At 48.6% G+C, this 288,358-nt stretch overlaps 1 protein-coding gene across 8 annotated transcripts; it reads left to right on the top strand.

Moving 5' to 3' along the window:
* The first annotated feature begins 134,529 nt into the window (after positions 1–134,529).
* Positions 134,530–287,615, top strand: LOC142365621 (zinc finger protein 462-like). Of its 8 annotated transcripts, none has more exons than XM_075446583.1 (13): positions 134,530–134,646; positions 207,618–207,869; positions 208,363–213,815; positions 216,457–216,621; positions 217,968–218,071; positions 228,732–228,850; positions 242,961–243,152; positions 255,093–255,354; positions 259,399–259,535; positions 271,380–271,603; positions 279,283–279,409; positions 283,884–283,998; positions 285,163–287,615. In XM_075446583.1, exons 2-13 carry the CDS (start codon positions 207,650–207,652, stop codon positions 285,365–285,367), a joined length of 7,323 nt encoding a protein of 2,440 aa, XP_075302698.1. In that variant the 5' UTR covers positions 134,530–134,646; positions 207,618–207,649; the 3' UTR covers positions 285,368–287,615. The 8 variants fall into 8 exon arrangements, with proteins under 8 accessions (XP_075302698.1, XP_075302696.1, XP_075302697.1 ...); XM_075446581.1 differs by having other exon boundaries at positions 217,803–218,071; XM_075446582.1 differs by having other exon boundaries at positions 217,800–218,071; positions 271,383–271,603.
* The last annotated feature ends 743 nt before the right edge of the window (positions 287,616–288,358 follow it).

Here is a 288,358-nt window from a genome sequence, read left to right as displayed (position 1 = left end):
CTCGCAGGCAGAAAGAGCTAGCCTGGAAAGCTGTTGCTCAGCCTCATCTGCCCATGGCACTGCTCGCACAGAGGCACAGAGACTGGGGCTGCTTGCTTGTCTTGCCCCCTCAAACTTCAAACGTAGCTTAGGTGGTCTGTGCCGGGCGCATCCGGCAGCCCTGCTCCGAAAATGCGAACATATGAAGATAGCTCGCAGGCAGAAAGAGCTAGCCTGGAAAGCTGTTTCTCAGCCTCATCTGCCCACGGCACTGCTCACACAGAGGCACAGAGACTGGGGCTCCTTGCTTGTCTTGTCCCCTCAAACTTCAAACGTAGCTTAGGTGTTCTGTGCCGGGCGCCTCCGGCAGCCCTGCTCCGAAAATGCGAACGTCTGCAGATAGCTCGCAGGCAGAAAGAGCTAGCCTGGAAAGCTGTTGCTCAGCCTCATCTGGCCATGGCACTGCTCGCACAGAGGCACAGAGACTGGGGCTGCTTGCTTGTCTTGCCCCCTCAAACTTCAAACGTAACTTAGGTGGTCCGTGCCGGGCGCCTCCGGCAGCCCTGCTCCGAAAATGCGAACGTCTGCAGATAGCTCGCAGGCAGAAAGAGCTAGCCTGGAAAGCTGTTGCTCAGCCTCATCTGCCCATGGCACTGCTCGCACAGAGGCACAGAGACTGGGGCTGCTTGCTTGTCTTGTCCCTTCAAACTTCAAACGTAGCTTAGGTGGTCCGTGCCGGGCGCCTCCGGCAGCCCTGCTCCGAAAATGCGAACGTCTGCAGATAGCTCGCAGCCAGAAAGAGCTAGCCTGGAAAGCTGTTGCTCAGTCTCATCTGCCCATGGCACTGCTCGCACAGAGGCACAGAGACTGGGGCTGCTTGCTTGTCTTGCCCCCTCAAACTTCAAACGTAGCTTAGGTGGTCCGTGCCGGGCGCCTCCGGCAGCCCTGCTCTGAAAATGCGAACGTCTACAGACAGCTAACAGCCAGAAAGAGCTAGCCTGGAAAGCTGTTGCTCAGCCTCATCTGCCCATGGCACTGCTCGCACAGAGGCACAGAGACTGGGGCTGCTTGCTTGTCTTGCCCCCTCAAACTTCAAACGTAGCTTAGGTGGTCCGTGCCTGGCGCTTCCGACAGCGCTGCTCCAAAAATGCGAACATCTGCAGATAGCTCGTAGCCAGAAAGAGCTAGCCTGGAAAGCTGTTGCTCAGCCTCATCTGCCCATGGCACTGCTTGCACAGAGGCACAGAGACTGGGGTTGCTTGCTTGTCTTGCCCCCTGAAACTTCAAACGTATCTTAGGTGGTCCGTGCCGGGCGCCTCCGGCAGCCCTGCTCCGAAAATGCGAACGTCTGCAGATAGCTCGCAGGCAGAAAGAGCTAGCCTGGAAAGCTGTTGCTCAGCCTCATCTGCCCATGGCACTGCTCGCACAGAGGCACAGAGACTGGGGCTGCTTGCTTATCTTACCCCCTCAAACTTCAAACGTAGCTTAGGTGGTCCGAGCCGGGAGCTTCCGGCAGCCCTGCTCCAAAAATGCGAACGTCTGCAGATAGCTCGCAGGCAGAAAGAGCTAGCCTGGAAAGCTGTTGCTCAGCCTCATCTGGCCATGGCACTGCTCGCACAGAGGCACAGAGACTGGGGCTGCTTGCTTGTCTTGCCCCCTCAAACTTCAAACATAGCTTAGGTGGTCCGTGCCGGGCGCCTCCGGCAGCCCTGCTCCGAAAATGCAAACGTCTGCAGATAGCTCGCAGGCAGAAAGAGCTAGCCTGGAAAGCTGTTGCTCAGCCTCATCTGCCCATGGCACTGCTCGCACAGAGGCACAGAGACTGGGGCTGCTTGCTTGTCTTGTCCCCTCAAACTTCAAACGTACCTTAGGTGGTCTGTGCCGGGCGCCTCCGACAGCCCTGCTCTGAAAATGCGAACGTCTGCAGATAGCTCGTAGCCAGAAAGAGCTAGCCTGGAAAGCTGTTGCTCAGCCTCATCTGCCCATGGCACTGCTTGCACAGAGGCACAGAGACTGGGGTTGCTTGCTTGTCTTGCCCCCTCAAACTTCAAACGTAGCTTAGGTGGTCCGTGCCGGGCGCCTCCGGCAGCCCTGCTCCGAAAATGCGAACGTCTGCAGATAGCTCGCAGGCAGAAAGAGCTAGCCTGGAAAGCTGTTGCTCAGCCTCATCTGCCCATGGCACTGCTCGCACAGAGGCACAGAGACTGGGGCTGCTTGCTTGTCTTCTTCCCTCAAACTTCAAACGTAGCTTAGGTGGTCCGAGCCGGGAGCTTCCGGCAGCCCTGCTCCAAAAATGCGAACGTCTGCAGATAGCTCGCAGGCAGAAAGAGCTAGCCTGGAAAGCTGTTGCTCAGCCTCATCTGCCCATGGCACTGCTCGCACAGAGGCACAGAGACTGGGGCTGCTTGCTTGTCTTGTCCCCTGAAACTTCAAACGTAGCTTAGGTGGTCCGTCTCGGGAGCCTCCGGCAGCCCTGCTCTGAAAATGCGAACGTCTGCAGATAGCTCGCAGGCAGAAAGAGCTAGCCTGGAAAGCTGTTGCTCAGCCTCATCTGCCCATGGCACTGCTCGCACAGAGGCACAGAGACTGGGGCTGCTTGCTTGTCTTGTCCCCTCAAACTTCAAACGTAGCTTAGGTGGTCCGTGCCGTCCGCCTCCGGCAGCCCTGCTCTGAAAATGCGAACGTCTGCAGATAGCTCGCAGGCAGAAAGAGCTAGCCTGGAAAGCTGTTGCTCAGCCTCATCTGGCCATGGCACTGCTCGCACAGAGGCACAGAGACTGGGGCTGCTTGCTTGTCTTGCCCCCTCAAACTTCAAACGTAGCTTAGGTGGTCCGTGCCTGGCGCTTCCGACAGCGCTGCTCCAAAAATGCGAACATCTGCAGATAGCTCGCAGGCAGAAATAGCTAGCCTGAAAAGCTGTTGCTCAGCCTCATCTGCCCATGGCACTGCTCGCACAGAGGCACAGAGACTGGGGCTGCTTGCTTGTCTTGCCCCCTCAAACTTCAAACGTAGCTTAGGTGTTACGTGCCGGGCGCTTCCGGCAGCCCTGCTCCAAAAATGCGAACGTCTGCAGATAGCTCGCAGGCAGAAAGAGCTAGCCTGGAAAGCTGTTGCTCAGCCTCATCTGCCCATGGCACTGCTCGCACAGAGGCACAGAGACTGGGGCTGCTTGCTTGTCTTGTCCCCTCAAACTTCAAACGTAGCTAAGGTGGTCCGTGCCGGGCGCCTCCGGCAGCCCTGCTCCGAAAATGCGAACGTCTGCTGATAGCTTGCAGCCAGAAAGAGCTAGCCTGGAAAGCTGTTGCTCAGCCTCATCTGCCCATGGCACTGCTCGCACAGAGGCACAGAGACTGGGGCTGCTTGCTTGTCTTGCCCCCTCAAACTTCAAACGTAGCTTAGGTGGTCCGTGCCGGGCGCCTCCGGCAGCCCTGCTCTGAAAATGCGAACGTCTGCAGATAGCTCGCAGGCAGAAAGAGCTAGCCTGGAAAGCTGTTGCTCAGCCTCATCTACCCATGGCACTGCTCGCACAGAGGCACAGAGACTGGGGCTGCTTGCTTGTCTTGCCCCCTCAAACTTCAAACGTAGCTTAGGTGGTCCGTGCCGGGCGCCTCCGACAACCCTGCTCCGAAAATGCGAAAGTCTGCAGATAGCTCGCAGGCAGAAAGAGCTAGCCTGGAAAGCTGTTGCTCAGCCTCATCTGCCCATGGCACTGCTCGCACAGAGGCACAGAGACTGGGGCTGCTTGCTTGTCTTGCCCCCTCAAACTTCAAACGTAGCTTAGGTGTTACGTGCCGGGTGCCTCCGGCAGCCCTGCTCCGAAAATGAGAACGTCTGCAGATAGCTCGCAGGCAGAAAGAGCTAGCCTGGAAAGCTGTTGCTCAGCCTCATCTGCCCATGGCACTGCTCGCACAGAGGCACAGAGACTGGGGCTGCTTGCTTGTCTTGTCCCCTCAAACTTCAAACGTAGCTTAGGTGGTCCGTGCCGGGTGCATCCGGCAGCCCTGCTCCGAAAATGCGAACGTCTGCAGATAGCTCGCAGGCAGAAAGAGCTAGCCTGGAAAGCTGTTGCTCAGCCTCATCTGCCCATGGCACTGCTCGCACAGAGGCACAGAGACTGGGGCTGCTTGCTTGTCTTGCCCGCTCAAACTTCAAACGTAGCTTAGGTCGTCTGTGCCGGGCGCCTCTGGCAGCCCTGCTCCGAAAATGCGAACGTCTGCAGATAGCTCGCAGGCAGAAAGAGCTAGCCTGGAAAGCTGTTGCTCAGCCTCATCTGCCCATGGCACTGCTCGCACAGAGGCACAGAGACTGGGGCTGCTTGCTTGTCTTGCCCCCTCAAACTTCAAACGTAGCTTAGGTGGTCCGTGCCGGGCGCCTCCGGCAGCCCTGCTCTGAAAATGCGAACGTCTGCAGACAGCTCACAGCCAGAAAGAGCTAGCCTGGAAAGCTGTTGCTCAGCCTCATCTGCCCATGGCACTGCTCGCACAGAGGCACAGAGACTGGGGCTGCTTGCTTGTCTTGCCCCCTCAAACTTCAAACGTATCTTTTCGCTGTTTGTGCTGGGCGCCTTGGGCAGCCCTGCTCCAAAAATGCAAACATCTGCAGATAGCTCGCAGGCAGAAAGAGCTAGCCTGGAAAGCTGTTGCTCAGCCTCATCTGCCCATGGCACTGCTCGCACAGAGGCACAGAGACTGGGGCTGCTTGCTTGTCTTGCCCCCTGAAACTTCAAACGTAGCTTAGGTGGTCCGTGCCGGGCGCATCCGGCAGCCCTCCTCTGAAAATGCGAACATATGCAGATAGCTCGCAGGCAGAAAGAGCTAGCCTGGAAAGCTGTTGCTCAGCCTCATCTGCCCATGGCACTGCTCGCACAGAGGCACAGAGACTGGGGCTGCTTGCTTGTCTTGCCCCCTCAAACTTCAAACGTAGCTTAGGTGGTCTGTGCCGGGCGCATCCGGCAGCCCTGCTCCGAAAATGCGAACATATGAAGATAGCTCGCAGGCAGAAAGAGCTAGCCTGGAAAGCTGTTTCTCAGCCTCATCTGCCCACGGCACTGCTCACACAGAGGCACAGAGACTGGGGCTCCTTGCTTGTCTTGTCCCCTCAAACTTCAAACGTAGCTTAGGTGTTCTGTGCCGGGCGCCTCCGGCAGCCCTGCTCCGAAAATGCGAACGTCTGCAGATAGCTCGCAGGCAGAAAGAGCTAGCCTGGAAAGCTGTTGCTCAGCCTCATCTGGCCATGGCACTGCTCGCACAGAGGCACAGAGACTGGGGCTGCTTGCTTGTCTTGCCCCCTCAAACTTCAAACGTAACTTAGGTGGTCCGTGCCGGGCGCCTCCGGCAGCCCTGCTCCGAAAATGCGAACGTCTGCAGATAGCTCGCAGGCAGAAAGAGCTAGCCTGGAAAGCTGTTGCTCAGCCTCATCTGCCCATGGCACTGCTCGCACAGAGGCACAGAGACTGGGGCTGCTTGCTTGTCTTGTCCCTTCAAACTTCAAACGTAGCTTAGGTGGTCCGTGCCGGGCGCCTCCGGCAGCCCTGCTCCGAAAATGCGAACGTCTGCAGATAGCTCGCAGCCAGAAAGAGCTAGCCTGGAAAGCTGTTGCTCAGTCTCATCTGCCCATGGCACTGCTCGCACAGAGGCACAGAGACTGGGGCTGCTTGCTTGTCTTGCCCCCTCAAACTTCAAACGTAGCTTAGGTGGTCCGTGCCGGGCGCCTCCGGCAGCCCTGCTCTGAAAATGCGAACGTCTACAGACAGCTAACAGCCAGAAAGAGCTAGCCTGGAAAGCTGTTGCTCAGCCTCATCTGCCCATGGCACTGCTCGCACAGAGGCACAGAGACTGGGGCTGCTTGCTTGTCTTGCCCCCTCAAACTTCAAACGTAGCTTAGGTGGTCCGTGCCTGGCGCTTCCGACAGCGCTGCTCCAAAAATGCGAACATCTGCAGATAGCTCGCAGGCAGAAAGAGCTAGCCTGGAAAGCTGTTGCTCAGCCTCATCTGCCCATGGCACTGCTTGCACAGAGGCACAGAGACTGGGGTTGCTTGCTTGTCTTGCCCTCTGAAACTTCAAACGTATCTTAGGTGGTCCGTGCCGGGCGCCTCCGGCAGCCCTGCTCCGAAAATGCGAACGTCTGCAGATAGCTCGCAGGCAGAAAGAGCTAGCCTGGAAAGCTGTTGCTCAGCCTCATCTGCCCATGGCACTGCTCGCACAGAGGCACAGAGACTGGGGCTGCTTGCTTATCTTACCCCCTCAAACTTCAAACGTAGCTTAGGTGGTCCGAGCCGGGAGCTTCCGGCAGCCCTGCTCCAAAAATGCGAACGTCTGCAGATAGCTCGCAGGCAGAAAGAGCTAGCCTGGAAAGCTGTTGCTCAGCCTCATCTGGCCATGGCACTGCTCGCACAGAGGCACAGAGACTGGGGCTGCTTGCTTGTCTTGCCCCCTCAAACTTCAAACATAGCTTAGGTGGTCCGTGCCGGGCGCCTCCGGCAGCCCTGCTCCGAAAATGCAAACGTCTGCAGATAGCTCGCAGGCAGAAAGAGCTAGCCTGGAAAGCTGTTGCTCAGCCTCATCTGCCCATGGCACTGCTCGCACAGAGGCACAGAGACTGGGGCTGCTTGCTTGTCTTGTCCCCTCAAACTTCAAACGTACCTTAGGTGGTCTGTGCCGGGCGCCTCCGACAGCCCTGCTCTGAAAATGCGAACGTCTGCAGATAGCTCGTAGCCAGAAAGAGCTAGCCTGGAAAGCTGTTGCTCAGCCTCATCTGCCCATGGCACTGCTTGCACAGAGGCACAGAGACTGGGGTTGCTTGCTTGTCTTGCCCCCTCAAACTTCAAACGTAGCTTAGGTGGTCCGTGCCGGGCGCCTCCGGCAGCCCTGCTCCGAAAATGCGAACGTCTGCAGATAGCTCGCAGGCAGAAAGAGCTAGCCTGGAAAGCTGTTGCTCAGCCTCATCTGCCCATGGCACTGCTCGCACAGAGGCACAGAGACTGGGGCTGCTTGCTTGTCTTCTTCCCTCAAACTTCAAACGTAGCTTAGGTGGTCCGAGCCGGGAGCTTCCGGCAGCCCTGCTCCAAAAATGCGAACGTCTGCAGATAGCTCGCAGGCAGAAAGAGCTAGCCTGGAAAGCTGTTGCTCAGCCTCATCTGCCCATGGCACTGCTCGCACAGAGGCACAGAGACTGGGGCTGCTTGCTTGTCTTGTCCCCTGAAACTTCAAACGTAGCTTAGGTGGTCCGTCTCGGGAGCCTCCGGCAGCCCTGCTCTGAAAATGCGAACGTCTGCAGATAGCTCGCAGGCAGAAAGAGCTAGCCTGGAAAGCTGTTGCTCAGCCTCATCTGCCCATGGCACTGCTCGCACAGAGGCACAGAGACTGGGGCTGCTTGCTTGTCTTGTCCCCTCAAACTTCAAACGTAGCTTAGGTGGTCCGTGCCGTCCGCCTCCGGCAGCCCTGCTCTGAAAATGCGAACGTCTGCAGATAGCTCGCAGGCAGAAAGAGCTAGCCTGGAAAGCTGTTGCTCAGCCTCATCTGGCCATGGCACTGCTCGCACAGAGGCACAGAGACTGGGGCTGCTTGCTTGTCTTGCCCCCTCAAACTTCAAACGTAGCTTAGGTGGTCCGTGCCGGGCGCCTCCGGCAGCCCTGCTCCGAAAATGCGAACGTCTGCAGATAGCTCGCAGGCAGAAAGAGCTAGCCTGGAAAGCTGTTGCTCAGCCTCATCTGCCCATGACACTGCTCGCACAGAGGCACAGAGACTGGGGCTGCTTGCTTGTCTTGTCCCCTCAAACTTCAAACGTACCTTAGGTGGTCTGTGCCGGGCGCCTCCGACAGCCCTGCTCTGAAAATGCGAACGTCTGCAGATAGCTCGCAGGCAGAAAGAGCTAGCCTGGAAAGCTGTTGCTCAGCCTCATCTGCCCATGGCACTGCTCGCACAGAGGCACAGAGACTGGGGCTGCTTGCTTGTCTTGTACCTTCAAACTTCAAACGTAGCTTAGGTGGTCCGTGCCGGGCGCATCCGGCAGCCCTGCTTCGAAAATGCGAACGTCTGCAGATAACTCGCAGGCAGAAAGAGCTAGACTGGAAAGCTGTTGCTCAGCCTCATCTGCCCATGGCACTGCTCACACAGAGGCACAGAGACTGGGGCTGCTTGCTTGTCTTCTTCCCTCAATCTTCAAACGTAGCTTAGGAGGTCCGTGTCGGGCGCCTCCGGCAGCCCTGCTCCGAAAATGCGAACGTCTGCAGATAGCTCGCAGGCAGAAAGAGCTAGCCTGGAAAGCTGTTGCTCAGCCTCATCTGCCCATGGCACTGCTCGCACAGAGGCACAGAGACTGGGGCTGCTTGCTTGTCTTGTCCCTCAAATTCAAACCTAGCTTAGGTGGTCTGTGCCGAGCGCCTCCGGCAGCCCTGCTCCGAAAATGCGAACGTCTGCAGATAGCTCGCAGGCAGAAAGAGCTAGCCTGGAAAGCTGTTGCTCAGCCTCATCTGCCCATGGCACTGCTTACACAGAGGCACAGAGACTGGGGCTGCTTGCTTGTCTTGCCCCCTCAAACTTCAAATGTAGCTTAGGTGGTCCGTGCCGGGCGCCTCCGGCAGCCCTGCTCTGAAAATGCGAACGTCTGCAGACAGCTCGCAGGCAGAAAGAGCTAGCCTGGAAAGCTGTTGCTCAGCCTCATCTGCCCATGGCACTGCTCGCACAGAGGCACAGAGACTGGGGCTGCTTGCTTGTCTTGTCCCTTCAAACTTCAAACGTAGCTTAGGTGGTCCGTGCCTGGCGCTTCCGGCAGCGCTGCTCCGAAAATGTGAACATCTGCAGATAGCTCGCAGCCAGAAAGAGCTAGCCTGGAAAGCTATTGCTCAGTCTCATCTGCCCATGGCACTGCTCGCACAGAGGCACAGAGACTGGGGCTGCTTGCTTGTCTTGCCCCCTCAAACTTCAAACGTAGCTTAGGTGGTCCGTGCCGGGCGCCTCCGGCAGCCCTGCTCCGAAAATGCGAACGTCTGCAGATAGCTCGCAGGCAGAAAGAGCTAGCCTGGAAAGCTGTTGCTCAGCCTCATCTGCCCATGGCACTGCTTGCACAGAGGCACAGAGACTGGGGTTGCTTGCTTGTCTTGTCCCCTCAAACTTCAAACGTAGCTTAGGTGGTCCGTGCCGGGCGCCTCCGGCAGCCCTGCTCCGAAAATGCGAACGTCTGCAGATAGCTCGCAGGCAGAAAGAGCTAGCCTGGAAAGCTGTTGCTCAGCCTCATCTGCCCATGGCGCTGCTCACACAGAGGCACAGAGACTGGGGCTGCTTGCTTGTCTTGTCCCTCAAATTCAAACCTAGCTTAGGTGGTCTGTGCCGAGCGCCTCCGTCAGCCCTGCTCCGAAAATGCGAACGTCTGCAGATAGCTCGCAGGCAGAAAGAGCTAGCCTGGAAAGCTGTTGCTCAGCCTCATCTGCCCATGGCACTGCTCGCACAGAGGCACAGAGACTGGGGCTGCTTGCTTGTCTTGTCCCCTCAAACTTCAAACGTAGCTTAGGTGGTCCGTGCCTGGCGCCTCCGGCAGCCCTGCTCCGAAAATGCGAACGTCTGCAGATAGCTCGCAGGCAGAAAGAGCTAGCCTGGAAAGCTGTTGCTCAGCCTCATCTGGCCATGGCACTGCTCGCACAGAGGCACAGAGACTGGGGCTGCTTGCTTGTCTTGTCCCCTCAAACTTCAAACGTAGCTTAGGTGGTCCTTGCCGGGCGCCTCCGGCAGCCCTGCTCCGAAAATGCGAACGTCTGCAGATAGCTCGCAGGCAGAAAGAGCTAGCCTGGAAAGCTGTTGCTCAGCCTCATCTGCCCATGGCACTGCTCGCACAGAGGCACAGAGACTGGGGCTGCTTGCTTGTCTTGTCCCCTCAAACTTCAAACGTAGCTTAGGTGGTCCGTGCCGGGCGCCTCCGGCAGCCCTGCTCCGAAAATGCGAACGTCTGCAGAGAGCTCGCAGGCAGAAAGAGCTAGCCTGGAAAGCTGTTGCTCAGCCTCATCTGCCCATGGCACTGCTCGCACAGAGGCACAGAGACTGGGGCTGCTTGCTTGTCTTGTCCCCTCAAACTTCAAACGTAGCTTAGGTGGTCCGTGCCGGGCGCCTCCGGCAGCCCTGCTCCGAAAATGCGAACTTCGGTTGATAGCTCGCAGCCAGAAAGAGCTAGCCTGGAAAGCTGTTGCTCAGCCTCATCTGGCCATGGCACTGCTCGCACAGAGGCACAGAGACTGGGGCTGCTTGCTTGTCTTGTCCCCTCAAACTTCAAACGTAGCTTAGGTGGTCCGTGCCGGGCGCCTCCGACAGCCCTGCTCCGAAAATGCGAACGTCTGCAGATAGCTCGCAGGCAGAAAGAGCTAGCCTGGAAAGCTGTTGCTCAGCCTCATCTGCCCATGGCACTGCTCGCACAGAGGCACAGAGACTGGGGCTGCTTGCTTGTCTTGTCCCCTCAAACTTCAAACGTAGCTTAGGTGGTCCGTGCCGGGCGCCTCCGGCAGCCCTGCTCTAAAAATGCGAACGTCTGCAGATAGCTCGAAGGCAGAAAGAGCTAGCCTGGAAAGCTGTTGCTCAGCCTCATCTGCCCATGGCACTGCTTGCACAGAGGCACAGAGACTGGGGCTGCTTGCTTGTCTTGTCCCCTCAAAGTTCAAACGTAGCTTAGGTGGTCCGTGCCGTGTGCATCCGGCAGCCCTGCTCCGAAAATGCGAACGTCTGCAGATAGCTCGCAGGCAGAAAGAGCTAGCCTGGAAAGCTGTTGCTCAGCCTCATCTGCCCATGGCACTGCTCGCACAGAGGCACAGAGACTGGGGCTGCTTGCTTGTCTTGTCCCCTCAAACTTCAAACGTAGCTTAGGTGGTCCGTGCCGGGCGCCTCCGGCAGCCCTGCTCCGAAAATGCGAACGTCTGCAGATAGCTCGCAGGCAGAAAGAGCTAGCCTGGAAAGCTGTTGCTCAGCCTCATCTGCCCATGGCACTGCTCGCACAGAGGCACAGAGACTGGGGCTGCTTGCTTGTCTTGCCCCCTCAAACTTCAAACGTAGCTTAGGTGGTCCGTGCCGGGCGCCTCCGGCAGCCCTGCTCTGAAAATGCGAACGTCTGCAGACAGCTCACAGCCAGAAAGAGCTAGCCTGGAAAGCTGTTGCTCAGCCTCATCTGCCCATGGCACTGCTCGCACAGAGGCACAGAGACTGGGGCTGCTTGCTTGTCTTGCCCCCTCAAACTTCAAACGTAGCTTAGGTGGTCCGTGCCGGGCGCTTGCGGCAGCCCTGCTCCGAAAATGCGAACGTCTGCAGATATCTCGCAGGCAGAAAGAGCTAGCCTGGAAAGCTGTTGCTCAGCCTCATCTGCCAATGGCACTGCTCGCACAGAGGCACAGAGACTGGGGCTGCTTGCTTGTCTTGTCCCCTCAAACTTCAAACGTAGCTTAGGTGTTCCGTGTTGTCCGCCTCTGGCAGCCCTGCTCCGAAAATGCGAACGTCTGCAGACAGCTCGCAGGCAGAAAGAGCTAGCCTGGAAAGCTGTTGCTCAGCCTCATCTGCCCATGGCACTGCTCGCACAGAGGCACAGAGACTGGGGCTGCTTGCTTGTCTTGTCCCCTCAAACTTCAAACGTAGCTTAGGTGGTCCGTGCCGGGCTCCTCCGGCAGCCCTGCTCCGAGAATGCGAACGCCTGCAGATAGCTCGCAGGCAGAAAGAGCTAGCCTGGAAAGCTGTTGCTCAGCCTCATCTGCCCATGGCACTGCTCGCACAGAGGCACAGAGACTGGGGCTGCTTGCTTGTCTTGTCCCCTCAAGCTTCAAACGTAGCTTAGGTGGTCCGTGCGGGGCGCCTCCGGCAGCCCTGCTCCGAAAATGCGAACGTCTGCAGATAGCTCGCAGGCAGAAAGAGCTAGCCTGGAAAGCTGTTGCTCAGCCTCATCTGCCCATGGCACTGCTCGCACAGAGGCACAGAGACTGGGGCTGCTTGCTTATCTTGCCCCCTCAAGCTTCAAACGTAGCTTAGGAGGTCCGTGCCGGGCGCTTGCGGCAGCCCTGCTCCGAAAATGCGAACGTCTGCAGATAGCTCGCAGGCAGAAAGAGCTAGCCTGGAAAGCTGTTGCTCAGCCTCATCTGCCCATGGCACTGCTCGCACAGAGGCACAGAGACTGGGGCTGCTTGCTTGTCTTGTCCCCTCAAACTTCATACGTATTTTAGGTGGTCCATGCCAGGCGTTTCCGGCAGCCCTGCTCCGAAAATGCGAACGTCTGCAGATAGCTCGCAGGCAGAAAGAGCTAGCCTGGAAAGCTGTTGCTCAGCCTCATCTGCCCATGGCACTGCTCGCACAGAGGCACAGAGACTGGGGCTGCTTGCTTGTCTTGCCCCCTCAAACTTCAAACGTATCTTTTGTCTGTTTGTGCCTGGCTCCTTTGGCAGCCCTGCTCCGAAAATGCGAACGTCTGCAGATAGCTCGCAGGCAGAAAGAGCTAGCCTGGAAAGCTGTTGCTCAGCCTCATCTGCCCATGGCACTGCTCGCACAGAGGCACAGAGACTGGGGTTGCTTGCTTGTTTTGCCCCCTCAAACTTCAAACGTAGCTTAGGTGGTCCGTGCCGGGCGCCTCCAGCAGCCCTGCTCCAAAAATGCGAACGTCTGCAGATAGCTCGCAGGCAGAAAGAGCTAGCCTGGAAAGCTGTTGCTCAGCCTCATCTCCCGTGGCACTGCTCGCACAGAGGCACAGAGACTGGGGCTGCTTGCTTCTCTTGCCCCCTCAAACTTCAAACGTAGCTTAGGTGGTCTGTGCCGGGCGCCTCCGGCAGCCCTGCTCCGAAAATGCGAACATCTGCAGATAGCTCGCAGGCAGAAAGAGCTAGCCTGGAAAGCTGTTGCTCAGCCTCATCTGCCCATGGCACTGCTTGCACAGAGGCACAGAGACTGGGGTTGCTTGCTTGTCTTGCCCACTTAAACTTCAAACGTAGCTTAGGTGGTCCGTGCCGGGCGCCTTAGGCAGCCCTGCTCCGAAAATGCGAACGTCTGCAGATAGCTCGCAGGCAGAAAGAGCTAGCCTGGAAAGCTGTTGCTCAGCCTCATCTGCCCATGGCACTGCTCGCACAGAGGCACAGAGACTGGGGCTGCTTGCTTGTCTTGTCCCCTCAAACTTCAAACGTAGCTTAGGTGGTCCGTGCCGGGCGCCTCCGGCAGCCCTGCTCTAAAAATGCGAACGTCTGCAGATAGCTCGAAGGCAGAAAGAGCTAGCCTGGAAAGCTGTTGCTCAGCCTCATCTGCCCATGGCACTGCTCACACAGATGCACAGAGACTGGGGCTGCTTGCTTGTCTTGTCCCCTCAAACTTCAAACGTAGCTTAGGTGGTCTGTGCCGGGCGCCTCCAGCAGCCCTGCTCCGAAAATGCGAACGTCTGCAGATAGCTCGCAGGCAGAAAGAGCTAGCCTGGAAAGCTGTTGCTCAGCCTCATCTGCCCATGGCACTGCTCGCACAGAGGCACAGAGACTGGGGCTGCTTGCTTGTCTTCTCCCCTCAAACTTCAAACGTAGCTTAGGTGGTCCGTGTTGTCCGCCTCCGGCAGCCCTGCTCCGAAAATGCGAACGTCTGCAGATAGCTCGCAGGCAGAAAGAGCTAGCCTGGAAAGCTGCTGCTCAGCCTCATCTGCCCATGGCACTGCTCGCACAGAGGCACAGAGACTGGGGCTGCTTGCTTGTCTTGTCCCCTCAAACTTCAAACGTAGTTTAGGTGGTCCGTGCCTGGTGCTTGAGGCAGCGCTGCTCCGAAAATGCGAACGTCTGCAGATAGCTCGCAGGCAGAAAGAGCTAGCCTGGAAAGCTGTTTCTCAGCCTCATCTGCCCATGGCACTGCTCGCACAGAGGCACAGAGACTGGGGCTGCTTGCTTGTCTTGCCCCCTCAAACTTCAAACGTATCTTTTGGCTGTTTGTGCCTGGCTCCTTTGGCAGCCCTGCTCCGAAAATGCGAACGTCTGCAGATAGCTCGCAGGCAGAAAGAGCTAGCCTGGAAAGCTGTTGCTCAGCCTCATCTGCCCATGGCACTGCTCGCACAGAGGCACAGAGACTGGGGCTGCTTGCTTGTCTTGCCCCCTCAAACTTCAAACGTATCTTTTGGCTGATTGTGCCTGGCTCCTTTGGCAGCCCTGCTCCGAAAATGCGAACATCTGCAGATAGCTCGCAGGCAGAAAGAGCTAGCCTGGAAAGCTGTTGCTCAGCCTCATCTGCCCATGGCACTGCTCGCACAGAGGCACAGAGACTGGGGTTGCTTGCTTGTTTTGCCCCCTCGAACTTCAAACGTAGCTTAGGTGGTCCGTTCCGGGCGCCTCCAGCAGCCCTGCTCCGAAAATGCGAACATCTGCAGATAGCTCACAGGCAGAAAGAGCTAGCCTGGAAAGCTGTTGCTCAGCCTCATCTGCCCATGGCACTGCTCGCACAGAGGCACAGAGACTGGGGCTGCTTGCTTGTCTTGTCCCCTCAAACTTCAAACGTAGCTTAGGTGGTCCGTGCCGGGCGCCTCCGGCAGCCCTGCTCTAAAAATGCGAACGTCTGCAGATAGCTCGCAGGCAGAAAGAGCTAGCCTGGAAAGCTGTTGCTCAGCCTCATCTGCCCATGGCACTGCTCGCACAGAGGCACAGAGACTGGGGCTGCTTGCTTGTCTTGCCCCCTCAAACTTCAAACGTAGCTTAGGTGGTCCGTGCCGGGCTCCTCCGGCAGCCCTGCTCCGAGAATGCGAACGTCTGCAGATAGCTCGCAGGCAGAAAGAGCTAGCCTGGAAAGCTGTTGCTCAGCCTCATCTGCCCATGGCACTGCTCGCACAGAGGCACAGAGACTGGGGCTGCTTGCTTGTCTTGTCCCCTCAAGCTTCAAACGTAGCTTAGGTGGTCCGTGCGGGGCGCCTCCGGCAGCCCTGCTCCGAAAATGCGAACGTCTGCAGATAGCTCGCAGGCAGAAAGAGCTAGCCTGGAAAGCTGTTGCTCAGCCTCATCTGCCCATGGCACTGCTCGCACAGAGGCACAGAGACTGGGGCTGCTTGCTTATCTTGCCCCCTCAAACTTCAAACGTAGCTTAGGAGGTCCGTGCCGGGCGCTTGCGGCAGCCCTGCTCCGAAAATGCGAACGTCTGCAGATAGCTCGCAGGCAGAAAGAGCTAGCCTGGAAAGCTGTTGCTCAGCCTCATCTGCCCATGGCACTGCTCGCACAGAGGCACAGAGACTGCGGCTGCTTGCTTGTCTTGTCCCCTCAAACTTCAAACGTAGTTTAGGTGGTCCATGCCAGGCGCCTCCGGCAGCCCTGCTCCGAAAATGCGAACGTCTGCAGATAGCTCGCAGGCAGAAAGAGCTAGCCTGGAAAGCTGTTGCTCAGCCTCATCTGCCCATGGCACTGCTCGCACAGAGGCACAGAGACTGGGGCTGCTTGCTTGTCTTGCCCCCTCAAACTTCAAACGTATCTTTTGTCTGTTTGTGCCTGGCTCCTTTGGCAGCCCTGCTCCGAAAATACGAACGTCTGCAGATAGCTCGCAGGCAGAAAGAGCTAGCCTGGAAAGCTGTTGCTCAGCCTCATCTGCCCATGGCACTGCTCGCACAGAGGCACAGAGACTGGGGCTGCTTGCTTGTCTTGCCCCCTCAAACTTCAAACGTAGCTTAGGTGGTCCGTGTTGTCCGCCTCTGGCAGCCCTGCTCCGAAAATGAGAACGTCTGCAGATAGCTCGCAGGCAGAAAGAGCTAGCCTGGAAAGCTGTTGCTCAGCCTCATCTGCCCATGGCACTGCTCGCACAGAGGCACAGAGACTGGGGCTGCTTGCTTGTCTTGTCCCCTCAAACTTCAAACGTAGCTTAGGTGGTCCGTGTTGTCCGCCTCTGGCAGCCCTGCTCCGAAAATGCGAACGTCTGCAGATAGCTCGCAGGCAGAAAGAGCTAGCCTGGAAAGCTGTTGCTCAGCCTCATCTGCCCATGGCACTGCTCGCACAGAGGCACAGAGACTGGGGTTGCTTGCTTGTCTTGCCCACTTAAACTTCAAACGTAGCTTAGGTGGTCCGTGTTGTCCGCCTCTGGCAGCCCTGCTCCGAGAATGCGAACGTCTGCAGATAGCTCGCAGGCAGAAAGAGCTAGACTGGAAAGCTGTTGCTCAGCCTCATCTGCCCATGGCACTGCTCGCACAGAGGCACAGAGACTGGGGCTGCTTGCTTGTCTTGTCCCCCCAAACTTCAAACGTAGCTTAGGTGGTCCGTGTTGTCCGCCTCTGGCAGCCCTGCTCCGAAAATGCGAACGTCTGCAGATAGCTCGCAGGCAGAAAGAGCTAGCCTGGAAAGCTGTTGCTCAGCCTCATCTGCCCATGGCACTGCTCGCACAGAGGCACAGAGACTGGGGTGCTTGCTTGTCCTGTCCCCTCAAACTTCAAACGTAGCTTAGGAGGTCTGTGCCGGGCGATTCCGGCAACCCTGCTCCGAAAATGCGAACGTCTGCAGATAGCTCGCAGGCAGAAAGAGCTAGCCTGGAAAGCTGTTGCTCAGCCTCATCTGCCCATGGCACTGCTCGCACAGAGGCACAGAGACTGGGGCTGCTTGCTTGTCTTGTCCCCTCAAACTTCAAACGTAGCTTTGGTGGTCCGTGTTGTCCGCCTCCGGCAGCCCTGCTCCGAAAATGCGAACGTCTGCAGAGAGCTCGCAGCCAGAAAGAGCTAGCCTGGAAAGCTGTTGCTCAGCCTCATCTGCCCATGGCACTGCTCGCACAGAGGCACAGAGACTGGGGCTGCTTGCTTGTCTTGTCCCCTCAAACTTCAAACGTAGCTTAGGTGGTCCGTGCCGGGCGCTTCCAGCAGCCCTGCTCCGAAAATGCGAACGTCTGCAGATAGCTCGCAGGCAGAAAGAGCTAGCCTGGAAAGCTGTTGCTCAGCCTCATCTGCCCATGGCACTGCTCGCACAGAGGCACAGAGACTGGGGCTGCTTGCTTGTCTTGTCCCCTCAAACTTCAAACGTAGCTTAGGTGGTCCGTGCCGGGCGCTTCCGGCAGCCCTGCTCCGAAAATGCGAACGTCTGCAGATAACTCGCAGGCAGAAAGAGCTAGCCTGGAAAGCTGTTGCTCAGCCTCATCTGCCCATGGCACTGCTCGCACAGAGGCACAGAGACTGGGGCTGCTTGCTTGTCTTGCCCCCTCAAACTTCAAATGTATCTTTTGGCTGTTTGTGCCGGGCGCCTTTAGCAGCCCTGCTCCGAAAATGCGAACGTCTGCAGATAGCTCGCAGGCAGAAAGAGCTAGCCTGGAAAGCTGTTGCTCAGCCTCATCTGCCCATGGCACTGCTCGCACAGAGGCACAGAGACTGGGGCTGCTTGCTTGTCTTGCCCCCTCAAACTTCAAACGTAGCTTAGGTGGTCCGTGCCGCTCGCCTCCGGCAGCCCTGCTCCGAAAATGCGAACGTCTGCAGATAGCTCGCAGGCAGAAAGAGCTAGCCTGGAAAGCTGTTGCTCAGCCTCATCTGCCCATGGCACTGCTCGCACAGAGGCACAGAGACTGGGGCTGCTTGCTTGTCTTGCCCCCTCAAACTTCAAACGTATCTTTTGGCTGTTTTTGCCGGGCGCCTTTGGCAGCCCTGCACCGAAAATGTGAACGTCTGCATATAGCTCGCAGCCAGAAAGAGCTAGCCTGGAAAGCTGTTGCTCAGCCTCATCTGCCCATGGCACTGCTCACACAGATGCACAGAGACTGGGGCTGCTTGCTTGTCTTGTCCCCTCAAAATTCAAACGTAGCTTAGGTGGTCTGTGCCGGGCGCCTCCACCAGCCCTGCTCCGAAAATGTGAACGTCTGCAGATAGCTCGCAGGCAGAAAGAGCTAGCCTGGAAAGCTGTTGCTCAGCCTCATCTGCCCATGGCACTGCTCGCACAGAGGCACAGAGACTGGGGCTGCTTGCTTGTCTTGTCCCCTCAAACTTCAAACGTAGCTTAGGTTGTCCGTGCCGGGCGCCTCCGGCAGCCCTGCTCTAAAAATGCGAACGTCTGCAGATAGCTCGAAGGCAGAAAGAGCTAGCCTGGAAAGCTGTTGCTCAGCCTCATCTGCCCATGGCACTGCTCACACAGATGCACAGAGACTCGGGCTGCTTGCTTATCTTGTCCCCTCAAACTTCACACGTAGCTTAGGTGGTCCGTGCCGGACGCTTCCGGCAGCCCTGCTCCGAAAATGCGAACGTCTGCAGATAGCTCGCAGGCAGAAAGAGCTAGCCTGGAAAGCTGTTGCTCAGCCTCATCTGCCCATGGCACTGCTCGCACAGAGGCACAGAGACTGGGGCTGCTTGCTTGTCTTGCCCCCTCAAACTTCAAACGTAGCTTAGGTGGTCTGTGCTGGGCGCCTCCGGCAGCCCTGCTCTGAAAATGCTAACATCTGCAGATAGCTCGCAGGCAGAAAGAGCTAGCCTGGAAAGCTGTTGCTCAGCCTCATCTGCCCATGGCACTGCTTGCACAGAGGCACAGAGACTGGGGTTGCTTGCTTGTCTTGCCCACTTAAACTTCAAACGTAGCTTAGGTGGTCCGTGCCGGGCGCCTCCGGCAGCCCTGCTCCGAAAATGCGAACGTCTGCAGATAGCTCGCAGGCAGAAAGAGCTAGCCTGGAAAGCTGTTGCTCAGCCTCATCTGCCCATGGCACTGCTCGCACAGAGGCACAGAGACTGGGGCTGCTTGCTTGTCTTGTCCCCTCAAACTTCAAACGTAGCTTAGGTGGTCCGTGCCGGGCGCCTCCGGCAGCCCTGCTCCGAAAATGCGAACGTCTGCAGATAGCTCGCAGGCAGAAAGAGCTAGCCTGGAAAGCTGTGGCTCAGCCTCATCTGCCCATGGCACTGCTCGCACAGAGGCACAGAGACTGGGGCTGCTTGCTTGTCTTGTCCCCTCAAACTTCAAACGTAGCTTAGGTGGTCCGTGCCGGGCGCCTCCGGCAGCCCTGCTCCGAAAATGCGAACGTCTGCAGATAGCTCGAAGGCAGAAAGAGCTAGCCTGGAAAGCTGATGCTCAGCCTCATCTGCCCACGGCACTGCTCACACAGATGCACAGAGACTGGGGCTGCTTGCTTGTCTTGTCCCCTCAAAATTCAAACGTAGCTTAGGTGGTCTGTGCCGGGCGCCTCCAGCAGCCCTGCTCCGAAAATGCGAACGTCTGCAGATAGCTCGCAGGCAGAAAGAGCTAGCCTGGAAAGCTGTTGCTCAGCCTCATCTGCCCATGGCACTGCTCGCACAGAGGCACAGAGACTGGGGCTGCTTGCTTGTCTTGTCCCCTCAAACTTCAAAAGTAGCTTAGGTGGTCCGTGTTGTCCGCCTCTGGCAGCCCTGCTCCGAAAATGTGAACGTCTGCAGATAGCTCGCAGCCAGAAAGAGCTAGCCTGGAAAGCTGTTGCTCAGCCTCATCTGCCCAGGGCACTGCTCGCACAGAGGCACAGAGACTGGGGCTGCTTGCTTGTCTTGTCCCCTCAAACTTCAAACGTAGTTTAGGTGGTCCGTGCCAGGCGCTTCCGGCAGCCCTGCTCCGAAAATGCGAACGTCTGCAGATAGCTCGCAGGCAGAAAGAGCTAGCCTGGAAAGCTGTTTCTCAGCCTCATCTGCCCATGGCACTGCTCGCACAGAGGCACAGAGACTGGGGCTGCTTGCTTGTCTTGCCCCCTCAAACTTCAAACGTATCTTTTGGCTGTTTGTGCCTGGCTCCTTTGGCAGCCCTGCTCCGAAAATGCGAACGTCTGCAGATAGCTCGCAGGCAGAAAGAGCTAGCCTGGAAAGCTGTTGCTCAGCCTCATCTGCCCATGGCACTGCTCGCACAGAGGCACAGAGACTGGGGCTGCTTGCTTGTCTTGTCCCCTCAAACTTCAAACGTAGCTTAGGTGGTCCGTGCCGGGCGCCTCCGGCAGCCCTGCTCTAAAAATGCGAACGTCTGCAGATAGCTCGCAGGCAGAAAGAGCTAGCCTGGAAAGCTGTTGCTCAGCCTCATCTGCCCATGGCACTGCTCGCACAGAGGCACAGAGACTGGGGCTGCTTGCTTGTCTTGCCCGCTCAAACTTCAAATGTAGTTTAGGTTGTCCGTGCCGGGCGCCTCCGGCAGCCCTGCTCTAAAAATGCGAACGTCTGCAGATAGCTCGAAGGCAGAAAGAGCTAGCCTGGAAAGCTGTTGCTCAGCCTCATCTGCCCATGGCACTGCTCACACAGATGCACAGAGACTCGGGCTGCTTGCTTATCTTGTCCCCTCAAACTTCACACGTAGCTTAGGTGGTCCGTGCCGGACGCTTCCGGCAGCCCTGCTCCGAAAATGCGAACGTCTGCAGATAGCTCGCAGGCAGAAAGAGCTAGCCTGGAAAGCTGTTGCTCAACCTCATCTGCCCATGGCACTGCTCGCACAGAGGCACAGAGACTGGGGCTACTTGCTTGTCTTGCCCCCTCAAACTTCAAACGTAGCTTAGGTGGTCCGTGCCGGGCGCCTCCGGCAGCCCTGCTCCGAAAATGCGAACGTCTGCAGATAGCTCGCAGGCAGAAAGAGCTAGCCTGGAAAGCTGTTGCTCAGCCTCATCTGCCCATGGCACTGCTCGCACAGAGGCACAGAGACTGGGGCTGCTTGCTTGTCTTGCCCCCTCAAACTTCAAACGTACCTTAGGTGGTCCGTGCCGGGCGCTTCCGGCAGCCCTGCTCCGAAAATGCGAACGTCTGGAGATAGCTCGCAGGCAGAAAGAGCTAGCCTGGAAAGCTGTTGCTCAGCCTCATCTGAACATGGCACTGCTCGCACAGAGGCACAGAGACTGGGGCTGCTTGCTTGTCTTGTCCCCTCAAACTTCAAACGTAGCTTAGGTGGTCCGTGCCGGGCGCCTCCGGCAGCCCTGCTCCGAAAATGCGAACGTCTGCAGATAGCTCGCAGGCAGAAAGAGCTAGCCTGGAAAGCTGTTGCTCAGCCTCATCTGCCCATGGCACTGCTCGCACAGAGGCACAGAGACTGGGGCTGCTTGCTTGTCTTGTCCCCTCAAACTTCAAACGTAGCTTAGGTGGTCCGTGCCGGGCGCCTCCGGCAGCCCTGCTCCGAAAATGCGAACGTCTGCAGATAGCTCGCAGGCAGAAAGAGCTAGCCTGGAAAGCTGTTGCTCAGCCTCATCTGCCCATGGCACTGCTTGCACAGAGGCACAGAGACTGGGGCTGCTTGCTTGTCTTGCCCCCTCAAACTTCAAACATAGCTTAGGTGGTCCGTGCCGGGCGCCTCCGGCAGCCCTGCTCCGAAAATGCGAACGTCTGCAGATAGCTCGCAGGCAGAAAGAGCTAGCCTGGAAAGCTGTTGCTCAGCCTCATCTGCCCATGGCACTGCTCGCACAGAGGCACAGAGACTGGGGCTGCTTGCTTGTCTTGCCCCCTCAAACTTCAAACGTACCTTAGGTGGTCCGTGCCGGGCGCCTCCGGCAGCCCTGCTCCGAAAATGCGAACGTCTGGAGATAGCTCGCAGGCAGAAAGAGCTAGCCTGGAAAGCTGTTGCTCAGCCTCATCTGCCCATGGCACTGCTCACACAGAGGCACAGAGACTGGGGCTGCTTGCTTGTCTTGTCCCCTCAAACTTCAAACATAGCTTAGGTGGTCTGTGCCGGGCGCCTCCGGCAGCCCTGCTCCGAAAATGCGAACGTCTGCAGATAGCTCGCAGGCAGAAAGAGCTAGCCTGGAAAGCTGTTTCTCAGCCTCATCTGCCCATGGCACTGCTCGCACAGAGGCACAGAGACTGGGGTGCTTGCTTGTCCTGTCCCCTCAAACTTCAAACGTAGCTTAGGTGGTCTGTGCCGGGCGATTCCGGCAGCCCTGCTCCGAAAATGCGAACGTCTGCAGATAGCTCGCAGGCAGAAAGAGCTAGCCTGGAAAGCTGTTGCTCAGCCTCATCTGCCCATGGCACTGCTCGCACAGAGGCACAGAGACTGGGGCTGCTTGCTTGTCTTGTCCCCTCAAACTTCAAACGTAGCTTAGGTGGTCCGTGCCGGGCGCCTCCGGCAGCCCTGCTCTGAAAATGCGAACGTCTGCAGATAGCTCGCAGGCAGAAAGAGCTAGCCTGGAAAGCTGTTGCTCAGCCTCATCTGCCCATGGCACTGCTTGCACAGAGGCACAGAGACTGGGGCTGCTTGCTTGTCTTGCCCCCTCAAACTTCAAACATACCTTAGGTGGTCCGTGCCGGGCGCTTCCGGCAGCCCTGCTCCGAAAATGCGAACGTCTGCAGATAACTCGCAGCCAGAAAGAGCTAGCCTGGAAAGCTGTTGCTCAGCCTCATCTGCCCATGGCACTGCTCGCACAGAGGCACAGAGACTGGGGCTGCTTGCTTGTCTTGCCCCCTCAAACTTCAAATGTATCTTTTGGCTGTTTGTGCCGGGCGCTTCCGGCAGCCCTGCTCCGAAAATGCGAACGTCTGCAGATAGCTCGCAGGCACAAAGAGCTAGCCTGGAAAGCTGTTGCTCAGCCTCATCTGCCCATGGCACTGCTCGCACAGAGGCACAGAGACTGGGGCTGCTTGCTTGTCTTGCCCCCTCAAACTTCAAACGTAGCTTAGGTGGTCCGTGCCGCTCGCCTCCGGCAGCCCTGCTCCGAAAATGCGAACGTCTGCAGATAGCTCGCAGGCAGAAAGAGCTAGCCTGGAAAGCTGCTGCTCAGCCTCATCTGCCCATGGCACTGCTCACACAGATGCACAGAGACTGGGGATGCTTGCTTGTCTTGTCCCCTCAAAATTCAAACGTAGCTTAGGTGGTCTGTGCCGGGCGCCTCCACCAGCCCTGCTCCGAAAATGCGAACGTCTGCAGATAGCTCGCAGGCAGAAAGAGCTAGCCTGGAAAGCTGTTGCTCAGCCTCATCTGCCCATGGCACTGCTCGCACAGAGGCACAGAGACTGGGGCTGCTTGCTTGTCTTGTCCCCTCAAACTTCAAACGTAGCTTAGGTAGTCCGTGTTGTCCGCCTCTGGCAGCCCTGCTCCGAAAATGCGAACGTCTGCAGATAGCTCGCAGGCAGAAAGAGCTAGCCTGGAAAGCTTTTGCTCAGCCTCATCTGCCCAGGGCACTGCTCGCACAGAGGCACAGAGACTGGGGCTGCTTGCTTGTCTTGTCCCCTCAAACTTCAAACGTAGTTTAGGTGGTCCGTTCCAGGCGCTTCCGGCAGCCCTGCTCCGAAAATGCGAACGTCTGCAGATAGCTCGCAGGCAGAAAGAGCTAGCCTGGAAAGCTGTTTCTCAGCCTCATCTGCCCATGGCACTGCTCGCACAGAGGCACAGAGACTGGGGCTGCTTGCTTGTCTTGCCCCCTCAAACTTCAAACGTATCTTTTGGCTGTTTGTGCCTGGCTCCTTTGGCAGCCCTGCTCCGAAAATGCGAACGTCTGCAGATAGCTCGCAGGCAGAAAGAGCTAGCCTGGAAAGCTGTTGCTCAGCCTCATCTGCCCATGGCACTGCTCACACAGATGCACAGAGACTGGGGATGCTTGCTTGTCTTGTCCCCTCAAAATTCAAACGTAGCTTAGGTGGTCTGTGCCGGGCGCCTCCACCAGCCCTGCTCCGAAAATGCGAACGTCTGCAGATAGCTCGCAGGCAGAAAGAGCTAGCCTGGAAAGCTGTTGCTCAGCCTCATCTGCCCATGGCACTGCTCGCACAGAGGCACAGAGACTGGGGCTGCTTGCTTGTCTTGTCCCCTCAAACTTCAAACGTAGCTTAGGTAGTCCGTGTTGTCCGCCTCTGGCAGCCCTGCTCCGAAAATGCGAACGTCTGCAGATAGCTCGCAGGCAGAAAGAGCTAGCCTGGAAAGCTTTTGCTCAGCCTCATCTGCCCAGGGCACTGCTCGCACAGAGGCACAGAGACTGGGGCTGCTTGCTTGTCTTGTCCCCTCAAACTTCAAACGTAGTTTAGGTGGTCCGTTCCAGGCGCTTCCGGCAGCCCTCCTCCGAAAATGCGAACGTCTGCAGATAGCTCGCAGGCAGAAAGAGCTAGCCTGGAAAGCTGTTTCTCAGCCTCATCTGCCCATGGCACTGCTCGCACAGAGGCACAGAGACTGGGGCTGCTTGCTTGTCTTGCCCCCTCAAACTTCAAACGTATCTTTTGGCTGTTTGTGCCTGGCTCCTTTGGCAGCCCTGCTCCGAAAATGCGAACGTCTGCAGATAGCTCGCAGGCAGAAAGAGCTAGCCTGGAAAGCTGTTGCTCAGCCTCATCTGCCCATGGCACTGCTCGCACAGAGGCACAGAGACTGGGGCTGCTTTCTTGTCTTGTCCCCTCAAACTTCAAACGTAGTTTAGGTGGTCCGTGCCAGGCGCTTACGGCAGCCCTGCTCCGAAAATGCGAACGTCTGCAGATAGCTCGCAGCCAGAAAGAGCTAGCCTGGAAAGCTGTTGCTCAGCCTCATCTGCCCATGGCACTGCTCGCACAGAGGCACAGAGACTGGGGCTGCTTGCTTGTCTTGTCCCCTCAAACTTCAAACGTAGCTTAGGTGGTCCGTGCCGGGCGCTTCCGGCAGCCCTGCTCCGAAAATGCGAACGTCTGCAGATAGCTCGCAGGCAGAAAGAGCTAGCCTGGAAAGCTTTTGCTCAGCCTCATCTGCCCAGGGCACTGCTCGCACAGAGGCACAGAGACTGGGGCTGCTTGCTTGTCTTGTCCCCTCAAACTTCAAACGTAGTTTAGGTGGTCCGTGCCAGGCGCTTCCGGCAGCCCTGCTCCGAAAATGCGAACGGCTGCAGATAGCTCGCAGGCAGAAAGAGCTAGCCTGGAAAGCTGTTGCTCAGCCTCATCTGCCCATGGCACTGCTCGCACAGAGGCACCGAGACTGGGGCTGCTTGCTTGTCTTGCCCCCTCAAACTTCAAACGTATCTTTTGGCTGTTTGTGCCTGGCTCCTTTGGCAGCCCTGCTCCGAAAATGCGAACGTCTGCAGATAGCTCGCAGGCAGAAAGAGCTAGCCTGGAAAGCTGTTGCTCAGCCTCATCTGCCCATGGCACTGCTCGCACAGAGGCACAGAGACTGGGGCTGCTTTCTTGTCTTGTCCCCTCAAACTTCAAACGTAGTTTAGGTGGTCCGTGCCAGGCGCTTCCGGCAGCCCTGCTCCGAAAATGCGAACGTCTGCAGATAGCTCGCAGCCAGAAAGAGCTAGCCTGGAAAGCTGTTGCTCAGCCTCATCTGCCCATGGCACTGCTCGCACAGAGGCACAGAGACTGGGGCTGCTTGCTTGTCTTGCCCCCTCAAACTTCAAACGTATCTTTTGGCTCATTGTGCCTGGCTCCTTTGGCAGCCCTGCTCCGAAAATGCGAACGTCTGCAGATAGCTCGCAGGCAGAAAGAGCTAGCCTGGAAAGCTGTTGCTCAGCCTCATCTGCCCATGGCACTGCTCGCACAGAGGCACAGAGACTGGGGTTGCTTGCTTGTTTTGCCCCCTCAAACTTCAAACGTAGCTTAGGTGGTCCGTGCCGGGCGCCTCCGGCAGCCCTGCTCCGAAAATGCGAACATCTGCAGATAGCTCGCAGGCAGAAAGAGCTAGCCTGGAAAGCTGTTGCTCAGCCTCATCTGCCCATGGCACTGCTCGCACAGAGGCACAGAGACTGGGGCTGCTTGCTTGTCTTGCCCCCTCAAACTTCAAACGTAGCTTAGGTGGTCCGTGCCGGGCGCCTCCAGCAGCCCTGCTCTAAAAATGCGAACGTCTGCAGATAGCTCGCAGGCAGAAAGAGCTAGCCTGGAAAGCTGTTGCTCAGCCTCATCTGCCCATGGCACTGCTCGCACAGAGGCACAGAGACTGGGGCTGCTTGCTTGTCTTGTCCCCTCAAACTTCAAACGTAGCTTAGGTTGTCCGTGCCGGGCGCCTCCGGCAGCCCTGCTCTAAAAATGCGAACGTCTGCAGATAGCTCGAAGGCAGAAAGAGCTAGCCTGGAAAGCTGATGCTCAGCCTCATCTGCCCATGGCACTGCTCACACAGATGCACAGAGACTCGGGCTGCTTGCTTATCTTGTCCCCTCAAACTTCACACGTAGCTTAGGTGGTCCGTGCCGGACGCTTCCGGCAGCCCTGCTCCGAAAATGCGAACGTCTGCAGATAGCTCGCAGGCAGAAAGAGCTAGCCTGGAAAGCTGTTGCTCAACCTCATCTGCCCATGGCACTGCTCGCACAGAGGCACAGAGACTGGGGCTGCTTGCTTGTCTTGCCCCCTCAAACTTCAAACGTAGCTTAGGTGGTCCGTGCCGGGCGCCTCCGGCAGCCCTGCTCCGAAAATGCGAACGTCTGCAGATAGCTCGCAGGCAGAAAGAGCTAGCCTGGAAAGCTGTTGCTCAGCCTCATCTGCCCATGGCACTGCTCGCACAGAGGCACAGAGACTGGGGCTGCTTGCTTGTCTTGCCCCCTCAAACTTCAAACGTAGCTTAGGTGGTCCGTGCCGCTCGCCTCCGGCAGCCCTGCTCCGAAAATGCGAACGTCTGCAGATAGCTCGCAGGCAGAAAGAGCTAGCCTGGAAAGCTGTTGCTCAGCCTCATCTGCCCATGGCACTGCTCGCACAGAGGCACAGAGACTGGGGCTGCTTGCTTGTCTTGTCCCCTCAAACTTCAAACGTAGCTTAGGTGGTCTGTGCCGGGCGCCTCCGGCAGCCCTGCTCCGAAAATGCGAACGTCTGGAGATAGCTCGCAGGCAGAAAGAGCTAGCCTGGAAAGCTGTTGCTCAGCCTCATCTGCCCATGGCACTGCTCGCACAGAGGCACAGAGACTGGGGCTGCTTGCTTGTCTTGTCCCCTCAAACTTCAAACATAGCTTAGGTGGTCTGTGCCGGGCGCCTCCGGCAGCCCTGCTCCGAAAATGTGAACGTCTGTAGATAGCTCGCAGGCAGAAAGAGCTAGCCTGGAAAGCTGTTGCTCAGCCTCATCTGCACATGGCACTGCTCGCACAGAGGCACAGAGACTGGGGTGCTTGCTTGTCCTGTCCCCTCAAACTTCAAACGTAGCTTAGGTGGTCTGTGCCGGGCGATTCCGGCAGCCCTGCTCCGAAAATGCGAACGTCTGCAGATAGCTCGCAGGCAGAAAGAGCTAGCCTGGAAAGCTGTTGCTCAGCCTCATCTGCCCATGGCACTGCTCGCACAGAGGCACAGAGACTGGGGCTGCTTGCTTGTCTTGTCCCCTCAAACTTCAAACGTAGCTTAGGTGGTCCGTGCTGGGCGCCTCCGGCAGCCCTGCTCCGAAAATGCGAACGTCTGCAGAGAGCTCGCAGCCAGAAAGAGCTAGCCTGGAAAGCTGTTGCTCAGCCTCATCTGCCCATGGCACTGCTCGCACAGAGGCACAGAGACTGGGGCTGCTTGCTTGTCTTGTCCCCTCAAACTTCAAAAGTAGCTTAGGTGGTCCGTGCCGGGCGCTTCCGGCAGCCCTGCTCCGAAAATGCGAACGTCTGCAGATAACTCGCAGGCAGAAAGAGCTAGCCTGGAAAGCTGTTGCTCAGCCTCATCTGCCCATGGCACTGCTCGCACAGAGGCACAGAGACTGGGGCTGCTTGCTTGTCTTGTCCCCTCAAACTTCAAACGTATCTTTTGGCTGTTTGTGCCGGGCGCCTTTAGCAGCCCTGGTCTGAAAATGCAAACGTCTGCAGATAGCTCGCAGCCAGAAAGAGCTAGCCTGGAAAGCTGTTGCTCAGCCTCATCTGCCCATGGCACTGCTCGCACAGAGGCACAGAGACTGGGGCTGCTTGCTTGTCTTGCCCCCTCAAACTTCAAACGTAGCTTAGGTGGTCCGTGCCGCTCGCCTCCGGCAGCCCTGCTCCGAAAATGCGAACGTCTGCAGATAGCTCGCAGGCAGAAAGAGCTAGCCTGGAAAGCTGCTGCTCAGCCTCATCTGCCCATGGCACTGCTCGCACAGAGGCACAGAGACTGGGGCTGCTTGCTTGTCTTGCCCCCTCAAACTTCAAACGTAGCTTAGGTGGTCTGTGCCGGGCGCCTCCGGCAGCCCTGCTCCGAAAATGCGAACGTCTGCAGATAGCTCGCAGGCAGAAAGAGCTAGCCTGGAAAGCTGTTGCTCAGCCTCATCTGCCCATGGCACTGCTCGCACAGAGGCACAGAGACTGGGGCTGCTTGCTTGTCTTGCCCCCTCAAACTTCAAACGTATCTTTTGGCTGTTTTTGCCGGGCGCCTTTGGCAGCCCTGCACCGAAAATGTGAACGTCTGCAGATAGCTCGCAGGCAGAAAGAGCTAGCCTGGAAAGCTGTTGCTCAGCCTCATCTGCCCATGGCACTGCTCGCACAGAGGCACAGAGACTGGGGCTGCTTGCTTGTCTTGCCCCCTCAAACTTCAAACGTAGCTTAGGTGGTCCGTGCCGGGCGCCTCCGGCAGCCCTGCTCCGAAAATGCGAACGTCTGCAGATAGCTCGCAGGCAGAAAGAGTTAGCCTGAAAAGCTGTTGCTCAGCCTCATCTGCCCATGGCACTGCTCGCACAGAGGCACAGAGACTGGGGCTGCTTGCTTGTCTTGTCTCCTCAAACTTCAAACGTAGCTTAGGTGGTATGCGCCGGGCGCCTCCGGCAGCCCTGCTCCGAAAATGCGAACGTCTGGAGATAGCTCGCAGGCAGAAAGAGCTAGCCTGGAAAGCTGTTGCTCAGCCTCATCTGCCCATGGCACTGCTCGCACAGAGGCACAGAGACTGGGGCTGCTTGCTTGTCTTGTCCCCTCAAACTTCAAACGTAGCTTAGGTGGTCCGTGCCGGGCGCCTCCGGCAGCCCTGCTCCGAAAATGCGAACGTCTGCAGATAGCTCGCAGGCAGAAAGAGCTAGCCTGGAAAGCTGTTGCTCAGCCTCATCTGCCCATGGCACTGCTCGCACAGAGGCACAGAGACTGGGGCTGCTTGCTTGTCTTGCCCCCTCAAACTTCAAACGTACCTTAGGTGGTCCGTGCCGGGCGCTTCCGGCAGCCCTGCTCCGAAAATGCGAACGTCTGCAGATAGCTCGCAGGCAGAAAGAGCTAGCCTGGAAAGCTGTTGCTCAGCCTCATCTGCCCATGGCACTGCTCGCACAGAGGCACAGAGACTGGGGCTGCTTGCTTGTCTTGTCCCCTCAAACTTCAAACGTAGCTTAGGTGGTCTGTGCCGGGCGCCTCCGGCAGCCCTGCTCCGAAAATGCGAACGTCTGGAGATAGCTCACAGGCAGAAAGAGCTAGCCTGGAAAGCTGTTGCTCAGCCTCATCTGCCCATGGCACTGCTCGCACAGAGGCACAGAGACTGGGGCTGCTTGCTTGTCTTGTCCCCTCAAACTTCAAACATAGCTTAGGTGGTCTGTGCCGGGCGCCTCCGGCAGCCCTGCTCCGAAAATGTGAACGTCTGTAGATAGCTCGCAGGCAGAAAGAGCTAGCCTGGAAAGCTGTTGCTCAGCCTCATCTGCACATGGCACTGCTCGCACAGAGGCACAGAGACTGGGGTGCTTGCTTGTCCTGTCCCCTCAAACTTCAAACGTAGCTTAGGTGGTCTGTGCCGGGCGATTCCGGCAGCCCTGCTCCGAAAATGCGAACGTCTGCAGATAGCTCGCAGGCAGAAAGAGCTAGCCTGGAAAGCTGTTGCTCAGCCTCATCTGCCCATGGCACTGCTCGCACAGAGGCACAGAGACTGGGGCTGCTTGCTTGTCTTGTCCCCTCAAACTTCAAACGTAGCTTAGGTGGTCCGTGCCGGGCGCCTCCGGCAGCCCTGCTCCGAAAATGCGAACGTCTGCAGAGAGCTCGCAGCCAGAAAGAGCTAGCCTGGAAAGCTGTTGCTCAGCCTCATCTGCCCATGGCACTGCTCGCACAGAGGCACAGAGACTGGGGCTGCTTGCTTGTCTTGTCCCCTCAAACTTCAAACATAGCTTAGGTGGTCCGTGCCGGGCGCTTCCGGCAGCCCTGCTCCGAAAATGCGAACGTCTGCAGATAACTCGCAGGCAGAAAGAGCTAGCCTGGAAAGCTGTTGCTCAGCCTCATCTGCCCATGGCACTGCTCGCACAGAGGCACAGAGACTGGGGCTGCTTGCTTGTCTTGCCCCCTCAAACTTCAAACGTATCTTTTGGCTGTTTGTGCCGGGCGCCTTTAGCAGCCCTGGTCTGAAAATGCAAACGTCTGCAGATAGCTCGCAGCCAGAAAGAGCTAGCCTGGAAAGCTGTTGCTCAGCCTCATCTGCCCATGGCACTGCTCGCACAGAGGCACAGAGACTGGGGCTGCTTGCTTGTCTTGCCCCCTCAAACTTCAAACGTAGCTTAGGTGGTCCGTGCCGCTCGCCTCCGGCAGCCCTGCTCCGAAAATGCGAACGTCTGCAGATAGCTCGCAGGCAGAAAGAGCTAGCCTGGAAAGCTGCTGCTCAGCCTCATCTGCCCATGGCACTGCTCGCACAGAGGCACAGAGACTGGGGCTGCTTGCTTGTCTTGCCCCCTCAAACTTCAAACGTAGCTTAGGTGGTCTGTGCCGGGCGCCTCCGGCAGCCCTGCTCCGAAAATGCGAACGTCTGCAGATAGCTCGCAGGCAGAAAGAGCTAGCCTGGAAAGCTGTTGCTCAGCCTCATCTGCCCATGGCACTGCTCGCACAGAGGCACAGAGACTGGGGCTGCTTGCTTGTCTTGCCCCCTCAAACTTCAAACGTATCTTTTGGCTGTTTTTGCCGGGCGCCTTTGGCAGCCCTGCACCGAAAATGTGAACGTCTGCAGATAGCTCGCAGGCAGAAAGAGCTAGCCTGGAAAGCTGTTGCTCAGCCTCATCTGCCCATGGCACTGCTCGCACAGAGGCACAGAGACTGGGGCTGCTTGCTTGTCTTGCCCCCTCAAACTTCAAACGTAGCTTAGGTGGTCCGTGCCGGGCGCCTCCGGCAGCCCTGCTCCGAAAATGCGAACGTCTGCAGAGAGCTCGCAGCCAGAAAGAGCTAGCCTGGAAAGCTGTTGCTCAGCCTCATCTGCCCATGGCACTGCTCGCACAGAGGCACAGAGACTGGGGCTGCTTGCTTGTCTTGCCCCCTCAAACTTCAAACGTATCTTTTGGCTGTTTTTGCCGGGCGCCTTTGGCAGCCCTGCACCGAAAATGTGAACGTCTGCAGATAGCTCGCAAGCAGAAAGAGTTAGCCTGAAAAGCTGTTGCTCAGCCTCATCTGCCCATGGCACTGCTCGCACAGAGGCACAGAGACTGGGGCTGCTTGCTTGTCTTGTCTCCTCAAACTTCAAACGTAGCTTAGGTGGTATGCGCCGGGCGCCTCCGGCAGCCCTGCTCCGAAAATGCGAACGTCTGGAGATAGCTCGCAGGCAGAAAGAGCTAGCCTGGAAAGCTGTTGCTCAGCCTCATCTGCCCATGGCACTGCTCGCACAGAGGCACAGAGACTGGGGCTGCTTGCTTGTCTTGTCCCCTCAAACTTCAAACGTAGCTTAGGTGGTCCGTGCCGGGCGCCTCCGGCAGCCCTGCTCCGAAAATGCGAACGTCTGCAGATAGCTCGCAGCCAGAAAGAGCTAGCCTGGAAAGCTGTTGCTCAGCCTCATCTGCCCATGGCACTGCTCGCACAGAGGCACAGAGACTGGGGCTGCTTGCTTGTCTTGTCCCCTCAAACTTTAAACGTAGCTTAGGTGGTCTGTGCCGGGCGCCTCCGGCAGCCCTGCTCCGAAAATGCGAACGTCTGCAGATAGCTCGCAGGCAGAAAGAGCTAGCCTGGAAAGCTGTTGCTCAGCCTCATCTGCCCATGGCACTGCTCGCACAGAGGCACAGAGACTGGGGCTGCTTGCTTGTCTTGCCCCCTCAAACTTCAAACGTACCTTAGGTGGTCCGTGCCGGGCACTTCCGGCAGCCCTGCTCCGAAAATGCGAACGTCTGCAGATAGCTCGCAGGCAGAAAGAGCTAGCCTGGAAAGCTGTTGCTCAGCCTCATCTGCCCATGGCACTGCTCGCACAGAGGCACAGAGACTGGGGCTGCTTGCTTGTCTTGTCCCCTCAAACTTCAAACGTAGCTTAGGTGGTCTGTGCCGGGCACCTCCGGCAGCCCTGCTCTGAAAATGCGAACGTCTGGAGATAGCTCGCAGGCAGAAAGAGCTAGCCTGGAAAGCTGTTGCTCAGCCTCATCTGCCCATGGCACTGCTCGCACAGAGGCACAGAGACTGGGGCTGCTTGCTTGTCTTGTCCCCTCAAACTTCAAACGTATCTTAGATGGTCCGTGCCGGGCGCCTCCGGCAGCCCTGCTCTGAAAATGCGAACGTCTGTAGATAGCTCGCAGGCAGAAAGAGCTAGCCTGGAAAGCTGTTTCTCAGCCTCATCTGCCCATGGCACTGCTCGCACAGAGGCACAGAGTCTGGGGTGCTTGCTTGTCCTGTTCCCTCAAACTTCAAACGTAGCTTAGGTGGTCTGTGCCGGGCGATTCCGGCAGCCCTGCTCCGAAAATGCGAACGTCTGCAGATAGCTCGCAGGCAGAAAGAGCTAGCCTGGAAAGCTGTTGCTCAGCCTCATCTGCCCATGGCACTGCTCGCACAGAGGCACAGAGACTGGGGCTGCTTGCTTGTCTTGCCCCCTCAAACTTAAAACGTATCTTTTGGCTGTTTTTGCCGGACGCCTTTGGCAGCCCTGCTCCGAAAATGCAAACGTCTGCAGATAGCTCGCAGGCAGAAAGAGCTAGCCTGGAAAGCTGTTGCTCAGCCTCATCTGCCCATGGCACTGCTCGCACAGAGGCACAGAGACTGGGGTTGCTTGCTTGTCTTGTCCCCTCAAACTTCAAACGTAGCTTAGGTGGTCCGTGCCGGGCGCTTCCGGCAGCCCTGCTCCGAAAATGCGAACGGCTGCAGATAGCTCGCAGGCAGAAAGAGCTAGCCTGGAAAGCTGTTGCTCAGCCTCATCTGCCCATGGCACTGCTCGCACAGAGGCACAGAGACTGGGGCTGCTTGCTTGTCTTGCCCCCTCAAACTTCAAACGTAGCTTAGGTGGTCCATGCCGGGCGCTTCCGGCAGCCCTGCTCCGAAAATGCGAACGTCTGCAGATAGCTCGCAGGCAGAAAGAGCTAGCCTGGAAAGCTGTTGCTCAGCCTCATCTGCCCATGGCACTGCTCGCACAGAGGCACAGAGACTGGGGCTGCTTGCTTGTCTTGTCCCCTCAAACTTCAAACGTAGCTTAGGTGGTCCGTGCCGGGCACCTCCGGCAGCCCTGCTCTAAAAATGCGAACGTCTGCAGATAGCTCGCAGGCAGAAAGAGCTAGCCTGGAAAGCTGTTGCTCAGCCTCATCTGCCCATGGCACTGCTCACACAGATGCACAGAGACTGGGGCTGCTAACTTGTCTTGTCCCCTCAAACTTCACACGTAGCTTAGGTGGTCCGTGCCGGGCGCCTCCGGCAGCCCTGCTCCGAAAATGCGAACGTCTGCAGATAGCTCGCAGGCAGAAAGAGCTAGCCTGGAAAGCTGTTGCTCAACCTCATCTGCCCATGGCACTGCTCGCACAGAGGCACAGAGACTGGGGCTGCTTGCTTGTCTTGCCCCCTCAAACTTCAAACGTAGCTTAGGTGGTCCGTGCCGGGCGCCTCCGGCAGCCCTGCTCCAAAAATGCGAACGTCTGCAGGTAGCTCGCAGGCAGAAAGAGCTAGCCTGGAAAGCTGTTGCTCAGCCTCATCTGCCCATGGCACTGCTCGCACAGAGGCACAGAGACTGGGGCTGCTTGCTTGTCTTGCCCCCTCAAACTTCAAACGTACCTTAGGTGGTCCGTGCCGGGCGCTTCCGGCAGCCCTGCTCCGAAAATGCGAACGTCTGCAGATAGCTCGCAGGCAGAAAGAGCTAGCCTGGAAAGCTGTTGCTCAGCCTCATCTGCCCATGGCACTGCTCGCACAGAGGCACAGAGACTGGGGCTGCTTGCTTGTCTTGTCCCCTCAAACTTCAAACGTAGCTTAGGTGGTCTGTGCCGGGCGCCTCCGGCAGCCCTGCTCCGAAAATGCGAACGTCTGCAGATAGCTCGCAGGCAGAAAGAGCTAGCCTGGAAAGCTGTTGCTCAGCCTCATCTGCCCATGGCACTGCTCGCACAGAGGCACAGAGACTGGGGTGCTTGCTTGTCCTGTCCCCTCAAACTCCAAACGTAGCTTAGGTGGTCCGTGCCGGGCGATTCCGGCAGCCCTGCTCCGAAAATGCGAACGTCTGCAGATAGCTCGCAGGCAGAAAGAGCTAGCCTGGAAAGCTGTTGCTCAGCCTGATCGGCCCATGGCACTGCTCGCACAGAGGCACAGAGACTGGGGCTGCTTGCTTGTCTTGTCTCCTCAAACTTCAAACGTAGCTTAGGTGGTCCGTGCCGGGCGCCTCCGGCAGCCCTGCTCTAAAAATGCAAACGTCTGCAGAGAGCTCGCAGCCAGAAAGAGCTAGCCTGGAAAGCTGTTGCTCAGCCTCATCTGCCCATGGCACTGCTCGCACAGAGGCACAGAGACTGGGGCTGCTTGCTTGTCTTGCCCCCTCAAACTTCAAACGTACCTTAGGTGGTCCGTGCCGGGCACTTCCGGCAGCCCTGCTCCGAAAATGCGAACGTCTGCAGATAGCTCGCAGGCAGAAAGAGCTAGCCTGGAAAGCTGTTGCTCAGCCTCATCTGCCCATGGCACTGCTCGCACAGAGGCACAGAGACTGGGGCTGCTTGCTTGTCTTGCCCCCTCAAACTTCAAACGTACCTTAGGTGGTCCGTGCCGGGCACTTCCGGCAGCCCTGCTCCGAAAATGCGAACGTCTGCAGATAGCTCGCAGGCAGAAAGAGCTAGCCTGGAAAGCTGTTGCTCAGCCTCATCTGCCCATGGCACTGCTCGCACAGAGGCACAGAGACTGGGGCTGCTTGCTTGTCTTGTCCCCTCAAACTTCAAACGTAGCTTAGGTGGTCTGTGCCGGGCGCCTCCGGCAGCCCTGCTCCGAAAATGCGAACGTCTGCAGATAGCTCGCAGGCAGAAAGAGCTAGCCTGGAAAGCTGTTGCTCAGCCTCATCTGCCCATGGCACTGCTCGCACAGAGGCACAGAGACTGGGGCTGCTTGCTTGTCTTGCCCCCTCAAACTTAAAACGTATCTTTTGGCTATTTTTGCCGGACGCCTTTGGCAGCCCTGCTCCGAAAATGCAAACGTCTGCAGATAGCTCGCAGGCAGAAAGAGCTAGCCTGGAAAGCTGTTGCTCAGCCTCATCTGCCCATGGCACTGCTCGCACAGAGGCACAGAGACTGGGGTTGCTTGCTTGTCTTGTCCCCTCAAACTTCAAACGTAGCTTAGGTGGTCCGTGCCGGGCGCTTCCGGCAGCCCTGCTCCGAAAATGCGAACGGCTGCAGATAGCTCGCAGCCAGAAAGAGCTAGCCTGGAAAGCTGTTGCTCAGCCTCATCTGCCCATGGCACTGCTCGCACAGAGGCACAGAGACTGAGGCTGCTTGCTTGTCTTGCCCCCTCAAACTTCAAACGTAGCTTAGGTGGTCCATGCCGGGCGCTTCCGGCAGCCCTGCTCCGAAAATGCGAACGTCTGCAGATAGCTCGCAGGCAGAAAGAGCTAGCCTGGAAAGCTGTTGCTCAGCCTCATCTGCCCATGGCACTGCTCGCACAGAGGCACAGAGACTGGGGCTGCTTGCTTGTCTTGTCCCCTCAAACTTCAAACGTAGCTTAGGTTGTCCGTGCCGGGCACCTCCGGCAGCCCTGCTCTAAAAATGCGAACGTCTGCAGATAGCTCGCAGGCAGAAAGAGCTAGCCTGGAAAGCTGTTGCTCAGCCTCATCTGCCCATGGCACTGCTCACACAGATGCACAGAGACTGGGGCTGCTAACTTGTCTTGTCCCCTCAAACTTCACACGTAGCTTAGGTGGTCCGTGCCGGGCGCCTCCGGCAGCCCTGCTCCGAAAATGCGAACGTCTGCAGATAGCTCGCAGGCAGAAAGAGCTAGCCTGGAAAGCTGTTGCTCAACCTCATCTGCCCATGGCACTGCTCGCACAGAGGCACAGAGACTGGGGCTGCTTGCTTGTCTTGCCCCCTCAAACTTCAAACGTAGCTTAGGTGGTCCGTGCCGGGCGCCTCAGGCAGCCCTGCTCCAAAAATGCGAACGTCTGCAGGTAGCTCGCAGGCAGAAAGAGCTAGCCTGGAAAGCTGTTGCTCAGCCTCATCTGCCCATGGCACTGCTCGCACAGAGGCACAGAGACTGGGGCTGCTTGCTTGTCTTGCCCCCTCAAACTTCAAACGTACCTTAGGTGGTCCGTGCCGGGCGCTTCCGGCAGCCCTGCTCCGAAAATGCGAACGTCTGCAGATAGCTCGCAGGCAGAAAGAGCTAGCCTGGAAAGCTGTTGCTCAGCCTCATCTGCCCATGGCACTGCTCGCACAGAGGCACAGAGACTGGGGCTGCTTGCTTGTCTTGTCCCCTCAAACTTCAAACGTAGCTTAGGTGGTCCGTGCCGCTCGCCTCCGGCAGCCCTGCTCCGAAAATGCGAACGTCTGCAGATAGCTCGCAGGCAGAAAGAGCTAGCCTGGAAAGCTGTTGCTCAGCCTCATCTGCCCATGGCACTGCTCGCACAGAGGCACAGAGACTGGGGCTGCTTGCTTGTCTTGCCCCGTCAAACTTAAAACGTATCTTTTGGCTATTTTTGCCGGACGCCTTTGGCAGCCCTGCTCCGAAAATGCAAACGTCTGCAGATAGCTCGCAGGCAGAAAGAGCTAGCCTGGAAAGCTGTTGCTCAGCCTCATCTGCCCATGGCACTGCTCGCACAGAGGCACAGAGACTGGGGTTGCTTGCTTGTCTTGTCCCCTCAAACTTCAAACGTAGCTTAGGTGGTCCGTGACGGGCGCTTCCGGCAGCCCTGCTCCGAAAATGCGAACGGCTGCAGATAGCTCGCAGGCAGAAAGAGCTAGCCTGGAAAGCTGTTGCTCAGCCTCATCTGCCCATGGCACTGCTCGCACAGACGCACAGAGACTGGGGCTGCTTGCTTGTCTTGCCCCCTCAAACTTCAAACGTAGCTTAGGTGGTCCATGCCGGGCGCTTCCGGCAGCCCTGCTCCGAAAATGCGAACGTCTGCAGAGAGCTCGCAGGCAGAAAGAGCTAGCCTGGAAAGCTGTTGCTCAGCCTCATCTGCCCATGGCACTGCTCGCACAGAGGCACAGAGACTGGGGCTGCTTGCTTGTCTTGCCCCCTCAAACTTCAAACGTAGCTTAGGTGGTCCGTGCCGGGCGCCTCCGGCAGCCCTGCTCCGAAAATGCGAACGTCTGCAGATAGCTCACAGCCAGAAAGAGCTAGCCTGGAAAGCTGTTGCTCAGCCTCATCTGCCCATGGCACTGCTCGCACAGAGGCACAGAGACTGGGGCTGCTTGCTTGTCTTGCCCCCTCAAACTTCAAACGTACCTTAGGTCGTCTGTGCCGGGCGCCTCCGGCAGCCCTGCTGCGAAAATGCGAACGTCTGCAGATAGCTCGCAGGCAGAAAGAGCTAGCCTGGAAAGCTGTTGCTCAGCCTCATCTGCCCATGGCACTGCTCGCACAGAGGCACAGAGACTGGGGCTGCTTGCTTGTCTTGTCCCCTCAAACTTCAAACGTAGCTTAGGTGGTCTGTGCCGGGCGCCTCCGGCAGCCCTGCTCCGAAAATGCGAACGTCTGCAGATAGCTCGCAGGCAGAAAGAGCTAGCCTGGAAAGCTGTTGCTCAGCCTCATCTGCCCATGGCACTGCTCGCACAGAGGCACAGAGACTGGGGTGCTTGCTTGTCCTGTCCCCTCAAACTCCAAACGTAGCTTAGGTGGTCCGTGCCGGGCGCCTCCGGCAGCCCTGCTCCGAAAATGCGAACGTCTGCAGATAGCTCGCAGGCAGAAAGAGCTAGCCTGGAAAGCTGTTGCTCAGCCTGATCGGCCCATGGCACTGCTCGCACAGAGGCACAGAGACTGGGGCTGCTTGCTTGTCTTGTCCCCTCAAACTTCAAACGTAGCTTAGGTGGTCCGTGCCGGGCGCCTCCGGCAGCCCTGCTCTAAAAATGCAAACGTCTGCAGAGAGCTCGCAGCCAGAAAGAGCTAGCCTGGAAAGCTGTTGCTCAGCCTCATCTGCCCATGGCACTGCTCGCACAGAGGCACAGAGACTGGGGCTGCTTGCTTGTCTTGTCCCCTCAAACTTCAAACGTAGCTTAGGTGGTCCGTGCCGGGCGCCAACGGCAGCCCTGCTCCGAAAATGCGAACGTCTGCAGATAGCTCGCAGGCAGAAAGAGCTAGCCTGGAAAGCTGTTGCTCAGACTGATCTGCCCATGGCACTGCTCGCACAGAGGCACAGAGACTGGGGCTGCTTGCTTGTCTTGTCCCCTCAAACTTCAAACGTAGCTTAGGTGGTCAGTGCCGGGCGCCTCCGGCAGCCCTGCTCCGAAAATGCGAACGTCTGCAGAGAGCTCGCAGCCAGAAAGAGCTAGCCTGGAAAGCTGTTGCTCAGCCTCATCTGCCCATGGCACTGCTCGCACAGAGGCACAGAGACTGGGGCTGCTTGCTTGTCTTGTCCCCTCAAACTTCAAACGTAGCTTAGGTGGTCCGTGCCGGGCGCTTCCGGCAGCCCTGCTCCGAAAATGCGAACGTCTGCAGATAGCTCGCAGGCAGAAAGAGCTAGCCTGGAAAGCTGTTGCTCAGCCTCATCTGCCCATGGCACTGCTCGCACAGAGGCACAGAGACTGGGGTGCTTGCTTGTCTTGCCCCCTCAAACTTCAAACGTAGCTTAGGTGGTCCGTGCCGGGCGCTTCCGGCAGCCCTGCTCCGAAAATGCGAACGTCTGCCGATAACTCGCAGGCAGAAAGAGCTAGCCTGGAAAGCTGTTGCTCAGCCTCATCTGCCCATGGCACTGCTCGCACAGAGGCACAGAGACTGGGGCTGCTTGCTTGTCTTGCCCCCTCAAACTTCAAAAGTAACTTAGGTGGTCCGTGCCGCTCGCCTCCGGCAGCCCTGCTCCGAAAATGCGAACGTCTGCAGATAGCTCGCAGGCAGAAAGAGCTAGCCTGGAAAGCTGTTGCTCAGCCTCATCTGCCCATGGCACTGCTCGCACAGAGGCACAGAGACTGGGGTTGCTTGCTTGTCTTGCCCCCTCAAACTTCAAACGTATCTTTTGGCTGTTTTTGCCGGGCGCCTTTAGCAGCGCTGCTCCGAAAATGCGAACGTCTGCAGATAGCTCACAGCCAGAAAGAGCTAGCCTGGAAAGCTGTTGCTCAGCCTCATCTGCCCATGGCACTGCTTGCACAGAGGCACAGAGACTGGGGCTGCTTGCTTGTCTTGTCCCCTCAAACTTCAAACGTAGCTTAGGTGGTCCGTGCCGGGCGCCAACGGCAGCCCTGCTCCGAAAATGCGAACGTCTGCAGATAGCTCGCAGGCAGAAAGAGCTAGCCTGGAAAGCTGTTGCTCAGCCTGATCTGCCCATGGCACTGCTCGCACAGAGGCACAGAGACTGGGGCTGCTTGCTTGTCTTGTCCCCTCAAACTTCAAACGTAGCTTAGGTGGTCAGTGCCGGGCGCCTCCGGCAGCCCTGCTCCGAAAATGCGAACGTCTGCAGAGAGCTCGCAGCCAGAAAGAGCTAGCCTGGAAAGCTGTTGCTCAGCCTCATCTGCCCATGGCACTGCTCGCACAGAGGCACAGAGACTGGGGCTGCTTGCTTGTCTTGTCCCCTCAAACTTCAAACGTAGCTTAGGTGGTCCGTGCCGGGCGCTTCCGGCAGCCCTGCTCCGAAAATGCGAACGTCTGCAGATAGCTCGCAGGCAGAAAGAGCTAGCCTGGAAAGCTGTTGCTCAGCCTCATCTGCCCATGGCACTGCTCGCACAGAGGCACAGAGACTGGGGCTGCTTGCTTGTCTTGCCCCCTCAAACTTCAAAAGTAACTTAGGTGGTCCGTGCCGCTCGCCTCCGGCAGCCCTGCTCCGAAAATGCGAACGTTTGCAGATAGCTCGCAGGCAGAAAGAGCTAGCCTGGAAAGCTGTTGCTCAGCCTCATCTGCCCATGGCACTGCTCGCACAGAGGCACAGAGACTGGGGTTGCTTGCTTGTCCTGTCCCCTCAAACTCCAAACGTAGCTTAGGTGGTCCGTGCCGGGCGATTCCGGCAGCCCTGCTCCGAAAATGCGAACGTCTGCAGATAGCTCGCAGGCAGAAAGAGCTAGCCTGGAAAGCTGTTGCTCAGCCTCATCTGCCCATGGCACTGCTCGCACAGAGGCACAGAGACTGGGGCTGCTTGCTTATCTTGCCCCCTCAAACTTCAAACGTAGCTTAGGTGGTCAGTGCTGGGCGCCTCCGGCAGCCCTGCTCCGAAAATGCGAACGTCTGCAGATAGCTCGCAGGCAGGAAGAGCTAGCCTGGAAAGCTGTTGCTCAGCCTCACCTGCCCATGGCACTGCTCGCACAGAGGCACAGAGACTGGGGTGCTTGCTTGTCCTGTCCCCTCAAACTCCAAACGTAGCTTAGGTGGTCCGTGCCAGGCGATTCCGGCAGCCCTGCTCCGAAAATGCGAACGTCTGCAGATAGCTCGCAGGCAGAAAGAGCTAGCCTGGAAAGCTGTTGCTCAGCCTGATCGGCCCATGGCACTGCTCGCACAGAGGCACAGAGACTGGGGCTGCTTGCTTGTCTTGTCCCCTCAAACTTCAAACGTAGCTTAGGTGGTCCGTGCCGGGCGCCTCCGGCAGCCCTGCTCTAAAAATGCAAACGTCTGCAGAGAGCTCGCAGCCAGAAAGAGCTAGCCTGGAAAGCTGTTGCTCAGCCTCATCTGCCCATGGCACTGCTCGCACAGAGGCACAGAGACTGGGGCTGCTTGCTTGTCTTGTCCCCTCAAACTTCAAACGTAGCTTAGGTGGTCCGTGCCGGGCGCCAACGGCAGCCCTGCTCGGAAAATACGAACGTCTGCAGATAGCTCGCAGGCAGAAAGAGCTAGCCTGGAAAGCTGTTGCTCAGACTGATCTGCCCATGGCACTGCTCGCACAGAGGCACAGAGACTGGGGCTGCTTGCTTGTCTTGTCCCCTCAAACTTCAAACGTAGCTTAGGTGGTCAGTGCCGGGCGCCTCCGGCAGCCCTGCTCCGAAAATGCGAACGTCTGCAGAGAGCTCGCAGCCAGAAAGAGCTAGCCTGGAAAGCTGTTGCTCAGCCTCATCTGCCCATGGCACTGCTCGCACAGAGGCACAGAGACTGGGGCTGCTTGCTTGTCTTGTCCCCTCAAACTTCAAACGTAGCTTAGGTTGTCCGTGCCGGGCGCTTCCGGCAGCCCTGCTCCGAAAATGCGAACGTCTGCAGATAGCTCGCAGGCAGAAAGAGCTAGCCTGGAAAGCTGTTGCTCAGCCTCATCTGCCCATGGCACTGCTCGCACAGAGGCACAGAGACTGGGGTGCTTGCTTGTCTTGCCCCCTCAAACTTCAAACGTAGCTTAGGTGGTCCGTGCCGGGCGCTTCCGGCAGCCCTGCTCCGAAAATGCGAACGTCTGCAGATAACTCGCAGGCAGAAAGAGCTAGCCTGGAAAGCTGTTGCTCAGCCTCATCTGCCCATGGCACTGCTCGCACAGAGGCACAGAGACTGGGGCTGCTTGCTTGTCTTGCCCCCTCAAACTTCAAAAGTAACTTAGGTGGTCCGTGCCGCTCGCCTCCGGCAGCCCTGCTCCGAAAATGCGAACGTCTGCAGATAGCTCGCAGGCAGAAAGAGCTAGCCTGGAAAGCTGTTTCTCAGCCTCATCTGCCCATGGCACTGCTCGCACAGAGGCACAGAGACTGGGGTTGCTTGCTTGTCTTGCCCCCTCAAACTTCAAACGTATCTTTTGGCTGTTTTTGCCGGGCGCCTTTAGCAGCGCTGCTCCGAAAATGCGAACGTCTGCAGATAGCTCACAGCCAGAAAGAGCTAGCCTGGAAAGCTGTTGCTCAGCCTCATCTGCCCATGGCACTGCTTGCACAGAGGCACAGAGACTGGGGCTGCTTGCTTGTCTTGTCCCCTCAAACTTCAAACGTAGCTTAGGTGGTCCGTGCCGGGCGCCAACGGCAGCCCTGCTCCGAAAATGCGAACGTCTGCAGATAGCTCGCAGGCAGAAAGAGCTAGCCTGGAAAGCTGTTGCTCAGCCTGATCTGCCCATGGCACTGCTCGCACAGAGGCACAGAGACTGGGGCTGCTTGCTTGTCTTGTCCCCTCAAACTTCAAACGTAGCTTAGGTGGTCAGTGCCGGGCGCCTCCGGCAGCCCTGCTCCGAAAATGCGAACGTCTGCAGAGAGCTCGCAGCCAGAAGGAGCTAGCCTGGAAAGCTGTTGCTCAGCCTCATCTGCCCATGGCACTGCTCGCACAGAGGCACAGAGAGTGGGGCTGCTTGCTTGTCTTTTCCCCTCAAACTTCAAACGTAGCTTAGGTGGTCCGTGCCGGGCGCTTCCGGCAGCCCTGCTCCGAAAATGCGAACGTCTGCAGATAGCTCGCAGGCAGAAAGAGCTAGCCTGGAAAGCTGTTGCTCAGCCTCATCTGCCCATGGCACTGCTCGCACAGAGGCACAGAGACTGGGGCTGCTTGCTTGTCTTGCCCCCTCAAACTTCAAAAGTAACTTAGGTGGTCCGTGCCGCTCGCCTCCGGCAGCCCTGCTCCGAAAATGCGAACGTTTGCAGATAGCTCGCAGGCAGAAAGAGCTAGCCTGGAAAGCTGTTGCTCAGCCTCATCTGCCCATGGCACTGCTCGCACAGAGGCACAGAGACTGGGGTTGCTTGCTTGTCTTGCCCCCTCAAACTTCAAACGTATCTTTTGGCTGTTTTTGCCGGGCGCCTTTAGCAGCGCTGCTCCGAAAATGCGAACGTCTGCAGATAGCTCACAGCCAGAAAGAGCTAGCCTGGAAAGCTGATGCTCAGCCTCATCTGCCCATGGCACTGCTTGCACAGAGGCACAGAGACTGGGGCTGCTTGCTTATCTTGCCCCCTCAAACTTCAAACGTAGCTTAGGTGGTCAGTGCTGGGCGCCTCCGGCAGCCCTGCTCCGAAAATGCGAACGTCTGCAGATAGCTCGCAGGCAGGAAGAGCTAGCCTGGAAAGCTGTTGCTCAGCCTCACCTGCCCATGGCACTGCTCGCACAGAGGCACAGAGACTGGGGCTGCTTGCTTGTCTTGCCCCCTCAAACTTCAAATGTAGCTTAGGTGGTCCGTGCCGGGCGCTTCCGGCAGCCCTGCTCTGAAAATGCGAACGTCTACAGATAGCTCACAGCCAGAAAGAGCTAGCCTGGAAAGCTGTTGCTCAGCCTCATCTGCCCATGGCACTGCTCGCACAGAGGCACAGAGACTGGGGTTGCTTGCTTGTCTTGCCCCCTCAAACTTCAAATGTAGCTTAGGTGGTCCGTGCCGGGCGCTTCCGGCAGCCCTGCTCCGAAAATGCGAACGTCTACAGATAGCTCGCAGCCAGAAAGAGCTAGCCTGGAAAGCTGTTGCTCAGCCTCATCTGCCCATGGCACTGCTCGCACAGAGGCACAGAGACTGGGGCTGCTTGCTTGTCTTGTCCCCTCAAACTTCAAACGTAGCTTAGGTGGTCTGTGCCGGGCGCCTCCGGCAGCCCTGCTCCGAAAATGCGAACGTCTGCAGATAGCTCGCAGGCAGAAAGAGCTAGCCTGGAAAGCTGTTGCTCAGCCTCATCTGCCCATGGCACTGCTCGCACAGAGGCACAGAGACTGGGGCTGCTTGCTTGTCTTGTCCCCTCAAACTTCAAACGTATCTTAGGTGGTCCGTGCCGGGCGCCTCCGGCAGCCCTGCTCCGAAAATGCGAACATCTGCAGATAGCTCGCAGGCAGAAAGAGCTAGCATGGAAAGCTGTTGCTCAGCCTCATCTGCCCATGGCACTGCTCGCACAGAGGCACAGAGACTGGGGCTGCTTGCTTGTCTTGTCCCCTCAAACTTCAAACGTAGCTTAGGTGGTCCGTGCCGGGCGCTTCCGGCAGCCCTGCTCCGAAAATGCGAACGTCTGCAGATAACTCGCAGGCAGAAAGAGCTAGCCTGGAAAGCTGTTGCTCAGCCTCATCTGCCCATGGCACTGCTCGCACAGAGGCACAGAGACTGGGGCTGCTTGCTTGTCTTGCCCCCTCAAACTTCAAACGTATCTTTTGGCTGTTTGTGCCGGGCGCCTTTAGCAGCCCTGCTCCGAAACTGCGAACGTCTGCAGATAGCTCGCAGGCAGAAAGAGCTAGCCTGGAAAGCTGTTGCTCAGCCTCATCTGCCCATGGCACTGCTCGCACAGAGGCACAGAGACTGGGGCTGCTTGCTTGTCTTGCCCCCTCAAACTTCAAACGTAGCTTAGGTGGTCCGTGCCGCTCGCCTCCGGCAGCCCTGCTCCGAAAATGCGAACGTCTGCAGATAGCTCGCAGGCAGAAAGAGCTAGCCTGGAAAGCTGCTGCTCAGCCTCATCTGCCCATGGCACTGCTCGCACAGAGGCACAGAGACTGGGGCTGCTTGCTTGTCTTGCCCCCTCAAACTTCAAACGTATCTTAGGTGGTCTGTGCCGGGCGCCTCCAGCAGCCCTGCTCCGAAAATGCGAACGTCTGCAGATAGCTCGCAGGCAGAAAGAGCTAGCCTGGAAAGCTGTTGCTCAGCCTCATCTGCCCATGGCACTGCTCGCACAGAGGCACAGAGACTGGGGCTGCTTGCTTGTCTTGCCCCCTCAAACTTCAAACGTATCTTTTGGCTTTTTTTTGCCAGGCGCCTTTAGCAGCCCTGCTCCGAAAATGCGAACGTCTGCAGATAGCTCGCAGGCAGAAAGAGCTAGCCTTTAAAGCTGTTGCTCAGCCTCATCTGCCGATGGCACTGCTCGCACAGAGGCACAGAGACTGGGGCTGCTTGCTTATCTTGCCCCCTCAAACTTCAAACGTAGCTTAGGTGGTCCGTGCTGGGCGCCTCCGGCAGCCCTGCTCCGAAAATGCGAACGTCTGCAGATAGCTCGCAGGCAGAAAGAGCTAGCCTGGAAAGCTGTTGCTCAGCCTCATCTGCCCATGGCACTGCTCGCACAGAGGCACAGAGACTGGGGCTGCTTGCTTGTCTTGCCCCCTCAAACTTGAAACGTAGCTTAGGTGGTCCGTGCCGGGCGCTTCCGGCAGCCCTGCTCCAAAAATGCGAACGTCTGCAGATAGCTCGCAGGCAGAAAGAGCTAGCCTGGAAAGCTGTTGCTCAGCCTCATCTGCCCATGGCACTGCTCGCACAGAGGCACAGAGACTGGGGCTGCTTGCTTGTCTTGCCCCCTCAAACTTCAAACGTAGCTTAGGTGGTCTGTGCCGGGCGCCTCCGGCAGCCCTGCTCCGAAAATGCGAACGTCTGGAGATAGCTCGCAGGCAGAAAGAGCTAGCCTGGAAAGCTGTTGCTCAGCCTCATCTGCCCATGGAACTGCTCGCACAGAGGCACCGAGACTGGGGCTGCTTGCTTGTCTTGTCCCCTCAAACTTCAAACGTAGCTTAGGTGGTCTGTGCCGGGCGCCTCCGGCAGCCCTGCTCCGAAAATGCGAACGTCTGCAGATAGCTCGCAGGCAGAAAGAGCTAGCCTGGAAAGCTGTTGCTCAGCCTCATCTGCCCATGGCACTGCTCGCACAGAGGCACAGAGACTGGGGCTGCTTGCTTGTCTTGTCCCCTCAAACTTCAAACGTAGCTTAGGTGGTCCGTGCCGGGCGCCTCCGGCAGCCCTGCTCCGAAAATGCGAACGTCTGCAGATAGCTCGCAGGCAGAAAGAGCTAGCATGGAAAGCTGTTGCTCAGCCTCATCTGCCCATGGCACTGCTCGCACAGAGGCACAGAGACTGGGGCTGCTTGCTTGTCTTGCCCCCTCAAACTTCAAACGTATCTTTTGGCTGTTTTTGCCGGGCGCCTTTGGCAGCCCTGCTCCGAAAATGCAAACGTCTGCAGATAGCTCGCAGGCAGAAAGAGCTAGCCTGGAAAGCTGTTGCTCAGCCTCATCTGCCCATGGCACTGCTCGCACAGACGCACAGAGACTGGGGCTGCTTGCTTGTCTTGTCCCCTCAAACTTCAAACGTAGCTTAGGTGGTCCTTGCCGGGCGCTTCCGGCAGCCCTGCTCCGAAAATGCGAACGGCTGCAGATAGCTCGCAGGCAGAAAGAGCTAGCCTGGAAAGCTGTTGCTCAACCTCATCTGCCCATGGCACTGCTCGCACAGAGGCACAGAGACTGGGGCTGCTTGCTTGTCTTGCCCCCTCAAACTTCAAACGTAGCTTAGGTGGTCCATGCCGGGCGCTTCCGGCAGCCCTGCTCCGAAAATGCGAACGTCTGCAGATAGCTCGCAGGCAGAAAGAGCTAGCCTGGAAAGCTGTTGCTCAGCCTCATCTGCCCATGGCACTGCTCGCACAGAGGCACAGAGAGTGGGGCTGCTTGCTTGTCTTGTCCCCTCAAACTTCAAACGTAGCTTAGGTGGTCCGTGCCGGGCGCCTCCGGCAGCCCTGCTCCGAAAATGCAAACGTCTGCAGATAGCTCGCAGGCAGAAAGAGCTAGCCTGGAAAGCTGTTGCTCAGCCTCATCTGCCCATGGCACTGCTCGCACAGAGGCACAGAGACTGGGGCTGCTTGCTTCTCTTGCCCCCTCAAACTTCAAACGTAGCTTAGGTGGTCCGTGCCGGGCGCCTCCGGGAGCCCTGCTCCGAAAATGCGAACGGCTGCAGATAGCTCGCAGGCAGAAAGAGCTAGTCTGGAAAGCTGTTGCTCAGCCTCATCTGCCCATGGCACTGCTCGCACAGAGGCACAGAGACTGGGGCTGCTTGCTTGTCTTGTCCCCTCAAACTTCAAACGTAGCTTAGGTGTTCCGTGCCGGGCGCCTCCAGCAGCCCTGCTCTAAAAATGCGAACGTCTGCAGATAGCTCGCAGGCAGAAAGAGCTAGCCTGGAAAGCTGTTGCTCAGCCTCATCTGCCCATGGCACTGCTCGCACAGAGGCACAGAGACTGGGGCTGCTTGCTTATCTTGCCCCCTCAAACTTCAAACGTAGCTTAGGTGGTCCGTGCTGGGCGCCTCCGTCAGCCCTGCTCCGAAAATGCGAACGTCTGGAGATAGCTCGCAGGCAGAAAGAGCTAGCCTGGAAAGCTGTTGCTCAGCCTCATCTGCCCATGGCACTGCTCGCACAGAGGCACAGAGACTGGGGCTGCTTGCTTGTCTTGCCCCCTCAAACTTCAAACGTAGCTTAGGTGGTCCGTGCCGGGCGCTTCCGGCAGCCCTGCTCCGAAAATGCGAACGTCTGCAGATAGCTCGCAGGCAGAAAGAGCTAGCCTGGAAAGCTGTTGCTCAGCCTCATCTGCCCATGGCACTGCTCGCACAGAGGCACAGAGACTGGGGCTGCTTGCTTGTCTTGCCCCCTCAAACTTCAAACGTAGCTTAGGTGGTCCGTGCCGGGCGCCTCCGGCAGCCCTGCTCCGAAAATGCGAACATCTGGAGATAGCTCGCAGGCAGAAAGAGCTAGCCTGGAAAGCTGTTGCTCAGCCTCATCTGCCCATGGCACTGCTCGCACAGAGGCACACAGACTGGGGCTGCTTGCTTGTCTTGTCCCCTCAAACTTCAAACGTAGCTTAGGTGGTCGTTGCCGGGCGCCTCCGGCAGCCCTGCTCCGAAAATGCGAACGTCTGCAGATAGCTCGCAGGCAGAAAGAGCTAGCCTGTAAAGCTGTTGCTCAGCCTCATCTGCCCATGGCACTGCTCGCACAGAGGCACAGAGACTGGGGCTGCTTGCTTGTCTTGTCCCCTCAAACTTCAAACGTAGCTTAGGTGGTCCGTGCCGGGCTCCTCCGGCAGCCCTGCTCCGAAAATGCGAACGTCTGCAGATAGCTCGCAGGCAGAAAGAGCTAGCATGGAAAGCTGTTGCTCAGCCTCATCTGCCCATGGCACTGCTCGCACAGACGCACAGAGACTGGGGCTGCTTGCTTGTCTTGCCCCCTCAAACTTCAAACGTATCTTTTGGCTGTTTTTGCCGGGCGCCTTTGGCAGCCCTGCTCCGAAAATGCAAACGGCTGCAGATAGCTCGCAGGCAGAAAGAGCTAGCCTGGAAAGCTGTTGCTCAGCCTCATCTGCCCATGGCACTGCTCGCACAGAGGCACAGAGACTGGGGTTGCTTGCTTGTCTTGTCCCCTCAAACTTCAAACGTAGCTTAGGTGGTCCTTGCCGGGCGCTTCCGGCAGCCCTGCTCCGAAAATGCGAACGGCTGCAGATAGCTCGCAGGCAGAAAGAGCTAGCCTGGAAAGCTGTTGCTCAACCTCATCTGCCCATGGCACTGCTCGCACAGAGGCATAGAGACTGGGGCTGCTTGCTTGTCTTGCCCCCTCAAACTTCAAACGTAGCTTAGGTGGTCCATGCCGGGCGCTTCCGGCAGCCCTGCTCCGAAAATGCGAACGTCTGCAGATAGCTCGCAGGCAGAAAGAGCTAGCCTGGAAAGCTGTTGCTCAGCCTCATCTGCCCATGGCACTGCTCGCACAGAGGCACAGAGACTGGGGCTGCTTGCTTGTCTTGTCCCCTCAAACTTCAAACGTAGCTTAGGTGGTCCGTGCCGGGCGCCTCCGGCAGCCCTGCTCCGAAAATGCGAACGTCTGCAGATAGCTCGCAGGCAGAAAGAGCTAGCCTGGAAAGCTGTTGCTCAGCCTCATCTGCCCATGGCACTGCTCGCACAGAGGCACAGAGACTGGGGCTGCTTGCTTGTCTTGCCCCCTTGTTTTGGTTTCGTCTGCCGCCGGCAACAGAAGCGCCACGCGGCCGCCCCTCCCCCCGCCGGCGTGTGGAGGAGAAATGGAAAGAAAGAGGCAGAAACTGGTGGGTCGGGATAAGGGCAGTTTAACAGAACAGCAAACAGAGGGAAACAGGAACAACAACGATACAAATAAGGAGAAAACACAACCATGAACCGTACAACAGCCGCTCTCCCGAAACCGGACCGGCGCTGCGCCCGCCCAAGCCGCGAGTGCGTTCCCGCCGCGCTCCCCCCCCCCCCCACCGGAACCCAGCGTGACGTCACATGGTATGGAATACCGGGCTCTGTTTGGCCAGGTGGGGTCAGCCCCCACCCCCCGGCTGTGCCCCTTCCTGGAGTCCGGTGAAAATTAACCCTGTCCTGGCCAAACCCAGGACATTATCCACCCCTTATTCCATACCATCTACGTCATGCCCAGGTCCCCCATTGTCCAGTTGATCACCACCACTTCTCCTGTCTCCAGATATCATTCCCTTAGTCTATGGATCATCACTCTAAAGTGTCCGTTGAGTTCATTTAATCCATGACTTCAGGCTCCATCTGTCGTTATGGTCTTCCGTGGCAGGGGAGGTGATGTGTGGTGATGGGCGGTCACTTGCTGCATCCGGAGCTCACGGCTGATGTATCTGGTGCGGCCCGTGCCCACAGTCTGCAGGAGACGTTGATCTTGATGAAGTTGCTGGATGCTAGTTGTTGAAAACCAGGTCCAGTTCCATCATCGCTGTGCTCTGCTAGGTTTTCATCGAAAAAGTCCATCCTTCTTTAATCTGGACGATTCTTACTATGCTACTACTGGTACAAAATATAACAATTATAACAGTGATAACAGACAGTGACAGGGTTATTTAACAACTAACTTTATACAATTTATTTATGGACTATTCTCGCCCAAAATTAAATCCCCATGAGGTACACATCGGACTTCCCCATCCTTCCGCATTACCCACCAGGTACACCCAGGTCCTTGAGCAAAGGCAATCCCGCGGACGGGCTTGCCTTTGCCCGAGGCAGGACTAACCCAAACCGTCTTCCCTAACATGTTCCGCATGTGCACTACAGGGAGTTTATCCCCTTCCACGGGGCGCTGAGGTTTTGACTGGGCAGGACCAGCCCTGTTGGTGGACCCTCTGGTGCTGACCAACCAGGTGGCCTTTGCTAAATGGGTATCCCAATTTTTGAAAGTCCCACCCCCCATTGCCCTCAAAGTGGTTTTTAGCAGCCCATTGTAACGTTCAATCTTTCCCGAGGCTGGTGCATGGTAGGGGATGTGATACACCCACTCAATACCGTGTTCTTTGGCCCAGGTGTCTATGAGGCTGTTGCGAAAGTGAGTCCCGTTGTCTGACTCGATTCTTTCGGGAGTGCCATGTCGCCACAAGACTTGTTTTTCCAGGCCCAGGATGGTATTCCGGGCGGTGGCATGGGGCACAGGGTAGGTTTCCAGCCATCCGGTGGTGGCCTCCACCATTGTGAGCACATAGCGCTTGCCTTGGCGGGTTTGTGGGAGTGTGATGTAGTCAATCTGCCAAGCCTCCCCATATTTATATTTTAGCCATCGTCCTCCATACCACTGAGGCTTTACCCGCTTGGCTTGCTTGATTGCAGCGCATGTCTCACATTCATGGATAACCTGTGCGATAGTGTCCATGGTCAAGTCCACCCCTCGGTCACGAGCCCATCTGTATGTCGCGTCTCTTCCTTGGTGGCCCAAGGTGTCATGGGCCCACCGAGCTATAAAGAGTTCACCCTTATGTTGCCAGTCCAGATCCACCTGAGCCACTTCAATCTTAGCAGCCTGATCTACCTGGTGGTTGTTTTGATGTTCTTCAGTGGCCCGACTCTTAGGGACGTGGGCGTCCACGTGACGCACTTTTACAGCCAACTGCTCTAGCCGGGCAGCAATATCTTGCCACAATGGGGCAGCCCAGATAGGTTTGCCTCTGCGCTGCCAGTTGTTCTTCTTCCATTGCTGCAGCCACCCCCACAAGGCATTGGCCACCATCCAAGAGTCAGTGTAAAGATAGAGCACTGGCCACTTCTCTCGACTGGCAATGTCTAAAGCCAGCTGGATGGCTTTCACCTCTGCAAACTGGCTGGACTCACCTTCTCCCTCGGCAGTTTCCGCGACTTGTCGTGTAGGGCTCCATACAGCAGCCTTCCACCTCCGCTACTTCCCCACAATGCGACAGGACCCATCCATGAACAGGGCATACTGCTTCTCATTTTCTGATAGCTTATTATGCAGTGGGGCCTCTTCAGCATGTGTCACCTCCTCCTCTGGCGATGCTCCAAAATCTTTGCCTTCTGGCCAGTCCATCATTACCTCCAGAATTCCTGGGCGACTGGGGTTTCCCATTCGGGCACGCTGGGTGATCAGCACGACCCACTTACTCCACGTAGCATCGGTGGCATGATGCGTAGAGGAGACTCTCTCTTCGAACATCCAGCCCAGGACCGGCAATCGTGGTGCTAGGAGGAGCTGTGCTTCAGTGCCGACCACTTCTGAAGCAGCTCGAATGCCTTCATATGCTGCCAGAATCTATTTTTCAGTGGGAGTATAGCGGGCCTCGGATCCTTTGTATCCCCGGCTCCAAAACCCCAGGGGTCGACCTGGAGTCTCCCCTGGTGTTTTCTGCCGGAGACTCCAGGTTGGGCCATTCTCCCCGGCTGCAGTGTAGAGCACGTTTTTAACATCTTGCCCTGACTGGACTGGACTAAGGGCTACGGCATGAACTATCTCCCGTTTAATTTGTTCAAATGCCTGTCGTTGCTCAGGGCCCCATTCAAAATCATTCTTCTTCCGGGTCACGTGGTACAGAGGACTCACAATCTGGCTGTAATTTGGGATGTGCATCCTCCAAAAACCCACAATGGCTGAGAAGGCCTGTGCTTCCTTTTTGCTGGTTGGTGGAGACATAGCTGCTATTTTGTTGATGACATCCATTGGGATTTCATGGTGCCCATCCTGCCATTTTATTCCCAAAAACTGGATCTCTTGCGCAGGTCCCTTGACTTTACTTCACTTAATGGCGAAACCGGCTTTCAGAAGGATCTGAACTATTTTCTCCCCTTTCTGAAAAACTTCCTCCGCTGTGTCACCCCATACAGTGATGTCATCGATGTACTGCAGATGTTCTGGAGCTTCACCCTTTTCCAGTGCAGTCTGGATTAGTCCATGGCAAATGGTGGGACTGTGTTTCCACCCCTGGGGCAGTCGATTCCAGGTGTACTGGATGCCCCTCCAGGTGAAAGCAAACTGTGGCCTGCACTCTGCTGCCAAAGAGATGGAGAAGAATGCATTAGCGATGTCAATTGTAGCATACCACTTGGCTGCCTTTGACTCCAGCTGATATTGAAGTTGTAGCATGTCTGGCACGGCAGCACTCAGTGGTGGTGTGACTTCATTCAGACCACGGTAGTCTATTGTCAGTCTCCACTCTCCAGTAGATTTTCTCACTGGCCATATGAGACTATTAAAGGGTGAGTGAGTTTTGCTGATCACTCCTTGACTCTCCAGCTGGCGGATCAGCTGATGCATGGGGAGAAGGGGGTCTCGGTTGGTACGATATTGTCGCCGGTGCACCGTTGTGGTTGCAATTGGCACCTGTTGTTCTTCAACCCTCAGCAACCCCACAACAGAAGGATCCCCCGAGAGACCAGGCAAAATGGACAGCTGTTTAATTTCTTCCGTCTCCACAGCAGCTGTGCCAAAAGCCCACCGATACCCTTTTGGGTCCTTGAAATACCCTCTCCTAAAATAGTCTCCACCTGGCTGGAGGCAGGGCTCCTCTAATCCTGGTCAGAGAATTTGCTACTCATTTTCTGTAAAAATGACTTGGAGGTCCCTTCCAGAGGATCGGAATCAAGATCAAACTGCCTACCTGGTCTGGAGAGCTGGCTGCTGGAAACTGGAGCGGCATTTTTCCTAACAGAATCCTTTTTGGTTATTGTTTTACCTCACAACTCACGGACTCGTGCCTCTGGACTTGAGGTAGGTTTTCCATCCCACTTCCTCATGTTCTCCGTGGTCATGCAGGTAAAACCACAGGGTGTCCCGTGGTGTGCAGCCTCTGTATTCCCTCTCCTGAGCAGAGAAACACTTGCCCCTAATAGCTGATATGCTGGCCCGTACAGGTGGGGAGTAGGATATATTCTGTTTTATTTGCCGCACCTCCCGAGCCAGTTTCTCCACAGCTGAGACAAGGGAGGAAGAGAGACTTTCCTCATATTGCCGGAGTCTGACAGCTACTTCATCCACTGTTGGTGCCTCCTTACCTTTCCAGTTTAACAACTGCCAGTGAGTTGGCATATGAGGAGGGTGCGCTCCGCACAAACTTCCTCCACATAGATGCTGTGCACTGGACTTCATCTGGGTCTGTGGGTAACTGCTCATCGTCTGGTTCATTATAAACCAGCTCCCGCACAGCTAATTCCCTCAAGTACTGAATACCCCTTTCCATATTGGTCCACTTGCCAGGATAGCATACAAAATCGTCACTGAAGGGGTACCTCTCCCTCACGCCTGACAGAAGTCTCCTCCAGAGACTGAGGACTTGTTCCTTCTTCCCAATGGCCTTGTCAATGCCCCCATCCCTGGCCAGGGATCCCAGCTGCTTGGCTTCCTTGCCCTCTAATTCCAAGCTGCTGGCCCCGTTATCCCAGCACCGCAGCAGCCAGGTGACAATGTGCTTGCCAGGGTGGCGGCTGAAATCTTTCCGCATGTCTCGCAGCTCGCTCAGGGACAGGGACCAGGTGATGATCTCTGTCTGTCTCCCGTGATGACCCTGGCTCATTGTCAATCCCTCCCGGAGCGATCTGCTCTCTTTGCGTCTGTCTTTAGTTTTACAGGGGCGACTGCTACCGGCACAGGTTGATCATTGGGCTCAGTCACTGTGCCTGTGGCTGGAGCTGGAGCTGCAGCAAATGCCATGCCTGCCGGTGGAGCCGGGACAACGCCAGTGGCAGCGGCAGCCGTGGTGCCGGCTGGGGGGGCAGTGCCAGTCACAGTGCCTGCCGCTTTGTTTCCCCCCTTTCCCCTTTAAGGCACTGAATCAGGTTGAACAGGGCTAGGTAGGCGTGGGCCAGACCCCAGCACATTGCGGTGATTTGTGTCTCTCTCTCCAGTTCCCATGGTGGCAGCACACTTTTTTCAGATATTTTACTAGACTGTCCGGATTCTGTATTTGTTCAGGGGTGAGTTTAAAACACACCGGGGGTGCCCACTGCCCTAGACACCTGCCCATGCTGTCCCACACACCCAGCCACTCACAGCTATCCAGCCCCAGGGCAGGTCTCTGCACGATGTTCTTAACTACTTGTTTAACCCTAAACAAAACCTGCAACCCATTCAGGAGGCAGAACAATAGGAGAGTGCTGCCCTGAGCATCCCACGGGTACTTGAAATTCTCAAAAGCTGTTAGGACCAGCCTGAAGGAGAGAGGGAGGGCAAAAGAGTGGGGGAAGGTATTCCCTCCAGTTTTCCCCACAGGCTGGGTTCGATTATTAATAAATTCCAAGACATAGGATCCGAGGTATGGAAATGACCGCAGTGCCGCAAGCAAATACAAGCCTAATCTCATGCACAGTGATGTTATCATGTCATAAGTCGACATTGTACAGTACAGTAAAATCATCATCCTGATCCTTTTCCCCACGATGATGAACAGCACCACAGGGAACACGTACAGAAAGTACGGATTCAAAACCCACAACCATCTGATCAAAGTCAGAAACATTTTTACCGGCGACTATTTAACACAGAAAAATGCATATAACAAAATTTAACAAAATCTAAGAAAGCAGTTTTAACACACGCTGCTCAGCCCTGCCGCTATCCACACCCCATGCTTGGGTGCCAAATTGAATGTTCTGGTTTGGCTGCGGCTGACAACAAAAGCGCCACACGGCCACCCCTCCCCCCACCGGGGTGCGGAGGAGAATGGAAAGAAACAGGCAGAAACTGGTGGGTCGGGATAAGGGCAGTTTAACAGAACAGCAAACAAAGGGAACAGTAACAACAATGATACAGATAAGGAGAAAACCCAACACAAACCACACAACCCGGAGAGCCGCCCTCCACGACTGCCACCGCCAACTCCCGAACCGCCAGTGAGTTCCCGCCGCGCCGCCCCCCCCCCACCGGAACCCAGCATGACGGCACATGGTATGGAATACCCTGCTCTGTTTGGCCAGGTGGGGTCAGCCCGCCCGGCTGTGTCCCTTCCTGGATTCCCTTCCTGGATTCCGGTGAAAATTAACCCTGTCCTGGCCGAACCCAGGACATTAGCTGTAAGATTTTTTACAATGCAGCTTTTGTAAGTCATTGACAATGACCATGGAGGTGGTCGATGAGATTCTGTAATGGAAATTCTTTTGTTCTAGAACTGAAGCCCAAATCACCCTCTAACAATCTTAATCAGACTACTGAATCTGGGAGCATACAGTTTCTTTCCTTAAAACTGAAGATAATTCAGGTAGACAGAGAGCATATTTGCAATTTTCAGTAGTTTAGGGGCAGAGGTCTGTTGGGGGCTGGGGCCATCGGACGTGGGGGTTGTTTCTCCCCCATGCCCTTCACCTGGCACTCACAGCTAGGAACGGGTTTTCCTAAATCCTGCTGGAAGGAGCCAGAAGTGGGACCTGTGGCTGAGCTGGGGGACAGGGAGCACCCCTGGATCAGCCTCAGGACCTGCAGCAAACCTGCCTTGATATCAGCTCTCCCAGCAGGATACTTCCCAGGAGTAACTTTGAGTGCTGCTATTCTTCAGCAAACACAGTACGCACCAAGCACACCCAGAGCTGCACCTGTGCCAGGAGAAGACTTCAAGCACAGCCAGGGCTAATGGTGACAGTTCCCACCAGCTTCCCAGATCAGGAAGATACAACTAAGATGCCACAGAGGGGACACCAACTGGTTGTCACTTTGAGGAACAGGATTCACCAGCAGAAGGGAGGCAGGATGAAAGGGCCTTTGAGGTCAAAAAGTGAATCAGACAGCTGGTGCAGTCATGATGACAGCAGAAGGAGAAGAGAAGGAGATGCAGGTGAATCAGCTCAGACAATGCTTCTGAGGTAACATCTGCCACAAAAACAAAGAGACAGTGGCATTAGGAGGTCGTGGAGTGGGTGAGAAAGCTGCCTGGGAGAGAGGTGAGCAAGGGGAAATGGGAGACAGAGATAGAATCATAGAATCATAGAATCATAGAATTATTAAGATTGGAAAAGACCTCTAAGATCATCAAGTCCAACCATCAACCAAACACTACCATACCTGCTAAACCATGTCCCAAAATGCCATATTTACACATTTTATGAACATCTCCAAAGATGGTGACTCCACCACTTCCCTGGGCAGCCTATTCCAATGTCTGACCACTCTTTCAGTAAAGAAATTTTTCCTAATATCCAATCTAAACCTCCCCTGATGCAACTTGAGGCCATTGCCTCTCGTCCTATTGCTAGTTACCTGGGAGAAGAGACCAACCCTGCCTTACTACAACCTCCTTTCAGGCAGTTGTAGAGAGCAATAAGGTTCCCCCTCAGCCTCCTCTTCTCCAGACTAAACAGCCCCAGCTCCCTCAGCCGCTCCTCATCAGACTTGTTCTCTAGACCCCTCACCAGCCTCGTTGCCCTTCTCTGGACACACTCCGGCACCTCAATGTCCTTGTACAGTGGCCCAAAACTGAACACAGTACTCGAGGTGCGGCCTCACCAGTGCCGAGTACAGGGGCACAATCACTTCCCTACTCCTGCTGGCCACACTATTCCTCATACAAGCCAGGATGCCATTGGCCTTCTTGGCCACCTGGGCACACTGCTGGCTCGTGTTCAGCTGGCTGTCGACCAACACCCCAAGGTCCTTTTCTGCCATGCAGCTTTCCAGCCACTCTTCCCCAAACCTGTAGCATTGCATGGGGTTGTTGTGACCCAAGTTCAGGACACGGCATGTGGCCTTGTTGAAACTCATACAATCGGCACTGGCCCATCGATTCAATCTGTCCAGATCCCTCTGCAGGGCCTTCCTACCCTCTAGCAGATCAACACTCCCACCCAGCTTGTTGTCATCTGCAAACTTACTGAGGGAGCACTCAGTCCCCTCAAAGCTGAGCCCTGGGGGACACCACTTGTGACCAGCTGCCAAATGCATTTAACTCCATTCACCACCACTCTCTGGGCTTGCTTATTCAGCCAGTTTTTGTACCCAGTGAAGAGTACACCGATCCAAACCATGAGCAGCTAGTTTCTTGTCACGGTTTAAAGCAGGGCGTCAATAAACTGAGTGACAGATGCTTTCTATTAACCCCCACCCTCCCACCAGAGGAAGGGAAAAGGAGGAGACTTAAAAAAAGAGAGACTTAAAAATTGAATATAAAAAGTTTTACAAGCAGGGTCCTCTTCAGAAGGCGGCCATGGATGAAGAGAACGAGACCCTTGTGATCCCCCAGCTTTAAACTGAGTATGACGTGCATGGCGTGGAATACCTAGTTGGTCAATATCGGGTCACCTGTCCTGTCCGCCCCTCCCCGCAAGTATGACCCTTTACGACTCCTCACTCGCGGGACCTAAGAGATCTGTCGGTGACCTTGGCTGCTATAGTTATAATCATTAACAGGGGCCTTTTTCTGCATTCCTTTCCTACCGTTAGCTCAGTGGATCTATAAACATTAGGTATTATCAGCTTTGGAGCGGACGGTGTCTGTAAAATATTTCGGCGAAGCTACTGAAGGTGAAGGGTTCTGGAGCAGAGGCTCGCGCCGAGGGACCCTTTCTCCGGTGGCAAAACCACAGCGGCGAGGCGGCAAAAAGCGCCGAGAGAGAGAGAGGAGACCCCAGCCCCCCCCCCAGCGGGAAAGCGGGAAGTGCCAACGAGCGGCAGCTCTGACTCAGCGGGGGCGGAGTCGAGTGTGACAGCAGCAGTTTAAAAGCCGGTGTGCCTGCCATTTCGGCCATTTCAGCGAAGCTACTGAAGGTGAAGGGTTCTGGAGCAGAGGCTCGTGCCGAGGGACCCTTTCTCTGGTGGCAAAACCGCAGCGGCGAGGCGGCAAAAAGCGCCGAGAGAGAGAGAGGAGACCCCAGCCCCCCCCCCCCAGCGGGAAAGTGGGAAGTGCCAACGAGCGGCAGCTCTGACTCAGCGGGGGCGGAGTCGAGTGTGACAGCGGCCAAATCCCCTCACGGATAAGAGCAGCTCCCAGGGAGCGCGAGCGACCAGGAGCGCGGGCGAACAGAGCCGGCAAACAGAGGCGGCGCAGCAGCCCGCGCGGCAGTTGGCGCAGGCAGGGCGAGCGGGGAAGGCGACTGACAGGGTACAGCCGCCCCTTCTGGCAACTCAAGTAGTGGGCATCGCTCTTCCAGGAGATATTCTAGCCATGGTTACCACCCGTGGTAAAGCTGTTGCTCGAAGGAGTGTGGGGACCCAGACAAAGGCCCCACGCAAGAACGCGGGTGTCCAGGTCTCTGGCTGCAGGGAGTGCCTGAGCCTGGCGCTCGTACCGGAGGACAGCAGAGACAACTGCTGTGTTCGGTGCGAGCAGGTGAATGACCTGCTCAGCCTGGTGGCAGAGCTGAAGGAAGAAGTGGAGAGGCTGAGGAGCATCCGGGAGTGTGAGAGGGAGATCGACTGGTGGAGCCGTACCCTGCCCTCCCTGAGGCAGAGGCAGCAGGAGGCGACTCCACAGAAAGCAGAGAACCCCCAACCCTCTTGCCACCGAGCAGAAAGAGGGGGCCTAAGAGATGGGGGGGAATGGAAACAGGTCCCTGCTCGGGGGGGCAAGCGAATCTCCCCCCGGCCTCCCTCACCTGCCAGGTTGCCCTTAAGCAACAGCTATGGGGCTCTGGAATGTGAGGGACTGGCCACAGAGGATGTGGGTGAAGGTGAGGCTCCATCCAGGGGGTTGCCTAGGACGAGTCAGACAGCCCCAAGAATTACGACTGCCTCAACTAAGAAAAAAAGGAGGGTCATTGTCATAGGTGATTCCCTTCTGAGGGGAACAGAGGGCCCGATCTGCCGACCGGACCCATCCCACAGGGAAGTCTGCTGCCTCCCTGGGGCCAGGGTTAGGGATGTTGCGAAGAAACTCCCTGGTCTGGTGCGGCCTTCTGATTACTACCCCCTCTTGGTAATGCAGGTTGGCGGGGACGAGATAACAGAAAGAAGTCCCAAGGCCATCAAAAGGGACTTCAGGGCACTGGGGCGATTGGTTGAGGGATCAGGGGTGCAGGTGGTGTTTTCCTCCATCCCATCAGTGGCAGGGAACAGCACTGAAAGGGGCAGGAAAACTCACCTGGTTAACAGGTGGCTCAGGGACTGGTGCCATCGGTCAAATTTTGGCTTCTTTGATCATGGGGAGGTGTACACAGCACCGGGCCTGCTGGCGACAAGTGGAACTCAGCTATCACAAAGGGGAAAAAGAATTCTTGGCCACGAGCTGGCGGGGGTCATTGAGAGGGCTTTAAACTAGGTTCAAAGGGGGAAGGGGATATTGCCCAGCTCACTAGGGATGAGCCTAGGCTTGGAGTGCCAAGGCCAGGGGTGAGATCGACAGCCCAGCTCAAGTGTGTTTACACCAACGCACGTAGCATGGGCAATAAACAGGAGGAGCTGGAAGCCATTATACAGCAGGACGGCTACGACTTGGTCGCCATCACAGAAATGTGGTGGGACAACTCGCATGACTGGCATGCTGTCATGGATGGCTACAGACTCTTTAGGAAAGACAGACCAACAAGGAGAGGTGGGGGAGTTGCTCTATATGTGAGGGAGCAACTGGAATGCATTGAGCTTGGCCCGGGGGCAAATGAGGAACGAGTTGAAAGCTTGTGGGTTAGAATTAAGGGACAGGCACATAAGGGTGACATTACGGTGGGTGTATACTACAGGCCACCCGACCAGGAGGAGGAGGTTGATGAGGCCTTCTACAGGCAGCTGCAAGCAGCCTCACAGTCACAGGCCCTGGTTCTCATGGGGGACTTCAACCACCCTGACATCAGCTGGGAAGACCATACAGCTAGGCAGGCGCAATCCAGGAGGTTCCTACAGAGCATCGATGATAACTTTCTGATGCAAGTGGTGGAGGAACCAACAAGGAAAGGCGCGCTGCTGGACCTTGTGTTAACAAACAAGGAGGGACTGGTGGAGGATGTGAAGGTTGGAGGTAGACTCGGCTGCAGTGACCATGAAATGGTTGAGTTCAGGATCCTGCGTGGAGGAAGCAGGGCGATAAGCAGGATCAAAACCCTGGACCTCAGGAGGGCTGACTTTGGCCTCTTCAAGGAGCTACTAGGAGGAATCCCGTGGGCCAGGGCTCTCGAAGGCAGGGGGGTCCATGAGTGCTGGTCGCTCTTTAAACAACACTTCTTCCATGCACAGGAGCAATGCATCCCCCTGAGAAAGAAATTTAGCAAAGGAGGCAGGAGACCTGCATGGTTAAACAAGGAGCTTCAAGGAGATCAGGCAGAAGAGAAAGGTCCATGGAATGTGGAAAGAGGGACAGGCCACTTGGGAAGAGTACAGAAACGTGGTGAGAGCATGCAGGGATGCGATGAGGAAGGCCAAGGCTCACCTGGAATTGAAGCTGGCAAGGGATGTCAAAAACAACAAGAAGGGCTTCTTCAACTACATCAGCAGCAAAAGGAAGGTTAGGGACAATGTGGGGCCGCTGCTGAATGAGGCAGGTGTCCTGGTGATGGAGGATGCGGAGAAGGCAGAGCTACTGAATGCCTTCTTTGCTTCAGTCTTCAGTGCTAAGACTGGCCCTCAGGAATCCCAGGCCCCGGAGGTAAGAGAAGAAGCCTACAAAGAGGACGACTTTCCCTTGGTCGAGGAGGACTGTGTGAGGGATCGCTTAAGCGATCTGGACGCCCACAAATCCATGGGCCCCGATGGAATGCACCCACGAGTGCTGAGGGAGCTGGCGGATGTCATTGCTGAGCCACTCTCCATCATCTTTGAGAGGTCCTGGAGGACAGGAGAGGTGTCCGAGGACTGGAGAAAGGCCAATGTCACTCCAATCTTCAAAAAGGGCAAGAAGGAGGACCCAGGGAACTACAGGCTGGTCAGCCTCACCTCCATCCCGGGAAAGGTGATGGAGCAGCTTATCCTGGAGGCCATCATCAAGCAAGTGGAAGAAAAGAAGGTTATCAGGAGTAGTCAGCATGGATTCACCAAGGGGAAGTCATGCCTGACCATTCTGATAGCTTTCTACGATGACATGACTGGCTGGGTAGACGAAGGGAGAGCCGTGGATGTTGTCTACCTTGACTTCAGCAAGGCTTTTGACACAGTCTCCCATGATATCCTCCTAGGGAAGCTCAGGAAGTATGGGCTGGATCAGTGGTCGGTGAAGTGGATAGAGAACTGGCTGAATGGCAGAACTCAGAGGGTTGTCATCAGCGGCGCTGAGTCTAGTTGGAGGCTGGTAACAAGTGGTGTCCCCCAGGGGTCAGTACTGGGCCCAGCCTTGTTCAACTTCTTCATCAATGACCTGGATGAAGAGTTAGAATGTACCCTCAGCAAGTTTGCTGATGACACCAAACTGGGAGTTGTGGTAGATACACCAGAAGGCTGTGCTGCCATTCAGTGTGACCTGGATAGGCTGGAAAGCTGGGCAGAGAGGAACCTGATGAGGTTCAACAAGGGCAAGTGCAGGGTCCTACACCTGGGGAGGAACAACTCCATGCACCAGTACAGGCTTGGGGTGGACCTGCTGGAGAGCAGCTCTGCGGAGAGGGACCTGGGTGTCCTGGTGGACGACAGGTTAACCATGAGCCAGCAGTGTGCTCTGGCTGCCAAGAAAGCCAATGGGATCCTGGGGTGCATCAAGAAGAGTGTGGCCAGCAGGACGAGGGAGGTTCTCCTTCCCCTCTACACTGCCCTGGTGAGGCCTCATCTGGAGTACTGTGTCCAGTTCTGGGCTCCCCAGTTCAAGAAAGATGAAGAGCTACTGTAGAGAGCCCAGCGGAGGGTTACGAGGATGGTGAGGGGACTGGAGCATCTCCCCTACGAGGAGAGGTTGAGGGAACTGGGCTTGTTCAGCCTGAAGAAGAGAAGGCTGAGAGGGGACCTTATAAATGCCTACAAATATCTGAAAGGTGGGTGTCAGGAGGATGGGGCCAAGCTCTTTTCAGTGGTGCCCAGTGACAGGACAAGGGGTAATGGGCACAAACTGAGGCACAGGAAGTTCCGTCTGAACATGAGGAAGAACTTCTTCCCTCTGAGGGTGACGGAGCACTGGAACAGGCTGCCCAGGGAGGTTGTGGAGTCTCCTTCTCTGGAGATATTCAAGACCCGCCTGGACAAGGTCCTGTGCAGCCTGCTGTAGGTGACCCTGCTTCGGCAGGGGGGTTGGACTAGATGACCCACAGAGGTCCCTTCCAACCCCTACTATTCTGTGATTCTGTGAAAATATGCAGCCAGCTTCAGAAAAATGCAGTTACTTAGAAGAACTTAGCTGTAAGGAAGATTCACTAGAAGAGAATCGGTTCTGTTTTAACCAAAACCAGGACATTTCTCCAGGAGGACGCTGTGGGGAACAGTGTCAAAGGCCTTACTAAAGTCCAGGTAGACAACATTCACAGCCTTTCCCTCATCCACTAAACAGGTCACCTGATTATAGAAGGAACCCATGCTGGCTGTGCCTGATCCCCTGGTTGTCCTTCACATGCCTGGTGAGTGCACTCAGGATGAATTGCTCCATAATCTTCCCCGGCACCTTTATTAGTAAAGCTGTTCTAATATTATACTTTGTTAGCAAAGCTGGTTTTATATTCAATTTGTAAGTCTCTCTCCCTTTTCCTCCTTTTTGCCTTCCCGTTTTGTAGGGTGAGGGTTAACAGAGAGCATCTGCCACTCTATTGCTGTCCTGCTCTAAACGGTGACAGAAGGGTATATGAACCCCTGTGTAATGGCACATTTGAGTTGCCCCAATTTGGCTGGTACATGCATAAAAAAATATTTGTCCCTGTAATTCTGTACTTTGTGTCTTAGCCTCTCGCCTTGGTTGACACCAGCCAGTTGCAAATTTTTCGTGACACCATCTCAGGGCTCACCTGTGGGAAGGGGGTTTTGCTGGATGAGGTCCAGGCAGTGCTGGACGAGGCCATAGAGGGGGTGGAGCAAGCTGGGCAGTTGGTGCAGCGCCAGCTCCAGGATCTTGACACATGAGCCCCAGCCAGCAATGCCCGCTCACTGTCCCAGTGCAAGCTTAGTTTTCCATGCTCAGTCAGTCCCTGCTTGGCCTTCCGGGGTGGCTGAAGTTCCTTCCCAGGACTGGATTCAGCTTGCCAGCAGTGATGCTGGTACCGGGGCAGTGATCATGATGCCGGTACCAGGGCGGTGATGTCAGTACAGGGACAGTGATGGATGCCTCCATCCTCCTGATGTTGATGCTAATCTACATGATTTCTCCAATGGGTGCCTACCACCTGGAGTGATGCCCATCTACCCATCCTCTCGGTGACCATCCCCTGCCCAGTTCAGCCATCCATGGGGTGGGCAGGGGCTGCGTTAACCCCCTCACGCCCTCCCCCCCGCTGCACAAATGACTACAGGCAGAGAGAGGCTCTGCAAAGCAAACAACCAACTCTTTTAATGAATTGAGCAAGAAAGAGGAATGCGGGAGAGGGCTGGGTCTGGTGCAGGTGGGTGCAGGTCTCTGCCTCCAGATCTCCACCTCCAGATCTCTGCGCGGGGGTGCTACGGGCGATGATACTGGACCTGTGGATTATGGGTAACTGTACTCATTGGCTATCTCCATGTTGATCTCCCTCTGCACAAAAAACTGCAGCTGGCCCAGTGACATCTGCAGGGCTTCCTGCTCCCCATTCTCCTGGGCCAGCTTCTTCATGTGCTCTGGCTTGGGCCGCTACTCAGGTGTGATGAGTGATGACTCCTCCTGCTCCTCCAGCACAGTGGGTGCAGCCACGAGGCCCCTCCAGGACCCGAGGTATAGCACAGAGTCGATGGGAGAGCATGGCAGTCATGATGGCATCCACAGATGCTGTGCAGCCCCTCCGGTGGGGATTGGCCGCCTGTGGGCGAGGCGCAGCCAGCTCAGCTTCTTTGGTTTGACGGCAGCCCCAATGCACGCCTTGCTGCTCGATGCTGCCACTGGTGCCATCTCTGTCTTGCCATCAGCCAGGGGCTTGGAGGCAGCTGGCCCCACACCGGGTCTCGGGGCCACTGACAGGGGATGGGGGACCCTGGGGGGCACATTGCGGCCGGCTTCAGGCTTGGGGTCAGACGTTTGGCGCACTGGCCCTGCCACCTTCTCTCTTTGCCCCAGTGGGTGGAAACTCTGGATGGAGTTCAGCAAGTGCACCTTCATGCCAGTACGGGATGTCCTCAGCCCCCACAGTGTTTTAGACTGGACTTTTCTGCTCAGCAGCCTGTCCTGGGTACGCTTGTCAAGGGGATCTATGCTCCACACGTTCTTGATCAGCAACAGGTGGGGTCGGCACAGTGGCTAGTTCCTCCTAGTGTGCATACCACATATCGAAGCAGGCATTCCTTTATTCAATTTCTTATCAATGTTTCAGCCCATGGGGCAGTCCCATGTTGCTGATTGGTTACATCATTCACATAACACTTGGTCAGCATTTTCACACTGAGTATGTGTCCTGGGTTCGGCCAGGACAGGGTTAATTTTCCCCAGAATCCAGGAAGGGGCACAGCCGGGTGGGCTGGCCCAACCCCAACCTGGCCAAACAGAGCCGGGTATTCCATACCATGTGCCGTCATGCTGGGTTCCGGTGGGGGGGGCGGCACGGCAGGAACTCACTCACGTCTCGGGAGCGCGTGGCGCCGGTCCTGTTCGGGAGAGCGGGTCTGTGGCTTGTGCGGTTCGTGTCGTGTTTTCTCCTTATCTATATCGTTATTGTTCCTGTTCTCTTTTGTTTGCTGTTCTGTTAAACTGCCCTTATCCCGACCCACCAGTTTCTGCCTTTTTCTTTTCATTCTCCTCCGCACGCCAGCGGGGGGAGGGGCGGCCGCGTGGCGCTTTTTGTTGCCGGCAGCAGCCGAAACCAAAACAGTATGTTCAGTGAGTAGGGGTCCAAGGGTCTTTCCCCCAGGGGGTGTGATTTTTAGTATTATAGTCTATTATAATGAAGGATGGGTTACTTTTGGACACTACTTTTTGGCCAGAACCAGCCAAAACTAACCAAGCACTAACAAGCAGTCTTCTCAGGGTGTTCTTATCTTCTTCAAGGACAGTTCCCTTGATATAAAGGCTCTTCTTGGCAGCTTGAAGGCAAAGGTTTTGAACACATTCCTAAATCTTATCCTAAATAAGCATCAAAGTCCTGCTATTCTGACTATACTAAGGCCTTTATGATAACAACAGGACTCTCCTTTGAAGTCTCCATAGAACTCTCCTGAGAAGACTCCCAGGGACTGTAGGCGTGGGTAACGGACCGTTGTAACGATGTGACCCCAATATGAGTATGATCGTACACCTTTATTAGCCAGCAAAACAAGGTTTATATAGCAAAACTATTACAGCATCTGAATGGTTAAAACCCCAACCCATATATAGGCAAAACTACTGCAACTCGTTGTGATTGGTGCAGAGCTGCATCTCGAAGTGAAAACAGTACTGTGGCAGGAAACAGCAACGTGGCAGGAAGGAAGTGACAGTGTGGCAGGAAACGGTGACGTTCCCCCTGCTCCAGTGTCCCGAGCTTGTCGCTCTGCCTTCCCAGCAGGGTTCCGTGTCAGCCGCTCCCAAGGCTCACCTCCGGATCAGAACCTGGGTTGCTCAACGCACCAAACTATGTCCCCTCTCGTCCAGCCAGGACTCCACAAGGGACTATGGCAGCCAGGTGGGGAGGACTGCCACCACTCCGTCCTGATTCCTCTTTGGGTCTAGCAAGGGGAACATCACCGCCCCCTGCCAGGAGGGGTTGGCGTACCCTAGCATCACAGCCACCAACTGGTCCTCTGGGCAATCACCCTCTGCCCTAGGTGGACGGGCTTGCCGCGAACCACATGGTGGATGGTGGGGCGTGGCAGCATGGGGGGGGGAGCCCTCTGTGTGTGTCTGCATGTGTGTGCTTGCACGTCTGTCCGTGCGACTGCAGGTGAGGGGTTCAGGCTGGGGGCCAGCTTGGAGGGGTGTGTGCGTGTGCATGCACGTATACACACGTAGAAAGAGATTAAAAAGGTGATGTTGTCAGCCACACAGAATCACACAATGGTAGGGGTTGGAAGGGACCTCTGTGGGTCATCTAGTCCAACCTCCCTGCCAAAGCACGGTCACCTAGAGCAGGCTGCACAGGACCTTGTCCAGACAGGCCTTGAATATCTCCAGAGAAGGAGAATCCACATGATGCCGTGAAAAGCTGGAACTGAAGACTCAACAGTCGGAAGACTATTAAGTAGGTATTCTTTATTATGGCGCCGGGCACACGGGGGATCTCTCCTCCAAGCGTGTGCAGCGAAGAGACACAGTTACTAGGTATTTATGCTATGTTAACATACATATTAATTACATTTCCAAGAAATGCTTATTATAGTAATGATTTTTCCGAGAACTCATTGGTAGGTGTTAATGTCCTTCCATCGTTGTGGGGGTCTTGAGATCATCTTGCAGCCTACTTATCTCTGTAGTTTGCATGCTTGTTCTCCCAAGGCCTAAAAGGATTATTCAGGAGTCCCTTATCTTGCAACCGTCCCAATTATTCGCAAAGAACCCAGACTTGTTTTGGTTGTGCAATGATTCTGACCACCTGAAGTGATAACATCCCCTACATGTTACATTTGTTAAATTCACAGTAATCACACAACCTCTCTGGACAGCCTGTTCCAGTGCTCCGTCACCCTCAGAGGGAAGAAGTTCTTCCTCATGTTCAGGTGGAACTGCCTATGCTTCAGTTTGTGCCCATTGTCCCTTGTCCTGTCGCTGGGCACCACTGAAAAGAGTCTGGCCCCATCCTCGACACCCACCCTTGAGATATTTATAAGCATTTATTAGGTCCCCTCGCAGCCTTCTCTTCTTCAGGCTAAACAAGCCTAGCTCCCTCAGCCTTTCCTCATAGGAGAGATGCTCCAGTCCCCTCACCATCCTCGTAGCCCTCTGCTGGACTCTCTCCAGTAGTTCCTCATCTTTCTTGAACTGGGGAGCCCAGAACTGGACACAGTACTCCAGATGGGGCCTCACCAGGGCAGAACACCAGGAGAACCTCCCTCGACCTGCTGGCCACACTCCTCCTAATGCACCCCAGAATGTCATTGGCCTTCTTGGCAGCCAGGGCACCCTGCTGGCTCATGGTCAACTTGTCATCCACCAGGACACCCAGGTCCCTCTCCACAGAGCTGCTCTCCAGCAGGTCCGCCCCCAAGGCTGTACTGGTGCATTGGGTTGTTCCTCCCCAGGTGCAGGACCCTGCACTTGCCCTTGTTGAATCTCATCAGGTTCCTCTCTGCCCAACTTTCCAGCCTGTCCAGGTCTCACTGAATGGCAACACAGCCTTCTGGTGTATCTACCACTCCTCCCAGTTTTGTGTCATCAGCAAACTTGCTGAGGGTTCACTCTGTCCTTTCATCCAGGTCATTGATGAAGAAGTTAAACAAGACTGGGCCCAGTATTGACCCCTGGGGACACCACTAGCTACAGGCCTCCAACTAGACTCAGTGCCGCTGATGACAACCCTCTGAGTTCTACCATTCAGCCAATTCTCAATCCACCTCACTGTCCACTCATGTAGCCCACACTTCCTGACATTGCTTATAAGGATGTTGTGGGAGACAGCATCAAAAGCCTTGCTGATGTCTAGGTAGACAACATCCACTGGTCTCCCCTCATCTACCCAGCCGGTCATACTGTCATAGAAAGCTATCAGATTGGTCAAGCATGATTTCCCCTTGGTGAATCCATGCTGACTATTCCTGATAACCTTCTTTTCCTCCACTTGCTTAAGAATGACCTCCAGAATGAGCTGCTCCATCATCTTTCCAGAGATGGAGGTGAGGCTGGCCGGCCTGTAGTTCCCTGGGTCCTCCTTCTTGCCCTTCTAGAAGATTGGAGGGACATTGCCTTTCCTCCAGTCTTCAAGCACCTCTCCTGTCCTCCAGGACCTCTCAAAGGTAATGGAGAGTGGCTCAGCAATGACATCCGCCAGCTCCCTCAGCACTCGTGGGTGCATCCCATCGGTGCCTGTGGATTTGTGGGTGTCCAGATTGCTTAAATGATCTCTCACACAGTCCTCCTTGACCAAGGGAAGGTCTTCCTTTCTCCAGGCTTTTTCTTTTACATCCAGGGACTGGGATGCCTGAGGGCCAGCCTTAGCAGTGAAGACTGAAGCAAAGAAGGCATTCAGTAACTCCGCCTTCTCTGTATGCTCTATCACCAGGGCACCCACCTCATTCAGCAGCGGGCCCACATTTTCCCTTGTCTTCTGTTTGCTACTGATGTACTTGAAGAAGTCCTTGTTGTCTTTGACATCCCTTGCCAGATTTAGTTCCACGCAGGCCTTAGCCTTCCTCGTTGCTTCCCTGCATGCTCTGACAACGCTCCTGTATTCCTCCCAAGTGGTCTGTCCCTCTTTTGACATTCCATAGACCTTTCTCTTCCATCTGAATTTTGATAGAAGCTCCTTGCTCATCCATGCAGGTGTCCTGCCCACTTTGCTAGATTTCTTACTCATGGGGATGCACCAATCCTGAGCGTGGAGGAAGCGATGCTTGAATAGTGACCAGCTCTCTTGGACCCCTCTACCTTCTAGAGCCCTGACCCATGGGATTCCTCCAAGTAGGTCCTTGAACAGGGCAAAGTTAGCTCTCCTGGAGTCCAAGGTTGTGATCCTATTTATTGCCCTGCATCCTCCATGCAGGATCCTGAACTCCACCATCTCACGATCACTGCAGCCGAGGCTGCCCCCAACATTCACATCCTCAACCAGTCCCTCTTTGTTCGTCAGTACAAGGTCCAGCAGCACACCTCTCCTCGTTGGCTCCTCCACCACTTGCATCAAAAAGTTACCATCGATGTTCTGTAGGAACCTCCTGGACTGCGTGTGCCTGGCTGTGTGGTCTTCCCAGCAGATGTCAGGGTGGTTGAAGTCCCCCATGAGAACCAGGGCCTGTGATCATGAGGCTACTTTCAGCTGTCTGTAGAAGGCCTCATTGACTTCCTCTTCCTGGTCAGGTGGTCTGTAGTACACACCCACAATAACATCACCCATATGAGGCTGTGCCTTAATTCTAACCCATAAGCTCTTGACTCGTTCTTCATCTGTCCCCAGGTAGAGCTCGATACATTCCAGTTGCTCCCTGACATACAGAGCAACTCCACCACCTCGCCTTGCAGGCTTGTCTTTCCTATAAAGTACATAGCCATCCATGACATCACTCCAGTCATGCGAGCTGTCCCACCATGTCTCTGTAATTGCAATGAGATGATGGCCCTGCGACTGCACATAGATCTCTAGTTCTTCCTGCTTATTCCCCATGCTGCGTGCTTTTCAGAGAAGTAATTGAGCATGCCAGTTTTCCTGGAGGGGTGCAAGAGGATCTGCTGTGTCCGTACCCACCCTTAAGGTTGTTGGACTTCTGCTTCTTAGCTTGGGAGGCAGCTAAGGAACATTTGTCACTGCTCTGATTGGCCACACATATTCCCCAGTTGGATGGGATGGCTTGAGCATTGTGACTTTGCCCCCCATCCCTCATGCTGCCTGTACTCGTCTCCTTTGTCACCAGTTCCATCAGGATGGAGCCATCGGACATCAAAGGGGTGCCCACTGTGGGAGCTCTGGTTTTACCTCTGAGGCGAGTGCCCACGTGTTATAGTTTGGCTGTGGCCAGCAACAAAAGGGCCATGTGGCCGCTCTGCTGCCCCTCCCCCCACTGAGGTGGGGAAGAGAATGGAAAGAAAACAGGCAGAAACTGGTGGGTCAGGATAAGGGCAGTTTAACAGACCAGCAAACAAAGGGAACAGTAACAACAACAATACCAATAAGGAGAATACACAACACAAACAGCAGAACACAGAGCACCACTCTCACCACCCCCTTCCACACGCCTTCCCGCCGTCCAGCTCCCCCCAACCAGAACCCAGCATGATGGCACATGGTATTGAATACCCTGTTCTGTTTGGCCTGTTTGGGTCAACCCACCCGGCTGTGTTCTCTCCTGGCTTCTGGTGAAAATTAACCCTGTCCTGGCCGAACCCAGGACACCACCATTCTGACAGAGACCTAGAGCTCTTCCCTGGGCTGTGGCCTACAGGCAGATTGCGGGGCCCTCCCTGTGCGCCCTTCTGCGCAAACTGCTGTGCAAACTGCTGTGTCATGCCCTGAATGACATGCCACACCCTGTTTGCCATGCTCCTGGTTGCTCAAGCTCCTTAAGGGCCATTTAAATCTCCCACGGTTGCTCCTGGCAATGCCCACACCATGTCAGCCTCGCTCGCTTGCGAGAGCTGCCAGCTCCTGGTGGGTCTCGCTGCTCTTCCCTCAGGTTTCCCTGGCTCTGGGAACCCCCCTGTCCACCTCAGTCGAGCACCCAGCCACAGATCTTATCGTTGCCGCCACTGCCTTCCTCACCAACTGAGTGCTGCTGCCGGTTTCACCATGTTTAAATCTCCCACATCGATGTCGGGCCTGCGCCCGTGCCTGTCTGCGGGTGACGCACTCAGCTCAGCTCCTGGTCGAAGCTGTCCCTGGGAAGGCAGCAGCCACGTGCCTCATCCAGGACCAGGCTCCAACAGCCAGGCGGCAGGAGCGGTGGACTGTGCTTTTAACATACAGAACATTGGCGGTTCCATCGCCAGCAGGATGTATTTGATCCTTGAGTACCTAGTCTGAGACGACAGGCCCAGCAGCCTCAGGCGAGGGGGGACCACTCCTTTTCCAACGGAGGGAGACAGCCTGACAACCCAAGGTGGGCCGGTCAGCCGGCACGGTGGCCGTGAGAGCTCTTCATCTCCGAGGATGCTCGGCTAAGTCAGCCTCAGCGACTGTTTGTCAGGCAGCTGAGTGACTTTCTTCAGAGGCCTGCGAGACCACTGTCCCTTTGAGAGGCTGTGTCCTGATGTGGGAAATTGACGTTTAGTTCGATTTTGTTATAGCTTTAGTTTAATTTTGTTATATAGCTTTGCAGTTATGTTAAGAGTTAATCACTGACATTTAGCTTAGTTCTGTTCTTTGTAACCTTGCTAACAAGGACTGCTGTGAGCTCAAATGTTACTAACAAGGACTACTTGCGAGACAAACGAAGAGAAACAAGGACTGATAAGGACTGATAACCAGAACTTTATTGTCTGTAAGAAGCAACTCTCTAGCTGAAACTGGTTCTATGGTTTGGGACTCAGACAACACAGACAACTCAGGAAATTTTGAGCCAAAGGTGAAAGCACACAGCGAGGAGGACTACGAGCCTTCATCCAGAAGACCCCCACAGACGACCACCAGAAGACACTGTGCAAGTGCTAAAGAGGGGTGGAGTATGATAATTGCCGAGTTTCAGCATCCGTGCAGGGACAGGAATGACTCTCACACATTGATGCAATGCACAGTCGGTTCACTTTATTGCTCCACTTGTGTGGTTATATACATTTTTCATATCTGTACACGCGATCACGCTTATTCGGATACGCTACAGACATAAATCACGTGCTGTTCACGCGCCCCATATTCCCTTATGATTGGTAACTATGCACTAACGCCAATAGCAACAGACTGCCTCCACGTCCTTGAACACATCTTGTTTTTGCTAACCCACATCATGTGCACTATCAGAACTTTCTCAATTGCTATTCTTAGCTGCCCTTTCCAGCGGCCTGTTCAGTTATGCTGTTTTGCTTAAGCGGCCTAGTCATTCTAACTCTCAATCTACATCAACCCCAACAGATAATGAATTCCTAGAAATAATTGTAATAATCACGCCTATTCCTAGAAATAATTATAATAAACCAGCCTACTTAGATAAACTTTGTAATAAATAGGTGCATGCTTTGTGACTTGGTGTGCAAGTTAGGAGGAGCGATCCCCCTTGCACCTGGTGCCACAATAAACATACCTACTTTATAACTCTCCGTGAGTTGTAAAGTTTCTCTCCGCACGTCAGTCCTTTGAGAGGCCTTCTCAGGATGGAGGCCGGTCCCAGGAAATGCACGGGGGTGAAAGGACTGTCTGGCTGACAACTGACGGCCCGCACTTTGCTCCAGCCAGGTTTTGAGGAGGTGCTTGGGAAGGGGCTTTCCACCCCCAGCCGAAAGCAGCTTTGCCCGGCCCCAGCACTCAGGAGGCCGGACCCCCATGGAGGTAGCCCGGTGATGACCTGCCACCACCACGCTGGGAAGGATCCGATCATGTACCGGTCACGACTGACAGGTTGGGAACACACGAGAGGGCTCTGCAACCCTTCTGCCACCCGTCATGGCAGAGCTACCTTAAAAAAAAAAATAGACAAAGAAAACAAGTACATAAAGAGCTAAATAAATGAGAATAAAAAACAAATGGGGTGCAGGCAGGCTGTGTGCGTGTCTCTTTACACCCCTAGATTTAGAGAACGTGTCTAGACCCCTGAATAGTCACAATACTGATAATCAAGAAAGCAAGCAAGCCTTAATAAATACAAAATAGCAGTTAGTAATGAATATCTTAATTGATAATAAAGAACAAATGATTTATTATTTGTAGAGGACAGGGGCAAAAACAGAAGGGCGAGAGACAAATGCTGAAGTAAACAGGACTTGTGGATGTGCTGAAGGAGCTGAGTACATGATAAGGAGTTTAAAAACAGCAGTTGTGGACTGTTAGCCAGCGCATGGACAGCACATGATCAGCAACCTCATTGGCTGACCTGGCTACGGATTGGACAGAAGCAGAATAGAGAACCTCGTGCAAATAGCTGCCTTATCGGGATAGAAAGTTCCCAGGGAACTAACGTCCCGGTAAAGATGTATAAAGCACTGCTTGCAAAATAAACTTTGTCTCACTTGCACCACAAGTTGAGTCTGTGCCGTCACATGCCACAGCTGGAAACATATCCTGTGCCTCATGTCACTGCTCGGAACACTCCTGGGCCTTGAAAAACAATTTCTGTCGCAACACAGTACTCCAGAAAGAATTGAGTCAGACAATGGAACTCATTTTAAGAACAGCTTCATAAACACCTGGGCCAAAGAACATGGCATTGAGTGGGTATAGCACATCCCCTATTACGCACTAGCCTCTGGGAAGATTGAACGATACAATGGATTGTTAAAAACTACCCTGAAAGCAATGGGAGGTGGAACTTTCGAAAACTGGGATAAACATATGGCACCAGCCACCTAGTTAGTTAACACCAGGGGACTGATCAATCAGTCGAGCTGGCCCTGCTCAATCAGATCTTTTACATACAGTAGAAGGGGATAAAGTCCATGTGGTGCATGAAAGGAACATGTTGGGGAAAACTGTCTGGGTTATTCCTGCCTTGGGCAAAGACAAATCCATTGGTGGGAATGTTTTCGTTCAAGGGCCTGGATGTACTTGGTGGGTGATGCTGAAGGATGGTGAGGTCCGATGTGTACCTCAAGGAGATCTAATTTTTGGTGAGAATACTCAATTTCGAACAGTATGATGTTAATTGCTACATAATACTGATACCTGTGAATGTAACAAATGTAATATGTAAGGGATGTTATCACTTCAGGTGGTCAGAATCATTGCACAACCAAAGCAAGTCTTGGTTCTTTGTGAATAATTGGGATGGTTGTAAGATAAGAGACTCCTGAATAATCCCTTTAGGCCAAACAAACATATGCGAAGGACATTACCATATACTAATGAGTTCTCGGAAAAACTATGATAAGCATTACTTGCACATGTAATGAATGTGTATATTAACATAGCATAAATACCTAGTAAGTGTGTCCTTTCAGCGCACATGTTTGGAGGAGCGATCCTCCATGTGCCTGGTGCCGTAACAAAGAATACCTACTTAATAGTCTTCTGACTATTGAGTCTTCAATTCCGGCTTTTCATGGCATGATTTCTGGCACCCAAGATGGGACCCACTCTGCTCGGCTGCAGGACCCGCTGAGAACAGGACTCCCTAGGGTACCCCCAGGATTTCCCAGAGGGACTCCTCACCTCACCCGGATCACTGCAGGAGCAGATAAGGACCATCTAAAGAGTAGAGGTATTCTTTAAATTTTTTTTCTTCCTTTCTTTCTCTGCTTTGGAATCTGAGACCGGTCATTTGGGGAGTTCTCGTAAGTCGTAGGAGACGTCCTACACTGAGCACTGTATACCAAGCTACTAGTGCCTGAGGGTATACATTTTGGTACGTTGGTGCAAGCACGGGTTGGGCTTTGTACTTCTGGAATAACATACTTTTGGTAGTTGTGCGTTGGTACAAGCACGGGTTAAGCTTTGTACTTCTGGAATAACATACTTTTGGTAGTTGTGCGTTGGTACAAGCACGGGTTAAGCTCTGTACTTCTGGAATAACATACTTTTGGTATTGGTATGCTTAGGAAACCCGCTTAAGTTGTACTTCTGGCAATACGGATTTGTTGTTATTGAACTCGGATATCTCAGATATTGGCTTGTTAACATACCCATCAGGCATCTTAAACTGGCAAATGACTGTGAATGAGTGTGAATGTGAGTTACCTGGTGAATGAATGAGTAACTGAAAGGCAGTATGGTTGTAAAGTGGGGGTGAGGAAAAAAAAGAAAAAAAAAAAACAAAAAAACCCAACCTTGAAAAACTGCGCATTTCACCATGAACCCCTTTTTTCGCGACCAGAATATTAATTGTGACATTTGTGGAACGTGGTCAGAGCGGGACAGAAGGGGACTACAGGTTAAAATTGTTAAGATAATCTGTAGAAAGTGATGCCGTGAAAAATCGAAATTGAAGCCTCAATAGTCGGAAGACTATTAAGTAGGTATTTATTACGGTGCCGGGCACACGGGGGATCTCTCCTCCAAATGTGTGCACCAAAAGGACACACTTACTAGGTATTTATGCTATGTTAATGTACACATTCATTACATGTGCAAGAAATGCTTATCACAGTTTTTCCGAGAACTCATTAGTATATGGTAATGTCCGTCGCGCATGTTTGTTTGGTGTCTCTCGGTGATCGGCGGGGTCTTCAGATTATCCTGCAGCCTCCTTATCTCTGTAGTTTGCGTACCTGTTCTCCCAAGGCCCAGCCGCCTAAAGGGATTATTCAGGAGTCCCTTATCTTGCAACCCTCCCAGTTATTAACAAAGAACCAAGACTTGTTTTGGTTGTGCAATGATTCTGACCACCTGAAGTGATAACATCCCTTACATGTTACATTTGTTACATTCACAGTTATCAATTCCTCCTTTTCTTTTGAGGATTTGTAGCTAGAAAGCTATGAATCCTCACTATTCTATTTTGTAGGTATTATTTTCAAATTTCTTCAGTCTTTCATGCCAAGGGTCCGGGAAAAGTATTTTCCGGTTTCTATTTGGTGCCTAGTCCTGTTCCTTTTCCAATCACTATGTGTCTTAAACTGAATCCAATATCCGGGTGTTGTTATCTAATATCTGTAGGTCAAATCTTGGTCCAGTCATGTAGCTCGAGTTGTCGTGATCGCGGTATCCTCCATCGTGTCTTCTCCAAAACTCAGGCCAAGTATTATTATCACGATTCCAATGAGTAGATCCTACCCCGTATAAAGGGATTCTTATGTCACCTTTTGGTAAGGCAGTACAAATCCAAAAATCCTTAGCTCCCGTGGCATTCGCTGTCATCTGAATTGCGTTCAGAATTGCATTGTAATACCACTTCTCACTCCAAGTGTTCACTAATAAGCCTAACAAAGTTACCGCCGCAATCAGTAGTTTCAAACCACCAGCCTTTTCGACCATCCATCCTGGTTTAGGAGCCTTCTTCACTCGAGAATAATGGATCCAGGCCGGTTGTTCTTGAATCCTGATTGCAGTAAGAGTGGTCAGCAATACCTGGTAAGGTCCATTCCACTCCTCTCTCAGTGGATCACCTGAAAAATTCTCTTAACATAAACCCAATCTCCAGGGCTAAATGGATGGATCGAGTGATCTAACCCTTTAGCCCTGGTACCCAAAACATTTTTACTAATTTTTTTCTAATTGTTTTCCCAAGGATATAACATAATTCTGTAGATACTGATTTCCCAACTGGTTCAAATCTTCACCTTGATATTTAGCCTGATATGGTCTCCCATATAGTATCTCAAAAGGGCTCAAATTTTCTTTGGCCCTAGGCTTTACACGTATCCGAAGTAGTGCAATAGGCAATGCTTGGTACCAATACAGATTCGCTTCTTGGCATATTTTTGCTATCTGTTGTTTTATCATGTGGTTCCTCTTTTCTACTTGCCCACTGGCTTTTGGTCTGTAGGGTGTACGTAACTGCTAATCGATTCCTAATAGTTTGCTGACCTGTTGCACTACTTCTGCACAAAATGTGTCCCCCTATCTGAGGAGATAATTGTTGGTATCCCAAACCGAGGTATTATTTCATTTAATAATACCTTAGTTACTTCCCTTGCTTTATTTGTTCTACAAGGGAATGCTTCTGGCCAACCTGAAAAGGTATCCGTAAATACTGATAAGTACCTGTACCCTCCTTTTCTTGGAAGTTCAGAGAAATCAATTTGCCAATGTTCTCCCGGTACGCTTCCCTTCCCAATACTTCCTAATTGTACCTGGTTACCTGTATTGGGGTTATTTTTTAAACATGTTTCACACTGTTGGGTTCCTTGTCAGACTGTAGTATACAAATTTTCCCCTATTAATTTCTGATTTAATAATTTATACAGGGATTCCACTCCCCAATGTGTCCTATTGTGTTCTTCTTTAACACTCCCCCCTCCCCCCCCGATATCTGTTTAGCAGGGATTATAATTCTGCCATCACTTAAGTAGGCCCAGCCCTGGGATGGAACTTGTCCTCCTAATCCCTCTATTAATTCTTCATCAGCTTTAGAATACTCAACATTTTCTTGGTCACTCAGGTTTCTATTTCTGTTATCTGGAAATAAGGTTAAAATCTCTTGCATTCTCTCTGCTGCCTGATTAGCTTCAGAGTCAGCCAACCTGTTACCTCTTTCCTGGTCAGTGTTACCCTTCAGGTGTCCTCGGCAGTGCACGATGGCAACTCTTGTTGGTAGTTGAATGGCTTCTAACAGGCGAAGGATTTCCTCGGCATATTTAACCTGCTTCCCTTGCGCAGTTAGTAGTCCTCGCTCCTTCTGAATTGTCCCATGAGCATGGACAACTCCAAAGGCATATTTGGAATCTGACCATATTTTTATCTTTTTTCCTTTTGTTAACTCTAGAGCCCTAGTTAGGGCAATAGTTTCAGCCTTTTGAGCTGATGTTCCAGCAGGTAGTGATTGAGACTAAACTACTTCGTCTGCTGTTGTCACTGCGTACCCGGCCTTTCGAATACCTTGTCGGACAATGCTGCTTCCATCCATGAACCAGGAGTCCTGTGCATCTTCCAGGGGTTGCTCTTTCAAATCTGGTCTGCTGGAGTACACAGTCTCTATGGTTTCTAAGCAATCATGTACCGATGGTTCAGAGATTGATCCGCTGAGAAAAGAAGCTGGGTTCGTAATATTAGTTACTACAATATTAATATCGTATGATTCAATTAGAGTGGCCTGGTATTGTGTAAATTGGGATGGGGAAAGCCAGTAGTTCCCTTTTTGTTGCAGTACAGCTGATACTCTGTGTGAGATCAGTACTGTGATCTTTTGGCCCAAGGTGAATTTTCGGGCTTCCTGAATATTCAAGACCACCGCCGCCACAGCTTGCAGACATCCTGGCCATCCTTTGCTTACTCCATCCAGCTGTTTAGAAAAATAGGCCACAGCTCTTTTGCAGGGTCCCAGCCGTTGAGCTAGGATCCCAGAGCTCATAAGAAAACAGCCAGAAGGGTTTAGTAACATCAGGCAGGCCCAGAGCTGGGGCCTTCGTTAGTTCTTTAAGTGTCTTAAATGCATTTTGAGCTTCTTTGGACCAGATCAATCGGGTGGGGTTGTTTTTCAAAAGTTCACATAAGGGTCTCACTATTATTCCGTAAGTATAAATCCATAACCGGCACCAACCTGTCATTCCCCGAAAGGTCCTGAGCCCTTTTACCGTCTGACGGAGGGGAGTCCTGCAGATGGCTTCATTCTGTTCTGTTCCTAGTTCTCTTTGTCCTCCAGACAGCTTGCATCCAAGGTAGGTTACCCGTTGCCGCACCATCTGAGCTTTCTGTTGAGAGACTTGATACCCATTTAGTCTCAAAAAGTTTAACAAACTGATAGTCCACTGTATACAGTCAGGTTTTGTTTCAGTTGCTATTAATAAATCATCTACGTACTGTAAAAGGGTTCCATCTCTGGAGGGAGGGTTCCACACTTCAAGTTCTCATGCGAGTTGATTTCTAAAGATTGTTGGGCTATTCTTAAAACCTTGGGGTAACACTGTCCAGGCAAGCTGGGTTTTTCTACCCGTGGTAGGATTTTCCCACTCAAATGCAAATAAATTCAGACTTTCTTTGGCTAAAGGCAGACAGAAGAATGCATCCTTTAAATCCAATACCGTAAACCATACTTGCTACTGTAACCAAGGTGATGGAATCAGTTAACCATAAACATGAACAATGCTGCTATGTCCCTTATACAGCCCTACCCATCTGGACATTAGGTCTGGGAACAGAGGGTCTAGTCTCTAGGTAACCATTAATGTTAAACAATAGTAGTGAAGGGGATTTTTAGTAGAAATAGCATTACCTAATAGTTGCAGGTGCATTTATAGTACCTATCTATTGTGTAAATTAACTGAAGCAGAGAGTCTTGCATGTCCATACAAAGGGGCTAGTTTTTGATAGGGGCTGGAAGTCACCTAGAACCGGTCAAGACGACCCTACTGTGTGGATGGGAGCCAGAAGAGAACTGAGTTTGCGCAGAAACAAAGGTCAATCAGCGAACACTGTGATGAAGAGGATGAGCCTTCATCTTGGGACCCCCGACGACCACCACCAGGAGGCACTGCGCAAGCGCAGCTAGGAGGAGTCTATCAAAATCAGAGGAGGCACAAAGATCAGAAGGACCTCCCTCTTGTATTACTACCAGCTCCACAAGGAGGAAGAGACGAGTCATAGTTGTAGGAGACTCCCAGCTGAGGGGAACAGAGGGTCCGATATGCCGGGCAGACCCTCCTCTCAGGGAAGTCTGTTGCCTCCCGGGACCACGGGTCAAGGACATTGCTAGGAAACTTCCTAGACTGGTCCGACCCTCAGACTATTATCCTCTGCTGCTCTTCCACGTGGGTGCAGACAAAGTAAGTAGCCTGAGGGTAATTAAAAAAGAATTCAAAGCCCTAGGATGATTATTAAAGGAATCTGGAGCACAGGTTATCTTTTCATCGCTCCTTCCAGTGGTGGGCAGAGACGTTGAACGACATAGACAGACTCAGTCTATTAACACATGGCTCCGTGACTGGTGTCACCGCCACAACTTTGGGTTCTTTGACCATGGGACGACATACACAGCACCAATCTTGCTGGCATCAAATGGGAACCAGCTTTCTCAAAGGGAGAAGACGATCTTTGCCCAGGAGCTCGCGGGGCTCATTGACAGGGCTTTAAACTAGAGGTGAAGGGGGAAGGGGAACCTATCAGGCTTGCCAGCGACAGGCTAGGGGAGGATACACAATGGTTAGAAGGATGGGGGGCTAGTAGGAGCCCTCAACCCATTGCCCAGCAGCATGCGAGGGACACTGCAGCAATGTGGAAGTCTTGTGGAAGGGAGCTGGAGGCGCCTGAGGTATCAGGTGCCAACAAGAAAATACCCATGAAGCACCTCAAGGGAAAAAAGGGGTGCTCTGCTATGAAGGTAATGAGGCTGACAGCTCAGATGAAATGCCTCTATACAAACGCACGCAGCATGGGAAACAAACAGGAGGAGTTGGAAGCAATCGTGCTGCTGGAAAGCTACGACCTGATTGCCATCACAGAATCTTGGTGGGATGAATCCCATGACTGGAATGTAGCTCTTGATGGCTACAGGCTGTTCAGAAGGGACAGGCAAGGAAGGAGGGGTGGGGGCGTTGCCCTTTACATCAAGAAAACATTACAGAGTGAAGAGCTGTCCCTGAAGAATAACCACAAGCAGGTCAAAAGCTTATGGGTAAGAATCGGAGAGAGAGGCAACAAAGGGAACCTAGTGGTTGGTGTCTACTACAGGCCGCCAGATCAAGAGGAGCTGATAGACGAAGCGTTCTTCCTCCAACTCCAGGAGGCTTCGCGCTTGCAGGCTCTCGTCCTACTGGGGGACTTCAACTACCCCAACATCTGCTGGAAAAGCAACACGGCAAGCTGTAGGCAATCCAGCAGGTTCCTAGAATGCATTGAGGACAACTTCTTAAGCCAGGTAATAAGCACCCCTACCCGAGGGGATGTGATACTAGACCTGGTGGTCACCAATGCGAGTGAGCTCGTCGGGGATGTCAAGATCGGAGGTAGCCTGGACTGCAGTGACCACGCGCTGGTGGAACTAACGCTACGGAGGGAAATGGGAATAACGAAGAGCATAGTCAGGACCCTAAATTTTAGGAGGGCAAATTTCCAGCTCTTCAAGGAGATAGTCAGAAGGACCCCCTGGGAAACGGTCCTCAGGGACAGGGGAACAGAACAGAGGTGGCAGGTCTTTAAGGATGTATTCCAGAGAGCACAAGAGCTCTCGATCCCCAAGTGTAAGAAGTCAGGCAGAGAAGGGAAGAGATCGGCATGGCTGAGACAAGAGATGCTGGTCAAACTAAGGAAGAAGAGGGAACTGCACAGGCAGTGGAAGCAGGGACTGGCTTCCTGGGAAGAGTATAGGGAAGCTGCCGGGTTGTGTAGGGATGGGGTCAGGAAGGCCAAGGCACAGCTGGAGCTGAACTTGGCAAGGGATGCGAAAAATAACAAGAAGGGCTTCTACAGGTATGTCAGCCGGAAAAAGATGGTCAAAGAAAGTGTACTCCCGCTCATGAGCGAGACCGGCACACTGGTAACAGCAGATGAGGAGAAAACTGAGGTACTCCACAACTTTTTTGCCTCAGTCTTCACTGGCAACCTCTCTCCTCACCCCTCCCGAGTCGATGAATGGCATGAAGGAGACCAGGAGGGTAAAATCCCTCCAGCTGTAAGTGAAGACCAGGTTCGGGACCTCCTGAGGAACCTAAACGTACATAAGTCCATGGGACCTGATGAGATGCATCCCAGAGTCCTGAGGGAACTGGCTGATGTAGTTGCCAAGCCACTCTCCATGATATTTGAAAAGTCATGGCAGTGAGGGGAAGTCCCCAGTGACTGGAAAAAGGGAAACATTGTGCCCCTTTTCAAAAAGGGTAGAAAGGAAGACCCTGGGAACTACCGACCTGTCAGCCTCACCTCTGTGCCTGGGAAGATCATGGAACAGATCCTCCTAGAAGATATGCTAAGGCACATGGAGGCCAGGGAGGTGATTCGAGACAGCCAGCATGGCTTCACCAAGGGCAAGTCCTGCCTCACCAACCTAGTGGCTTTCTATGATGGTGTAACAACAAGAGTGGACAAGGGAAAACCAATGGACGTCATCTATCTGGATTTTTGTAAGGCCTTTGACACGGTCCCCCACAACATCCTTCTGTCTAAATTGGAGAGCCATGGATTTGATGGGTGGACCATTCGGTGGATAAGGAATCGGTTGGATGGTCGCAGCCAAAGGGTAGTGGTCAACGGCTCAATGTCCAGATGGAGACCAGTGACGAGTGGAGTCCCTCAGGGGTCAGTACTGGGACCGGTGCTGTTCAATATATTTATCAATGACATGGACAGCGACATCGAGTGTACCCTCAGCAAGTTTGCAGATGACACCAAGCTGAGTGGTACGGTCGATACACCAGAAGGATGGGATGCCATCCAGAGGGACCTGGACAAGCTGGAGAGGTGGGCCTGTGTGAACCTCATGAGGTTCAACAAGGCCAAGTGCAAGGTCCTACACCTGGGTCGGGGTAATCCCCGCTATTAATACAGGCTGGGGGATGAAAGGATCGAGAGCAGCTCTGCTGAGAGGGACTTGGGGGTACTGATAGACGAAAGGCTGGACATGAGCCGGCAATGTGCGCTGGCAGCCCAGAGGGCCAACCGTGTCCTGGGCTGCATCAAGAGAAGCGTGGCCAGCAGGTCGAGAGAGGTGATTCTGCCCCTCTACTCCGCTCTGGTGAGGCCTCACCTGGAGTACTGCGTTCAGCTCTGGAGCCCTCAGCACAAGAAGGACATGGAACTGTTGGAGCGGGTCCAAAGGAGGGCTACAAAAATGATCCGAGGGCTGGAGCACCTCTCCTATGAGGACAGGCTGAGAGAGTTGGGCTTGTTCAGCCTGGATAAGAGAAGGCTGAGGGGAGACCTGATTGCAGCCTTTCAGTACTTAAAGGGAGCCTATAGGAAAGATGGGGACAATCTTTTTAGTAGAGACAACAGTGACAGGACAAGGGGTAATGGTTTTAAACTAAAACAGGGTAGGTTTAGGCTGGATATAAGGAAGAAATTCTTTACAATGAGGGTTGTGAAACACTGGAACGGGTTGCCCAGAGAGGTAGTGGAGGCCCCATCCCTGGAAACATTCAAGACCAGGTTGGACAGGGCTCTGAGCTACCTGATCTAGTTAGCGGTGTCCCTGCTTGTTGGACTAGATGACCTCTAGGGGTCCTTTTCGACCCAAAACTTTCTATGATTCTATGATTCCATGATTCTATGAAAATGACTTCTTGGAACTGATTTTAATATAAGAGGAGTAGGTTATGCATATGTATAGGTGGATTGGGAAACCTAATGAATATGTATATTTTTGATCTATATAAACTGCACGGAAAAGGTATAAGGTATGCACGTTCGGTGGAATTATCCCTCATGCATCCAGCGCTGCAATAAAGAATGCCTGCCTTTTAACACTACGTTGGTGTTACGAGGCTTTATTCCCGGATTTTTGGTGACAGTTTCTGGTGACCCAGATGGGGCCCTGCTTGTGAATACCAACGGATCCGTGGGATCACGGGACCTCCAGCCGGCATCGAGGGATTCTCGAGGAGAACCTCTGATCCCCGGACCGAAGGATTCCAAGTAAGTCCCCTGGAATTTAATTAAGGCATTCTTTTAATAAGTAATGTGGGTTAAAGCCTGCTCGTAAGTCGCGGTGAAAGCCACGCAGGGTTGGGCTAAAAGAGGTACCTCTGTTGAAAAGTCTCTGCTCGGTGAAAGCCAGTGGAGTGGAGCCCAAGGGGGTGCCGACTTTCAGCATCCGTGCCAGGACAGGAACGACTCTCACACACAAAATGATATGATGCACAGTCAGTTCCTTTATTATTCTGCTTGTGCAGTTATATACATTTTCCATATCTGTACGCGCGATTACGCTTATTCGGATAGGCTACAGACATAAATCACACACTGTTCACACGCCCCACATTCCCTTATGATTGGTAACTATGCACTAATGCCAATAGCAACAGACTGCCTCCACGTCCTTGAACACATCTTGTTTTTGCTAACCCACACCATGTGCCCTATCAGAACTTTCTCAATGGCTATTCTTAGCTGTCTTTTCCAGCAGCCTGTTCAGTTATGCTGTTTCACTTAAGCGGCCTAGTCGTGCTAATTCTCAAGCTACATCGACCCCAACATCTCCCCCTTTTTCTTTTCAAAAAAAGCTAAGCTATCTTATTGCCTTAAAAACATTTGCTCAATTTGTGTTAGTTGCATCACAAAAATTTTCTTCACAGTTACCTCTAGTGCCTTTTGTGTTCTGCGTATTATACACGGGACCAACATAATCACTGCCATAATCATTACAACAATAAGCAATAACATTTTGATTAGTGACATTAACCAGTCAGAAATTCCCCATCTGTTTCCTGCTGCATCAAATACTTCTGCAGCCCCAATAAATCAGAATGCAGATACAATAGTCTAAAGGCAGAACCCGGAAAACTTACCAAACCAGAAGATGCAAAGGCAGTTACTTAGTCCAGACAAATCCATTAGATCACAAAAACCAAATCAGTCCATCATGTCACATAAATACAAACAGCATAACATAAAATCACACATTTATGGTCGCGACCACACACACGCGCTCACAAGCACACTAAGTTTTTAACATAAATCCAAATTTTACAAAGACTTATGAACAGACAGCAGGCAGGCAACAAAAAGTAATACTGGAAGAATGCCTTTATCTTATTAATAGTCCCTGCTCAGAACCTTTTGGTCCAGTGGTCAGAGGTTCTCCCCGAGAATCCCTCGGTGCCGGCTGGAGGTCCTGCGATGCCTGGGACCATTGATATTCAAGAGCAGGGTCCTACCTGGGTACCCAAACTCTGTGGAGTCCTGGCTGGACGAGAGGGGACATAGCTTGGTGCGTTGAGCAACCCAGGTTCCGATCCGGAGGTGAGCCTTGGGAGCGGCGAACACGGAACCCTGTTGGGAAGGTAGAGCGACGAGCTCGGGATACTGGAGCAGGGGGAACGTCACTGTTTCCTGCCACACTGTCACTTCCTTCCTGCCACGCTGTTGTTTCCTGCCACAGCACTGTTTTCACATCGAGATGCAGCTCTGCACCAATCAAAACGAGTTGCAGTAGTTTTGCCTATATATGGATTGGGGGTTTAACCATTCAGATGCTGTAATAGTTTTGCTATATAAACCTTGTTTTTGCTGACTAATAAAGGTGAACGATCATACTCATACTGGGGTGACATCGTTACAACGTTTCCGTAACCCACGCCAACAAAGCTCTACTACCAGAAAGGAGCAAAATAATTCACTCTCCAAAACTTAACCCCGGAGCCCTAGAAAGCAGGCACTCATATTGACACTCGTCAGATAGTACAGATAACAGCTGTACATCGTTAGGATGTAGCGCCTTCAACCATGTGGTTAGCATCTTTGTTAACGGGGCCCACTGTCTTTTTATCACCTCCCCTTCTTCTTCCGTGTTCATTCAAGATGGGTTTGATCCATTTTGCCGGCACCCACTCCGTCTGTCCATTATCTGTAGAAATACAAGCATATCCCCTCCCCCAAGTGAGTAGTCGTACTGGACCTTCCCAAACCCCTTTATCCGAGCGGAATACCATTACTAACACCACATCATTGTCATAGACATTTTTGTTTGTTCCCCTGTGCCGAACAGCTGGGGGGTCACTATGACCTCCTCTAACATTCAACCAGTTCAGGACAAAAAGGGTTTTGTGTAGACAGTCTATCGGGGATTGCTCTCCCCCCTTTTTTAAAATATTTAAATGATCTTTTAGTAAGCGATGGGAACGCTCAACAATAGCTTGACCGGTGGAGTTGTATGGGATGCCCCGTACATGCTTAACGTCCCACCGCTGAAGGAAACGGGCCACCACCTGAGACCTGTAGGCTGGGCCATTATCAGTTTTCATTTGTTCAGGTACTCCCAACACAGCAAAGGCTTGCGCCCAATGTCGTTGGGTTGCTTTGGCATTGGTGGAAGTAGCTTCTGTTGCCCAGATGGCAGCCGAACCCGTATCGACAGAGACATGGATGTGCTTCAAATGCCCAAACTGGGGGAACTCAGTCACATCGGTTTGCCAAAGTTGTCTGGGCTGTAGACCTCGAGGATTTACACCACTATCCTGTATAGGAGTGAGTCTCGCACAGTCAGGGCAGGCTGCAACAATAGCACGCGCATCTGCTTTAGATAATGAAAACTGTCTTTGCAGCGCTGCTGCAGACTGATGGAAAAAATCATGCGCTGCTCGTGGAGTGTGGGGGGATGGCAAGGCTCGACCGAATTGCTTGTTGTAGAAAATCCATTTTAAGCTTAGCACACGGTGTCCTTGACAGAACAAGGAATTTAACAAATCAACTCTGCGGTTAGCAAGAATGTGAAAAACAGGTTGCAGCTGGAGAAGAATGAGGGAGTATGGGCGGAGTTGACATTTAGCTGGCTAGCCAATAATGAGCTCTAACTTTGCAATATGTAGTAGCTAATTAATCACTCTATAAATTGTGTAACCAAACTGTAATAAACGAAGCTTGCTTATCACTCACATTGAGTCGGCTGCATTCTTCCGCCGCTTCTCCAGGTTCGCGACCCTCGGGGCAGGACTTAGCCGATCGCCCCGACAGTGGAGCATCAAAACTTGTGGACAGTTGTACGGGAGTGGCTGTCACTAGTTGGTCCGCACAGTGGTTACCTTCTGTTAGGCCCCCAGGAATGGAAGTATGACTTCTAATATGAGCTACAAATAGTGGTTCTTGCCACTGTTGAAGCATGTGCCATAACTGAGTTATGGCACTGAACAGCAATGGGTTTTGTATCTTACCGATAAATGCAAAATGTAACCTTTGTACGATACCAACGACATACAGTGAGTCTATCACAATATTAAGAGGTTGTTGAGGCCACCATTTCAATACTTCCACTACTGCTAAAAGTTCTAAAATCTGAGCAGATCCTTCCGCCACAAGGGTGTGCGAGTACCAGTAGCCATGTAGTTGCCACACAAACCCAGCATGCTTCGATTTGCTGCTCGCATCCGTAAACACTGTCAATGCATCTAGCGGGCAATCAGTCACAATATTTCGTGGCAACAACCGTAAACATGTCTTAAACAATGGGTGACGCGGGTAGTGATTATCTATTACAAACGGTTGGTTCAATACGGCCGCCGCAAATTCATCATTGGTTTGACAAAACTGTGCGACCAATTGGGATGTGAGTGGCATTATTACTTGGTGTGGTACAGCTCCAGCAATAATTTTTGCTCGTTGGTATCCTTTATGGATTATAGCCGCAATAGCCTCAATCCTTGTGGTCACAGTTCGTTTGAAATGGCTAGGACCGAAAATCCATTCCAGGATGCATAATGGGTCTGATTGTCGCTCCTGCCATTGAGCCAATATCCCAATGATCTCTTCCCGAGAGTCATAGATATATAACTGGATCGGGGAGCCTTCAAGTATCCGGGAGATAGAACCGTGTGAAATCTTCTACGCAATAATTTGAAATGCTGCCTCTGCTGGTTGTGTTAATCGGCGTAGTTCGTGAGGATCCTTTCCGTCCTGCAATAGTTCATACAAGGGCTGTAAATCCGTATTGGTTATTCCACAAATGTTCCGAATCCATTGAAGGTCTCCCACCAACTTTTGGACATCATTAAGGGTTGTGACGCTGTCAGCACGTATAGTCAACTTTTGTGGCCTAATCACGGTTTCAGTTAAAGTCATGCCCAAATATTTCCACGGGGGTTGTCGTTGAATCTTTTCAGGAGCCACCACTAAACCCCAATCTTCCAACATCCCCTTTAATTCAAGAACAATGTCATCTTGGATTGGACATCGTGAGGCCAATAATAAGTCATCCATGTAATGATACAAAATTAGTTCCTGATGAGATCGTCGGAAAGGTTGCAGTGCCAAATCCACATACCATTGGCACATTGTTGGTGAGTTTTTCATACCTTGTGGCAGCACTACCCATTGGTAACGCTTCGTGGGTGACGCTCTGTTAATGGCGGGTACTGTAAATGCAAACTTTTCACAATCATCCGGATGTAACGGGATGGTAAAAAAACAGTCCTTCAAATCTAGAATCAGGATATCCCATTGTTCAGGTATCATAGCTGGCGACGGTAGTCCGGGTTGTAGCGGCCCCATATCCTGCATTACTGCATTAAGTGCTCTTAGGTCTTGTAAGAGTCTCCATTTTCCGGACTTTTTCTGAATGGTAAACACAGGAGTATTCCAAGGACTAGTGGACGGGACCAAGTGCCCCAACTTCACTTGTTCATCCACCAATTCTTGGAGATGGGCGAGCTTTTCAGTAGACAGCGGCCATTGGTCCACCCAGATTGGCTATTTTGTCAACCATGTGAGCTTCAGTGTAGGCCTGGATGCGCTCGCTTCAATGGCCGCTGTCAAAAAGGCGTTTGAATGACACAACCCCATTGTGATAATATGTCTCTGCCTAATAGCCAAATAGTGGTATTCAAGACATAAGGGCGTGCTTGTGCCAGCAACTTACCACCTTGGTCTACAAAGGTAATGAACTCAGTACTCATTTGTGTCGTTGTTGCACCACCGATTCCTGTTACCATGTCCAACACTACCGTCAATGGCCATGACTCTGGCCATTGGGCCCTCGGGATTATAGTAACATCTGCTCCGGAGTCTAACAACATTTTCTGGTCTTTTAGTACAATGCCGTTCGGTCCTTTAATAGTGATCTTTCTTATGGGCTGTTCTGTGGAAAGAGATTGTATGAATGCCACCAAGGGGGGTTCACTTGAGCCAAAGGCGTCACTTCCCCTATAGTTAGGGTCAGTTAGGGGGACCTGAGCAATAAAAGGAATCAGTTGGGCAACCTTGCTGCCTCGTTTGATGGTTAATGGTGGCGTGAATACCTTTAACATAATCCCTGTTGGGCCTGTGAAATCTGCATCAATTACCCCTGGTAGGACAAAAATTCCCTGACTAGATGCAGAGGATCGCCCCACCAACAATGCACTCAGCCCATGACCTAAAGGTCCTGTGGCTACCAAGGGGACGACATGCACCTTATCATCTTCTATAGTGATGTCTTGTCCCACGGCCAGATCGACTCCTGCGGAGCCGCTTGTGGCGGCTCAGAGCTCATCGAGACAGCCATAGCTGTGGGGAACTTTCTTGTCATCGCGCCCCCCCATCCTGGCGCTGCTCTGCCCGTTTCCCGACAGGGGGGTACCATCCTTTTTAAACTGCGACCTGCATTGAGCTGCTTTATGCCCGAACTTGTCACATCTATGGCATGTCCCTACAAATTCGTCAGCCACCACCTTTTGCTTCTTGATCTGAGGACAGTTTCTTTTGTAATGGTCTTCCTCTCCGCAAATAAGACAACCAGTTTTTGCTTTAACACCTCGATCCCCTTTCCCCGTTTGCATGGCAGGTCGTAAAGTAGTGGCCATAGCAGCCGCATGTATTCTGGCCTTCTCTCTTTCCTCCGCTAAGCGAGGTAATCGGGAACAAGCCTCCATGTACCAACTAAGGGTAGACCCACTAGGTAGGGATGCAATTATCTGTTGACATTGAGTGTTGGCATTTTGAAAAGCTGAATCCTTTCCTACTGTACCTTTTGCTTCACTTGGCAGATTTGGTGCCACATCTAATGCTTCCTTTAATCGGTCTATAAAGTGCATGTACGGCTCATCAGGATCCTGACGAATCTGCGTATAAGGTAATACAGGCTTCCCAATCTGTGGTAACTCAGTTAAAGTGGCCAGGGCTAAGCTCTGTGACTGTTGCAATATTCGAGGGTGTAGCGCTGCTTGAGCCGCCCCGTCGCGGAAAGCGCCAGTACCCATGAGCTGGTCTAGTGTAACTACACGTAAAGGATCATTGGCACCTAGCTGAAGGTTTTGCATCATTGCAACCTCACATTTATCCCGCCACTTATCCTTCCACAACATAAAGGCAGTGGGGGGCAACACCAATTCTAACAAGGCTCGGGCATCAGCTGGCACTAATATCTGATTTTTGAAAAAGGTGGTAACCAGCGTCGTAACTTGCTTGTTATCCAAACCATAGTTCATTACGATTTTTTTGTAACTGACTCACTGTTTTCCAGTGAAAAGGAGCCCATATCCATTGATTCCCCTACGTAAACACCGGGAATGCTGTTAAACTGTTTGGTAGCATTTGTCCTTCAATTACAGCATTTTCTATTACCCCCCTCCATCGTTGTCCCATATTAAAATTAGGGTCGCGTATCGGGGGCATCCCATCTCCACTCCAACCTCCAGCGGCCACACCACCCCCCTCTGTACCACCGGGTCCCTGCAGACCACACCCACCGCGCGCGCAATGAGGCTTGTGAACACCGGATGCCCCCCCTCCTTGCTCTCTCCACTTCACGCCCCTCTTCCACGCCTCACGTTCGTCATCCCCCACCCCCTTACCGTATTTACTGCGTAAATAGTGATCAGCGTCAGCTAAGCTCATTTCCCTGTCTTCCAGCATTAGCCTAACCCAGCGCCATTGTGCATTTTCTGGTGGCTTACTTTCATTAATGCTTCCATTATTTGACCCCCCCTGAAATCACCTCCCCCATCCCGTCTGACTTCCCACATATGTGCTGCTCAACTGCTCGCAAACCGTCCATTATGGCCTCGTGAGCGTTTCGATATGCCTGTTTAATCGTGGCGTTACGGGATCCTTTATCTAGTCGTTGCATCTCGTCCAACAGCTTTGTCATTTGATCCTGTTGCTTTCTCAATGTGTCCGTAAGTTCACTTTTATGAATCTTTGGGTATAATAGCGATGTTGCTCCTTCGGGCGAGTCACTATCCATTTCTTGAAAATCAGAGTCCGGGAGCGGCACATTCTCCGGTAGTGGTGGAGCTGTAGGTGGCGCTGGTGCCCAATCTCCCAATTCAATACTCGGTCCTCCTTAGAACTCCTTTTCACTAGGACGAACGGGATAAGCCCGAAGCACCGTACAGGGATCTTGATACTCTCCTGCGGGTTGACTGATTGCATAAACAGCTCTCGCGGCGGCTGCAGACACAGAATCACAGAATCACAGAATCACAGAATCACAGAATAGTAGGGGTTGGAAGGGACCTCTGTGGGTCATCTAGTCCAACCCCCCTGCCGAAGCAGGGTCACCTACAGCAGGCTGCACAGGACCTTGTCCAGGCGGGTCTTGAATATCTCCAGAGAAGGAGACTCCACAACCTCCCTGGGCAGCCTGTTCCAGTGCTCCGTCACCCTCAGAGGGAAGAAGTTCTTCCTCATGTTCAGACGGAACTTCCTGTGCCTCAGTTTGTGCCCATTGCCCCTTGTCCTGTCACTGGGCACCACTGAAAAGAGCTTGGCCCCATCCTCCTGACACCCACCCTTCAGATATTTATAAGCATTTATTAGGTCCCCTCGCAGCCTTCTCTTCTTCAGGCTGAACAAGCCCAGTTCCCTCAACCTCTCCTCGTAGGGGAGATGCTCCAGTCCCCTCACCATCCTCGTAGCCCTCCGCTGGACTCTCTCCAGTAGCTCTTCATCTTTCTTGAAGTGGGGAGCCCAGAACTGGACACAGTACTCCAGATGAGGCCTCACCAGGGCAGTGTAGAGGGGAAGGAGAACCTCCCTCGTCCTGCTGGCCACACTCTTCTTGATGCACCCCAAATGCCACAGTAGCATCGTCCTTCATATCGGCGATCATATTTTTAACAGTTCGGAAAACAGGGGCTAATTGTCGCGCCTCTTTGTTTCCGACCTGCACAGAGTCCCACAAGTCCATCCCAACTCTGTGCCACGCATCCGGATGAAACAGCTGATCCATTGTTGTTATCAGCTTTCGGCAGCGGCTCCATAATAATAGTCACGATATGTCTCCTTCAGTTAACTTAGCGTCAGCTCGATCTGCCAATTCCAACAGGCTTTTCAGCGCCGTGTTTTCCAACGCTGATACAGTGGAACCCATACTGCCGATGTTCACGCCCCTCCTGGCGTGCCGCTGATCCGCTCCTGCCTTTCTCTGGCAGCCTGGCTTACCTCGCCAAGCGGCAGTCCCCTGCGTTCTTCGGCTGTGATAAATCTTCAGGGTCACCACAATGCCGAATTTCAGCATCCGCGCAAGGACAGGAACGACTCTCACACACACATTGATATGATGCACAGTCGGATTCTTTATTCTCCCGCTTGTGCGGTTATATACATTTTCCATATCTGTACACGCGATTACACTTATTCGGATAGGCTACAGACATAAATCACACACTGTTCACACGCCCCACATTCCCTTATGATTGGTAACTATGCACTAACGCCAATAGCAACAGACTGCCTCCACGTCCTTGAACACATCTTGTTTTTGCTAACCCACACCATGTGCCCTATCAGAACTTTCTCAATGGCTATTCTTAGCTGTCTTTTCCAGCGGCCTGTTCAGTTATGCTGTTTTGCTTAAGCGGCCTAGTTGTGCTGATTCTCAAGGTACATCGACCCCAACAAGGGGGGAGTCTTCAACGAGGGGGTTGAAGTCTCCAACATTCCAGCAGGGAGCTGGGATCCGAGAGGGAGCTCCTACAAGAGTTGGGGTCCCTCTGACTAGTGCCTGTGATATAGTGCAAAATCACAACCACTGGTCGTTCGGGAGACGGGCACATTTCCGAGTAAAAAGCCCATCCCATGGGGTACACCTTTGGGATGTATTCTGAAACAGTGGAAGGATCTGGGGGGTGATCCTTTGACTCGGAAGCAATTGATTGAATACTGCAGTCATTGGTGGCCGATGTATACTCTGGATGGTGGGGAAAAATGGCCAGGGAATGGGACACTGCATTATAACACCATCTTGCAATTAATGTTGTTTTGTAAAAGGGAAGGTAAATGACATAATATATGCAGATCTGTTTTTCACACTGAGAAATGATTTCCTCAAGGATTTTAAACTGCAAGACTTTGTTCTTTCAAAATTCTCTGTAAAATCTTTTAATGGAGCTTTCATTCCTTTCAGCTGATCATGCTTTTGACAGCTCGAAAAACAGGGGCTAACTGTCTGTCCTGGGTTTGGCCAGAACAGGGTTAATTTTCACCGGAATCCAGGAAGGGGCACAGCCGGGGGGTGGGGGCTGACCCCACCTGGCCAAACAGAGCCCGGTATTCCATACCATGTGACGTCACGCTGGGTTCTGGTGGGGGGGGCGGCGCGGCGGGAAGGCACTCGCGGCTTGGGGGGGCGCAGCGCCGGTCCTGTTTCGGGAGAGCGGCTGTCTGGGTCGTTACGGTTCGTGGTTGTGTTTTCTCCTTATTTGTATCGTTGTTGTTCCTGTTTCCCTCTGTTTGCTGTTCTGTTAAACTGCCCTTATCCCGACCCACCAGTTTCTGCCTCTTTCTTTCCATTCTCCTCCGCACGCCGGTGGGGGGGAGGGGCGGCCGCGTGGAGCTTTTGTTGCCGGCGGCAGCCGAAACCAAAACATTAATTGGCGCCCAAGCGTGGGGCAGGGATAACGGCAGGGCTGAGCAGCGGGTGTTAAAACTGTTTTCTTAGATTTGCTTAAATTTTGTTATACGCATTTACTGTGTTAGGTAAAGTCGCCGGTAAAAATGTTTCTGACTTTGATCAAATATCTCTGCTACGTAAATCCTTACTTGCTGTATGTGTTTGCGGCCGTGCTGTTTGTTACCTCGGGAAAAAAGATCAGGATGATGATTTTGCTGTACTGTACGATATCGACTTATGATATGATAACATCACTGTGCATGAAATTAGTCTTGTATTTGCATGCGGCACTGCGGTCATTTCCGTACCTCGGATCCTATGTCTTAGATTTTGTTAATAATCAAACCCAGTCTGTGGGGAAAGCCGAAGGGGATACCTCCCCCCACTCTTTCGCCCCCCCTCTTTCCCTCAGGCTGGTCCTAACGGCTTTTGAGAATTGAGTACCCGTGGGATGCTCAGGCCAGCACTCTCCTTTTGTTCTGCCTCCTGAATGGGTTGCAGGTTTTGTTTAGGGTTAAGCAAGTCGTTAAGAACATCGTGCAGAGACCTGCCCCGGGGCCGGATAGCTGTGAGTGGCTGGGTGTGTGGGACAGCATGGGCAGATGTCTAGAGCAGTGGGCACCACCGGTGTGTTTTAAACTCACCCCTGAACAAATACAGAATCCGGACAATCTGGTAAAATATCTGAAAAAAGTGTGCTGCCACCCTGGGAACTCAAGAGAGACACAGATCACCACAATGTGCTGGGGTCTGGCCCATGCCTACCGAGCCCTGTTCAACACTGTTCAGTGCCTTAAAGGGGAAAGGGGGGGAAGCGAAGCGGCAGGCGCTGCAACTGGCGCTGCCCCCCCAGCCGGCCCTGCAGCCCCTCCAGCCCAGCAGGCAGTCACAGCCCCCCCGACTGGCACCGCCGCTGCCACAGCTGCAGGGTCTGCCTCGGTTTCCCTGGCAGGCACAGCAGCTGCTCCAGCCCCAGCTCCAGCTGCAGGCAGCGTGGCTGAGCCCAATGACCAACCTGTGCCAGTAGCAGTCGCCCCTGTAAAACTAAAGACAGACGCAAAGAGAGCAGATCGCTCTGGGAGGGATGACGATGAGCCAGGGTCATCACGGGAGATAGAGACAGAGATCATCACCCGGTCCCTGTCCCTGGGCGAGCTGTGAGACATGCGGAAAGATTTCAGCCGCCACCCAGGCGAGCACATTGCCACCTGGCTGCTGCGGTGCTGGGATAACGGGGCCAGCAGCTTGGAATGAGAGGGCAAGGAAGCCAAGCAGCTGGGATCCCTGGCCAGGGAAGGGGGCATTGACAAGGCCATTGGGAAAAAAGAACAAATCCTCAGCCTCTGGAGGAGACTTCTGTCAGGCGTGAGGGAGAGGTACCCCTTCAGTGACGATTTTGTATGTTATCCTGGCAAGTGGACCAATATGGAAAGGGGTATTCAGTACTTGAGGGAATTAGCTCTGCGGGAGCTGGTTTACTGTGACACAGACGATGAGCAGTTACCCACAGACCCAGATGAACTTAAGTGCTCACAATCCATGTGGAGGAAGTTTGTGCGGAGCGCACCCTCCTCACATGCTAACTCACTGGCAGTTGTAAACTGGAAAGGTAAAGACGCACCAACAGTGGATGAGGTGGCTGTCAGACTCCGCCAATACGAGGAAAGTCTCTCTTCCTCCCTTGTCTCAGCTGTGAATAAACTGTCCCGACAGTTCCAGCAATTCAAAGAGGATATGTCCTACTCCCCACCTGTGCGGGCCCGCATCTCAGCTATTAGGGGCAAGCGTTTCTCTGCTCAGGAGAGAGAGTACAGAGGCTACATACCACGGGGCACCCTGTGGTTTTACCTGCGTGACCACGGAGAGGACATGAGGAAGTGGGATGGAAAACCCACCTCAAGTCCAGAGGCACAAGTGTGTGAGTTGCGAGGTAAAACAATCACCAAAGGGGATTCTGTTAGGAAAAGTGCCGCTCCAGTTTCCAGCAGCCAGCTCTCCAGACCAGGTAGACAGTTTGACCTTGATTCCGATCCTCTGGAGGGGACCTCCAAGTCATTTTTACAGCAGGTGAGCAGCAAATTCTCTGACCAGGATTAGAGGGGCCCTGCCTCCAGCCAGGTGGAGGAAAGGGACAACCGTGTCTATTGGACGGTGTGGATTCGGTGGCCTGGCACGTCAGATCCACAAGAGTATAAAGCTCTAGTGGACACTGGTGCACAGTGTACTTTAATGCCATCAGATTTCAAAGGGTCAGAGTCCATTTGCATTTCGGGAGTGACAGGGGGGTCCCAAGAGCTGAGTGTACTGGAGGCTGAAGTGAGCCTCACTGGGCAGGACTGGCAGAAGCACCCCATTGTAACTGGCCCCGAGGCTCCGTGCATCCTTGGGATAGACTATCTTAGGAGAGGCTATTTCAAGGACCCAAAGGGGTATCGGTGGGCTTTTGGCATAGCTGCTGTGGAGACGGAAGAAATTAAACAGCTGTCCATTTTGCCTGGTCTCTCAGAGGATCCTTCCATTGTGGGGTTGCTGAGGGTGGAAGAATAACAGGTGCCAATCGCAACCACAACGGTGCACCGGCAACAGTATCGTGCCAACCGAGACTCCCTTCTCCCCATTCATCAGCTGATCCGCCAGCTGGAGAGTCAAGGAGTGATCAGCAAAACTCGCTCACCCTTTAATAGTCCCATATGGCCAGTGAGAAAATCTACTGGAGAGTGGAGACTGACAATAGACTACCGTGGCCTGAATGAAGTCACACCACCGCTGAGTGCTGCTGTGCCAGACATGCTAGAACTTCAATATCAGCTGGAGTCAAAGGCAGCCAAGTGGTATGCTACAATTGACATCGCTAATGCATTCTTCTCCATCCCTTTGGCAGCAGAGTGCAGGCCACAGTTTGCTTTCACCTGGAGGGGCATCCAGTACACCTGGAATCGACTGCCCCAGGGGTGGAAACACAGTCCCACCATTTGCCATGGACTAATCCAGACTGCACTGGAAAAGGGTGAAGCCCCAGAACATCTGCAGTACATCGATGACATCATTATATGGGGCGACACAGCGGAGGAGGTTTTCAAGAAAGGGGAGAAAATAGTTCAGATCCTTCTGAAAGCTGGTTTCGCCATTAAGCGAAGTAAAGTCAAGGGACCTGCGCAAGAGATCCAGTTTTTGGTGATAAAATGGCAGGATGGGCACCATGAAATCCCAATGGATGTCATCAACAAAATAGCAGCTATGTCTCCACCAACCAGCTAAAAGGAAGCACAGACCTTCCTGGGTGTTGTGGGTTTTTGGAGGATGCACATCCCAAATTACAGCCAGATTGTAAGTCCTCTGTACCACGTGACCCGGAAGAAGAATGATTTTGAATGGGGCCCTGAGCAACGACAGGCATTTGAACAGATTAAACAGGAGATAGTTCATGCCGTAGCCCTTGGTCCAGTCCAGTCAGGGCAAGATGTTAAAAACGTGCTCTACACCGCAGCCGGGGAGAATGGCCCAACCTGGAGTCTCTGGCAGAAAGCACCAGGGGAGACTCGAGGTCGACCCCTGGGGTTCTGGAGTTGGGGGATACAAAGGATCCAAGGCCCATTATACTCCAACTGAAAAAAGAGATATTGGCATCATATGAAATGGTTCGAGCTGCTTCAGAAGTGGTTGTCACTGAAGCACAGCTCCTCCTAGCACCACGATTGCCGGTCCTGGGCTGGATGTTCGAAGAGAGGGTCCCCTCTACGCATCATGCCACTGCTGCTACGTGGAGTAAGTGGGTCGCTCTGATCACCCAGCGCGCCCGAATGGGAAACCCCAGTTGCCCAGGAATTCTGGAGGTAATCATGGACTGGCCAGAAGGCAAAGATTTCGGAGCATCACCAGAGGAGGAGGTGACAGGTGCTGAAGAGGCCCCACTGTATAACCAGCTGCCAGAAGATAAGAAACAGTATGCCCTGTTCACGGATGGGTCCTGTCGCATTGTGGGGAAGCAGCGGAGGTGTAAGGCTGCTGTATGGAGCCCTACACGACAAGTCGCAGAAACTGCCGAGGGAGAAGGTGAGTCCAGCCAGTTTGCAGAGGTGAAAGCCATCCAGCTGGCTTTAGACATTGCCAGTCGAGAGAAGTGGCCAGTGCTCTATCTTTACACCGACTCTTGGATGGTGGCCAATGCCTTGTGGGGGTGGCTGCAGCAATGGAAGAAGAACAACTGGCAGCGCAGAGGCAAACCCACCTGGGCTGCCCCATTGTGGCAAGATATTGCTGCCCGGCTAGAGCAGTTGGCTGTAAAAGTCCGTCACGTGGACGCCCACGTCCCTAAGAGTCAGGCCACTGAAGAACATCAAAACAACCACCAGGTAGATCAGGCTGCTAAGATTGAAGTGGCTCAGGTGGATCTGGACTGGCAACATAAGGGTGAACTCTTTATAGCTCGGTGGGCCCATGACACCTTGGGCCACCAAGGAAGAGACGCGACATACAGATGGGCTCGTGACCGAGGGGTGGACTTGACCATGGACACTATTGCACAGGTTATCCATGAATGTGAGACATGCGCTGCAATCAAGCAAGCCAAGCGGGTAAAGCCTCAGTGGTATGGAGGACGATGGCTAAAATATAAATATGGGGAGGCTTGGCAGATTGACTACATCACACTGCCACAAACCCGCCAAGGCAAGCGCTATGTGCTCACAATGGTGGAGGCCACCACCGGATGGCTGGAAACCTACCCTGTGCCCCATGCCACCGCCCGGAATACCATCCTGGGCCTGGGAAAACAAGTCCTGTGGCAACATGGCACTCCCGAAAGAATCGAGTCGGACAACGGGACTCACTTTCGCAACAGCCTCATAGACACCTGGGCCAAAGAACATGGTATTGAGTGGGTGTATCATATCCCCTACCATGCACCAGCCTCGGGAAAGATCGAACGTTACAATGGGCTGCTAAAAACCACTTTGAGGGCAATGGGGGGTGGGACTGTCAAAAATTGGGATACCCATTTAGCAAAGGCCACCTGGTTTGTTAACACCAGAGGGTCCACCAACCGGGATGGTCCTGCCCAGTCAAAACCTCAGCGCCCCGTGGAAGGGGATAAAGTTCCTGTAGTGCACATGCGGAACATGTTAGGGAAGACGGTTTGGGTTAGTCCTGCCTCGGGCAAAGGCAAGCCCGTCCGCGGGATTGCTTTTGCTCAAGGACCTGGGTGTACCTGGTGGGTAATGCGGAAGGATGGGGAAGTCCGATGTGTACCTCATGGGGATTTAATTTTGGGCGAGAATAGTCCATAAATAAATTGTATAAAGTTAATTGTTAAATAACCCTGTCACTGTCTGTTATCACTGTTATAATTGTTATATTTTATACCAGTAGTAGCATAGTAAGAATTGTCCAGATTAAAGAAGGATGGACTTTTTCGATGAAAACCTAGCAGAGCACAGCGATGATAGATGTGGACCTGGTTTTCAACAACTGGCATCCAGCAACTTCATCAAGATCAACATCTCCTGCAGACTGTGGGCACGGGCCGCACCAGATACATCAGCCGTGAGCTCCGGATGCAGCAAGTGACCGCCCACCACCACACATCACCTCTCCTGCCACGGAAGACCATTATGACAGATGGAGCCCAAAGTCATGGATTAAATGAACTCAACGGACACTTTAGAGTGATGATCCATGGACTAAAGGAATGATATCTGGAGACAGGAGAAGTGGTGGTGATCAACTGGACAATGGGGGACCTGGGCATGACGTAGATGATATGGAATAAGGGGTGGATAATGTCCTGGGTTTGGCCAGAACAGGGTTAATTTTCACCGGAATCCAGGAAGGGGCACAGCCGGGGGGTGGGGGCTGACCCCACCTGGCCAAACAGAGCCCGGTATTCCATACCCTGTGACGTCACGCTGGGTTCCGGTGGGGGGGGCGGCGCGGCGGGAAGGCACTCGCGGCTTGGGGGGGCGCAGCGCCGGTCCTGTTTCGGGAGAGCGGCTGTCTGGGTCGTTACGGTTCGTGGTTGTGTTTTCTCCTTATTTGTATCGTTGTTGTTCCTGTTTCCCTCTGTTTGCTGTTCTGTTAAACTGCCCTTATCCCGACCCACCAGTTTCTGCCTCTTTCTTTCCATTCTCCTCCGCACGCCGGCGGGGGGGAGGGGCGGCCGCGTGGAGCTTTTGTTGCCGGCGGCAGCCGAAACCAAAACACTGTCGCTCCTCTTTGTTGCCGACCTGCACAGAGTCCCAAGCAATTGATTGAATACTGCAGTCATTGGTGGCCGATGTATACTCTGGATGGTGGGGAAAAATGGCCAGGGAATGGGACACTGCATTATAACACCATCTTGCAATTAATGTTGTTTTGTAAAAGGGAAGGTAAATGACATAATATATGCAGATCTGTTTGTCACACTGAGAAATCACCCGGAATGGCAAAGGCAGTGTGGGATACATCCACAAAATCCTAGGGTGATGGTTTTAAAGAAAGGGAAACCTAAAGAGGATTTTTTAAAGTGTTGTTCTGCTTGTAGTATTGGTAAAAGGTGTTTAAAATATGGACTTGAGGAAGATGATGTTAAATTAATGGTTGTGTTTCACCGGAGATGGGGAGATGATCAAGAGGATTGAAATTTGGAAGCTGATAGTCCTTCTGCTTCTCCTATGGAAGGGGGGGGGCAGGGGGATTCAGCCCAGTTTCAGGAAGGACACGGGGAAAAACGGGGGGGGGGGTGTTGCTGAACCAGCTCCCCTCCAAGCCCCTCTCCGAGAAGCTAAGGAATGAGGAAGGAGAATTTTTAATAGATACAGGGGCCACTTATTCGGTATTGAACACATGTAAAAGGAAATTTAGTCATAAATCAGTAGATGTTGTTGGTGCGACAGGGCAAAAAGAAAATTAACCTTTCTTAGAGCTGTTGAAATTTAGATTGGGAAAACAGTGGGTAACTCACCAGTTTCTATATATGCCTCAATGTCCATTGTCTTTGTTAAGACGAGATTTATTAAGCAAATTAGAGGCACAAATAACTTTTTAAAATAAGAAAATTGAATTATTAATACCAGAATCAAAAGCCATAGAGGTGAGAGTGTTTATGTTACAGGATTCTTTTAAGGAGGAGCAAATTCCAGAAGAGGTGGAAAACGCAGTAATCCCCTTGGTTTGGGCAAGTGAAGTTCCGGGACGGTCCAAATTGGCAGAACCAGTAAAAGTGACCTTAAAACCTGGATCCAAACCGGTAAGACAAAAACAATATCCTATTAAGTGGGAGGCTCGAAAAGGATTGGAGGAGTTAATCACGAAATTTTTGGAATATGGACTTTTGGTAGAATGCGAGTCAAAATATAACACTCCTATATTACCGGTAAGGAAATCTGGAGGAAAACAATATCGACTAGTCCAAGATTTAAGAGCTATAAATCAGATAGTTCAAGATATACACCCAGTAGTAGCCAATCCCTATACTTTACTGACATCTCTGAAAGAGGAACATAAGTGGTTTACTGTACTAGATTTAAAGGATGCCTTCTTTTGCATACCTCTGGATATACAAAGTCAAAGCATATTTGCTTTTGAATGGGAGAGCCCTGCAACAAGACAAAAGATGCAATTGACATGGACTGTACTTCCAGAAATAGCCTCACAATATTTGGGAATCAGTTGGCAAAAGAATTAGAAATATGGAAGAAACAGAACCAGGAAAAGGGGACATTGTTGCAATATGTGGATGATATTCTGATAGCAACAGAGAGCAAGGAAGAATGTTTTGAAATTACTATCAGTTTATTGAATTTTCTGGGCGAAGGGGGATACAGAGTTTCCTGAAATAAGGCCCAGATAGGAAAATAAGCAGTGATTTATTTGGGATTTGAAATATTTCAAGGGCAAAGACAATTAGGCAATGAGAGAAAAGAAGCCATTTGTCAAATCCTAGAAACCAACAGTCCAAAGGAGCTGAGAGCTTTCTTGGGGATGATTAGATGGTGTCGACTTTGGATTCAAAACTATGGACTATATGTGAAACCACTCTATGAAGCTTTAAGAGAATCCAAAGACTTTTATCTGACATGGACACCTGAATGCCAAAAATCATTTAGGGAACTTAAAAAGGCATTGATGATGGCCCCTGCCTTGGGTTTACCTGATCTAACCAAACCTTTTGAGTTGTTTGTACATGAGAGGCAACACCTGGCCCTTGGAGTGCTGGCACAATGTCTGGGATCCTGGAAGCGACCAGTAGGTAGGATACTTCTCTAAACAACTTGACAACGTGAGTAAAGGATGGCCGGGATGTTTGCGCGCTGTGGCAGCAACGGTATTGCTGATTCAGGAAGCTCAAAAATTGACTATGGGCCAAAAGATGGTGGTGTATGTACCACACATGGTGGTAACTGTTTTAGAACAAAAGGGAGGTAATTGGTTATCCCCCAGAAGGAAGCTAAAATATCAGTTTGTCTTGCTGGAACAAGACGATGTGGAATTAAAAACCACAACTATTGTAAATCCAGCAATGTTTCTGTCGACGGAAAATCCGACAAAGTCCAGAACATGACTGCCTGCTAACTGTTGAACAAGTCTATTCCAGCAGATGGGACCTGAAAGATGAACCTCTGGAAAATCCTGATTTGGAGTTATTTATGGATGGAAGTGTGGAGTCCTGGCTGGACGAGAGGGGACATAGTTTGGTGCACTGAGCAACCCAGGTTCTGATCCGGAGGTGAGCCTTGGGAGCGGCTGACACGGAACCCTGCTGGGAAGGCAGAGCGACGAGCTCGGGACACTGGAGCAGGGGGAATGTCACCGTTTCCTGCCACACTGTCACTTCCTTCCTGCCACGTTGTTGTTTCCTGCCACAGTATTGTTTTCACTTCGAGATGCAGCTCTGCACCAATCACAACGAGTTGCAGTAGTTTTGCCTATATATGGGTTGGGGTTTTAACCATTCAGATGCTGTAATAGTTTTGCTATATAAACCTTGTTTTGCTGACTAATAAAGCTGTACGATCATACTCATATTGGGGTCACATCGTTACAACGGTCCGTTACCCACGCCTACATTTGGTAGCAGAGGATGGACGGTTTCCCTGCAGGAGGCCCTCGGTCTGCGGTGAGCAGCTAGAGAGGGGGGCGTGGGAGTAACGGCTGGGAGGGTCCTGCCTGGGTGCGAACGCGCAGGGCAGGTACGGACGGCCGACTCCCAGGGATTTTTGAGCCACACTGGGGCTGCCTGGCGCAGCTAAATTTTAACGTGGAGGCCGTGGTCGCTGGCATGGAGGTGGATGCCGCGGCAACGTTGTTAGTCGGTATTCTCTCTAAGAGAGGAATAGACACAACGGCAAACCAACTCATGAAGTTGATTAAACTGGGGCAACGATGGGGTCACTTTGCGGATACCCCGGTACTGATTTCCATCTCGGAATGGCAAGAGTTAGGAGAGATGATGTGGGAAAGGACAATAACGGGGGAGGACAAGGAGGAAAAGGAGATAAAAGCCGTCCGCGAGCTCTGGCGAACAGTATTACACACTTTAAAAGCCATGAAAGCTGAACGAGAGGTGGCGTGTGCTGCAGCTCAGATGCTAGCTCCGGAGCCTGGGAAGGATCACGCGCCTAAGCCTGGGACATTAGCACGGGTTTTCGGGCTACCTGCCGTTAGAGGGATGACTGGGATCACTTGTAACACAATTGCCGAGATTCGAGCGAGTGCAGAGTGCGGTTCCGGTCTCGGCGCAGAGGGGGGTGGCCCACTGGAAGTTGCTGCCAGAGACATCAACTCGAAATGCGAGCCGGACGCGGTAGTACGACCACCCCCGGGGAGCGGGGAGGAGTCGGGCGCGGAAGTGCGACTGTCTTTCGGAAGAGGGGAGGAGCGGCTAGTACCACCCCCAGAGGGGGAGGGGGAAGGGGTGCGGCTTACGACATTGGCCCCTCCTCTCTATTCACCCACATTCCAGCGAGGCGTCTCCACTCCCGACGCCCTCTGATGCCGGCCAGAACGAATTACTCAAAAAAAAAAAACCAAAAAAAAAATAACCAAAACCGTGCGATCTGTTGCAGTCAGTTTTGCAGCATCTTCAAGACAAGAGCTCGCAGTTCCAGCATATGTCAATCGTTACCAACCCCCCCACCGGGAAAATGAGGCTTCTTCTCCGAGATGTTTAGCTGGGCCTCTGGCACAGATCACACCTACCCGCTGGAGCGGTGTTACAAGAGATGCCATCCTAGATGGACAGTGGAACGTTGCCACCATTATCTGAGGTACACAAGCCTCAGCCTGTCCTGTGGAACAGGTTAATGGATGACAATCGTAAGTACAGGTGTTTGGCCGGAGGAGTGGCCACTAAGTTACCACCTGAAGAAAGCCGTGAGCAGGGGCTGGGTCTAACAGACCCTGAGCAGGAATCAGGTCTGTTTTCCCCACCCCCCCCCCCGGCTCGCTGGAGAATGGGACAGTCACTGAGAAAAGGAGCGAAGGCTCCATTAAAGAATTTTTTTACAGTGAAGTTTGAAAGAACAAAGTCTTGCAGTTTAAAATACCTGAGGAAATCATTACTTGGAAATCAGTGCATACAGCTTTAAGTGCTCTAAAACTTACAGAGACTATCTCAGAAGCAGCTGCTATACCTCTGTCCTTATCTCAAAAGCAAGGACAGAGCAGCAGTCTGCTGAAATTTAACCCTACATACGACGAAATTCCTACCGAACATGAGAAGTGCGGGAAGTAAATCTGCCAAAACCTGACGATCCTTTGAATCCAGAGAAACAGGAAGTGGGGTGTAAAAATCTGGCATCCCGAAAGTGTACAACAGGGTCTCTCGGCAGCAATTGGCGTACCCGACCTGAGATCAAAACGAGGTGAATTCCAACATAAAACTGCATAGTCCCTCAGACGCTGTACAGCCGCCGCGCCAGCAGTCACCGCATCGAACGGGTCAGCAAACCTTACACCTGGTGGGGCACATGGCTCTCCCCGGGCAACCAGCGGCACGGTTCCCCCCCCTTTCCCCCCCCCCCCCCCCCTTCCCTCGATCCCAGCGCACCGGCCCGTTCCGGCCAGCCCAGAAGCGGCGCGGCGAGAACCATCTTTTCTAACATTCAAGGACTTGGTTACAAAAAATGTATACAATTCAATTACCGCAGTAGAATTCATTGTGAACAAACAGATGGACTTTATTATCTTTCCAAGGTTCAGATAGTCTACCTAGATGATGTTATTCACTCTGCTGAAAAGTGAAAATATTGACTTTACAGCTGAAGATTTGTCCCCTCTATTTACTTTGTCAAAAATGACTCAGATTTATTATTTTCCCGAAGATCAATGCCAAAAGCAAAAACTGTTTTACAAAAGATTTCAGATAGAATTGCAATTGCCTTTACCTTCAGAATTAATGTCGAATTGCCAACAAATTTGTATATCATTTATGAAGGTTTTGTTTTACATCCTTGCCCTCTTTTCGATCGGTGGTGTGTTAACACGCAGAAGTTGAAGACTCTGGAATGAATCTTTTTGTCTCATACGCCCATGAAAACATTGACTTCAAGGGTACACATCATGGTGTCCTTGGTAGCACAGGGTTGGAATCACTGTCGGCAAGTTGATACTATTTGCCTGCTGCTGGCTAAAGATGAGTTTGTGGCTTTAAACAGTGAATCCTTATCACTGCAAGCCGCTCTAGCTGATTATTTAAATAACATACGTTATACCCTTCCACAACATAAGCTGTTACATTCCCTCTCTCAAATTTCATTGCAGCCAAAAAACTGACGTGTTTCTGTTCCTATTAAAGGAGCATGAACAGTGTTTCAGAAACAAACAAATTCATCAGATTAGCAATCATCTATTTTAGTCGTTGAAGGATCTACACAAATTTTTAAGCTATCAGCGGCCTTGCACGTTTTTTGAATTGTTTTCGACTGAACCACTCAATGTTGTCACAGATTCTGCATGTTGTGAATATTGTTCAACGCATTGCAGATGCAATTGCTATTGAAATTAGAAAATCATGTACGTGTATATTTTATAATGCATATATAGTTACATACTACTCTACTAAAACTAATAACTGAAGAAAAAGTTGTAGCAGATCAATTGACAATGGCAGCAGTACTGCCACACCGTTTCAAGCAAGCCCGATTATCTCATGACTTCTTTCATCAAAATGCTTCTTCCTTGCATAAACAATTTGCTTTGCCCCAGGGGCAAGCCACAAAAAATGTTCATGCATGCCCTGATTGTCAATGTATTACACCCATACCATCGTGTGCAGGAGGGAACCCTCGTGGTTTACGAGCTGATGAGTTGTGGCAAAGTGATGTTACACATATATCAACATTTGGTCGACTGCATTGTGTACATGTTAATGTGGATACTTTCTCAGGATTTCTGGTAGCCACGGCACATACGGGAGAAAAGGAACGTTTCACGGACAATTTCTGTTTTCCTACAGGACTGGAGTATACAACATGTTACAGGTATACCACATTCTTCTACTGCACAAGCCATTGTCGAAAGTGTCCACGGGACCCTCAAAGCTATGCTAAATAAACAAAAAAGGGGGAATCCTATGGGCAGTGTTACCCCACAGGAACAGTTAATGTACTTAATTTTTAAAATCGTTCTGATGATCAATTATTTACAACAGCAGCTGACCGTCAATTCGGGATGGTCCCTCCATTTGTGGTTCGACCAAAAGTATGGTATAAAGAATTTGGGGAATCACAATGGACAAGTCCTATAGAACTAATAACGTGGGGAAGAGGGTATGCGTGTGTTCTTCTTTCAACAGGCCCTCGATGGTTACCAGCAAAATATGTGAAGCTATATCATGAGCTGAAAGAATGTAACGCAGAATCCGATGCCAGAGGTGACCACACTCACTCTCAGGGAGCAACCTCTGACATGGAAGCAGAAAAGACCCACTCTGGATGATCCTATTACACAGGGAACACTGAAAAAATTACAGCAAACGCAAGTACTCTGATGACTGCAGTGGGTGCACCACCCACACCAATTAATACATTCCTTGCATATTTGGCCATTATCTCCCACAACAGCTTTTGTATAACGAAGCAATCTTGGAGGACACGGTATACGCGATTTTAGAACTGTGTCTGCACAAGAGCAAAGGTCAACTAGCAGACACCGTGAGGAAAAGTATAAACCTTCACCTGAGGGCTCCTGACAACTGCCCAGAGGTGCCAATATGCATGTACAAAAGACATTAACATATTAAAAAAAAAAAAAAACAAAAAAAAAAAAGGGGGGGGAGAAATGGAGAATGATAAGTACTTTGCAGAAATGTAATGATTATGTATGTTAACATGGCATAAATATCTAGTAAGAGTGTCTTTTCGGTACACACATTTGAGTAGAACTATTCCCTGTGCGTTCAGTACTGCAGTAAAGAATGCCTGCTTTCTAGAACTCCAACATTAAGTTTTAGGAAGTTAATTATTTTGCTGCTTTCTAGTAATAGATTTTGGGTACCCAGGTAGGACGCTGCTCTTGAACTTCAATGGTCCGAGGGATTGCAGGACCTCCAGCCGGCACCGAGGGATTCTCGGGGAGAACCTCTGATCACTGGACCAAAAAGTTCTGAGCGTGAACCATTAATAAGGCAAAGGCAGTCTTCCAGTATTGTTTTTTGTTGCCTATTTGTTAGTCATAGTAAAAGCTTCACAGCATTGAGCTATATCCCTGACGAGAAGGGAAAGTGTCCTTTCTAATCCTGAATTGAAAACAGAGTACTCTTCCTGAAACTGAAGCTTGGGAATTTGTCTGTTAAATGTTGAATATTATTGTAAGTCCTGTCTTTGCAATATTTGGATTTATGCTAAAAACTTGGTGTGCCTGTGTGTGTGTGTGGTCGCGACCATGAACGTGTGGTTTTATGTTACCGTGTTTGTATTTCTGTGTTCTGATGGATTTATTTGGTTTCTGTGATCTAACGGATTTGTCTGGACTAAGTAACAGTTTTGTGTCTTTTGGTTTGGTAAGTTCTGCAGGTATTGACTATTTCTGGTTTTTGACTTCAGATTGTTGTATTTGGATTCTGATTTATCAAAACTTTGGAAGCATTTGATGCAGCAGGGAATAGATGTGGTGATGTTTGCAGCTTTATGCTTTTATGTACATTAATTTTAGCCTATATAGTTAATGAGTCATAGTTCTAGGTACATTGATCTTAACCTAGGTAATTAATATCGATAGCCAATACTAAATGTTATGGATGTTTGTATATATGATAAGTATACCTATGACCCAAGTGCAAATTTACTGAGCTCATATTATTGATACACTGCTATTTCGATGCCTGACGCGGTGAGATGCATTCCCTCCCATTGACAATAATGATATGTTGTGGTCAAGCGGTACTTTAGTCCCACCATCCACACAGGAAGAAAATTGTATACAAGTAAATCCAGCAAGAAAATTGAATACAAGTAAATCAATCTACACCAATATGCTAGGTAACAGATTTACCATCAGTATGTATCATTCTCAAGTTAATTTAATCTTTCTTTATATCCAGCAGGTTGTGGTATGCACTTCACATCTCTATGTCTTCAACTAGCATTTGTGTTCTTATACTGTTAGTATTGTAGTTTGTGTGGGCCTCTGAAAGAGTGGTAGCAAGCTGAAGACCAAAATTAATGTCAGCTCTCATCATCATCAACAACCTCATCAACTATACCTGGCTTGCTCAAAAAATAAAAAGGGGGAATTGTGGAGTCCTGGCTGGACGAGAGGGGACATAGTTTGGTGCTGTTGAGCAACCCAGGCTTGGTAATGGAGATAGACCTTGAAAGTAGCGAACACGGAACCCTGCTACAGAAGTAGATTGGTGAACACGGAACGCTGGGCAGAGAAGCAAGCCAGTGTTACCACAAAAGTCTTGCAATCCCTGCTAGAAGATCAGAGTAGTCTACGACATGCAGTATTGCAAAATAGAGCCGCAATTGATTTTTTACTGCTGGCCCAGGGACATGGTTGTGAGGATTTCGAAGGCATGTGCTGTATGAACTTGTCCGATCATAGTAAGTCCATCCACAAGCAATTATAATGGCTTGAACAGCACGCCAATCAAATACAACAAAGCCAGGGATTTTTTGATGGATTTCTCACCTCACTCTTTGGTAATCTGCCCGCTTGGCTTAACGGTTTAATTATAGAAATTTTGCGCATATGTATCGTGTTACTTGCTGTTGGAGTTATAATATGTATTTGCTTTAGCTGTCTTAAAAAGGCTCTCTCCAAGATGACGAAGCAAACCTGGCTTGCTCAAAAAACAAAAAGGGGGAATTGTGGAGTCCTGGCTGGACGAGAGGGGACATAGTTTGGTGCGCTGAGCAACCCAGGTTCTGATCCGGAAGTGAGCCTTGGGAGCGGCTGACACGGAACCCTGCTGGGAAGGCAGAGCGATGAGCTCGGGACACTGGAGCAGGGGGAACGTCACCGTTTCCTGCCACACTGTCACTTCCTTCCTGCCACGTTGCTGTTTCCTGCCACAGTACTGTTTTCACTTCGAGATGCAGCTCTGCACCAATCACAACGAGTTGCAGTAGTTTTGCCTATATATGGGTTGGGGTTTTAACCATTCAGATGCTGTAATAGTTTTGCTATATAAACCTTGTTTTGCTGACTAATAAAGCTGTACGATCATACTCATATTGGGGTCACATCGTTACAACGGTCCGTTACCCACGCCTACATGGAAGCAGCTTTGTGAAAGAAGGAAGACGAATGGCCGGATATGCTGTTGTCACCACCACCAAGGTACTGGAGTCAGGAATGCTACCTGCAAATACCTCGGCACAGAAAGCAGAACTGGTGGCGTTGAAGCAAGCCTTGCGAATGGCAGAAGGAAAGAGGGTAAATATATGGACTGATTCCATATATGCATTTGGTGTGATTCATGCTCATGGAGCCATCTGGAAAGAAAGAGGACTGCTCTCAGCCCAAGGATCATCGATAAAACATAAAGAAGAAATCCTCCGACTCCTAGAAGAGGTGCAAAAGCCAAAGGAAGTGGCGATAATGCATTGCAAGGCTCATCAATTTGGTCAGACAGCTGTAAACATAGGTAATCGATTGGCAGACAAAATGGCAAAGGAGGCTGCGGAATGAGGTATCTTTGCACTAGTACCAGTAAAACAGATAAAAATCCCAAATCTGAAACCAAAATATAGTAAATTGGATGAGCAATTGGTGGAACAACTAAAAGCATCACAAAATACAGAAGGGTGGTGGGTAACTTCAGAAAAGCAGGTAATAGTAACCCTGCCAGTTACGTTAGAACTTGCGAAAGAAAAGCATGCACAGACACATTGGGGTGTAGATGCTATGGTCTCAAGTTTAAAATATTCTGTAGTGTGTGTAGGAATAACAGAAATAATTAAATCGATAGTGGTCAAGTGTCCAATTTGTCTCAAAAATAATCCCTTAAATCAGAAAAAAGCACACTTAGGAGTTAAGAAACAAGGCAATTTCCCAGGAGACTATCGGCAGGTTGATTTTTCTGAATTGCCCAGGCAAAATGAATTTAAGTATTTATTAGTATTGATTGATACATTTTCTGGATGGCCGGAAGCTTTTCCTTGTCGCACCAACAAAGCTAGAGAAGTGGTTAAAATATTGTTAAAAGAAATAATACCAAGGTTTGGAGTACCAATAGGCATGTCTTCTGATAGGGGACCACATTTTGTAGCAGAAATAGTTCAGCAAGTAAGTAAAATTTTAGGAATAAATTGGGAATTACATACCCCCTGGAGGCCACAATCAAGTGGGAAAATTGAAAGAATGAACCAAACATTAAAAAGACAAATAAGTAAGATTTGTCAAAAAGTATCTTTAAAATGGCCGCAAACTTTACCATTAGCACTCCTGAGAATCAGAATCCAACCAAGATCTAGAGGTGATGTAAGTCCATATGAAATCTTGTATGGCAGACCTTATCAATCTCCTCTAATCCCAGGGGATATAAAAATAACAGGGGAAACAGATTTAAAAATGTATTTGATTTCTTTAGGAAAAACCCTCGAAGCACTCCGAAAATACGTTGTGCTGACCAGATCACTTGCTTTGGATACACCTGTGCATCAGTATCAACCAGGTGATTTCGTGTACATAAAAACTTGGAACTCTGAACCATTGCAGGAGAAGTGGAAGGGACCTTTCCAGGTACTGTTAACAACTTACACTGCAGTCGAAGTGGAAGGAGTAGAACCGTGGATACACTACACTCGAGTGAAGAAGGCCCCTTCATGGAGAATCAATAGAGATCCAGAGACTGCAAAACTAATTTTAAAATATGTCTAAAAGGAAGGGCTATCATTGTAAAATATGGAAAGAATGAATTCTGACCTGGAGACTGATGATGATGGGAGCATTGTTTAAAGTATTAAAAGTGAAAACAAGAAGTAAGGATCCACTGTCAATAAAAGTGGAACAGTTAATATACTTCCCAAGAACTCAGGAAGAAAATTGGCTTGACAAAATTTTCAATGGATTGGGGTGGAATCTGAGTTCCTGGGTAAAATCCTTAATTAGTACTGAGCTACATTTGTTAATTGCATTTTTAGTGATATTACTCATTTATTATTGTTTAAAAAAGGAACTCACCAACAAACCAGCTGTCAATCGAATGATTATTCAGACAGTAGCCAAAAAACAAAATTTAAGTGATTCGGTCACGACGCTCCCACCATCATATATTGGATAGTGGATATCTAAATTGTTATAAAATCATTATTGACAGTAGAGTATTGAATTAGTGTATAACTAAAATATAATTAAATGTAATTTGATTATGGAAGTATTGAAAAGATAATTATTTCAAAACTTGCAAAGGGGGGAAATGTAACCAAGGTGATGGAATCAGTTAACCATAAACATGAACAATGCTGCTATGTCCCTTATACAGCCCTACCCATCTGGACATTAGGTCTGGGAACAGAGGGTCTAGTCTCTAGGTAACCATTAATGTTAAACAATAGTAGTGAAGGGGATTTTTAGTAGAAATAGCATTACCTAATAGTTGCAGGTGCATTTATAGTACCTATCTATTGTGTAAATTAACTGAAGCAGAGAGTCTTGCATGTCCATACAAAGGGGCTAGTTTTTGATAGGGGCTGGAAGTCGCCTAGAACCGGTCAAGACGACCCTACTGTGTGGATGGGAGCCAGAAGAGAACTGAGTTTGCACAGAAACAAAGGTCAATCAGCGAACACTGTGATGAAGAGGATGAGCCTTCATCTTGGGACCCCCGACGACCACCACCAGGAGGCACTGCGCAAGCGCAGCTAGGAGGAGTCTATGAAAATGACTTCTTGGAACTGATTTTAATATAAGAGGGATAGGTTATGCATATGTATAGGTGGATTGGGAAACCTAATGAATATGTATATTTTTGGTCTATATAAACTGCACGGAAAAGGTATAAGGTATGCACGTTCGGTGGAATTATCCCTCATGCATCCAGCGCTGCAGTAAAGAATGCCTGCCTTTTAACACTACATTGGTGTTACGAGGTTTTATTCCCGGATTTTTGGTGACACTACCACAGGGAGTATGTCCCTAACAATCTTATTCGCTTCTCTTAAATCCTGTACTATCCAATAAGTTCCATCTGTTTTTTGCTTTTTTTTTTTTTACTGGTAACAGAGTATTGTATTCTGATTCACACTCCACTAGTAGTCCATGCTGTAAAAAGTTACCTTGTTTCCCCTCTTTTTCATCTCCAGATCTCCGGTGAAGCACAATCGTTAATTTAACATCATCTTCCTCAAGTACATATTTTAAACACCTTTTACCAATACTACAAGCAGAACAACACTTTTAAAAATCCTCTTTAGGTTTCCCTTTCTTTAAAACCATCACCCTAGGATTTTGTGGATGTATCCCACACTGCCTTTGCCATTCCGGGTGATTTCTCAGTGTGACAAACAGATCTGCATATATTATGTCATTTACCTTCCCTTTTACAAAACAACATTAATTGCAAGATGGTGTTATAATGCAGTGTCCCATTCCCTGGCCATTTTTCCCCACCATCCAGAGTATACATCGGCCACCAATGACTGCAGTATTCAATCAATTGCTTGGGACTCTGTGCAGGTCGGCAACAAAGAGGAGCGACAGTGTTTTGGTTTCGGCTGCCGCCGGCAACAAAAGCTCCACGCGGCCGCCCCTCCCCCCCGCCGGCGTGCGGAGGAGAATGGAAAGAAAGAGGCAGAAACTGGTGGGTCGGGATAAGGGCAGTTTAACAGAACAGCAAACAGAGGGAAACAGGAACAACAACGATACAAATAAGGAGAAAACACAACCACGAACCGTAACGACCCAGACAGCCGCTCTCCCGAAACAGGACCGGCGCTGCGCCCCCCCAAGCCGCGAGTGCCTTCCCGCCGCGCCGCCCCCCCCACCGGAACCCAGCGTGACGTCACAGGGTATGGAATACCGGGCTCTGTTTGGCCAGGTGGGGTCAGCCCCCACCCCCCGGCTGTGCCCCTTCCTGGATTCCGGTGAAAATTAACCCTGTTCTGGCCAAACCCAGGACAGACAGTTAGCCCCTGTTTTTCGAGCTGTCAAAAGCATGATCAGCTGAAAGGAATGAAAGCTCCATTAAAAGATTTTACAGAGAATTTTGAAAGAACAAAGTCTTGCAGTTTAAAATCCTTGAGGAAATCATTTCTCAGTGTGAAAAACAGATCTGCATATATTATGTCATTTACCTTCCCTTTTACAAAACAACATTAATTGCAAGATGGTGTTATAATGCAGTGTCCCATTCCCTGGCCATTTTTCCCCACCATCCAGAGTATACATCGGCCACCAATGACTGCAGTATTCAATCAATTGCTTCCGAGTCAAAGGATCACCCCCCAGATCCTTCCACTGTTTCAGAATACATCCCAAAGGTGTACCCCATGGGATGGGCTTTTTACTCGGAAATGTGCCCGTCTCCCGAACGACCAGTGGTTGTGATTTTGCACTATATCACAGGCACTAGTCAGAGGGACCCCAACTCTTGTAGGAGCTCCCTCTCGGATCCCAGCTCCCTGCTGGAATGTTGGAGACTTCAACCCCCTCGTTGAAGACTCCCCCCTTGTTGGGGTCGATGTACCTTGAGAATCAGCACAACTAGGCCGCTTAAGCAAAACAGCATAACTGAACAGGCCGCTGGAAAAGACAGCTAAGAATAGCCATTGAGAAAGTTCTGATAGGGCACATGGTGTGGGTTAGCAAAAACAAGATGTGTTCAAGGACGTGGAGGCAGTCTGTTGCTATTGGCGTTAGTGCATAGTTACCAATCATAAGGGAATGTGGGGCGTGTGAACAGTGTGTGATTTATGTCTGTAGCCTATCCGAATAAGTGTAATCGCGTGTACAGATATGGAAAATGTATATAACCGCACAAGCGGGAGAATAAAGAATCCGACTGTGCATCATATCAATGTGTGTGTGAGAGTCGTTCCTGTCCTTGCGCGGATGCTGAAATTCGGCATTGTGGTGACCCTGAAGATTTATCACAGCCGAAGAACGCAGGGGACTGCCGCTTGGCGAGGTAAGCCAGGCTGCCAGAGAAAGGCAGGAGCGGATCAGCGGCACGCCAGGAGGGGCGTGAACATCGGCAGTATGGGTTCCACTGTATCAGCGTTGGAAAACACGGCGCTGAAAAGCCTGTTGGAATTGGCAGATCGAGCTGACGCTAAGTTAACTGAAGGAGACATATCGTGACTATTATTATGGAGCCGCTGCCGAAAGCTGATAACAACAATGGATCAGCTGTTTCATCCGGATGCGTGGCACAGAGTTGGGATGGACTTGTGGGACTCTGTGCAGGTCGGAAACAAAGAGGCGCGACAATTAGCCCCTGTTTTCCGAACTGTTAAAAATATGATCGCCGATATGAAGGACGATGCTACTGTGGCATTTGGGGTGCATCAAGAAGAGTGTGGCCAGCAGGACGAGGGAGGTTCTCCTTCCCCTCTACACTGCCCTGGTGAGGCCTCATCTGGAGTACTGTGTCCAGTTCTGGGCTCCCCACTTCAAGAAAGATGAAGAGCTACTGGAGAGAGTCCAGCGGAGGGCTACGAGGATGGTGAGGGGACTGGAGCATCTCCCCTACGAGGAGAGGTTGAGGGAACTGGGCTTGTTCAGCCTGAAGAAGAGAAGGCTGCGAGGGGACCTAATAAATGCTTATAAATATCTGAAGGGTGGGTGTCAGGAGGATGGGGCCAAGCTCTTTTCAGTGGTGCCCAGTGACAGGACAAGGGGCAATGGGCACAAACTGAGGCACAGGAAGTTCCGTCTGAACATGAGGAAGAACTTCTTCCCTCTGAGGGTGACGGAGCACTGGAACAGGCTGCCCAGGGAGGTTGTGGAGTCTCCTTCTCTGGAGATATTCAAGACCCGCCTGGACAAGGTCCTGTGCAGCCTGCTGTAGGTGACCCTGCTTCGGCAGGGGGGTTGGACTAGATGACCCACAGAGGTCCCTTCCAACCCCTACTATTCTGTGATTCTGTGATTCTGTGATTCTGTGATTCTGTGTCTGCAGCCGCCGCGAGAGCTGTTTATGCAATCAGTCAACCCGCAGGAGAGTATCAAGATCCCTGTACGGTGCTTCGGGCTTATCCCGTTCGTCCTAGTGAAAAGGAGTTCTAAGGAGGACCGAGTATTGAATTGGGAGATTGGGCACCAGCGCCACCTACAGCTCCACCACTACCGGAGAATGTGCCGCTCCCGGACTCTGATTTTCAAGAAATGGATAGTGACTCGCCCGAAGGAGCAACATCGCTATTATACCCAAAGATTCATAAAAGTGAACTTACGGACACATTGAGAAAGCAACAGGATCAAATGACAAAGCTGTTGGACGAGATGCAACGACTAGATAAAGGATCCCGTAACGCCACGATTAAACAGGCATATCGAAACGCTCACGAGGCCATAATGGACGGTTTGCGAGCAGTTGAGCAGCACATATGTGGGAAGTCAGACGGGATGGGGGAGGTGATTTCAGGGGGGGTCAAATAATGGAAGCATTAATGAAAGTAAGCCACCAGAAAATGCACAATGGCGCTGGGTTAGGCTAATGCTGGAAGACAGGGAAATGAGCTTAGCTGACGCTGATCACTATTTACGCAGTAAATACGGTAAGGGGGTGGGGGATGACGAACGTGAGGCGTGGAAGAGGGGCGTGAAGTGGAGAGAGCAAGGAGGGGGGGCATCCGGTGTTCACAAGCCTCATTGCGCGCGCGGTGGGTGTGGTCTGCAGGGACCCGGTGGTACAGAGGGGGGTGGTGTGGCCGCTGGAGGTTGGAGTGGAGATGGGATGCCCCCGATACGCGACCCTAATTTTAATATGGGACAACGATGGAGGGGGGTAATAGAAAATGCTGTAATTGAAGGACAAATGCTACCAAACAGTTTAACAGCATTCCCGGTGTTTACGTAGGGGAATCAATGGATATGGGCTCCTTTTCACTGGAAAACAGTGAGTCAGTTACAAAAAAATCGTAATGAACTATGGTTTGGATAACAAGCAAGTTACGACGCTGGTTACCACCTTTTTCAAAAATCAGATATTAGTGCCAGCTGATGCCCGAGCCTTGTTAGAATTGGTGTTGCCCCCCACTGCCTTTATGTTGTGGAAGGATAAGTGGCGGGATAAATGTGAGGTTGCAATGATGCAAAACCTTCAGCTAGGTGCCAATGATCCTTTACGTGTAGTTACACTAGACCAGCTCATGGGTACTGGCGCTTTCCGCGACGGGGCGGCTCAAGCAGCGCTACACCCTCGAATATTGCAACAGTCACAGAGCTTAGCCCTGGCCACTTTAACTGAGTTACCACAGATTGGGAAGCCTGTATTACCTTATACGCAGATTCGTCAGGATCCTGATGAGCCGTACATGCACTTTATAGACCGATTAAAGGAAGCATTAGATGTGGCACCAAATCTGCCAAGTGAAGCAAAAGGTACAGTAGGAAAGGATTCAGCTTTTCAAAATGCCAACACTCAATGTCAACAGATAATTGCATCCCTACCTAGTGGGTCTACCCTTAGTTGGTACATGGAGGCTTGTTCCCGATTACCTCGCTTAGCGGAGGAAAGAGAGAAGGCCAGAATACATGCGGCTGCTATGGCCGCTGCTTTACGACCTGCCATGCAAACGGGGAAAGGGGATCGAGGTGTTAAAGCAAAAACTGGTTGTCTTATTTGCGGAGAGGAAGACCATTACAAAAGAAACTGTCCTCAGATCAAGAAGCAAAAGGTGGTGGCTGACGAATTTGTAGGGACATGCCATAGATGTGACAAGTTCGGGCATAAAGCAGCTCAATGCAGGTCGCAGTTTAAAAAGGATGGTACCCCCCTGTCGGGAAACGGGCAGAGCAGCGCCAGGATGGGGGGGCGCGATGACAAGAAAGTTCCCCACAGCTATGGCTGTCTCGATGAGCTCTGAGCCGCCACAAGCGGCTCCGCAGGAGTCGATCTGGCCGTGGGACAAGACATCACTATAGAAGATGATAAGGTGCATGTCGTCCCCTCGGTAGCCACAGGACCTTTAGGTCATGGGCTGAGTGCATTGTTGGTGGGGCGATCCTCTGCATCTAGTCAGGGAATTTTTGTCCTACCAGGGGTAATTGATGCAGATTTCACAGGCCCAACAGGGATTATGTTAAAGGTATTCACGCCACCATTAACCATCAAACGAGGCAGCAAGGTTGCCCAACTGATTCCTTTTATTGCTCAGGTCCCCCTAACTGACCCTAACTATAGGGGAAGTGACGCCTTTGGCTCAAGTGAACCCCCCTTGGTGGCATTCATACAATCTCTTTCCACAGAACAGCCCATAAGAAAGATCACTATTAAAGGACCGAACGGCATTGTACTAAAAGACCAGAAAATGTTGTTAGACTCCGGAGCAGATGTTACTATAATCCCGAGGGCCCAATGGCCAGAGTCATGGCCATTGACGGTAGTGTTGGACATGGTAACAGGAATCGGTGGTGCAACAACGACACAAATGAGTACTGAGTTCATTACCTTTGTAGACCAAGGTGGTAAGTTGCTGGCACAAGCACGTCCTTATGTCTTGAATACCACTATTTGGCTATTAGGCAGAGACATATTATCACAATGGGGTTGTGTCATTCAAACGCCTTTTTGACAGCGGCCATTGAAGCGAGCGCATCCAGGCCTACACTGAAGCTCACATGGTTGACAAAATAGCCAATCTGGGTGGACCAATGGCCGCTGTCTACTGAAAAGCTCGCCCATCTCCAAGAATTGGTGGATGAACAAGTGAAGTTGGGGCACTTGGTCCCGTCCACTAGTCCTTGGAATACTCCTGTGTTTACCATTCAGAAAAAGTCCGGAAAATGGAGACTCTTACAAGACCTAAGAGCACTTAATGCAGTAATGCAGGATATGGGGCCACTACAACCCGGACTACCGTCGCCAGCTATGATACCTGAACAATGGGATATCCTGATTCTAGATTTGAAGGACTGTTTTTTTACCATCCCGTTACATCCGGATGATTGTGAAAAGTTTGCATTTACAGTACCCGCCATTAACAGAGCGTCACCCACGAAGCGTTACCAATGGGTAGTGCTGCCACAAGGTATGAAAAACTCACCAACAATGTGCCAATGGTATGTGGATTTGGCACTGCAACCTTTCCGACGATCTCATCAGGAACTAATTTTGTATCATTACATGGATGACTTATTATTGGCCTCACGATGTCCAATCCAAGATGACATTGTTCTTGAATTAAAGGGGATGTTGGAAGATTGGGGTTTAGTGGTGGCTCCTGAAAAGATTCAACGACAACCCCCATGGAAATATTTGGGCATGACTTTAACTGAAACCGTGATTAGGCCACAAAAGTTGACTATACGTGCTGACAGCGTCACAACCCTTAATGATGTCCAAAAGTTGGTGGGAGACCTTCAATGGATTCGGAACATTTGTGGAATAACCAATACGGATTTACAGCCCTTGTATGAACTATTGCAGGACGGAAAGGATCCTCACGAACTACGCCGATTAACACAACCAGCAGAGGCAGCATTTCAAATTATTGCGTAGAAGATTTCACACGGTTCTATCTCCCGGATACTTGAAGGCTCCCCGATCCAGTTATATATCTATGACTCTCGGGAAGAGATCATTGGGATATTGGCTCAATGGCAGGAGCGACAATCAGACCCATTATGCATCCTGGAATGGATTTTCGGTCCTAGCCATTTCAAACGAACTGTGACCACAAGGATTGAGGCTATTGCGGCTATAATCCATAAAGGATACCAACGAGCAAAAATTATTGCTGGAGCTGTACCACACCAAGTAATAATGCCACTCACATCCCAATTGGTCGCACAGTTTTGTCAAACCAATGATGAATTTGCGGCGGCCGTATTGAACCAACCGTTTGTAATAGATAATCACTACCCGCGTCACCCATTGTTTAAGACATGTTTACGGTTGTTGCCATGAAATATTGTGACTGATTGCCCGCTAGATGCATTGACAGTGTTTACGGATGCGAGCAGCAAATCGAAGCATGCTGGGTTTGTGTGGCAACTACATGGCTACTGGTACTCGCACACCCTTGTGGCGGAAGGATCTGCTCAGATTTTAGAACTTTTAGCAGTAGTGGAAGTATTGAAATGGTGGCCTCAACAACCTCTTAATATTGTGATAGACTCACTGTATGTCGTTGGTATCGTACAAAGGTTACATTTTGCATTTATCGGTAAGATACAAAACCCATTGCTGTTCAGTGCCATAACTCAGTTATGGCACATGCTTCAACAGTGGCAAGAACCACTATTTGTAGCTCATATTAGAAGTCATACTTCCATTCCTGGGGGCCTAACAGAAGGTAACCACTGTGCGGACAAACTAGTGACAGCCACTCCCGTACAACTGTCCACAAGTTTTGATGCTCCACGAGCAGCGCATGATTTTTTCCATCAGTCTGCAGCAGCGCTGCAAAGACAGTTTTCATTATGTAAAGCAGATGCGCGTGCTATTGTTGCAGCCTGCCCTGACTGTGCGAGACTCACTCCTATACAGGATAGTGGTGTAAATCCTCGAGGTCTACAGCCCAGACAACTTTGGCAAACCGATGTGACTGAGTTCCCCCAGTTTGGGCATTTGAAGCACATCCATGTCTCTGTCGATACGGGTTCGGCTGCCATCTGGGCAACAGAAGCTACTTCCACCAATGCCAAAGCAACCCAACGACATTGGGCGCAAGCCTTTGCTGTGTTGGGAGTACCTGAACAAATGAAAACTGATAATGGCCCAGCCTACAGGTCTCAGGTGGTGGCCCGTTTCCTTCAGCGGTGGGACGTTAAGCATGTACGGGGCATCCCATACAACTCCACCGGTCAAGCTATTGTTGAGCGTTCCCATCGCTTACTAAAAGATCATTTAAATATTTTAAAAAAGGGGGGAGAGCAATCCCCGATAGACTGTCTACACAAAACCCTTTTTGTCCTGAACTGGTTGAATGTTAGAGGAGGTCATAGTGACCCCCCAGCTGTTCGGCACAGGGGAACAAACAAAAATGTCTATGACAATGATGTGGTGTTAGTAATGGTATTCCGCTCGGATAAAGGGGTTTGGGAAGGTCCAGTACGACTACTCACTTGGGGGAGGGGATATGCTTGTATTTCTACAGATAATGGACAGACGGAGTGGGTGCCGGCAAAATGGATCAAACCCATCTTGAATGAACACGGAAGAAGAAGGGGAGGTGATAAAAAGACAGTGGGCCCCGTTAACAAAGATGCTAACCACATGGTTGAAGGCGCTACATCCTAACGATGTACAGCTGTTATCTGTACTATCTGACGAGTGTCAATATGAGTGCCTGCTTTCTAGGGCTCCGGGGTTAAGTTTTGGAGAGTGAATTATTTTGCTCCTTTCTGGTAGTAGAGCTTTGTTGGCGTGGGTTACGGAAACGTTGTAACGATGTCACCCCAGTATGAGTATGATCGTTCACCTTTATTAGTCAGCAAAAACAAGGTTTATATAGCAAAACTATTACAGCATCTGAATGGTTAAACCCCCAATCCATATATAGGCAAAACTACTGCAACTCGTTTTGATTGGTGCAGAGCTGCATCTCGATGTGAAAACAGTGCTGTGGCAGGAAACAACAGCGTGGCAGGAAGGAAGTGACAGTGTGGCAGGAAACAGTGACGTTCCCCCTGCTCCAGTATCCCGAGCTCGTCGCTCTACCTTCCCAACAGGGTTCCGTGTTCGCCGCTCCCAAGGCTCACCTCCGGATCGGAACCTGGGTTGCTCAACGCACCAAGCTATGTCCCCTCTCGTCCAGCCAGGACTCCACAGAGTTTGGGTACCCAGGTAGGACCCTGCTCTTGAATATCAATGGTCCCAGGCATCGCAGGACCTCCAGCCGGCACCGAGGGATTCTCGGGGAGAACCTCTGACCACTGGACCAAAAGGTTCTGAGCAGGGACTATTAATAAGATAAAGGCATTCTTCCAGTATTACTTTTTGTTGCCTGCCTGCTGTCTGTTCATAAGTCTTTGTAAAATTTGGATTTATGTTAAAAACTTAGTGTGCTTGTGAGCGCGTGTGTGTGGTCGCGACCATAAATGTGTGATTTTATGTTATGCTGTTTGTATTTATGTGACATGATGGACTGATTTGGTTTTTGTGATCTAATGGATTTGTCTGGACTAAGTAACTGCCTTTGCATCTTCTGGTTTGGTAAGTTTTCCGGGTTCTGCCTTTAGACTATTGTATCTGCATTCTGATTTATTGGGGCTGCAGAAGTATTTGATGCAGCAGGAAACAGATGGGGAATTTCTGACTGGTTAATGTCACTAATCAAAATGTTATTGCTTATTGTTGTAATGATTATGGCAGTGATTATGTTGGTCCCGTGTATAATACGCAGAACACAAAAGGCACTAGAGGTAACTGTGAAGAAAATTTTTGTGATGCAACTAACACAAATTGAGCAAATGTTTTTAAGGCAATAAGATAGCTTAGCTTTTTTTGAAAAGAAAAAGGGGGAGATGTTGGGGTCGATGTAGCTTGAGAATTAGCACGACTAGGCCGCTTAAGTGAAACAGCATAACTGAACAGGCTGCTGGAAAAGACAGCTAAGAATAGCCATTGAGAAAGTTCTGATAGGGCACATGGTGTGGGTTAGCAAAAACAAGATGTGTTCAAGGACGTGGAGGCAGTCTGTTGCTATTGGCATTAGTGCATAGTTACCAATCATAAGGGAATGTGGGGCGTGTGAACAGTGTGTGATTTATGTCTGTAGCCTATCCGAATAAGCGTAATCGCGCGTACAGATATGGAAAATGTATATAACTGCACAAGCAGAATAATAAAGGAACTGACTGTGCATCATATCATTTTGTGTGTGAGAGTCGTTCCTGTCCTTGCGCGGATGCTGAAAGTCGGCACCCCCTTGGGCTCCACTCCACTGGCTTTCACCGAGCAGAGACTTTTCAACAGAGGTACCTCTTTTAGCCCAACCCTGCGTGGCTTTCACCGCGACTTACGAGCAGGCTTTAACCCACATTACTTATTAAAAGAATGCCTTAATTAAATTCCAGGGGACTTACTTGGAATCCTTCGGTCCGGGGATCAGAGGTTCTCCTCGAGAATCCCTCGATGCCGGCTGGAGGTCCCGTGATCCCACGGATCCGTTGGTATTCACAAGCAGGGCCCCATCTGGGTCACCAGAAACTGTCACCAAAAATCCGGGAATAAAGCCTCGTAACACCAACGTAGTGTTAAAAGGCAGGCATTCTTTATTGCAGCGCTGGATGCATGAGGGATAATTCCACCGAACGTGCATACCTTATACCTTTTCCGTGCAGTTTATATAGATCAAAAATATACATATTCATTAGGTTTCCCAATCCACCTATACATATGCATAACCTACTCCTCTTATATTAAAATCAGTTCCAAGAAGTCATTTTCATAGAATCATAGAATCATAGAATCATAGAAAGTTTTGGGTCGAAAGGGACCCCTAGAGGTCATCTAGTCCAACAAGCAGGGACACCGCTAACTAGATCAGGTAGTTCAGAGCCCTGTCCAACCTGGTCTTGAATGTTTCCAGGGATGGGGCCTCCACTACCTCTCTGGGCAACCCGTTCCAGTGTTTCACAACCCTCATTGTAAAGAATTTCTTCCTTATATCCAGCCTAAACCTACCCTGTTTTAGTTTAAAACCATTACCCCTTGTCCTGTCACTGTTGTCTCTACTAAAAAGATTGTCCCCATCTTTCCTATAGGCTCCCTTTAAGTACTGAAAGGCTGCAATCAGGTCTCCCCTCAGCCTTCTCTTATCCAGGCTGAACAAGCCCAACTCTCTCAGCCTGTCCTCATAGGAGAGGTGCTCCAGCCCTCGGATCATTTTTGTAGCCCTCCTTTGGACCCGCTCCAACAGTTCCATGTCCTTCTTGTGCTGAGGGCTCCAGAGCTGAACGCAGTACTCCAGGTGAGGCCTCACCAGAGCGGAGTAGAGGGGCAGAATCACCTCTCTCGACCTGCTGGCCACGCTTCTCTTGGTGCAGCCCAGGACACGGTTGGCCCTCTGGGCTGCCAGCGCACATTGCCGGCTCATGTCCAGCCTTTCGTCTATCAGTACCCCCAAGTCCCTCTCAGCAGAGCTGCTCTCGATCCTTTCATCCCCCAGCCTGTATTAATAGCGGGGATTACCCCGACCCAGGTGTAGGACCTTGCACTTGGCCTTGTTGAACCTCATGAGGTTCACACAGGCCCACCTCTCCAGCTTGTCCAGGTCCCTCTGGATGGCATCCCATCCTTCTGGTGTATCGACCGTACCACTCAGCTTGGTGTCATCTGCAAACTTGCTGAGGGTACACTCGATGTCGCTGTCCATGTCATTGATAAATATATTGAACAGCACCGGTCCCAGTACTGACCCCTGAGGGACTCCACTCGTCACTGGTCTCCATCTGGACATTGAGCCGTTGACCACTACCCTTTGGCTGCGACCATCCAACCGATTCCTTATCCACCGAATGGTCCACCCATCAAATCCATGGCTCTCCAATTTAGACAGAAGGATGTTGTGGGGGACCGTGTCAAAGGCCTTACAAAAATCCAGATAGATGACGTCCATTGGTTTTCCCTTGTCCACTCTTGTTGTTACACCATCATAGAAAGCCACTAGGTTGGTGAGGCAGGACTTGCCCTTGGTGAAGCCATGCTGGCTGTCTCGAATCACCTCCCTGGCCTCCATGTGCCTTAGCATATCTTCTAGGAGGATCTGTTCCATGATCTTCCCAGGCACAGAGGTGAGGCTGACAGGTCGGTAGTTCCCAGGGTCTTCCTTTCTACCCTTTTTGAAAAGGGGCACAATGTTTCCCTTTTTCCAGTCACTGGGGACTTCCCCTCACTGCCATGACTTTTCAAATATCATGGAGAGTGGCTTGGCAACTACATCAGCCAGTTCCCTCAGGACTCTGGGATGCATCTCATCAGGTCCCATGGACTTATGTACGTTTAGGTTCCTCAGGAGGTCCCGAACCTGGTCTTCACTTACAGCTGGAGGGATTTTACCCTCCTGGTCTCCTTCATGCCATTCATCGACTCGGGAGGGGTGAGGAGAGAGGTTGCCAGTGAAGACTGAGGCAAAAAAGTTGTGGAGTACCTCAGTTTTCTCCTCATCTGCTGTTACCAGTGTGCCGGTCTCGCTCATGAGCGGGAGTACACTTTCTTTGACCATCTTTTTCCGGCTGACATACCTGTAGAAGCCCTTCTTGTTATTTTTCGCATCCCTTGCCAAGTTCAGCTCCAGCTGTGCCTTGGCCTTCCTGACCCCATCCCTACACAACCCGGCAGCTTCCCTATACTCTTCCCAGGAAGCCAGTCCCTGCTTCCACTGCCTGTGCAGTTCCCTCTTCTTCCTTAGTTTGACCAGCATCTCTTGTCTCAGCCATGCCGATCTCTTCCCTTCTCTGCCTGACTTCTTACACTTGGGGATCGAGAGCTCTTGTGCTCTCTGGAATACATCCTTAAAGACCTGCCACCTCTGTTCTGTTCCCCTGTCCCTGAGGACCGTTTCCCAGGGGGTCCTTCTGACTATCTCCTTGAAGAGCTGGAAATTTGCCCTCCTAAAATTTAGGGTCCTGACTATGCTCTTCGTTATTCCCATTTCCCTCCGTAGCGTTAGTTCCACCAGCGCGTGGTCACTGCAGTCCAGGCTACCTCCGATCTTGACATCCCCGACGAGCTCACTCGCATTGGTGACCACCAGGTCTAGTATCACATCCCCTCGGGTAGGGGTGCTTATTACCTGGCTTAAGAAGTTGTCCTCAATGCATTCTAGGAACCTGCTGGATTGCCTACAGCTTGCCGTGTTGCTTTTCCAGCAGATGTTGGGGTAGTTGAAGTCCCCCAGTAGGACGAGAGCCTGCAAGCGCGAAGCCTCCTGGAGTTGGAGGAAGAACGCTTCGTCTATCAGCTCCTCTTGATCTGGCGGCCTGTAGTAGACACCAACCACTAGGTTCCCTTTGTTGCCTCTCTCTCCGATTCTTACCCATAAGCTTTTGACCTGCTTGTGGTTATTCTTCAGGGACAGCTCTTCACTCTGTAATGTTTTCTTGATGTAAAGGGCAACGCCCCCACCCCTCCTTCCTTGCCTGTCCCTTCTGAACAGCCTGTAGCCATCAAGAGCTACATTCCAGTCATGGGATTCATCCCACCAAGATTCTGTGATGGCAATCAGGTCGTAGCTTTCCAGCAGCACGATTGCTTCCAACTCCTCCTGTTTGTTTCCCATGCTGCGTGCGTTTGTATAGAGGCATTTCATCTGAGCTGTCAGCCTCATTACCTTCATAGCAGAGCACCCCTTTTTTCCCTTGAGGTGCTTCATGGGTATTTTCTTGTTGGCACCTGATACCTCAGGCGCCTCCAGCTCCCTTCCACAAGACTTCCACATTGCTGCAGTGTCCCTCGCATGCTGCTGGGCAATGGGTTGAGGGCTCCTACTAGCCCCCCATCCTTCTAACCATTGTGTATCCTCCCCTAGCCTGTCGCTGGCAAGCCTGATAGGTTCCCCTTCCCCCTTCACCTCTAGTTTAAAGCCCTGTCAATGAGCCCCGCGAGCTCCTGGGCAAAGATCGTCTTCTCCCTTTGAGAAAGCTGGTTCCCATTTGATGCCAGCAAGATTGGTGCTGTGTATGTCGTCCCATGGTCAAAGAACCCAAAGTTGTGGCGGTGACACCAGTCACGGAGCCATGTGTTAATAGACTGAGTCTGTCTATGTCGTTCAACGTCTCTGCCCACCACTGGAAGGAGCGATGAAAAGATAACCTGTGCTCCAGATTCCTTTAATAATCATCCTAGGGCTTTGAATTCTTTTTTAATTACCCTCAGGCTACTTACTTTGTCTGCACCCACGTGGAAGAGCAGCAGAGGATAATAGTCTGAGGGTCGGACCAGTCTAGGAAGTTTCCTAGCAATGTCCTTGACCCGTGGTCCCGGGAGGCAACAGACTTCCCTGAGAGGAGGGTCTGCCCGGCATATCGGACCCTCTGTTCCCCTCAGCTGGGAGTCTCCTACAACTATGACTCGTCTCTTCCTCCTTGTGGAGCTGGTAGTAATACAAGAGGGAGGTCCTTCTGATCTTTGTGCCTCCTCTGATTTTGATAGACTCCTCCTAGCTGCGCTTGCGCAGTGCCTCCTGGTGGTGGTCGTCGGGGGTCCCAAGATGAAGGCTCATCCTCTTCATCACAGTGTTCGCTGATTGACCTTTGTTTCTGCGCAAACTCAGTTCTCTTCTGGCTCCCATCCACACAGTAGGGTCGTCTTGACCGGTTCTAGGCGACTTCCAGCCCCTATCAAAAACTAGCCCCTTTGTATGGACATGCAAGACTCTCTGCTTCAGTTAATTTACACAATAGATAGGTACTATAAATGCACCTGCAACTATTAGGTAATGCTATTTCTACTAAAAATCCCCTTCACTACTATTGTTTAACATTAATGGTTACCTAGAGACTAGACCCTCTGTTCCCAGACCTAATGTCCAGATGGGTAGGGCTGTATAAGGGACATAGCAGCATTGTTCATGTTTATGGTTAACTGATTCCATCACCTTGGTTACAGTAGCAAGTATGGTTTACGGTATTGGATTTAAAGGATGCATTCTTCTGTCTGCCTTTAGCCAAAGAAAGTCTGAATTTATTTGCATTTGAGTGGGAAAATCCTACCACGGGTAGAAAAACCCAGCTTGCCTGGACAGTGTTACCCCAAGGTTTTAAGAATAGCCCAACAATCTTTAGAAATCAACTCGCATGAGAACTTGAAGTGTGGAACCCTCCCTCCAGAGATGGAACCCTTTTACAGTACGTAGATGATTTATTAATAGCAACTGAAACAAAACCTGACTGTATACAGTGGACTATCAGTTTGTTAAACTTTTTGAGACTAAATGGGTATCAAGTCTCTCAACAGAAAGCTCAGATGGTGCGGCAACGGGTAACCTACCTTGGATGCAAGCTGTCTGGAGGACAAAGAGAACTAGGAACAGAACAGAAAGAAGCCATCTGCAGGACTCCCCTCCGTCAGACGGTAAAAGGGCTCAGGACCTTTCGGGGAATGACAGGTTGGTGCCGGTTATGGATTTATACTTACGGAATAATAGTGAGACCCTTATGTGAACTTTTGAAAAACAACCCCACCCGATTGATCTGGTCCAAAGAAGCTCAAAATGCATTTAAGACACTTAAAGAACTAACGAAGGCCCCAGCTCTGGGCCTGCCTGATGTTACTAAACCCTTCTGGCTGTTTTCTTATGAGCTCTGGGATCCTAGCTCAACGGCTGGGACCCTGCAAAAGAGCTGTGGCCTATTTTTCTAAACAGCTGGATGGAGTAAGCAAAGGATGGCCAGGATGTCTGCAAGCTGTGGCGGCGGTGGTCTTGAATATTCAGGAAGCCCGAAAATTCACCTTGGGCCAAAAGATCACAGTACTGATCTCACACAGAGTATCAGCTGTACTGCAACAAAAAGGGAACTACTGGCTTTCCCCATCCCAATTTCTACGATACCAGGCCACTCTAATTGAATCATACGATATTAATATTGTAGTAACTAATATTACGAACCCAGCTTCTTTTCTCAGCGGATCAATCTCTGAACCATCGGTACATGATTGCTTAGAAACCATAGAGACTGTGTACTCCAGCAGACCAGATTTGAAAGAGGAACCCCTGGAAGATGCACAGGACTCCTGGTTCATGGATGGAAGCAGCATTGTCCGACAAGGTATTCGAAAGGCCGGGTACGCAGTGACAACAGCAGACGAAGTAGTTTAGTCTCAATCACTACCTGCTGGAACATCAGCTCAAAAGGCTGAAACTATTGCCCTAACTAGGGCTCTAGAGTTAACAAAAGGAAAAAAGATAAAAATATGGTCAGATTCCAAATATGCCTTTGGAGTTGTCCATGCTCATGGGACAATTCAGAAGGAGCGAGGACTACTAACTGCGCAAGGGAAGCAGATTAAATATGCCGAGGAAATCCTTCGCCTGTTAGAAGCCATTCAACTACCAACAAGAGTTGCCATCGTGCACTGCCGAGGACACCTGAAGGGTAACACTGACCAGGAAAGAGGTAACAGGTTGGCTGACTCTGAAGCTAATCAGGCAGCAGAGAGAATGCAAGAGATTTTAACCTTATTTCCAGATAACAGAAATAGAAACCTGAGTGACCAAGAAAATGTTGAGTATTCTAAAGCTGATGAAGAATTAATAGAGGGATTAGGAGGACAAGTTCCATCCCAGGGCTGGGCCTACTTAAGTGATGGCAGAATTATAATCCCTGCTAAACAGATATCGGGGGGGGAGGGGGGAGTGTTAAAGAAGAACACAATAGGACACATTGGGGAGTGGAATCCCTGTATAAATTATTAAATCAGAAATTAATAGGGGAAAATTTGTATACTACAGTCTGACAAGGAACCCAACAGTGTGAAACATGTTTAAAAAATAACCCCAATACAGGTAACCAGGTACAATTAGGAAGTATTGGGAAGGGAAGCGTACCGGGAGAACATTGGCAAATTGATTTCTCTGAACTTCCAAGAAATGGAGGGTACAGGTACTTATCAGTATTTACGGATACCTTTTCAGGTTGGCCAGAAGCATTCCCTTGTAGAACAAATAAAGCAAGGGAAGTAACTAAGGTATTATTAAATGAAATAATACCTCGGTTTGGGATACCAACAATTATCTCCTCAGATAGGGGGACACATTTTGTGCAGAAGTAGTGCAACAGGTCAGCAAACTATTAGGAATCGATTAGCAGTTACGTACACCCTACAGACCAAAAGCCAGTGGGCAAGTAGAAAAGAGGAACCACATGATAAAACAACAGATAGCAAAAATATGCCAAGAAGCGAATCTGTATTGGTACCAAGCATTGCCTATTGCACTACTTCGGATACGTGTAAAGCCTAGGGCCAAAGAAAATTTGAGCCCTTTTGAGATACTATATGGGAGACCATATCAGGCTAAATATCAAGGTGAAGATTTGAACCAGTTGGGAAATCAGTATCTACAGAATTATGTTATATCCTTGGGAAAACAATTAGAAAAAAATTAGTAAAAATGTTTTGGGTACCAGGGCTAAAGGGTTAGATCACTCGATCCATCCATTTAGCCCTGGAGATTGGGTTTATGTTAAGAGAATTTTTCAGGTGATCCACTGAGAGAGGAGTGGAATGGACCTTACCAGGTATTGCTGACCACTCTTACTGCAATCAGGATTCAAGAACAACCGGCCTGGATCCATTATTCTCGAGTGAAGAAGGCTCCTAAACCAGGATGGATGGTCGAAAAGGCTGGTGGTTTGAAACTACTGATTGCGGCGGTAACTTTGTTAGGCTTATTAGTGAACACTTGGAGTGAGAAGTGGTATTACAATGCAATTCTGAACGCAATTCAGATGACAGCGAATGCCACGGGAGCTAAGGATTTTTGGATTTGTACTGCCTTACCAAAAGGTGACATAAGAATCCCTTTATACGGGGTAGGATCTACTCATTGGAATCGTGATAATAATACTTGGCCTGAGTTTTGGAGAAGACACGATGGAGGATACCGCGATCACGACAACTCGAGCTACATGACTGGACCAAGATTTGACCTACAGATATTAGATAACAACACCCGGATATTGGATTCAGTTTAAGACACATAGTGATTGGAAAAGGAACAGGACTAGGCACCAAATAGAAACCGGAAAATACTTTTCCCGGACCCTTGGCATGAAAGACTGAAGAAATTTGAAAATAATACCTACAAAATAGAATAGTGAGGATTCATAGCTTTCTAGCTACAAATCCTCAAAAGAAAAGGAGGAATTGATAACTGTGAATGTAACAAATGTAACATGTAAGGGATGTTATCACTTCAGGTGGTCAGAATCATTGCACAACCAAAACAAGTCTTGGTTCTTTGTTAATAACTGGGAGGGTTGCAAGATAAGGGACTCCTGAATAATCCCTTTAGGCGGCTGGGCCTTGGGAGAACAGGTACGCAAACTACAGAGATAAGGAGGCTGCAGGATAATCTGAAGACCCTGCCGATCACCGAGAGACACCAAACAAACATGCGCGACGGACATTACCATATACTAATGAGTTCTTGGAAAAACTGTGATAAGCATTTCCTGCAAATGTAATGAATGTGTACATTAACATAGCAGAAATACCTAGTGTGTCCTTTCATACCTAGTAAGTGTGTCCTTTTGGTGCACACGTTTGGAGGAGCAGTCCCCCGTGTGCCCGGCACCATAATAAAGAATACCTGCTTAATAGTCTTCTGACTATTGAGCCTTCAATTCCGATTTTTCACGGCATCAATACTAACAGTGTTCAGTGTCTTCAAGGTTAACGCAGTGGTGGTGAAACCTGAGCTAGCTTCATCGAATGACATGCAGTAACTTCCACGAGATTGACACCTCTAACTTGCAGTCCTTGGACACGAACCACATCATGACACATACCATCTCTCCTGCCCAGAAAGACTGCTGTAACAGATGAAAACCCACAGTTAGAAACTAATGAACTCAGTGAATTTTTTGTGTAAAAAGATGAATCATAACCTAATGATGTGTATGTATATATGTGTATATATATTTCAAAATGCAACAGTGATTTGAGCATGACGTAAAAGGTATGGAATAAGAGGTGCAATGTCCTGGTTTTGGTTAAAACAGAACCGATTCTCTTTTAGTGAATCTTCCTTACATCTAAGTTCTTCTAAGTAACTGCATTTTTCTGAAGTTGGCTGCACATTTTACAGACACTGTCCACTCCAAAGCTAATAACACCTAATTTTTATAGTTTTAGTGAGCTAGCAGTAGGAAAGAAATGCAGGAAAAGGCCCCTGTTTATAATTATCCCTATAGCAGCCAAGGTCACCAACAGATCTCTTAGGTCCTGCAAGTGAGGAGTTGGAAAGGGTCACACTTGCAGGGAGGGGCGGACAGGACAGGTGACCCGATATTGACCAACTAGGTATTCCATGCCATGCATATCATACTCCATTTAAAGCTGGGAGATCACAAGGGTCTCACTCTCTTCATCTATGGTCATTTTTCTGAAGAGGACCTTGCTCCTAAAACTTTTTATATTCAATTTGTAAGTCTCTCCCTTTTCCTCCTTTTCCCTTCCCCTGGTGGGAGGGTGGGGGGTTAATAGAGAGCATCTGTCACTCAGTTTATTGACGCCCTGCTATCAACCTGTGACAGGCAGTTGGCAGAGGGTGGAGATGGAAAACCCAGGTGAGGCTGGTCAGGGCCATTAAGACCTATTAGTGCCCTCAGTGTCCTGACAATAGCTTCTTCCCCTTCTCATCAAGGTGTGTTCTCACACCTTACAAAGAGCTGGGTTTAAGAGGAGCACCTGCTGTTAAGACATTTACTTGCTGTGGGTTGTTATGAGGCTATTTCAGGGATATAGAGCCAGGGCAGGAACTGGGAAAGGGACATGGTATGGGGGTCTTGGGTGTGAGCAGGAGGGTTGGCTGTGTTCTGGTTGCCACTGAGAGGCCCTGTAGGCTGGGCAGGATGGGGGAGGTTTTCAAGCTGTCTCTGAGACAGAGTGAAATTCTCTCAATAACTACATAACATGATATTCTAGGGAAACTGGTACTCGGTTCTCTGGTGACCTGAACTGATCTAGCATTCATTTGTTGCATAAGGGTAGAGAAGCATTGTGTTGGGTTGGATAACATGACTTCTATTTAGTCTCTTTTTTTTTCATGGTTTCCTTAGACTCATTACAGGAAAAGGAATGATTCTTCCAAATCTGGAGAGGGAACAAGTTATTAATTCTATGAGGGGATGTTAAAAATGGCACTGTCCTTCTGATTACATATAAAAAAAAGTGCATTTTCAACATGTTATTCTCCATATAATTTTCCTAAGATTCTCTGTCTGTTTCTAAGGGTTTTTTTTATCCTGAGGTGCTAATCAGAGCCTTTCAAAAAATAATTTTGGCTGAGAGAAAAAAAAAAAATCAACATTTTGAGCCTTCTGCTGTGTACTGTTCATCCCCCTGCTTTTGGCTTTTCTGCCATGTAATTCACTGAGCAGCTCCTATTGGCTTGAGCAGCTTCTATTGGCTTCAGCGGCTCTAAGAATGGGACTTTGGTGTCAGACAGCATCTCCACAACAGATTTGCCTGGAAGTCAGTGCGTACCAACAAAGAGCTGCCCTGGTAACAAAATGTTTTGGCACAGGTAGACTTTACCACTGAATTTCCAGGGCCAGAGTAGATGTATCCTGTTCATGAGGTTAGAACCTGCTCCTGAAGCGTCTTCCTATTTACTTCCATTCCCTGGACACATGAATGGGACATCATCCATCTACCCCAGGTCAGATAAAGTATGTGTAGTGGGTTGAGTTGGTTTTCACCCAGACCAATACCTCCTAAAGTGTCACAAGGTGGTGAGATGTTGATCTCTGCTGGAAGTATGAACAAAGAAAATGGACCAAGCCTGAAGTCCTCTCCTGTCCCCCAGGGCACAGATGTGACAAGACAAAGTGGCCAGGAGCAAAGCTGAGATCTACCACAGCTGTCCAGACTTCCATACTCCCTGCAAACTAGCAGGGCTGCCTGGCTGAGGAGATAACAGTGCCTTTGTTTACACACTGATGTCCTATTGAGTCACCAGAGATTGAAATGAGAGCACTAAGAAAGGTGCAAACTATCTTCATGCCTATTGGAATTCCTCTAATGGGCTGTTAACTTGCAAGGCTAATTCAGGATCACAGAGTTGACAGCACAGTTAACCTCTTTATTGCTGATCACCACATCTGGAAAGTAGCACTAATATTGCCACGGACCATGAACTTTATCAACTTTTGGCACTTCTGTTGATCAGGCAGGCTCTGTGCTCTGGCACACTAGCATTATTATTGCACTGGCATTACTCTGAGCTGTAGGGCTGTTTCCTCTATTTGCCTATAGACTTATGAGTTCAGCAGCTAAAACCAGTGGGACTTCAAGCTGCAGTCTAGGGAAACCCCTGCATTTCCTCTGCAGTTGCTTAATCTAGGAGCAGTAGCTCTCTTGAAACTGTTAATACCTCTGCAAGAATTTAGGTGAACAGAGCAAGTATTAGAAATACAGGTTTCCATATAAAATCAGTGTCATGGCTCTCGCACGGTCTTGTAGAGTTCTTTTAACTTTTCTTTCATTTTTTTTCCACTGTGACTGCTCTTTGGTGGAGCATGGGCTAACAGTCTTCAGAACTAGCATGAGATGTAAGAAACTCCCCAGAAGGAAGTTATGGATTAATTTACCCATGTTGAAAAAATTTCCTCCCAATATCCATGAGGAAGTGCTTGGTTTCTGTGAGAGAAAACTCCTTGCAAAACTTGACCATGTGTTAAAGGAGAGCTAATGGGCAGATCATGACTGCATTTGATTCCATGGAACTAGTGGGAAGAAGGGGAGAGAGTGTTGAAACATTTCCAGATTACCTCCATGAAGACCTTTTTGTCCTAGGCTTGATGCCAGGTTCTCATAAGAGCCTTCATTTTGAAATAGGATTGTTGCCCTGGAGGGTAGCTTCATAGAAGTTGGATGTTTTGGGTTTGTGGTTGTGAGGTTTTGTTTTGTTTGTTTTTTAATTTAAAATTTAGTATTAAAAGACAAAGAAGCAAATTATCTGCCTTGGTGCTGATGGTACGTCAAAGATTGCAAAGCCCAGGCACTCTCTTACTGCGAAGAGGATGATTTATAGTAAATTGCAGGCAGAACACATGCATGTTCTGGCAGCTGTAAAGTCAGTCCCTTCTTAAATTCACTAAAACCAACAGTGCTCCGTCTGCCTAGAAATTATTCTTCCTCCTATTTCTTACAACCCTTCATTGAAGGGAGAGGGGAGGGAGGGATAAGAATTTGCTCCTTTTTAGTAATCAACTTGTATGGCTCAAAGAAAGATTTAATGGGAAGAGATGCTGATTGTGTGCTTTGTACTTGCTACAATTTGGTCTGTAACTGAGCTAGGATAGTTTTAAGGTACCCGATCTCTTCTGTGGCCAGTAAAATCTGGGCTCCTTTAAGAAGATGATCTCAGCTTCACTACTCGGATAAAACTTCCTCAGACCAGAGGAGGAATCTTCCCCTTCACTGTGACAGAAGCTTTATGGTTCTACTCTCTCTTCCATCCATATAAATTGCAGTGCTTGAGGGCTCGAGAAATCCCAGAAATGTTCCAATACTAGTCACGCCCTTGTGCTCAAATTGGTTTTTGCCTCACTCCCATACATTGTTTTGGTGAGTATGCATATAACCCCTAATCTCCCCCCCCCCATATGCTCTCCAGTGCTAGATGTAAAACTGGAAAGAATTTGATGGTGCTGTGTGTGTGGGAAGATGTGCAAAAGAGGTACCTTGGGACAATGATTATTATTAATGAAAGCAACACTGAATAAAAATTCAGACTAAGGCAGCTTTGTCTTTGCTTTTTTTACCTCCATCACAATGATACCATTTCATTATGAACCTTGATTGTTACTTTCCACAGTTTTAAATGATCAGTCACAAAAGTGCAGAAACTTGGGGTTGGAAAGCCTATTGTTTCAAATAGGATTACTCATTTTATTTTGCAGCCAAAACATTTCACAAATCTAGGAAATATTTTTGGTGCTTGGTAGTATTATTCTACATGCTTATGAGACAAAAAAAATTGAGATTACCCTGTCTTTATTTCTGGGAGAAGACTTCAAAATACATGCCAGAAATGGACAATTTGAGTTTCTTTACATCAAATGTAAATTGGAAGGGGAATTTGAAACTGGCCACATGGTAGATCTGGTTTTGTATTTTGCAACCTCCAGTATCCATTATGCATCCACCCCATTTTATAGGATAAAAAAACTTGCTTAGGGAAGATTAGCTTCCAGATGGATGTGTCTGAGGGATCACCTCAGGGGCAGATCTGCATGCAGAAACCTTTTTTGCCATGGCTGGAAGAAGTCATAGTGCTTCTCCCGAGCAGCTCCCCCAGCACTGCAGGAATTGCTGAGTGCCCCTGTGCAGGAAGCTTTGAGAATGCAAAAGGGGCTCTTCAGATCTTTCCCCCTTCTTCTCCTCCTTCCTGGCCTGGGAGTTACTCAGTGCCCCAAACCTAAACTTTTTGTTACCATCTTCCTCCTTTTAATCCCCTTCATTTTCAACACCTCCCATCTCTATCATATTCTCTTTACATCTGTTCTGCCTCATAGATTTCTTCCTTGTTTTCCTTCTTTTTTCCCTCCTCTCCCATCTCCTTCCTCCTTTTTATTCTTGCTCTTTCCTCTTCTGTTTTCTTTCTTTTTCCTCCTCTTCCCCTACACGTTGTTGTTAGAAAGGATTCTTGCACCCCCCGGCGCTCTTGCATTTTGTGTGGTAGGAGAAGAGATTGTCTTTCTTTCTCTTCCCCTGGTAGATCATTATTCGGAGACACAGAATGTGAGACGGATATCTCAGGTCATCCGCAGCAAACCAGTGAAAGAAGGGGGGGGGGGGGGGGGGGGGAATCAGGGAAAAGATGGCGATCCTCCATTGCCTGCCAAGGAGCACGAGACTCACAAAGCAACTTCCACAGCAATAACAAGAAGAGATAGGCAGAGAGAAGGAGGTGGCAGTGGCGTCGGGACGCTCCTGTAAGTTTTTGCAAGTAAAACCTATTTCTGGTTTGGCATGAGAGAGATTCTCTTATTCGTGTGTGCATGCCGTTTTTTCCACCATGTTTCTGTGAAATCCATTCATTCGGCCAGGGGAGGAAAGAGGAAGAAAGGAAAAAGAAAAAGCAAAAGCGAAAAAAAGCGGCGTGTTTTGTTTGAGAGAGATCTCTTGCATGAAGAAGGAGGTGCTGGTAGTGGGAGGAGAAAAGCGGTTAATTAATTTTTGTTGTTACATTAAAGGGGGATATGGAGAGATAAGTGAGATACGAGCAGGGCTTTTGGGGTGGGGGTGTTTGCGCGCGCTCGTGTGTGTATGTGCGCGCACGCTATAGTCTGGATGGTGCTGTGTGTGTGAACTTGGATCAGAGACGGGAGAGCCACACAGGAAAAGCTCCGTGCTGGCACGACTCATGCAATCGGGTGACCTTCTTTCTGTTTTTATCCCTGTCCCCCCCTTCCCCTCTTGCAAAGCTGGTCCCTCACACAGATATTTATGCTTTCCCCCCCCCCCCCCCCCCCCCCCCGACATTGGAATGTGAGGGCTTCTGGCTCCGTCTTGGTTGGGTGTGCGTGTGTGTGGGGGCAGTGGTTTCTTTGAAGGATATTGTTTGGAGGAGGACGATAACGTTCAGCTGGAGAGCAGAAGCCATTACATACGCTTTTGCTCCCTCTTCGAGAAAGAGAAGGGAACAGAAGAAAGGAAGAAGCCCACTTCTTGTTCGGTCCCCCAATGTCTCTATCTCAGACAAAGAATGAGTTTTCTCCCGCGCCTTTCTTCCATCACCCGGAGCAGCTTTCTCTCTCTCTTCTTTCATTTTTGTTTTTTATCTCGCTGTCCTCCATTTGTAAACTGTTTGCTTTGGTTTCAGTTTAGACTACACAACACAAAGCTTCTCTCCCATACACGCATGCAGTCTACAGTCTTTTTATGTATTTTGGAGTAAACTTCTTTCCCCCCCCAACACTGTGGTTTCTATCCTACACACATATAATCCTGGCGTTTCCTATAGATGTGGCCTGTTAAGATGCCCCGCTCCGCTCCCCCCCCCCGGCCGTCGTCAAGGGGCGGGGGGGCTTTGTATTCGTTTTCTAATGCTTGGAAACAGAAAGACTCAAGTTTGAGTGCTTTCTACTGCTGCTTTTGTGTGACTGACTGCGTGCGTCTCATGAAACTGCTTGCGTGTATAAGAGGAAGTGACTAATTTGGCAGAGAGCTGTGATCTGAGTCAGGTAAGCCATGTCATGTTCTCTAGCTCCACCAGAAAATGGAGGAGAGCAAGCGGGCTTCCAGTAGACAAAGCTGAGATGGGAAGTGCTCCTAATATTACGGATCTCTCCATTTTTACTTCTTTTTTTTAAGCTTTGCTGGCAGTCCCCCCCTCCCCCCGGATTTCTTCAGTTTTTCAATGTACAAGACTGTGATGGGTATTCTTTCTGATTTCATGCTATCAGAAAATGAGAACTGGAGGAAATTGCCTGGATTGTTCTTCACATAGAGGAAAAACTTTTATTTTGTTGGTTTTAACTCTTATGCTTTCATGTTGAGATCACTTTTCTATATATTTTTATTTGGTTACAGTTATTAGGATTTAAGGGTTTGATCAGTTAGCTGAAAAAATAGTGTATATGTGTAATACATATAATATTTGGAGGCAAGTGCTTGTAGCCTGAGGCTGCTCAGGTTCTTCCAGAGAATATAGTGAAATCTCATTTTTTCTATGTGGTGACAATGACCTGAGTTTTGGCATTTTATCTTCTGATGCTCAAAAGCATTCTTTTTTTCTGGATGTACTTTAATACGGAACATTTTCCTTCACTCACTAGGTTGCACATTTATAATACTGGAAAGCTTTCAGGAAGCTTCTCAGTACCATAAAGTGCATAATTCCTTGCAGTGTATGTGTGTGGGAGTGACAGCTTTCATGGTGCTCTTTATTGGTGTCTTACAGTATGTTTTTTTGAAAAACATAACAAGAATGTTGCTGGATGCTTTTATGTCATGGCACTTGAATAGGAAGTTGTTTGTTTTTTTTTTAAACCTACCTTTTCATCTGGAAGAGTTTAGGGTGGTTTCACATGTGGCCTTACTTTTTTTCCCACCAACATCAATTTGCGCATTGGTTGCATAGTAGATGATATGGTTCCTCAAAGTTTCAAATTAAATACTTTAGTGTCTGAGCATCTTAAAGTGCAACTCCATGGGGAAAGTATCAGATGGAATACTCAGAAGAACTCGAGAGGAAATGTGAAATAAAGATGTATTTATGGTAGAAATGATAGGATGAGAGACCAGTGAATGAATACAAGTAACCATGCTTCCATGCATGTACCAAGAATAGAAAGAAGGTAGTGGTTAGTGATGAACTTTGGAATTCCAGCTGTTGCAAGGTTAAAATTAATGCTCGTTTTATTTCATTTAGCAAGAAATTGTTCTGTACATAATATAACATACTTTGAAAATATACTGCATTATCAGTTATGTATTTCTCAAGTTCTTGTTGCAGATCTGTCACCCAAATTACTGAGATACTATAGTTATCTCCATATCTTTGAGATAAAGTCCTTTGTGAGGTGGGTCGTGGAACATACAATTTCATATATATTTAATGTTACACTGTGACTGAGTGAAGAGGGGAAAAATTAACTGTTTTTTCCTGATGTGATGGTGATGGATGTAATTTGCCAATCTTAGTATGGGCCTAAATCAGCACCCGTTGAAGGAAATTAAAAGTTCCTCACTGAACTGTGTTGGTTTGGGTCAGATTCTAAATGCCCATTCTCCCTGTTATGTATAGAGTAATCTTAGATATTTATCTTTATTTTATATTGTGAATTGCCTCATATTTTGAGAGATCAAATCAGTGCTAGTGCTATAATGTGACATACAGATGCATTGCACTTGATCATGAAACGTGCTCTCCAAGAGCAAATGAGATTTAAGATCTTTATCAGGAGGGCCTGTATATTCCTCACACCTGGTGACAGACACCCTAGAAAACCAAAGGTCATCACAACAGATATAATGTTTGAGTTGTGGTGAATGTGGTTTCATTTTCATGAGGTTATTCTTTGTTGTTCTCTAAAGAGATTTCAGTCTCAGTCTCATAATTTCTGCCAATGATGTTGCTTGCTGTAATTATACCCAGACTGAAATTGAAGTTTCCCTTGCTGTCAGAAGACTAGCTAAGAGACTTTTTTTTTTTTCAATTTTACATACTAGTGAGCTAAAGGAACTTTGGAAAGATGATACTGAAAAATGCAAAGATGGTATTGAAAAATGCTAGTCACTGTTAGCTCATGAATTTTGCAATTGGACATTCATTTTTTGTTTCAAACCAATGGTTTGTAATAGCTTTTGATTTGTGGGCATTCAGAAACTTTCCACACTGCTAGCCCTTTTAGAAACTTTAATTTATTCTATAGTATATGAACTTGAATTTCTTGATTACCTTTTTTAGGCCCATTAGAAATAGTCCACAGATTACCACTTAAAAACAGTACTTATAAGAAAACCAATTTTTTAATGTTACCATTAGACTTGTAATTAATTGTTGAGAAATGTCGGATTTAAAAGGTCGCACTTAGCATTTATTTCTTCCATCTATTTGAAATTGTATTTTGATATGTGGGGGAAAGTAAAAAATGTTTATGGGTGATTAGGATATGAAGAATGCGAATACATAATTGGATGATGGATGGAAAGTAGAGCTACTGCAAGCAGAAGTGTTGGGGGTTGGTTGTTTGGCTTTTTTTTTGAATGATTATTATAATTCACTAAAGATAGAACCAAATTTAATAGTGTTGTGGCCTTTGACTTTGTTATGGGTTTGCGTGGCAAGGTTTTGGTAGCAGGGGGGCTATAGGGGTGGCTTCTGTGAGAAGCTGCGAGAAGCTTCTCCTATGTCTGATAAAGCCAGTGCCAGCCGGCTCTAAGATGGACCCACCGCTGCCCAAGGCCAAGACAATCAGTGATGGTGGTAGTGCCTCTGTGATAACATATTTAAGAAAGGGAAGAGAAAAAACTCTGGGTGAGACAGCAGTTAGAGAGAGGAGTGAGACGATGTGAGATAAACAACTCTGCAGACACCAAGGTCAGTGAAGAAGGAGGGGAGAGGAGGTGCTCAAGATGCCAGAGCAGAGTCTTCCCTTGCAACTCGTGCTGAAGACCATGGTGAGGCAGGTTGTCCCCCTGTAGTCCTTGGAGGTCCATGGTGGAGCAGATATCCACCTGCAGCCCATGGAAGGGACCCCACGCCGGAGCAGGTGGATGCCTGAAGGAGGCTGTGACCCCGTGGGGAGTCCGTGCTGGAGCAGGCTTCTGTCAGGACCAGTGGACCCGTGGAGAGAGGAGCCTGCGTCGGAGCAGGTTTGCTGGCAGGGCTTGTGACCCCGTGGGGACCCATGCTGGAGCAGCCTGTTCCTGAAGGACTGCACCCCGTGGGGAGGACCCACGCTGGGGCAGTTCATGAAGAGGTGCAGCCCGTGGGAAGGATTCACGTTGGGGAAGTTTGTGGAGAACTGTCTCCCGTGAGAGGAAGAGTCTGAGGAGTCTTCCCCCTGAGGGACAAGGAGTGGCAGAGACAACGTGTGATGAACTGACCATAACCCCCATTCCCTGTCCCCCTGCGCCACTCAGGGGGGAGGAGGTAGAGAAATTGGGAGTGAAATTGAGCCCGAGAAGAAGGGAGGGGGTGGGGGGGAAGGCATTTCAAAATCTGGTTTTATTTCTCACTATCCTACTCTGATTTGATTGGTGATGAATTAAACTCCCTTTTCTCCCCAAGTTCAGTCTGTTTTGTCTGTGACAGTAATTGGTGAGTGATCTCTCCCTGTCCTTATCTCGACCCATAAGCCTTTCATCATATTTCCTCTCCCCTGTCCAGCTGAGGAGGCAGAATGATAGAGCAGTTTTGGTGGGCACTTGACCAAACCAAAACAGGCTTAAAGGAAGATTGATGGTTGGAAGCCATGAGTAGATTGCAAGAAAGCTGGCTAAGAAACATTGGATGGACATCTGACAGATGTTACAATTTCCAAACATATGTGTAGAGTACATTTGGACATAAGGAATGGACAAATTGAATTTTTAGGCTTACAAAGGAAATTGGAAGCACTACAATTTTATTATGGTATAAGCTGCAGTTTGAGGAAGGTTACTTAAAAAACTCCCAGATATTTCTTAAAGTTTGAAACTCCCAGGAGCAAGTATAAATACTGTATTCCTCTGATGGTTTTTTTGTTTACAAATAAAACCTGTAGGATTACAGTATTATTTGAGATTGTTCTAATTTGCAGTAACACTTTCTCTGCGTATTCTGGCAGATAACTTCTCAAATAAGCAAAACACTGCTTTGTAGTATGAAACTGGGGGGGAAGGACTTAAATCTGTGAAATTGGTGAATAGCTATGTAAAATTCATTAGCTAGCTTTGTGCTATTATGAAACCATTACTCGCCAAATGTACAGGCAAAAAATATGGATGTATAATTTAAAAAAACCCAACCCACTGAAATATTAAGAAGAATCGTTTGAAATATTGTAGAGGAAGGAGATCCTGTTTTGAAAGATCAGGAACAGTCTACAAAGAATGTTAAGTTATAAAATGTTTTAGCTGTTTTGTTGTTCTAGATGTTGTTTTGTACTTGCAGTGCATCATAGTAGGAAGTCATATAAACATTTTAATGGAAGATTCTCTCTATTTGAGTGAAATAGTCCATTTTGTAAATTTGTTCCAGATAAAAATTATTCTGCTAGTGACAGAACTGAATGGTTTGCTTAACATTTTGTTATGAGTTAGCCTTGACTAAGGGCCAAACACCCACCCAGCTACTCACTCAATCCCCCTCAGTGGGACAGGGACGGGGCAGGAATAGGATGAGAAGGCTTGTGGGTCAAGATAAAGACAAGGAGATTGTTTACCAATTACTGTCATGGGCAAAACAGAATCGACTTGGGGAAAATTAAAGTTATTGGCAATTAAAATAGATTTGGGTAGTGAGAAACAAAAAGACGTATGTTAAAACAACACCTTTCCTCCCCCCCTTTCCCTTATTTAGCTTTACTCCTTCATTCCAGACTCCTCTACTCCCCATGAGCAGTGCGAGGGGGAGCATGGTCAGTACATAACATCTCCTCTCTGCTGTTCCTTCCCTTTCTCAATTTTCTCCTGCTCCAGTGTGGGCTGTCCCACAGGCTGCAGTCCTTCAGGAAAAAAGTCTGCTCCAGTGTGGGTTCTTCACGGGCCACAGTTCCTTCATGAATTATCCATATGTTCTGGCATGGATCCTCCACAGGCTGCAGTGAGCATCTGCTCTAGTGCCATGGAGATGATTCCTCCTCCTCACACAGAGGTGCTACAAATTCTTTAATCAAGGAGGTGGTATGATGCTGCTGGCAGATGCAGTTAACATTATAAACAGTTGAATGTCAGCATAGTACTCCTCCAAACTTGTTGACTGTTGACAGTAAAATGTTCCAGAAGACCTAGGGAGAACAGGAAAAGAGATAAAATAGCATGGTTTGTATGCCAGTACTGAAAGAAGAAAAGGGGGACAAAGTGAGATGATTATCATAAGTTGAGATATCTTGTTAGTTGTACTGAAAAGGCTTTAATAGAAGTTTCTGAATGAGGGGATTTGATTTATAAGAACAATTCAGTCTTTGTTTATGTCCTGAGATTTGGAAATATTATTCCACCTGTTAAGCTTGTGTTTGAGAAGCTGAATACATGAGTAAATAAAGAGTCAACTGAGATTATTTTGGGTTTTGTACTGTTTTGTTTTTTTAACTTCAGAAGCAGTAGTAAAGACTTCAAGTCTGCTACTCATGTCTTTAGTTCTATGAAGCTATCCCAGATGTTGCAGTACAAACTCAACTTTGAAGGGGTTTGAAAGAGGGGTTTTGAGATGGAGAAAGGAGAATCTTTGTTTCCAGTTTGTTTGAAACACTCAGATTTATATGGGTTTTTATTTTTTTTCTGCATTATCTTTAGCAAGAATGCTTTATTGTTTATACAGTAGCTTGTACAACTAGAGATGGTAGTGTCTAATTATTGCAGTATCCTTTAAAATATTCTTGCCTAATCAGTTATTGAGGAAACTTTAAGTAATATTTTGGGGAAAAAAAGTTTTCCTCCCACCATGGGAGGTTGTATTTGCTCTGTAGTCATTTTGGAGATGTGATGGTTAACTGAACATCAGTCCCAGATATAGCAATAAAAGCAATGCCTTCTGTTTCCCTTTGATCTAGAAACCTCTTCATTTTTGAGCAGTCTTCATGATCATGGATGGTTGATTTCTGGAAGAAATATATTAAGTGATTGACTGGGGCTAAAAGTTTATTCTGTGAAGAGGAGAGAAAGGTCCTTCAAGGAAGACAAGCTGTTTGGGTCAGCATTAGCAGAAATAGAAAATAGGCCAAACTCTTCAGCAAAAAGAAGACTATGATAAGGCATGCCATAATTACATGTAGTGGAAACTTGCTGTTAATAGTGATTGCATGGGATAGAGAAGAAGGAGAATGATTTTGCAAGAGAAAACAAAGCAGATATTACAAAGAATGATAAAGTAAAAATTCAGTGTGCTCCTGATAATATGAAAGAAAAGATTTTGTATTGAAAGATACTGAAAATGGAATCTGGTGTTACTGTTTCCATGGTCTTGTGGACAATAGGGGCTTCATTGCACCGATTCAATGAGCAAAGTCTTTACTGATGATAATAGTTCTTAGGGTTTGAGTAGTTTTCCTTTGGGATGATGCCAGTAATCATGGGAAGAAAGTATCATAGGGTAGTAGTGCTTGTTGGGAAGTAGATGGGTCATACTGCTGGAACACAATAAATCACAGGGCCTCCTGTGATAAGTAACTACTATGTTTCTTCTGCAAATTCTTCCCTGATTTCTCTTTATTGGCACTAGAAAGAGGAGGATGGGGGAAGGAGATAGTGAAAATGTATATTACAGCAGCAAGTACGTGTTTTTTTTGGAGCTTATTTATTAAATAAATGAAAATGCTAAGGGAAGACTGTATGTGCTTGTAGATTCAGGTCAAGACTGAGTGCTGTTTGACATGCAGGGTGGTGTATTTACCTTTTAATTACTTGAAAGATGGTTGGTATGCTGAAGATTTTAATTTATTGTCAAGCTAGGAAAGAAATTATTAATAACAGGCTCACTGCAGTCTGGGTGCCATTTCAGTTGTCTGATGATGAAGCTAAAGAAAAAGCAAGTATTTTTTCTTTTCTGCCTTCTTCCTCTTGTTAATTTAATTCCATATTTTCGAACTAGGATTAGGCAGAAGTTCTAGAGTGACTGGTAAAGTTGATTAACTTGCTTGATTGCAGCTCATGTTTCACATTCACGGATGACCTATGTGATAGTGTCCATGGTCAAGTCCACCCCTCAGTCACGAGCCCATCTATAGGTTGCATCTCTTCCTTGATGACCTCAGGAGTCATGGGCCCACTGAGCTATGAATAATTCACCCTTATGTTGTCAGTTCAAATCCACCTGAGTTACTTCAATATTGGCAGCCTGATCCACCTGCTGGCTGTTTTGATTACACAATCACAGAATGGTAGGGGTTGGAAGGGACCTCTGTGGATCATCTAGTCCAACCCCCCTGCCAGAGCAGGGTCACCTAGAGCAGGCTGCACAGGACCTTGTCCAGGCGGGTCTTGAATATCTCCAGAGAAGGAGACTCCACAACTCCTCTGGGCAGCCTGTTCCAGTGCTCTGTCACCCTCAAACTAAAAAAAGTTCTTCCTCATGTTCAGGTGGAACTGCCTATGCTTCAGTTTGCACCGGTTGCCCCTTGTCCTGTCACTGGCCACCACTGAAAAGAGTTTGGCCCTGTCCTCTTGACACCCACCCTTCAGATATTTATGGGCATTTATAAGGTCCCCTCTCAGCCTTCTCTTCTTCAGGCTGAACAAGCCCAGCTCCCTCAGCCTTTCCTCGTAGGAGAGATGCTCCAGTCCCCTCATCATCTTTGTAGCCCTCCTCTGGACTCTCTCCAGTAGCTCTTCATCTTTCTTGAACTGGGGAGCCCAGAACTGGACACAGTACTCCAGATGAGGCCTCACCAGGGCAGAGTAGAGGGGGAGGAGAACCTCCCTCGACCTGCTGGCCACAGTCCTCTTAATGCACCCCAGGATACCATTGGCTTTCTTGGCAACAAGGGCACACGGCTGGCTCATGGTCAACTTGTCATCCACCAGGACACCCAGGTCCCTCTCCACAGAGCTGCTCTCCAGCAGGTCCGCCCCAAGCCTGTACTGATGCATGGGGTTGTTCCTCCCCAGGTGCAGGACCCTGCACTTGCCCTTGTTGAATTTCATCAGGTTCCTCTCTGCCCAACTCTCCAGCCTGTCCAGGTTCACTGATGTTCCTCAGTGGCCTGACTCTTGGGTACATAGGCATCCACGTGATGTACTTTTCCAACCGGCTTCTCTAGCTGGGCAGCAATATCTTGCCACAACAGGGCAGCCCAGATGGGTTTGGCTCTGCGCTACAAGTTGGTCTTCTTCCATCGCTGTAGCCACCCCCACAGGGCATTTGTCACCATCTATGAGTCAGTATAGAGGCAGACCACTGGCCACTTTTCTTGATTGACAATGTCTAAAGCCAGCTGGATGGCTTTCACCTCTGCAAACTGGCTCAAATCACCTTCTCCTTCAGCAGTTTCTGCAGTTTATTGTGTAGGACTCCATACAGCAGCCTTCCACCTCCACTGCTTTCCCACAATTCGACAGGAGCCATCCATGAACAGGGCGTACTGCTTCTCATTTGCTGGTAGTTTATTATACAGCAGGGCCTCTTCAGCAGGTGTCACTTCCTCCTCTGGTGATACTCCGAAATCTTTGCCTTCTGGCCAGTCCATGATCTCTTCCAGAATTCCTGGGCGACTGGGGTTTCCCATTCGGGCCCGCTGTGTTATCAGTGAGACCCAGTTACTCCACGTAGCAGCAGTGGCATGATGCGTAGAGGGGACCCTCTCTTCGAACATCCAGCCCAGGACCGGCAATCGTGGTGCTAGGAGGAGCTGTGCTTCAGTGACAACCACTTCTGAAGCAGCTCGAACCATTTCATATGATGCCAATATCTCTTTTTTCAGTTGGAGTATAATGGGCCTTGGATCCTTTGTATCCCCCAACTCCAAAACCCCAGGGGTCGACCTCGAGTCTCCCCTGGTGCTTTCTGCCAGAGACTCAAGGTTGGGCCATTCTCCCCAGCTGTGCTGTAGAGCACATTTTTAACATCTTGTCCTGCCTGGACTGGCCCAAGGGCTACTGTATGAACTATTTCCTGTTTGGTCTGTTCAAAGGCTTGTCATTGCTCAGGACCCCATTCAAAATCATTCTTCTTCCGGGACCCTTAATACAGAGGGTTTACAATCAGACTGTAATTTGGGATGTGCCCATCTTGTCATTTTATTCCTAAAAACTGGATGTCTCGTGCAGGTCCCTTGACCTTACTTCGTTTTATGGCAAAACCGGCTTTCAGAAGGATTTGGATTATGTTCTTCCCTTTCTCAAAAACAACTTCTGATTTATTGCCCCATACAATGATGTATGCGCCGAGCGGTGCAGGGGGACGGGGAATGGGGGCTGTGCTCAATTCATCACACGTTGTCTCTGCCGCTTCTTCCTCCTCAAGGGGAGGACTCCTCACACTCTGTCCCTGCTCCAGCATGGTGTCCACCCACAGGAGTCGGTTCTCCACAAACTTCTCCAACATGAGTCCTTCCCACGGGATGCAGTCCTTCAGGAACAGGCTGCTCCAGCATGCGTCCCCAACAGGGTCACAAGCCCTGCCAGCAAACCTGCTCCAGCGTGGGCTACTCTCTCTATGGGTCCACAGGTCCTGCCAGGAGCCTGCTTCAGTGCAAGCTCCCCATGGGGTCGCAGCATCATTTGGCATCCACCTGCTCCGGCGTGGGGTCCCTTCCACAGGCTGCAGGTGGATATCTGCTCCACCGTGGACCTTCATGGGCTGCTGGGGGACAGCCTGCCTCACCATGGTCTTCATCAGGGCTGCAGGGGAATCTCTGCTCTGGCGCCTGGAGCACCTCCTCCCCCTCCTTCTTCACTGACCTTCGTGTCTGCAGAGTTCTTGCTCTTCTCTCCGGCTGCAAAATGATAGTACACGTTTGTTGTTTTCTTCTTTAATATGTTATCATAGAGGTGCTAGCACTATCGCTGATTGGCTTGGCTTTGTCCAGCGGCAGCTCCATCTTGGAGCTGGCTGGCATTGCTTCTATCGGACATAGGGCAACCTTCTTGCAGAAGCCACCCCTGTAGCCCCCCTGGTACCAAAACCTTGCCACGCAAACTCAGTACAGCTCTGTTCAAAGTTCTGCCATGTGAGTCGTGTGCATTGGACTTCATCTGGGTCTGTTGGTAACTGCGCATTGTCCGCGTCATAATAAACCATCTGCTGCACAGCTTATTCCCTCAGGTACTGGTTACTTCTCTCCATGGTGGCCCACTTGAAGGGATACCTTTCCCTCACGTCTGACAGAAGTCGCCTCCAGAGGGTGAGGGTTTGCGTCTCTTTCCCAATGGCCTTGTCAATGCCCCCTTCCCTGGCCCGGGATCCCAGATGCTTGGCTTCCCTGCCCTCTTATTCCAAGCTACTGGCCCCATTATCTCCCAGCATTGGAGCAGCCAGGTAACTATGTGCGCTCCTGGAAGGTGGCTGAAATCTATCCACATATCTCGCAGCTCACTTAGGGGTAGGGATCGGATGATTATCTCTGGTTCTGACTCTTTCTCCTGCTGGCCCTGGCCCATCGTCATCCCTCACAGGGCGAACTGATCTTTTTGTGTATTTATTCTCCTGTATAGGGGTGACTCATACCGGCACCGGTTGGTTTTGTGGGGCTAGAGTTGCTGCAGTTCCTGACGGTCTTTTCCCTCTCTTCCCTCTGAGGGTGCTGCATAATATCGAGCAGCATTTGGTAGATACTGGCCAGAGCACAGCACAGTGTGCTAAGTTGTGCCTGTTTGGAATAGCCACAGTATTCTCCTATCAAATATTCTGTCACTTTATTAGGGCCCTGCACTTGTTCGGGAGTGAAGTTCCAAGATGCTGGAGGTGAGAAGTTCTCGGGACACCTGCCCATATTCTCCCACATGTCATGCTGTCCATGACTATCCAGCCTCTGGGCAGATCTCTGGGTGGTATTCTTAAAAAGTTTTTCGTAACCCTAAACAAGACCTGAAACACATTCAGGAGACATAGCAATAGGAGCATGGTGGCTTGAACATCCTACGGATATTCAGAATTCTCAAAAGCTGTTAGGACTAACCTGAATGAGAAAGGGGGGGTGAAAGAGTGGGGGGCAGTATTCCCCCTGTCTTCCCCATATATTGGGTGTGATTATTAAGAAATTCCAAGTGACGGTGCCTGAGTTACAGGCATGACAGCAATGCCGCATACAAATACCAGCTTAACCTCATGACCAGTGATGTTATCATATCATAAGTTGATATTACACAGAATCACAGAATGTTAGGGGTTGAAAGGGACCTCTGTGGGTCATCTAGTCCAACCCCCCTGCCAAAGCAGGGTCACCTAGAGCAGGCTGCACAGGACCTTGTCCAGGCGGGTCTTGAATATCTCCAGAGAAGGAGACTCCACAACTCCTCTGGGCAGCCTGTTCCAGTGCTCTGTCACCCTCAAACTAAAAAAAGTTCTTCCTCATGTTCAGGTGGAACTGCCTATGCTTCAGTTTGCACCGGTTGCCCCTTGTCCTGTCACTGGCCACCACTGAAAAGAGTTTGGCCCTGTCCTCTTGGCACCCACCCTTCAGATATTTATGGGCATTTATTAGGTCCCCTCTCAGCCTTCTCTTCTTCAGGCTGAACAAGCCCAGCTCCCTCAGCCTTTCCTCGTAGGAGAGATGCTCCAGTCCCCTCATCATCTTTGTAGCCCTCCTCTGGACTCTCTCCAGAAGCTCCTCATCTTTCTTGAACTGGGGAGCCCAGAACTGGACACAGTACTCCAGATGAGGCCTCACTAGGGCTGAGTAGAGGGGGAGGAGAACCTCCCTTGAACTGCTGGCCACTGAGGAGATTGACGACACGGACTCCGATATGCAAATCGAAGACCCTTTATTTATCAGAAAGCTGCATTTTATACCCTTACAAAGCTGTCCACGCGCTCCAAACCAAATGCTTATTGGTTAACATACATTGTTCATGCACCTATTCTAAACATTCAGCTGGCTAGCTTAGCTGTGCATGATTTCTCCTTCCTTTGCTCTGGGCATTCTGCCGAAGTCCTCTGTTGCAACTGATAAAGTCCGTATTTTTGTCTTGTTCAGAAATTCTCAAGGACATCATGACCGTCATTGATCTAGAATGTTCCCACAGGCCACACTCCTCTTGATGCATCCCAGGATCCCATTGGCCTTCTTGGCAACAAGGGCACACTGCTGGCTCATAGTCAACCTGTCGTCCACCAGGACACCCAGGTCCCTCTCCACAGAGCTGCTCTCCAGCAGGTCCATCCCAAGCCTGTACTGATGCATGGGGTTGTTCCTCCCCAGGTGCAGGACCCTGCACTTGCCCTTGTTGAATTTCATCAGGTTCCTCTCTCTACCCAACTTTCCAGCCTGTCCAGGTCTCGCTGAATGGCAGCACAGCATGCCGGTGTATCCACTACTCCTCCCAGTTTTATATCATCAGCAAACTTGCTGAGAGTATATTCTAACTCTTCATCCAGGTCATTGATGAAGAAGTTAAACAAGGCTGGGCCCAGTACTGACCCCTGGGGGACACCACTAGTTACAGGCCTCCAACTAAACCCAGTGCCGCTGATGACAACCCTCTGAGTTCTGCCATTCAGCCGGTTCTCAATCCACCTCACCGACCACTCATCCAGCCCACACTTCCTGAGCTTCCCTAGGAAGATATTATGGGAGACAGTGTCGAAAGCCTTGCTGAAGTCGAGGTAGACAACATCCACGGCTCTCCCCTCATCTACCCAGCCAGTCATGTCATCATAGAAAGCTATCATATTGGTCAAGCATGATTTCCCCTTGGTGAATCCATGCTGACTACTCCTGATAACCTTCTTTTCCTCCACTTGCTTGATGATGACCTCCAGGATAAGCTGCTCTGTCACCTTTCCTGGGATGGAGGTGAGGCTGACCGGCCTGTAGTTCCCTGGGTCCTCCTTCTTGCCCTTTTTGAAGACTGGAGTGACACTGGCTTTCCTCCAGTCCTCGAGCACCTCTCCTGTCCTCCAGGACCTCTCAAAGATGATGGAGAGTGGCTCAGCAATGACATCCGCCAGCTCCCTCAGCACTCGTGGGTGCATTTCATTGGGACCCATGGATTTGTGGGTGTCCAGATTGCTTAAGTGATCCCTCACGCAATCCTTCTCAACCAAGGGAAAGTCATCCTCTCTGTAGGCTTCATCACTTGCCTCCAGGGACTGGGATGCCTGAGGGCCTGCCTTGGCACTGAAGACTGAAGTAAAGAAGGCATTCAGTAGCTCTGCCTTCTCTGCATCCTCCGTCAGCAGGACACCCGCCTCATTGAGCAGCGGCCCCACATTGTCCCTAGTCTTCCTTTTGCTGCTGATGTAGTTGAAGAAGCCCTTCTTGTTGTTTTTGACATCCCTTGCCAGCTTCAATTCCAGGTGGGCCTTGGCCTTCCTCTTTGCATCTCTGCACGCTCTGACCACATTCCTGTATTCTTCCCAAGTGGCCTGTCCCTCCTTCCACATTCCATGGACCTTTCTCTTGCACCTGAGCTCCGCTAGAAGCTCCTTGTTCAACCATGCAGGTCTCCTGCCTCCTTTGCTCGATTTCTTTCTCAGGGGGATGCACCGCTCCTGAGCATGGAAGAAGTGTTGTTTAAAGAGCGACCAGCACTCTTGGACCCCCCTGCCTTCGAGAGCCCTGGCCCACGGGATTCCTCCAATTAGCTCCTTGAAGACGCCCAAGTTAGCCCTCCTGAAGTCCAAGGTTTTGAGCCTACTTATTGCGCTGCTTCCTCCATGCAGGATCCTGAACTCCACCATTTCATGGTCACTGCAGCCAAGTCTACCTCCGACCTTCACATCCTCCACCAGTCCCTCCTTGTTTGTTAGTACAAGGTCCAGCAGAGCACCTTTCCTTGTTGGTTCCTCCACCACTTTGCATCAGAAAGTTATCATCGATGCTCTGTAGGAGCCTCCTGGATTGCGCCTGCCTAGCTGTATGGTTTTCCCAGCTGATGTCAGGGTGGTTGAAGTCCCCCATGAGAACCAGGGCCTGTGACTGTGAGGCTGCTTGTAGAAGGCCTCATCAACTTCCTCCTCCTGGTCAGGTGGCCTGTAGTACACACCCACAATAACATCACCCATATGAGGCTGTCCCTTAATTCAAACCATGAGATCTCAACTGCTTCTTCATCTGCCCACAGGCCAAGCTCAATGCATTCCAGTTGCTCCCTCACATACAGAGCAACTCCCCCACCTCTCCTTGTTGGCCTGTCTTTCCTAAAGAGTCTGTAGCCATCCACGACAGCATGCCAGTCATGCGAGTTGTCCCACCACGTTTCTGTGATGGCGACCAAGTCGTAGCCGTCCTGCTGTACAATGGCTTCTAGCTCCTCCTGTTTATTGCCCATGCTACGTGCGTTAGTGTAGACGCACTTGAGCTGGGCTGTTGATGTCCCCACTGACCCTGGCATGCCACACCTGAGGTCATGCCTGGTGAGGTGGGCGATGTCCCCTTCCCCCCTCGAACCTAGTTTAAAGCCCTCTCAATGAGCCCCACCAGCTCGTGGCCAAGAATCCTTTTTCCTTTTTGAGATAGCTGGACTCTGTCTGTTGCCAGCAGGCCCGGTGCTGTGTACACCTCCCCATGATCACAGAATCACAGAATGGTAGGGGTTGGAAGGGACCTCTGTGGGTCATCTAGTCCAACCCCCCTGCCAAAGCAGGGTCACCTACAGCAGGCTGCACAGGACCTTGTCCAGGCGGGTCTTGAATATCTCCAGAGAAGGAGACTCCACAACCTCCCTGGGCAGCCTGTTCCAGTGCTCCATCACCCTCAGAGGGAAGAAGTTCTTCCTCATGTTCAGCTGGAACTTTCTATGCTTCAGTTTGTGCCCATTGCCCCTTGTCCTGTCACTGGGCACCACTGAAAAGAGCTTGGCCCCATCCTCTTGACACCCACCCTTCAGATATTTGTAAGCATTTATAAGGTCCCCTCTCAGCGTTCTCTTGTTCAGGCTGAACAAGCCCAGCTCCCTCAGCCTCTCCTCGTAGGGGAGATGTTCCAGTCCCCTCACCATCCTTGTAGCCCTCTGCTGGACTCTCTCCAGTAGCTCTTCATCTTTCTTGAACTGGGGAGCCCAGAACTGGACAGAGTACTCCAGATGAGGCCTCACTAGGGCAGTGTAGAGGGGAAGGAGAACCTCCCTCAACCTGCTGGCCACACTCCTCTTGATGCATCCCAGAATGCCATTGGCCTTCTTGGCAGCCAGAGCACACTGCTGGCTCATGGATAACCTGTCGTCCACTAGGACACCCAGGTCCCTCTCCGCAGAGCTGCTCTCCAGCAGGTCCGCCCCAAGCCTGTACTGATGCATGGGGTTGTTCCTCCCCAGGTGCAGGACCCTGCACTTGCCATTGTTGAATTTCATCAGGTTCCTCTCTGCCCAACTTTCCAGCCTGTCCAGGTCACGCTGAATGGCAGCACAGCCTTCTGGTGTATCCACCACACCTCCCAGTTTGGTGTCATCAGCAAACTTGCTGAGGGTACATTCTAACTCTTCATCCAGGTCGTTGATGAAGAAGTTGAACAAGGCTGGGCCCAGTACTGACCCCTGGGGGACACCACTAGTTACCGGCCTCCAACTAGACTCAGCGCCGCTGATGACAACCCTCTGAGTTCGGCCATTCAGCCAGTTCTCAGTCCACCCCACCGACCACTGATCCAGCCCATACTTCCTGAGCTTCCCTAGGAGGATATTATGGGAGACAGTGTTGAAAGCCTTGTTGAAGTCGAGGTAGACAACATCTACTGCTCTCCCCTCATCTACCCAGCCAGTCATGTCATCGTAGAAAGCTATCAGATTGGTCAGGCATGATTTTCCCTTGGTGAATCCATGCTGACTACTCCTGATAAACTTCTTTTCTTCCACTTGTTTAAGCGATCCCTCACGCAGTCCTCATCGACCAAGGGAAAGTCATCCTCTCTGTGGGCTTCTTCTCTTACCTCCGGGGCCTGGGATTCCTGAGGGCCTGCCTTGGCATGATCAAAGAAGCCAAAATTCCACTGATGGCACCAGTCCCTGAGCTACCTGTTAATCAGGTGAGTTTTCCTGCCCCTTTCAGTGCTCTTCCCTGCCACTGATGGGATTGAGGAAAACACCACCTGTGCCCCGATCCCTCAACCAGTCGTTCCAGTGACCTGAAGTCCCTTTTAATGGCCTTGGGACTTCTCTCTGTGATCTTGTCCCCGCCGACCTGCATTACCAAGAGGGGGTAATAATCAGAAGGCCGCACCAGACCAGGGAGCTTCCTAGCAACATCCCTAACCCGGGCCCCGGGGATGCAGCAGACTTCCCTGTGGGATGGGTCCGGTCGGCATATTGGGCCCTCTGTTCCCCTCAGAAGGGAATCGCCTATGACAATTACTCTCCTTTTTTTCTTAGCCGGGGCAGTCATAATACGTGGGGCTGACTGACTCACCCTAGGCAACCTCCTGGATGGATCTTCACCCACATCCTCTGTGGCCAGTCCCTCACATTCCAGAGCTCTGTATCTGTTTCTTAATGGCAACTGGGCAGGTAAGGGAGGCCGGGAGGGGATTCGCTTGCCGCCCAGAGCAGGGACCTGTTTCTATTCCCCCCCATCTCTTAGGTCCCCTCTTTCTGCTTGGTGGCAAGATGGTGGGGGTCCTCTGCTTCTTGTGGAGCCACCTCCTGCTGCCTTGGCCTCAGGGACGGCAGGGTGCAGCTCCACCAGTTGGATCTCCCTCTCATGCTCCCTGATGCTCCTTAACCTCTCCACTTCCTCCTTCAGCTCTGCCACCAGGCTGAGCAGGTCATTCACCTGGTCACAGGGAACACGGCTGTTGTCTCTGTTGTCCTTCAGTACGAGTGCCAGGCTCAGTCACTCCCTGCAGCCAGAGACCTGGACAGCTGTGTCCTTGCGTGGGACCTCTGTCTGGGTCCCCACACTCCTAGCAACAGCTTTCCCACGGGTAGAAACCATAGCTAGAATGTCTCCTGGAAGGGCAATGTCCGCTACTTGAGTAGCCAGGAGGGGGAACTGCAGCCTGCCCGCACACCTTGCCCGCACGCCCTGCCTGTGCAAACTGCCACGCAAACTACTGCACCGCCTCCGCCGTCTCTGTTCACTTGCGCTCCCTGGGGGCTGGTCTTATACGTTAGGGTGTTTGGCCGCTGTCACCCTCGACCCTGCCCACGCTGAGTCAGAGCTGCTGCTCGTCGGCAACTCCCTGTCTCCTGCTGTGGGAGGGGGGGCCCGGGGTCTCCTCTGTCTCTCGGCGCTTTTGCTGCCTCGCTGCTGCGGTTTTGCAGCTTCAGAAAGGGTCCCCCAGCGCGAGCCTCCGCTCCAGAGCCCTTCGCCTTCAGTGGCTTGAGAACAGAGATTACAGAGAACAGCAAAATCATAATCCTGATCCTTTTCCCAGAGATGATAAGCAGCACTACAGGGAATGCATAGTGCATATAAGAATTTACATACCACAACCATATGACCAAACAAAGCAACATTTTGACCAGCAACTAATTAACTAATACTATAAATGCATATAATAATTTATAAAAAATTGTTTTAACATGTTCTGGTCAGTTCTGTTGTTATACCAACACTTCATGTCTCACGTTAGGTACCAAAATGGACTGTCATGGTTTAGCCCCAGCCAGCAACAGAAGAACCATGTGGTTTTCCCCCAGTGGGATGGGGAGAATAGGAAGAAAAAGGCAAAACTCATTGGTTGGGATAAATACAGTTTAACAGAACAGCAAAGGAAGGAGAAAATAACAACAATAATACTGCTAAAAAGGAATATAGAAAAGCAAGGGATACGCAATGCAATGTTGTCATCACCTGATGCCCAGCTCGCTCCTGAGCAGCAATTTCTCCCCTCTTAAGAACATGGTATGGAATATCTTGTTTGTTTGGCTAGTTTGGGTCAGCCTTCTGGCTGTGTCCCCTCCCAGCTTCCTGTGAAAATTAACCCTATCCCAGCTGAACTCAGAATCACAGAATGGTAGGGGTTGGAAGGGACCTCTGTGGGTCATCTAGTCCAACCCTCCTGCCAAAGCAGGGTCACCTACAGCAGGCTGCACAGGACCTTGTCCAGGCGGGTCTTGAATATCTCCAGAGAAGGAGACTCCACAACCTCCCTGGGCAGCCTGTTCCAGTGCTCCGTCACCCTCAGAGGGAAGAAGTTCTTCCTCATGTTCAGACGGAACTTCCTGTGCTTCAGTTTGTGCCCATTGCCCCTTGTCCTGTCACTGGACACCACTGAAAAGAGCTTGGACCCATCCTCTTGACACCCACCCTTCAGGTATTTGTAAGCATTTATAAGGTCCCCTCTCAGCGTTCTCTTCTTCAGGCTGAACAAGCCCAGCTCCCTCAGCCTCTCCTCGTAGGAGAGATGTTCCAGTCCCCTCACCATCCTTGTAGCCCTCCGCTGGACTCTCTCCAGTAGCTCCTCATCTTTCTTGAAGTGGCGAGCCCAGAACTGGACAGAGTACTCCAGATGAGGCCTCACTAGGGCAGTGTAGAGGGGAAGGAGAACCTCCCTCGGCCTGTGGCCACACTCCTCTTGATGCATCCCAGAATGCCATTGGCCTTCTTGGCAGCCAGAGCACACTGCTGGCTCATGGATAACCTGTCATCCACTAGGACACCCAGGTTCCTCTCCGCAGAGCTGCTCTCCAGCAGGTCCGCCCCAAGCCTGTACTGATGCATGGGGTTGTTCCTCCCCAGGTGCAGGACCCTGCATTTGTCTTTGTTGAACCTCATCAGGTTCTTCTCTGCCCAACTTTCCAGCCTATCCAGGTCACGCTGAATGGCAGCACAGCCTTCTGGTGTATCCACCACACCTCCCAGTTTGGTGTCATCAGCAAACTTGCTGAGGGTACATTCTAACTCTTCATCCAGGTCGTTGATGAAGAAGTTGAACAAGGCTGGGCCCAGTACTGACCCCTGGGGGACACCACTAGTTACCGGCCTCCAACTAGACTCAGCGCCGCTGATGACAACCCTCTGAGTTCGGCCATTCAGCCAGTTCTCAGTCCACCCCACCGACCACTGATCCAGCCCATACTTCCTGAGCTTCCCTAGGAGGATATTATGGGAGACTGTGTCGAAAGCCTTGCTGAAGTCGAGGTAGACAACATCCACGGCTCTCCCCTCATCTACCCAGCCAGTCATGTCATCGTAGAAAGCTATCAGATTGGTCAGGCATGATTTTCCCTTGGTGAATCCATGCTGACTACTCCTGATAAACTTCTTTTCTTCCACTTGCTTAAGCGATCCCTCACGCAGTCCTCATCGACCAAGGGAAAGTCATCCTCTCTGTGGGCTTCTTCTCTTACCTCCGGGGCCTGGGATTCCTGAGGGCCTGCCTTGGCATGATCAAAGAAGCCAAAATTCCACTGATGGCACCAGTCCCTGAGCTACCTGTTAATCAGGTGAGTTTTCCTGCCCCTTTCAGTGCTCTTCCCTGCCACTGATGGGATTGAGGAAAACACCACCTGTGCCCCGATCCCTCAACCAGTCGTTCCAGTGACCTGAAGTCCCTTTTAATGGCCTTGGGACTTCTCTCTGTGATCTTGTCCCCGCCGACCTGCATTACCAAGAGGGGGTAATAATCAGAAGGCCGCACCAGACCAGGGAGCTTCCTAGCAACATCCCTAACCCGGGCCCCGGGGATGCAGCAGACTTCCCTGTGGGATGGGTCCGATCGGCATATTGGGCCCTCTGTTCCCCTCAGAAGGGAATCGCCTATGACAATTACTCTCCTTTTTTTCTTAGCCGGGGCAGTCATAATACGTGGGGCTGACTGACTCACCCTAGGCAACCTCCTGGATGGATCTTCACCCACATCCTCTGTGGCCAGTCCCTCACATTCCAGAGCTCTGTATCTGTTTCTTAATGGCAACTGGGCAGGTAAGGGAGGCCGGGAGGGGATTCGCTTGCCGCCCAGAGCAGGGACCTGTTTCTATTCCCCCCCATCTCTTAGGTCCCCTCTTTCTGCTTGGTGGCAAGATGGTGGGGGTCCTCTGCTTCTTGTGGAGCCACCTCCTGCTGCCTTGGCCTCAGGGACGGCAGGGTGCAGCTCCACCAGTTGGATCTCCCTCTCATGCTCCCTGATGCTCCTTAACCTCTCCACTTCCTCCTTCAGCTCTGCCACCAGGCTGAGCAGGTCATTCACCTGGTCACAGGGAACACGGCTGTTGTCTCTGTTGTCCTTCAGTACGAGTGCCAGGCTCAGTCACTCCCTGCAGCCAGAGACCTGGACAGCTGTGTCCTTGCGTGGGACCTCTGTCTGGGTCCCCACACTCCTAGCAACAGCTTTCCCACGGGTAGAAACCATAGCTAGAATGTCTCCTGGAAGGGCAATGTCCGCTACTTGAGTAGCCAGGAGGGGGAACTGCAGCCTGCCCGCACACCTTGCCCGCACGCCCTGCCTGTGCAAACTGCCACGCAAACTACTGCACCGCCTCCGCCGTCTCTGTTCACTTGCGCTCCCTGGGGGCTGGTCTTATACGTTAGGGTGTTTGGCCGCTGTCACCCTCGACCCTGCCCACGCTGAGTCAGAGCTGCTGCTCGTCGGCAACTCCCTGTCTCCTGCTGTGGGAGGGGGGGCCCGGGGTCTCCTCTGTCTCTCGGCGCTTTTGCTGCCTCGCTGCTGCGGTTTTGCAGCTTCAGAAAGGGTCCCCCAGCGCGAGCCTCCGCTCCAGAGCCCTTCGCCTTCAGTGGCTTGAGAACAGAGATTACAGAGAACAGCAAAATCATAATCCTGATCCTTTTCCCAGAGATGATAAGCAGCACTACAGGGAATGCATAGTGCATATAAGAATTTACATACCACAACCATATGACCAAACAAAGCAACATTTTGACCAGCAACTAATTAACTAATACTATAAATGCATATAATAATTTATAAAAAATTGTTTTAACATGTTCTGGTCAGTTCTGTTGTTATACCAACACTTCATGTCTCACGTTAGGTACCAAAATGGACTGTCATGGTTTAGCCCCAGCCAGCAACAGAAGAACCATGTGGTTTTCCCCCAGTGGGATGGGGAGAATAGGAAGAAAAAGGCAAAACTCATTGGTTGGGATAAATACAGTTTAACAGAACAGCAAAGGAAGGAGAAAATAACAACAATAATACTGCTAAAAAGGAATATAGAAAAGCAAGGGATACGCAATGCAATGTTGTCATCACCTGATGCCCAGCTCGCTCCTGAGCAGCAATTTCTCCCCTCTTAAGAACATGGTATGGAATATCTTGTTTGTTTGGCTAGTTTGGGTCAGCCTTCTGGCTGTGTCCCCTCCCAGCTTCCTGTGAAAATTAACCCTATCCCAGCTGAACTCAGAATCACAGAATGGTAGGGGTTGGAAGGGACCTCTGTGGGTCATCTAGTCCAACCCTCCTGCCAAAGCAGGGTCACCTACAGCAGGCTGCACAGGACCTTGTCCAGGCAGGTCTTGAATATCTCCAGAGAAGGAGACTCCACAACCTCCCTGGGCAGCCTGTTCCAGTGCTCCGTCACCCTCAGAGGGAAGAAGTTCTTCCTCATGTTCAGACGGAACTTCCTGTGCTTCAGTTTGTGCCCATTGCCCCTTGTCCTGTCACTGGACACCACTGAAAAGAGCTTGGACCCATCCTCTTGACACCCACCCTTCAGGTATTTGTAAGCATTTATAAGGTCCCCTCTCAGCGTTCTCTTCTTCAGGCTGAACAAGCCCAGCTCCCTCAGCCTCTCCTCGTAGGAGAGATGTTCCAGTCCCCTCACCATCCTTGTAGCCCTCCGCTGGACTCTCTCCAGTAGCTCCTCATCTTTCTTGAAGTGGCGAGCCCAGAACTGGACAGAGTACTCCAGATGAGGCCTCACTAGGGCAGTGTAGAGGGGAAGGAGAACCTCCCTCGGCCTGTGGCCACACTCCTCTTGATGCATCCCAGAATGCCATTGGCCTTCTTGGCAGCCAGAGCACACTGCTGGCTCATGGATAACCTGTCATCCACTAGGACACCCAGGTTCCTCTCCGCAGAGCTGCTCTCCAGCAGGTCCGCCCCAAGCCTGTACTGATGCATGGGGTTGTTCCTCCCCAGGTGCAGGACCCTGCATTTGTCTTTGTTGAACCTCATCAGGTTCTTCTCTGCCCAACTTTCCAGCCTATCCAGGTCACGCTGAATGGCAGCACAGCCTTCTGGTGTATCCACCACACCTCCCAGTTTGGTGTCATCAGCAAACTTGCTGAGGGTACATTCTAACTCTTCATCCAGGTCGTTGATGAAGAAGTTGAACAAGGCTGGGCCCAGTACTGACCCCTGGGGGACACCACTAGTTACCGGCCTCCAACTAGACTCAGCGCCGCTGATGACAACCCTCTGAGTTCGGCCATTCAGCCAGTTCTCAGTCCACCCCACCGACCACTGATCCAGCCCATACTTCCTGAGCTTCCCTAGGAGGATATTATGGGAGACTGTGTCGAAAGCCTTGCTGAAGTCGAGGTAGACAACATCCACGGCTCTCCCCTCATCTACCCAGCCAGTCATGTCATCGTAGAAAGCTATCAGATTGGTCAGGCATGATTTTCCCTTGGTGAATCCATGCTGACTACTCCTGATAAACTTCTTTTCTTCCACTTGCTTAAGCGATCCCTCACGCAGTCCTCATCGACCAAGGGAAAGTCATCCTCTCTGTGGGCTTCTTCTCTTACCTCCGGGGCCTGGGATTCCTGAGGGCCTGCCTTGGCATGATCAAAGAAGCCAAAATTCCACTGATGGCACCAGTCCCTGAGCTACCTGTTAATCAGGTGAGTTTTCCTGCCCCTTTCAGTGCTCTTCCCTGCCACTGATGGGATTGAGGAAAACACCACCTGTGCCCCGATCCCTCAACCAGTCGTTCCAGTGACCTGAAGTCCCTTTTAATGGCCTTGGGACTTCTCTCTGTGATCTTGTCCCCGCCGACCTGCATTACCAAGAGGGGGTAATAATCAGAAGGCCGCACCAGACCAGGGAGCTTCCTAGCAACATCCCTAACCCGGGCCCCGGGGATGCAGCAGACTTCCCTGTGGGATGGGTCCGGTCGGCATATTGGGCCCTCTGTTCCCCTCAGAAGGGAATCGCCTATGACAATTACTCTCCTTTTTTTCTTAGCCGGGGCAGTCATAATACGTGGGGCTGACTGACTCACCCTAGGCAACCTCCTGGATGGATCTTCACCCACATCCTCTGTGGCCAGTCCCTCACATTCCAGAGCTCTGTATCTGTTTCTTAATGGCAACTGGGCAGGTAAGGGAGGCCGGGAGGGGATTCGCTTGCCGCCCAGAGCAGGGACCTGTTTCTATTCCCCCCCATCTCTTAGGTCCCCTCTTTCTGCTTGGTGGCAAGATGGTGGGGGTCCTCTGCTTCTTGTGGAGCCACCTCCTGCTGCCTTGGCCTCAGGGACGGCAGGGTGCAGCTCCACCAGTTGGATCTCCCTCTCATGCTCCCTGATGCTCCTTAACCTCTCCACTTCCTCCTTCAGCTCTGCCACCAGGCTGAGCAGGTCATTCACCTGGTCACAGGGAACACGGCTGTTGTCTCTGTTGTCCTTCAGTACGAGTGCCAGGCTCAGTCACTCCCTGCAGCCAGAGACCTGGACAGCTGTGTCCTTGCGTGGGACCTCTGTCTGGGTCCCCACACTCCTAGCAACAGCTTTCCCACGGGTAGAAACCATAGCTAGAATGTCTCCTGGAAGGGCAATGTCCGCTACTTGAGTAGCCAGGAGGGGGAACTGCAGCCTGCCCGCACACCTTGCCCGCACGCCCTGCCTGTGCAAACTGCCACGCAAACTACTGCACCGCCTCCGCCGTCTCTGTTCACTTGCGCTCCCTGGGGGCTGGTCTTATACGTTAGGGTGTTTGGCCGCTGTCACCCTCGACCCTGCCCACGCTGAGTCAGAGCTGCTGCTCGTCGGCAACTCCCTGTCTCCTGCTGTGGGAGGGGGGGCCCGGGGTCTCCTCTGTCTCTCGGCGCTTTTGCTGCCTCGCTGCTGCGGTTTTGCAGCTTCAGAAAGGGTCCCCCAGCGCGAGCCTCCGCTCCAGAGCCCTTCGCCTTCAGTGGCTTGAGAACAGAGATTACAGAGAACAGCAAAATCATAATCCTGATCCTTTTCCCAGAGATGATAAGCAGCACTACAGGGAATGCATAGTGCATATAAGAATTTACATACCACAACCATATGACCAAACAAAGCAACATTTTGACCAGCAACTAATTAACTAATACTATAAATGCATATAATAATTTATAAAAAATTGTTTTAACATGTTCTGGTCAGTTCTGTTGTTATACCAACACTTCATGTCTCACGTTAGGTACCAAAATGGACTGTCATGGTTTAGCCCCAGCCAGCAACAGAAGAACCATGTGGTTTTCCCCCAGTGGGATGGGGAGAATAGGAAGAAAAAGGCAAAACTCATTGGTTGGGATAAATACAGTTTAACAGAACAGCAAAGGAAGGAGAAAATAACAACAATAATACTGCTAAAAAGGAATATAGAAAAGCAAGGGATACGCAATGCAATGTTGTCATCACCTGATGCCCAGCTCGCTCCTGAGCAGCAATTTCTCCCCTCTTAAGAACATGGTATGGAATATCTTGTTTGTTTGGCTAGTTTGGGTCAGCCTTCTGGCTGTGTCCCCTCCCAGCTTCCTGTGAAAATTAACCCTATCCCAGCTGAACTCAGAATCACAGAATGGTAGGGGTTGGAAGGGACCTCTGTGGGTCATCTAGTCCAACCCTCCTGCCAAAGCAGGGTCACCTACAGCAGGCTGCACAGGACCTTGTCCAGGCGGGTCTTGAATATCTCCAGAGAAGGAGACTCCACAACCTCCCTGGGCAGCCTGTTCCAGTGCTCCGTCACCCTCAGAGGGAAGAAGTTCTTCCTCATGTTCAGACGGAACTTCCTGTGCTTCAGTTTGTGCCCATTGCCCCTTGTCCTGTCACTGGACACCACTGAAAAGAGCTTGGACCCATCCTCTTGACACCCACCCTTCAGGTATTTGTAAGCATTTATAAGGTCCCCTCTCAGCGTTCTCTTCTTCAGGCTGAACAAGCCCAGCTCCCTCAGCCTCTCCTCGTAGGAGAGATGTTCCAGTCCCCTCACCATCCTTGTAGCCCTCCGCTGGACTCTCTCCAGTAGCTCCTCATCTTTCTTGAAGTGGCGAGCCCAGAACTGGACAGAGTACTCCAGATGAGGCCTCACTAGGGCAGTGTAGAGGGGAAGGAGAACCTCCCTCGGCCTGTGGCCACACTCCTCTTGATGCATCCCAGAATGCCATTGGCCTTCTTGGCAGCCAGAGCACACTGCTGGCTCATGGATAACCTGTCATCCACTAGGACACCCAGGTTCCTCTCCGCAGAGCTGCTCTCCAGCAGGTCCGCCCCAAGCCTGTACTGATGCATGGGGTTGTTCCTCCCCAGGTGCAGGACCCTGCATTTGTCTTTGTTGAACCTCATCAGGTTCTTCTCTGCCCAACTTTCCAGCCTATCCAGGTCACGCTGAATGGCAGCACAGCCTTCTGGTGTATCCACCACACCTCCCAGTTTGGTGTCATCAGCAAACTTGCTGAGGGTACATTCTAACTCTTCATCCAGGTCGTTGATGAAGAAGTTGAACAAGGCTGGGCCCAGTACTGACCCCTGGGGGACACCACTAGTTACCGGCCTCCAACTAGACTCAGCGCCGCTGATGACAACCCTCTGAGTTCGGCCATTCAGCCAGTTCTCAGTCCACCCCACCGACCACTGATCCAGCCCATACTTCCTGAGCTTCCCTAGGAGGATATTATGGGAGACTGTGTCGAAAGCCTTGCTGAAGTCGAGGTAGACAACATCCACGGCTCTCCCCTCATCTACCCAGCCAGTCATGTCATCGTAGAAAGCTATCAGATTGGTCAGGCATGATTTTCCCTTGGTGAATCCATGCTGACTACTCCTGATAAACTTCTTTTCTTCCACTTGCTTAAGCGATCCCTCACGCAGTCCTCATCGACCAAGGGAAAGTCATCCTCTCTGTGGGCTTCTTCTCTTACCTCCGGGGCCTGGGATTCCTGAGGGCCTGCCTTGGCATGATCAAAGAAGCCAAAATTCCACTGATGGCACCAGTCCCTGAGCTACCTGTTAATCAGGTGAGTTTTCCTGCCCCTTTCAGTGCTCTTCCCTGCCACTGATGGGATTGAGGAAAACACCACCTGTGCCCCGATCCCTCAACCAGTCGTTCCAGTGACCTGAAGTCCCTTTTAATGGCCTTGGGACTTCTCTCTGTGATCTTGTCCCCGCCGACCTGCATTACCAAGAGGGGGTAATAATCAGAAGGCCGCACCAGACCAGGGAGCTTCCTAGCAACATCCCTAACCCGGGCCCCGGGGATGCAGCAGACTTCCCTGTGGGATGGGTCCGATCGGCATATTGGGCCCTCTGTTCCCCTCAGAAGGGAATCGCCTATGACAATTACTCTCCTTTTTTTCTTAGCCGGGGCAGTCATAATACGTGGGGCTGACTGACTCACCCTAGGCAACCTCCTGGATGGATCTTCACCCACATCCTCTGTGGCCAGTCCCTCACATTCCAGAGCTCTGTATCTGTTTCTTAATGGCAACTGGGCAGGTAAGGGAGGCCGGGAGGGGATTCGCTTGCCGCCCAGAGCAGGGACCTGTTTCTATTCCCCCCCATCTCTTAGGTCCCCTCTTTCTGCTTGGTGGCAAGATGGTGGGGGTCCTCTGCTTCTTGTGGAGCCACCTCCTGCTGCCTTGGCCTCAGGGACGGCAGGGTGCAGCTCCACCAGTTGGATCTCCCTCTCATGCTCCCTGATGCTCCTTAACCTCTCCACTTCCTCCTTCAGCTCTGCCACCAGGCTGAGCAGGTCATTCACCTGGTCACAGGGAACACGGCTGTTGTCTCTGTTGTCCTTCAGTACGAGTGCCAGGCTCAGTCACTCCCTGCAGCCAGAGACCTGGACAGCTGTGTCCTTGCGTGGGACCTCTGTCTGGGTCCCCACACTCCTAGCAACAGCTTTCCCACGGGTAGAAACCATAGCTAGAATGTCTCCTGGAAGGGCAATGTCCGCTACTTGAGTAGCCAGGAGGGGGAACTGCAGCCTGCCCGCACACCTTGCCCGCACGCCCTGCCTGTGCAAACTGCCACGCAAACTACTGCACCGCCTCCGCCGTCTCTGTTCACTTGCGCTCCCTGGGGGCTGGTCTTATACGTTAGGGTGTTTGGCCGCTGTCACCCTCGACCCTGCCCACGCTGAGTCAGAGCTGCTGCTCGTCGGCAACTCCCTGTCTCCTGCTGTGGGAGGGGGGGCCCGGGGTCTCCTCTGTCTCTCGGCGCTTTTGCTGCCTCGCTGCTGCGGTTTTGCAGCTTCAGAAAGGGTCCCCCAGCGCGAGCCTCCGCTCCAGAGCCCTTCGCCTTCAGTGGCTTGAGAACAGAGATTACAGAGAACAGCAAAATCATAATCCTGATCCTTTTCCCAGAGATGATAAGCAGCACTACAGGGAATGCATAGTGCATATAAGAATTTACATACCACAACCATATGACCAAACAAAGCAACATTTTGACCAGCAACTAATTAACTAATACTATAAATGCATATAATAATTTATAAAAAATTGTTTTAACATGTTCTGGTCAGTTCTGTTGTTATACCAACACTTCATGTCTCACGTTAGGTACCAAAATGGACTGTCATGGTTTAGCCCCAGCCAGCAACAGAAGAACCATGTGGTTTTCCCCCAGTGGGATGGGGAGAATAGGAAGAAAAAGGCAAAACTCATTGGTTGGGATAAATACAGTTTAACAGAACAGCAAAGGAAGGAGAAAATAACAACAATAATACTGCTAAAAAGGAATATAGAAAAGCAAGGGATACGCAATGCAATGTTGTCATCACCTGATGCCCAGCTCGCTCCTGAGCAGCAATTTCTCCCCTCTTAAGAACATGGTATGGAATATCTTGTTTGTTTGGCTAGTTTGGGTCAGCCTTCTGGCTGTGTCCCCTCCCAGCTTCCTGTGAAAATTAACCCTATCCCAGCTGAACTCAGAATCACAGAATGGTAGGGGTTGGAAGGGACCTCTGTGGGTCATCTAGTCCAACCCTCCTGCCAAAGCAGGGTCACCTACAGCAGGCTGCACAGGACCTTGTCCAGGCAGGTCTTGAATATCTCCAGAGAAGGAGACTCCACAACCTCCCTGGGCAGCCTGTTCCAGTGCTCCGTCACCCTCAGAGGGAAGAAGTTCTTCCTCATGTTCAGACGGAACTTCCTGTGCTTCAGTTTGTGCCCATTGCCCCTTGTCCTGTCACTGGACACCACTGAAAAGAGCTTGGACCCATCCTCTTGACACCCACCCTTCAGGTATTTGTAAGCATTTATAAGGTCCCCTCTCAGCGTTCTCTTCTTCAGGCTGAACAAGCCCAGCTCCCTCAGCCTCTCCTCGTAGGAGAGATGTTCCAGTCCCCTCACCATCCTTGTAGCCCTCCGCTGGACTCTCTCCAGTAGCTCCTCATCTTTCTTGAAGTGGCGAGCCCAGAACTGGACAGAGTACTCCAGATGAGGCCTCACTAGGGCAGTGTAGAGGGGAAGGAGAACCTCCCTCGGCCTGTGGCCACACTCCTCTTGATGCATCCCAGAATGCCATTGGCCTTCTTGGCAGCCAGAGCACACTGCTGGCTCATGGATAACCTGTCATCCACTAGGACACCCAGGTTCCTCTCCGCAGAGCTGCTCTCCAGCAGGTCCGCCCCAAGCCTGTACTGATGCATGGGGTTGTTCCTCCCCAGGTGCAGGACCCTGCATTTGTCTTTGTTGAACCTCATCAGGTTCTTCTCTGCCCAACTTTCCAGCCTATCCAGGTCACGCTGAATGGCAGCACAGCCTTCTGGTGTATCCACCACACCTCCCAGTTTGGTGTCATCAGCAAACTTGCTGAGGGTACATTCTAACTCTTCATCCAGGTCGTTGATGAAGAAGTTGAACAAGGCTGGGCCCAGTACTGACCCCTGGGGGACACCACTAGTTACCGGCCTCCAACTAGACTCAGCGCCGCTGATGACAACCCTCTGAGTTCGGCCATTCAGCCAGTTCTCAGTCCACCCCACCGACCACTGATCCAGCCCATACTTCCTGAGCTTCCCTAGGAGGATATTATGGGAGACTGTGTCGAAAGCCTTGCTGAAGTCGAGGTAGACAACATCCACGGCTCTCCCCTCATCTACCCAGCCAGTCATGTCATCGTAGAAAGCTATCAGATTGGTCAGGCATGATTTTCCCTTGGTGAATCCATGCTGACTACTCCTGATAAACTTCTTTTCTTCCACTTGCTTAAGCGATCCCTCACGCAGTCCTCATCGACCAAGGGAAAGTCATCCTCTCTGTGGGCTTCTTCTCTTACCTCCGGGGCCTGGGATTCCTGAGGGCCTGCCTTGGCATGATCAAAGAAGCCAAAATTCCACTGATGGCACCAGTCCCTGAGCTACCTGTTAATCAGGTGAGTTTTCCTGCCCCTTTCAGTGCTCTTCCCTGCCACTGATGGGATTGAGGAAAACACCACCTGTGCCCCGATCCCTCAACCAGTCGTTCCAGTGACCTGAAGTCCCTTTTAATGGCCTTGGGACTTCTCTCTGTGATCTTGTCCCCGCCGACCTGCATTACCAAGAGGGGGTAATAATCAGAAGGCCGCACCAGACCAGGGAGCTTCCTAGCAACATCCCTAACCCGGGCCCCGGGGATGCAGCAGACTTCCCTGTGGGATGGGTCCGGTCGGCATATTGGGCCCTCTGTTCCCCTCAGAAGGGAATCGCCTATGACAATTACTCTCCTTTTTTTCTTAGCCGGGGCAGTCATAATACGTGGGGCTGACTGACTCACCCTAGGCAACCTCCTGGATGGATCTTCACCCACATCCTCTGTGGCCAGTCCCTCACATTCCAGAGCTCTGTATCTGTTTCTTAATGGCAACTGGGCAGGTAAGGGAGGCCGGGAGGGGATTCGCTTGCCGCCCAGAGCAGGGACCTGTTTCTATTCCCCCCCATCTCTTAGGTCCCCTCTTTCTGCTTGGTGGCAAGATGGTGGGGGTCCTCTGCTTCTTGTGGAGCCACCTCCTGCTGCCTTGGCCTCAGGGACGGCAGGGTGCAGCTCCACCAGTTGGATCTCCCTCTCATGCTCCCTGATGCTCCTTAACCTCTCCACTTCCTCCTTCAGCTCTGCCACCAGGCTGAGCAGGTCATTCACCTGGTCACAGGGAACACGGCTGTTGTCTCTGTTGTCCTTCAGTACGAGTGCCAGGCTCAGTCACTCCCTGCAGCCAGAGACCTGGACAGCTGTGTCCTTGCGTGGGACCTCTGTCTGGGTCCCCACACTCCTAGCAACAGCTTTCCCACGGGTAGAAACCATAGCTAGAATGTCTCCTGGAAGGGCAATGTCCGCTACTTGAGTAGCCAGGAGGGGGAACTGCAGCCTGCCCGCACACCTTGCCCGCACGCCCTGCCTGTGCAAACTGCCACGCAAACTACTGCACCGCCTCCGCCGTCTCTGTTCACTTGCGCTCCCTGGGGGCTGGTCTTATACGTTAGGGTGTTTGGCCGCTGTCACCCTCGACCCTGCCCACGCTGAGTCAGAGCTGCTGCTCGTCGGCAACTCCCTGTCTCCTGCTGTGGGAGGGGGGGCCCGGGGTCTCCTCTGTCTCTCGGCGCTTTTGCTGCCTCGCTGCTGCGGTTTTGCAGCTTCAGAAAGGGTCCCCCAGCGCGAGCCTCCGCTCCAGAGCCCTTCGCCTTCAGTGGCTTGAGAACAGAGATTACAGAGAACAGCAAAATCATAATCCTGATCCTTTTCCCAGAGATGATAAGCAGCACTACAGGGAATGCATAGTGCATATAAGAATTTACATACCACAACCATATGACCAAACAAAGCAACATTTTGACCAGCAACTAATTAACTAATACTATAAATGCATATAATAATTTATAAAAAATTGTTTTAACATGTTCTGGTCAGTTCTGTTGTTATACCAACACTTCATGTCTCACGTTAGGTACCAAAATGGACTGTCATGGTTTAGCCCCAGCCAGCAACAGAAGAACCATGTGGTTTTCCCCCAGTGGGATGGGGAGAATAGGAAGAAAAAGGCAAAACTCATTGGTTGGGATAAATACAGTTTAACAGAACAGCAAAGGAAGGAGAAAATAACAACAATAATACTGCTAAAAAGGAATATAGAAAAGCAAGGGATACGCAATGCAATGTTGTCATCACCTGATGCCCAGCTCGCTCCTGAGCAGCAATTTCTCCCCTCTTAAGAACATGGTATGGAATATCTTGTTTGTTTGGCTAGTTTGGGTCAGCCTTCTGGCTGTGTCCCCTCCCAGCTTCCTGTGAAAATTAACCCTATCCCAGCTGAACTCAGAATCACAGAATGGTAGGGGTTGGAAGGGACCTCTGTGGGTCATCTAGTCCAACCCTCCTGCCAAAGCAGGGTCACCTACAGCAGGCTGCACAGGACCTTGTCCAGGCGGGTCTTGAATATCTCCAGAGAAGGAGACTCCACAACCTCCCTGGGCAGCCTGTTCCAGTGCTCCGTCACCCTCAGAGGGAAGAAGTTCTTCCTCATGTTCAGATGGAACTTCCTGTGCTTCAGTTTGTGCCCATTGCCCCTTGTCCTGTCACTGGACACCACTGAAAAGAGCTTGGACCCATCCTCTTGACACCCACCCTTCAGGTATTTGTAAGCATTTATAAGGTCCCCTCTCAGCGTTCTCTTGTTCAGGCTGAACAAGCCCAGCTCCCTCAGCCTCTCCTCGTAGGAGAGATGTTCCAGTCCCCTCACCATCCTTGTAGCCCTCCGCTGGACTCTCTCCAGTAGCTCCTCATCTTTCTTGAAGTGGCGAGCCCAGAACTGGACACAGTACTCCAGATGAGGCCTCACTAGGGCAGTGTAGAGGGGAAGGAGAACCTCCCTCGGCCTGTGGCCACACTCCTCTTGATGCATCCCAGAATGCCATTGGCCTTCTTGGCAGCCAGAGCACACTGCTGGCTCATGGATAACCTGTCATCCACTAGGACACCCAGGTCCCTCTCCGCAGAGCTGCTCTCCAGCAGGTCCGCCCCAAGCCTGTACTGATGCATGGGGTTGTTCCTCCCCAGGTGCAGGACCCTGCATTTGTCTTTGTTGAACCTCATCAGGTTCCTCTCTGCCCAACTTTCCAGCCTATCCAGGTCACGCTGAATGGCAGCACAGCCTTCTGGTGTATCCACCACACCTCCCAGTTTGGTGTCATCAGCAAACTTGCTGAGGGTACATTCTAACTCTTCATCCAGGTCGTTGATGAAGAAGTTGAACAAGGCTGGGCCCAGTACTGACCCCTGGGGGACACCACTAGTTACCGGCCTCCAACTAGACTCAGCGCCGCTGATGACAACCCTCTGAGTTCGGCCATTCAGCCAGTTCTCAGTCCACCCCACCGACCACTGATCCAGCCCATACTTCCTGAGCTTCCCTAGGAGGATATTATGGGAGACTGTGTCGAAAGCCTTGCTGAAGTCGAGGTAGACAACATCCACGGCTCTCCCCTCATCTACCCAGCCAGTCATGTCATTGTAGAAAGCTATCATATTGGTCAGGCATGATTTCCCCTTGGTGAATCCATGCTGACTACTCCTGATAACCTTCTTTTCTTCCACTTGCTTGTTGATGACCTCCAGGATAAGCTGCTCCATCACCTTTCCTTGGATGGAGGTGAGGCTGACCAGCCTGTAGTTCCCTGGGTCCTCCTTCTTGCCTTTTTTGAAGATTGGAGTGACATTGGCCTTTCTCCAGTCCTCAGGCACCTCTCCTGTTCTCCAGGACCTCTCAAAGATGATGGAGAGTGGCTCAGCAACGACATCCGCCAGCTCCCTCAGCACTCGTGGGTGCATTCCATCAGGGCCCATGGATTTGTGGACATCCAGATCGCTTAAGCGATCCCTCACACAGTCCTCCTCGACCAAGGGAAAGTCGTCCTCTCTGTAGGCTTCTTGTCTTACTTCCGGGGCCTGAGATTCTTGAGGGCCAGTCTTAGCACTGAACATAGGACATAGGCCAACACAGCGGAAGAAACTGGGTGGTAGTAGTGCTCTAATGCTTGTTTGAACGTTTGAGATCTCAGCTCTGCAGAGATTGTGGGAGCTTTAGGGTGAGGAATCCTGATTTAACAAATGTGTGCTTGTAACAAACTGAACAGTGAATCCAGCACTGCTTTGGAGACACTGTAGTGTAGTGGTAACCATGAGGAACAGATTTTTATTATGGTTAGATTTTATATGAATTGGCTTCCTGTTTTCTTTAGAAGTCAGTAAAACTGCAACCACTACAGGACTCTTCTTATATTTCTGGGATTTTGTTTTGTGTGCAAGTGTATACGCCTTATTAAATTCCTACTGTCACTGTTAGTGTTATAGAAGCTCGCCTCCCATGACGAATTCAAATTGAGGAGCCAATTGTTAATTAATGAATTGTGAATTTATTAGCAAGCGATAAAAGAGCAAAACAGCGCTGGGCGACTGGGGAAGTCAAGCACTCCGCCAGCGGTCCGCGCCAATAACGGATGCAACCCCTCTTTTTATAGAGTTCCTATTTCCTGCATACGTGGCTTCTGGTGTTCTCTGCGTTGTGTTCGCGCTTGCGCAACTAATTGTCAGGTGGTCGTTGTCTGCCTCTTGGTGGTCGTTGGGATGAAGTCCGAAGTCTTTCTCAGGGGCCCTGCTGTCTGCTCATTCATCCCCCAAGTCATTGCTTTGCTTATCAGCAGATGGGCCATCTCCCTTCAGCAAATGGTTGCTTACTTTGCTTACTCCTCCGGATGTCTGCTGCTCCAGCTTAAGTTACAAAGAAACTCCCAACGCTCACATGCGATTTCATGAACAAAGTTAACCCATTCATCACAGTTAGGGTCATAAACAAAGACTTTACTAGGTCAGCTACCATCTCAGCTACCATTTTATACTCGTGTTCCCATAGTACATTTGACAGATAATAAAGATAGGGGTCTGAAGCCCTTATCCTGCAAAAAGTTATTTCTGTGGATAGTCCCTGTGATTTAATTTTGAGTTTTATTGCAATCAGTCATGTGAGTAAACATCCAGAGGATCAGGTTCTTAGCAACATTGATTGATTATTATGAAGTTTTCAGTGAGGCATTTTGAAATAATCTTATGTATGAGATGTCTTTGTGTTTTAACAACTACCACTTCATGTAAGTGAGGTGCTAGTTTGTAGTTGTGTGAGGGCATGGTTGTATCTCATTTCTAAGAGACAGTGGGTACTAATGCACTAGATAATTCTTTCACTTCCAAATCTGGAGAAATAAGTGCTCACTCATGTGGAAGTCCTGAGCTTCAGATGAAGCCTTTTGGCTTTAGCGTAGAGATAGTTTACTCAAAAGCTGTAATCGTTTAAGAGCATTGCACTGCATTTGTGAAACAAAGAATAGGATGAAATTCTGAAGTGATGCTGCTCAGACTTTTTAATTATGTAACTACTAAGAAACCATATAAATATGTTGCAGTTGCTTCTGCTTTCTTCTTAGCAGGAATGTTCTGTTATTTAGAATTTTTTTTTCCTATTTGATTAAAGCTAAATTAACCGTGGCACCAGTTTTTATTAGGCAAATACTGTTACTGGAGTGTCTAAATCTGCAGAGGAAGAGTTCATAAATAAACTTCTCAGGTGTTCTGTGAACTCTTTAAGTCTTAAAAATCCAGTGATTGGTCTTTTGTCAACTTGGGAGATGGTGGTGGTGTCACCAAAAATCCGGGAATAAAACCTCGTAACACCAATGTAGTGTTAAAAGGCAGGCATTCTTTATTGCGACGTCGGATGCACGGGGGATAATTCCGCCGAACGTGCATACCCCATACCCTTTCCGTGCAGTTTATATAGATCAAAATATACATATTCATTTGATTACATAAGCCCTTTCTTTCATAGTCAAATCAGTCCATTTTCATACACTCCTCCCACCCGCACTTGCGCAGTGCCTCCTAGTGGTGGTCGTCGGGGGTCCTAAGATGAAGGCTTATCCTCTTCATCACAGTTTCTGCGCAAACTCAGTCCTCTTCTGGCTCTTGTCCCTGCGGCACGGGTCGTCTTGACCAGTTCTAGGCACCTGCTAGTTTTAATTAACACTAACTTCTTTGGGGGGAGATGTATGACTTTTTGCTTCAGTTAATTCACACAATAGACAGGTACCACAAATACACCTGCAACTATTTGCTAACGCTATTTCTATTAAAAATCACCCTTCACCATTACTGTTTAACATTAATGATTACTTAGGGACTAAACCCTCTGTTCCCAGACCTAATGTCCAGATGGGCAGGGCTGTACAAGGGACATAGCAGCATTGTTTGTGCTTTATGATTAACTAATTCCATCACCGTGGTTACAGTGGCAGGTGGGGTTGCTTTTCCCCCAAGTTCAGGGACATCTTCCTGTACTTGAAGCTTGGGAAGCTCTAGTATACTAGAACTTACTCTGTGACAGGCATGCCAGAGCTGGACTTCCTAACCAGAACTCTTGCAATTTGTTGCCTATTTCGCAGGATTTTAAAAGAATAATATTATAGTTCCCCTTGAATGAATCCTCATCTTAACTGGTATTCTGTGATAACGCTGCAAAAGTATGACTGTCCTCATATGCTCTTAATGTTGTCTCACAAATGGAGTTCGTTACCCGGTGTGCAACATCCAATACGCACATAGAGCCGAGATATCAGTTTATTTCATGTCTGCGCAGAGATGGGTGCTAGGGGGTGATGCCGTGAAAAGCCGGAGTTGAAGACTCAATAGTCGGCAGACTATTAAGCAGGTATTCTTTATTGCGGCACCGGGCACACGGGGGATCTCTCCTCCAAAGGTGTGCACGGAAGAGACACAGTTACTAGGTACTTATGCTATGTTAACATACATATTAATTACATTTCCAAGAAATGCTTATCATAGTAATGGTTTTTCCGAGAACTCATTATTATATGGTAATGTCCGTCGCACATGTTTGTTTGGCATCTCTCGGTGGGGGTCTTCAGATTATCCTGCAGCCTCCTTATCTCTGTAGTTTGCATACCTGTTCTCCCAAGGCCCAGCCGCCTAAAGGGATTATTCAGGAGTCCCTTGTCTTGCAACTTTCTGACCACCTGAAGTGATAACATCCCCTACATGTTACATTTGTTACATTTACAGTTATCAATCCCTTCTTTTCTTTTGAGGATCTGTAGCTAGAAAGCTATGAATCCTCACTATTCTATTTTGTAGGTATTATTTTCAAATAATTCTATTTGGTGCCTAATCTTGTTCCTTTTTCCAATCACTGTGTGTCTCAACTGAATCCTGACAACACCAAAGGAGACATTTGAGAGACATGCAAACAAGTATTCCTAAAACGACCAGTGTGATCATTCCCATGAATAATTGTTTCAACCACTGTAAATTGGGGAGCCAAGAGGTTAAATTTTGTTCCCCTACTTACAAGTGGGTTGTCTTCCCGTTTGGCTCGTCTCCATGATGTTCTTAATATGCCTTTAGGTATTTGGGACTGGTTATATATTCGGTCCTGGCTGACTAGATGACCTATGGTACACATTCCCTTCCAACCCGCAGGGAGCTGCTTTCTGCTAATGCCATCACCACATAGCCACCAATACCCGTCGGGTAATTTACAGGGCCCGTCAGTGGCTGTGAGATTAGCTCCGTAAAATGTTCCGTGGTTTACCCAGCCAATTGGTACATTCCTAAAATAATCCCAGTTCGAGGGGCTATAGGTTTCTAATTGGGTTCTGTTACAAAAATCTGTATATATCGTACCTGTCCCTTTCAAATCCCAAGTTCCTACTTCTACTTTAGTTTTGTTGATCCAATAATCATTCCACCCATCCCTGCAAGTACAATTTTTGTGTGTATGGAAGGGAGGTCAGCACGAACAAGTGTTGGATCTTGCTTTCCATAGGCAGCTATTATTGCTGACCAATATCTGGGTGTTGTTATCTAATATCTGTAGGTCAAATCTTGGTCCAGTCATATAGTTCGAGTTGTCGTGATCGCAGTATCCTCCGTCGTGTCTTCTCCAAAACTCGGGCCAAGTATTATTATCACAATTCCAATGAGTGGATCCTACCCCATATAAAGGGAGTCTCATGTCACCTTTTGGTAAGGCAGTACAAATCCAACAATCCTTAGCTCCTGTGGCATTCGCTAGCATCTGAATTGCATTGTAATATAAGTTCTCTCTCCAAGCGTTTACTAAAAAGCCTAGGTTTAACAAAGTTACCGCCGCGATCAGTAGTTTCAAACCGCCAGCCTTTTCAACCATCCATCCTGGTTTAGGAGCCTTCTTCACTCGAGAATAATGGATCCAGGCCGGTTGTTCTCCAATCTTGATTGCAGTAAGAGTGGTCAGCAATACCTGGTAAGGTCCATTCCACTTCTCTCTCAGTGGATCACCTGAAAAATTCTCTTAACATAAACCCAATCTCCAGGGCTAAATGGATGGATTGAGTGATCTAACCCTTTAGCCCTGGTACCCAAAACATTTTTACTAATCCTTTCTAATTGTTTTCCTAAGGATATAACATAATTCTGTAGGTACTGATTTCCCAACTGGTTCAAATCTTCCCCCTGATATTTAGCCTGATATGGTCTCCCATATAGTATCTCAAAAGAGCTCAAATTTTCTTTGGCCCTAGGCTTTACACGTATCCGAAGTAGTGCAGTAGGCAATGCTTGGTACCAATATAGATTCACTTGGCATATTTTGCATCTTTTCTACTTGCCCACTGGCTTGTGGTCTGTAGGGCGTATGTAACTGCCAATTGATTCCTAACAGTTTGCTGACCTGTTGCACTACTTCTGCACAAAATGTGTCCCCCTATCTGAGGAGATAATTGTTGGTATCCCAAACCGAGGTATTATTTCATTTAATAATACCTTAGTTACTTCCCTTGCTTTATTCGTTCTACAAGGGGAATGCTTCTGGCCAACCTGAAAAGGTATCCATGAGTATTAATAAGTACCTTCACCCTCCTTTTCTTGGAAGTTCAGAGAAATCAGTTTGCCAGTGTTCTCCCGGTACGCTTCCCTTCCCAATACTTCCTAATTGTACCTGGTTACCTGTATTGGGGTTATTTTTTAAACATGTTTCACACTGTTGGGTTCCTTGTCAGACTGTAGTATACAAATTTTCCCCTATTAATTTCTGATTTAAAAATTTATACAGGGAGTCCACTCCCCATTGTGTCCTATTGTGTTCTTCTTTAACCACCCCCCATATCTGTTTAGCAGGGATTATAATTCTGCCATCACTTAAGTAGGCCCACCCCTGGGATGGAATTTGGCCCCCTAATCCCTCTATTAATTCTGCATCAGCTTTAGAATACTCAACATTTTCTTGGTCACTCAGGTTTCTATTTCTATTATCTGGAATTAAGGCTAAAATCTCTTGCATTCTCTCTGCTGCCTGATTAGCTTCAGAGTCAGCCAACCTGTTACCTCTTTCCTGGTCAGTGTTACCCTTCAGGTGTCCTCGGCAGTGCACGATGGCAACTCTTGTTGGTAGTTGAATGGCTTCTAACAGGCGAAGGATTTCCTCAGCATATTTAATCTGCTTCCCTTGCGCAGTTAGTAGTCCTCGCTCCTTCCAAATTGTCCCATAAGCATGGACAACTCCAAAGGCATATTTGGAATTTGTCTATATTTTTATCTTTTTTTCCTTTTGTTAACTCCAGAGTCCTAGTTAGGGCAATAGTTTCAGCCTTTTGAGCTGATGTTCCAGCAGGTAGTGATTGAGACTAAACTACTTCGTCTGCTGTTGTCACTGCATACTTGGCCTTTCAAATACCTTGTCGGACAATGCTGCTTCCATCCATGAACCAGGAGTCCTGTGCATCTTCCAGGGGTTTCTCTTTCAAATCTGGTCTGCTGGAGTACACAGTCTCTATGGTTTCTAAGCAATCATGTACCGATGGTTCAGAGATTGATCCGCTGAGAAAAGAAGCTGGGTTCGTAATATTAGTTACTACAATATTAATATCATATGATTCAATTAGAGTGGCCTGGTATTGTGTAAATTGGGATGGGGAAAGCCAGTAGTTCCCTTTTTGTTGCAGTACAGCTGATACTCTGTGTGAGATCAGTACTGTGATCTTTTGGCCCAAGGTGAATTTTCGGGCTTCCTGAATATTCAAGACCACCGCCGCCACAGCTTGCAGACATTCTGGCCATCCTTTGCTTACTCCATCCAGCTGTTTATCAAAATAGGCCACAGCTCTTTTGTAGGGTCCCAGCTGTTGAGCTAGAATCCCCAGAGCTATGCCTTGTCTCTCATAAGAAAACAGCCAGAAGGGTTTAGTAACATCAGGCAGGCCCAGAGCTGGGGCCTTCGTTAGTTCTTTAAGTGTCTTAAATGCATTTTGAGCTTCTTTGGACCAGATCAATCGGGTGGGGTTGTTTTTCAAAAGTTCACATAAGGGTCTCACTATTATTCCGTAAGTATAAATCCATAACCGGCACCAACCTGTCATTCCCCGAAAGGTCCTGAGCCCTTTTACCGTCTGACGGAGGGGAGTCCTGCAGATGGCTTCATTCTGTTCTGTTCCTAGTTCTCTTTGTCCTCCAGACAGCTTGCATCCAAGGTAGGTTACCCATTGCCACACCATCTGAGTTTTCTGTTGAGAGACTTGATACCCATTTAGTCTCAAAAAGTTTAACAAACTGATAGTCCACTGTATACAGTCAGGTTTTGTTTCAGTTGCTATTAATAAATCATCTACATACTGTAAAAGGGTTCCATCTATGGAGGAAGGGTTCCATGCTTCAAGTTCTCGTGCTAGTTGATTTCCAAAGATCTTTGGGCTGTTTTTAAAACCTTGGGGTAACACTGTCCAGGCAAGCTGGGTTTTTTCTACCCGTGGTAGGATTTTCCCACTCAAATGCAAATAAATTCAGACTTTCTTTGGCTAAAGGCAGACAGAAGAATGCATCCTTTAAATCCAATACCGTAAAGCAGACTTGCTACCACAGGGTGTATGCTCCTAACAATATTATTCACTTCTCTTAAATCCTGTACTACCCAATAAGTTCCACCTGTTTTTGTTTTGGTGGTTTTTTGTTGTTTTTTTTTTTTTTTTTTTTTTTTTTTTTTTTTTTTACTGGTACCACAGGAGTATTGTATTCTGATTCACACTCCACTAGTAGTCCATACTGTAAAAAGTTACCTTGTTTCCCCTCTGTTTCATTTTGTTTTTCTGTTACTTAACTTCTAAGAACTTTGCTTTTCTTTTTTTTTCTTCATTTAGAGCAGCAGCTAGCAAAGCAGCTTGTAACGATACCTTTCTGTTCTAATCACTTTACACAAGCCTTTGTAAAATCCAGAGGGGGTTTCCTTTTTTTTTTTTCCTTTTCAATACCGCATTAAACTTTTCATCTCCAATACTTTTTAATTGTCCACAAAACCGCATCAATTCTAACAACATATCATAATTCAATTAATTGTTTGTGAGGGCATCACCTCCCTCCGAAGCTCATGTTACAATAAAATAACTTCTCAACTTCTCCACCAATCGGTTAACACAACACACACACACACACGCAACCTAGAAGGGATCTTTTAAAATCCTTCTGTTTACAAACTGTATCACCTAAGTACAACAATATATACAGGCAAACCACTTCAGTTAACATGTTTATATACATAGAGCTCTTTCAAAACAATATATACAGTATATTTAATACATACCCCAAAACCAGAGTCACTAAATGATCAATCAATGCCAAATAACTAGAGAACTTGTAACCCCACAATATGTACCAACTTGTAAGTATTTTAAAACCAATCCCCAAATTCCCAACTCAATTCCTAAATCATGCCGATTTTCTTTAAGCAAACCAAACCCCATACATTATTAAGATGTTGTCGAGTGAGGGGTCTCCCCCTACTTTTCCCAATGTTGCCATATAGATCCTGGGAGAGACTCTCAAAATCCCCCCCACGGGAAGACCCTGCACTGATACTTAAGAAATCATAAACCACGGCCCCGATGAATCAGAGTTCAAATACAACAGTCCCAAGTCAAAAACCGGAAATCAGCAGAACGTGCCAAACGTATGTGGAGGTTTTTTTTTTTCTTTTTTTTCTCTTTTTTCTTTTTTTTTTTTTTTTTGACTTATTTGTCTTTCACACAGAGGCTTCATACACAGTCACACAAGCTTTCCAATGTGCTAGAGTACATCCTAAGGGGCTTTTCTTTAAAATACCACTGCTTTGCTGTCCCCCATTTTACTTTGTTGATTCTGTACTTCTGTTAGTCTTTATCTTAACAATTTTAACCTGTCGTCCCCTTCTGTCCCACTCTGACCACGTTCCAAAAATGTCACAATTAATATTCTGGTAACGAGAAAAGAGGTTCGCCGTGCAAAGTGGTTTTTTTTTTTGGTTTTTTTTTTTTTTTTGTTTTGTTTTTACGATGCCTAATGGGTATGTTAACAAGACAGTATCCGAGATATCCGATATCCGAGTTCAATAGCAACAAATCCGTATCGCCAGAAGTACAACTTAAGCCGGTTTCCTAAGTGTACCAAGACCAAAAGCACATTATTACAGAAGTACAAAGCTTAACCCATGCTTGTACCAACGCACAACTACCAAAAGCACGTTATTACAGAAGTGCAAAGCACAGCCCGTGCCTGCACCAACACACCAAGACGTACACCCTCAGGCACTAGTAGCCTGGTGTACAGCGCTCAGCGTAGGACGTCTCCTACGACTAACGAGAACTCTCCAAATGACCGGTCTCACATACCAAAACAGAGAAAGAAAGGAAAAAAAAAAGAATACTTTTACTCGTTTAGATGATCCTTGTCTGCTCCCGCAGTGATCCGAGTGAGGCGAGGAGTCCCTCCGGGAAATCCCGGGGGTACCCTAGGGAGTCCTGTTCTCAGCGGGTCCTGCAGCCGAGCAGAGCGGGTCCCATCTGGGGTGCCAGAAATGATGCCGTGAAAATTCAGAATTGAAGACTCAATAGTCGGCAGACTATTAAGCAGGTATTCTTTATTGCGGCACCGGGCACACGGGGGATCTCTCCTCCAAAGGTGTGCACGGAAGAGACACAGTTACTAGGTACTTATGCTATGTTAACATACATATTAATTACATTTCCAAGAAATGCTTATCATAGTAATGGTTTTTCCGAGAACTCATTATTATATGGTAATGTCCGTCGCACATGTTTGTTTGGCATCTCTCGGTGGGGGTCTTCAGATTATCCTGCAGCCTCCTTATCTCTGTAGTTTGCATACCTGTTCTCCCAAGGCCCAGCCGCCTAAAGGGATTATTCAGGAGTCCCTTGTCTTGCAACTTTCTGACCACCTGAAGTGATAACATCCCCTACATGTTACATTTGTTACATTTACAGTTATCAGGGATAACTCCATAAAACTAGCACACCTGGTTACAATCACATCACATATTTATACAGTTAGAAATGTTAGGTCTGCCTGTTAGCCATGCCCTCCTAACTATGATTAGTTAGCTCTCTTTTTACTTCAGTTCAAAGATACAGTACTCCTAAAATTCACTACGTATGCTCAGTAAATGAGGGTCTCTTCTTGGGCTGGGGTTTCCAACTCAGGGGGTGTGATTTTTAGTATTATAATGAGGATAGTTCGTTTAAGGGAGACTTCGACTTCAGCAAGGCTTTTGACATGAGGAGATGCTGAGGGAGCTGGGCTTGTTCAGCCTGAAGAAGAGAAGGCTGCGAGGGGACCTAATAAATGTTTACAAATATCTTAAGGGTGGGTGTCAGGAGGATGGGGCCAGACTCTTTTCAGTGGTGCCCAGCGACAGGACAAGGGGCAATGGGCACAGACTGAAGCATAGGAAGTTCCATCTGAAGATGAGGAAGAACTTCTTCCCTCTGAGGGTGACGGAGCACTGGAACAGGCTGCCCAGGGAGGTTGTGGAGTCTCCTTCTCTGGAGATATTCAAGACCCGCCTGGACAAGGTCCTGTGCAGCCTGCTATAGGTGACCCTGCTTTGGCAGGGGGGTTGGACTAGATGACCCACAGAGGTCCCTTCCAATCCTTAGCATTCTGATCCCCAGAGGTCCCTTCCATCCCCAACCATGGGATTTTAACATAAAATTATTACCCAAAAAGAAAAGACAATGATATAAAAAGATGAGTGTCCGTATCCATCTTTGAGGGCATCAGAAGACCAATGTTAATGTTGTTGCACATTCAGCTTCAAGGTTTGATTATAGTTTCATGGCTTGATTATGACTTATTTCAAGTTTGTAAAGTGTGGTACTGGTTTGTACCAGAGCCTTTCTAATGTGTCTGACCTTGTATCTTTAAAGAAAATAATTTGCAACTGTTAGCTTCAACCTTACTGAAGGACGTGTTCTGAAGAGTTAGCTCCTTAAGCAAGCTTTTGAAGGGTGTGCTCTGCAGAACAGCTTCTTCTAACTGGTTAATGGTTGACCTAGTTCTATTGCCGTATGCTTCCTGGAATGCATTCTAATATAAAATATGTGTTAAAACAAGACTGGGATCATAGCAGGAAAGTGAATGCCTTTATGAAACAGAAACCATATAATACTATTACATTTTGGAGGGCACTTTAGCTAAAAATATCAATATCTTCATGGAACTACTTGCTGATTATAGTTCCAAACACAGGAGTATTTTTTAGACCCATATATTTAATTTTTTTTGCATATTTGCCTTGTAAAAAATGTTTGTATCTGTAATTCTGTGTGCTGTGTGTAAAGCTGAAGTTATAGTGAAAGTGGAGTGAAGTTATCGCTGTGGGGAAAGATTAGATGAGATAAGGTTTAGTTAAAGGCAGGAGCCAAAAGCTGGAAGCCAAAATTCTGAATTGTGGATTCAGACTTTTACCTTATATCAGATACAATGGAGCACACACTTTCAAGGTTAAATAAAAATACAGGAAATTTGGAGGTCATAGATACAGCATAACCTCCAACTTGAGTGAGTAACTTTGTGACAGACTGAAATTCTGAAGAACCTGTGGGCTGTGTTTTCTGGTTAATATGATTTTGTTTACTAGGAAAAAGCAGGGCAGGTGAAAACAGTTGTTTCCCCTCTTACGTTAAGAGAAGAAGAAGGGAAAAGTAAAGCTATCCTTTGTAACCTTTTGTGAGCTCATAGCAGTATCAGTAGATGTGTTGATTTAGTACTCTGCTATAAGTGTGGGAAAACAAACTGTTTACTATACTTATTTCTTTAAATAGTCATATAACCTGACAGCGGCTAACCTGTTTCTTCACTTGCGGATGGCTTACAAGGGCTCTCTGTGTGAGTTCTAGGCAAAGGTATGTTATCTGACAGGCAGAGGTGCCAGTGTGGGGGCTGCTGGGCCAACCAAATTCCTAGCTGTGGGAAGATGTGTGAGCTGGCAGTATCTTTAAAGGCTGCTGTTGCTGATCAGTGTGAGGGTAGCATGTCAGAGAAATGGTGAAACCTCTTGTAAGTTATTTGCTCCTGATTGGGGCTGTTATTTGCAAACTGAAGCATAGGAAGTTCCAGCTGAACATGAGGAAGAACTTCTTCACTTTGAGGGTGACAGAGTACTGGAACAGGTTGCCCAGAGGAGTTGTGGATTCTCCTTCTCTGGAGATATTCAAGACCCACCTGGACAAGGTCCTGTGCAGCCTGCTCTAGGTGACCCTGCTTTGGCAGGGGGGGTTGGACTAGATGACCCACAGAGGTCCTTTCCAACCCCTAACATTCTGTGATTCTGTGCAATTCTGTGAGAAGTTGTGGATGCCCCATTATTGGAAGTATTCGAGGTCAGGATGGATGGGGCTTTGAGCAACCTGATCTACTGGAAGATGTCCCTGCCCATGGCAGGGGGGGTTGGAACTAGATGGTCTTTGAAGGTCTCTTCCAACCCAGACCATTTTATAATTCTGTGTTAAAGTTGAGTGAAATAATAAGGCTAACTGCAGCCTTGTGGTATCTCTTTTATGAGTTCTGATTATTTCTCTACCTCTTCATCTAGGCTCAAACCTGTAGAAATTATTTGCATTTTGGTCTCAAAGCAGAATCTATTAACATGGTTAGCGAAAGATGCCTTCCTCACAGATTTATGTGCTTTTCTGTTTTCTCTTTTTATAGTGGAAATAAGAAACAGAACAGGGTATTGTCCTAGAAGCACTACTGCATTGAGACTGTTGTTTGCAAGGACAGTAATCAGCCAAATGGAAGAGACTTCAGATTTCCTCAGGAGTCTGTAATCAAGCACTTTGGTTATCCTGAACTTCAGTTTTGCTTTGACAGCTAAGAACTTGTGGTGGGTTGACCATGGCAACCATGACCAGGTACCCACCAAAGCCGCTCTATCACTCCCCTCCTCAACTGCACAGGGAAGAGAAAATATGATGAAAGGCTCGTGGGTTGAGATAAGGACAGGGAGATCACTCAGCAATTACTGTCACGGGCAAAACAGGCACGACTTGGGGAAAATTAAATTAATTTATTGCAAATCAAATCAGAGTAGGGTAATGAGTAAATAAAAAACAAATCTAAAAACACATTCCCCCCACCTCTCCCTTCTTTCCAAGTAGAACTACTTGGGTAATTCTCTTCTGAACTAGAGATTTTGGTCTTTCAGTTATTACAGGTAAATGTTACATTAAAAACCCGAGTAGAATTCAGCAACATGCCAGTTTCCTGGAGAGACCAAACTATTTTTTAAAAAATATATATGTATATTAAAAAGTCATTTCTATTATCAGAAACTCACACATATCTAAAAGACCTGTCAGTTCTAATATGTTTCATTTTTCTGTCAGATATCTCTCAAAGTCCGAGACTTTTGTCTGTTATGAAAGATATCTAGGAAATGTAGGGACTAACTCTTTTGTCTGCTGTTCCTGCTAATCAAGGGCTTTGAATGTGAGTTGGGTCTTCAAATGCTCTAAGTTTTTTTGTTTTGCTTTGGATTTTTTGTGCGGTATTTTTGGGGGTTTTTTTGGGGGTTTTTTGGTGGTTGTTTTTTTTTTTTTTAGCAGCTGTTGTGCGATCAAGTCTGTTACTGACAAGATTGATACATTTAGCCTGGTTCTGGATGTCATGCTGTAGTAAAAGCTTCACTCAGTGTGTGTGTTTGCATATGTATGTGAGTGTGTATATAGCTATATTTTCCTTTTTATGAAGCAATTACCTCAGCAGGAGGAGAGAGGGCTATGATTCTCAAACTGACAAAATATTTTGGGGTTTTAACTTGTAGTTTAAGTTTTGGGGGATTGTTTTCAGCAGTGGAATATTGTATTGCAGTAGTCTAATTGGAGGAGTTAGAAGGAAGTGGGAGAAAAAGGAATTCAGGAATGAAAAAGGAGGAAGAGGTCTGAGTTGTTTCCTTTGTCTGTCTTTGAATTCTGTTTGAATGAGTGATTATTTTAATCCATGTATAATGCTTGGAACAATGGCTATCTTCTATTGTGAAATGCAGAATAAGGAAGTAAAAACTACTTTTCAACCTATTGTCTCCCTGCTTCTCTCCTATAATTCTTATAAAATCTCTACTTTTAGAGAGAAGTTGTAAAGGAATCTTTTTTGTCTTTAATGTTTCCTTCTAGTATGCAAGTCTACAAACATAGCTCCATGTGCTCAGCTGAAAAGGAAACCCTTTCCTTTTTTTGACGGCAAAGATTTATTGCCAAAATGTTCTTGTGCTGCACATGGCTACAGGTATATGATACAATGTAGTTTGTCAGTTCTGGAACACATTTGAAAGGCAGGTCCTTCAAAGAGGGTGAACTCTTTTCCCCCCATCCCCATTATAAAACTCCCTTTTAGAATTGTCTGTCCCTTTTCCACCTTCCTCCTCCCCCATGGGCTCTAATTCTAGGCTCTGCAGACATTTGGTTGAGTTTGTTGTCCCAAAAATCAGGGTTCTTTTACCTGGTGTGCGAAATGCCAATGCACACACAGAGCAGAGGTATTTTATTGCATATTTGTGCAGATATGGGTATCTGTCTCAAAACAGCATACCAAGCTTTCAAATTAACAGTTATTTATATACAAAGCATGAACATATTCAACTTCCTAATACATATGCATTATTATTCTGTTGATTGATTGGTTAAAATCTCTTTGCCCAGCATGTAAATTAGTACGCATGCTAAGTTGTTCTTCTTCAACTTCATCATTTGAGTCAGTGGTATAACTGGGGTAGGTGGTCCGTGAGTCGGTGGCCACGATCTCCCCCTGCCAGAATTACCTTTCCCCTAGTTACTTGTTTCTTTTGGCAAGTCTAAGCATTTCTTCATGGTTTACTAGCTGGACTAGTAACACATCAATTAAACTTCTGCTTTCAACAGCCACCTCCTGCTTACCAAACAAAGGCACATTGTTTAGATAAGATTAATTTCTTGTCTGGCTTTAAACCAGCAAGGGTAGGGCTATACAATGGACATCTTTAGCAGTAGTGTCTCAGGACAACTTAGTTCGGATCACAATTTGCATTTAATTGTTACAACAATTTCGCCCCTTTGAGACTTATCGAAATCCTATTTTTTGACAAGTCTCATCTTCATTTTGTACAACTAACACATAGGTCCTCTAGATGAGGAACTACTGGAGAGAGTCCAGTGGAGGGCTATGAAGATGATTAGGGGACTGGAGCATCTTTCCTACGAGGAAAGGCTGAGGGAGCTGGGCTTGTTTAGCCTGAAGAAGAGAAGGCTGAGAGTGGATCTTATAAATACTTACAAATATCTTAAGGGTGGGTGTCGGGAGGATGGGGCCAGACTCTTTTCAGTGGTGCCTAGTGACAGGACAAGGGGCAATGGGCACAAACTGAAGCATAGGAAGTTCCGTCTGAACACAATTGTTATAGACGCTCATGCACAAATCAAATTGAGAAGCCAATTTTTCATTAATCAAAGTGAATTTATTAGCAAGTGATAAAAGAGCAAAACAGCGCTGGGCGACTGGGGAGTCAGTGCTCCGCCAACGGTTCGCGCCAATAACGGATGCAACCCCTCTTTTTTATAGAGTTCCTATTTCCTGCATACGTGACGTATTCTCTGTGTTGTGTTTGCACTTGCGCGACTAGTTGCTAGGTGGTCGTTGTATGCCTCTTGGTGGTCGTTGGGATGAAGGCCGAAGTCTTTCTCAGGCATCCTGCTGTCTGCTCATTCATCCCCCAAGCCATTCTTTTGCTTATCAGCAGATGGGCCATTCCCTTACTTATTGTTCACTCCTCCGGATGTCTGCGGCTCCAGCTTAAGTTGCAAAAGAAACTCTAACACCCACATGCGATTTCATGAACAAAGTTAACCCATTCATCACAGGGTTTCTTTTCTTTCTCCATCAGCCAGTTTGAGAACAAATTTTATATGTATACATTTATTACAACTAGGAAGAACTTCTTTACTTTGAGGGTGATGGAGCACTGGAACAGGCTGCCCAGAGGTGTTGTGGATTCTCCTTCTCTGAGAGATATTAAAAATCCGCCTGGACAAGGTCCTGTGCAGCCTGCTGTAGATGACCCTGCTTCGGCAGGGGGGGTGTGACTAGATGATCCCCAGAGGTCCCTTCCAACCCCTACCATTCTGTGATTCTGTGACTCTGGTATAATGGATCCAGGAGTCCACTCTGTCTACTGTGGTGTACATTTTCAACAATACAGTATATTGTAACCAAGGTGATGGAATTAGTTAATCATAAAACACGAACAATGCTGCTAAATGTCCCTTGTACAGCCCTGCCCATCTGGACATTAGGTCTGGGAACAGAGGGTTTAGTCCCTAGGTAATCATTAATGTTAAACAATAATGGTGAAGGGGATTTTTAATAGAAATAGTGTTATTAAATGATTGCAGGTGTATTTGTGGTACCTATCTATTGTGTGAATTAACTGAAGCAAAAAGTCATACATCTCCCCCCAAAGAAGGTAGTTTCAATTGAAATCAGCAGGTGCCTAGAACTGGTCAAGACGACCCGTGCCACAGGGACAAGAGCCAGAAGAGGACTGAGTTTGCGCAGAAACTGTGATGAAGAGGATAAGCCTTCATCTTGGGACCCCCGACGACCACCACTAGGAGGCACTGCGCAAGCGCGGGTGGGAGGAGTGTATGAAAATGGATTGATTTGACTATGAAAGATAGGGCTTAGGTAATCAGATGAATATGTATATTTTGATCTATATAAACTGCACAAAAAGGGTATGGGGTATGCACGCTTGGTGGAATTATCCCCCGTGCATCCAGCGCTGCAATAAAGAATGCCTGCCTTTTAACACTACATTGGTGTTACGAGGTTTTATTCCCGGATTTTCGGTGACAGTTTCTGGCGACCCAGATGGGACTCTGCTTGTGAAAACCGACGGATCCGCGGGATCACGGGACCTCCAGCCGGCATCGAGGGATTCTCGAGGAGAACCTCTGATCCCCGGACCGAAGGATTCCAAGTAAGTCCCCTGGAATTTAATTAAGGTATTCTTTAGGTATAATATACGCCTGCTCGTAAATTGCGGTGAAAACCTCGTAGAGTTGGGCTAAAAGGTACCTTTGTGGAAAGTCTCTGCTCGGTGAAAGCCGGTGGAACGGGGCCCAAGGGGGAGGTCTTCAACAGGGGGTTGAAGTCTCCAGGATCTCAGCAGGGGGCTGAGATCCCAAAAGGGAGCTCCAACAAGGGTTGGGGTCCCTCTGATTAGTGTTTGTGATATAGTGCACAATCACTACCACTGGTCATTTGAAGGATGGGCACCTTTCCGAGTAAAAGACCCATCCCAAGGGGCACGCCTTTGGGATGTATTTTAAAACACTGGAAAGAGCTGGAGGGGGATCCTTTAACTCGGAAACAGTTAATTGAATATTGTAATCATTGGTGGCCGTTATATACTCTGGATGATGGGGAGAAGTGGCCGGAGGACGGGACACTGTGTTATAATACCATTTTGCAATTTATGTTGTTTTGTAAAAGGAAAGGTAAATAGAAAAAAATAACATATGTAAATTTGTTTTTCTCGTTGAGAAATCATTCGGAATGGCAAAGGCAGTGTGGGATACATCCGCATAGTTCTATGGTAATGGCTTTGGGAAAGGGAAAATGTAAAAAAGGTTCAAAAAAATACTGCGCCGCTTGTAGTGTCGGGAAAGAATGCTTGAAGTTTGAGTCTGAGGAGGATGATGTCGAGCTAATGGTGGCACCGCGTCGGAAATGGGGGGATAATCATGAAGAGGGATCCGAGATCGGTAACCCTTCCACCTCCCCTCTGGGGGAGGGTGCGGGAGGATTTAGCCCGGTTTCGGGAAGAACGCGGGGAAGGACAGGGGGGGCAGCGGAGCCAGCTCCCCTCCAGGCCCCTCTCCGAGAAGCAGTAGGAAATACTGGTCTGGTGACAGTAAAGGTTCCGTTTTCAATAACTGATTTAAGGTTGTGGAAGGAAATAGCAGGCACTTATCGAAAAGACCCTGAGAGAGTAGCAAAGGTCTTTGAGACAATAATTAGGACCCAGGATCCTGATTGGAATGATTTGCAGGTAATTTTAGATACTTTGCTTGATGGCACAGAGAAAAGGATGGTACTGAATACTGCTAAGAAACAGGTAGAGGAAGCTCACGCTCATGGAGATTTGCAAGGAACGGTAGATCAGAACTTTCCCTCTTCAGATCCTGACTGGGACCCGAATCAGCCGGGACCCAGAGGAATGTTGACCAGATATCAGAGGTGGATTTTGTTCGGTGTTAAACATGCGATGCCAAAGGCGATAAATTGGTCAAAAATATATGAAATAAGGCAGAAGCTAAATGAGTCTCCTTCAGCTTTTACGGAGAGACTGAAGGAAACTGCCCGAAAGTATACTAATTTGGACCCAGAACAACCAGACGAAGCAATACAATTAGCCTCCATATTCATGGGTCAATCGGCTCCCGATATTAGGAAAAAGCTCCAAAAATTGGAAGGACCTGAATCTAGAGATTTGGGAAAAATACTTGAAGTAGCATGGACTGTGTATAATAATAAAGAAAAAAAGAAGGAAGTAAAACAGGCTCGGAGAGATGGAAAGTTATTGGCGGCTCTAGCTGGGAATAATAGAAAAGGCAGAGGAAGAGGGATGAATATTGGAAAAAGAGAAAGAATAAATCTTCGATTAGCACCAGACCAGTGTGCTATTTGTAAGGAACATGAGCACTGGAAAAGAAAATGTCCTAAGGCCGGGGAGTTAGATCCGACTCTTCGCGCGATTAAATTGATGACTTTAGATGAGGAATCATGAAGAGGACCGGGGGAGTCAACCCTAGCTGAACCCCTGGTTACACTAAAACTAGGGAATGAAAAAATAGAATTTTTAGTAGATACGGGAGCCACTTATTCGGTATTGAACACATGTAGAGGAAAATGTAGTCATCAGTCGGTAGATGTCGTTGGTGCGACAAGACAAAGGGAAAATCGGCCTTTTCTGGAACCATTAAAATTTAAATTGGGAAAACAGTGGGTAACACACCAGTTTTTATATATGCCTAAATGCCCTTTGCCTTTGTTAGGGCGAGACTTGTTAAGTAAATTGGAGGCACAAATAACTTTTAAAAATGGGGAAATTGAATTATTGATACCTGAATCAAAAGCCATAGAGGCGAAAGTATTTATGTTACAAGATTCTTTTAAAGAAGAACGAATTCCAGAAGAGGTGGAAAATGCCGTAACCCCCATGGTTTGGACAAGTAAGATTCCAGGATGTTCTAAACTGGCAGAACCGGTAAAAGTGACCTTAAAACCCGGATCCAAACCGGTAAGACAAAAACAGTATCCTATTAAGTGGGAGGCATGAAAAGGATTAGAGGGGTTAATCATGAAATTTTTGGAATATGGGCTTTTGGTAGAATGCGAGTCAGAATACAACACACCTATATTACCGGTAAAGAAATCTGGGGGACGGGAATATCGACTAGTCCAGGATCTAAGAGCTATAAATCAAATAGTTCAAAATATACACCCAGTAGTAGCCAATCCCTATACTTTATTGACATCCCTGAAAGAGGAGTATAAATGGTTTACTGTACTAGATTTAAAGGATGCCTTCTTTTGCATACCTCTGGATGCACAAAGTCAAAGCATATTTGCTTTTGAATGGGAAAGCCCTGCAACAGGACGAAAGATGCAACTGACATGGACTGTACTTCCACAAGGATTTAAAAATAGCCCCACAATATTTGGGAATCAGTTGGCAAAAGAATTAGAAATATGGAAGAGACAAAACAAGGAAAAGGGGACATTGTTACAATATGTGGATGATATTCTAATAGCAGCAGAAAGCAAAGAAGAATGTTTTGAAATTACTATCAGTTTGTTGAATTTTCTGGGCCAAGGAAGGTATAGAGTCTCCAGAAATAAGGCCCAGATAGGAAGAGAAGCAGTGATTTATCTGGGATTTGAAATATCTCAAGGGCAAAGGCAACTAAGCAACGAAAGAAAGGAAGCCATTTGCCAAATCCCAGAACCTAACAGTCCAAAGGAGCTGAGAACCTTTCTGGGAATGATTGGATGGTGTCGGCTTTGAATTCCAAACTATGGACTATATGTGAAGCCACTCTGCAACGCTTTAAGAGAATCCAAAGACTTGTATCTGACATGGACACCTGAATGCCAAAAATCATTTAAAGAACTTAAAAAAGCATTGATGATGGCCCCTGCTTTGGGTTTACCTAATTTAACCAAACCTTTTGAACTGTTTGTCCATGAGAGGCAACACCTGGCCCTTGGAGCACTGGCACAACGTCTTGGATCCTGGAAACGACCAGTAGGATACTTCTCTAAACAACTTGACAACGTGAGTAAAGAATGGCCGGAATGTTTGCGTGCTGTGGCAGCGACAGTATTGCTGATTCAGGAAGCTCGAAAATTGACTATGGGCCAAAAGATGGTGGTGTATGTACCACACATGGTAGTAACTGTTCTAGAACAAAAGAGGGGTCATTGGCTGTCCCCCAGCAGAATGCTGAAATATCAAGTTGTCTTACTGGAGCAAGATGATGTGGAATTAAAAACCACAACCATTGTAAATCCAGCAATGTTTCTATCAACGGAGAATCCGACAGAAAATCTAGAACATGACTGCCTGCTAACTGTTGAACAAGTCTATTCTAGCAGACCGGACCTGAGGGATGAGCCTCTGGAGAACCCTGATCTGGAGTTGTTCACGGATGGAAGCAGCTTTGTGAAAGAAGGAAGACGAATGGCCGAATATGCTGTTGTCACCACCACTGAGGTACTGGAGTCAGGAACGCTACCTGCAAATACCTTGGCACAGAAAGCAGAACTGGTGGCATTGAGGCAAGCCTTGCGAATGGCAGAAGGAAAAAGGGTAAATATATGGACTGACTCTAAATATGCATTTGGTGTAATTCATGCTCATGGAGCCATCTGGAAAGAAAGAGGACTGCTCTCAGCCCAAGGTTCATCGATAAAACATAAAGAAGAAATCCTTCAACTCCTCGAAGAGGCGCAGAAACCAAAGGAAGTGGCAGTGATGCACTGCAAGGCTCATCAATTTGGTCGGACAGCTGTAAACATAGGTAATCGATTGGCAGACAAAACAGCAAAGGAGGCTGCTGAACAAGGTATCTTTGCACTAGTACCAGTAAAACAAATAAAAATCCCAAATCTGAAACCAAAATATAGTAAATTGGATGAACAATTAGCAAAACAATTGAAAGCATCACAAAATACAGAAAGGTGGTGGGTAACACCAGAAAAACAGGTAATTGTAACCCCGCAAGTTATGTTAGAACTTGCGAAAGAAAAACATACACTGACACATTGGAGTGTAGATGCTATGGTCTCAAGCCTAAAATCATCTGTGGTGTGTGTAAGAATGACAGAAGTAATTAAATCCATAGTAACTAAGTGTCCAATTTGTCTCAAAAATAATCCTTTAAATCGGAAAAGGGCACCCCTAGGGGTAACAAAACAGGGTAACATTCCAGAAAATTACTGGCAAGTTGATTTTTCTGAACTGCCCAGGCAGAATGGATTCAGGTATCTATTAGTATTAATTGATACTTTTTCTGAATGGCCGAAAGCCTTTCCTTGTCACACCAACAAAGCGAGAGAAGTATTTAAAATATTGTTGAAAGAAATAATACCAAGGTTTGGGGTACCAATTGGCATGTCTTCCGATAGGGGACCACATTTTGTAACAGAAATAGTTCAACAAGTAAGTAAAATTTTAGAGATAAATTGGGATTTACATACCCCCTGGAGGCCACAATCAAGTGGAAGAATTGAAAGAATGAACCAAACATTAAAGCGACAAATAAGTAAAATTTGTCAAGAGGTGTCTTTGAAATAGCCACAAGCTTTACCATTAACACTTCTGAGAATCAGAGTTCAACCTAGATCTAAAGATGGTGTAAGTCCATATGAAATTCTGTATGGCAAACCTTATCAAACTCCTTTAATCCCAGGGGATATGAAAATAGCAGGGGAAACAGATTTAAAAATGTATTTGATTTCTTTAGGAAAAACACTTGAAGCACTCCGAAAATACGTTGTGCTGACCAGATCGCTTGCTTTGGATACACCTGTGCATCAGTATCAACCAGGTGATTTCGTGTACATAAAGACTTGGAACTCTGAACCACTGCAGGAGAAGTAGAAAGGACCTTTTCAAGTACTGTCAACAACTTACACTGCGATCAAAGTAGAAGGGGTGGAACCGTGGATACACTACACCCGAGTGAAGAAGGCCCCTTCGTGGAGTCATCAATAGAGATCCAGAGACTGCAAAACTGACTTTGAAATATATCTAAAAGAGTAGCTATTGCTGTAAAATGCGGGGAGACTGTATCTCGATCTGGAAACTGATGATAATAGGAGCACTGTTCAGTGTATTAGAAGTAAGAACAGAAAACGTTGATTCACTGCCAATAAAAGCAGAACAATTAATATACCTCCCAAGGAGGACTCCAGAAGAAAATTTGATGATCGGGCTTATAAAAGAATTTGCAAACTTACAAAACGTGACCCAAATAACTGCATGTCTTCCAATCCCAAGGGCAGTAGGAGAATCAGTCCCGTGGGGGATCTTGACAACAAATCTAAGTAACAAAGAACCCAACAATGATGGTGCTCATTGTGAACAAGTTCCCGTTGTTGAGTGGCAAGAACGAATAAATTATGTTAGAAAACAATGGAAAACCCCTGGAAGTAGAGCAAATTGTGAGAAGTTACTAAATTATGTTTTTGTCCAAATAGTTTTTCCCAATGTAGGTTGGTGTACTTATGATGAACCCGTTAAAAAAAATGTTACTCGAACAATCATGAAATGGGAATACAAAGAGTCTAACCAAACTAAACAAGAGATAACTTTGTGGGATTCAGTATGGTCAATGGCCATCACATCTCAGTTCCAGTATATGTCCAGTGCCCCCTGGTGTTTCACCTGGGATGGAATGATTTTTGCAGCTTTCCCATCGGTCGATGACAAAGGAAGTACTTCCCGGGAAAAAGAAATTATAGTACCCTGGTGGAATTGTACAAAAATATATAATTGCAGTACAGTTAGTAAAGCAATCCAAAGTGTTCCACCTTTGGCAGCTGCCTTGAAATATGGATGCCAGTGTAGGGGACTTAGAAATGATTTACAGTTGACTGATACCTATAAGCCCAAAAGAGGAACATTCTTTAGTTGTAGAAAATCTACAATTCAAAGTCCAGGACACTTAGTTTGGGCAATGAGTGATGGAACCTGGTCCACTCACCTACCGGTTGATGGTAAGGTAAAACAAATTACTTTAGGAATGCCAACATTATGTCCAATTTGGAAAAAGACTCCCTTTAAGGGGAACTCTGAAAATTTAAAATTATTACGAATAAAAAGATCAGAAGTTGAAGAAGATAAAAACTGGAATGAGCCTTCAACAGGAGTAAAAATTGGATGGGCCTTAGAATCTTTATTAACTCCCTTATCGACTTATAAGAATAAGGCCTGGTTATATAAACTAACTGGTCAAGTAGAAAAATTAGCAAATGTAACAAGGAGAGAATTCAGACAGTTAAACCTACAGTTGCAAGCAACCTCAAAAATGACTCTCCAAAATAGAATGGCCTTAGACATGCTTCTGTTAAAAGAACATGGAGTATGTGAGTACCTAAAAGATAAGATAGATCATTACTGTCTACATATCCCCAACATCACTCAGGATGTTGAACATGACTTGAATTATTGATACCTGAATCAAAAGCCATAGAGGCGAAAGTATTTATGTTACAAGATTCTTTTAAAGAAGAACGAATTCCAGAAGAGGTGGAAAATGCCGTAACCCCCTTGGTTTGGACAAGTAAGATTCCAGGATGATCTAAACTGGCAGAACCGGTAAAAGTGACCTTAAATGTGGGAGGAGTGTATGAAAATGGATTGATTTGACTATGAAAGATAGGGCTTAGGTAATCAGATGAATATGTATATTTTGATCTATATAAACTGCACAAAAAGGGTATGGGGTATGCACGCTTGGTGGAATTATCCCCCGTGCATCCAGCGCTGCAATAAAGAATGCCTGCCTTTTAACACTACATTGGTGTTACGAGGTTTTATTCCCGGATTTTCGGTGACAATATGGCCCTTTCCACTTTTCCTTTAGTGGCTTGTCTTTCTAAGTTTGAATGTAGACAAGGTGTCCCAGCTGAAAGGAATGGACAGGGGTATCCAATGGCAGTGGCATTCTCTGATTTAAGTACCTATGTAATGAGGATAAAATCTGCAAAAGAGAGATTAAATACTCTTTAACTATTTCCTGTCCTCATAATATATATTTGATCCTCTTTTATTGTGAGTGGATTAGTAGGATATAGTTTTCCATACATTATCTCAAAGAGACTTTCTCTGATTCTTGAGGTTACCCTAACTCTTAATAGGTCCAAAGGTAGGGTTTCTACCCATTTGATTTGAGCTTCCTGACATAAGTTTGAAATCTGCCTCTTAAGAATCTGATTCATCTGCTCTAATTTTCCACTGGATTGATTTCTCCATGGGGTGTGGAGATCCCATTTTATTTTCAAAAATTTTGATACTCCTTGTACTACTTCTGCTATGAAATGAGGTCCATTATCAGAAGATATTTCTTCTGGAATACCAAATTTAGAAATTATTGCCTTTAACATTACTTTAATTATCTCTTGTTTTATTGGTGCAATAGGGGAAAGCTGGGTTAAACCATGACCACCACCACCTTGTGCATGGTGTATGATTTACCTACCTGCTGCCAAACTATAAACTTCCAGTGTGCTACAGAAGCTTCCATTTGTAACTGTTGCAATAAGTTAATGTTGGGACTTTGGAGATCCAGGCACAGTTAAGTGGTGTAACAGGGAGGGGCTGGAATCTGGAAACCCACATTCAGTTTCTGGATCTGCCATAGACCAGCTGTGTGATCTGGAGCCAGGACAGTTTACCAGTCTGTGCTTCTGTCTGATTAGTTAAAGGAGTAAGACTCTTCATGGTAAAGATGCTCACTTAGCTTGTTTTTCACACAGAGCCTAACACAAGTGTGGACTCAACCTATATCATTCAAATAAGTGGGCATCAACTGCACAGAATATAGATAGAATATTAGATGCGCTACTTAGAATATATAATTCTGCCTTTTTTTTTCTCACATACTACCAACAGGTTATGAGTCTTCAGATTATGTTCAATAATTTGAAGCAATTTGGAAACCAGCTTTTGTCTCTTGTCTCTGTGAGACAGTAAATTCTGTTGTTTTACTGTATTTTAAATGGTTTATTTGTAGTACATGAGTGGAAACCTGAATTGCATCATATTGTCTTGTTTCCCTTTGGTATTCTATAAACAATACCCTCTTCCTGACTCTCTCCTTCCCTCTGTCCCCTGTGGGCTCCCTTTCTCCCTCCCCCTCCCTCCCTCTTGCATGCACACCCTCTCTCACACACACTCTTCCTCTTCTGATCTGTCTGGCTTCCAGTCCCTCCCTCTGTTTCTGTCAATTCAAATAAAGCCATGATTAACATGGCAGTGGAGATTGAGAACTACTGCTTAGTCTGCTTTCCAAATACTGATGAACCTCTGGTGGTGGTGAACACCACTGACAGCAAAGAGTTTATGTCCAGCAACACTGTAACTTCTACTACATGTTTGGAGTTGCAGTAAAATAAGGGACTTTCTCAGGCCAAAGCTTAAGAAGGTTTTTTTCTTAACATTTTATATAGTGCCTCTCTTTAGATTTTGCTGCATTGTTTCTTCGTAAATATACATAAAACCAAAATCCTGCTCAAGTTTAGGGTTTTCCTGCCTTTGGACCCTTTGTCTTTTTTTGAATTTATCTAAATACCTTGATGTATTTTTGGGGCTTCCCCCCCCACCTTTTGAGAAGTTCCCATTGTCAAGTAAGCATATTCATGTGAGCTTTCCAAAAAGTCCGTCTTCCTGGGACTCATTGTTTCAGCCTCTCTTCTTAGGCCTGGAAAACTGAAAATCTCTTCCTGTATTTACCTTGCTTTAAGACTAATCACTCTTTGGGGAACTGTGGTGGATTTTTTACTTTTTCTGCCTTAAAAATATCAAGGTTTTGGGGTTAATCTCCAGATTATGCATTTCCTAAGGTTAAGGAAACTTAATCCAAGGCCTTTCTCTGAAGTTCACTGTCCCATAATTTTCTTTTCCATAATGATGTGCCTTTCTTCTTCAGAGAATTTAAGTAAAACATGAGAGCCAGGTTTGAAGTTGGTGATGGCGTGAGGTGGCTAAGATCATTAATGATCCATTTGTAAATTACAAGAAGCTATTTCTTTAGTTCATAGGGTTAAGGAGTAAGTAAGAACAATATATTCTGAGTTGGAGGGGGGGAGTACTTCTCTCTTGATAAGCTAGTCTTGATCTTAACCCTCCTTGTAACAGGTAATTTTCCTCATATGAAGTTCAATTATTTATACATATTACCAGGAATAAAGTTTTTGGAAAACTGCCATTAATTTTCAATTTCCCAACTTTTACCCATGTTTTGAGAATGAAACCAATGTAGTCCTGCTATTCTCAAAGTGAAAGTAAGCCTAAGACAATAGAAAACCATTTCTTAATTTTTAATTTATTTTTGCTTACTACTTTGGTTCATATGCTTGAAATTCTGAAGTATTTATAATGACAGGAAAAATAAGATGTTATACAATGAATTTGTAAAAAGAGGAAAATAGCCACAATATATTTCTAGTGTCTACATGTAAGGACTGTAGCTTTTTTAAAGTATTTTTTTTTCCTTCTTTGTGATCCATTTCCTGTTTGGAATTTCTCAGGAGGAAGAAAAAGAAATTGTATCTTGGTGATTAACCCTCAAAGAGCTTACTTAAGGCCAGAAGTAATGAGCTGGGATGGAAGAACACCATTGGAAGCCTTAACATCTTGCCACTTTTGATATAACTCAGCGTTAATAATAGATCTCTTTCTAATTTGAATGCTGCAATAGGGGAAAGAGTAGCAGCCACAAGTTTAGTATGCTAACTATTTGAGAGATGAGATGCAAGGTTAACAGAGCGTTGGTTTGTTTCCTACATAAAAAAAAAAAACATGCTTATTTTATACACAGGACTTTTTCTTGAAGTGCACTGTGGATGTTCCATTTAGTTTCTGCTAGATATGTGTATCTGTGTATTGTGTAAATGATGACAGTTGATCCAATATACTTGCCTTATTTTAAATATTTTATATCTAGGCTTGTTAAAAATTATAGAAAAAAGAGTTTCTTGAAAGGAGCAAGTGGGTGAAAACAAGTTGAGGGGGAGGAGAAAGAAGCAAGGTTCTTATTTCTTCCCAATGTATTGTATTTCAGTGTGTGTATATATGAAATTAAAAACTGGGACAAAGTAAAGTGTTTTGGACAACATGTAAATGTTAATGTCAAAGTGGTGTTCCTTCCATTCAGGGATATCAATGTTCAGCAAAGCTGTGACCAGCAGATTGCTATCACTGTCCCAAATGGACCGAGGCCTTGCAATGGCACAGCGGGAGAGGATCTTTTGGGAGTGAGGAGGTTTTTTTGCAGTCTAGTGATAATCACTGGTGTGAGATAAATGTTAAAAGCAATTTGTCAAATGCTGCAGAAGTGTATATTCTCATACTTGGGGCAAAGATGCTGGCTGCTGTTCTACCAGTGAGTCTGTCACTGAAATCAGGAGTAAAACTTCTTGACACCAATGTAGCATTAAAAAGCAGGCATTTTTTATTACAGCACTGGATGCACAGTGAATCGCTCCTCCTAATGTGCATGCCGTATGTTGCCTCACCCCAAGCTTATATCACCCTGTTAAATACATGTGCATGAAGTTTCCCGGAATGTTCATACATATTCTGTTTCCTGGACCTAATTATCATATTTCCATAGACATTACGCATGCAGCCTGGGTCTCTGTGGGGCTTCCATGGGGTCCTCGATGGTCTCTGGTGGTCCCTGGTGGCTGCAGAATTGGTACTTCTTAGTGCCCTTTCAATGAATTCTGAGTCTTTCCTCCCATATATGGTCATGAATTGGCTCACTGAGAAGTTTGTGGATTCCTCCGAATCTTGGTGTCTGCTGGTTTATCTGCACTTCTTTAGGATGTGCTTGTTACATGTCCTTTGGTGCATTCTAGTCCGAGGCTTCTGATAGTCAGTCCTTTGTTTTCTGCTTAATCTTTGTGAACTTCCCTATCATTCTTATGCATCACGTACCCCTCCTGTACATCACATCATGCACACTATTTTGCAACAAGTCAGTGGGCAAATAATAAAATAATCATAGAATCATACAATCATTAAGGTTGGAAAAGACCTCTAAGATCATCAAGTCCAACCATCAACCCAACAGCACCATGCCTACTAAACCATATACTGAAGTGCCACATCTACATGATTTTTGAATGCCTCCAAGGATGGTGACTTCACCACTTCCCTGGGCAGCCTATTCCAATGTCTGACCACTCTTTCAGTAAAGAAATTTTTCCTAATATCTAATCTAAACCTCCCCTGACGCAACTTGAGGCCATTGCCTCTCCTCCGGTTGCTAGTTATCTGGGAGAAGAGACTAACACCTGTCTCACTACAACCTCCTTTCAGGTAGTTGTAGAGAGCGATAAGGTCCCCCCTCAGCCTTCTCTTCACACTAAACAACCCCAGTTCCCTCAGCCGCTCCTCATAAGATTTGTTCTCTAGACCCCTCACCAGCCTCGTTGCTCTTCTCTGGACACAGTCCAGCAACTCAATGTCCTTCTTGTAGTGAGGGGCCCAAAAGTGAACACAGTACTCAAGGTGCGGCCTCATCAGGGCCGAGTACAGGGGCACGATCACCTCCCTACTCCTGCTGGCCACACTATTCCTGATACAAGCCAGGATGCCATTTGCCTTCTTGGCCACCTGGGCACACTGCTGGCTTGTGTTCAGCCAGCTGTTGACCAACACCCCAAGATCCTTTTCCTCCATGCAGCTTTCCAGCCACTCTTCCCCAAGCCTGTAGCATTGCATGGGGTTGTTGTGACCCAAGTGCAGGACCCGGCATTTGGCCTTGTTGAACCTCATACAGCTGGCCTCAGCCCATCAATCCAGCCTGTCCAGATCCCTCTGCAGAGCCTTTCTACTCTCAAGCAGATCGACACTCCCACCCAACTTGGTGTCACCTGCAAACTTACTGAGGGAGCACTCGATCCCCTCATACAGATCATTGATAAAGATGTTAAACAAGACCAGACCCAAAACTGAGTCCTGGGGAACACCACTCGTGAGTGGCCGCCAGCTGGATTTAACTCCATTCACCACCACTCTCTCAGCTCAGCCATTCATGGCGGTCTGGGGAGGTCCCCACTGACTGGAGAAGGGGCAACATCACCCACATCTTTATAAAGGGAAAAAAGGAAGACCCGGGAACTACAGGCCAGTCAGCCTCACCTCTGTGCCTGGCAATATCATGGAGCAGATCCGCCTCGAAACCATGCTAAGGCACATGGATAACAAGGAGGTGATTGGGGACAGCCAACATGGCTTCACCAAGGGCAAATCGTGCCTGACCAACTTGGTGGCCTTCTATGATGGGGTTACAGCGTTGGTGGACAAAGGGCAGACAACTGACATCGTCTACCTGGACTTGTGCAAGGCATTCGACACTGTCCCGCATGATGTCCTTGTCTCTAAATTGGAAGGACATGGATTTGATGGACCACTCATTGGATAAGGAACTGGCTCGATGGACACACTCAAAGAGTTGCAGACAATGGCTTGATGTCCAGGTGGAGAGCAGTGACGAGCGGTGTGCCTCAGGGGTCGGTACTGGGGCTGGTGCTGTTTAATATCTTTGTTGGTGACATGGACAGTGGGACTGAGTGCACCCTCAGCAAGTTTGCCGATGACACCAAGCTGTGTGGTGTGGTTCATATGCTGGAGGGAAGGGATGCCATTCAGAGAGACCTGGACAGGCTGGAGAGGTGGGCCCACGTGAACCGCATGAATTTCAACAAGGCCAAGTGCAAGGTCCTACACCTGGGTCGGGGCAATGCGAAACACAAGTACAGGCTGGGTGGAGAGTGGCTCGAGAGCAGCCCTGAGGAGAAGGACTTGGGGGTACTGGTGGATGAGAAGCTCAACATGAGCCAACAATGTGCGCTTGCAGCCCAGAAGGCCAACCGTATCCTGGGCTGCATCATAAGAATCATGGCCAGCAGGTCGAGGGAGGGCATTCTGCCCCTTTACTCCGCTCTCATGAGACCCCACCTGGAGTCCTGCGTCCAGCTCTTGAGCCCCCAGCATAAGAAGGACATGGATGTGTTGGAGCGGGTCCAGAGGAGAGCCATGAAGATGATCAGCGGGATGGAGTACCTCTCCTACGAGGACAGGCTGAGGGAGTTGGGGCTGTTCAGCCTGGAGAAGAGAAGGCTCTGGGGTGAGCTTATAGCAGCCTTCCAGTACCTGAAGGGGGCCTACAGGAAGGATGGAGAGGGGCTTTTCACAAGGGTGTGTAGTGATAGGACAAGGGGGAATGGCTGTAAACTAAAAGAGGGCAGATTTAGATTAGATATTAGGAAGACATTTTTCACCATGAGGGTGGTGAAACACTGGAACAGATTGCCCAGAGAAGCTGTGGCTGCCCCCTCCCTGGAAGACTTCAAGGCCAGGTTGGATGGAGCTCTGAGCAACTTGGTCTAGTGGAAGATGTCCCTGCTCCTGGCAGGGGGCTTGGAACCAGATGATCTTTAAGGTCCCTTCCAACCCTTACCATTCTATGATTCTATGATTCAGCCAGTTTTTTACTCAGCGAAGAGTACACCCATGCAAACCATGAGCAGGTAGTTTCTCCAGGAGGATGCCGTGGGGAACAGTGTCAAAAGCCTTACTAAAGTCCAGGTAGACAACATCCACAGCCTTTCCCTCATCCACTAGGTGGGTCACCTGGTCATAGAAGGAGATCAGGTTGGTCAAGCAGGACCTGCCTTTCATGAACCCATGCTGGCTGGGCCTGATCCCCTGCTTGTCCTTCACATGCGCGGTGAGTGCACTCAAGATGAATCACTCCATAATCTTCCCCGGTACCAACGTCAGGCTGACAGGCCTGTAGTTCCTGGGATCCTCCTTCCAGCCTTTCTTGTAGATGGCTGTTACATTGGCAATCCTCCAGTCATCTGGGACCTCCCCTGTTAGCCAGGACTGCTGACAGATGATGGAGAGTGTCTTGGCCAGCTCCTCCGCCAGTTTCCTCAGCACTCTTGGGTGGATCCCGTCTGGCCCCATAGACTTGTAAGTGTCCAGGTTGTGTAGCAGGTCGTTAACTGCTTCCCCCTGGATTATGGGAGGTTTGTTCCACTCTCCTTCACTGTCTTCCAGCACTGGGGGCTGACTACCCTGGGAATAACCAGTCTGACTATTAAAGACTGAGGCGAAGAAGGCATTAAGTACCTCAGCCTTTTCCTCATCCTTGTTGGCAGTGTTCCCCCCCTCCACATCCAATAAGGGATGGAGATTCTCCTTGGCCCTCTTTTTGTTGCTAATGTATTTGTAAAAACATTTTTTGTTGTCCCTTACAACAGTGGCCAGCCTGAGTTCTAGCTGGGCTTTTGCCTTTCTAATTTCCTCTCTGCATGACCTAATGAGACCCTTGTACTCCTCCTGAGTCACCTGCCCTTTCTTTCATAGGTGGCAGACCCTCCTTTTTTTCCTGAGTCCCAGCAGGAGCTCCCTGTTCAGCCAGGCCAGTTGTCTTCCCCACCGGTTTGTCTTGCGGCACATGGGGACAGCCTGCTCCTGTGCCTTTAAGACTACCTCCTTGAAGAATGTCCAGCCTTCCTGGACCCCTTTGCCCTTCAGGACTCTCTCCCAGGGGACCCTTTCAACCAGCATCCTGAACAGGCCAAAGTCTGCCCTCAGAAAGTCCATGGTGGCGGTTTTGCTGGCCCCCCTCTTTACTTCACCAAGAATCAAGAACTCTGTCATTTCATGGTCGCTAAGCCCAAGACAGCCTCCGACCACCACATCTCCCACTAGTCTTTCTCTGTTAGTAAACAGCAGGTCTAGTGAGGCACCTCCCCTGGTAGCTCACTTACCAACTGTGTCAGGACACACTCCAGGAACCTCCTAGACTGTTTCCTCTCTGCTGTGTTGTATTTCCAGCAGATGTCCAGTAAGTTGAAGTCCCCCACGAGAACGAGGGCTAGCGATTGTGAGACTTCTGTCAGCCTCTTGTAGAAAACTTCATCTGCCTCTTCATCCTGGTTGGGTGGTCTATAACAGACTCCCAGCAGGATGTCTGCCTTGCTGGCTTTCCCCCTCATCTTTACCCATAAGCATTCGACCTTGTCATCACAATTATTGAACTCTGTACAATTGAAGCAGTCCCTAACATACAGAGCCACCCCACTGCCTCTCTTTCTTCGCCTGTGCCTCCTGAAGAGCTTATAGCCATCCATCTCAGCACTCCAGTCATGAGAGTTGTCCTACCATGTTTCTGTGATGGCGACGAAGTCATAGCTGTCCTGCTGCAATAGAATGATTTCATTTGGAAGGGCCATTTAAACATCATCTAGTCCAACCACCCTAGACCAGGTTGCTCAAAGCCCCATCCAACCTTACTTTGAATACTTCTAAGGATAGGGCATCAACAGCTTCTCTGGACAATGTGTTCCAGTGTCCCACCACCCCATGCCACTTCCAGTCTTCGCCCAAATTTTGCTGTTAGTACTAGTTGGAAATGACATTGATTAGGCAATGCAAGTTTTATTTAAGTAGCTGAAATGCATAGGCAGCATGACCTTAGCACATCTCAGTGCACAAATGTGCAAATCTTGCTCTTTGTCTCCTTTGGTGGGTTCAACTTTGCTGGATGCCAGATGCCCCCCAAGCCACCCTATCACTCCCCTCCCCAGCATGTTGGGGGGGGGGGGGGTGTGTGTGGAGAAAATAAGATGGGAAAGATCATGGATTGAGATAAAGACAGTTTAATAAAGCAAAAGGCCGCATGCAGAAGCAAAGGAAAACAAAAGATTTATTTTCTACCTCCAATCAGCAGGCAATGTCTGTCCACTTCCTAGGAAGCAGGACTTCAGTACACGTAGCAGTTGCTCTGGAAGACAAATGTCCTGAAAACAAATGCCCCCCCGTTCCTCCTTCTTTCTCTTAGCTTTTATTGCTGAACATGATGTCATATGGTATGGAATATCCCCTTGGTCAGTTTTGGGTCAGCTGTCCCGACTATGTCCCTTCACAAAATTCTGTCCACCCCCAGCCTTCTGTTGGGGGAAGGTGGGGGGCGGGAATGTTGGAGCGACAGCCTTGATGCTGTTGGAGCACTGCTCAGCAGTAGCCAAAACACTGGTGTGTTATCAACACCTTTTTAGCTACCAATACAAAGCACGGCACTATGAGGGTTGCTAAGGGGAAAATTAACTCCCATGGAGGTCCAAGGTGGAGCAGATATCCAATCTGCAGACCATGGAGAAGACCACACTGCAGCAGGTGCATACACCCTTAATGAAGCCAACTGAAGTACATCTACATCAATGCACGCAGCACGAGCAACAAACAGGAGGAGCTGGAAGCCATTGTGCAGTGGGAAAACTATGATCTAGTTGCCATCACGGAAACATGGTGGTGTGACTCACACAACTGGAGTGCTGCAATGGATGGCTATAAACTCTTCAGAAGGGATAGGCAAGGACTGAGAGGCGATGGGGTAGTCCTGCATGCTAGTGAGATTTTTGACTGTCTAGAGCTTGACGATGGTGATGAAAGGTCGAGTGTTTATGGGCAAGAATCAGGAGAAAGGCCAACAAGGCAGATATCATGGTGGGAGTCTGTTACAGACCATCCAACCAGGATGAAGAGACAGATTAAATATTCTGTAAGCAGCTGGGAGAAGTCTCACAATCACTAGCCCTTGTTCTCATGGGGAGTTCAACTTTCCCAGATGTCTGATGGAAACACAACACAGCAGAGAGGAAACAGTCTAGGAGGTTCCTGGAGCGTGTGGAAGATAGCTTCCTGACACAGTTGGTGAGGGAGCCAACTAGGGAAGGCGCCCCGCTGGACCTGTTGTTTGAAAACAGAATAGGACTTGTGGGTGATGTGATGGTCGGAGGCCATCTTGGGCACAGCAGTCATGAAATGATAGACTTTTTGCTTCTCAGAGAAGTAAGGAGGGTGGTCAGCAGAACTACCACCTTGGACTTCCAGAGGGCAGACTTTGGCCTGTTTAGGTGCCTGGCTGATAGAGTCCTTTGGGAGGCAGTCCTGAAGGGCAAAGGAGTCCAGGAAGGCTGGACATTCTTCAAGAAGGAAATCTTAAAAGGTGCAGGAGCAGGCTGTCCCCATGTGTCGAAAGATGAGCCAGTGGGAAAGAAGACCGGCCTGGCTAAACAGAGAGCTTTTGCTGGAACTCAGGAAAAAAAAGAGAGTTTATGACCTTTGGGAGAAGGGGCAGGCAACTCAGGAGGAGGATGTCATGAGGTTATGCAGGGAGAAAATTAGAAGGGCCGAAGCCCAAATGTTGTCCAAAAGTGTATCCGTTACCCGGTGTGCAATGAGCTAAAATATACACACAACTAACACATAGGATTCAGATATTTCTCTAGTGATTAGACTTTTTAAACATCCAAGCTAACTGTTTTCTTTTCCACTTTTGGATTGTTCTGCTTAAAAGTCTTCTTTCTTTCCAAATTTCCCTATGAGCATGGGCAATTGCAAAAGCATATTTTGAATCCATAAAAATATTTTCTCTTTAGATAACATTAACTTCTTGTCTGTCTTTAAACCAGCAAGGGTAGGGCTATACAATGGATGTCTCTAGCAGCAGTGTCTCAGCACAACTTAGTTCATGTAACACAACTAGACACAGTATCTCCATGTATCTCTCCACAATATCCTGGATCCAGGCCCCTCGGCAGGCAGCAAACCACTCTAGATGATAGTTCAGATTCTAACAATTTATCTGAAAATATGCCACCATTCTCAGTTCTATATGCCACATGGACAAAAAGAGGGGAGAAAAAAAGAGAGAAAGGCACATGTGTTTCAGGTTTTTTTTGATAGTGTAGCTCAACTAACAGTTTCTGTGTTTGTTCCTCCTTTGAGCAATATCTGAATGTTATGGAAAAATGTGCAAATTGATGCTGTGAAAAGCCGGAGTTGAAGACTCAATAGTCGGAAGGCTACTAAGCAGGCATTCTTTATTACGGCACCGGGGCACATGGGGGATTTCTCCTCCAAACGTGCGCACCAAAGGGACACAGGTACTAGGTATTTGTGCTATGTTAATGTACACATTCATTACATGTGCAAGAAATGCTTATCATAGTTTTACCTAGAACTCATTAGTATATGGTAATGTCCTTCACATATGTTTGTTTGGTGTCTCTCGGTGATCGGCAGGGTCTTCAGATTATCCTGCAGCCTCCTTATCTCTCTAGTTTGCATACCTGTTCTCCCAAGGCCTAAAGGGATTATTCAGGAGTCTCTTATTTTACAACCATCCCAATTATTCACAAAGAACCAAGACTTGCTTTGGTTGTGCAATGATTCTGAGCATTACATTTGTTACATTCACAGGTATCAAAATATTTAAGTAGAATTCCTTACAAAATGCTTCATCCTGATTTCAATGTGGTGCTTGTAAAAACATGAAATTGAAGGCTATTCAGCTGTACTTAATATTTGTTGCTCTTAGCTGCTGTAAGATTAACCTCTTCTATGATTCTGTGCTGCCTTTGTGGGAGAGATTGTTGTGACATTAAAGCTAGAACTCATTAGAAAGGTTCTTTTTTTATAATCAGTAGCTATTACTGGTCTCTCAACTCTTTATTTTACTTTGTAGCAGAAGGGTTAGAAATTTTTCTGGTTATCCTCGAGGTTGCTGGCTGTTGTCTCCACAGTGTCAGAACATTAAAGAATGTTAACAGTATACACTAGCGATGGTTGTTTTTCTTTAACTCTTATTGTGCCAGGCTGAAGTGGTTATGTTTATCCTTTTAAATACCTCAGTTTCTTTTTTTTCTCTCTCCTGATTCTTATTTTGTAAACTGGCTTAAAGTTTCCCTAAAGATACACAGAAAGTTTTTTTTGTTGTTTCTCAAGGGGCCGAAGCTTAAAGAGGAGAGATTTCCCCCCCCCAAAATGGAGCTTTCAGGGAACCTCTTTTAAAAGTCACGGCCTTTGTGTTGAAAGGTGTATCTCCTGCCGGGGTTTGCTGATGCAGACAGGCTGGCTGGTGACTAACAAAGGTCATTAGACTTTGGAATCTGGCAGGGGAGTGTTGTGGCGGGATCAAGGACTCGACCAATATGATCCATAACAGTCCACTTTATTAGCAGAGAATCTGGATTATATAGACAGCACTCGGTACAGCACTCGGTTATGATTGGTCACTATTCATAAAGCATCTATTAATAGAACACCTGTTTACCCACAGCCAGCCTTGAGGCATCTGTTTATCCACAGCTGGCCTCTCCATGGCCTTGAGGCCTGTGCTGCTACAGACCGATCAAGTCCATATTCAGAGTGTCTGGGTTGCTCACAATATGTCCCTGTTCTTCCAGAAATCCCACAGGGGAGTATATCTTGTATACCCGAGATGAATCTGAGAGATAAGTGAGGCCATGTTATGCACAGGCAAGAATCTATGAGCCACTGAGTTCAGTTGTCTGAGCTAAAATAGCTGCTCCCAAAGCTCAGAGGAGCAGGGCAGTTTAGTGAGTCTTAAAGCTTCAGTGGCGCAGGGGCTCATACTTCTTGAAAGTGTGATAAACACATTCAACAGAGCTGTGGCTTGTTTGTTTGAGATGAGAAGACTAAGCTTGGGGAACAGATAGTGAAAAATGGATTATCTGCTTTTCTGTGGTCTAAATGCAGGAGTCATTTGCTCCATGGAAAAAAAAAATGTTTTCAGGTCTAATGGACTGTGCCAAAGGAGACATGGAGTGGGGCTTCACTCACTACTGTAATTTGGTCTCAGAACAGATAGTAACCTCTTCCACAGTGTTTGAACTGGTGCTTGCAAATAAAAGCTCGAGTATCTTATTGCAGCTTTGCTAGCTGAAAAGAAGCTGTTGCACCGTTTGTGCTTTTTTTGGTTGTTTTTTTTTGTTGATGTTGGAGGTGGTGGGGGACACATATTGCAGTGAGCACAGTAATGTAGATTAAACATGTGGAGTGTCTGTGTGCTCACTGTCCAGAAATAGACTTGCCAGAAGTTTATTTTAGCAAGCTATAAGACAAAGCATTATTTTATGCAGTGTCCTCTCTTCATGCCCTAGTGTTTTTGGGTTTTATATTGGACATAAATGGCTGCATTTTGGTAGCAAGGGACTGCAATGTGGGAGGAGGCCATGAACAGCCAGTTCCAGCCAGTTCTGAAACAAATGGAAAGAACCCATTGCGAGCCAAGCTTTGAAAGAATCAGAGGAGCATATGATGCCTCTGCTCAAACGTATTTAAGAAAGGGCGGTTGCCAATAGGGCGTTCTTGAAGGAGGTGCTCCACACAGGAGCAGTGACACCCTCAAAAGTGACTGTGGCCCATGGTGGAACCCATACTGGAGCAGAACAGTAAGCAGCAAGGAGTAGTGGAGGAAGATGAGTAAGAAATAAGGAGGGGTAGGAAGAAACCATTATGTGCTGACCCTAACCTGTGCTGCCTGTCACCTTGCTGAAGGGATTGGAACTGATTGGGTGTAATGTGTGGTAAAACCAAGGGGAGTTGAGACTAAGGGAGGGGTGGTAGATAAGTGTCTGACTTATTGTTGACCCTGGGGAAGGGGGAGGAAAGGTGTTTCCCTACTTGTTTCACTGTTTGTTTTCTTTCTTTCTCAATATCCAAATCAGTAATTAAAAGTTCATGTTAGTTGCCAATAAACTAAATGAAGTAAAATTCCTTGAGTTGAGACCGTTTTGCCTGCGGCAGGTTTTCATTTTGCTATAGAAGTAGTTTTACATTCTACAGTAAATACATGGAATTTTCACAATAAAATGTTTTTGTCTGCTATTGCATCTTGGACCTCTGGAACTCCTAGGTTATCTTGGCCCGGTGCAATGTGTGAGAAACTTAATAAATGAGTTATTACTTTAAAATAATAGGTTGCTTTTGTGCCCAATTGCTGTACAGGGCAGGAGGGTCTCAAGCCTTTTGAATTTCTTGTATTTTGTGTGTCCTCTCGTTTATGCCAGTACATAAGCTAAGAGTCTAGCAATAAATTCCTCCACAGTGTTCTGTGATGCAGGATTAATTGGTCACTTACTGAACTCGATCTTCCCAAATTTTGTTACTTTGTACATTGCAGTATACAGAGGTTTGGGATTAATCAATGATGTCATGAAGTGTTTAGGGAAGATCACTGTTGTATTGTACTTTTGCAGTATTCCTATTCTTCTTACTGCCTATCCCTTCCTCAGACTCCTATCGTATCACCAAACATATGTCCTCAATGACAGATCATAATGGAACTCTGTAAGAATTGTAACAAAGAGTGATGATGTTCTTGGTGTTTGGTGGAATTAATTCCAATGCACAGCATTCTATTCTGGATACACATATTTAGATCTCACTTTGTAATTATGCTTATGTTTTCCACTGAAGTCAGGAATTCTAGGATTTTGAAAAGAAAGACAAGTATTTACATTTTAAGGGTTTTTTTAATCACTGGTAATGAAACTGGCAGAACTTTCTCAGCTTCCAAGAAGGTTAGAGTGGGTCTTATAGAAGCAGAAACCACTATCCTCTGTTTGTAAGTTTCAGTGCATGAATGTTTGGGAGTAATGTGGTTGTTCCTCTAGCATATAGCTGCTAGTCTCTGAATGAGACAAACTTCCTAACAACAGCTCTCTCCTGAGTAATGGAAAAGTCTGGAAGACAAAGTCCATTGAAACAGTAGTAATTTGTCAGAAGGTTGACTGTAGCATTGATAACAGCCACCTGCAAGTTACCTAGATAGAGCTTTCTTTGAATCAAAATTGCCTTGATGCCTCTCAAATGTTGAGTTTTAGGCTGCAGAAATTATGGAATTTCTGGAAATCATTAAGTCGTGATAGGAAGCACGGTGTTAATGTATTTTCAGAATTCGCTGAATGGCATTTTTATAAAAACAAACCAAAAAACTACCAAAACCAACCAAACAGGGAAAAACGAAACAAAACAAACCCCTGCCTCTTTCCTTCTCCTTTCCTTGTTTTTCTTGCAGAATTTTCTAATGCAAAAGAACATTCCTGAACCATGGAGGTGCTGCAGTGTGATGGCTGTGATTTCCGAGCTCCATCCTATGAAGACCTAAAAGCTCACATTCAGGATGTTCATACTGCTTTTCTGCAGCCAACAGATGTCTCTGAAGAAAACCCTAGCCAGCCAAGGTCTGGCTCCATGAATGCTAGCAACCAGACTGAGATTGAATTTTCTTCTGTAAAGGATGAATTTACAATTGCAGATGAAATAGCAGGTAAACTTCAACCCTAAGCCCCTATCTCACATGTGACATTTCAGTGCATTTTAATTGGTATGTTTCAGTATGATTTTTAAAAACTGTTATCGTTATCACTATGGTAGTGAAGTGAATGATGTTTAGTTACAGCCATATTTTTTCTGTAAATGAAAACGTGTATGGATTTGTCGTCTTGCTATTTTTCACATGCTTCTTCATATTGTTTCTTTTCCTTGCTTTACACCACCATGAGCTCTAGAAGAGTTTTGAACTTTATTAGTGTACCTTTTTATTTCAAGAAGCTTATTTTGGAAACTGTCTACCCAAGTTATGTACCATTTGTTAGTTTTCTGACCATTCTCATATGCACAGGTCTGATCATAAATAAGTGAGAGAATCCTGGTGTGATTAATGTGTTCAGTGTGTGTGTATTCATATGCAAACAGGGTAGATGGGGGGAACCTGTCTAATTTTATTTATTTACATATTTACTTTTTAATTCTTGTTTTAGGGCAAAATACAACAACTCAGATGGGGACTGGAAATTATTACAGCCAGAACCAAAGTTTTTATGGTCAACATATGGCTCCAGATCCTAAACCAACCAACAAGTTTTTCCAGTGCAAATTTTGCGTGCGTTACTTCCGATCTAAAAACCTCCTCGTAGAGCACACTCGCAAGGTTCATGGAGCACAAGTTGGGGGGAGCTCAGTAGGGTCACACACTGCTGGATCCTTAAATTACAACATCATGATGCATGAGGGGTTTGGCAAAGTTTTCTCTTGCCAGTTCTGTACCTACAAATCACCAAGGCGCGCAAGGATTATTAAACACCAGAAAATGTATCACAAAAACAATCTTAAGGAGAGCGTAACTCCTACTGCTACCTCTGCTGTATCTGAATTGACATCTGCCTCTGTGCCAGTGCAGGAACCATGCAAGGAATTGCCTGCAGAGGTGGTAGAACGGAGCATTTTGGAGTCCATGGTTAAGCCTCTAACAAAGTCCAGAGGCAACTTTTGCTGTGAATGGTGCAGTTACCAGACACCTCGAAGGGAGCGCTGGTGTGACCATATGATGAAGAAGCACCGCAGCATGGTAAAAATACTGTCAAGTTTGAGGCAGGAACAAGACAGAACCAGTGAGCCTGATGTGCAGAGTAAGAGTGCCCAGAATGCCTCCTCAAACTCTAATTATATTTCTATGAATATGACAGGACGTGATATGTTGAATGCTGATATCTCAAACTTCAGAAGCTATACGGGCAATTCCCTTATCAGGCCCAACTCTTCTATATCCTCTAAGTTTTCTTCTGTGTCTTATCCTCAAACAAAGTCTAAATTACCCCACAACTCGGGCACAGTTAATTTGTCTGACAGATCTCGCTATGGAGTTGCTGACGTGACAAGTTCTTCTGCTGACTTGGAAACAAACAGTATGCTAAATGACTCCAGCTCAGATGAAGAGCTAAATGAAGTGGACAGCGAGAATGGCTTGAACTCTGTGGACTACCAGACTTCAGGAATATCTGCAGAGCAACTGATGGAATCTGATGGCAACAAGCTGTTGGAAACAAAAGGGATTCCCTTTAGAAGATACATGAACAGGTTCCAATGTCCTTTTTGCCCTTTCCTCACAATGCACCGCCGAAGCATCTCCCGTCACATTGAGAATATCCACCTGTCTGGGAAGACAACTGTATACAAATGCAATGAATGTCCTTTCACCTGTAAGAGTTTGTTAAAGCTTGGAGCTCATAGGCAATGTCATGCAAGTACAACATCAGACTGGGATACTGTGAATTCTCAGAGTGAAAACATTGTCTTCTCTTTGAATGACAACATGGTTTCTTATGAAAGTGGAAATATAAATGGAAGTAAGTCAGTTGGGATGATGGAAACAGTGCAGCAGCAGCAACAGCAGCAGTTGCCTCAGCCCCATTCACAGCATCCTTATAAGTGCACAATGTGTAACTATTCTACCACTACTTTGAAAGGCCTCAGAGTTCATCAGCAGCACAAGCACTCATTTTGTGACAACTTACCAAAATATGATGGACTGCCATCCAACATGCCACAAGAGAGTGAGGCAGATGCTCTCACCTCTGTCAGCATAGTGAAGAAAAGCCAGACTTCAATTCTTGGTCTCTCATCTAAAAATAACTTTGTTGCTAAGGTCACTCGGAAGGTGTTAAACGACTGCCCTTTGGATCTCTCACCAGTGAAGAAAAGAACTAGAATTGATGAAATAGCAAGCAACCTGCAGAGCAAAATAAACCAAAACAAACAGCAAGAAGATGCTGTGATAAATATAGAGGATGAGGAGGAAGAGGAGGAAGACGAGGTGGAGATAGAAGTGGAATTAGACAGAGAAGAAGAACAAACAGAACCAATAGTGGAGGTTTCTAGTTCTTATGCACCCCAGCAAACGTGGGGAAGAGAGACCAATGATTCTCAGAAGGATGCAAACTTCAGAAACATGCATCATGATTATAATTCCACCAATGGAGCAGAGATTGAGCTCACTTTATCTGAAGATGAGGAAGATTATTTTTCTTCCATTAACATGAAAGATCAACAGAGCTCTAATGCCTCTGTTCTGGCAAGCCAGCCAAATATGTATGGCCCTGATCAGAACAACGAAAATGTGGAGATTAACAATTCTGGCAGGCTTTACTATTGTAAACACTGCGATTTTAGCAACAAATCTGCCAGGAGTGTTAGCACCCACTACCAACGGATGCACCCCTACATAAAATTCAGCTTTAGGTATATCTTGGATCCCAACGATCACAGTGCAGTATACAGATGCCTTGAGTGTTATATTGACTATACAAACTTTGAAGACCTGCAGCAACACTATGGAGAGCATCACCCTGAAGCTATGAATGTATTGAACTCTGATCACTCTGATCTGATCTACCGCTGTCGCTTCTGTTCCTACACTAGTCCAAATGTTAGAAGCCTGATGCCGCATTACCAAAGAATGCATCCAACAGTGAAAATTAACAATGCAATGATATTTTCAAGCTATGTTGCTGAGAAGCAAGAGGGGCTAAACACAGGGTCTCAGACACTGAGAGAGATCTTGAATTCTGCTCCAAAAACTATGGCAACCTCCACCCCTGTGGCTCATGGGACTACTGTGCCAGCAAGTTTTAACAAAAGTGCCACAAAGAGTTTTAGTCCTGAATGTGAAAATCAGAAGGCACCTTCGGTCAATTCTGTGATTGTTTATGACTGTGATGTGTGCTCATTTGCAAGCCCTAATATGCATTCAGTTCTGGTGCATTACCAGAAAAAACACCCTGAAGAAAAAGCATCATATTTCAGAATTCAGAAGACCATGCATATAGCTTCTGTTGAGAGGGGGTCTGCCCTGGCTCAAATGTCTTTTGAGATGGGGGTGTCTGTCTCCTCAAAACTGTCCAACTTGGTTTCTCAGTCACCACTGCCACCAGACCTTGTTCCTGAACTCTACTATTGCAAACACTGTTCATACAGCAACCGTTCAGTTGTGGGAGTGCTTGTCCACTACCAGAAAAGGCATCCGGAAATAAAGGTCACTGCCAAGTACATCAGGCAGGCACCCCCTACAGCGGCAACGATGAAGGCTGGTGAGCTGCCACCTGGGATTCAGAAAATGCCAGTGTCAGTGCAGCAGTTGAGCCGGGCCAGTTCTGAGAGCTCTGTGAATCCCCTTGAGAATGAAATGTTCTTCTGCCAGCACTGTGATTATGGAAACCGGACTGTGAAAGGTGTGCTCATTCATTATCAAAAGAAGCATCGTGATTTCAAAGCCAACGCAGATGTGATTAGGCAGCATACAGCCACCGTTAGAAGCCTTTGTGATCGTAACCAGAAGAAATCATCTGACAGGTTGCCTGTTCACACCTCCAGCACTGAACAGGACAAGACAAAGCTGAGAGCCCTCAAATGCAGGCAGTGTAGCTACACATCACCTTACTTCTATGCGTTGAGGAAGCATATTAAGAAAGACCACCCGAATCTGAAGGCCACGGTCATGTCCATTCTGAGATGGGCATTTTTGGATGGCTTGATAGAAGCTGGTTATCACTGTGAATGGTGCATTTACTCACATACGGAACCGAGTGGTTTGCTTGTGCATTACCAAAGGAGACATCCTGAACATTATGTTGACTATACATATATGGCAACTAAACTCTGGGCAGGTCCGGATCCTTCCCCTCCTACCCTAGTGATGCCAACAGAGGCAAAGACCTATAAATGCAGAGACTGCATTTTTGAAGCATCTTCTATTTGGGATATTACTAATCACTACCAGGCTTTTCACCCTTGGGCTATGAATGGGGATGAATCTGTATTGTTAGATATCATTAAGGAGAAAGATGCTACTGAGAAAATTGGCACACAGCTTGATGAAGTTAGGGCCAGGATTAATTCTGAAAACCATGTAAAATCACAGATGGACCAGGATGTGGAGGACTGCAGCCTTTCCCAGGAAAAAACTATTCAACTGGCTTCTGCAAACCCTGCCATCTCCTCCACTCCATATCAGTGTACAGTTTGCCAGTCTGAGTACAATAACTTGCATGGCCTCCTGACACATTACGGCAAAAAGCATCCTGGCATGAAAGTGAAAGCTGCTGACTTTGCACAGGACATAGACATTAACCCAGGGGCTGTGTACAAGTGCAGACATTGCCCATACATTAACACACGCATTCATGGTGTCCTCACACATTATCAGAAACGGCACCCATCAGTAAAGGTCACTGCTGAAGACTTTGCGCGTGATGTGGAACAGTTGAATGACTTTGCCCAGAATGACGTAGAAGAGACGAGTAGGATTTTCAAGCAAGGCTATGGTGCATACCGGTGCAAACTATGCCCTTACACCCATGGCACACTGGAGAAGCTCAAAATTCACTATGAGAAATACCATAATCAACCTGAATTTGATTTTTTTGCTCAGTCACCACCAAAGGTGCCTGCCTCAGTGGAGCCAGACATGGTAACTGAAATCAAGGCCTCCCCAGAAATTGCTGCTGATGGTGTTGGAGAAGTGTCTATCTCAGCACCTCATTTCTCCAGTTCTCACTTAGTGTCTCACACTGTGTTCCGGTGTCAGCTCTGCAAATACTTCTGTTCTACCCGGAAGGGCATAGCCAGGCACTACCGCATCAAACACAATAATGTTCGGGCACAACCAGAAGGCAAGAACAACCTCTTCAAGTGTGCTTTATGTTCCTACACCAACCCTATCCGCAAAGGGCTTGCAGCACACTACCAGAAAAGGCATGACATTGATGCTTACTACACTCATTGTTTAGCAGCCTCCAGGACAGTAAGCGACAAACCCAATAAAGTGATCGTTCCATCTGCTCCCAAAGATGACACTCCTCCGTTAAGTGAGGAGCTGAGGAGGGCTGTGGAAAAGAAGAAATGCTCACTTTGTTCCTTTCAGTCTTTTAGCAGAAAAGGTATTGTTTCCCACTACATGAAGCGTCACCCTGGTGTTTTCCCTAAGAAGCAGCATGCGAGTAAGCTGGGGTGTTACTTCACTGCTGTGTATGCTGATGAACATGAAAAGTCGACTCCATCTGAGGAAAGGAATGACTTTGAAAAGCCTGAGGTGGAGAGTGAGACTCAAGAAACTGAGTGGCTTCCCTTCAGATGCATAAAATGTTTCAAGCTATCCTTCAGCACAGCAGAGTTGCTGTGCATGCATTACACTGATCACCACAGTAAGGATTTGAAGAGAGACTTTACCATACTGGGAAGTGGCACCCGCTCTCATAATGCTGTCTACCAGTGCAAGCACTGTGATACTAAATTGCATAGCATGGCAGAGCTGACCTCACACTTAAATAGTCACAATGAAGAATTCCAGAAGCGTGCCAAACGTCAAGAGAGGAGGAAACAGCTTTTGAGCAAGCAGAAATATGCAGATGGTGCTTTTACAGATTTCAAACAAGAGAGGGTAAGGATCTGTGTGTCTGCTCTCATCCTCTGCTTCCTCTCCCTAGGGAGAAAAACAAACCAAAAGCTGTTCTGTACCCCAAGAGGCTCCTTATTACTAATATCCACTTGCATGTTCTCTTTGACAGCCAAATGAACGCAGCTTACTGAGTGACTCAGTGTGTCAATGGGCTCTATAAGTCGGTTACATATTCTACTTTAATTTCCTTCATTCTTCACCTATTCCTAGGCTCCATGGGAAGCTCTGCTTCTTCCAACTGTTTCCTTCAGGATTTTCCCTATCTTTCTTCTTTCCCCCCACCCTTATGGATGGCTATATGTATCAGACATTTATTCTTCTGTTGCAAAGCTGCTGTTTGCTTTCTCATAGATTTTTTAGCTAATGTCCCATTCTACTGCTCATCAAATTGAAATAACACACCAATTTCCTTCTCAAGCTTATCTATTTCAGTACATTTTCTGATAAATAACCTGATGTTTATGTACATCTATCCAATAACTTCAAACTTTGGGGAAGTGTTCCTGTGAACAGAAGACCCAATTCTACTACTCTTTCCTGTACCCTTCTCCCCATCTGGAGTAACTCTACTTGCTGTGGAAACATAGAATAGTTTGGGTTGGAAGGGACCTTTAAAGGTCATCTAGTCTAATCCCCCTGCAACAAGCAGGGACATCTTCAGCTAGATCAGGTTGCTCAGAGCCCCGTCCAACCTGACCTTGAATGTTTCTAGGGAGGGGGCATCTACCAACTCTCTGGGCAAACTGTTCCAGTGTTTGTATAAGTGTTCCTTATATCTAGTCTGGATCTAACCTCTTTTAGCTTAAAACCATTACTCCTTGTCCTATCGCAACAGGCCCTGCTAAAAAGTTTGTCCCCATCTTTCTTATAAGCCCCCTTTAAGTACTGAAAGGCCGCAATAAGGTCTCCATGGAGCCTTCTCTTCCTTAGGCTGAACAGCCCCAATTCTCTCAGCCTTTCCTCACAGGAGAGGTGTTCCATCCATCTGATCATTTTTTGGCGCTTCTCTGGACCTACTCCAACAGGTCCATGTCTTTCCTGTGCTGAGGGCTCCAGAGCTGGACTTGGGACTCCAGGTGAGGTCTCACCAGAACAGAGTAGAAGGGCAGAATCACCTCCCTCGACCTGCTGGCCATGATTCTTCTGATGCAGCCCAGGATATGGTTGGCCTTCTGGACTGCGAGTGCTCATTGTCGGCTCATATCCAGCTTTTAATCCAGCAGTACCCCCAAGTCCTTCTTGGTAGGGCTGCTCTCAAGCCCTTCATCCCCCAGCCCTGTATTGATAGCGGGGGTTGCCCCGACCCATGTGCAGGACCTTGCACTTTGACTTGTTGAACCTCATGAGGTTCACACAGGCCCACTTCTCAAGCTTGTCCAGGTCTCTTTGGATGGTGTCCCATCCCTCAGGCGTGTCAACCACTCCACTCAGCTTGGTGTCATCTGCAAACTTGCTGAGGGTGCACTGAATCCCGCTGTGTCATTGATGAAGATATTAAACAGTGCTGGTCCCAATACAGACCCCTGAGGGACACCACTTGTCACCAATATCCATCTAGACATTGAGCTGTTGACCACTACCCTCTGGATGTTACCATCCAGTCTACCCATCAAATCCGTATCTCTCTGTTTTAGAGAGAAGGATGTTGTGGGAGACCGTGTCAAAGGCCTTACAGAAGTCCAGATAGATGACATCCGTAGCTCTTCCCTTGTCCACTGATGTAGTCACTCCATTGAAAAAAGTAAAGCATACAGTTGTGCAGGGTGGGAAACTGTTAAAGAGCATGGCTTGGTCTTGTATGTTAACAATAAATGGTCTTATAGGGGACTACTACTATGCAGAAACTCCTGTGCACATCCTGTCCCACCTATTTTGAGTGCTTTAATAGAAGTCAGTGCAAATTGAGGTTGAAGTTTTGCAAAATAGCATGTTGTAGTGGGTTGACCTTGGCTGGATGCCAGGTGCCCACCAAGCCACTCTATCGCTCCCCCTCCTCATGGGGAAGAAAATAAGGTGGAAAAAAAATCGTGGGTGAAGATAAAGGCAATTTAATAAAGCAAAAGCCACATGTGGAAGCAAAGGAAAATAAAAGCTTTATTCTCTACTTCCTATCAGCAGGTGATGTCCAGCCGTTTCCTGGGAAGTAGTTGCTCTGGAAGACAAATGTCGTAAAAACAAATTCCCCCCCTCCTTTCTCTTAGCTTTTATTTCTGAGCACGATGTCATATGGTATAGCATATCCCTTTGGTCAATTTGGGTCAGCTGTCCTGGCTGTGTCCCCTCCCAAAATCCTACCTGCCCCCAGCCAACTGGCCTTTGGGAGCGAGGGGGGGGGAATGTTGGAGTGACAGCCTTGATGCTGTTGGAGCACTGCTCAGCAGTAGCCAAAACACTGGTGTGTTATCAACACCTTTCTAGCTACCAATACAAAGCACAGCACTATGAGGGCTGCTATGGGGAAAATTAACTCAATCTTGGCCAGATCCAATATGCATGTGTACACTAAATACAGTTTCCCTTAAGGTGCAAAATCTAGTCTGGGTATATTCCTAAAAGTGAGATATCAGAAGCACGTTTCATTATTACATTAGTATACCTGATTAATACTCATATGCTTCAACAGGCTTTTGGACACTTAGAAGACGCTTCAAAACTTAAGGAGAGGAAAGTTGTTGGCTATAAATGTAAATTTTGTGTGGAAGTTCATCCAACGCTTCGAGCCATCTGTAATCATCTCCGTAAGCATGTCCAGTATGGGAATGTTTCTTCTGTGTCAACTACCGTAAAGGTGAGAATTCTGTGAGTTGACAGCATTTTTTGTTTGATATTAAGGCCTAACTGAAAGCATGTAGAGGACTCCCATGAGTCAAATGGGTTTTGGATTGGATATTCTGAACAGTTAAGCATGACATTCTTATCTAGTTCTTCAGGTTTCTGCAGCACATCTTATTTACTTTAAGATGTTTTGACTTTCTTCTGGTCTACATCTGGGGCACAAAAACTATTTAATTCTCATTTCTTATTTCCCTCAGCTGTTCTGGGCTAATTTTCTGCTTTCTTAGACCCTTAAAGTGTAGGGGTTTTTATTTTTTTTCTCCAATCCAAATGCAAAAGTGAAATTATAGTACTGCAAACACATATTCAAATAGCCAGCTGAGCCAGGGGTCCAATTCAAGTGGTTAATTGTAAATGTGATGCTGTTTCCTCCCTATGCAAGTGGAGACCACCTAGAATGTCTCTGAGGACAGGCTGTGCTCCACAGCCAGCTTTACAGGATATCAGCAGGGGGAGTTCAGGTGCGGTAAGGTTGCAGGAACCAGTTATGCAGTTCTCCTTTTCTTGCTGCAGCGAATACTTGGCAAAATCTCATTCTGCAGTCCTCAGAATGTGACCTAAAACGTGCCTATTTCATAACATTATGTGTGTGCTGTGTAAAGTAGCTGAGTCCTTCAGAGTCTAAAGGGTTCTACCTAAGAGCTTCGTTGTCCTTCTACTGACCTTCCTTTAGCTTATCCAATACTGCTGACAGAATGGGATGCTTCCCTTCTATCAAATGATTCCTGCTCTTTCCCTGCTTCTCAAGTAAAGTTTATGTGGGGTCAATACCATCTTTTGAGCAAGTAGATACTAAAGATCAGGGAACAAAAACTAAAATCCAAGACCCCAAAAACACGATATAAATATAATTTTCAGTTTTCATGTTGCTGCAAAATGCATGTTATGCTAATTAACACTTAGGAAAAGGACTAAGAGATGGGGTTGTTTGTTTTTTAATGTGTGTGTATATATGTATAATTAAAGACTAGGCTCTGTTTATACAGAAAGTCATTAGTGTAATATGGTAGGGATACCTTTAGAAAGTGAATGCGGTGGGAAACCTAGATATTAAAATTAATACGTAGGAGAGACTGAGGGGCAGAAGGGAGAGAGAATTGATGGCTTTGGGGGGGGGTATGTGTTTTTTAGCAGGAAGCTGAAGATTCTACAAGCACAACTTTGGAGGGTTTTGAGGGAGCCAAAGACCCTGGCACTGTGGAATTTACAGAAGCTGAATCTGGAGCATCCTTGGAAGATGAAACCAGGCCTGGGGGCTACCACTGCAGCCAGTGTGACCGGGTCTTGATGTCTATGCAGGGTCTGCGATCTCATGAGAGGAGTCACTTGGCTCTGGCCATGTTTACCCAGGAAGACAAGTACAGCTGCCAGTATTGCTCCTTTGTCTCTGCTTTCAGGCACAAGTAAGTTATGGTTTGTTTTCAACAGAAGCGCAGACTAGCATGACTGTTTTTTATGGTGGTTGACATTGAAGGAGAGCACACTCAATGTGATTTCAAGCCTCATTTTTCTCTTTCTCAGGATTTAGGTATTTTCTATCACCCAAACTTTTTGCCATTGCCCGTGACTATAAAAAGTCCCATTTTTATATCATGTTAAATTCAAGTTCTCTTTTTGTTGTGTTTAGGGGAAATGCACACCAAGCAAAAGATGCCCACCACTTATGCAGTCCTGTCAAATCCATGAAATTAAAAAAGCCATAAAGAGGAAAATGTATTTTTCATTAGCCTTCCATGTAACTACCTTATTTTTAAATAGTACTGTGACTCATTTGACTGAGAGTTATTTCATTTCTAGTGTTGAACAGTTATCACAAACCAATTTTAAAGTTAGATTTTTTTTCTTATTTGTGTTTTGCAATTTCAGTCTATGAACATAGTCTTCACATCAGTGTGATATGCTTGAAATGGGTTGAGGAAATCACTCCTTATCTGATGTGACCCATAAGAAATGCATGGTCATAATAAATAATCAAGTTCTTTGCCTACAGCTAGGAAGCTTTAGAATACCTTTAATCATATTTATTCATGGCTTGCCACAAAGAAATGAGGTTTATTGGATTTTTTTTTTACTGGCATCCTAGACTGACAAATGCATGTACATGTTTTCTGTAGCTTCTGGGGGGAGAACTGTCATCGAATCATAGAATCATAGGTTGGATAAGACCTCTAAGATCATCAAGTCCAACCATCCACCCAACAGCACCATGCCTGCTAAACCATATCCTGAAGTGCCACATCTACACGTTTTTTAAACACCTCCAGGGATGGTGACTCCACCACCTCCCTGGGCAGCCTGTTCCAATGCCTGACCACTCTTTCAGTGAAGAAATTTTTCCTAATATCTAATCTAAACCTCCCCTGATGCAACTTGAGGCCATTGCCTCTTCTCCTATCGCTAGTTACCTGGGAGATGAGACCAACACCTGCCTCACTACAACCTCTTGTTCTGTCTCCCCATCCCGTGTCCATCCCCCTTCCCCCCAAAGAAGAGAGATCCAGGTGCTTGTTTAACATAGGCATTGATAGCACTGTGAGTGACACCCTTAAATTGGGTGAAGTTGTTACTGTTCTGTAATTAAAAGTATGTGGGAAAGAAAGCATGATATAAAAAATATTTATGAACCCTTGTGTTAGAAAAGCAGCATTTCTGTCAGTATCACAGAATGATTCCTGTGTGGATGAGCAGCAGGGGATAATAGTCCAAGGGCTGGGCAAGCCTTGGCAGTCTCTCATTAACATCCTGGATCTGAGCTCCTGGCAAGCAGCAAACCTCCCTGTACAGCTGGTCAGGTTGGCATCTACCCTGCAGAAGGGAGTCTCCCACTAGTATCACTCACCACTTCCCCCTGGTGCTGTTGCATGGTTCAGGTGCAGCCAGCTCTGATGCTTCATTGGACAGAGCTACCAGCCCCTCATCTGCAAACAGATGCAGAACTATAGAACCTATTCTGTAATTGCAGATCTGCTGGTGAAGCAGGAGTCGTCCTCCCAGTGCCAGATATCACAAGCTTCCAGCCTTTACCATCTTGGTAGTCTCCATTTCCCAACTTGATAAAATAGACACTGGTTGCCCCTCCTACAGTACAATTGGGAGTTTGGGCTCTTGTCTCTGCAGGATCTCTGAGAAGATCCTGTTAATCTTTTTCTCATAGTCTCTGATCCTGTGCAGTTGTCTGACCTCCTGCAGCTCCTTTAACCTGGTAACATAGCTCCTCAACCAGTGCACACCTCGTGTAGGCAAGGAGACAATTTTCCTCTGCCCCATCCTCAGTGAGAAGCCTCAGACATTCCCTGTAGCCCCAGACATCACAGAATCACAGAATGGTAGGGGTTGGAAGGGACCTCTGTGGGTCATCTAGTCCAACCCTCCTGCCGAAGCAGGGTCACCTATAGCAGGCTGCACAGGACCTTGTCCAGGCGGGTCTTGAATATCTCCAGAGAAGGAGACTCCACAACCTCCCTGGGCAGCCTGTTCCAGTGCTCCGTCACCCTCAGAGGGAAGAAGTTCTTCCTCATGTTCAGACGGAACTTCCTGTGCCTCAGTTTGTGCCCATTGCCCCTTGTCCTGTCACTGGGCACCACTGAAAAGAGCTTGGCCCCATCCTCTTGACACCGACCCTTCAGATATTTGTAAGCATATATTAGGTCCCCTCTCAGCCTTCTCTTCTTCAGGCTGAACAAGCCTAGCTCCCTCAGCCTCTCCTCGTAGGTGAGATGCTCCAGTCCCCTCACCATCCTCGTAGCCCTCCGCTGGACTCTCTCCAGTAGCTCCTCATCTTTCTTGAATTGGGGAGCCCAGAACTGGACAGAGTACTCCAGATGAGGCCTCACTAGGGCAGTGTAGAGGGGGAGGAGAACCTCCCTCGACCTGCTGGCCACACTCTTCTTAATGCACCCCAGGATCCCATTAGCTTTCTTGGCAGAAATATAGAACAGAACAGAACGGAACAGAACAGAATAGAATAGAATAGAACGGAATAGAATAGAATAGAATAGAATAGAATAGAATAGAATAGAATAGAATAGAATAGAATAGAATAGAATAGAATAGAATAGAATAGAATAGTTCAGTTGGAAGGGTCCTACAACGATCATCTGGTCCAACTGCCTGACCAATTCAGGGCTGACCAAAAGTGAAAGCATATTATTAAGGTTATTGTCCATATGCCTTTTAAACTCTGACAGGCATGGGGGATCAACCACGTCTCTAGGAAGCCTGTTTCAGGTTTGACCACCCTCTTGGTAGAGAAATGTTTCCTAATGTCAAGTCTGAACCTCCTCTGGTGCAACTTTGAACCATTCCCATATGTCCTATTACTGGATCCCAGGGAGAAGAGATCAGCACCTCCCTCTCCACATCCCCTCCTCAGGAAGCTGTAGAGAGCAGTGAGGTCGCCACTCAGCCTCCTTTTCTCCAAACTAGACAAACCCAGAGTCCTCAGCAGCTCCTCATAGGACATTCCTTCCAGCCCTGTCACCAGCTTTGCTGCCCTCCTCTGGATGCATTCAAGTACGTTCAGTTCCTTCTTAAATTGTGGGGCTCAGAACTGCACACAGTACTCAAGGTGAGGCCTCACCAACACTAAATACAGTGGGATCATCCACTTTTTTGCCCGGCTGGTTATGCTGTGTTTAATGCACCCCGGGATGTGGTTTTCCCTCTTGGCTGCCAGGGCACACTGCTGATTGAGCAGATCCCTTTCTGCAGGGCTACTCTCCAGCCACTCCTCACCCAATTTATACTTGTGTCCAGCATTACTTTGTCCTAGGTGCAGAATCTAGCATTTGGACTTCTTAAATTTCATGCTACTGATTATTGTCCAATGCTCCAATCTATCCAGATCCCTCTAGAAGGCCTCTCGTCCCTTGAGAGAGTCAACAGCACCTCCCAGTCTAGTATCATCAGCAAACTTGCTAAGGGTGTATTCAATTCCTGCATCCAGATTGTTGATAAATATATTGAACAGAACTGGCTCTATAACTGAGTCCCAGGAATGTCGCTGGGGATTGGTTGCCAGCCAGATGTAGCCCCATTCACTACAACCCGTTGAACCCTGTCCTTCAGCCAGTTCTTCACCCAGTGCCCCATGAACCCGCTCATCCGACAGTTGGACTTGTGCACAAGGATGCTGTGAGGGACAGTATCAAAAGCCTTACTAAAATCCAGAAAAACTGCATCCACCATCTTCCACTAGGTGTGTGACCTTATCATAGGAGGAGATCAAATTAGTTAGACAGGACTTTCCCTTTGTGAACCCATGTTGACTGTGCCTGATGATTGCATTATTCTTTAAATGTCTTTTAGTAGAACCCAGTATGTTCTTCTCCATAATTTTTCCAGGTACTGAGGTTAGACTAACAGGTCTGTAGTTCCCTGGGTCTTTCCTCATCCCCTTTTTGTAAATTGGAATAACATTGGCTAGCTTCCAGTCAGCAGGAACCTCCCCAGACTCCTCAGACCTTTGGTAGATGATTGAAAGGTGTCCTGCCATAACATCCACTACCTTCTTCAGTACTCTGGGATGAATCTCATCAGGCCCCATGGACTTTATGAACATACAACTGATACAACTGATCTCTCACAATTTCAGTGTTCGCAAATGAAAAGTCACTGCTCCCGCACTCGTGGTTCTCCGACTCACAGGAACTAGGCCGCCCAAGGTCTATCAGTATTGTTAAAGACTGAGGCAAAAACAGCATTGAACACCTCCACTTTTTCTTCATTCCTTTTAGTCAGGTGACCATCTTCCACAAGTATTGGTCCAATGTTTTCCTTGGATGACCTCTTGATACAGAATCATAGAATCATAGAATGCTTTGGGTTGGAAGGGACCTTTAGAGGTCACCTAGACCAACTTCCCCTGCAGTGAGCAGGGACATCTTCAACTAGACCAGGTTGCTCAGAGCCCCATCCAACCTGGCCTTGAATGCTTCTAGGGATGGGGCCTCCACTACCTCTCTGGGCAACCTGTTCAGGGTTTCACCACCCTCACTGTAAAAAATTTCTTCCTTATATCCAGTCTAAATCTACCCTCCCTTAGTTTAAAACCATTACTCCTTGTCCTGTCACAACAGGCCTTGCTAAAAAGATTGTTCCCATATTTCTTATAAGCCCCCTTTAAGTACTGAAAGGCCGCAATAAGGTCTCCATAGAGCCTTCTCTTCTCCAGGCTGAACAACCCCACTCCCTCAGCCTGTCCTCATAGGAGAGGTGTTCCAGCCCTCGAATCATTTTTGTGGCCCTTCTCTGGACCTGCTCCAACAGGTCCATGTCCTTCTTGTGATGAGGGCTCCAGAGCTGGACTTGGGACTCCAGGTGAGGTCTCACCAGAGCAGAGTAGAGGGGCAGAATCACCTCTCTCGACCTGCTGGCCACACTTCTCTTGAAGCAGCCCAGGATACGGTTGGCCCTCTGGGCTGCGAGTGCACATTGGTGGCTCATGTCCAGCTTTTCATCCACCAGTACCCCCAAACCCCCAAGTCCTTCTTGGCAGGGCTGCTCTCAAGCCCTTCATCCCCCAGCCTGTATTGATACTGGGGGTTGCCCTGACCCATGTGCAGGACCTTGCACTTTACCTTGTTGAACCTCATGAGGTTCACACAGGCCCACCTCTCCAGTTTGTCCAGGTCCCTCTGGATGGCATCCCGTCCTTCTGGTGTGTCAACTGCTCCACTCAGCTTGGTGTCATCTGTAAATTTGCTGAGGGTGCACTCAATCCCGCTGTTTGTGTCATTGATGAAAATGTTAAGCAGCACCGGTCCCAATATTGTCGCGTTAAAAGGGAGTAAGGGAGTCTGATAAGCGGCGAAAGGAGAGCCCTCCCATTGAGTCATGAGGTTCAGAGCAGACCCCCTTGCATTCTAAACTCTCTCTCAGAGGAGAGTCTAGGTGCAGCTGGATCTACTTCTAGTCCCAGACTTGGTCAACAGTTTATGTCTAAAGGGTTAAGTGTGTAGCCACTTCTCAGATGCAACTTGCCTGTCAGAGCCCTTCCAAGGACTTTCACTGAAATAGTTTCGCAAAGTTGAAACAATAGGTAATTTATTCAAGCAGCAGGTATCACAGATTCAGGATTGCCGTTGATAAACGCACTGTCTACAAAAGTTGAGCTCAAAGTAATAGTTTAGCGCTTTAGTTAACAATGTGTTCCTGGGGATACGTCTGACAAAGTCAGAGGCGCGACTCTTACCAAAAAGGCGTCCCTTCTTTGGGGGGGGAAGACAGGTTCAGGCCTGTCGACCCGTCTGTCAGGTAGAGTTCTTGCTTGGCTCCTCCTCCCAAAGAGAGTTTTCAAGTGCCAATTTTTATATGTTTGGAAATCTTTTTGCGAGGTGGGACTAAGTCAATTATTGTGTATTGATTGGCTCTTGGCATGGAATGTCGTGTCGTCAGAAGTGGGACTCAGCAGTTTGACATGTCTTCGGAGCGGGCATCTTGGTATGTGCTTCCGGGGGCCATCTGTTCTTTATCCGAAGCAATCTCTGGCTGCGCAGCCTCCGCGGCACCTCACAGATCACTTGGTTTACAGTGATGGGCTATCCCCCCTTACTTCTGTCTGATAAGATAAGCGCAAGTCAATTGCTCCATTTGTTAACTCTTCAGATCTTGACGCCTCAGTCCGAGTATGTCTTTCGTCTTACATTTGACAAGTCCAGCAACGCCATCGATTACATAATATAGACACCTGAAGGACACCACTTGTCACTGATCTCCATCTGGACATTGAGCTGTTGGCCACTACCCTCTGGCTGCGACCATCCAACCAATTCCAAAACTTCCACCGACCAGTCCACACATCAAATCCACATTTCTCCAATTTAGAGAGAAGGATGTTGTGAGGGACTGTGTCGAAGGCTTTACCGAAGTCCAGGTAGATCACATCCATAGCTCTTCCCTTGTCCACTGATGCAGTCACTCCATCATAGAAGGCCACTAGGTTGGTCAGGCAGGACTTGCCCTTGGTGAAGCCATGCTGCCTGTCTCAAATCACCTCCCTGTCCTCCATGTGCATAGCTTCTAGGAGGATCTGTTCCATGATCTTCCCAGGCACAGAGGTGAGGCTGACAGGTTGGTAGTTCCCAGAGTCCTCCTTCCTACCCTTTTTAAAAATGGGCACAATGTTTCCCTTCTTCCAGTCCCCGGGGACTTCACCTGACTGCCATGACTTTTCAGATATGATGGAGAGTGGCTTGGCAACTCCATCAGCCAATTCCCTCAGGAGTCTGGGATGCATCTCATCAGGTCCCATACACTTATGTATGTTCAGGTTCCTCAGGTGATCTTCTCTTACAGTGGGAGGGGCTTTGTCCCCATCTTGTGGTCCCCATCTTGCGGTCCATCGACTCTGGAGGGCTGAGGAGAGAGGTTGCCAGTGAAGACTGAGGCAAAAAGTTGTTGAGTACCTCAGCCTTCTCCTCATCTGTTGATACTAGGTCGTCATTCTTGTTCCTTGCTGGGTGGGGGGTACGCTTTCTTTAACCTTTCTTTTCTGCTTGTAATACCTGTAGAAGCCCTTCTTGTTATTCTTTGCGTCCCTTGCCTAGTTCAGCTCCAGCCGCGCCTTGGCCCTCCTGACCCCATTCCTACACAGCTGGGCAGCGTCCCTATACTCTTCCCAGGATTAAGTACATATTAATGCACTTAGAAAAGCCTTTCTTGTTGTCTGACACAACAGTGGCCAGTTCCAATTCTACTTGATCTTTGGCCTTTCGTGTCTTCTCCCTGCATTTGCGGACCACGGCTCTGCAATCTTCCTGCAAAGCCTGACCTCGCTTCCAGAGATCATACCATTTCTTTTTCCTCTTGAGCTCCACGAGGAGTCCCCTGTTCAGCCAAGCTGGTATTCTGCCCTGCTTGCTTGACTTGCAACGCAATAGAATTGTCTGCTTCTGTGCTTCTAAAAGGTGGATCTTTCTTACAAACTGACCAGCACTCATGGACTCCTAAGCCCTCAAAAGCAGATTCCCAGGGTACTCTGCTAAGTACCTCCCTGAATAGCTTAAAGTTTCCTCTCTTGAAATCCAGGGTAGCAACTCTGTTGACCTTTTTTCTTATTACACTGAAAGTTTTAAACTCAACGATTTTGTGATCTCTGTGGCCAAGACAGCCACCTCCTATCACATCTCCCACGAGTCCTTCTCTATTCACAAATAGCAAGTCTAGGAGGGCACCTTTCCTAGTTGGCTCACTTGGTACTTGTGACAAGAAGTTACCTTCCACAAACTTCAGGAATTTCCCCAACTTGCTCATCACAGCAGTGTGATATTCCCAGTCAATGTCTGAGAAGTTGAAATCTCCCATAAGGACCAGGGCTACTGATACAGAGATTTCTTCTAATTGCCTGTAGAATCAGTGCTTAAATCCTGGCTGGGCCATCAGTAGTAGACACCCACCACATCATCTCCTTTGTCCTAATCCTAACCCAGAGGCTCTCAACCACATCATCCCTAAGTGTAAGGTCTGTACAGTCAAACCTCTCCCTTAAATATAGTGCAACACCTCCACCTCGCCTGCCCTTCCTATCCCTCTTGCAACAGCCTGTAGCCCTCCATCCCAGCATGCCGGTCATGGAACTCATTCCGCCAAGTCTCACTAATATCAATTACATTGGTCTGGGAACAGACCAATGCTTCCAGTTCATCCTGTTTGTTTCTCATACTGCGTGCGTTGGTGTACAAGCATTTCAGATGTGCTCCTAAACCCTCCCTGCTCCCTGGATCAACGTAAATGTTCCCACTAGCATTGCCACCCTCAGGTGATGCCATGCCAATCCTTGGCTTACCTTCAGCTCTCCTGATGGTATCTCCTTCTCCCATCAATTTTAGTTTAAAGCCCTCTGCCAGCTTATGAGCAAAGCAGCATTTCCCCCATTAGGACAGGTGGATCCTGTCAGGCCCCAGCATACTTTGTGTCTCGCAGACTCTTCCATGGTTATAAAAACCAAAGTTCTGGTGGAGGCACCAGTCCTGGAGGTATTGATGTTTTGGGTATGTCTGTTTCTTCCATTGACTCCCCATTACTGGGACGATCGAGGAAAACACTACCTGTGCTCCTGAATCTTTTAGCATTCTTCCCAGGGCCCTGAAATCTCTTTTGATTGACCTTGACCTTCTTGTTGTGATGTCATTAGTACCCATGTGAAAGAGTATGAGTAGTGAGTAATAGTTTGAAGGCTGTACTAAGCTCATCAGTTGTCTGGTAACATCCCTGATTCAGGCCCCAGGAAGGCAGCAAACTTCCCTGAAAAGAGGATCCAGTCTGCAAATGGGTGCCTCCATTCTGCTCAGGAGAGAGTCACTGATGACCATAACTTGTCATTATTTCTTCTCGGCACCGGTCTTAGTGCAGGTCTTGATGTGAGGGGTTGGTTGATCTGGCCTTGATGAGAGTACTTGCACAGATTCCTCCTCTTCTGTCTCATCATGTCCTTCATCTACCATACCCAGAGCCTCATACCTATTCTGTAAAAGTAGCTGAGGGTAAGGAGGGGTTCCTCTTACAGCAGCATGCAGTAACTTGCTTGTAATATGGAAAGCTGCATCCTTCCTCAGGAACTCTTTGAGTACAAGCTTTTGATGTGCCAGTCAGTGATGGACTTGAGATATGCATTGTATACATCTTTGGTAATCTGTTTTAGTTTTATATCAGCTCATTTTCTATCATCTATTTAAAATGTGGGGTTTTTGTAATGAAATACTGACCACAAATGTTCAGCCTCTCTTATTTAGGAGACATACTGGTACTCCAGAGAAATGGGGAAAAAATTATCTTACCACAAGCTCCCTGTCAGATTTATGATAATATTATGTTACTATGAAGTAGCCCTGAAATTAAATATGTGGTCTGGTTTTTTGTTTTGCTATCATTAGATCCTTGAATACAGAGACTTTGGTGTTAGCACTGGTAAACAGGAATTTTCTTGGCTCAGGCTCTGTCAGTGTGAGATTAAAGATCCTGTGAGACCCTCTGCAGTGTGAGGGGCTGGAGTAGACTCTGTTTGATCTAGATCTTAATATTCAGCAGAAAAAACCACGACAATTAAATCAGTTAATAGGAAATAAAGCTGAAGTATGCCTGGAACTATTAGGATGGTGATTTGGGGGGATGATAAATAAACCAACCCTCTCCAAACTTGTCCATACCTTCTTGTTGTTTCACTGCTGTACATAAACAGGATCAGACTACTCATATCACAAAGCATTAAGGTTCCCAAAGAAGAGTCTGTATTGGAAATGTCTCCATCCTGATCTGAAGCAACGGAGATGGGTGATGAATTCTCCCCCACTTCAATGTCAGGCTTTCTGTTGCTCTGATTTCCCCTGCAGAAAAATAATATCTGGTCTTTTCCACTCCTTCTGTTGTTGAGCTTCATGCAGGATCACCCAGTCCATTACATCTGAAACTGCCACCTTTTACTCCTAAAAGTCATTGACTGTAGAGAGCTTGCTGGTACCTTCCCCCCAGAGTAGGCTGTCTAATCTTCTTTTGCTGCTGTAACCAAATGAAGGTTTCTTTGGCATAGCTAGAAAAATATTTTTCTTTCCTTAGGAGGAGAAAAGGGGGCATATTTTCACAAGAACACTTCACAGAAAAACCCTGTACTAACATATTTATTGTTCTGTTTGGGGTTTTTCTTGTTTGTTTTGGGGTTTTTTTCCTTAAATAGCCTTTGTCCTATAAGTGACTCTCTTGTTAGTCTGGATCAGGTGTAATTTAATTGATATTAATTTTGTCCTATTGAGTTTGTGGCTTGCGTTCTGTGTGATGAAATTGATCACAGTTCTCTTTCTTCCTCAGATCACACAGAATGTTAGGGGTTGGAAGGGACCTCTGTGGGTCATATAGTACAACCCGCCTGCCGAAGCAGGGTCACCTAGAGCAGATTGGGTTCTGCCTTGTTCTGTAAGCAGACCTGTTGGATATAAAGAACCAGCATGAGAAGGATAGCTGAGCCTGGCCTGCTCTTATTAAAAATTTATTTTTGTTTTTGGCTTGCATCTGAAGGAATAGCTAAAATTATTTACTATTTTGTTTCCTTTTTTTTGTCTGTCTTTTGATCAGTCTGGATCGCCATATGCAGGCTCATCATGGACACCATAAGCCATTTCGTTGCAAGCTCTGTCCATTCAAGTCCTCTTACAATAGCCGCTTGAAAACCCATATACTCAAAGCTCATGCTGGTAAGTCAATCAGTTCCTTTCTTGCACTCTCCCTTGACCTCTCTCGATCTCTTTCTCTTGCTGTCAGGCACACATACTTTCTCTTGTGTGCTCCCTCTTGCTCACACAGTCATGCTCATTCTCTCTCTCCCTTGTGGGCAGTCACACGTGCTCTCCGCACTCTCTTGAGTGGTCACAAGCTCTTCTTGTGCGGTTGTGCACTCTCCCTCTCTCACATGTGGTCACGTGCTCCCTCTCACTTTTGTGTGTCCCCTCTCAATCAACCTTGTACGTGGTTGCACTTGCTCTCTTGCTTTCCCTCTCTCCCTCACATGCAGTCATGCTCGCTCTCCCTCTCTACCCAGGTTGTGATCTCCCTCTCTCACATTTGGTCATATGTGGTCTCTGTCTGTCATGTGTTATCCTTCTCGCTTGCTTCCTTGCTCACTTTCTTATGATTGTGCTTGCTCTCCCTCTTCATGTGCGGCTGTGCTCTCATGAGCTGCTTCTTGCTTGCTTCATCTCACTCTCACAGTCATGTGCTCCCTGTTGCTCAGCCTTGTGCATAGTCGTGCTCCCACTCCCTCTCTAGATTGTGCATGCTGTTCCTCTCTTGGGTGTGATGGCACATGCTCTCCCTCAATCGGTCACAAATTCTTAATGTCTGTGGCTCCCTCTCTCACAGACGTGTGCTCTCTCTCACAGACCATTGCATGCTCTCCCTCGCACAGAGTCATGTTTGCTTTCCCTCTCTGGGTCATGTTCTTCCTGTATCTCGTGTGTGGCTGTGTATGTTCCTTTCTCTCTGTTGCACTCTCTCCGGGAACATGCTTGTTCTCTCTCTATTGCTCCTTCCTGCACTCCCTTGCGCCTGGTCACCTGCTCTACATTTCTTTCCAAGTCGGGCTAGGTTTCTCTTGCTTGTGGTTTCTTCCTCTCACGTGCTCCCTCTAGCGGTTGTGTTTGCTGTTACTAGCTTTCCCTTCCTCTCTTGATCAAGGTCTTGCGCTCTCTTTCTCAGTCATGCACTCTGTTTCTTGCAGTCACATGCTCTCTATCAGTCACATCTTCTGCCTCTATCTGTCTCTGGCATGGTCATGCACTCTTTTGCTCTTTGGAACACGGTCTCTCAGTCTGTGTTGGTCTTCCTGTTGCTCTCAGTCTGGGACTCTGTTGTGTGTACTGGCTTATTCTGTCTTGTGTGCACTGAGTCGTGCTTTCTGGGTCGTGTTCTCGTGCTTGCCCACTCTGGATCACATGCACTCTTGCTCTTTCTTTGGGTTGTACACTTTTGCATGCACACGCTCTCCCTCTCAGTGACTTGCATCCTCCCCCCCCACCCCCCCCACCCTGGGGCACGTCTGTGTGCATGTGCTCTCTCTCCTTGGGGCATGCACACATGCGTGCTCTCTCCCTGCACTGCATGCTCCTCTCTCGCTGCACTTGCACGCTCTCTCTGGGTCTTGCATTCTCTCTCTGGGTTGTGCTCTCTTGGTAATTCATGCTCTCTCTGGATTGTACATTTGTTCTGTGGGTTGCATGCTCCCACATACTCTCTCTGGGTCTTGTGCTCTCTCTGCCTTGTGTGATCCTCTCTTGATCTGTGTCGCATATGCTCTCTCTGGGGTGTATGCTCTCTGTCTCTTGGTACAGTCTTGGTTGTGCTCTCTTTCTGCATTGTATACTCCTTTGGGCCCTACTCCCTTTGGGCATGCACTTTGTCTCCTGGGGTTGTATGTGGACTCTTGCATGATCTCTCTGGGTTACGTGCTGGTTCTGTGGGCCATGTGAGTTCTCTATGGGATGTGCACATGAACTTGCTTTTAGTTGCACATTCTCACTCTGGGTCATGTGTGCTCTCTCTCTGGTCATGTGCACATACACTTGTACGCTCTTAGTCTAGGCTGCAATCTCTCTCTTGCTCTGGGTTGTGCACGCTCATGCACACTCTGGGTGGCGAGCGCCTACTTGGTCTATCTGGATCATGTGCACGCTCACTCATTTTGTCATGCATGCTTTCCTCAGAGTCACACTCTGGGGCACATGACCTCTTTCGCTCTCAGGGGGGGCAGGCATTCTGTCTTTCTCTGGGTCACATAGAATCATAGAATAGTTTGGGTTGGAAGGGACCTTTAAAGGTCATCTAGTCCAACATCCCCCACCCCCCCCACCCCCCCCGCAACAAGCAGGGACATCTTCAGATAGATCAGGTTGCTCAGAGCCCTGTCCAACCTGACCTTGAATGTTTCCAGGGAGGGGGCATCTACCAACTCTCTAGGCAAACTGTTCCAGTGTTTGTTTCCATTATAAAAAATTTCTTCCTTATATCTAGTCTGGATCTAACCTCTTTTAGATTATTCTTCTTTGCAACCCTTGCCAAGTTCAGCTCCAGCCATGCCTTGGCCTTCCTGACCCCATCCCTACACAACCGGGCAGCGTCCCTATGCTCTTCCCAGGTTACCTGTCCCTGCTTCCACTGCCTGTGAAGTTCCTTCTTGCCCTTTAGTTTGACCAGCAGGTCTTGACTCAGCCATGCTGGTCTCTTGCCTTCCTTTCCTGATTTCTTACACCTGGGGACTGAGAGCTCTTGCGCTCTATGGAAAGTGTCCTTAGAGATCTGACAGCTCTGTCCCTGAGAGCGGTTTCCCAGGAGATCCTATTGACCAATTCCTTTAAGAGCTGGAAATTTGCTTTCCTAAAATTCAGTGTCCTGACTTTACTCTTTGCCTGACCCTTATCAGTCAGGACTGTGAACTCCACCAGTGCATGATCACTGCAGTCCAGGCTGCCTCCAACCTTGACATCACCGTGTTGGTGACCATCAGGTCTAGTATTGCATCCCCTCTGGTAGGGCTGTCTATTACCTGGCTTAAGAAGTTATCCTCAGCGCTCTCCAGGAGTCTCCTGGATTGCTACAGCTCACCGTGCTACTTTTCCAGCAGATGTCGGGGTGGTTGAAGTCCCCCAGCAGGACAAGAGCCTGCGAGCACGATGCCTCCTCTAGCTGGAGGAAGAAGGCTTTGTCAGTAGGCTCCCCTTGATAGGGCGGCCTGTAGTAGACACCAACCACAAGGTTCCCTTTGTTGCCTCTGTCTCTGATTCTTATCCATAAGCTTTGTACCTGCTCGTGGCTGTTCTTCAGGGACAGCTCTTCACACTCTATCCATTTCTTGATGCAGAGAGCAACTCCTCCTTCCTCACCTGTCCCTTCTGAACAGCCTGTAGCCATCGATAGCCGCACTCCAGTCACGGGATTCGCCCCACCAAGTTCCAGTAATGGCAACTAGGTCGTAGCTTTCTAGCAGCATGGTGGCTTCCAGCTCCTCCTGTTTGCTGCCCATGCTGCGTGCATTGGTGTAGAGGCACTTCAGCTCGGCTGTCGGCCATGTCACCTTCTTAGAGGAACACCCCTTAATTCTTTTGAGGTATTTCACCAGTGTTTCCCTGTTGGACCCTATTACCTCAGGAGCCCCTGGCTCATCTCTGTAAGACTTCAAGTGTGCTGTAGTGTACCCAGCACATCTCAGAGCAACCGGCTGATGGTCCTTGCTAGCACCCCATCCCTCTAACCTTGGCGTGTCGTTCCACAGCTCTTCATGGGCAAGCCTGATATTATTCCCCTCCCACTTCGAGTCTAGTTTAGTTTTTTTCAGCCCCTCCCTCACCCTCTGTCTCAGTCTTTATACCTCTCTGTGTCGCACTCCACACCCCCTCCCCTGTCTCTCTTTTGGGGTCACAATCTCTCTCTTTTTCTGGGTCGTGTGACCTGTCTATTTTTCTCCTTGGGTTGACTTTTATGTCTAATTTCTCTCTTTTTTGCTCCCCCATCCCTCTCTCTCTCTCTCAGGGTATATATGTTTATGTCTCCCGGCCACGTTGGGTCATCCTGTCTTTCTCCCTAATTCTTGGCCAGTCTCTCCCTCTCTATCCTCCCCCTCCATCCTTCTTCCATTTCTGGCACTTTCACTCTCTTCCCAGACTGCACTGTCTCTTTCCTTTTCTGGGTTGCACTTGTTCATTCCCTCTGTGAGTTGCCCTCTATGGGTTACTGCCACCTCCTTTGGGTTGTCCTCTTGCTCTCTTTCTCCAGGCCAACCTCTCTCACTTTCTCTGGGCTGCCCTTTCTCTTTCTCTTTCTGGGTCCCCCCCTCCCCCCTCCCATCTGTTGGTCACAGTGTCTCTGGTTTTGGTCAAACTATTTCTCTGCGTCTCTCCCTCCTTCCCTCCCTCCCTCCCTCCCTCCCTCCCGCCAGGAGGTGTGCTGTCTCTTTCTCTGGGTTACGCATTCCCTCTCTCTGGGTTCACATCCCCTCCCATGCCCTCTCTGTCTCTCTGGGTCATGTGTCATTCCCCCCCCCCTTTTTTTTTCCTCCTTACGTCAATCTTTGTCAATCTTTATCTGTATTTCCCTCTTGGTTGACACCACCCTCACCCCCCCCCCCCATCCCCCTTTGGTTCTATCGCTCCCACTCTCACTCCCTCTGGGTCCCTCTCTGTGGGTTACCCTCTCTCTATGGGTTGCCGTACCTCTCCTTTGGGTCATCCTCCTTTGGGTCATCCTCTCGCTCTTTCTCTCTGGGTCAACCTCTTTAGCATGCTCTTTGTGTCTCTCTGTCTCCATCTCTCTTGGATACCCTCCTTCTCTCTCTCTGGGTCTCATTCTGGGTCCACCTGCCTGTCTTTTCTCTCTGGGTTGACCTCTGTCTGTCTTTCTCTCTTGGTTCTCCCCCCCCCCCCCAGAGGAGGCTGACATATCTCTCTCTCCCCCCCTCCCTCACTCTCCCCTTCTCTCCCCCACTCTGTCTCTCTGTGGGTCTCTTGTTTCCTCTCTCTCTCGGTCACCACACCACCACTCTGTATCGTGCACACTCCCCTTTTGTTCACATGTCCCCCTGGTGCTTTCTGCCAGAGACTCCAGGTTGGGCCATTCTCCCCGGCTGCAGTGTAGAGCACGTTTTTAACAGCTTGCCCTGACCGGACTGGACCAAGGGCTACGGCATGAACTATCTCCCGTTTAATTTGTTCAAATGCCTGTCGTTGCTCAGGGCCCCATTCAAAATCATTCTTCTTCCGGGTCACGTGGTACAGAGGACTCACAATCTGGCTGTAATTTGGGATGTGCATCCTCCAAAAACCCACAATGGCTGAGAAGGCCTGTGCTTCCTTTTTGCTGGTTGGTGGAGACATAGCTGCTGTTTTGTTGATGACATCCATTGGGATTTGACGGCGCCCATCCTGCCATTTTATCACCAAAAACTGGATCTCTTGCGCAGGTCCCTTGACTTTACTTTGCTTAATGGCGAAACCGGCTTTCAGAAGGATCTGAACTATTTTCTCCCCTTTCTCAAAAACTTCCTCTGCTGTGTCACCCCATACAATGATGTCATCGATGTACTGCAGATGTTCTGGAGCTTCACCCTTTTCCAGTGCAGTCTGGATTAGTCCATGGCAAATGGTGGGACTGTGTTTCCACCCCTGGGGCAGTCGATTCCAGGTGTACTGGATGCCCCTCCAGGTGAAAGCAAACTGTGGCCTGCACTCTGCTGCCAAAGGGATGGAGAAGAATGCATTAGCGATGTCAGTTGTAGCATACCACTTGGCTGCCTTTGACTCCAGCTGATATTGAAGTTCTAGCATGTCTGGCACAGCAGCACTCAGCGGTGGTGTGACTTCATTCAGGCCACGGTAGTCTATTGTCAGTCTCCACTCTCCAGTAGATTTTCTCACTGGCCATATGGGACTATTAAAGGGTGAGCGAGTTTTGCTGATCACTCCTTGACTCTCCAGCTGGCGGATCAGCTGATGAATGGGGATAAGGGAGTCTCGGTTGGCACGATACTGTTGCCGGTGCACCGTTGTGGTTGCGATTGGCACCTGTTGTTCTTCAACCCTCAGCAACCCCACAATGGAAGGATCCTCCGAGAGACCAGGCAAAATGGACAGCTGTTTAATTCCTTCCGTCTCCACAGCAGCTACGCCAAAAGCCCACCGATACCCCTTTGGGTCCTTGAAATAGCCTCTCCTAAGATAGTCTATCCCAAGGATGCACGGAGCCTCGGGGCCAGTTAGAATGGGGTGCTTCTGCCACTCCTTCCCAGTGAGGCTCACTTCAGCCTCCAGTACACTCAGCTCTTGGGACCCCCCTGTCACTCCCGAAATGCAAATGGACTCTGACCCTTTGAAATCTGATGGCATTCAAGTACACTGTGCACCGGTGTCCACTAGAGCTTTATACTCTTGTGGATCTGACGTGCCAGGCCACCAAATCCACACCGTCCAATAGACACGGTTGTCCCTTTCCTCCACCTGGCTGGAGGCAGGGCCCCTCTAATCCTGGTCAGCGAATTTGCTACTCATTTTCTGTAAAAATGACTTGGAGGTCCCCTCCAGAGGATCGGAATCAAGATCAAACTGTCTACCTGATCTGGAGAGCTGACTGCTGGAAACTGGAGCAGCACTTTTCCTAACAGAATCCCCTTTGGTGACTGTTTTACCTCGCAACTCACACACTTGTGCCTCTGGACTTGAGGTGGGTTTTCCATCCCACTGCCTCATGTTCTCTCCATGGTCATGCAGGTAGAACCACAGGGTGCCCCGTGGTGTGTAGCCTCTGTATTCTCTCTCCTGAGCAGAGGAACGCTTGCCCCTAATAGCTGAGATGCTGGCCCGTACAGGTGGGGAGTAGGACATATTCTTTTCTAGTCGCTTGACCAGTTTCTCCACAGCTGAGACAAGGGAGGAAGAGAGACTTTCCTCATATTGCCGGAGTCTGACAGCCACCTCATCCATTGTTGGTGCCTCTTTACCTTTTCAGTCTACTATTGCCAGTGAGTTGGCATATGAGGATGGTGCGCTCCGCACAAACTTCCTCCACATGGATTGTGAGCACTGGAGTTCATCTGGGTCTGTGGGTACCTGCTCATCGTCTGTGTCACAGTAAACCAGCTCCCGCACAGCTAATTCCCTCAAGTACTGAATACCCCTCTCCATATTGGTCCACTTGCCAGGATAGCATACAAAATCCTCACTGAAGGGGTACCTCTCCCTCACGCCTGAGAGAAGTCTCCTCCAGAGGCTGAGGACTTGTTCCTTTTTCCCAATGGCCTTGTCAATGCCCCCATCCCTGGCCAGGGATCCCAGCTGCTTGGCTTCCTTGCCCTCTAATTCCAAGCTGCTGGCCCCGTTATCCCAGCATCGCAGCAGCCAGGTGACAATGTGCTCGCCAGGGTGGTGGCTGAAATCTTTCCGCATGTCTTGCAGCTCGCTCAGGGACAGGGACCGGGTGATGATCTCTGTCTCTGTCTCCCATGATGACCCTGGCTCATTGTCATCCCTCCCGGAGCGATCTGCTCTCTTTGCATCTTTAGTTTTACAGGGGCGACTGCTACCGGCACAGGTTGGTCATTGGGCTCAGCCACGCTGCCTGCAGCTGGAGCTGGGGTTGGAGCACCTGCTGTGCCTGCTGGGGAAGCCAGGACATCGCCAGTGGCTGCAGCAGCGGTGATGCTGGTCCGGGGGGGCTATGACTGCCTGCTGGGCTGGAGGGGCTGCAGGGCCGGCTCGGGGGGCAGCACCAGTCGCAGTGCCTGCTGCTTCGCTTCCCCCCCTTTCCCCTTTAAGGCACTGGACAGTGTTGAACATGGCTCGGTAGGCGTGGGCCAGACCCTAGCACATGGCAGTGATTTGTGTCTCTCTGGAGTTCCCAGGGTGGCAGCACACTTTTTGCAGATATTTTACTAGTTTGGCCAGATTCTGCACTTGCTCAGGGGTGAATTTCAAAAACACCGGGGGTGCCCACTGCTCTAGACACCTGCCCATGCTGTCCCACACACCCAGCCACTCACAGCTATCCAGCCCCAGGGCAGGTCTCTGCACGATGTTCTTTACTTGTTTAACCCTAAACAAAACCTGCAACCCATTCAGGAGGCAGAACAATAGGAGAGTGCTGGCCTGAGCATCCCACGGGTACTCGAAAGGTACTCGAAATTCTCAAAAGCCAGTAGGACTAGCCTGAGGGAGAGAGGGGGGGCGAAAGAGTGGGGGAAGGTATCCCCTCCGGTTTTCCCCACAGATTGGATTTGACTATTAACAAATTCTAAGACATAGGATCTGAGGTATGGAAATGACCGCAGTGCCGCATGCAAATACAAGCCTAATTTCATGCACAGCGATGTTATCATATCATAAGTTGATATCATACAGTACAGCAAAATCATCATCCTGGTCCTTTTCCCCGAGGTAATGAACAGCATGGCAGCGAACAGATACAGCAAATAAGGATTCAAATGCCACAACCATCTGATCAGAGTCAGCAACATTTTTACTGGCAACTATTTAACTAACACAGTAAATGCGTACAACAACAAAAACAATTAACAAAAATCTAAGAAAGCCATTTTAACACCCGCTGCTCAGCCCTGCCGTTATCCCCGCCCCACGTTGGGCACCAAATTGAATGTTCTGGTTTGGCTGCAGCCGGCAACAAAAAGCGCCACGCGGCCGCCCCTCCCCCCACCGGGGTGCGGAGGAGAATTGAAAGAAACAGGCAGAAACTGGAGGGTTGGGATAAGGGCAGTTTAACAGAACAGCAAACAAAGGGAACAGGAACAACATCGATACAGATAAGGAGAAAACACAACAGAAACCGCACGACCCAGAGAGCCGCCCTCCACGACCACCACCGCAAGCTCCCGAGCTGCGAGTGAGTTCCTGCCACCCCTGCTCCCCCCCACCGGAAACCAGCATGATGGCACATGGTATGGAATACCCTGCTCTGTTTGGCCAGGTGGGGTCAGCCCCCCCCCCCCCCCCCGCCCCTTCCTGGATTCCGGTGAAAATTAACCCTGTCCTGGCTGAACCCAGGACATCCGGGCAGCAATCTTTTTTTCTCTCTCGCTCTGGATCACTTTCTCTCTCTGAGCTACATTTGCTCTCTCATTGGTTCATCCTCACCATCTCTCTCTCTCTCTCTGGGTCAAGCTCTCTTTCCGAGTCATGTGTATTCTCCCTCTCTGGTTCACACTGCCTCTCTCTCTGTGGGTCATGCTCTCCACCCACCGCCCCATCCCCCTTTCTCTATGGGCTATTCTCTGTTGGTCACACACACTCTCTGGGTCACGCCCCGTGCCCCCCCCCCCCCCCCCCCCCATGTTGTCTCAGTCTCTGTGGGTGATGCTCTTGGTCACATTCTCTGTCTCTGGGTCACTTTCCTCTCTGGGTCATGCTCTATGTCTTTCTGGGTCACACACTGTCTCAGACTCTCTCTGTGTCTCTGTCTCTGGGTCACACTTGCTTTATATCTTTCTTTGGGTTGCACTCTATCTGGTTCATGCTATCTCTCTCTCTGGGCCATACTTACATTCTCTCTGGGTCACGCTTGCTCTCTGTCTCTCTTGGTCACACTCACTTTGTCTATGTGATTCTCTCTCTCTTTGCGTCATATGCTTTCTCTGCCTCTTTGGATCACGTGCTCTTTCTTTCTCCCTCTCTGGGTGTCTCTGGCTTGTGCATGCTCTCTTTCTCTGGGTCGCGCATGGTTTCTCTCTGGGTCAGTCACATACTCTTTTATGGTTTCTGTGTCATGCACGCTCTTACGGAGCATGTGCTCTCTATCTGTGTTACAGGTACACTCTGCGTTGGGCTCACGCTATGTCTTGGTCAGATGCTTGCTCACTCTCTGATTTCAAAACACTCTCCCTCTTTGTAACACTCTCTCTTTCTCTGGGTCTCTCTTTTTACTGTTTTGTTTCCAGTAAGTTCTTTAGCAATATATCTTATTGAATAATAACCTTGTGGATCTTTTTCACCAGTCTTCCAGTAATACAGTGTTTCTGTGACTTTCATTTGTTAGAAGTTGGTGGGGTTTTTTTTCTCTCTCTCTCTCGTAGGTATTTTGTTATTTTATTTGTTCTTAGAGATGTGCATCATGCCTATACATTTGTTTAAAGTACCTTGGTGGTTGTAAAAATCCAAGTGTCTTTCACTCAGTCTCCTCATGTCCATTATCTTTTGTGGAGTGGTCAAACTCCATTTATTAGTAAATGCGTTCTTGCATAATAGCTAGAACTGTTAAGGGATGTTAGGAGCAGCTGCCTCCTCCAGAAGTTCCATCCCAGGACTTCCTCCTGCCTGGCCACTGGGACCAGTACCTAGTCCAGCTTGAAGTTTGCTGGTGAATACACAGACACCCCCCACACACACTCAGTTTGGAGAAGCCTGGCACCAGGCACATGGGCTGTGACCCACGGTCCCGCTCCAGCCACTGGCACAGAGCCTCTCACTTGCCTCACTCATACCAGTCCCTCTCAGTAGCTGGTTGATGAGACACACACCGTTCCCACCCCAGTGGCTGGAGGTTAAAGACCCCTCACTCGCACCAGTATATGACATCACAGGCCAGGGGGACCAACACCTCCAGTCTGACTCCAGCTGGCACCAGATTCCACTCACACAGGTTTCACCAGTAGCTGGCACTTGGTCCTTGCAGCACACATATGCACAGGATAGAGTGAGATTGCACAGAGAGATAGTTAAGAAAAGATTTAGTAAGAAGATAGAAAACAGGACAGACTGTGGTGATCTGGCGCAGGGCTCAGTCAGGCAAGCATACTGACTGGCCCCATTTTACATGCGACTGGTCCCTTTTATACCCCTTTCTGTCTACCACCCTTTTTGTTCCTCCCTGCTCCCCCTTCCCCCTGTACAGCACCTCATGAGTTTGTGTAGTTCTATGGATTCCTGCACCCCCTCCTAGTCCAGTATCCAGGATCCCCCTGGTTTGCAATCTTATCAGTTGCAAAGTCCAGGTTGATCTTCCTGGAAATGGAGCCTGTGGTTTATTCACAGAATCATAGAATGGTTTGGGTTGGAAGGGCCCTTAAAGATCATCTAGTTCCAACCTCCCTGCCATGGGCAGGGACACCTTCTACTAGACCAGGTTGCTTAAAGCCCTATCCAACCTGGCCTTGAACACTTCCAGGGAGGGGGCAGCCACAACTTCTCTGGGCAACCTGTTCCAGTGCCTCATCACCCTCATAGTAAAGAATGTCTTCCTTATATCTAATCTGGATCTGCCCTCTTTTAGTTTAAAGCCATTACCCCTTGTCCTATCACTACATACCCTTGTAAAAAGTCCCTCTCCATCTCTCTTGTAGGCCCCCTTCAGGTACTGGAAGGCTGCTCTAAGGTCTCCCCGGAGCCTTCTCTTCTCCAGACTGAACAACCCCAACTCCCTCAGCCTTTCCTCACAGGAGAGGTGTTCCAGCCCTCTGATCATTTTTGTGGCCCTCCTCTCGACCCACTCCAACAGGTCCATGTCTTTCCTGTGCTGAGGGCTCCAGAGCTGGGCGCAGTACTCCAGGTGAGGTCTCACCAGAGCGGAATAGAGGGGCAGAATCCCCTCCCTCGCCTTGCTGGCCACGCTTCTCTTGATGCAGCCCAGGATACGGTTGGCCTTCTGGGCTGCGAGCACACACTGCCGGGTCATGTTGAGCTTCTCATCAACCACCACTCCCAAGTCCTTCCCCTCAGGGCTGCTCTCAATCCATTCTCCATGCAGCCTCTATTTGTGCTTGGGATTGTCCCAACCCACGTGCAGGACCTTGCACTTGGCCTTGTTGAACTTCATGAGGTTCACAGAGGACCACTTCTCGAGCTTGTCCAGGTCCCCCTGGATGGCATCCCTTCCCTCCAGGGTGTTGACCACACCACACAGCTTGCTGTCGTTGGCAAACTTGCTGAGGATGCACTCGATCCTACTGTCCATGTTGCCAACAAAGATGTTAAACAGTGCTGGTCCCAATACTGATCACTGAGGGACACCGCTTGTCACTGGTCTCCACTTGGACATCGAGCTGTTGACCGCAATTCTTTGAGTGCGACCATCCAGACAATTCCTTGTCCAGCAAGTGCTCCATCCATCACATCCATGTCTCTCCAATTAAGAGACAAGGATGTCATGTGGGGACAGTGTCAAATACTTTGCTCAAGCCCAGGTAGATGACATCAGTTGCTCTTCCCTTATCCACCAATGCAGTAACCCCATTATAGAAGGCCACCAAATTTGTCAGGCACGATTTGCCCTTAGTGAAGCCATGTTGGCTGTCACTAATCATCTCCTTATTTTCCATGTGCCTTAGCATAGTTTCCAGGAGGATCTGCTCCATGATCTTGCCAGGCACAGAGGTGAGTGACTGGCCTGTAGTTCTCCAGATCTTCCTTTTTAAAAATGGGGGTTATGTTTCCCCTTTTCCAGTCAGTGGGAACTTCACCAAACTGCCACACCTTCTCAAATACGATGGATAGTGGCTTAGCAACTTCATCTTCCAGTTCCCTCAGGACTCGCGGACACACCTCATCAGGTCCCATGGACTTGTGCACCTTCAGGTTTCTTAGATGGTCTTCTTGGTAGCCCATCGATTAGTGTGACTGGTGAGGTTTTTTTCTTGTCATTGTCTCCATGTTTGTTTTGACAGGTCTGTTTCTGTATATTTTTCCCCTGGTTTCCCAACTGACAAGGTCCCTGATCAGATAACCTTGCTGGGATAAGCGTTTTCACACTCTTACAGGTTCTCATCAATTAGTGTGACTGACCAGGTGTGGTTCTCATCACTGACTCTCTTATCATTTTTTTGCTTATAGTTAGCAAATTGTAGGGGTTTATATCTTTTTGTCTTTAGTTCATCTTTTCACATTAATCAGTCCGTCATACATGATTTATGAAAGCCACTTTCTTTATCTTTGTAAACCAATGATACCTCTTTGGCAATAATATTCAGGTGCAGAATGTAATTTGAAAGGAAACCATGTGTGACATTTTGTTTCACCATTTCAGAGTCTGATCTTTTTCAGATACACCAATGTGGGTTTCTAAGAGTCTGTATTTTGTCCCGGTGATTAGCATATGAATGTTGTGGTGGGGTGTGGGGAGGTATTTTCATGTAGAATGATTGTTAATCTCTTTATGTACTTGTTATGACTGGCTGTGATACTTTTTTTTCCTCTTGTTCTCTTTTTGTTCATCTATTTCTGATGTTTAAAGCCATTCTGTTCTAGAAACTTGTTTGTTAAATTTTTTGAGAATTGTAAAACATTTTTCTGCCTCTTTTATAAGCAGAGCTCTTATCTTTCCATTAGTGTTCATGAATGTTTCATTCATGTTTTAGTTTTGTCATTTTATGCACAACTTGCATGTAGTCAGTGTAGCCTTTTTACCTGGAAGTCGCATTTCCAGAACAATTACTTACCATACATATAACATCACATCACTTATGTTGGATATTTCACTTTTTCTTTCAGGTGCCTCCATGCTTAACACAGAACAAGTCTTGTCTTGGGAATTTGTTTCCTACTGTGTTCTGTCTTTATGACTTGGAATCTATTTGGAACCAAATTCGCTACTGTTCATTATTTCTCTTCTTTCACTTCTTTTAATGTTTTTCCATAATATGCTTTCCCATAGCCCTATAAATATGTACTGCTCTTGGTATTGCCATGTCCACTTCTTGTAGTAAACCAAACTTGACTTGGTTACTAGTTCTATGGAGCTCATTTCTGCCTGGAGGCCTGTTTCATGTAAGGAAAATAGGATCTTACTCAAATTAAATGTGGGGGGAGGCAGTGGGCAGTTTGTTTGGGTTTTTTTTTATTTAATTTTGGGTTAGTTTTTTTTTAAAAAAAACCTTAGTTAACATTTTATAGTCTCCTTCTGGGTTTTTTAGTAATGATTCTGGATGTGTTGCACAGAAAAACACAGAAGACTTCACCCTTGCTTTCCTCCCAAAGAAATTTGGAAATGCTCTAGTCAAGTGGCTCTGTTTTCATCCAAGATTCTGTCTTCTTATACCATGCAACACAGGCATGCTAAGAGTCTGGTCTTTGTTTTCTGGCATCAGTCATTTAACAAGGATCTAGAGTTGTCAGAAAACAAAACTTTGGTCCCAAAGCAGGTGGCTGTACCTGCAGACTCCAGACTGTTTCAACAGGGAGATGCACATAGTTTGTTCTCTTTGGAATAAGTCTCACACTGAAGGAGGCCATAGGAATTTTACTGCTGAGTTCAGCAGGAAAAGAATGGGAATCTCTTTTTGTTTCTTTAGTGAGCTGATGTCTTGCCTGTATTTTGCTCACCCAGGTGAACATGCTTACAAATGTTCTTCCTGCACATTTTCCACCATGACAATCAGCCAGATGAAAGAGCATTCCTTGAGAGTGCATGGGAAAGCACTGACACTACCAAGACCCCGTGTTGTCAGCCTCTCGGCCTCACTTGGCTACCACAACTCCAAGAAACACACTTCTGCTGAAGAGGTGGAGGACTCTAATGGTAAGAGGTGCCTCAGAGCAAGAATTTAATTGTCTGAAATACTACTTAATATTTTTATATTAAAAAAAATATAAGGCAGCAATTAAGAAAAGTCCAAAGTTGCACGAAAAGCAAGAATAAAGGTGGTGTTCTAGTACTTGACCTGCAGTTGAATCTCACCAGTTTATTCTTTACCAACTTATACTGCCATTGGTTGGCCTTTGGAATAAGTCAAGCTGACCTTACTTTTCAGCAAAGATTTACAACATAGGAAATTTTCAGTGGCAGAGCTCCCATTAAAAACCAGAGGGAAAGAGAGCATTTAATTCCATTTGCATTTCTGAAAAAAAACCCCTTTATCTTCTTAGCAGAGCAGTTTAGTGAAGCCACTAAAGATTAAGTACAAAAAGTAGAGGGAATAGCTAGGCAACACTATATTTTATACTTCTTAAGGAAATGGATGTGTGCACAGATCCTGATGTTTGAAATACGGACAGATGGCTTATTTTTAGGTTTTGCCTTGTATTTAGGCTACAGAGTTTTATTGCTTGTGCAACAAACGATGAGAATACAGGACTGAAACTTGACAGATAGAAAATGGTCATCCAGTCACATCCGTGGCAGCAGACTCTTGGCATGCAATGTTCTTACTTTAAATAAACGACAGTGAATGGATGACCTGGACAGGATGGAGAGTTGGGCACAGAGGAACCTGATGAAGTTCAACAAGGGCAAGTGCAGGGTCCTGCACCTGGGGAGGAACAACCCCATGCATCAGTACAGGCTCGGGGCTGACCTGCTGGAAAGCAGCTCTGCGGAGAGGGACCTGGGTGTCCTGGTGGACGACAAGTTGGCCATGAGCCAGCAGGGTACCCTTGTTGCCAAGAAAGTCAATGGTATCCTGGGGTGCATTAAGAGGAGTGGGGCCAGCAGGTCAAGGGAGGTTCTCCTCCCCCTCTACACTGCCCCGGTGAGGCCCCATCTGGAGTACTGTGTCCAGTTCTGGGCTCCCCAATTCAAGAAAGATGAGGAACTACTGGAGAGAGTCCAGCGGAGGGCTACAAGGATGGTGAGGGGACTGGAGCATCTCTCCTACGAGGAGAGGCTGAGGGAGCTGGGCTTGTTCAGCCTGAAGAAGAGAAGGCTGCGAGGGGACCTTATAAATGCTTACAAATATCTCAAGGGTGGGTGTCAAGAGGACAGGGCCAGACTCTTTTCAGTGGTGCCCAGTGACAGGACAAGGGACAATGGGCACAAACTGAAGCATAGGCAGTTCCACCTGAACATGAGGAAGAACTTTTTTTAGTTTGAGGGTGACAGAGCACTGGAACAGGCTGCCCAGAGAGATTGTGGAGTCTCCTTCTCTGGAGATATTCAAAACCCACCTGAACAAGGTCCTGTGCATCCTGCTCTAGGTGACCCTGCTTCGGCAGGAGGGTTGGACTAGATGATCCCCAGAGGTCCCTTCCAACCCCTACCATTCTGTGATTCTGTTATAGAGATACTGCAAATGCAAGGAGAAGGGGAACATACTGCACTCCAGTGGACAAAGAAGGCTGCAGGAAAGAATGCTGTACTGGCCTGAAGTTCCTGTTACAAAGGAAGCAAATGGCAGAACAGTTGCATCTGAAAAAGAGTATTGTGCTCAGCATAAAAGTAACTAGATTTGGGGCAAATTATTTGAAGAATTGTAGAAAAATGTATTGGGATTACGTGGCAATGTTTTTGTAGAGGGGTGCTGAAGGAGTGGGTTCTGTGAGAAGAGACCAGGAGCTGACACTGTGCCAGATAGAGCCAGTTCCAGCTGGCTCCAAAATGGACCCAAAGCTCAGCCCATCAGTGATGCTGGTGGTGCCTCTCTGATAATATATTTAAGAAAGGGTAAAAACCACTGCACAGCACCTTTGAGAAAGAGAAGTGTGAAAACTGTGAGAGAAATAACCTTGCCGACACCAAAGTCAGTGAAGAAGGAGGAGGAGGAGGTGATCCAGGTGCCGGAGCAGAGATTCCACTGCAGCCTGTGGTGAAGACCATGGTGAAGGAGGTTCATAGAATCATAAAATAGTTCGGGTTAGAAGGGATCTTTAAAGGTCATCTAGTGCAACCCCCCTGCAACAAGCAGGGACATCTTTAGCTAGATCAGGTTGCTCAGAGCCCCGTGCAACCTGACCTTGGATGTTTCCAGGGAGGGGGCATCCACCAACTCTCTGGGTAACCTGTTCCAGTGTTTGTTTTCATTGTAAAAAATTTCTTCCTTATATCTAGTCTGGATCTGTGGCAGTACGCCACAATAAGTTATGGCAGTCTCAAAAGCAGTAAAGCGAAAGAAAGCAAGCAAAAGCAGGCAAAGCAAGCAGAAGCAATTTATTGGCTAATCATAACATTTTTATATCCCCTTGTCCCCCACCCCCAGAATCTCATTGGTGAGGGTCTTTTGGCACGTGGCTCCTTTGTTCTTCTGATTGATCATCATGCACCGTTCACCCAACCTTCATGCTTGGCTAAGAGTTGGGGTCTCGCATCCTGTTTCTTTGTTCCTTTCTTCCTGTTCTTCAACCACAGATGCACAATATTTTTAACTCAAGGATATAGCTCTAATTCATCAAGATCACGAAGACCGCCCGCGGCCCAGCCGACTCCGACATGGATCTAACCTCTTTTAGCTTAAAACCATTACCCCTTGTCCTATTGCAACAGGCCCTGCTAAAGAGTTTGTCCCCATGTTTCTTGCAAGCCCCCTTTAAGTACTGACAGGTTGCTATAAGGTCTCCCTGGAGCCTTTGCTTTTCCAGGCTGAACAGCCCCAACTCTCTCACCCTTTCCTTACAGGAAAGGTATTCCATTCCTCTGATCATTTTTGTGGCCCTCCTCTGGACCCACTCTAACAGGTCCATGTCTTTCCTGTCCTGAGGGCTCCAGAGTTGGATGCAGTATTCCAGGTGGGGTCTCACCAGAGCAGAGGGGCCATAGCAGTACATCAGGAGCAGACATCTGTAGCTCATCCCTTGTCCACTGATGCAGTCACTCCATCATAGAAGGCCACTAGGTTGGTCAGGCAGGACTTGCCCTTGGTGAAGCCATGCTGCCTGTCTCAAATCACCTCCCTGTCCTCCATGTACCTCAGTATAGCTTCTAGGAGGATCTGTTCCATGATCTTCCCAGGCACAGAGGTGAGGCTGACAGGTCGGTAGTTCCCAGGGTCCTCCTTCCTACCCTTTTTAAAAATGGGCACAATGTTTCCCTTCTTCCAGTCTCCAGGGAATTCACCTGACTGCCATGACTTTTCAGATATGATGGAGAGTGGCTTGGCAACTCCATCAGCCAATTCCCTCAGGAGTCTGGGATGCATCTCATCAGGTCCCATACACTTAAGTATGTTCGGGTTCCTCAGGTGATCACGGACCTGATCTTCTCTTACAGTGGGAGGGGCTTTGCTCCTCCAGTCCCCATCTTGTGGTACATCCACTCGAGAAGTGTGGGAAGAGAAGCTGCCAGTGAAGACTGAGGCAAAAAAGTTGTTGAGTACCTCAGCCTTCTCCTCGTCTGTGGATATGACGCTATTCTTGTTCATGGGGGGGGGGGGGGGGGGCACGTTTTCTTTAACCTTTCTTTTCCGCTTGACATACCTGTAGAAGCCCTTGTTATTCTTTGCAACCCTTGCCAAGTTCAGCTCCAGCCATGCCTTGGCCTTCCTGACCCCATCCCTACACAACCGGGCAGCGTCCCTATGCTCTTCCCAGGTTACCTGTCCCTGCTTCCACTGCCTGTGAAGTTCCTTCTTGCCCTTTAGTTTGACCAGCAGGTCTTGACTCAGCCATGCTGGTCTCTTGCCTTCCTTTCCTGATTTCTTACACCTGGGGACTGAGAGCTCTTGCGCTCTATGGAAAGCGTCCTTAGAGATCTGACAGCTCTGTTTTGTTTCCCTTGTCCCTGAGAGCGGTTTCCCAGGAGATCCTATTGACCAATTCCTTTAAGAGCTGGAAATTTGCTTTCCTAAAATTCAGTGTCCTGACTTTACTCTTTGCCTGACCCTTATCAGTCAGGACTGTGAACTCCACCAGTGCATGATCACTGCAGTCCAGGCTGCCTCCAACCTTGACATCACCGTGTTGGTGACCATCAGGTCTAGTATTGCATCCCCTCTGGTAGGGCTGTCTATTACCTGGCTTAAGAAGTTATCCTCAGCGCTCTCCAGGAGTCTCCTGGATTGCTACAGCTCACCGTGCTACTTTTCCAGCAGATGTCGGGGTGGTTGAAGTCCCCCAGCAGGACAAGAGCCTGCGAGCACGATGCCTCCTCTAGCTGGAGGAAGAAGGCTTTGTCAGTAGGCTCCCCTTGATAGGGCGGCCTGTAGTAGACACCAACCACAAGGTTCCCTTTGTTGCCTCTGTCTCTGATTCTTATCCATAAGCTTTGTACCTGCTCGTGGCTGTTCTTCAGGGACAGCTCTTCACACTCTATCCATTTCTTGATGCAGAGAGCAACTCCTCCTTCCTCACCTGTCCCTTCTGAACAGCCTGTAGCCATCGATAGCCGCACTCCAGTCACGGGATTCGCCCCACCAAGTTCCAGTAATGGCAACTAGGTCGTAGCTTTCTAGCAGCATGGTGGCTTCCAGCTCCTCCTGTTTGCTGCCCATGCTGCGTGCATTGGTGTAGAGGCACTTCAGCTCGGCTGTCGGCCATGTCACCTTCTTAGAGGAACACCCCTTAATTCTTTTGAGGTATTTCACCAGTGTTTCCCTGTTGGACCCTATTACCTCAGGAGCCCCTGGCTCATCTCTGTAAGACTTCAAGTGTGCTGTAGTGTACCCAGCACATCTCAGAGCAACCGGCTGATGGTCCTTGCTAGCACCCCATCCCTCTAACCTTGGCGTGTCGTTCCACAGCTCTTCATGGGCAAGCCTGATATTATTCCCCTCCCACTTCGAGTCTAGTTTAAAGCTCTGTCAATAAGCCATGTTAGCTCATGCACAAAGATCCTCTTCCCACTCTGTGAAAGGTGAGTCCCATCTGACGCCGGCAAGCCTGGTGTCATGTAAGCCACCCCATTATTGAAACAAAAAAAATTGTGGCGGTGACACCAGCCGCCAAGCCATGTATTAATAGATTGGGCCTGTCTGTTTCTTCCAATGTCGCTGTCTGCAACTGGAAGGAGAGAGGAAAAAATAACCTGTGCTCCAGATTCCCTTACCAACTGTCCTAAGGACCTAAAGTCTCTTTTGCTCGCCCTTGGACTACGTGTTGCGGCTTCATCGCCACCCACATGGAAGAGCGGTAATGGATAATAGTCTGAGGATCACACCAGGCTAGGAAGTTCCCAGCGATGTCCTTAACCTGGGCCCCAGGAAGGCAGCGGACTTCCCTAAGAGGAGGTTCTGTCCAGCATATTGGACCCTCTGTTCCCCTCAGAAGGGAGTTGCCTACAGCTATAACCCGTCTTTTCTTCCTCGTGATACAGGGAGTAGGCCTTTCTGAACCTGACAACACATCTGCTGTAGATGGACCATCATCCACATCATCCATTGACTGGCCTTCCACATCCAGAGTCTCATACCTGTTGTACAGAGGCACCTAGGAAGGCAAGGTGCCTTCCGTCCCGATCATCGACTTGCCTCCATTCACTCCTTTCCTTTAAGCCACTGCCTTCAGTCTGGCAGGGGGAGGATGCAGGGTCCCATTAATTTTGTTTTTTTTCAGGTGGTTGTTCCTGTTTCTGTCTCAGGGAGGGCAGAGCATGGTTACACCAGTCTATCTCTGACACTCCCTGATGCTCTTAACCTTTCTACTTCCTCTTGTAGCTCTGCCAGCAGGCTGAGCAGATCATCCACCTGGTCACACCTCACACAGCTCTTCTCACTACTGCCATCTGTTACTAGTGAAAGGTTCTGGCACTCCCTGCAGCCTGAGACCTGGAAGACTGCAAGTTTTCATAGGAGTTCTGTCTGGGTTGCCACACCCATTCTGGCGAGTGCAGAGGACATGGCTTTCCACCAGGTGGATACCATAGCTAAGCTCCTGAGAGGCTGATGACCACCAACTCGCCTCTTGAGCTGGTAGGGTGACCATGCCCTCCCTGTGTGTCCTTCCTCATGAACTGCTGCACAAACTGCTGTGCCACTCCCTGGCTGATGCAGACACCCTGGTTGCTAGTGCTCCTTAGGCTACTCTTTATATGCATGGATGTGGTCATGGTTGCTCTGGCAACGTCCAGGCCTCATGAGCATCTCCCGCAAGAGCTGCTGACTCCTGACAGGGCTCTCCGCTGCCCTGCGTTTCCCTGCCTCAGGAAAACTCCCTTTGCGCCGATACCTACTGCTACGCTGTGGACCGAGCCAGCTCCGGAACAGCTCCCCTTGGCGACTGGAGCTCCAAGAAGGAGCAGCCCATGGAGGTCCAAGGTGGAGCAGATATCCAATCTGCAGACCATGGAGAAGACCACACTGCAGCAGGTGCATACACCCTTAATGAAGCCAACTGAAGTACATCTACATCAATGCACGCAGCACGAGCAACAAACAGGAGGAGCTGGAAGCCATTGTGCAGTGGGAAAACTATGATCTAGTTGCCATCACGGAAACATGGTGGTGTGACTCACACAACTGGAGTGCTGCAATGGATGGCTATAAACTCTTCAGAAGGGATAGGCAAGGACTGAGAGGCGATGGGGTAGTCCTGCATGCTAGTGAGATTTTTGACTGTCTAGAGCTTGACGATGGTGATGAAAGGTCGAGTGTTTATGGGCAAGAATCAGGAGAAAGGCCAACAAGGCAGATATCATGGTGGGAGTCTGTTACAGACCATCCAACCAGGATGAAGAGACAGATTAAATATTCTGTAAGCAGCTGGGAGAAGTCTCACAATCACTAGCCCTTGTTCTCATGGGGAGTTCAACTTTCCCAGATGTCTGATGGAAACACAACACAGCAGAGAGGAAACAGTCTAGGAGGTTCCTGGAGCGTGTGGAAGATAGCTTCCTGACACAGTTGGTGAGGGAGCCAACTAGGGAAGGCGCCCCGCTGGACCTGTTGTTTGAAAACAGAATAGGACTTGTGGGTGATGTGATGGTCGGAGGCCATCTTGGGCACAGCAGTCATGAAATGATAGACTTTTTGCTTCTCAGAGAAGTAAGGAGGGTGGTCAGCAGAACTACCACCTTGGACTTCCAGAGGGCAGACTTTGGCCTGTTTAGGTGCCTGGCTGATAGAGTCCTTTGGGAGGCAGTCCTGAAGGGCAAAGGAGTCCAGGAAGGCTGGACATTCTTCAAGAAGGAAATCTTAAAAGGTGCAGGAGCAGGCTGTCCCCATGTGTCGAAAGATGAGCCAGTGGGAAAGAAGACCGGCCTGGCTAAACAGAGAGCTTTTGCTGGAACTCAGGAAAAAAAAGAGAGTTTATGACCTTTGGGAGAAGGGGCAGGCAACTCAGGAGGAGGATGTCATGAGGTTATGCAGGGAGAAAATTAGAAGGGCCAAAGCCCAACTAGAACTTAATCTGGCTACTGCCATAAAAGACAATAAAAACTGTTTCTATAAATACATTAGCAACAAAAGAAGGACTAAGGAGAATCTCTGTCCTTTATTGGATGCTGGGGGAAACATAGTGACAAAGGCTGAGGAAAAGACTGAGGTACTCAATGCCACCTTTACCTCAGTCTTTGATAGTAACACCAGTTGTTCTCTGGGTACCCAGCCTCCTCAGCTGGAAGATAGGGATGGGGAGCAGAATGAATCCCCCAGAATCCAAGGGAAATGGTTAGTGACCTGCTACACCACTTAGACACACACAAGTCTATGGCGCCAATGGGATCCACCCAAGGATACCGAGGGAGCTGGCAGAAGTGATCATCAAGCCACTTTCCATCATTTATCAGCAGTCCTGGATAACCAGGGAGGACCCAGTTGATTGGAAGTGAGCAAATGTATTGCCCGTCTACAAGAAGGGCCAGAAGGAGGATCCCAGGAACTACAGGCCTGTCAGTCTGACCTTGGTGCCAGGGCAGGTTACGGAGCAGATCATCTTGAGCACCATCTCGGGGCACGTACAGGACAACCAGGTGATCAGGCCCAGTCAGCAAGGGTTTATGAAAGGCGGGTCCTGCTTGACTAACCTGATCTCCTTCTATGACAAGGTGACCTGCTTAGTGGATGAGGGAAAGGCTGTGGATGGTGTCTACCTAGACTGCAGTAAAGCCTTTGACATTGTTTCCCACAGCATTCTCCTGGAAAAACTGGGTCCCCATGGCTTGGATGGGCATACTCTTTGCTGGGTAAAGAACTGGCTGGACGGCAGGTCCCAAAGAGCTGTGGTGAATGGAGTTAGATCCAGTTGGCAGCCAGTCACAAGTGGTGTCCCCAGGGCTCAGTATTGGGGCCAGTTCTGTTTAATATCTTCATCAATGGTTTGGACAAGGGGATCGAGTGCACCCTCAGTAAGTTTGCAGATAACACCAAGTTGGGCGGGAGTGTTGATCTGCTTGAGGGTAGGAAGGCTCTGCAGAGGGATCTGGACAGGCCAACTGTATGAGATTCAACAAGACTAAGTGCCGGGTCCTGCACTTGGGTCACAACAACCCCATGCAATGCTACAGGCTTGGGGAAGAGTGGCTGGAAAGCTGCATGAAGGAAAAGGACCTGGAGGTGTTGGTCTAAAGCCAGCTGAATGCAAGCCAGCAGTGTGTCCAGGTGGCCAAGAGGGCCAACAGCATCTTGACTTGTATCAGGAATAGTGTGGCCAACAGGAGCAGGGAAGTGATCAGGCCCCTGTACTCGGCCCTGGTGAGGCCGTACCTCGAGTACTGTGTTCGCTTTTGGGCCCCTCACTACAAGAAGGACATTGAGGTGCTGGAGTGTGTCCAGAGAAGGGCAACGAGGCTGGTGAGGAGTCTAGAGCACAAGTCTTATGAGGAGTGGCTGAGGGAACTGGAGTTGTTTAGTGTGGAGAAGAGGAGGCTGAGGGGGAACCTTATTGCTCTCTACAACCAGCTGAAATAAGATTATCATCACAGAATCACAGGATCACAGAATGGTAGGGGTTGGAAGGGACCTCTGGGGGTCATCTAGTCCAACCCCACTGCCAAAGCAGGGTCACCTACAGCAGGCTGCACAGGACCTTGTCCAGGCGGATTTTGAATATCTCCAGAGAAGGAGACTCCACAACCTCCCTGGGCAGCCTGTTCCAGTGCTCCGTCACCCTCAGAGGGAAGAAGTTCTTCCTCATGTTCAGATGGAACTTCCTGTGCTTCAGTTTGTGCCCGTTGCCCCTTGTCCTGTCGCTGGGCACCACTCAAAAGAGTCTGGCCCCATCGTCCTGACACCCACTCTTAAGATATTTATAAGCGTTTATAAGATCCCCTCTCTCTTGAGGCCGTTTCTTGTTATCCTATCACTCCTTACTTGGGAAAAGAGACTGACACCCACCTTTCTATAACTTGGGCTCCCCAGTTCAAGACAGATGAGAAAGCACTGGACTGACAGGCCTGTAGTTCTCCAGATCCTCCTTCCAAAAACCGAAAACACAAACATAAGTTACACTTAGCAAAATATAGCAATTGCTGAACACACTTCAATCACAATACCAATGTGATTCCCGTTACAGTTCTCTATAACATGACCACTGTCATGACAATGGGTGTCCCCAGTCACTAGGAAGGAATATGTGGGTTGAAGCCAGCTCAAGCCTGTTGCTCTCTTTGACAGTCTTTTGCTAGTTGTTTAATTTTTATATTTTGTGATGGGATGAGCCATATATTCACTCCCCCCATCCCAGTCTGGCTAACTAATGGAGACATTCACATCCTTTTAATAAATGGGGTAGAAACATTTACACCACCAGTTGATCCACTCGAATGACATAGCTGTTTATGTAAAACAAAGGTCACCCTCCTATCCCCTTTATGTTGTGATAAAGTCAGCTGCTTTGCATTATTCTCTGAGCTTCATGGACACATCACCCTTGCCCATCTCCTCTAAGCCTTCTTCCATTGTAGAGGTTTATTGGTCAGTCACACACATGCTTTGAGCATGTTCCAAGGTGATCCTCAAGGCCATTATCTCTGCAAAATGATTAAAGCATCCAGTCCCTTTGCAAGTTGCAGCTTCTCCTGTGGAGGGGTTCCAGGAAGTGGCTTGTCATTTCTTATTTCCTGCTGTGCTGTCAGTAAATGAACTCCGTAATTTATTTTTTTGCACTTAATTCATCATACGCTGGGGCATCAACTTTCCAAGGAGTTCAGTGTTCCTTCTACTGTTGATTTGCTGGCCACTGATTAACAAACAGAACTAATCCCGGTCTGGAGCCTGAACCAGTATGTGCCTATTGGATAAGAGCCAGGATGTGTTTTTGCCACATAGCAGTAGTTGCTCTTCCCATAATGAGTTTTGAATCCTTGAACATAAAATTCAGGACAGTCTGGGGCATAACCACAGTGCCTGCTCTGTGCCTAATACATCAGTGGCACTCAGAACATGTTATTGAATACCCCGTTTGTTTGGCCAGTTTGGGTCAGCCATCCTGGCTGTGTCCCCTCCTGGCTTCTTGTGAAAATCAACCCTATCCCAGCTGAACCCAGGACGTATATGTAACTATTTCTGCCTTGTGTGCCTGCTCCAGCATGGGTTGCCCACAGGCTGCATTCCTTTCAGAGGTGTATGCACCACCCACCCACACAAAGTGCCTCTCCAGACACCACCGGCTGCCTGTGTGTTATCTTTAATATGTTTGAGCAAGAGTGCCATGTACTTCTTTTATTTGATAAATTTTTGGTGTGAAGTGTGGGTTTTTTCTTTTCCACAGTTGCTTTCATTTTCCTCATGGCAGACTGGAAGCAGCTGTGAGTGACACAGGGCCTTAAGATTTGAAGGGGTAGAACTCATTGTGAGCCATCTGTGGTGAGCAAACCTGCTGTCGAAGTAATTAGAACAAAGAGGATAAATACATTGTGATCCAGTCTCTGCTCATGCATCTCAGAAGAAACAACAACAAAAAAAACCCTGAATCATTTTACCAGAAGCCTTCATGTCTCTGCTGTATACCTGATGATGAAGCTGGAGAGCCTGGAGACATTTTTCTCCCTATGTTGTTTTTTTTTTGTTTGGTACTCTTTGTTGTTGCTGTCGGTTTGTTTTTCATTTCTAAAGCATATATAACTCTCTATGACAGTGAGAAAAGAAAGCAATCGTTTTACTCTCTTGAAGACAGATGAAGTCCACACACTGAGTGCTGTACAGGCCTGTTTCCCATTTTTTTCTCTTTACTAATTGGCTAGAATGGATGGTATTAATTTCCAACAAGTATATGTTTTAGAGAATTCATACATGTGCAGCCTCAGGGAATTATACATTGGAAATGAAGCACCCATCAAAGTAGGAGGTAGCTGGTATACTTTACCGTCTTTTGTTTTCTTTTTCAGAAAGCTTAAGAAAAGAGCCTTTTGTTATCTTTTCAGGAACATCACACCGACATTCGTCTGTGCTTTGCTTTCATTTGTACCATTCATGGGCAGTTGTGTATTATACAGGACAAAGTAGCTGAATTCCTAACTTCCACATTCAAATCAATGTATTGGGAGACTTCCAAGACTCCCCTCCCTTTTTTTTAATGAAGTATTCTAGTTTTCAGTTTGTGTGCTGAAACATATCTAGTCTGTGTATTTTTTTTAAATATCATTAAAATGGTGTGACAGCCTTCTGTTGGGTTGTATAAGGGGGAGGGAAATACTGTATCTATTTCCTTTTTCTTTCTGTCTTTATTAGGTTACTCTCATATATTTATCCCTCCCCAGATCAGATTTTTAAAAGCCTAATCTCAACTCACCACCTTTTACATTGTAGAATATAAATCAGGTTAGATGAAGAAATGGTTATCCTCTTATCTCTTCAGAAGGCTGCCTGCTAGAGCAGGCCTGGAATCTTTTTAAATTTCATTGACCTACCTGGGACGACAACTTCTGTCTCTTTCTTCATAGACTCTTCATACTCAGAACCTCCTGATGTTCAGCAACAGTTGAACCACTACCAGTCTGCAGCTCTGGCCAGGAATAATAACATCAGCCGAATTCCACTTTATGTGAGTGCTGCAGGAGTGGAAAAAAGAGAAGCTATCCTTAACTGTGAATTTTGTGAATTTTCCTCGGGTTACATACAGAGCATTCGACGTCATTACCGTGACAAGCACGGAGGGAAGAAACTCTTTAAGTGCAAAGATTGTTCCTTTTATACAGGCTTTAAGTAAGTATTGTGCAAAACAAACTGAACTTCTAATGGGATTTTTGTAGCACTTCAAAAGACTTCTGAAATCTTTGTGACAACTGGTTTATAGCTAAGAGACACATGACCAGTGGTGACCAGGGAGAGAAACATAGGAAATGCCATACAAGATCACAGCAGCATCCATGTAATTAATTTTCTTCATTCCTACAACAGCCCGTATCATCTGCTGAACAGAAAAGCATGAGAAACACTTGCAGTAGGCTGTACTCGCTACAGTAAATAGTACAAGGACTGGGATATTAGCATGAAGCATGGGGCAGTCAAATGTTCTAGGTAGGTTACAGAATTTCTATTTCCTCTATGAAGAACAGTCTCATAATCCTGAACTCCTCACACCCCCCTCTGCAATATATCTGGCTGAAATATAAAGCATACTCCAAAGTGCCTGATAGCATATAGAAGCATTTCATCAAATCCAATTAAACATTGCAAAATTTAAAGTTGTGGGGGGGGGTGTTTAGCCATGTTCCTTAAGGACAGAAAATTTTATGCAGTTGTGCTGTTTCAGTTTCCTTCTGATTTTTGAATCCTCAGTCATAGACCCCTTAGCTGATATTCAAGTTCTCAAAGCTATTATGGCCTTAGGAGATTTGTGAAAATAGATAGCGTGGTTGGGCAAAGGAGAGAGGTTCTCTTGAAGAATTATGCTCAACCTTTCCTTTTAGAATCATAGAATCATAGAATATCCTGAGTTGGAAGGGACCCATGAGGATCATCGAGTTCAACTCCTGACTCCACACAGTTCAACCTAAAAGTTAAACCATATATCTAAGAGCATGCTCCAAACACTTCTTGAACAATGACAGACTTGGGGCCATGACCACTTCCCTGGGGACCTTGCTATGATGACATAACTGGCTGGGTAAATGAGGGGAGACCAGTGGATGTTGTCTACCTCGATTTCAGCAAGGCTTTTGACAGTGTCTCCCACAACACCCTCCTAGGCAAGCTCAGGAAGTGTGGGCTACATGAGTGGATGGTGAGGTGGATTGAGAATTGGCTGAATGGCAGAGCTCAGAGGGTTGTCATCAGCAGCTCTGAGTCTAGTTGGAGGCCTGTAGCTAGTGGTGTCCCCCAGGGGTCAGTACTGGGCCCAGTCTTGTTTAACTTCTTCATCAATGACCTGGATGAAGGCACAGAGAGTACCTTCAGCAAGTTTGCCGATGACACCAAACTGGGAGGAGTGGCTGATAGACCGGCATGCTGTGCTGCCATTCAGTGAGACCTGGACAGGCTGGAGAGTTGGGCAGAGAGGAACCTGATGAAGTTCAACAAGGGCAAGTGCAGGGTCCTGCACCTGGGGAGGAATAACCCCATGCATCAGTACAGGTTTGGGGCTGACCTGCTGGAGAGCAGCTCTGTGGAGAGGGACCTGGGTGTCCTGGTGGATGACAAGTTGACCATGAGCCAGCAGGGTACCCTTGTTGCCAAGAAAGTCAATGGTATCCTGGGGTGCATTAAGAGGAGTGTGACCAGCAGGTTGAGGGAGGTTCTCCTCCCCCTCTACTCTGCCCCGGTGAGGCCCCATCTGGAGTACTGTGTCCAGTTCTGGGCTCCCCAATTCAAAAAAGATGAGGAACTACTGGAGAGAGTCCAGCGGAGGGCTACAAGGATGGTGAGGGGACTGGAGCATCTCTCCTACGAGGAGAGGCTGAGGGAGCTGGGCTTGTTTAGCCTGAAGAAGAGAACGCTGAGAGAGAACCTTATAAATGCTTATAAATATCTTAAGGGTGGATTTCAAGAGGATGGGGCTAGACTCATTTCAGTGGTGCCCAGCGACAGGACAAGGGACAATGGGCACAAACTGAAGCATAGGAAGTTCCCTCTGAAAATGAAGAAGAACTTTTTTTACTTTTAGGGTGACAGAGCACTGGAACAGGTCGCCCAGAGGAGTTGTGGAGTTCCCTTCTCTGGAGATATTCAAGACCCGCCTGGACAAGGTCCTGTGCAGCCTGCTGTAGGTGACCCTGCTTCGGCAGTGGGGTTGGACTAGATGACTCACAGAGGTCCCTTCCAACCCCTACCATTCTGTGATTCTGTGATTTTTATATTCTTCTTATATTGTGGACCCCAAAACTGCACACAGTACTCAAGGTGAGGCTGCACCAATGCTTAGTGGGACAATCACTTCTTTCGGCTGGTTAGCTGTACTGTGCTTAGTGCACCACAGGATACAGTTGGCCCTTTTGGCTGCTAGGGCATGTTTGACTTACTAAGCTTACCATCAACCAAAACCACCACATGCCTTTCTGCAGGGCTGCGCTCCAGTCTCTTGCCCCCCAGTCTATACATACATGCAGAATTACACTGTCCCAGGTACAGAATCCAGCATTTATCCTTGTTAAATTTCATATGATTGGTGATTGCCCAGCACTCTAATCTGTCAAGATCTCTCTGTAAGGTCTCCCTACCCTCAAGGGAATCAACAGCTCCTCCTAATTTAGTATCGTTGGCAAACTTGCTTAGTGTGCACTCAACTCCCATGTCCAGGTCATTGATAAAAACACTGAGAAGAACTGGCCCTAAAATTGAGCCCTGGGGGCCTCCACTAGTGACTGGCCACCAGTCAGATGTTACCCCATTTGCTACAACTCTTTGAGCCTGACCCTTCAGACAATTGTTCACCCGTTGTATTGTGTACATGTCTAGCTGTATGCTGGACATTAGACATGAGAGACCTCATACAAGAGCAGCCTCAAGTTATACATCCATAAAGGATCGGGGTTTGTTGCTTCAGCTCCTTGACAGTTACATGGAATAACTTGCTGTTTAATTCCAGATTACTATTACTATCGCTGCTCCAGATTATTATTTGTTTTAAGCATTTCAGACTCTTGACAGGTCCAATGTATCTTTTTCACATTTTGCTATTGCCCTTTTCTCCTACCAGGATTAAACAAAATTGCCTTAAATCAAGCTGTAATTACATGTGTTCATAGCTACATAGAGTTGTGTTCTTTATTGTGGTGTCTCAAACTTTCTGGGATTAAGTCTTTCCTCTTTAAATGTACAACATATACATGTGAGCTCTCTTTAAAAGAAAAAAATTCAAGTCACCATAGAGAATTAAACACATGAAAGCATCCACTGAAGCTGATAAAACCTCACCTATTGGCTCCAGGCCCAAAGCCAGTTGTGTTAGTAAGTTGCTTTGCGTTCAAGCTAACAGACTTGGAGAACTTTCAAAGGGGCTTTAAATTCTGTAATTTAATGCAGCTAGCAGCTTCGCTCTTGCAAGCTTTAGCACTACCCCAGGAAAAAAAATGACCTAATTCCCCCAAGTTTACAAACACCTCTCATTTTAGTTCTTGACCATGTGGCTTGATAGATGCATAGTTAATTTCCTCTGCATGTATGTCTCTTGTATCTTTTAAGTATGCAGCTAATAGTATGAGATTTGTTGTGCAAAAGTACTGTTCATTTGTGGAGTATTCTCAGTCTTGCATTTTCAGGTCCTCATAACTGAGGCTTTCAAACTTATCAACTTGATGTCAAACTTACTGTAGGTGCAAGTCTATTTCATATCTGGAATCTGAACATTTCAGCTGTTGTGGGGCTAGTCCTACAAAGATGGTGTTGAGGATTTTTTTTTTTCCATCAGAAATAAGGTTTTTTTTCATCCTTCAGAGTCTAGGACAGTTGGAAGGATTTTACTCAACTTGCTAAAATGTCTCTCTTTGCCAAAGGCAAGCAAATAACGAGCACAAAATTTGGAAATACTTTTGCCATCTTAACTATAGCAATGTGACTATAGCACAATCACTGCAAAATAATATCTTGTGCAGAATGTGTGTTCAGTTACTTAGGGATATGAACATGCAAATACCTGTTCTCGTCATATCCGTGTCAGTAGTCCTGCTGAAATGCCACGTAGCTTTATGAAGAGAAGGCTGAGTGGTATCTGTACCATTTTATATAACACTTCTGTATTAGAGCTGTGACACTTCAGCGTTCCATACACATCTATTCTGACTGCTTCCATGTCTCCCTCCCATTTCACAGATCTGCTTTTACTATGCATGTGGAAGCTGGACATTCGGCAGTTCCTGAGGAAGGACCCAAAGACCTTCGTTGTCCTCTTTGCCTATATCACACCAAATACAAATGTAACATGATTGATCATATAGTTCTACACAGAGGTAAAGATGTCCTTGTATATAGCTATATCTGACAAAGAGAATGCTGAACAGAACACCACTCTTTCAGATTGATCCATTAAGTTTTTTCTCTGTATGTGAGCTCAGATATGTTGAAAAGATCAAGCCTAAGTATGTCTTAATTCTTTTATGTGAAATATAAAGTTTACCAATGTAGAAGTGGGACAGATTTAAAATTTTTTTAAGCTTTTCCTCTAGAGAGGTCAACAGTCATCAAGTATCTATTTAGCAAGAGTGGGACTAATTTACAACTCAGACCTAGGCCAAGATTGTTTCCTATGTATGTGTTTCTTAAGTGCTTGCTATCATAAATACTGTGGTAGAATGTATCAATTAACTCTAGAGGCTTAAAAATGTCCCTTGACTGCTTGCTTGAAATTTCTGTCTTCATAACATCTTCCTCACCTGTTCTTAGGAAGAAGACAAAAATTAGAATATTTTTCTCCCCCCCCCCCCTTTTTTTTCCTTTTAATCCAGCTAAAAGCAGGATTAGGGATTCCTATTCTATTAACTACAGGCAAGCTTAGAAGAGACATCTTTTGTGGTCCTCCGGGCTGACATTACTGCTGTTGGGTGTGGTGAATGACTTGACGGACCCCCCCCCCATTCCCTGTGTTGAATTAGGGGTTTCATCGTATGCAGGACTAAATGTTTCAAAAGACTGCAGCTCGGTCTGTTCCTGCTTTTGCGAGAACGGAGGAGGGGCAGCCAATGCTTATAAGATACTTTCTGCAGGTTTTAGAGCATTTAAAGCTGTATACACTGTTTTCCAAGTAATAATGATTTCCTCAGGGACTTCAAGCTGCAAGTCCTTTTTTGTCTGCAATTCCTCCCCCACCTTTGCCCACAACGAGCTATCATATGAACCTGAGGAAGGGTACCACGAGCAATAGTCTCTTATCCAAACTAACAATTTAACCAACTTTGTAACTGATAAAATCTCTTGATGGAGCTTTTGCTCTTTTGTAGCTGACTGTCCCATCTTATAAATCCGCAGCCGCTCACCTCAATCGTTCCAGCAAAGGGTGATGTCTCCTCTTGTGTGTGCGCATGCGTGCATATGTCTCTCCTCTTGGTCCCAGCTGTGGTTCAACACCTGTAATAATCTCCAGCTCTGAATATCTTTATGTCCAAATATCTTTATGTTCAAATATCTTCATGTTCGAAAACCCATGTTTGGGCGCCATCTGTGGTGAATGACTTCACGGAACCCAATCTTGTGCTCGATCGGAATCCTTTTATTGCTCAAGTGAATACCTTATATACTAATACAATAGTTACTAGAGCCAATCAGCTTTGGATTCATGGCTTTGTGAATGCCAGTTCACGGTTGCTGTTTTCCAGGATCTTTTGCAGCTGGATGTGTGAAAACAGCTTATCTCCTGAGAACAGAGAAGGGAGGCACAGGATGCGCTGATCCTTTAGGGTCATGAGACAGTGCTGTTCTGTCTCAAATTATATGGTTTCCCACAGTTGGGGGTTAACCCTAGTAGGCAGCTAAGCACCACGCAGCTGCTTGCTCACTCCCCCTCCAGTGGGATGGGGGGAGAATCAGAAGGGTAAAAGTGAGAAAACTCATGGGTTGAGATAAAGACAGTTTAATAGGGAAAGCAAAAGCCAGGCGCACAAGCAAAGCAAAATAAGGAACTCATTCAGTACTTCCCATCGGCAGGCAGATGTTTAGAGCCATCTCCAGGAAAGCAAGGCTTCATCTTGCGTAATGGATACTTGGTGTTGTGGTTTAGCCTGGCTGGACACCAGGTCCCCTCAAAAGCCGGTCTATCACTCCCCCTCCTCAACTGGACAGGGGAGAAAAAGAAAACGTCAAAAGGCTCATGGGTCGAGATAAGGACAGGGAGAGATCACTCACCAGTTATCATCACGGACAAAACAGATTGAACTTGGGGAAATTAGTTTCATTTATTACCAACCAAAACAGAGTAGGGTAATGAGAAATAAAGGCCTAAATCTTAAAACGCCTTCCCCCCACCCCTCCCTTCTTCCCGGGCTTAACTTTAATCCCGAGTTTTCTCCACCTTCCCTCCCCCCGAGCGGCTCATGGGGACGGGGAATGGTGTTTACGGTCAGTTCATCACATGTTGTCTCAGACGCTCCTTCCTCCTCAGGGGGAGGATTCCTCACACTCTCCCTGCTCCAGTGTGAGGTCCCTCCCACAGGACACAGTTCTCCACAAACTGCTCCACCGTGGGCCTCCATGGTCTGCTGGGGGACAACCTGCCTCAACATGGTCTTCATCACAGGCTGCAGGGGAATCTCTGCTCTGGCACCTGGAGCACCTCCTTCCCCTCCATCTTCACTGACCTTGGTGTCTGCAGAGTTCTCACTCCTCTGTCCTGCTGGAAAATGCCGTTATGCAGGTGTTTTTTTTCCTTCTTAAATATGTTATCACAGAAGCGCTACCACTGTCACTGATTGGCTTGGCCTTGTCCAGTGGCAGCTCCGTGTTGGAGCTAGCTGGCATTGGCTCTATCAGACATAGGGGAATCTTCTAGCAGCTTCTCACAGAGACTACCCCTGTAGCCTCCTTGCTACCAAAACTTTGCCACACAAAGCCAGTACACTTGGGAAGACAAACACCATAACTCCGGATGTCCACCCCACTTCCTCCTTCTTCCCCCAGCTTTATATTGCTGAGAACAAAGTCATATGGTATGGGATATCCCTTTGGTCAGTTGGGGTCAACTGTCCCAGCTGTGTCCCCTCCCACCTTCTCGTGCACCCCCAGCCTACTCACTGGTGGAGTGGTGCGAGGAGCAGAAAAGGCCTTGACTCTATGTAAGCTTTGCCCAACAATAGCTAAAACATCCCTGTGTTATCAACACTGCTTTCAGCACAAATCCAAAACATAGTGTCATACTATCTACTCTGAAGAAAATTAACTCCATCCCAGCCAGACCCAGTACACCTGCCCACAGCTATCACACTTAATGCTTGTAGGTCTGCTGGCTGCCAAAATTCAAACCTGTGTGTTAGGATAGTACTCTGCCTGCTTGCGGGTTGGGCAGAGTTTTTGAGTATTGTATTGGTGAGCAAACATGTCTCACATGCCATCTTTTTCTTGGAGGAGCTTTTGGTGTTGCAACTGTTGTCCCAAAACAAGGGTTCTTTTATGTGGTGTGCATCACCACACTGAGTCATGATATTTGTATTTATTTTGATTCTGCAGAAGCAGGTGCTAGGCATCTAACACAGCCAGCACACCTCTCAGAAATACAAAGGGTCTTTTACACAAAAGAGTAACAAAGAAGAAATTACACTAAAGCAGTTGATTTGTCACTCATACTTTTCCTCATCGCCCGTGATTACATATGTTCATGTTTTAAACATTTGGGGAGGTTCTTTTCATTTCATCTTTTCATCCCATTTTTCTGAGAACATAGTTGTTGCTCCATCTGGAAAAAGAAACAGAAATTAATAACCATTTTGCAACCCGATGACGCAGAAGTACAGTCTTTAAGGGTCCTGCTGGAATGGCTTTCCACTTGTCTTCAGGTTCTGGTGGAGCGGCAGATTTGACCCAAGTGTAGTGGAGCTAAGAGTTGATTCCTTCTAGATTCACAGCAGTATAGGTAGTCATCAGGATCATATAGGGTCCTTTCCACTTCTCCTTTAGCAGATCATCTTTTCAAGAGCAAATGTAAACCAAGTCTCCAGGTTGAAATTTGTGTACCAGTGAATCCAGAGGCAAAGGCGCTCATTGGTTGAGGTAAACAGAATCACAGAATGGTAGGGTTTGGAAGGGACCTCTGGGGGTCATCTAGTCCAACCCTCCTGCCGAAGCAGGGTCACCTACAGCAGGCTGCACAGGACCTTGTCCAGGTGGGTCTTGAATATCTCCGGAGAAGGAGAATCCACAACCTCTCTGGGCAGCCTGTTCCAGTGCTCCGTCACCCTCAGAGTGAAGAAGTTCTTCCTCATGTTCAGACGGAACTGCCTATGCTTCAATTTGTGCCCGTTGCCCCTTGTCCTGCCGCTAGGCACCACTGAAAAGAGTCTGGCCCCATCCTCTTGACACCTACCCTTGAGATATTTGTAAGCATTTATCAGATCCTCTCTCAGCCTTCTCTTCTTCAGGCTAAACAAGCCCAGCTCCCTCAGCCTCTCCTCGTAGGAGAGATGCTCCAGTCCCCTCACCATCCTCGTAGCCCTCCGCTAGACTCTCTCCAGTAGTTCCTTGTCTTTCTTGACCTGGGGAGCCCAGAACTGGACACAGTACTCCAGATGGGGCCTCACTAGGGCAGTGTAGAGGGGGAGGAGAACCTCCCTCGACCTGCTGGCCACACTCCTCTTAATGCACCCCAGGATACCATTGACTTTCTTGGCAACAAGGGCACACGGCTGGCTCATGGTCAACTTGTCATCCACCAGGACACCCAGGTCCCTCTCCACAGAGCTGCTCTCCAGCAGGTCAGCCCCAAGCCTGTACTGATGCATGGGGTTATTCCTCCCCAGGTGCAAGACCCTGCACTTGCCCTTGTTGAACCTCATCAGGTTCCTCTCTGCCCAACTCTCCAGCCTATCCAGGTCTCGCTGGATGGCAGCGCAGCCTTCTGGTGTATCCACCACACCTCCCAGTTTTGTGTCATCAGCAAACTTGCTGAAGGTACTCTCTGTGCCTTCATCCAGGTCACTGATGAAGAAGTTGAATAAGACTGGGCCCAGTACTGACCCCTGGGGGACACCACTAGCTACAGGCCTCCAACTAGACTCAGCGCTGCTGATGACAACCCTCTGAGTTCTGCCATTCAGCCAGTTCTCAATCCACCTCACTGCCCACTCATCCAGTCCACACTTCTTGAGCTTCCCTTTGAGGATGTTATGGGAGACAGTGTTGAAAGCCTTGCTGAAGTCAAGGTAGACAACATCCACTGGTCTCCCCCCATCCACCCAGCCAGTCATGTCATCGTAGAAAGCTATCAGATTGGTCAGGCAGGATTTCCCCTTGGTGAATCCATGCTGACTACTCCTGATAACCTTCTTTTCCTCCGCTTGCTTAAGGATGACATCCAGAATGAGCTGTTCCGCCCCCTTTCCCGGGATGGAGGTGAGGCTGACTGGCCTATAGTTCCCTGGGTCCTCCTTCTTGCCCTTTTCGAAGATTGGAGGGACATTGCCTTTCCTTCAATGCTCAGGAACTTCTCCTGTCCTCCAGGACCTTTCAAAGATGATGGAGAGTGGCTCAGCAATGACATCCACCAGCTCCCTCAGCACTCGTGGGTGTATCCCATCAGTGCCTGTGGATTTGTGGGTGTCCAGATTGCTTAAATGATCTCTCACACAGTCCTCCTTGACCAAGGGAAGATCTTCCCTTCTCCAGGCTTTCTCTCTTACCTCCAGGGACTGGGATGCCTGAGGGCCAGCCTTAGCAGTGAAGACTGAAGCAAAGAAGGAATTCAGTAACTCCGTCTTCTCTGTATCCTCTGTCACCAGGGCACCCACCTCATTCAGCAGCGGGCCCACATTTTCCCTCGTCTTCTGTTTGCTACTGATGTACTTGAAGAAGTCCTTCTTGTTGTCTTTGACATCCCTTGCCAGATTTAGTTCCACGTGGGCCTTAGCCTTCCTTGTTGCTTCCCTGCATGCTCTGACAACACTCCTGTGTTCCTCCCAAGTGGCCTGTCCCTCTTTTGACATTCCATAGACCTTTCTCTTCCATCTGAATTTTGATAGAAGCTCCTTGCTCATCCATGCAGGTGTCCTGCCCACTTTGCTAGATTTCTTACTCATGGGGATGCACCAATCCTGAGCATGGAGGAAGCGATGCTTGAATAGTGACCAGCTCTCTTGGACCCCCCTACCTTCTAGAGCCCTGACCCACGGGATTCCTCCAAGTAGGTCCTTGAGGAGGCCAAAGTTAGCTCTCCTGGAGTCCAAGGTTGTGATCCTACTTATTGCCCTGCATCCTCCATGCAGGATCCTGAACTCCACCATCTCATGATCACTGCAGCCGAGGCTGCCCCCAACATTCACATCCTCAACCAGTCCTTCTTCGTTTGTCAGTACAAGGTCCAGCAGCACACCTCTCCTCGTGGCTCCTCCAACCACCTGCGTCAAAAAGTTACCATCGATGCTCTGTAGGAACCTCCTGGACTGCATGTGCCTGGCTGTGTGGTCTTCCCAGCAGATGTCAGGGTGGTTGAAGTCCCCCATAAGAACCAGGGCCTATGACTGTGAGGCTACTTTCAGCTGTCTGTAGAAGGCCTCATCGACTTCCTCTTCCTGGTCAGGTGGCCTGTAGTACACACCCACAACAGTGTCACGCGCATGCACCTATCCATTAATTCTTATCCATAAGCTCTCAACTCATTCTTCATCTGTCCCCAGGTAGAGCTCGATACATTCCAGTTGCTCCCTGACATACAGAGCAACTCCACCACCTTGCCTTGCTGGCCTGTCTTTCCTAAAGAGTGTGTAGCCATCCATGACAGCATTCCAGTCATGCGAGCTGTCCCACCATGTCTCTGCAATTGCAATGAGATCGTGGCCCTGCGACTGCACACAGATCTCTAGTTCTTCCTGCTTATTCCCCATGCTGTGTGCATTGGTGTAGAGGCATTTCAGAGAGGTAATCAAGCATGCTGGTTTCCCTGGAGGCGTGTAAGAGGATCTGCCGTAGCCATATCCACCCTTAAGGTGGTTGGTCTTCTGCTTCTCAATTTCGGAGGCAGCTAAGGAACATTTGTCACTGCTCTGGTTGGCCTGGCTTATTCCCCAGTTGGATGAGATGGCTTGAGAATCGTGACTTTGGACCGTGCCCCCAGAGTCCTTTAGTTTAAAGCCCACCACACCAAGTTGTACCCTCAGCATGTTTGCTGATGACACCAAACTGGGAGGAGTGGTAGATACACCAGAAGGCTGTGCTGCCATTCAGCGTGACCTGGACAGGCTGGAGAGTTGGGCAGAGAGGAACCTGATGAGGTTCAACAAGGGCAAATGCAGGGTCCTGCACCTAGGGAGAAACAACCCCATGCATCAGTACAGACTTGGGGCTGACCTGCTGGAGAGCAGCTCTGTGGAGAGGGACTTGAGTGTCCTGGTGGACGACAGGTTAACCATGAGCCAGCAGTGTGCTCTGGCTGCCAAGAAGGCCAATGGCATTCTGGGATGTATCAAGAGGAGTGTGGCCAGCAGGTCGAGGGAGGTTCTCCTTCCCCTCTACATTGCCCTAGTGAGGCCCCATCTGGAGTACTGTGTCCAGTTCTGGGCTCCCCAGTTCAAGAAAGATGAAGAGCTACTGGAGAGAGTCCAGCGGAGGGCTACAAGGATGGTGAGGGGACTGGAGCATCTCTCCTACAAGGAAAGGCTGAGGGAGCTGGGCTTGTTCAGCCTGAAGAAGAGAAGGCTGAGAGGGGACCTAATATATGCTTACAAATATCTGAAGTGTAGGTGTCAAGAGGATGGGGCCAGACTCTTTTCAGTGGTGCCCAGTGACAGGACAAGGGGCAACGGGCACAAATTGAAGCAGAGGAAGTTCCAGCTGAACATGAGGAAGAACTTCTTCCCTCTGAGGGTGACGGAGCACTGGAACAGGCTGCCCAGGGAGGTTGTGGAGTCCCCTTCTCTGGAGATATTCAAGACCCACCTGGACAAGGTCCTGTGCAGCCTGCTCTAGGTGACCCTGCTTTGGTAGGGGGGTTGGACTAGATGACCCCCAGAGGTCCCTTCCAAACCCTACCATTCTGTGATTCTGCGATTCTGTGATTCTGTGATTCTGTTGGCCAGCCTGCTGCCAAAGATCCTCTTGACTCTTCTAGACAGGTGGATCCCATCCCTCCCTAACAGGTTAAGATAATTGAAGAATGTCCCATTTTCATAAAAGCCAATACCCTCACAACAGCACCAACCACGAAGCCAGAGTTGACATACATTATGTGTCTATTTCTGGCTGCCCCCAGAAATGCCTTCCCCCCACCCCTCCCTTCTAGGCTTAAGTTTACTCCTGATTTTCTACGTCCTCCCCCCACGTGGTGCAGGAGGACAGGGAATGGGGTTTGCGGTCAGTTCATCGCAGGTTCTCTCTGCTGCTCCTTCCTCCTCAGGTGGAAGACTCCTCACACTCTTCCCCTGCTCCAACATGAGGCCCCTCTCACGGGAGACAGTCCACTACAAACTTCTCCAATATGAGTCCTTCCCATGGGCTGCAGTTCTTCACTAACTGCCTCAGCGTGGGTCCCTCCCATGGGGTGCAGTCCTTCAGGAACAGGCTGCTCCAGTGTGGGTCCCCGACAGGGTCACAAGTCCTGCCAGCAAACCTGCTCCAGCGTGAGCTTCTCTCTCACCACGGGTCCACAGGTCCTGCCAGGAGCCTGCTCCAGCACAAGCTCCCCACGAGGTCACAGCCTCCTTCAGGCATCCATCTGCTCCTTTGTGGCGTCTTCCTCGGGCTGCAGGTGGATATCTGCTCCACCGTGGACCTCCATGGAATGCAGGGGGACAGCCTGCCTCACCATGGTCTTCACCACGGGCTGCAGGGGAAAATCTCTGCTCCAGCGCCTGGAGCACCACCTCCCCCTGCTTCTTCAGTGACCTTGGTGTCTGCAGAGATGTTTCTCTCACATATTCTCACTCCTCTCCCTCATCTGCTGTTCCACAGCAGGTTTTCCCCCTCTTAAATATGTTATCCAGAGGTGCTACCACTGTCGCTGATTGGCTTGGCCTTGGCCAGCAGCGGGTCCATCTTAGAGCTGGCTAGCATTGGCTCTGTCAGACATGGGGGAAGCTTCTCGCAGCTTCTCACAGAAATCGTCCCTGTAGCCCCCCCACTACCAAAACCTTGCCATGCAAACCCACAACACCAGGACATTCATATCCAGCTTGCTGCCCACCAGGATCCCCAAGTACTTTACAGCAGAGTTCCACCCCAGTCAGTCAGACCCCAGTCTGCACTGCAGCTTGGGATTATTCTGTTCCAGGTGCAGGACTTGACATTTATCTTTGTTAAACCTCAAACAATTCTTGTTGGCCCAGCCTTCCAGCCAGTCAAGTTCTCTATAAGGTTACTCTTCCTTCTGGTGTATCTACCTCTCCCCTCAGTTTGGTGTCATCTGCAAGCTCGGTGAGGGTGTATTCAATACTGTCATACAGATCATTTATAAAGATATTGAATAGTACTGGACCCAAAATCAACCTCTGAGGGACTCCACTCATGACTAGATGCCAGTCTGACTTTTCTTACCTCAAAAACTGGTGGTTAATGGCTCAGTTTAGCCAGTTTTCTACCCATCTTGTGGTCCGTCTTTCCAGTCCAAATCTTGCCAGCTTGTCAACAAGGGTGTTGTTGGAGACCATGTCAAAGACCATGCTAAAAATGAAGGTACATGATGTCCACAGTTCTCATCCACTGAGCAAGTTATTTCATTATAGAAGGCAGTCTGGTTGGTCAAGCACAATTCAGCCTTTGTGTGCTGAAGCAGTGAGTGAGTATGGAAATTACAATGTCAGTAGCTACTTTACAGGCAAACAATGAGAAGAGATTTGGCTCTTGAGTTTCTCTTGGCCTTCATAACAGGCAAATCTTATGAGCTTTTGAAAGTTCCATAATGGACACTGACCTCCTGCTCCATGCCCAGCAGAGCTGTTGGCCTTTCATTCAGTTCAGGCAATACAACTAGTTTTTACAGTGACAGGACAAGGGGCAACAGGCACAAACTGAAACATAGGAAGTTCCACCTGAACATGAGGAAGAACTTCTTCACTTTGAGGGTGACGGAGCACTGGAACAGGTTGCCCCGGGAGGTTGTGGAGTCTCCTTCTCTGGAGATATTCAAGACCCGCCTGGACAAGGTCCTGTGCAGTCTGCTCTAGGTGACCCACAGTCCCTTCCAACCCCTAACATTCTGTGGTTTATTCTGTGATTCATACTATCCTTTTCAGCAAATTTTCCCATTGTGAAATGCCTTGATATTTTTCCAGCTCTGAACACAACCCACCAAGATCAATAGTAGGGCTCCATGTTTATAATCCTCAAGGTATTTGGCTCTTAGTAATTATTTTACTTTTTTTTCTTGGTACAAATAATTGTTTTGTCCTTCTGTTTCATAGAATTGTGATCTGTTTCTTTGGAATAGTAAACTTTCATATATAACAGCTTTAGAGTGTTAATGTTTTTTTATACCTTTTATGCCATCCCTTGCTTTAGTGGTTTTTAAAATATATGTCATGTGCTAGAGAAAAATCTAATTTCCAAATGCTTTAAATAGTGTTTCTCTTTTAAAAACTTTTTGTTGGACCTTTTCTTACGTTTAAAAATAAGTTATCTTATTTCAGTGAATTCAATTGCACAGAGCTGTAAATATTTTTTTAAATATTCTTGTTATGCGTTCAAAATCACAGCTTTAACTCCTGTTATCTCTTAGAGCATGTGCACCCCCATCCCTTTTCCCGCTTGACCCTGAATGGACACAATTTAGCATTTTTTTGCAACAACATCTTTAGCTGGAAAGGAACCACAAGTTTTCAGGGTCTCACTCAGATATAGCTTTGAGGGGAACTTCCACTTTTTAAAGTGCACAAAGAGAAAGTTCTGAGGTAGGAAAACTGCCACGTTCGAAAAAAGGGGAGGATAGGGAGGAGAACAAATGGAGGAGGGTGGAATATTTAGATGGGCTGTGGAAAACTAGGCTCATGAGCAGTGGGGGTTATGCATTGGCCAAAGACAAATGGATGAATTCTGTAGCTCTTGCCTCCCTATAGAAATTATGAGAGATGTGTCAATGCACACAAGTTCCCTACCCTTCATGTTTACTGTCTAAGAATCAGACCAGGGATTATTTTTGTTTGTTTGTTTTAAGATATCATTAATGACGATCTTCATGAGGAAGATCAAACTCTTCCTTTCATCTGCAGTCCATAAGTAATAATAGTACTACGTTTCAGTGTTATACTTCAAAAGGACAGTTGAGTAACAAAAGCTGTAGTGAAGATCTTCTGGTGACCCTCTGCTGAAAGGTCAACTTCGGGATTTCCCCTGCATGCACAGCTCAGAGAACTGCAGTGGATGAATGTTGCACACATCAGGATTCTGGCTCTTCAGAAAGACCGAAATTAATTGTGCCGCCCTGTTAAAAGTGTGTGTTTTGCATGAGAGGAAGGAAGTAGAGAGTTTAATAACTCAGTAAGAGCATTTTTAATACGTGCTTGTAGCATAATCAGAATTGTGGGAAGCATGAAATTAATTATGTGTGGATTTTGAATCTTAACTAATAAAAATCTGAGGATATTTGGAAAGTTTCTGCCCCTGGCTGATCTCTGCACAACCACCTTCAGGAGAAGATACTGCTGCACACCTTTCACTCCCACAGTGAGTAGCATTAAATGTGATGGTGAGAATACCAGCTCTGATCATCAGAAGCTGGGAGAGCGATGTATTGGGAATCACCCTACATGCTCCCTGTTTATTACAGTTCTAGCAGTTTTTACTGGCTTCTGTCATGTATTGAACCAGAATGGAGCTTGGTCTGACTGATTTATGTCTGCTTTTACATTCCTAGGCTCTGCTACTTGTCTCACAAATTTGCCCCAAAACTCATACCTGCCGCAAATCTCTTCTTCCCATCCTGTTCACCTAATGAGTGGTTACATTTGCAAGAACACCTGTATTTGTAGTCATGTAGGATTAACTCTGTCTGTATAGAAAGGGGAATTTTCTTGTATTTCTTTGTTGGTCCAGTTTTAGCTCGGTAGATGGATTGCATACACAAATATCAGATCCTGTTTCTTGCGTGGGTGGTATGTTACAAGCTGTTGACGCATTGCCTGATGGTTTTTATTTCTTAAAACTTAATAAATGTTCCCCTCTCCCCACAGAAGAGCGGGTTGTTCCCATGGAAGTTTGCCATTCCAAACTGTCAAAATACTTGCAGGGAATTGTTTTCCGCTGTGATAAGTGTACCTTTACCTGCTCCAGTGATGAGAGTTTGCAGCAACATATAGAGAAGCACAATGAACTTAAACCTTACAAATGTCAACTGTGCTACTATGAGACCAAACACACAGAGGAGCTGGACACTCATCTTCGAGATGAGCACAAGGTAACATCCAAAGGGATTTAATTTGTAACAATCTACTTCTTGCAAATGCTATATCTAGTTTATTTGCATGTCCACTCTGAATAGCCAACCAGCATTTTTTTTTTCCAGAATTTGGATAAGGGTCCTGTGCTGGACTTCAATTTCTCTCAAGTTCTGTATTTTTTCGGAAATTCAAGACTGTGGGTTTCTAAAGCTGTTGAGATTGACCAGAATTCACTGACTATTGAAAATAGAGTATGATTATCTGGAAAAAGCATTTGTATATATTGTGAGATTTTTTTTTTTTAAAGTTATGAAACAACATAAAGGCTGTGTGATTCAGACACTCTAAGACACAGGAGCTTCCAAAGTGTAAGATTGCTCTGGCAACTTGGGCAAAGTGACATGCCATGTATATTTTAATAACACAAGTCAGTACATTCCAGTTTACATTTAACAAGGGAAAGATAGAAGCTTGTTATACTTACTGCTTAAGTTAAGGCTGCTTTGGTGTTTGTGTGGAACCTTCTGAGTGCAAACCTGATCCATACTTGGAGAAGTCACTAGAAACCTTTCCACAGACTTCTGTCTGCTTTGGATTTCTGTAGTTCTCAGCTGCGTTGCTGTGAGAGTAGCAAAATTCTAGAACTGAGACATGTTTACAGAGTATTTTTTTGTCAGTTTGTGGGGAGGAAACTCATTGAATCCAACTATCAGCAGCTGAGCTGCCTGACTCTCACTGAAAACTTGTTCACACTTTGTTGACTGAACAACGTTTCAACCCCCCCCCCCCAAAAAAAAATTGACAAAATGAGTGTAAAGCAAAACTGAATGCATTTTAAAAATGAATTGGATTTTTCTTATTGCTGTTGTTTCTTCTGAGATGCATGAGCAGAGACTGGATCACAATGTATTTATCCTCTTTGTTCTAATTACTTCGACAGCAGGTTTGCTCACCACAGATGGCTCACAATGAGTTCTACCCCTTCAAATCTTAAGGCCCTGTGTCACTCACAGCTGCTTCCAGTCTGCCATGAGGAAAATGAAAGCAACTGTGGAAAAGAAAAAACCCACACTTCACACCAAAAATTTATCAAATAAAAGAAGTACATGGCACTCTTGCTCAAACATATTAAAGATAACACACAGGCAGCCGGTGGTGTCTGGAGAGGCACTTTGTGTGGGTGGGTGGTGCATACACCTCTGAAAGGAATGCAGCCTGTGGGCAACCCATGCTGGAGCAGGCACACAAGGCAGAAATAGTTACATATACGTCCTGGGTTCAGCTGGGATAGGGTTGATTTTCACAAGAAGCCAGGAGGGGACACAGCCAGGATGGCTGACCCAAACTGGCCAAACAAACGGAGTATTCGATATCATGTGACATCATGCTCAGTTCTGAGTGAGAGAGCTGGCCTTGGGTATGTTAATTGTTAATCAGGAGCAGGCTGGGCATTGGGAAGTGAGAAAATTGAACTGTGTATCCCTTGCTTTTTATATTCTTTTTATTAGTATTACTGTTGCTATTGTTCTTTCCCTTTCCTGTTCTGTTAAACCCACGAGTTTTGCCTTTTTCTTCCGATTCTCCTCCCCATCCCACCGGGGGGGGGGGGGGAGGAGCGAGCAAGCGGTTCTTTTGTTTCCAGATGGGGCTAAACCACAACAGTCCTTCTTCGCACCCAGCGTGGGGCACAAAGGGTTGGGATAACAACAGATCTGACCAGAACATGTTACAATAACTTTGTTATAAATTGTTATATGCATTTATTGTATTAGTTAAATAGTTGCTGGTCACAATGTTGCTTTGTTTGGTCACATGGCTGTGGTATGTAAATCCTTACTTGCTGCATGTGTTCCCTGTGATGCTGTTTATCACCTCTGGGAAAAGGATCAGGATTACCATTTTGCTATACTGTATAATATGGACTTATGATATTCTAACATCACTGGTCATGAGGTTAGGCTTGTATTTGTATGCAACATTTCTGTCATTTCTGTACCTGGGATGCCATCTCTTGGAATTTATCAATAATCAAACACACTCTGTGGGGAAGACGGGGGGGATACTTCCCCCCACTCTTTCACCCTCCCTTTCTCCTAACAACTTTTGAGAATTTTTGAATATCCATGGGATGTTAAAGCCAGCATGCTCCTATTGCTATGTCTCCTGAATGTGTTTCAGGTCTTGTTTAGGGTTACAAAAATTTTTTTTAAGAATACCACCCAGAGATCTGCCCAGAGGCTGGATAGTCATGGACAGCATGACATGTGGGAGAATATGGGCGGGTGTCCCAAGAACTTCTCACCTCCAGCATCTTGGAACTTCACTCCCGAACAAGTGCAGGGCCCTAATAAAGTGACAGAATATTTGAAAGGAGAATACTGTGGCTATTCCAAACAGGCACAACTTAGCACACTATGCTGTGCTCTGGCCAGTATCTACCAAATGCTGCTCGATATTATGCAGCACCCTCAGAGGGAAGAGAGGGAAAAGACCGTCAGGCACTGCGGCAACTCCAGCCCCTGTGACAGGCACTGCAACGACTCCAGCACCACAAAACCAATGCACACGACCCATGTGGTGGAAGGTTGTACGGAGCACACCATCGTCGTATGCCAACTCGTTGGCAATAATGGACTGGAAAGGTGAAGAGGAACAAATGGTGTATGAAGTGTCTGTCCAACTCTGGCAATATGAAGAAAGTGTCCCTTCCTCCCTCATCTCAGCTGTGGAGAAACTGTCCCGGAAGGTCCAGTGACTCGAAGAGAATATGTCTTACTCCCCATCTGTATGGACCAGTATCTCGGGTATTACGAGCAAGCATTTCTCTGCTCAAGAGAGAGGATATAGAGGGTACACACCATGAGACACACTGTGGTTTTACCTGCATGACCAGGAGAGGACATGAGGAACTGGGATGGAAAACCTACTTCGACCAAAGAGGCACGAATGCACGAGTTGCAATGAAAAACAATGACAAAAGGGCACTCTTCCAGGAAAAATGCCACTCCAGTTTCCAGCAGTCGGTTCTCCAGACAGAGTAGAAAACCTGATCTTACCTCATAGAATCACAGAATCATAGGTTGGAAAAGACCTCTAAGATCATCAAGTCCAACCATCCACCCAACAACACCATGCCTATTAAACCATATCCCGAAGTGCCACATCTACACATTTTTTAAATACCTCCAGGGATGGTGACTCCACCACCTCCCTGGGCAGCCTATTCCAATGTCTGACCACTCTTTCAGTAAAGAAATTTTTCCTAATATCCAATCTAAACATCCCCTGATGCAACTTGAGGCCATTGCCTCTTGTCTGGTCGCTACTTACCTGGGAGAAGAGACCAACACCCACCTCACTACAACCTCCTTTCAGGGAGCTGTAGAGAGCAATAAGGTTCCCCCTCAGCCTTCTCTTCTCCAGACTAAACAGCCCCAGCTCCCTCAGCCACTCCTCATCAGACTTGTGCTCTAGACCCCTCACCAGCCTCATTGCCCTTCTTTGGACACACTCCGGCAACTTTTTCTTGGAGTGAGGGGTCCAAAACTGAAGACAGTACTCAAGGTGCGACCTCACCAGGGCCGAGTACAGGGGCACGATCACCTCCCTACTCCTGCTGGCCACACTATTCCTGATACAAGCCAGGGTGCCATTGGCCTTCTTGGCCACCTGGGCACACTGCTGGCTCATGTTCAGCCGGCTGTCGACCAACACCCCCAGGTCCTTTTCTGCCGTGCAGCTTTCCAGCCACTCTTCCCCAAGCCTGTAGCATTGCATGGGGTTGTTGTGACCCAAGTGCAGGACCTGGCATTTGGCCTTGTTGAACCTCATACAGTTGGCCTCGGCCCATTGATCCAGCCTGTCCAGATCCCTCTGCAGACCCTTCCTACCCTCAAGCAGATCGACACTCCCACCCAGCTTGGTGTCATCTGCAAACTTACTGAGGGAGCACTCGATCCCCTACTTGTGATACACTTGAGGGGACTTCCAAGTCATTTTTACAGGAAGAGAGTAACAAATAGTCTGACCAGGATTAGAGGGGCCCTGCCTCAAGCCAGGTGGAGGAAAGGGATGGCTGGCCTTATTGGACTGTGTGGATTCGCTGGCCTGGCACATCAGCTCTACAAGAGTATAAGGCTCTAGTGGACACCGGTGCACAGTGTACTTTAGTACCATCAGATTACAAAGGGGCAGAACCCATCTGTATTTCTGGGGTGACAGGGGGATCCCAACAGCTAACTGTACTGGAGGCCCAAGCGAGCCTAACTGGGATTGAGTGGCAAAAGCACCCCATTATGACTGGCCCTGAGGCTCTATACATCCTTGGCATAGACTACCTCAGTAGAGAGTACCCAAAAGGGTACTGGTGGGCTTTTGGTATAGCTGCCTTGGAGAGAGAAAAAATTAAACAGCTGTCTACTTTGCCTGCTCTCTGAGGACCATTCTGTTGTGGGGTTGCTGAGGGTCAAAGAACAACAGGTGCCAATCTCCACCACAACAGTGCATGGGAGACAATATCAAATCAACCAAGAATCTAATTCCCATCCATCAGCTGATTCATCAACTGGAGAGCCAAGGAGTGGTCAGTAAGACTCGCTCACCCTTTAACAGTCCCATATGGCCAGAGATAAAAATCTAACGGAGAGTGGAGACTAACAGTAGACCATGGTGGCCTGAATGAAGTCGCGCTGCCGCTGAGTGCTGCCGTGCTGGACGTGCTAGAACTTCAAAATGAACTGGAGTCAAAGGCAGCCAAGTGGTATGCCACCACTGACATCGCTAATGCGTTCTTCTCAATCCCTTTGGCGGCACAGTGCAGGCCACATTTTTCTTTCACCTGGAGGGGCATCCAGTACACCTGGAAGTGACTGCCCCAGGGGTGGAAACACAGTTCCACCATTTCCATGGATTCATCCAGACACTGGAACAGGGTGAAGCTCCAGAACACCTGAAATACATTGACAACATCATTGTATGGGGCAATGCAACAGCAGAAGTTTTTGAGAAAGGGAAGAAAATATTTCAGATCCTTCTGAAAGCCAGTTTTGCCATTAAACGCAGTAAGGTCAAGGGAACTGCACATGCGATTCAGTTTTTAGGAGTAAAAAGGCAAGATGGGCATCGTCAGATCGTCAGTAAGTGGGTTGCACTGATCACACAGCAGGCCAGAAAGGGAACCCCCAGTCACCCAGGAATTCTGGAAGTGAACATGGACTGGCCAGAAGGCAAAGATTTTGGAGTGTCGCCAGAGGAGGAGGTGACATATACTGAAGAGGCCCCACTGTACAATAAACTGCCAGAAAATCAGAAGCGATATGCCCTGTTCACGGATGGCTCCTGTCGTATTGTGGGGAAGCAGCGGTGGTGGAAGGCTTCTGTATGGAGTCCTACATGACAAGTTGCCCGTTTGCAGAGGTGAAAGCCATCCAGCTGGCTTTAGACATTGCCAGTTGAGAAAGGTGGCCAGTGGTCTGCCTCTGTAATGATTCATGGATGGTGGCAAATGCCCTGTGGGGGTGACTACAGCAATGGAAGGAGAACAACTGGCAGTACAGAGGCAAACCTATCTGGGCTGCCCCATTGTGGCAAGATATTGCTGCCTGGCTAGAGAAGCTGGTTGTTAAAGTGTGTCACATGGACGCCCATGTCCCTAAGAATCAGGCCACTGAAGAACATCAAAACAACCAGCAGGTGGATCAGGCTGCCAAGATTGATGTGGCTCAGGTGAATTTGGACTGGCAGCATAAGTGTGAACTCTTTATAGCTCGGTGGGCCCATGACACCTCAGGCCATCAAGGAAGTGACACGACATACAGATGGGCTCGTGACCGAGGAATGGACTTGACCATGGACACCATTGCACAGGTTATCCATGAATGTGAAACATGCGCTGCAATCAAGCAAGCCAAGCAGGTAAAGGCTCTGTGGTATGGAGGATGATGGCTAAAATACAAATATGGGGAGGCCTGGCAGACTGATTATACCACACTCCCACAAACCATGCACTCACAATGGTGGAAGTAACCACCGGATGGCTGGAAACCTATCTCCTGCCCCATGCCACTGCCCGGAACACTATCCTGGGCCTTGAAAAACAAGCCCTATGTCGACATTGCACCCCCGAAACAATTGAGTTGGACAATGGGACTCATTTCCATAACAACCTCATAGAGACCTGGGCCAAGGAGCATGACATTGAGTGGGTGTATCACATCCCCTTTCATGCACCAGCCTCTGGGCAAATCGAATGATACAATGGACTGTTAAAAACTACTCTGAGAGCAATGGGGGCAGTGGGATCTTCAAACACTGGGATACACATTTAGCAAAGGCCTCCTGGTTAGTTAACACCAGAGGATCCACCAATCGACCTTGCCCTGCCCAACCAAAACTTCCATGTACTTTAGAAGTGCACATGAAGCATACATTAGGGAAGACAGTCTGGGTCAGTCCTGCCTCAGGCAAAGGCAAACCCATCCATGGGATTGTTTTTGCTCAAGGACCTGGGTGCGCTTGGTGGGTGATGCGGAAGAATGGGGAAGTCCGATGTGTACCTCAAGGGGATTTGATTTTGGGGGAGAATAACCAATAAATTAAATTGTATGATGTCAATTGCTAAATAACCCTGTCACTGTCTGTTATCACTGCTATAGTTGCTATATGCCATATGAAGGATATTACAGTAAGAATCACCCAAACTAATGAAGGATGAACTTTGATGAAACTGAGCAAAGTGCAGCAGTGGTGGGACTGGACCTGGCTTCAGGAACTGGCACCCAGCAACTTCCTCGAGATTGACATCTTCCACCTGCAGACCGTGGGCATGGGTCATGCCAGATACACCAGCTGTGACCTCTGGATGCAGCAACAATCCAACACCACACATCATCTCTCCTGCCCTGAAAGACCGTTATGACAGATGGAGACCAAAGTCATGGATTAAATGAAGTCAATGGAGTTTTTAGAAGCATGGTCCATAGGCTAAGGGAATGATATCTGTGTGAGATATATATATATATATATCAAAGACATGAAAAGTGGTGGTGATTAATTGGAAAATGGGGGACCTGGGCATGACGTGGATGGTATAGAATAAGGGGTGGATAATGTCCTGGGTTTGGCTAGGATAGAGTTAATTTTCACAAGAAGCTGGGAGGGGACACAGCCTGGACAGCTGACCCAAACTAGCCAAAGGGATATTTGATACCATGTGATGTCATGCTCAGCATTTAACTGGGGGAGCTGGCCATTGGAGGGTAATTGCTGCTCAGGAGCGGGATGGGCATTAGGTGGTGAGAAAATTGCACTGTGTATTCATTGCTTTGTATATTCTTTTTATCGGTGGTGTTGTTGTTATTTTCCTCTTCCTTTGCTGTGCTGTTAAACTGTCTTTATCCCAACCCACGAGTTTTGCCTTTTTCTTCCGATTCTCCTCCCCATCCCACGGGGGCGGGGGGGGGGGGAAGGAGCAAGTTGCCACATGGTTGGTTGTTTCCGGCTGGGGCTAAACCTCGACAAGTATAAAAAAGGAAAGAAGAATCAATAACAGTGAATGTAATTGTGTTTGGAGGGAAATGAGTTTTAATTTGACTAGGTGCCTGATAAATTTCCCATTTCAGCCTATAGCTTTGTCAGTGGGGTGTTTTTTCAATGGTTGATGATGGTGTTTATTGTTAACAAAACCATTTCTTTTAAGGTGAGTCGTAATTTTGAACTGGTTGGATGGGTTAACTTGGATCAGCTGGAACAAATGAAGGGAAAAACAGAGAGCTCCAGCAGCGATGAGGAAGAAAAAGAGTTAAGCCACAAGACCGAAGAGAGAGGTCAGTATAATTGCTTTTTCTTTTTATGCTGGTTACTGTAACGGACCCTTCCAGTTCCATCAAGCAAGATCAACTGTTGACTCAACAGCAGATTCCTTAAGTCATGGAAGCTTGTCAATATGGGAAAAATGGAGCTTTTGTCAAGACACTTAATGGAGGAATTTTGTGTTTTAATGCTTATGACAAGATTTCTGTTTAAGAAAATCAAATCATGCTCCAAAAAAAAAAAGTTATGAGAAAATACTGGTCACTTCTGTGACTGTGCAGATAACTTCTATGAGGGCTTAGAAAAATATGTAAGTGGAGTATTTTAGTGGGCTGTCAGATTATTCTGTGTTGCTAACCTATGTTCAGCTTTGCTGTTCCACATTATACTAGTGAGGAATATAGTGCAGTGGACAAGCTTATTTTGGGGTTATCGTCTGCCCAGTCCTTACAAAGCATTCCTTCCCTCCTCTTTGTGAGAGTTGTCCCTTTTGTCATCACTTTGGTCATCAACTCTGAAGCCAGGGTAGTTCCATTCCTTTACCTCCAAATCACTGTTCCAACTGTGTACTTTACATCTGTGCCTAAATTCACGTCTTTAATCCCACTGAGTTCCGTAAGTCTTATTCATGTGTTTATTGTTCAGATGGCTAGCTGAGTAAGGCTAAAGAACAGTAGGTTTTGGCGAATTGGACTGTGAGGGGAGTTTCTGTGGTTTTGTGTTTGGGGTTTTTTCTTGCCTTTAATATTAAAATCATTTTAGTGCAAATATCTGGTCCATGTAATACTCCATGTATTCTCACAATCTGCTCTATAGTGCATGACTTCAATCGAATGCAATATGTTTGCAATTCTTGTGCAACAGTAAAAGGAGCTTGATTCAAATTAATAACTGCAGTGAGCCTTGTCATGCCTAATCATCAGGTTCCAGGGGACATTCAACCTCCTGATGCTGACCGAAGGCTGACAAGTTTCTATGTACTTATGACTAAAATCATGCTGCCATGTTTACCTTTTTCCTTCTGAAATTTCAATTTTCAATTGAAAACTCGAAATTTCAAGTTCATTCAGGAGTTGTTCACAAAAGAAAACGCCTCCCCAGGTATTTTCAAACCTGTAAAAGTTAAGACTGCTAGATTCACAAGCAGTTTTACAGAACATGAAGGGGCCATTAACACTTCACTTTGAGTGTGACTGGTGATATCTTTATTTAAATTCTATGATTCTATCTTTATTTAATGAGGAAGAGAGTGAGTTAGACAAGAAACAACTTTTGTTGAAAAACATCCTCCATGATATTTTTGTTAGTGGCCCTAAAAGAAATCAGGAGAGGAGCAGGAGAGATGTTGGTTTCACATGTGTTCCAAAGTCTGACATTATTAACTCTGCACCCTCATGTGGAAGCTTGTTCAAGTGTCTATTCAGTGGGGGATGTGATCCTAAGAGCTTCAGAGCTGAAAGAATGAGACTAATGCTTTGACTAAAGGACCAGCTTCCCCTAACTTGCAGCTGTAGCAGACATTAGTGTTTTGTGTAGACCAGCAGCTAGAAATGGATGGAGTCATGCTGTCTTTGTGAGGATTACATCAGCACTACACAGAAGCACAGGTGCTGAAATGACCCTGGAAACCATGGTATCCAGACAGAGAAAAAGAAGGTAGTATCAACTGAGCCTCAAAAATCCCTATAAAATACGATGGGAGGAAAAAAAAATGAAATTAAGATCATCATTTAAATTGGCTTCAGGATACTTGAGATTCTTAATACTTATTATGAAAACGTAAGAATACCATTTTCTATGTTGGAGATTTAAATGTGCAGGGACAAGCAGACGTAACTGTGCTTTGTGTGATTCGTAATTAAGCTAGGTATAATGTTTTAGCAATTTTGTTTATGTTTTATTTTTTCACCTGCAGTCTTCTTTAATATCTGTGATTGACTGGAAAAAATGTGTTTGACTGTTCAAATAAGTGACTTAAAAATCATGCTTATTTCCCAGATTGTATTTCACTGCTGTTCTTTCCCGACTTCCCTTTCGAGGTGACACTTAAATCTGTTAGATTCAGTTAAAATTTACTTTTGGACACTACTTTTTGGCCAGAACCAGCCAAAACTAGCCAAGCGCTAACAAGCAGTCTTCTCAGGGTGTTCTTATCTCCTTCAAGGACAGTTCCATTGATTTAAAGGCTCTTCTTGGCAGCTTGAAGGCAAAGGTTTCGAACACATTCCTAAATCTTATCCTAAATAAGCATCAAAGTCCTGCTGTTCTAACTATACTAAGGCCTTTATGATAACACCTATGAGTTTGAACTGTTGCAAAAATGACACAATTAACTTTCTCATGCAAAATAAAATATTTGGAAGTAGAAGGAAGAAGATGTGAATGGAAAAGGATTAAGTTATTCATCTGAGATACTCTAGGGAAAGAGTAGCTGTTCTTGCTAGAGGTTGCATCACAGAGGGACTGCCTGTCTCTACTGACCTTTGTATCTTACTTTTAAAAGAAACCTGAATCTTCTTCTCTGTTTCTTTTTTTCTTCAGTAGATAAAAATAAGTGTGCATGTGTTTTTGTGTGTGTAATGTGGGAAAATCAAATGCAAATCAGATGTCTATGCAATATGTTACCCCTCTTTTATAGACCCCAGGTAAGCGCACAGCCCGATTAACTCTTTCTGTGAGGCAGTCTGAATTCACAGTCCAAGAAACAAAACTAATCAGGACCTCATGGGGAAGTAGATGGAAACATATAATGTATTCAGAAGGGACAGCAGAATTATTAGGGTAGTGCTTGTTAATGGGAATTATAAGCATAAATTCTCCCTATTCATTTGGGCAAAATAGGCTCTATTATCTTTGCACAGTCCTAGAATAAATTTCCTATTGTCTACTGTACTCTGGATTTGTTATTGTACAGAAGAGCAGCTGTCACCTCCAAAACTTCTACCCTGTGTAGGTGTTGGATCGGTCGTGGTACCGGGGAAATGTGTTTCAGTGGTATTTATAAATTTGGACCATGTATATGGTATTAACTGCAGGAGTCAGATCCAGATGTAAATAGAGCCCGTGGAACTGACTTTCTTTCTATTGCTCATATCAGGAGGGGACCTTGCTTTGTTGTTGTTTAACCACATAGTAAATCACTGATGCTAAGAAATATGCAATAAGTTTTTATCTTCTAGATGGAAGAGATTTAAAAAAATAAAGTGTAAAGAACAATTCCATCTAGAACTTTATTAAAGGGCAACCAGTAGGAAACCTAGCAAAAATACCTTTACAAAATTTAACATATGGAGAAGAAAAGTGAGCACCTGAGCGGTTCCGAGTCTATAGATTGACCTCTAATGGAGTAAATTTGAGAGTGAAGAAACCAAGTGAGCAGATGTAAGAATTGAAAAGAAGCAAAATCCCTTTTCTTTCATTATGCAATTTGGGAGGAGTCAGAAAGACATTCTGTTGCTTTCTTACTTAAGATAATTCCTGCTAAGAAATTAATGCTCTAAGTATATGCTGTCTCATTTCCAGTGAAAAGAATGAAGCAAGATGGTCCATGCAATTATTTTTAAAGGCTTATGTGGTGATCTTAATTTATTAGAAAGTATTTCATCTTTTGTTAATGCTGGCTCTTTTCACATGGGGATTGGCTTTCAGAAATGCTGTCCCCTCAGCTGCCAGCGACTTTGGATGTAAAGCTAGGTGCTTGACACGTCTGCAAATGAGGCCCTAAATGTTTTGTATAAATTATTAAGATCAGATGAAACATCTGTGCAGTTAAGATACCATCGTTTCAGTGATATTCTCTTATTCATGAGACTTCATGTTGAGGGGGTGACAATTTCTTATGAGTATTAGATGCCAAGTATGCCAAGTCTCCGTTTCCTAAGATTTGCACCACTGATTTGAAAATGACATATTGACTCAAGTGTTCTCGTTTGGTTTTGCTTTCAAGCTATTTCCGCGCTAAACTCTCAGTGCTGGTTTTGGCGTAAAACCCCACAATCTCTTCACTTGTTCAAATACAGGGAGCAATAAAACATCTCTGCAAATAGAAACAACAGACTTAAGATGGAGGATGGGATTTTTCAGCTCCAATATGTGCTGCGACTTTTCAGGATGGCTCTGTGTCTTCTGGAAATCCTAGTCACTTGAGAGAACCTCAGTTCACTTTTAGGTATTAATACAAAACCTTGGCTGTTCATGTAGATGTCTAAGTGGGAAGCACTCCACTATTTTGAAAGTCCCATCCCGCCCCCCATTTCCCTATTGTAGTTAATTGACCTTAACCGTGGTGGTTATAGAATTTTCACACCTTGCATTTTTAGGGTAGGGAGGACAATTTCAGAAACACCTACTTTTTTAAAGGAAAATCTTTTGCTTCTTCAGGATATTTTTTCCTCCCTGAAGGGCAGCAGGGAAGATCAGAGTATAATCATAAAGGTCCCTTCTTGCCCTGATGCTAATGAATGTGCAGATAATTTTGTTCTCTCCCAGAGTCCATTATGTATCCTGACAGCGGAGCTCCAGAGAAGCGCTTTACATGTGAGTTCTGCGGCCGATCATTTACAGAGGGCTCTGTGTGGGAACGACATGTGCTGAGGCATGGCATGTAAGTTGGTTTGCAGACTCCTTTGCATAACAGCCTAATGTAACAGTTGATCTTTGCGCATCTGTCCACCCATTCCTCCCTTCCCCCGAAAAAAACCTTTAATGAAAGCAAACACAGGGATATGACAGATTATTCTAACAAGGGAAGAATTCTGTCTAACACAAATGTTGTCGGATGCAATTATCAGATGTATTTACTCAACTAGATGCTTCTGTCCATCCTGTTTGACCCAGGAGCCCAGAAATCCAAAGTAACTGTTGTTTTTAAACCTGTACCTGAATATCTCCATATGTCCAAACACCCTTCCAGTTTCAGGTCTAGATCAGACCTCAAACTGAAAGAAGCTTTTATCTACAGATGGCCATGGGTTTCCGGAATACAGATCGTTCCAGAAATTCCCTCTGTTTGGGAACTAAAATCTAGTGCTATCAAATCCAAATGTAGCACATAAATGTTCTTTACTATGATCCTAAAGCTTAAACTTCATTTCAAGGTGAATAGCAGTTTGTTGGTCCAAAATTAACATTACTTGAGTCTATTGTTGATGTTTGCTTGCCAGTAGAGCAACATGGAAATGGCAGCAAATTATATGGAATCTGGGTTTCTTTTGGCTTTTTCTCTTCCTTATTATTTCTCTGTAGCATGCCTGCAACTAAACTTGGACTTCCAGTGCAAAGAATTATGTACAGAGAAGTGTTAAGGGCTTCAAGTGAAGGAAAATCTCAATAAGTGTGCTCTCTCCCCAGAAAGCAGACAGTGAAGTTAATAGCAAAGATCTTTTCCTTTCACGCTCATAAATATCAGTCCATGCTGTGAAATAATAGGCATCTCTGGAACAATAATTTTCCTTCTCTTGACAAAGATCTGTTCAATAGAACAGATGTTTTTGCTGACTAGAGTTTCTTCAAAGAGAAGATCTCAGTCAGGATTATTGGCATGTGGAAGACATTTGAATGTAATATTGTAGCTAAGCTGTGGAGGGATAAAGAGTAAGAAGAAAGTATTATTTCTTGTCTGTTTAAATAAAAGTACTTGAAATGTTGCAAGCTTTAATAAGATTTATTGGTTTGTTAACTGTTTGGGAGAAGTACTCTCCCTGTTTCCTTGCATCCAAAGCATGTTTGGATTGTAAAGGTTTCCATTTTCTGCTGCTTGGATTTTCAGGGGTCTGAATGAAAGTAAGCAAGGGACCAGAGAGGACAGCAAACTGAAGGAGAACACAGAAAAGACTGTTAATACACTGACAGCAGAAGAAAAGGAAAGCACTGAGGAAATGGTGGTGGACTTGTGCCACAACAGTGAAACTAGAGTCAGTGTTGTAGCTGCTGACAAACCTCTCCAAGAGGCCTCAGAGGCCAAAAATGAATAAAAAATTTGGTGTGATTTTAGTCAACTTACTTGAACAGTGGTGAATGGGAAGGGGTGGGCAGGTGGGGTGGGTGGAAGGAAGAAACAAAGCTGCTTTTAGGAATGAATGATCTATTTTCAAAGCACTGGTACCTATGTGAGTGTGTGTATATTTAAGTTGTTTAAATGATGGAATAAGTGGTTCCATTATATCACTGCATCTTTTCTTCTGGATCTTGACAATGGGAAGTTACATTCATATTGGACTAATGAAACAACTCTCTGTGTCTCAGAGACATTACACAATGTGCTTTGCAGTGGAGACTTGTATTGTTTGCAAATGGAAGCATAATGAACGTGGTTAGGGGGTGATGTAACTTTTCAACATGCAAATTTTGGTGGTTTTTTTTTCTAATTTCAATACATTATGATTTTCCAGACTGACTGCAACTGCTTTAGAAAAGAAAACAAAAACAAGACAGAAACTGCTTTGCTTAAAACAGGCACCTGTTTCCTAATACCTCAAAATTAACAAAGGGACATCTCTGCATTTGTTAGTACTGCTTGTTGTCATTATGATTAAAGTAGAGAGACTGCTGGGCAAGGTGGTGAAAGGAAGAAGAAACAAAGTTTTAAAAAAAGGAAAACAAATTGTGCTTAAAATCCCACTGTGGATTTTATTTCTTAAAATACTGTGATTTTTTTTAAATTATTTTAGTAAATAAAAAAAAAATTAAAAAAGAGAGAGCCTTTAATTTCTAGATAATGGTTTGTGAATTGCCATCCTTTATTCCAGGTAAGCTGTTTGTTAGTATTCAGCTATAATTTTAGTATTTCATACATTTCATGTGACTGTGTGGTTTTGATTGCCATATGTTTATTTCCTATGAGTTTGAACTGTTGCAAAAATTACACAATTAACTTTCTCATGCAAAATGAATGGTGGTGTTATTTTTATCCAAAGGGGAAGGGGACAGGAAAAAGAATTCCTGAGAATATAAAACTAGTTATTTCTGTGTTTAGCATTTTTAAAGAATAAGGGTTTTTTTTTTAAGTAAAGAACCAAACTAACAGCACAGCTATGCAGCTTATGGGCCAAACACATTGGTCCTCATAATTATTCTGTCAGTTTTCCAATGAGCATCTATTCGTCTCGCACCGGTACTTTCTGTCAAGATTGGTGTCACCATCTCCTCCCCCCCCCCCCCCCAAGTCTGTCCAGTGGGTGGGTGTGCTTTGTTTTGTTTTGATATAGCAGGAGAGAATGATGTCAGTTCTTGCATCTTTTTGCAAGCAGAAGTGAAATAGTCACATACTACATTGAGTCTGGAAAGCTGATGGGAGTTGCTAATTTCCCCCCCCCCCCCCACTCCTTAGCTTTTAGCACGAGGGGAGCAGTATAGAATGAATAGGAATCTGCATACCTTGTGGCTGATCCTGCGCTTTTTCTTTGGTGGAAATCCTACTCAACTCAACAGCAATTTTGCCTGAATAAGGAATACAGGATCTGGTGCCCATGGTACGTTCTGATTTTGAACAAAGAATTTCTTTCCAAAAAGTAGGAAATACTTGACTAAAACCCAGTTTTAGAAATGCATGTGTCTCTGTCTTGGGTTTTTGTTTGTTTTTTTTGGGGGAGTGGGATAAAGAAGCTGCTGAGGAAATGTTGCCCTAGACAGCTTCAAATAAAATAAAATTCATAGTGAAAATTGCATTTGTTGAATTAGTGCGATTTGAGCAGCATGGTGTTTTGCTTTTAAAGATTCGTCAGTTGTGGTTTTGCAGGATTTTTTTTTGTTTTGGGGGGGCAGGGGGGGTTGCTTCTTTTGGAGGAGGGAGGGAGCATTATGTAGAAAACACACTGGAGGGAAAAGTATAAATTTTGTGCCTGTATTTGTTTTTTCAATTGGCCTCATTTAAAATGTCTTCAAAAAGTTTCACACCTGGATTGAGTGTTTGTAATAGTCACCAAAAATGAAAAAAAAAAGAAACAATTGTGACATGCTTTTATCACTACTTTATTTTTCAAATAACATGTAAATATTGTAATCCACTGGATTTTGTTTTGCTAACCTGTTAATAAAAATATGGGACCATTATCCTTTTAACAAGCCTAGAAAGTCTTTTTTTGTTTTCGTTTTCTTAAAAATGTATACCTGATATATTGTGGACACACACTTTAGATGCATTGTTATGTTGACTGCAATGATATAGAGTTGAAAATAACATTTTTTTCATTGTTTAATTTATACAAAGGAATTTTTCAGAGTTTGGCAGAAGAAAATAAATAGCAAAATGCTAACCCGTTGGCTTCAGCACTTGGTATTTCCTGACTTTTGAATTACTGATTTCTGATGGGGAACAGGAGGGGAATGCTGTTGTGTTGTGCCGAAAGGTTTGTTCGTTTTTTGAAAAAAAGGAAATTAATAAAAACTGTAAGGGTATGGGGGTATCTGGTCAAGGACCTTTTCAAAGGAAATAAGGAGAACGGAATAATAAGACAAGGAGGAAGTCATAACAAGAATATACAGGGACACCAACCTGACTGACATGATAAGGGAGGCAACGATGACAACGAAACATGGTCAGTCACACTAAGTGATAATTCTAATTCCCTTGCCCTCAGAGGGCAAGTGCTCCACCTTCCTGACCAGCTTGGGAACGTCCACTGAACTTGCTCCAATTTAGCAACACCTTCCTTGTATTGGGGTACTGGGGGGGGGGGGGGGGGGGGGCAAAACTGGGTGCAATCTAAGAAGTGCTGAGTAGAGGGGGATAATCAATTCCCTCAGTCTACTGGCTATGCTCCTCTTGATACATAGCAAGATACTGTTAGCCTTCATCACTGCCAGGGCATACTGCTGACCAATGTTTAAAGTCTTCCTCAGCAGAGCTGCTCCCCAACCAGTCGCTCAGTCCCCAGCCTGTAACATTGCAAGGGGCTCTTCCTTCCCAGGTGCAGGACTTGGCAGTTGGCCTTGTTAAATTTCATGAGGTCCCTATTGGCCCATTC

Source organism: Opisthocomus hoazin, chromosome W (assembly GCF_030867145.1).
Source record: "Opisthocomus hoazin isolate bOpiHoa1 chromosome W, bOpiHoa1.hap1, whole genome shotgun sequence".
NCBI classification, from domain to species: domain Eukaryota; kingdom Metazoa; phylum Chordata; class Aves; order Opisthocomiformes; family Opisthocomidae; genus Opisthocomus; species Opisthocomus hoazin.
This window is presented reverse-complemented; position numbering and strand designations above follow the sequence as displayed.

Bases quoted from the DNA above. Each gene is read 5' to 3' on its own strand.
- LOC142365621 (XM_075446580.1), top strand. From the start codon at position 207,650: ATGGAGGTGCTGCAGTGTGATGGCTGTGATTTCCGAGCTCCATCCTAT. The intron at 213,816-216,456 runs GTAAGGATCTGT...ATGCTTCAACAG, and splicing joins CAGATTTCAAACAAGAGAGG to GCTTTTGGACACTTAGAAGA. The intron at 243,153-255,092 runs GTAAGAGGTGCC...CTTTCTTCATAG, and splicing joins AGAGGTGGAGGACTCTAATG to ACTCTTCATACTCAGAACCT.